Raw genomic sequence first — 285707 nt, forward strand, 5'->3', positions numbered from 1 at the left:
AAATATGCATGCTCTCCATGGGAGAAGTTCCCCACTGGAGATAGCTTTGCTTGAATGAGCTGGACTACAGTGCAAATGCTGGGGCTTATTGTGTGGACGGTCACAGTCACAGCCATGGTTGCTGTGGTCTGAGGACACATTACTCCCTTGCCTATCTATCCTGCCTTAGTATGTACTTCCTAGGTTTGTCCAGAGGGTTATATGAATTCACAGCAATTCCAGGTGCATATAAGCTATGGTAGCTAAACTAGTGGTCTACGAAAGATGTCCACATCCCAAACTCCAGAACCTGTGAATGTTACCTTACATGGCAAAAGGGATCTAGTAGGTGTGATTAAGGATTTTGAGGCCGGGCGCGGTGGCTCAAGCCTGTAATCCCAGCACTTTGGGAGGCCGAGGCGGGCGGATCACAAGGTCAGGAGATCGAGACCACAGTGAAACCCCGTCTCTACTAAAAATACAAAAAATTAGCCGGGCGCGGTGGCGGGCGCCTGTAGTCCCAGCTACTCAGGAGGCTGAGGCAGGAGAATGGCGTGAACCCAGGAGGCGGAGCTTGCAGTGAGCCGAGATCGTGCCACTGCACTCCAGCCTGGGCAACAGCGTGAGACTCCGTCTCAAAAAAAAAAAAAAGGATTTTGAGATGGGGGCATTATCCTAGTGGACTCAATATAATTGAAAATGGAAGAGGGAAGTAGGAGGGTTAGAATCTGAGAAGGAGCTGTGACAATGAAAGCAGAGGCGAGGGTGTTTATGTGTGGTGGGGAGAGATTGATCTGAACCTGCTGCACTGCCAGCTTTGAAGACGAAAGAAGGGGCCACAAGCCAAGGAATGCAGGTGGCCTTTAGAATCTGAAAAAAGCAAGGGAATGAGCTCATTAAACACAGCCCTTCTGACACAGTGATCTCAGGAATTCTGACCTCCAGAACTGTAAGAGAATAAATTTGTGTTTTGGGCTGGGTGTGGTGGCTAACTCCTGTAATCCCAGCACTTTTAGAGGTCGAGGCGGGAGGATGGCTTGAGCCCAGGAGTTCAGGACCAGCCTGGGCAACATAGACACCCTATCTCTAAAAAAAAAAAAAAAAAAAAAAAAAAAAAAAAAAAAAAAAAAATTATTACCTGGACATGGTGGTGCATGCCTGTAATCCCAGCTACAGCTACTCAGGAGGCCAAGGCAGGAGGCTCGTTTGTGCCTGAGAGGTTGAGGCTGCAGTGAGCTATGATCATGCCACTGAATTCTAGCCTAGGCAACAGAGTCAGACCCTGTCTCAAAAAAAAAAAAAAAAAAAAAAAAAAGATGTGTTTTTAAGCCACTAAGTTTGTGGGATTCTGTTATAGCAGCCACAGGAAACTAACATAGTGTTCCTTAAATGTTAGCCACTGCCCTTAGGTAGACCCTTTAGCGTGATGTCAGGCACACGGTTGGGGCACTCAGTAAATGATAGTAACAATGAATAGAATTCACCAGGATGCCTCTACCTTTTCTGCTTGACTTTTGGCATCTTCAATATCTGAAATTTGAGGTTTGTGTTTTTAAATAAAATTCTAAATCAGAGACTTTGTTCTACCATTCAGACCTAATTTCACACTTTAATGAATGTTAATCATTTTGTTACAGAGACAGGCAGTGATGATAGGGAGCACCCCTCAGGGTGGAAGTCAGATAGCCTGGGCCCAGTCGCAGCTCTGCCTCTATCTGGCTGTGTGACTTAGGTCATCTTTCTTCCCCTCTCTGGGCTTCATTTTCACTATTTAGAAAAGGAGGGAATTAATGTAAAAATAACTGCCATTTTTTGGATAGCTATGATGTGCAATGTATACTTGAAGTTTTTTTTTTTTTTTTTTTTTTTTTTTTGAGCCTCACAAAACCTGTGCAAGTTATCACCCCCATTTTAGAGAAGTTAAGTGATTCACCCAAGGTCAGAGCATTGGTATTTGGCAGAGCTTGGATTTGAAACCAGAGCTGTTTGACTCTTTTTTTGGTGAACCCCTCTACCTTTCCCACATTTCCCTGACCTCAATGCCATCTTTAAAGGACAGATTTGACCAGGCTCAGTGACTCACCCCTGTAATTCCAACACTTTGGAAGGCTGAAGCAGGCAGATCACCTGAGGTCAGGAGTTCAAGACCAGCCTGGCCAACATGGTGAAACCCTGTCTCTACTAAAAATACAAAAATTAGCCAGGCATGGTGGCACATGTCTGTAATCCCAGCTACTCGGGAGGCTGAGGCAGGAGAATAGCTTGAACCCAGGAGGCGGAGGTTGCAGTGAGCCGAGATCGTGCCACTGCATTCCAGCCTGGGCGGCAGAGCGAGACTCCATCTCTAAATAAATAAATAAAGGATAGATTCATGTGGCTCCTGGTTTTCGCTGTAGGTTACCATGAGAACGAGGGTGGGGCTGTGAACAGCCCTAAGACCTCCCTCCAGCCCTCTGCCTTTCCACATGGGGACCCTGGAAATGGGTCCACCTTGTGTGGTCCTGAGAACCTGTGACTAAGCCCCTTAGAGGCTTCCCTCGATGATGACCCATTTCCCATCTTACCTTTTATGACATACACTACTAGTTACTTAACCAATGCCTTTACTCCCCTTCTTACTTAGTAACAGAATCCCAATTTTGTTTGAATGACAATATGCCCAGTTAAAAATACCCTTGCAGCTGGTCCTCTGACCCAGTTCTGACCAATGAGAGGAACAGGAAAATCTGGATGAGGCTTCCTTGGAATCTCTTGTCTTCCTCATACAAAGGGGTAGGGAAAGCTCATCAGGAACATGACTTCTCCTGTTTGCTTTTGCTTTTATTCCTACCTGGAATGTAGGTGAGACTTCTGGAAGTGGGGCAGCCATCTTGTGACTATGAGGGTGAGAGCCAGCTGCTCAGGATAGCAGATCAGGAAGATAAAAAGAGCTTCAACCCTTAAGGATTTATTTGAGCCTCTGTACCCGCCTGGACTGCCTACCACTGAACTTCTTGTTAGGTGAGGGGAAAAAAACTGTATCTGGTCAGACTTGTTACATACAACTCAATGTAATTTTGACTGACAAGTTCCCCAAGACAAGTCTCTTGTCTGTCCTGTAGCCCTGATATGTGGTGTTAATAAGCATCTGTGGTGACCCAAAAATAGACTTGGGGATGGAGACATTGGCTGTGGCTCTGATTCTGAACTTGCTGACCCATCACCTGTTCCATTTGTGCTCTGAACAAGAGTACTGTTAATTATCAGTCCCCTCGGCCAGCCAGAGCACAGGGGGCTGCGTCTGTGTGCTTTCAGAGAAGCTCAAATATAGCTCAGGCTCCTCCACTGCTTTTGCTGAGTGTGCAGCATCTGCAAGTCTGGCAGCCCCAGTGCAGAGTAGGGAAGCTTTTCCTGGAAGGCTAGGGTCTGAACAAGGGGCCAGAAGCCAGGGATGTCGGCAGGCCTGGCTCAAACAAACAAGATTTCCTACTTGTGAGGTGGGTGCACTACTTTCTAGTTAGTAGATAACAGAACTTGCTTTGGGTCAAATTAAGACCTAGAGGGTGCAGGGATGATGTGTTAGTTTCGTTCTTTGGTTACATGCAACAGAAGTGAACTCTGTATAACTGGATAAAAAAAGGTTTATTGGAAAAATATGGGATGGCTTACAGAATCATAGGCAAAGCTGAAAAATCTACTTGAGAACAAAAAAAAGTCATACATCCAGGAGGTCTTGATAGCAGAAACCGGCATTGGAATGACATTTGGGTTATGTACCCATTCTTCAGTTGAAGGAGGATAGGATGCCTTTACTGGAGTTTTTCTAGATGATCTTGGAGATTGGAAAGAGTGGTTTACCAGAAGTAATGGAGGTTTCTAGTACCTGAAGAATGGTGAGAAGATGTTGGTCAGTACAAATTTTTAAAAAATGTTCACTGAAGATAATACAGAGTTGGTCAGGTGCATGGGTTTTGGGATCAGACTGACCTTACTTAAAATCTTAGCTCTGCCCTTTACTGTTTGTCCTTGGTTAAGTCAATTAACCTCAGTTTCCTCACCTATGTGTGATGAGAATGAGACATGTTTAAATCCACTAGAGTGTCAGCTGTATAAGAGCAGGGATTTGTGGGTTCCTTCCTTCCACTCTTACACCCCCAGCACCTAGACAAGGGCATGGCTCATCACTGACATTAATTGAATGGATGAATAAACTTTACATTTGTCCCAGAATACTTCTTAGGTAGAAAGCTATTTTGCTGAAAATATAACGAGGTAGGTGCTTGGAGTGAAATGTGAGCATTGCTCCTGCCTCACTGCTTCACTCCGGGGAGGGTGAAGGAGATTCGGGCAGACGTTGAGAGAGAGGAACAGATGCACACGCTATAGTCTCTCTACCTGATGCACCCCCAGCAGCACGCCGGCCTGCTTACTCACAAGCACAGTCCCTGTACCCTCATACTCACAAGCTTTAGCTGAAAACAACTAGGCTCGTTGATGCAGGATGAGTCCATCCCAGAAGTCTTCAGGACTTCCAGGCACAACGTTGGCGGGTTACACTCTGCTCATAGGTTTAATGTGTTGAGAAGTCTGAAGTCACCATGCTCCTACTTTTCGTAGTGAACCATGACATCATGGCAAGTAGAATAAATTACAGCCCCAGGGAATGCATGCATTGTTAAAAAATACATACAACAGGACTTAACTGGTGGAATGAATGCACATTAATTCTTCAGTCATGTTTTCATCTACCAGTCTTGACAAGATGAAATTCTAAGTCATTTCACTCCCCAGGGCCATTGTAGAAATACAAAGCATAAAAGAAAGAGACAAACCTTGAATAGGGGTGCTGGTACCCATGATCTTTAGCCCCTCCAATAACCAGCATCTCTGCCAAGGAATTTTGGTATCCATAATCGCTAGCCCCTCCAATAATCGTCACACTCACAAGCACCACCACAGGTCACCACCACCACCACCAAGCCCCATATTGCTGGCAGTGGCAGCAACAACAGTAGCAGCACCAGCCAAAGGTGAACTGCTTCTCCACCTCATCACTTTCACCACAAAAATCAGCAGCGACATGGTTACCACCAGATAGTAAATGATACTGGGGCCCCGTCCGTGTGCCCACATTGGTTTCAAGTTAAAGAAACCAAATTTGAACTAGCTTTAATAAAAAGGGGTTTCTATTTGGCTCAAATCCATCCTTAGGAGGGACTGGGAGCTGGCCTTAGGGCTAACTGGAATAAGGAATCCAAAACTAAACAGTTTCTCTCTCCCCGCCTCTCTTTTTCCCTGCCACCTCTCGCCCTCTCTTTCTTTGTTTCTCCTTGCATCCTATGGTCTTGTCAAGAGCAGGGATAAGGGAAGGCTGTTCCAGCTACCCCAAGCCCTTTCTTCCATCTGATTGCAGAGAATAGCTGTCCAAATCGTTCAGAGGGTGGTGGGATCTTGACCTGGGGTTTCATGGATCTCTCTGATCTATGAGACAGAGATTGTGAAGAATTTGAAAAATCTTATGGATTGGAATAGTCGCAGAAGCTCATCTTCTTTCCCCATGATTGGGATTCCTGTACGTGTCTGCAGGCCTTCCTGGGAAGCAGGTGGTGTAAAGTGTGTATAAGTAGAGAGTAGGGGGAAGAGTGTGGCTTTAATGTCACAGAGATCTAGATTCAAACAGTAACTTTCCTGTGCCTGCCTGGTACATTGCCTGATAGACATTTGATGGTTAACTGGCCAAGTGGCTTTAGGCAAGTTACTTTACTTCTCTGAGTCTCCATTTCCCCATAAAATGGAGATGACCGGCATACTTAGCAGGCAGAGTTGTGATGATTTAGTCAAGCACTTGGAACATACCTGGTGCTTAGTCAACATTAGTTCCCACGCCCATTCGCTTTTGCAACAGAATTAGCTCTCTGCTGTTATGCCATTTCCAACTTGGCCAGTGGGGTAACCCCCAATCTCACCCAGGGATAGGCTAAAGGGAAATGTATCAATATTAAGAAATATTTGTATGAGACCCTAACTCTTTGCTCTGCTAGCAGTTACATAAATCTCAAAGTCATCTTCATCTTTCCCTGCCACCCTGGCTGGCCTCCACGCAATTAAACATTGATGTCGTAGCTATACTTATCTTCTCCTCCCTCTTTCAGCCAAGCCTTGGACATCAATCCTGTCTTTCAAATAAAAAATTTAACCCTCACATTTGTGGAGTTCTTCAGTATATGTAGCACTTCCAAATTCCCTTTTTTGACATACTCATTATAAGGAATTAAAGCAATATTTAAAAAGTACAAAGAATAAAGTAAAAAAGTCAAATGATCAAGGTCAACATCACCAGTGAGAAGTCATGTGGAGATCACGTGCCCTTTCATGTAATGAATGGGATGATAAGACACATCACTTCTGTGGTTTTCTTCCCCAAAGCCTAAAACCTCAGTCAAATCATGACAAAACACCAAACACGTCAAAATTCAGGGACATTCTAAAAGTATCTGACCACCACTTTTCAAAAGTGTCAAGGTTTTGAAAGGAAAGGAAAAACCAAGAAACTGTCATAGGCCAGAGGAGACAAAGGAGATGTGATACCTAAACGCAATGTGGTATTCTGGTTTGCAAAATAGAACACAAAAAAGACATCAGTGGAAAAATTAGAAAATCTGAATGAAGTACGCATTGTAGTTAACAGCATCATACTATAATAATTACCAAGTTAATGTCTTAATTTTTATACATGTAGCATGATTGCATAAGATGTTGACATTAGAGGAAGTTGAGTGAGGAGGAAATCAGAACTTTCTGTCCCATCTTTACAACTTTTCTGTAAATCTACAATCATTTCAAGATTAAAAGTTTAAAAACAAAAATAAAAAGCCAGAAATGAACATAATTCATATGAGATGAACACCACTCCACACATCTTTCAATGCATCGATACAGACAGGTAATCAGAAATAATTTCTAAAAATTATTTGATATTATAATACTCTTCTTAAGTTTTGAAGGGTATTTCATTTATTTTACTTGAATTTAATGGAATTTTAGAAACAAATGCAAAGAAAGAATTTATGAACTTTAGATAGCAATTTTTCCACCAAAAGAAATATATGAGCCCCTTAAAGATCCCTCCTGAAAACATTAAGAGGTTGCAGACATTGTTGTTTTTAGCCATATATATCAATTTTAGATGGTGACTACATGCAATAAAACACTGGCACTGTTATACTTTTCCATCTTTTCTCCCCTAACTTCCTGTTTTATGTTGCTACTTTTACTATGTTGTTATTTTTACTTTAATGGAGTGAATCAGTTAAAGACTGCTTTTAGGCCGGGCGTGGTGGCTCACGCCTGTAATCCCAGCACTTTGTGAGGCCAAGGTGGGCAGATCACCTGAGGTCAGGAGTTTGAGACCAGCCTGGCTAACATGGTTAAGCTCCATTTCTACTAAAAATACAAAAAATTAGCTGGGCCTGGTGGCACGTACCTGTAATCACAGCTACTCAGGAGGCTGAGGCAGGAGAATTGCTTGAACTCGGGAGTCATAGGTTGCAGTGAGCCGAGATTACACCATTGCACTCCAGCTTGGGCAACAAGATGGAAATTCCATCTCAAAAAAAAAAAAAAAAAAAAAAAAAAAAGTTTGCTTTTAGCCGTGAATTACAGAAAGCCTGAGAAGCTAGTGTCTTAAATAAACAAGTAGTGAAGAGTTAGGCAGTTGCCGTCACCATTTCAGTGCTTCAAAGATATCACGGTTGAAGGGGCTGTTAATTCTCCTGGGATTTTCCTTATGATTGCAAAACAGCTGCTGCAGCTCCAGCCATCATGTTCTTACTCCACCCAGGAAAAAGGAGAGAATGACTAAATCAGGAAAGGAAAGTTTTCTGTGAATTCCTAGTCTGTATTTCATTGACCATAACTGTGTTATATGCCACCCCTAGCTGCAACAGAAGCTAAGAAATGTGGAATTTTTTTTTTAACTAGGCACATTTGATGGCTTTAATCAAATTAGTATTTCTTAGTAAGGAAGATGGAAATAACTGATAATTCTCAGTTATTTTTCCTCATTTTATATTTAAGCCTGTTTAGTATTTACCAGCAATTTTATATACCAAAGATTTTTAAAATGTAATTTTTTTAGATCCACTAGAAACATTTAGTGAAATTTTTTTATATCCACCGGATTTTAATTTTTAGATCCATCTTTATTTTGATCCACGTCTTGGTTGGCAAGATTTTATTGTCAGGAGTGAGCTGAAGCTGGGATCTTGAGAAACACCCACAGTAACCTACCTTGTACTTCTCTAATTTCTCCACCGCCCTGGAATTACACTTGAAATGGAAAGAAAGAATCAAGGTGGCCCAAACCTAGTTCCCTTGCCCAGGCAGAAGCCGCCCCTTTAAAAGAGAGAGGAGGCAGAGATGGCTCACTGCTGCCAGAAAAAGGCTTCTGATGGACAGCCAGTGTGCTCCCTGGGGACCTGGTGTCATCACCAGTGAGCAACAAGGCATCCAACTGGCAGCTGAACAATGAATTGTTGCTGTGACCACGACGGCTCAGTGGCCAAGATGGCTACATGCAGCCTTTGCCCAGTTGAATTTTAAAGTCGGAGGCACTTATCTTAAGGGTGTTGCTTCTTGTTCATCTAAGGCTACTCAGGGACTCTCACTCACATTTACCTCCAAACAGGGCTGGCCACTGAACTTCTCTCCACCTTTCTCTGCTTCCTTGGAACCACGGTGTTGTGCCTGCAAGATCAGACTCAGGTTGGTGCCCAGCACTGGAGTCCTTGAAAAGCTCTGCCACCCCCAGGGTTCTAGGTCTGGACTACAGCCTGGCCGTCATGTGCATGTTCTCCCCCAGCCCCCAAGAATAAGATAATACAGGCTCAGGCCGGGCGCAGTGGCTCAAGCCTGTAATCCCAGCACTTTGGGAGGCTGAGACGGGCGGATCACTAGGTCAGGAGATCGAGACCATCCTGGCTAACACGGTGAAACCCCGTCTCTACTAAAAAATACAAAAAACTAGCCGGGCGAGGTGGCGGGCGCCTGTAGTCCCAGCTACTCAGGAGGCTGAGACAGGAGAATGGCCCGAACCCGGGAGGCGGAGCTTGCAGTGAGCTGAGATCCGGCCACTGCACTCCAGCCTGGGCGACAGAGCGAGACTCCGTCTCAAAAAAAAAAAAAAAAAAAAAAAAAAAAAAAAGATAATACAGGCTCATTGAAGGGATGGGGAATGCAGGGGAAGGAAAGCACAGAAGGCCAGGCATGGTGGTACGTGCCTGTAATCCTAGGTACTCAGGAGGCTGAGGCAGGATTGCTTGAGCCCAGGAGTTCGAGTCCAGCCTAGGTAACATAGCAAGCCCCCATCTTTAAAGAAAACCCCCAAAAACTAAAAAACAAAAAAATTTAAAAGCCCATACATACACAGAATAGTATAAAGAATAAAATGAAAATTACACTTAGCAACAATCACTGCTAATTTTTTTTTTTTTTTTGGCCAGGGCTTTTTCTATGCATTTATGTATTTTTAAAGTGAGATATAACTTACATAAACTTGTATAAAACACACAAATTTTAACTGTACAACTGGCTTAATTTTTGCGTATGTATACATCCATGCAACCCAGCAGGCTTTCCAATTGACAACCTCTTTCCCCTCCAACCTTGATCATGACACCCTGGTCTTTCCTATTTTTAAACTTCATAAAAATAGCACATATGCATTTTTAAAATTAAAATGGGACATAACTATTATACATCATTTTCCCCATTTGATATATCATGAACATTTCCCGGTGTCATTGTTGTTTCAGAACTTATTTTAATGACTATGTATTTTATCATATGATCCTACATGATTTATTTAATGTTCCCCAATTCTTGCACATTTAGCTTATTTCAGAATTTTTGCCATTTTAAACGGGGCTATGTAGAGCATCTTTTTTACACCCAGTGTTCCAGAGGATAGGATAACAAGGTGGTTCAGAGAATGGGTTTTGGAGTTAAAGAGATCAGGATTTGAGCATCCTGTCACTTATCAGCTACTTGAACTTAATCAACTTACACCACCTCCTTGGGACTCAGTTTCCCCACCTAAAAATGGACTTGACAATACTCCTCACATTGCATGTTGCTATAAGGGCTAAATGAGCTAAGTCTAAGTGCTTAGCATACTGTCTGCACAGAGTGAACACCCTGTAAATGTTGAGCTGCTATTATTCATCTTTGTGTTCACTTCTAATTATTTCCTTAGGAGAAATTCGTAGAAGTAGAATTGCTGGATCAAAAAGAGTGCTTGTCTTTAGAATTTTTAAATACAGTCTGCCAAATTGCCCTCCAGAAAAGCTGTGTCAACTCACACAACTACCAGCTGTGCTTGAGAATACCGTTTCACCACTCCCTCAACAATGAGTTTCGGAAGGAAGGAGGGGAAGGAAGGAAGGAAGGAGGAGGAAGGAAGGAAGGAAGGAGGAGGAAGGAAGGAAGGAAGGAAGGAAGGAGGAAGGAAGGAAGGAAGGAAGGAAGGAAGGAAGGAAGGAAGGAAGGAAGGAAGGAAGGAAGGAAGCAGAGAGGGAGGGAGGGAGGGAAGGAGAGAAGGAAGGAGAGAGGGAGGGAGGGAAGGAGGGAAGGAAGGAGAGAGGGAGGGAGGGAGGGAAGGAGGGAAGGAAGGAAAGAAGGAAGGAAGGAAGGAGAAGGGAAGGGAAGGAGGGAGAAAGGGAAGGAAGGAGGGACGGAAGGGAGGAAGGAAAGGAGAGAGGGAAGGAGGGAAGGAGGGAGGGAGGGAGGGAAGGAAGGAAGGAAGGAAAAGAAAAAAGAAACTTTGCCAATCAGACAAGGAAAAAAATACCCTTTGTTGTTTTACTTTCTAATGAGGCTGAACACTTCCTTTTTTCATATTGGCCATTTGTTTTTCTTCATTTGGAAATTTGCCTAGTCAGATCTTTTACTGTTTTTTCTTTTGGGATGTGGGCTGGTCTTTCAATAACTGGACCACTACCCAATTCAAGAAGTCTGTTCCACAGTTCCTGTGACAGGGCTCTGACCTTGGTCCCTGCCCCAAATTGTCACCTTGGTGTCTGCCTGATTTGATGGCTCATCTAGGTTTGGGCTTCTGCTCCATTCTTGCCAAGACCCCTTGCCAACCTGAGATATACAGATGCCCAGAGCAACTAAGAAATCAGTGTCACTTTTTCCTTTAAATAAATGTTTGCTCAACATTTGTTTAGAAGAGAAGCTGGGTCATGCATGAAGCAACAACTGGGAAGGAAGACCTCTTGTGACAATACTTTGCATCATCTATTACAAGCAATTCAGCTCTGGCCCCAAACTTGCATTACTGGCTTAAAGAAATTAGAGTCCTGTAGTTAAGCATAGCTGTCTTTCTAGAAGGCAGTTTAACATCATCCTCCCTTCTCCTAATACTCCAAGTATTTATTTTAAAAGTATACTTAACCCCTGAACAACACAGGTTTGAACTGTGTAGGTCTATTTATGGGCAGATTTTTTTCAATAAATATATTGAAGTGTTTTTGAAGATTTGTGACAATTTGAAAAAACCCACAGATGAAACATACCCTAGAAATATCAAGAAAAGGAAAAAGGAAATATCATATGTCATCAACGTATGAAAATATGCAAATACTTATCTATTGTTTTCATTTACTACCATAAAATATACACACATCTATTATAAAAAGTTAAAATTCATCAAAACTTACACACAAACAGATGGTGCATGGCGCCATTCACAGTTAAGAGAAATGTCAACAAATGTGAAGATGCAGTATTAACTCATAATTGCGTAAAATTAGCTATAGTTAAAAAAATAGCCAAGTGTAGTGACATATGACTATAGTCCTAACTACTCAGGAGGCAGAGGTGGGAGGATCACTAGAGCCCAGGAATTCGACTCTGCAGTGAACTATGAACACACCACTGCACTCCAGCCTGTGCAACAGAGCAAGACCCTGTCTCAAAAAAAGTACAAACAAAAAACTGTAGTACATACTGTACTACTGTAATAATTTCATAGCCACCTCCTATTGCTATTGCTGTGAGCTCAAGGGTTGCAAGTTTCCACTTAAGATGCTGTGTGCCGCTAATCATCTCTGCACGAGCAGTTCATCTCTCCAGTAAATTGCCTGTGGCAGTAAAAAGTGATCTCATAACGTTCTTAGGTATTTTTCGCTGTGTTTAGTGCAATGCCATAAACCTTGAATGACATCATGGGACCCATAACAAGTGCTACCAGTGATGCAAGAAGTACTCCCAAGAAGTGAAGAAAAATTGTGACATTATAAGAAAGAGTGGAATTGCTTGATATGTATGATAGGTTGAGGCCTGCAGCTTAGGTTGCCTGCCTTTTTCAGGCAGACAATTCATCTTGTAAATCAATAACATAAACTTATGGTTTCAATAAGTACAGTATGGTAAATATATTTTGTCTCTCATGGTTTTCTTTTTTCTTTCTTTCTTTTTTTTTTTGAATCAGGGTTTCACTCTGTTGTCTAGACAGGAGTGCAGTGGCGTGATCTCTGCTCACTGCATCCTTGACCTACCTGGGTTTAAGCGATCCTCCCATCTCAGCCTCCTATGTAGCTGGAACTACAGGCGCCCGCCACCATGCTCAGCTAATTTTTTTGTATTTTTTATAGAGACAGGGTTTTGTCACGTTGCCCAGGCTGGTCTCAAGCTCCTGGACTCAAGGGATCGGCCTGCCTCAGCCTCCCAAAGTGTTGAGATTGCAGGCATGAGCCTTGGTGCCCGGCTCATTGTCTTTTCTCTAGCTTACTATAAGAATATAGCATGTGATACATATAACATACAAAATATGTGTTAATTGACTGTCTACGTTCTCAATAAGGCTTGTGGTCAGCAGTAGGCTATTGGTAGTTAATAGGAGTTTAGGGGAAGTTAAGTTATCCTTGGATTTTCGAGTGCATGGGGGTTGGCGCCCCTAACCCCCACAAAGTACAAGAGTCAACTATATCACCTTCAAATACATATGGTGATAGCCTTGAGAAAGTCAGGTTAATATAGTTTTCTCCATGTCATTTTATTTCTAAAATTCTTTTAGAGTCCCAGAGATGCTTTAGCACCTTCTGTAGGTGCCCATCTGACTAGTGCCTTACTGGTTCTGTTTGGTTTGGGTAGGGTCTCGATTTTTGGGGTCATCTCTTGCTAAAGAAGTGATCCAGGAGGCAGTGTCATGAAGGGAAGGGTATTGAAAACTTGGCTGAGAGTCAGGCACTGTGGCTCACATCTGTAATTCCAGTACTTTGGGAGGCTTAAGCAGGAGGATCACTTGAACCCAGGAGTTCGAGACCAGCCACAGTAACATAATGAGACCCTCTTTCTAAAAAAAATAAAAAATAAAAAATAAAAAAAATTAAGTAAATTCTCCAGGAGTGATGGCTCATGCCTGTAGTCCCAGCTTCTCGGGAGGCTGAGGTGGGAGGATCCTTTGAGTCATCCAGGAATTGAAGGTTGCAGTGAGCTATGATCACACCACTGCACTCCAGCTTGGGCAACAGAGCAAGATCCTGACTTCTAAAAAAATAATAATAATTTGCTTGGCATGGTGGTTCACGCCTATAACCCCAGCACTTTGGGAGGCTGAGGCAGGCAGATCACTTGAGGTCAGGAGTTCGAGACCAGCCTGGTTAACATGGTGAAACCCCCATCTCTACTAAAAAAACAAACAGACAAACAAAAAACTAATAAAACTTGGCTGTTTTGGAAGAAGATACTATTTCCTCCTATTAAATTGGAGATTTTTTTTTTTTATTTTTTTTTTTTTTTTTTTTTTTTTTTTTTTTTTTTTTTTTTTAGTAGAGACGGGGTTTCATCGTGTTAGTCAGGATGGTCTTGATCTCCTGACCTCGTGATCCGCCCGTCTCGGCCTCCCAAAGTGCTGGGATTACAGGCTTGAGCCACCGCGCCCGGCCTGGAGATTATTTTTTAAAGGAGAAAAAAAAGAAGGTTAAGAAAATGAATTATCAGCCGGGCGCGGTGGCTCACGCCTGTAATCCCAGCACTTTGGGAGGCCGAGGCGGGCGGATCACAAGGTCAGGAGATCGAGACCACGGTGAAACCCCGTCTCTACTAAAAATACAAAAAATTAGCCGGGCGCGGTTGTGGGCGCCTGTAGTCCCAGCTACTCGGGAGGCTGAGGCAGGAGAATGGCGTGAACCCGGGAGGCGGAGCTTGCAGTGAGCCGAGATCGCGCCACTGCACTCCAGCCTGGGCTGGGCCACAGAGCGAGACTCCGTCTCAAAAAAAAAAAAAAAAAAAAGAAAATGAATTATCTAGAATTAACCAAACATGTCAGAGAAAACCTACCAAAGGAGACAAAAGAAGACCTGGGTAAATGAAGAAATGTACTGTTTGTAGACGGTAAGAAATAGCAGTGTAATGGTGTCAATTCATGTTATTAATATTTGGGGGAGAGGAATTAAATAAGCAAATAATGAAGTTTGCATGGAAGAATAAAGTTCCATGAATAGCTAAAAGAACTATTCTCAAAAAATAAGAGCAGAGATAGGGGATCACCCTACCAGATGTGGACTATAGGGGATCACCCTACCAGATGTGGACTAACGGGACAAAAGAGAAGAATCCAGAAACAGAACTGTGCATGTGGATATTTGGTATGTGATAGAATTGACAACAGAAATCAGTGAGGAAAAGACGGATTATTTTAATGGTGTTGGGGAAAATATCTGGTTGTATGGAAAAAATAAAAATAGATCCTATCTCACACCATATAAAACAAACTTCAGCTAGTTTAAGAAGCTAAAACGTTTATAGGCAAATCTTTATGACACTGGGTTAGTGAAACATTTCTTAAGTAAGACACAAAAAGTCCAAACCATAAAGAAACTGGTGGTTTTCTGTTCTATAAATGACAACACAGACAAAGCTAACAAATGATTAACAGATTAGGAAAGGTATTTACAGTATATTTTCAACAACAATCAAAGGACTTAAAATCTAAATTATATAAGAAACTCAGCAGTAAATCAGCGAGAAAAAACCTGGCAACCCAATACAAAAAATAGGCAAACTCACTCTCTGAGAAACTCAGTTGGTGAATAAACATATAAAGAGAAGCTCAACTCATTAGTAATTAAAGAAAGAAAAATTAAAATAACAATGACTTGCTGCTTTATACTCATCAGACTGGCAAAAGAAAAAAATATAAAACCAGGTGTTGGTTAGTGTGTAGGGCAATGATAATGTGTCTTGTAAATTAGTGTATCTACCCTAAAGAGTAATTTCAAAGCATTTAGTGAAACCAAATATATTTTAATCCATCATTTTTCAAATTGTAGGTCATGACCCATCACTATGTTGTAAAACCAATTTGTGAGTTGTAATTAACATTTTAAAAAGGAAGTTGAATGAAATAGAATAAAACACATCAGAATACATTTCTAGTAATAAAGATAAGGGCTATTTCATGAAACTTTTGTTTTACTTGTGATTGTGGAGATTGTGATGTAAAATGTGTTTATTATCATAGGTCACAATAAAAAAGTTTGAAAAACAATGTTATCCCTACCAACCAGCAAACCACTTCTGCATAGAAACCCTAGTAAAGATACAGGGATGAAGATATTCATTACCTAATTTTTTTTTTTTTTTTTTTTTTTTTTTTTGAGACGGAGCCTCACTCTGTCGCCCAGTCTGGAGTGCAGTGGCTTGATCTCGGCTCACTGCAAGCTCCGCCTCCTGGGTTCACGCCATTCTCCTGCCTCAGCCTCCCCAGTAGCTGGGACTACAGGCGCCCGCCACCATGCCTGGCTAATTTTTTTTTTTTTTTTTTTTTTTTTTTTTTTTTTTTTTTTTTTTTTTTTTTTTTTTTTTTGAGCCGGAGTCTCGCTCTGTAGCCCAGGCTGGAGTGCAGTGGCCGGATCTCAGCTCACTGCAAGCTCCGCCTCCCGGGTTCACGCCATTCTCCGGCCTCAGCCTCCCAAGTAGCTGGGACTACAGGCGCCCGCCACCATGCCTGGCTAATTTTTTTTTTTTTTTTTTTTTTTTGAGCCGGAATCTCGCTCTGTAGCCCAGGCTGGAGTGCAGTGGCCGGATCTCAGCTCACTGCAAGCTCCGCCTCCCGGGTTCACGCCATTCTCCGGCCTCAGCCTCCCGAGTAGCTGGGACTACAGGCGCCCGCCACCTTGTATTTGTATAAGAAATACAAAAAACAATAGTTTTTTGTATTTCTTAGTAGAGACGGGGTTTCACCGTGTTAGCCAGGATGGTCTCGATCTCCTGACCTCGTGATCCACCCGTCTCGGCCTCCCAAAGTGCTGGGATTACAGGCTTTTTTATATTTTTAGTAGAGATGGGGTTTCACCGTGTTAGCCGGGATGGTCTCGATCTCCTGACCTCGTGATCCGCCCGTCTCGGCCTCCCAAACTGCTGGGATTACAGGCGTGAGCCACCATGCCTCATTGTTTATAATAGCGAAAGGACAGCAACAAGTTGCATTAGTCTGAAAACAAATTTTAAAAATGAAGGTAAAATTTAACAGCAGTTAAAATGAATAGAGTTAAATAATTTAATACAAATCTCAAAAACAGTCTTGATCGAACTAGAAGAGGCAACAGAATAAAATATACAGTATGATAGTATTTACATGGGGTTTTTTAAATGCCCTTCCAAAGCAATATTATATATTGTTTGTGAACACATGTATATGTAAAGAAAGGTTTTAAAGGTGGCTTGTCTAAGTTCATACATTTAATAGAGTGGGTGGCTATTAATGGTGTGTAATATGGTTTTGATATTTGTCCCCTCCAAATTTCATGTCAAATTGTAGTCCTCAGTGTTGGAAGTGAGTTGTGTTTGGATCGTGGGAGCTGATCTCTCATGAATGATTTAGCACTATCTCCTTGCTGATGAGTGAGTTCATGCGAGATCTGGTTGTTTAAAAGCATGTGTCACTTCACCCCTCTCTCTCCTGCTCCCACTCTTGTCATGTGATGTGCCTGCTCCCACTTCACCTTCTGCCATAGATTGTAAGCTTCTTGAGGGCCTCCCCAGAAGTTGAGCAAATACTGGGACCATCCTTGTACAGCCTGCAGAACTGTGAGCCAATTAAACCTCTTTTATTTATAAATTACCCAGCCTTAGATATTTCTCTGTTTTTTGTTTGTTTGTTTGCTTTGCTCTTTTTGTCCAGGCTGGAGTGCAATGGCACAATCTCAGCTCATTCTTGGGTTCAAGCAATTCTCCTGCCTCAGCCTCCCAAGTAGCTTGGATTACAGGCACACTCCACCATGCCCAGCTAATTTTTGTATTTTTAGTAGAGACAGGGTTTCACCATGTTGGTCAGGCTGGTCTCAAACTCCTGACCTCAGGTGATCCACCCACCTTGGCCTCCCAAAGTGCTGGGATTACAGGCATGAGTCACCATGCCTGGCGAGTATTTCTTTATAGAAACCCAAGAATAGCCTAACACAGAAAATTTGTACTGAGGAGTGGAGCATTGCTATAAAGATACCTGAAATGTGGACACACCTTTGGAACTTGATAATGTGCAGAGGATGGAGGAGTTTGGAGGGCTCAAAAGAAGACAGGAAGATGAGGGAATGCTTGGAACTCCTTAGAGACTGGTTAAATGATTGTGACCACAATACTGATAGTGATTTGGACAGTAAAGTCCAGGCTGACTAGGTCTCAGATGGAAATGAGGAACGTATTGGGGAATGGAGTAAAGGTCATCTTGGTTACACCCTAGCAAAAAACTTGGTTGCATTGTGTTCATGTCCTAGGGATCTGTGGAACTTAAGAATGATGACTTAGGGTATCTGGTGGAAGAAATTTCTAAGCAGCAAAGCATTCAAGATATGGCCTGACTGCTTCTAACAACCTATGCTCAGATTTGGGAGCAAATAAATGACTTAAGTTGGAACTTATATTTAAAAGGGAAGCAGAGTGTAAAAGTTTGAAATATCTGCAGCCTAGCCAAGTGGTAGAAAAGAAAAGGCCATTTTCAGGGAAAGAATCCAAGCAGGCTGTGGAACAACCACTTGCTAGAGAGATTTGCATGAATAAAAGTGAGCTAGGTCCTGCTAGTCAAAACAAAGGGGAAAAGGCCTTGAAGGCATTTCAGAGATTTGTGAGGCAGCCCCTCTTATGACAGGCCAAGAGGCCTAGGAGGAAAGAATGGCTGTGCCCTGCTGCCCTGTGCCACACTGCACTATCCCAGGAGGTTGCTCCTTGCATCCCCACTGCTCCAGTTCTAGCCTCAGTTCAAGGGACCACAGGTATAGAACCAGCTGCTGCCTTGGAAAGCACAAGCCACCATAAGCTGTGGTGGCTTTCACATGATATTAAGCCTTTGGGTGCATGAAATGCAAGAGTGAGGGAGGCTTGGCAGCTTCCCCCTAGATTTCAGAGGATATGTGGAGAAGCCAGGGTGCCCAGGCAGAAGTAGGCTGCTGCAGAGTTGGAGCCCCCACAGAGAGTGTTTACCAGGGCACTGCTTAGAGGAGCTATGGGAAGGGGACCAACACCCACCAGACCCCAGAATGGTAGATTCACCACCAGCTTACACCCTATACCTGGAAAAGCCACAAGCACTCAACTCCTGTGAGAGCAGCCACATAGGCTGCAATCCACAAAGCCACAGGGGTGGCTTGCACCAGGATATACCTCTTAAACCAGGATGTGGGACATGGAGTCAAGGATTATGTTGGATCTTTAAGATTTCATGCCTGCCCTGCTGGGTTTCAGACTTGCATGGGGTCTATTACCCCTTTCTTATGGCCGATTTCTCCCTTTGGGAAAGGGAAATGGAATTCTATCTTGGGAGTAAATAACTTGTTTTACTTATAGGTGGAAGGAGATGAGTCTTGGATAAGACTCAGGACTTTGGACTTGATGTTGAAATGAATTAAGACTTTGTGGAATGGTTGTGAAGAGATGATTGTATTTTGCAATGTGAGAAGGACATGAGATTTGGGGGACCAGAAGCAGAATGATATGGTTTGGATATTGTCCCCTCAAAATCCCAGTGTTAGAGGTGGGGCCTTATTGGAGGTGTTTGGATCCTGGAGGCAGATCCCTCGTGAATGACTTAATGCCATCCCTTTGATGATGAATGAGCTCATATGAGATCTAGTTGTTTAAAAGTTTGTGGCAGCCGGGTACAGTGGCTCATGCTTGTAATTTCAGCGCTTTGGGAGGTTGAGACAGGAGAATCGCTTGAGCCCAGGAGTTCTGACCAGCCTGGGCAACATAGTGAGACCCCATCTCTACAAAAAATAAAAGCAAAATTAGCTGGGCACAGTGGCATGCATCTGTAGTCCCAGTTACTTAGGAGGCTGAGGTGGGAGGATTGCTTGAACCTAGGAAGATGAGACTGCAGTGGGCTGATATTGTACCTCTGCTCTCTAACCTGGGCAACAGAGTGAGACCCTATCTCAACAAAACAAAACAAAAAATGTGTGGTACCTTCTCCCCTCTCTCTTGCACATGCTAGTGCCATGTGACCATGCATACGCCTGCTTCACTTTCTGCCATGATTGTAAGCTTCCTGAGGCCTCACCAGAAGCCAGGCAGACATTGGTGCTATGTTTGTACAGCTTGCAGAACTGTGAGCCAATTAAACATCTTTTCTTTATAAATTACCCAGCCTCCAGTATTCCTTTATAGCAACTTAAGAATGGCCTAATGTAGTGAGGAATGGAAGGTGTAAAATTATGGTATTGCTGGGCCAGGTGCAGTGACTCATGCCTGTAATCCCAGCACTTTGAGAGGCCAAGGCAGGGGGGGATCATTTGAGGTTGGTAGTTCGAGACCAGCCTAACCAACACAGAGAAACCCCATCTCTGTTAAAAATACAAAATTAGTCAGGCATTGTGGCACATGCCTGTAATCGCAGCTACTCAGGAGGCTGAGGCAGGAGAATCGCTTGAACCCGGAAGGTGGAGTTTGCAATGAGATCGTGCCATTGCACTCCAGCCTGGGCAACAAGAGCACAACTGCATTTCGAAAGAAAGAAAGAAAAAAAAAGAAAGAAAGAAAGAAAAAAGAAAGAAAGAAAGAAAGAAAGAAAGAAAGAAAGAAAGAAAGAAAGAAGAAAGGAAGGAAGAAGGAAGGAGGAAGGAAGAAGGAAGGAAGGAAGGAGGAAGAAGGAAAAGAAGGAAGGAAAAGAAGGAAAGAAGGAAAGAAGGAGGAAGGAAAGAAGGAAAGAAGAGAAAGAAGGAAAGAAGGAAAGAAGGAAAGAAGGAAAGAAGGAAAGAAAGAAAGAAAAGGAAGGAAGGAGGGAAGGAGGGAAGGAGGGAAGGAAGGAAAGAAAATTATGGTATTGCTGATGGCAGACCATGGAAAACAGAATCACAAAGAAAATTGCTAGTTTTAGAGAATGAGGATGGGAAATAATGTCATATGCTCCTGGAGAGTGAATGTCATATGCTCCTGGAGAGTGAAGATTGGTACAATGTCGTTAGAGGAAATTTGCCAAAACTTATTAAAAGCCTTCAAACCATGCAACATTTTGACCCAGCAGTTGTCCTGCTAGTGAAGTCATGGATGTGTTTAGTAATCTAATTGCAAAAGTATTTCTTTAAACTTTAACATGACAGCAAAAAAACTGGTAACAATTTAAATGTCCAACATTAGAAATTAGTTAAATTATGTCACCTGTTGTTCAGAAACTTAAAATGATGAGATGGAGGTATATTTATTGCTGTGAGAAGATGTTTATGATAGAAAGCTAAGTGGAAAAACAAACAAAACACAGGCCATAAAAGCACTTACAGTATAATCCCATTAGAAATATTCATATATCATGTATGGTCCAAAAACACATCAGGTTTAAAAGTGGTTATTTCTGGGTGGTATGATTAAGGTGATTTCAATTTTTCAATTTCACTCGGCCTCCCAAAGTGCTGAGATTACAGGTGTGAGCCACCGTACCCACATGATTCCATATGAATTCAGTAGCAAGGATAAGGTTTTATGCTTATTGATTCCTAGGTCAGAGCACATGGCCCTCCCAGGGCAAAAGAGGTGTTGGGTACAGGTTGGGGATGAGTGGGAAAGGTCCTTAAACTAGGGTTACTTCTGAGGGGCCAGATCCAAGTAAGACTCTGGATGATGATAATGGCTGCCATTTATTGAGTTGTTACTATGTGCTATGTACAATGTTAATGCTTTATATACCTTATCTCCCATCCACTCTGTGAAGTATATTATTTTCTCCGTTTTATAGATGACCAAATTAAAGCTCAGAGAGGTGAAGTGGTTTGCCCATTGGTACACAGCTAGTGACTTTCAGAGGTCAGATTCGAACCCATGGCTATCTAACTTAAGTTAAATGGGTCAGAGCTGGGAGGGCTTTCAGCAATCCTCCTATCCCATCCCCCTTCTGACATGTGGGGAAGCTGAGGCCCAGAGGGACAGAGTGGCTTCCCCAAGATCACAGTACAAACCTGTGGCAGAGCAGATTTTCATCTTGCACTAGGTTTCTAGACTCCAGCCATCTCCTTCTTCCAGGCTGGGTGGCATCAAAGGACAGGTTGAGATGTCAGGGTTGCTTGGTCAGGGGGAGGAGGTGTGCAGCAGAAAAAGGCTGTGGTTCCTGGAAAGACGAATCCACCTTTTCCACCCAGCCGGAGCCTCCCTTGGCTCAGGAGAGAAAGTGACCAGCTTGGGAAATGGCAGGTGGTTATTTTGAGCAGCCTAGCCTACTTTCCCATTCCCAGGAGACCGGCGGCAAAGCATACTCCCACCCTGAGGGTGGTCCCGAGGGGGATTCTGAGCCTAATCCATGTTACTGAAGTCACAGATAACAGGAAGCTTGTAGGTAACCCTGGTCCAAGTAACACATTTATGTTGTAATTATTTACTAACTATGGATACTAACTCCTTTTTTAGGTGAAAAATGTACTTAAAATTATCTTATTCCAAACAATACATGCTCATGGTAAAAAAAAAAAAAAAAAAAAATTCATATCCTAGAGAAGGGCATAAAGCAAAGGACACAGGTTACCACCCAGAAGTTTTCAGTCTTGTGTACCTAAGGGAATCACCATTAATAGCTTCCTGTGTATGGCTCCTGAAATCTGTGTGCCCATTCAAAGATTTATATTTAAATGCCTACATACATATGTATTTCGGACACAGATGGGAGTGCACTATACATACTGTTCAGACATTGCTTTCTTATTTCATTATATATCTAGGCTATCAGTGCCAAACCCATCCACCTCGTTCATTTTAATGACTATAGAATTCCCCTATATGGATGTGTCATAATTTATTTTATGGGTACCTGGCTTATTTTCAATCTCTTACTATTATAAACAATGCTACAAAACATTCTTTATGCATTACCTTCCTGCATATGTACAAGTATATATGTAGAATGTAGAATAAATTCCTAGAAGTGGAATTGCTCTGTTCAAATGGTGAATTGCTAAGTTAAATGGTTTGTGAATTTAAATATTTTGATAGATACTAACAAATTAATCTCCAAAGTTTTCATCAATTAATATATACTCCCACTAACAATGTGTGACTGTGTCTATTTCTTCACTCCTTTCCCCATACAGTTTATTTTCAAGCAACTTCTTTGTTAGACTGATGGGTAAATAATGATGGCTTGCATTTGTTTTTTTTGTTTTTTTGGTTTTTTTTTGAGATGGAGTCTCGCTCTGTTGCCCAGGCTGGAGTGCAGTGGCTTGCATTTGTTTTAACTGACATTCTGTTAATAGTGAGAAATGCTGAATAACTTTTTCCTGTTTACATGTCATTTGTATTTTTTTTTTCCTGTGAATTGCCTGTTAAGAGCCTTTCTCCATTTCCCACAGGAGTGATGGCCTTTTTTGTACTGTTTTGCAAGTGCTCTTTACATATGAAGGGAATCCAACTTTTTTTTTGGCCTTTAAAAGAACTTACTGGGCTGAGCACAGTGGCTCACGCCTGTAATCCTAGCACTTTGGGAGGCCAAGGCTGGCGGATCACGAGGTCAAGAGATCGAGACCATCCTGGTCAACATGGCAAAACCCCATCTCTACTAAAAATACAAAAATTAGCTGGGTGTGGTGGCGCAACTGTAGTCCCAGCTACTCGGGAGGCTGAGGCAGCAGAATCGCTTGAACCAGGGAGGCGGCAGTTGCAGTGTGCCAAGATCGTGCCACTGCACTCCAGCCTGGGCAACAGAACAAGGCTCCATCTAAAACAACAACAACAACAACAACAAAACCAACCAAACAAAAAATCTTACTGTAGTTTTAGAATGTTTTGGGGTTTGATAGTGCTCATGATCACTCATTATCCTTCCCCACTTTCCTCAACTGCACATTTTCCCAGCAATTTTCCATGTGAGTGGTATAATTCGCTTGCCTAGTTCCAAAGGTCCTTTCCCAAACTTTTCCATTATTTCTAAAACTTTTTTACATCCATTGTCTCCTTTAGACTTGAAACCACTGAATGAGGTCTGCGGGTTTATTTTCCAAATGAGGAAACTGAGACTCAAATGGGATGTGTCTTGGCATTGCATAATGTCACACGGGGGGTTCCTGATGACCAGAATCCACCCCTAACTTGAGGCCCCTGCCTCCTCTTCCTCCATTTTGTGAGCATGCGTGTATGAGCATTTGAGGATGAGTGTTTAAGAGTGTGTGAATGTATGTGTGAGTGTGTGAGTGTGTGAGTACGCGGGCGTGTTGGATGAGGGTAGCCTGAGGAGAGTGGCAGTCCTTGCTACGGGGCTCGCACAGCTTTGTAAATTGAGGCAGCCCAAATCAGGTCTGCAAGAAAGCCTGACTTTATTCTGATATCTTCCTGTCTCCAACCATCTTCCTCTCTCTCTCCTGTTTCTGCCTCTGCCTCTTCCATGCCCTGTCTCTTTGTGTCTCTGTTACAGTGTCCCATGTCTCTTTCTTAGTTTGTCTCTTTCTACCCTTTCTCTCCTTCTTTCTCTGTCTCTATCTCTTGTTCACAGTAGTGACTTATTGGGACAGAAATCACACTCCTCACCTTATTCCCTTTTTTCTTTTAAAAATAAGGCCAGGCCCACCAAATAGTAAGTGAGAGACAAATGGTGGAGAAGTAAAGAAGTTCTGCCCCATGACTTCCTGCTAGGTGCGTCCCCAGAGGGAGATCAGGGACCAGAAATGACAGGAAGGCCTGTCAGTGCCAGGGGGTCTGGCTTTGGCCTGAAGTACCATGGGGTCTGGTGCCTGACTCTCTTGATGACCCAGGACAGGCCTCTGCCATTTTAAGGCTTTGGAATGTCCCCTGACCTGCTACGTAACTGCACAGCTCCTTGCAGGTTCAGAAGTGTAGATGCCCCCAGAATCTCTGCAAGAAGGTGGGGCAAGAGTGCTCTACTCACTCTATGGGTTCAGACAGGGCATAGGCTTTGTCCGAGGTCACACAAGAAGGTGATGGCAGAGGCACTTAATGGCCTCTGCTATGGATAAGGCCTCACTAGCTTCTAGCTCAGGGGTGGCCCTTAGCAAAGTGCTGATGAGAATTTGCTGAATCATAGTGACCACAGTGATGTGACAATAATCGTTAATATAGTGAGCACCTACTATGTGTTAGGCAACACGTTAAGTATTTTGTATGTGCTATCCCACTTAAATTTCTACCCGATATCCCCAGCCCTATCAGGTAGCTACTTTATCATCTCCATTTAATAGATGAGAAAACTCGTGCCTAAGAGAAATAACTACATAGCTACTAAATGCCAGTGAAATCAGGACGGAGGGAGGGAGAAAGAGAGGGAGGGAGAGATGGATGGATGGATGGATGGATGGATGGATGGATGGATGGATGGATGGATAGATGAAAGAATAAATTAATGGTTAGGTAAGTAGTTAGGGGATTTGGAGTTTATAATAGATTTTAATATCTCTATCCCTATTAGCTCTAAGGCATGTGTTAGCCACTTAAAGACTGAGATTAATCCAAGAAAATATGAGTCCCCTCTCAAGCTACCAGTCAACATGGACAAGTTCACAAAACAACATTCACACACAGTCAGGGATGCATTCACACTGACCAGGATGCAAGGAGACACACACAAGCATAGGCATTACAGAGACCTTACACAGACACTCGAATACGGCTAACTCAACTCAGTTACACGCAGACACCAATACACTTAGAGATATGGCAAACACAGGGAAGGACACAGCATCTACAGACGACACAAACACAACATAGAACCACATGGAAATGAGAACACATGGCTCATGTGCACACAGAGACAGGCACTGTCTTTCTCTGTCTTTGTGTGTGTGTGTTTGTGTCTTTCACACACACATACATACCCACATATCAGTACAGGCAAAGACCAGAATACATGTCACACTCACAACTAGACTGAACACATTTAACACAAGGACATGCACCTTGCAAGGACATATTCAGACACAAGGTTATTGCCTCAAAGACAATGACACAGATATGCAGAAATTCTTATCAGAGATATGCACATTAGCAGGGAAGTTTTACACACACACACACACACACACACACACACACACACACAGAGCAGGCAGAACACAGACAAGATCAGTCTTTCTCTCTCGGACAAAACTGCAACTAGGACCCCCTAGAGGTTTAACTAACTACATTTCAGCCACTTTTCACTTCTCTAGATGAAAGCCACTCAGCTGGGTCTTGCAAAATATGTAAAATTTAAGGAGCACTCCACTGAAGGCTTCAGCTTAGGGAAAGGTGCCTGAAGAGGACGCCTCCATCTGTATGTGCTGTTTCTCTTAATGCTCAGAGCTTGGCAGTGTCTTTGTTCCTCCTTTTCCTTCTCAACCCTCACCCCATCCAGTCTGTCACCAAGTCCTGCTCAAGTGATCTCTGGAACTTTCAGGCCCAGCCCTCTCCTTAGCCGAGGCCTTGTTACCTCCCATCCGTGTCTCAGCCTCCCACAGCCATGGCCTCCTATCTGGCTTTAGGATCCTTGGACGCTCAGCCTCCTCCACTTCACCTTTCCACTGGGACATCCTTTCTCAGCCATCTTCCTCGGCTAGGAGGCAAAAAAAAGAAAAAAAGAAAAGAAAAAGTAAAACAAGCAATGGCTTTTTGGTTCAAATCAGGACTTACCTGAAGAGAAGGGGTGAGGTGCTCCTGAATTCACTCAAATCCATCCCTCCCAGAGCAGCCCCAGAGTTATTTTATTTTATTTTTTTGGAGACAGAGTCTTGCTCTATCCCTCAGGCTGGAGTGCAGTGGCACAATCTCGGCTCACTGCAACTTCCGCCTCCTGGGTTCAAGTGCTTCTCCTGCCTCAGCTCCCCTGAGAGCTGGGATTACAGGCACCTGCCACGATGCCTAGCTAATTTTCGTAATTTTAGTAGAGACAGGGTTTTGCTCTATCCCTCAGGCTGGAGTGCAGTGGCGCAATCTCGGCTCACTGCAACTTCTGCCTCCTGGGTTCAAGTGCTTCTCCTGCCTCAGCTCCCCTGAGAGCTGGGATTACAGGCACCTGCCACGATGCCTAGCTAATTTTCGTAATTTTAGTAGAGACAGGGTTTTTCCACGTTGGCCAAGCTGGTCTCAAACTCCTGACCTCAGGTGACCCGCCTCAGCCTCCCAAAGTGTTGGGATTACAGGCGTGAGTCACTGCACCTGGCCCCAGAGTTATTTTAAAAAGCAAATGTGAGGGCAGTGATTTGGTTTACTTACTGATATAAATAAGCAAAATGTGTTCTAAGAACAAGTTTGACCAAGAACAGGACCAAGAACAGTCCAGGCGCATAGGAAGTGCCATTTTCAACATCACATCCTCAGGGAAGCCTTCTTCCATCTCCTCATGCTGGGTTAGATTCTCCAATTACTTGAAGCTGCCCATATATGTACACACATGCACAGCAACGTATATACATACTGGGCTGGACACAGGGGCACACGCCTGTCATCCTACTCACTTTGGGAGGCCAAGGCGGGAGGATTGCTTGAGGCTAGGAGTTTCAGACCAGCCTGGGCAATATAGCAAGACCTCATCTCACCCTATCTCACTCACACACACACACATGCACATACACACATACACACACACACACACAGTATATAGATATATATCTTTTATGGCACTTTTCACAATTGCAATTAATATTATTATTATGCAACTATTAGATAAGGTAGTAATTAAATAATTTAAATAATGATTGGCATAATTTTTTGTCTAATATTACCAAGCTATAAACTCCGTGAAGGCAGACACCAGATCTACTTTTTTCATCCCTGTATTTGTAGAGCTGGGTACAATAGCGAGCACTTGGAATTTACATTCAATACATTTATCTATCAAGTAACTATTACATGTGGCGCAGTCTGTATACATCCAACCTTCACCACGATTGTGCAAAGAGGTGTTAATTATTCTCTCTCCTTTTTATTTGGAGACAGTCTTGTTCTGTTACCCAGGCTAAAGTGCAGTGGCGTGCTCTCTGCTCACTGCAACCTCTACCTCCCAGGTTCAAGCAATTCTCGTGCTTCAGCTTCCCAGGTAGCTGGGGTTACAGGCGTGTACCACCATGCCTGGGTAATTTTTTTAATTTTTAGTAGAGACAGGGTTTTGCCATGTTGGCCAGGCTGGTCTCAAATTCCTGACCTCAAGTAATCCTCTTGTCTCAGCCTCCCAAAGTATTGGGATTGCAGGCGTGAGCCACCAGGCCCGGCCTATTACTCTCATTTTTTGATGAGAACCTTGAGGGAACACACCCAAGGTCACATAAATAAAATAAGGACAGTCATTTAAACCCAAGTCAGGCAATGCTTCTTCCATTCCACTCCACTGAGCTGCCCGGTTCTTGGCATCCTCCATCTCACTGGGCCGTGAATTCCAACCTGGAAGTTCATCTCTGGTTTCCCATCCCTTCCTTCTCTGGATCCACATCCACCACTTCCCTCATTCATATTCTTAAGCATCCCTCTCCACCCCCCAAACTTGTTCTTAGAATGCATTATTCATACCCAGGTGTAAGTGGCTGACCACTTCAATTTCCCATGGGGAAACATTACGTATTTACAAAGGGTAAATGATTTAAGCTTACAGGCCCCAAGCCTATGGATGGAATTTTAGGCATGAGCTAACCAAGAAAGGAGAAATCACACCAAGAAGTCCAGGCACATAGGAGGTGCTATTTTCAGCTTCAGCATCACATCCTCAGGGAAACCTTCTTCGATATCCTTATGCTGGGTTAGATTCCCCACCCACCTTTTTTTGTTTTGTTTTGTTTTTTGAGATGGAGGTTTTGCTCTGTTGTCCAGGCTGGAGTGCAGTGGTGCGGTCTCGGCTCACTGCAACCTCCGCCTCCTAGGTTCAAGCAATTCTCCTGCCTCAGACTCCCAAGTAGCTGGGATTACAGATGCCCGCCACCACGCCTGGCTAATTTTTGTATTTTTAGTAGAGATGAGGTTTCAGCATGTTGGCCAGGCTGGTCTCAAACTCCTGACTTCAGGTGATCCACCCGCGCTGGCCTCCCAAAGTGCTAGGATTACTGGCGTGAGCCACTGCACCCGGCCCCCACCCACCATTTTTGACCAGAGGCCTACTCACTGTGACCTTGAGTAAGTCCCCCCTTCGTAAGCCTCAGTTCTTTATCTGTAAGATGGGGAGAGGATGCAAAGGATACTTATGTCCTTCCTAAGGCTGGTGTTCAATCAACAACAATTTACTGAACACGAACTTTTTGCCAGGCATCCTTCTGGGCTCTGGGGAAGGGGAAAAAGAGACAATAAACAAATACACGAGAATAAAAATGTGTGTGTTGTATATGTGTGTGTATATATATGCACATACATATACATATACATGCATATACACATCTATGTGTGTTTGCATATATATACACGCATACACACATATACATAAATATGTGTGTCCGTATATATACAGGTACCCCCACACATATATATGAAACGTGTCAGATGGTGATGAGGGCTACAGAGAAAAATAAAGCAGTGTAAAGAGGATCTGGCATTTCAGGGAGGGGTTTTTGCTACTTCATAAAGAGTGGTGAGGGAAGACTTCAGAGAGAAAGTGACATTTGAGCAGAGATCTGTGAGTGAGCTACACAGCCCTTTGCAAGGGAGAGGGCTTCAGGCAGAGGGAACAGCAGTACAGGGGTTTTGAAGCCGAGTGAGCCACCGGGGTTTCCTGGGTATGAGCCACCAGGGTGTCCTGGGTATGAGGACAGAGGGGTGGCAGAGCCAAAGAAGTTAGGACCTTGTAGAACATGGACTTTGACTGTGAGATGGGAGGGTTTGGGGCAGAGAAGTGGTCAGTTTCTGGTTACATTTTGTGTATAGAAATGAAAGGGGTTGCTGATGGATTGAATGTGGTGTGTGTGACAGAGGAGTCCAGTATCCAAGATTTCTGGAAAAATGGAGCTGCCATTGACCAAGATGGGGATGATTATACCAGCACTCTTAACCATGACACCAGGATGCCCCAAAGTCTAGATCTGGTCCCTGGGAAGGGGCTAGGGCTCAGGAGCACCTGCCGAAGGCCAGCACTGTGCTAGGTGTTTTGCACACTGTGATGGACAGATGTGTCAGAATAACTCCAGTGATCCTTGCCCTTATATAATACCTTGTATGATCCCGCCCTTGTGTGAGTGTGGGTGGAAACTGCGACCATGATCAGAAATCACTACTGTGATTATATTACATTATATGTCAAAGGGACATCATGCGAGTGGACCTGATCTAATCACACAAGACCTTTAAAGGCAGAATCTCTCAGGCCAGTACGCAGAAGTCAAGGTCGAAAGATTCTGCTGAAGGATGAGAATGGCTTGACATCCTGAGGCAGGCCTTGAAGGTGGAGGGGGCCATGTGTAAGGACCAGAAACCCACTTCGACGAGCTGAGATCAACTCCTGACTGACAGCCAGCAAAGAAACAGGAACCTCAGTCCTGCAACCACAAGGAACTGAGTCCTGCAAACAACCTGAATGATCTTGGAAGCAGATCCTTCTCCAGAGCCTGCAGAGAAGAGCCCAGTCTGGCCAATACCTTGTGAGGCCCTAAGCAGAGAACCCAGCTCAGGCTGCCCAGACTTCTGATCCATAGGATTGTAAACCACTAGATTGGTGTTTTTAAGCTGCTTCATTTGTTATGCAGCAATAGAAAACAAACACCTGTGTTATCTTACAGGCAGTTCACAGCCATCCAAAATGGAAGATTCCTGTTCCCACTGTACAGATGAGGAACAGGACCCATGGGGTAAAGAGTTTTGCCATAGGCCACCCAGAAAGACGGCACCACAGCTGAGATTCAAACTCCGGGCTATCTCTTTCTGAGGCCTGAACTGTTTCCATGTCACCAGATGGCTTCATAAAGAGGTGTGTGAGCAACTGGGAAGGTTGTCTGCCATCTGGGGCCTGATTAGGTGGGCAGGTACCCTCATGTCCCAGGTCACATGCAGGGAATGGAGCATGGGTTTCCGATTCTGCTCGTCTCTGTCCTGGGGCTGCGAGCGTCTGAGCCTGTGTGTTATCTGAGGACTGCGGGTCGCCAAGGGTGATAATGGGAGAGTCTGTGAGTGTGGGCCTGCCAAGTGTGTCTCAGTGTGCCTGAGTCTGAGGGTGTCAGTCCGTTCGTCAGGATGCAACCACACTGGGAGGGATGGAGTCTGTGTGGCTGTGTTTTGGAGTGTGTATGCTACTCTAGTGTGTCTAAGGGTGAAGGGGTGTGCATCTGGCCGTGTCAGTCTGAGTGTTTGACAGTGCTGAGATGGTCACGGGGGTAGGCGACATAGAGTATGTGCTGGATCTGGACTTGTGTGTTCATCTGAGTGTATGAGTGTGTGTATGAATTCTGGGGTGTCTGTGGGTAAGTGTGAATGCATGAGACTGTGTATGCCTGCCTGAACTTTCGTGGGATTTTGTGGCATCTGAGAGTCTCCCTGTGTGGGAGGCCGGGCACCAGGGGTGGCCTGCCTGCCTCCCTGAGTGTGTTTGCAGGTCTCTGCGTGAGTCTGCGTGTGTCCGTGGACGTGTCTGTCCCCGCATCGGTGAGGGGGTGGGTCTGTGGGTGTATCTGTCCGGGTGTCTGCGGGGCATGTTGCAGAGTGAATGTGTAGGTGTGGGTGCCTGTTTGAGCTTCTCTGTGGGTGCAGGTGTGAAGCTGAGGGTCTCTGTGTGGGAGGCCGAATGCCGACCCGTCTGGGCGGGACCCTCTGAGCGCATCCCCTCCGAGCGCGCCCGTGTTTCTGGGAGAGGCCTGTCTGGGTAGGGGACTGGACGCCGGCCTCTCCGCAAGTCGGCCGGCTGAGGGTGGGGGCCGCGGCGGGGTCGGGGATAGCCCTGGGACCAGGGTCCAGACAACCTCGCCCCGCGCCTGCCTCCCAGCGCGCAACTACCGGGCCCGGGGCGGCTAGAAGGGGCCGCAGCAGGCTCCCTTTGGGCTCCCACGCCCCGCAGTGGCGCCCCCTCCCCCGGCGGCACGGATTGGCTGCGGCGCCGCTCCAAGCCCGCCCCGCGCGGCCGGCTGGGGGCGCCGCGGGCCAGAGCGCGCTGCGCCGCCACCGCCACTGCTGCCGCCGCCGCCGCCGCCACAGCCGCCGCCGCCGGGAGCACAGTGCGCCTCGGGCTCCGCGCGCCGCCAGCTCCTGGCCCGCCCGCCGGCCCCGCCGCTCCCGCCAGCCCCGCAGCGGAGCCCCGGACCGGCCCCGGGCCGCCGCCACCACGCCGCGCGCCGTACTCCGCGTCAAGAATGGGGCGGCCAAGCTGCCCAAGCCGCCCGCCGCCGCCGCCGGCGCGGCCGAGGCGCCCGGCGCTGGTGCAGGCATGGAGCGCTCGCAGAGCCGCCTCAGTCTATCCGCCTCCTTCGAGGCGCTCGCCATCTACTTCCCGTGCATGAACTCCTTCGACGATGAGGACGCAGGTAAGCGCGCGGCCCGTCCCCAGACCCCCGGGGTGTCCCGGGATCCTGGTCCGGAGGCCCCCTCCCCGACCCGTGCGCCCTCCTTCCCTCCCCCAACGCCCTGGGAAGGCGCCCCCAGGGTCTCCTTCCGCACCCACGGGACCTCAGGGTCTCCAGGATGCGCTGTCTTCTGGCCTTGTCCCCCAGGGACCCCAAGATCGTCTGCATTCACCTTTCCCGCAGGTGGGCCCTTTGGGTCGCCAGGACCCAGCTCTCCCTCCTCACCTGCGCCTATTGGAGGCCCGTTGCCTCGTCCCTGGATCCGACCCGCCACCCTCCCCGAGTCTCCTGAATGTGCCCACTCTTCAAGCCCGGGGCTTTGGCCGTCCCACCCTGGGGCTCCGACGCGCCCCTCGCGATTGGAGGTGGCGCGCAGACCTTACCTCTCCATCTTTGTCTTGGCCGTATCCAGAGGATCCCTGCCCAAGACCCCTGCCCGGCGCCCGAGGCCTTGAGCGCCCCCAATTGTCTCTCCTCTCCTTTCCTCAGGGGCTGGGGCTCCAGACTCCTGCTTCTTATACGCCTGGGGCAGACGCAGGGGAACCGGCCAGGTGACGGCCTTTCCTCCCCTCACTTCCCAGAGAGAGGTGTAGGGCGGCGCCAACTCTACACTTGTCCGCCCGCTGGTGTGTGCCCCTGACCTCAGGTGCTCTCGTCCCTGGAGTCGCCTTTCTTGGTGGGCTGAAGCCGGCCACCATCCAGCGGCTTGAACCTCCTCCTCCCAGGCCTGCGCACAACCTCAGCCAGAGGGAGGGGTGGGGAGCTGTAGGGAAACCTACTCTTTAGGGCCCTGGGACCCGGCAGAAGGAACATGAGCGCTCCGGATTTGGTTCTGGGGTGAGGAAGGGAATCCACCAACAGGTGGGGTAGCTAGAGGGCTTGGGTGACAGTTCCTCAAAGAATGCCAGATTGGGAATCGGAATCAGGTTCCAGTCTTCATTCTCTACTTGTTAGCTGTGACCTTGGGCAAGTCATGCCACCCCTGAACCTGGATTTCCTCATCTCTGAAATGGGGATCATCGTATCGATGCAAGGCTCTGTATGGTGTGAGGGTGGAGTTCAGTGTTTTGTGAGCTGAAAATCCAAGAGTATTTGAATTCAATGGGGGACAAAACAGAGGAGCGTATGTGCTGGAGGAGCAAAATGGTTTCATGGGCACTTTCAAGTCTCTGAGGAAACCATGGACTGTCTCTCCCGAAGTGCATGTCTGCACCATCCACAAAAGGTAGCCTACGGTTTTAGGAAGTTCCTGGGCCCAGGTTTAGACTTAGTCTTTGGGGACCCTTGTCTGATCAACCTGGCAACCAAGGTTCTATCATGGGATGAAGTGGTGGTCATGTCTTCCTGCCTGTTCTTCAGAAGAATTTGTTGACTGGTGAATGATGGGTGAGGCAGATCCCCAGTAGACCTATCTTTCTATTGACCTGGAGGTGGGGATGGGGGTAAGGGTGAAGATGGTTGCTGCAGAGACATTTTACCATTTTTACAAGCACCATTTTACAGAAAAAAACAACTGAGGCTCAGAGGTTTAACTTCTGCCTTGATGTAGCTGAGGGAGGTTGTATTATTATTCTGGACAAGGCAAGGAGGGAAGAAGTAGGGGCCTCCTCAACACAGTAGCGTGGTCAGCAGGCCACTTGGGTCTCAAGAGCCGGTCTGGGCAGGACCGTGGGTTTGTAGGAGCATCAGAGGCAGGAATGGTTTGGTTTTTCTTCAAACCCTGTGTCATGGGTCAAACACCTTGGTTATTGCAGGCTGCAGGCAACTTGCTCTGGTTTCACTTAAGTCAGAACAGATAACTTCATGTAATATTAATGATATTTTTAAAGGTCCACTAATGTTTGTTTTTTCCAGCAGGCTTCTTGAAATTCTTTAGTGTTTCACTTGGAAGAGACCTAGAAATCATCTTGTCTATCCCCTTTTTGCCCGCAAATGGATGGGTGTGTGTGTGTGTATTTGTGTGAGTGTTTGTATGTGTGTGACTGAAGCCCTGGAATGGGGGTGGGGGGGTGTGTGTGTGTGTGTGTGTGTGTGTGTAATATATCCCAAGGTCATCTAGTGAGGCAGCCACAGAGCTGAGACTAAAATCAGGTTTATGGTTCTCTTTCCATTAAACCAGTAGCCCTCCCTCTGAAAGAGGATTTTTAAGAAATCCAGACCTCACTTTGTAGAAAATATTTCCCAGGTGAGGAGGCCTGGGGGCGCGGCTGGTGACCAAGAGTTTGATTTGGGCATCTTGTGCTCACTGTCTGTTCTTGAGGGATGCTTCAAATTTGGGAGGGGGAGGGAGAAAGTCAACTTTCATTTCCGGAAGAATAATGAATGTCTGGTGAAAGTCGGAAGTAGGCAGCGTTGTGTGGTGCTTAATTTCTCTCGTTCTCCTTAAAGTCATTAATTTTCTCCTAAAAAAAAGCCTTTTGGATTTATTCTTTTAGAACAGCACTGCGCTGAACTGATTTCTAAAAGCAATGGAATGGTCTCTCCCATACTGGACACAGGCGTGGCTCCACCTGCCTCTTCTCCCCTCCCTCCCCTGGTGCTCTTAATGCCTATCTGTCTCTGCTGGCTCCGTCTCAGAAATGTGTCCCTGACAGGCCTCTGGCTCATCTCGGAGCCTCCCCTTTGTTGCTGCTTCCAACTCATGCCGAATGCATCTTTTTCCAACCAGACTGAGCCAGAGCCATCTTCAGGGTTTAGTTGCCATCCTTTTGCTAGTTTCCTGAGAAATGGTGTGAGAAGGAGCCTTTTTCTTATTAGCCTTAACTGGGGCAGAGCTCATTCCTGATTTGGACTTGAGATCCTTGGCCACTGGGGTGGGCACAGGAAGCTGAGCCTTCCTCACACCTCTTTCCACCCCCTGTGGGTCCAGGATGCTGGTCATTACTGGTTCATAGAATTCCTCTCAAGGGTTATCTTCCCTTGTGCACTTTGAACTTATTTCATGAGATGCTCCTTTTGCCCTCTTTCACAAGGATGCTGGGGCTTTAGGGAAACATGTGCTTGGGGGCGTTTTTGTGTGTGTGTTTTGTTGCCCAGCCTTGTTGGCACTGGGTTTGTAATTGGGGAGGAGTTAGACATGTGGCCTCAGTTTCGTATCTGTAAGGAAGAAGAAAAATAATAACATGGACTGCATAGGGTTAACATTTTACAAATGATTACCTTTGTGCGAGACATATTCCCAGACATGTTAAATATATTAACTCATTCCTCATAGCAAGCCTATGAAACTGCCATCCTGTTAACATCCCCATTTTCAGATGAGAAAACTGAGGCACAGACATATTAATTCCTTCAAGGTCACTCAGCCAGGAAGTGAGTTAATGAAGCCTTGAACTTGGGCAATCTGACCCAAGCATCTGTGCTTTTAATGAACCATTATGCTGTTTGTGCTGTGCAGAGGTCTTAGTACAGTACCTGGCATGAGGTAGGCTCTCAATACATGTTAGCTGTTATCTGTCTTGTTACTGAGAAAGAGTTGTTTCTGAACATGACCATAGAAAAGAATCTGTGGGTTTGGGGAGGGGAGAAGGCTGATTCTCAAAATGCTAGCTTTATAATTTTAATATAATTGCAATACTTTTTATTGCAGCGTTGTAGTTATTAAGGTAGAGCTGGGCCCTCCTTCTTTGAAGTGGCTTAAACATAGGGATTTGGGGGACTCGCCTGCCAGTCAAGTGGGTGGGGAGGATTACAGCCACTGGTTCCCTGCTCTTCCTGACCACTTCATTTGCACCAATCACATCTACAGTCCCAGCCCTGACACTCTGCCCTGGGGCCTAGCTGGGGAGCTGGGGTGTCTCTAGTTTCCAACAGATGCCAAAGGGGGTTGTTACATCAGGGTCTGGAATTGAGCATGGTGTTCCTGAGCCTGACCAAGTGGTTTCAGCGTCCAGTTCTCCCCCTCCCGCCCGGGAGAAGGGCGGAGAAGCTGGAGCAGCCAGCTCTGATTTGCCCATAGGATGGAAGCTTCGATCCAGCGCAGGGAGGAAGTTGCCATGGCAACACCAGCCAGCTACCGGTCCCTCTCCTAGCGGTTTGGGCCACATCTCTGGGCTGGAAAGCCCTTCCCGGCACCACCCTCTTCCGCTCAGACCAAATCTGTTGGGCTGGGGGCGGGGTGGGATAGTGAATGGGATCCAAAAACTAGTACCACAGCGCCCCGCTCCCCATTTTTGGACAGAGGGGAAATGTAGGGGGTGGTCTGAGTACTTCTGGGTGATGAGGCGGCGATACCTATATCCTGCCAGACAGATCCTGGCAGGGAGAATCAGAGTTCCAATTTCTCCCCACACTCCCAGGCACCTGGAGTGACCTCACTGGAGTTCTCCCCCTCCCCCTTTGTTCCATTTGGCAGAGTTTTCTTTCCCAGACCAAGTGCTAACTTTTGTCCTTGAAATTTGACCTGAGCTTTTTCTGGGAAACAAAATGTCCTGCTGTCTCACCCCTTCCCTCTAAGATGGTGGGAATGAATCCTTCAGCCCTAGAAGGAGACTGGCTGGGTGGATGAGGGAGGAGGCCTTAAAATATCCTTCATGATCAGGACCACATGGAGGCATGAGGTTGCCACTTTGAAGCCTCCACTCCCATCCTCACCCTCCAGGGCAGGACATTTCCTATCTCCCTTCCTCCTGACCACACCCCCCTTCCCATTTTCTTAATGTTTTCAGAGCTGAGCAGAACTCTTCTAGATTTGGATAACTGAAGCATGATGGAAAATTGAACCAGTTGTTCCCATAGTTCAAGTTGAGGGGTGGGGTGAGAGTATGGACACAAACCACTTTATTTATTTATTTACTTTGAGGCAGGGTCTCACTCTGTCGCCCAGGGTGGGGTGCAGTGGTGCGATCTCAGCTTGCTGCAATCCTTGCCTCCCAGGCTCAAATGATCCTCTCACTTCAACCTCCCAAGTAGCTGGAACTACAGGCGTGCACCACCACCCCTGGCTAATTTTTTTTTTTTTTTTTTTTTTTTTTTTGGTAGAGATGGAGTTTCACTATGTCACCAGGCTGGTCTCAAACTCCTGAACTCAATGATCCTCCCGTCTCAGCCTCCCAAAGTACTAGGATTACAGGCATGAGCCACCATGCCCAGCCCAAATCACTTTATTTTAATCAAATTATCCTGAAAGAATGATCTTAGAAAAATCAGGTGCATGAGGATTCACCCCTTACCCCATTGTACAGATCACTGGTCTGCAGGTCTGCTCTGGTGCTATCAGAGCTCTTTCCTTCTCTTCTCTCTCCCTTAGGCACCCCCTTCCCCATCCCCAAGCCCCCAGACTCCTGGCTCCAGCTTCCTCGGTTTGCAGCTGCCATAGGCCCACCTGGTTCTGTTTGGTGGGAAGGGAGAGAGAGGTCCATCTACCTTGTTTCCCTTTCAGGATGCGGCTCTGTGTCCCTCCCCACTCCCCGCTAGAACCAGAGGCAGAGCCAATTCCAACTGAAGGCTGAGTGGGGGTGCGGGCAGAGGTGCGGAGGAGAGCGAGAATGGAAGGAAGCCTTCACCCTCTGCCGACCCTCTCGCCTGTCCCAGGGACTTTTTGCTACTCTGCCTTCTCTGTGTCTTTTCACTATGGCCGTAACAACCATCATTTCATCGTGTCTTTTAAAAATTGCTGGAAAGGTGCCACTTTCGGTGAATGTGCTCAAAAGGGTGCAGTATCTCCCCCACTATAAACCTTCCCCCATTCCGCGCTCCTTGTCAGTTCCACTGCCTTTTTGTATTAGAAAAATAACTGGGCTTGGATTTGAATCCGCTCTGGCTCTGACCTCAAGCAAATCTCTTAACCTTCCTGAGCCTCATCTGGAAAAAAAAAGGGTTAATTATTTTTGTTCAAGCATCTCAGGATTATAAAAATAAAATGATTGATGGGCTTGCTTGGCTGTGCTCAGTGCTTTCTGTGATTGCACTGAATCCTATGGCAACCTGAAGGGGTAGCTGCTGTTGCAGATGTACCCATTTTGCAGATGAGGAAAGCCAGGCAGCTCAGAGCAGTTGAATCGTGACTTTCTCAGGTTGTAGGGTGGCAGTTCAAATCCAAGTGTGTTTGACTCTAGGCCATCTTCTGCTTCTGGGCATGAAATGAGATCCTGGGTGAGACAGGACTGTGTAAGCTCCTGGGGCTATGCTTGTGCTGTCAGAACAGCAGGTGGCAAAGGCCTGGGTGTGATGTACCCCACCAGGGTCTAATACCCTGCTACAATCCACCCACCCGTCGGAGGGCCTTCCTGGCCATTGGTTCCTGGATGATCCCTGTCACAGTTGGCCCTCAGCTGCCATGGCTGCCTGGCCTCCTTGAAGAATCCAGTTGTCTGCCCTGGCCCTGGGGGCCAAGCCATCACCTGCCTCTCCAGACTGATGTAGGCCAATGCTGGATTATATTTAACGCTGTGCTATTTCCACTTGACAGCTCCAGAGCGCCATCCCCCCCTCCCCTTTTCTCCTTCCTCCCCCCTCCCCTTCTGATTCACTCGGAAACTGAGGAGGCTGATGTCAGCGCCTTATTCTTAGCCCCCGTAATTGTAACTGCATTTAGCAGTGCGCACTTCATTAACAGTTTCTGCGACGGGGGAGTGAGATGATGGCGTGGCTGGGCAGGGATGTGGATGGGGGTGGGGAGAGGGCAGCTGCTGCTGGGACCCTGGCCAGCTGCCTTCTCTGGATGGACCAGCTGGGCTGCTTCCAGGTCTGGCTTTCCAAGACTTCCAGTCTTGGAAGGACCCTTGGAGAGCATCTAGCCCATTTCCTCATGAAGCAAGTAGGGAAACAGGCTCAAAGAGGCGAAGTGGCTTGCCAAGGTCACATATTAAGGATCCAGAGCTTTGACCTCTGAGTCCAGGTTTTCTTTTCTGGTATTTATTCATTCAGCTAGTATTTAATGAGCTGCTCAGTGTTGAACAATGTTCTAGGTGCTAGAGTGCTAGGGACATATTGGGGAACGAGTGAAACTGGGGTGGGGGAAACAGACAATTAATAGGTAACCAATTAAAGAATTCAGGTTCTGTTAAGTGGAATGAAAATGGAACAATGATGGGCTAGGAGATAATGTTAAGTAAGGTAGTCAGGGAAGGCTAAGGAGATGATATTTGAGATAAAGCCTAAATGACAAAGAGCCAGCAATGGGAATATGAGGAGGAAGAGTGTTCCAGGTAGAGGGAATAGCTGTGCAAAGGCTCTGAGTTCAGTGCGAGTTTGAGTTTTAGGGAATAGAAAGCAGACCAGTGTGGTTAGAGAGATGAGATCAGAGAAGGGGGCAAATTTATCTCAGCCTTGTAGAGGATAAAGATTATCTGGTGCAGGAACTGAGGTCCAAAGAAGGAAAAGAAAAGGCCCCCAGCTGGGTGAAGTTATAGAGAGGCCAAGAACTGATGCCTCCTGAATCCCTGTTTTTTATGTTCCTTCGGCACAGATGGCTGTGCCTTTAAATGCATAACGCGGCTTCCTTTCACATTGTAGCTGGAAGGCACTGTGGAGTTGAGGCTGGGTTCTTTCTCCTCACCCTGCCTGCCTCCGCCCCTCTTCGAATCTCACCTGACCCAAACCGATGTAGGTGTGAGAGACCCTGGGGAACTTCCATGAATGGACAGAAAGAACATGGCTTTGGAATCCAACCAATCTGAATTTTCATCTTAACTGCCACTTCTGAATTGTATGACTGTGGGCAAGTTGCTTCAACCCTGTGGGGTTCAGTGTCCTCATCTGTAAAATGGGGCATAATAATACTAAAGAGGGTTATAGTGAGGAGTAAATGACACCATGCACACAACGCACCTAGCCCAGAGCTGGATGCGTGGAATAAGGTGTCCTTTGCTATGAGGATTAATGGATGAGAGTGTGTGTTTAACCCTCTGCACATAGGAGGTTCCCAGTCATTGGTAGCAGCTGCAATTGTCACAGTGGCTGTTGTCAGTTTAAATGGGTTAGAGCAGGGCCGCCCAACTTGAGTGAGCCTCAGAATCCTCTGGAGGGCTTCTGAACACAGACTACTGGACCCACCCAGAGTCTCTTATTTAGTTTTGGGGCAGGGGGGACTTGAGAATTTCATTGCTAACAAGTTCCCAGGTGATGCAGATACGGATGCTGCTGATCCAGGGACCCTACCTCGAGAACCACTGGGTTGGAGGAAAAGGCTGGAGAGAACTGAAGGGGTCTTGCCAACGTGGGATGTCTCCTGGCTCCTGATGTCTTAGATGCTGGGACATTGGGTAACAAATTCAGTCCTGGGTACGGTCTTCAGGCCCTCTTGTTTCCGTCACAGAGTCTGTGATCCAAATGAGTCTCAGCTGCTGCCTGCGTTGCGCCGGGTTTAACACATAGGCCCTCATAAAGCCTCCAGGAAGTCATTTGTACAAATGATAAATGAGTCAAAATGAGCAATGCATCAGGCCACGATATCATTGCATGGGATATTGGACCCAGACAGCTCTGGGAATTCTGAGGATTCAGGTCTAGCTCTGTTTTTGTCCAGCGAGAACAGGACGTAGTCCCTTTTCTGCATTGGGAAAAGGGAGGGCTGTGTGTTAAAACCAGGAAGTTTATTTGAGGAGAAGCCTCTACTGGGAAGAAGTAAATTAAAGGAATCATCGATGTAAAGGGTGCAAAGTGTTGGGTAATGCTACCGAGGGAATTTACTGAGTCCGTTTATTCAGATGTTTCTAAGAAAGGGGTCACTGGTAATTTTCTAGGGAAGATTGGGGTCTAGCTCAGGTTGGAGGCAGGGGCCCAACCTTATGGTGTGATGAGATTCTCACCCAGCCCCATACAACTCAGAATGTGAAGACAAAGGCACTTACAAATAGTTTCCAGGTGGGACTTGTCCTAAACTGATGGGAAACGCCGTCTGTGAGGGGTGGCTTGAGATAGTAAAAATGAGCGGACTTGGGAGGCCCAAAGGCCTGGGTTTGCATCAGTGGCCCTTTCTAGCTCTACATCTTGACCATGGTATGTAACTGATCTAGGCCTCAGCCCGTGCTTTGCAAAATGGAGTTAGAGATACCTTGTGAGAATTCGGGAGAATGTGTGTACAACACGTAGAAGACATCCAAGCGGTGGAAGCTGCTGCCTTTCCTCTTCCTGTAGACTTTGTAAAAATGATGTGATATGCACATCTGGGTGGAGGAAGGATGGGATGGAGCAGCACACAGCTGGTGTCAGGCCTCGTTGCTCTGGTCTAGGTATGTGATGTTTACTGTGTGCACAGTGGAGCCTAAAAGGCTGCGTTAGGAGTAAAGAGAGAAGGACTTTGTTCGTCGCTGAGTCTCAGTGTCTCCTACACCCACTTTTCTTTGACTCCTTGGGCCTCAGTATCCCTGCCTGCAGAGTGAGAGTCTGGTGGGCTTGATTTAGATATACGAGGAGTCTCCCAGAGAAGGAAGGACACTTGTACAGGCCCCTCCATTTCCTCCTTTGTCTCCCTCAACTCTGCGGTAACCCCTAGATGGTTATTTTTCATCCCCAGAGCTCCCCCTCCTGCCAGTTTCTCTCTAGCTGATCTTTGCTTGATTGGTCCTTGGATAATTTTTAAAGTAAGTATTTTTTTTGGATTAGGTAATATATGCAGATGCTACAACATTTTAAACACATGAAAAATATCCAGTGGGAAGTGTCCTGGGCACCCCTGTCTTCTGATCCTCCTGTCCCATCCCTGGTACAAGCACTGTTGTCAGCTTTCATAATGCTTTATGCTGTTATTAGTGCTGATACCATAGATACATAGTAAAAAAGCCATACAGCACCAGAGGACATCCAAGGACGTGGCGTCTCCCTCCTGCTCAGCTATCCAGTCCCACTCCCACAAGCCGCCATCACACTCTTTCAGGCTACCAGTTTTTTCTTATTTTCCTGTTTTTGAATTCTTATTGAGCACTGATGGCGGTGCCCATTGCTGTGCCAGGCACTGTGAGAGTTCCAGAGAAGCTGGGTTGCACCAGGCAGTATAGCATGGTGGAAGTAATGAGCTCCACAGCCAGATAACCTGGATTTGAATCTTGGCTCTACCACTTACTGGCTGTGTGACTCTGAGCAAGTCACTTAACCTCCCTGAGCCTGTTTCCTCATCTTTAAAATGGGCTTATAATAGCCCCTTCCCACCTCGAAGGTGTCAAGAGGATTAGACGAATAAATATTGGTAGAGAGCCTGGTACGCAGTAGAAGTGTCCTAAGAGTGTTAGCTGTCATTATTTTAGTTGGAAGTTCCTCTGAGGTCATCTACTGTGGCTATCTTAGTTGAGGCCCAGAGAGCAATCTCAATTCACCTGAAGCCTCGCAGGAGGTCTATGGCACTGATGTTTCTGGATACACAGCTCAGGGTCTCTCCCCGTCCCCCGCTGCACCCCAAGAAGCCATCATGGACCCTGCAGCACCTGAGGCCTCAAGTCTGCTCCCTTAATCTCCAGCACTCAGTGTTCCTAGTAAATGCCACCTGGAATCACCTGAGAGTGGGTGGAAAGATATGTCACTAATTGGGTCCTCTAATGAAATTTAGTTCCTCGCAAATGTCTGGAGCAGCATCTTTCATCAGCCTGGGTCCAACACCAAGACTGGACCAGGTGCCTCTGGGGCCCACCCAAGCCCTGGCCGAGCCACCCCCGAGCCATCTGGCCTCACGAAGCTACCATTTGTGCCCAGCTTCTACTGGGCATGCTTAGTCCTAGCAGAGGGACCCCCAAACTGGGCAGCTGGGCCCTGAGGGGAGTCAGGTGTGTGGCTCCAGTAAGGGAGAATTTTTTTTTTTTTTTTTTTTTCTGAGCTGGAGTCTCGCTCTGTCGCCCAGGCTAGAGTGCAGTGGCATGATCTCAGGTCACTGTAACCTCTGCCCCCTGGGTTCATGTGATTCTCCTGCCTCAGCCTCCTGAGTGGCTGGGACTACAGGCGTGTGCCACCACGCCCAGCTAATTTTTATATTTTTAGTAGAGATGGAGTTTCACCATGTTGGCCAGGCTGGTCTCAAACACCTGACCTCAGGTGGTCTGCCCACCTCAGCCTTCCAAAGGGCTAGGATTACAGGCATGAGCCACCACGCCCGGCTCAAGGGAGAATTTAATATGTACCTTCTTCTCTGGACTCTCCGCAGAAGTCGCTTGATTTTATAAAGAATCCAGAAAAACAGGAGAACTCTTCACGGTTTCCACCGTCTTAGCCTGAGACATGGATTTTTGTGCAAGTAGTAGACTGCGGGAGTGCTCGCAGGTGAAACCTGCAAGCGAGGGAGAGGGAGAAGCAGCATGGGGCAGGAGAAGAAGCAGCCAGACATGGGCACTTGGCTGCAGGCTAACCTCAGCCAGATCCTGGGGGGCTCTGGAGAATGGATGGCATGGCACGGTTGACTAGCCTTCGGTACTCCTATAGCAGGGTAGTCCCCCGAGGGCATAACTGTTGGGGCAAGGCAGCTCCTATGAGCTAAGGGCAGTTGTCCAAAGATGGGGCAGCTGTGAGCCGGCACCAACAGATACTCATGGCTGCTGAGTGATGGGGGACCTGCTTGGCATGAGGGATCTGGCCAGGGCACCAGTGGGGTCTACTCACCCACTCTCTGGGAACCCCTGACTACAGAGCGGGTAGAGTGGGTGTGCTCAGCTCTGTGCTGAGCAATGTCCAACCCTCATTTCAGGTCACCCTCCACAAGGTGGGCATAGTCATTACATTCGACCGTATGGAAATTGAGCATCTAGATGGACTTCTGACTTGGCAAGGTTACACAGCTAGTGAGGGGCAGAACAGGGCTTCAGACCAGGCCTATTCTAACACTTGTGTTCTTTCCAGCATTCTGTACTATATTTAATGTTTTTCATGAATATATACCTGTATCTGGTGCTTCTTTCTGGACCTCTTTCCAAGTCCCTCTTTGGAGGGTGTCTGTCCTGACTTTCTACTTTGCACCTTGCAAACGTGAAGTCCTTTGTGTCTGACAAAGGATTTTAATATATTTGAACCTGCCTGATCCTCATGGAAAGTTGGCCGTGTATCCAGAGAGGTGGGCAGAAGCCCTAATAGGTGGCCTGAGGTGAAAGCAGAAGAGGTAGTTGATTTGTCATGGGATGAGCCCTGGATTTGTCATAAAGAAACCTGGATTTGAGATCTCATTTTTGCCAGTTTGCCAACTGACCCTGGGCAAGTCATTCCCCCCTTTGAACTTTGATTTCCTCATTAGATGAACAGGTTCACAGCTGTAAGCAGGAGGTAACCTACAGGTGTTTTAATAATACTGCGGATATCAAAGACACATGACAAGGCTCTGACTGGGGAATGCGGGAAGGGTCTCAAACCAAGGCTGACCTCTGCCTTTGCTGAGGAGACAATGTGTGTGCAGAGAACAGCTTTAAATTAGGGCTTGTCTGTAAAATGGGCATAAATGGGCATGATGACACTTGCTCTGCTCTCCTAGTTTAGGTTTTCCCAGAACAGAGTCTGACACAAGGAGTCAAGTACAAGTATTAGGGCAAACTGCCTGGCACTGCCATTTTTATTAGTGGAAGCAGTCTAATGGAATTTTATATGCTTCATATGGTTCACAAAGGTGATGGATGAAACCCCAGGACGGAAGTGAGGAAGTGAGGCAGAGAAAGAAGTCAGGAGACTGTGTGTTATCAGGCAGGTTACCTCGAGCGAGGGCAACTGGAGTTTAATCTTCCTGGGGACTTCTGGGGAGACAGTGTAGCACAGAACTCAGCAAGCTGCTTCTGTAAAGGGCCAGACAGTAGATATTTTAGTCTTTGCAGGAATACAGTCTCTGTTGCAACGCTTCAATCATGAAGTTGCAGTGAGAAAGCAGCCCCAGACGATATGTAAATGAATGGGTGAGCTGTGTTCTAATAAAACTTTATTTACAAAAATAGGCAGCAAGATGGATTTAGTCCGAGGCCCATAGTTTGCGGACTCCTGGGGTAAAACATGCACTTTAGTTATCCCACCCAAAATATAGCCGTTCCCATCAGTCATTGGTTAAGAGCTGCTAGGCCAGATCAGAGAGTTGGCTATTGCCTGTGTTTTTCCAGCCTGCCATGGGCGGTAGCGCTCAGGCAGAGAAATGCAGGTGCTGGCAATAGGAGACTGGGCCCGGATAAGGGTTTAGGAGGTGAGGAATGACAGCATTGCTCACTCCAGCTCAGGGGCATGGCTTGTTTGACTATTTGGAGAATGTACTAGAAAGGCACAGGATGAACACGGAAAACAAGTGTTGTATAGAGCCGATTAGTTGACTTCATATTTCCAGCTCTTCCAAGCACTTGTTCCTTCCAGGCAAAATCCAGCTTCTTCATATTTAACAGTCTTGTTTGAGTTTTCTCCCTCCATGCCTCTACTTGGGCCATTTCCTCAACTGGGACGCCTGATGTCTGCTTCTGCAGGGCTCCAGGATCACCTCCTCCAGGAAGCACACGCCTCTTCTCTAGGGTGGAGGTGGCCATTCCTGGGAGCCCCCGTGGTGTTCTGCTTCTCTCTGTCTCCAGTGCTTGCACAGTCTGGCTTTTCACTTTTTCACTGTCACACTGTGAGCCCCTGCAGGGCAGGGACTGTGTGATTCCCATCTGCATCCCACCAAGGGGGCACTGATTTGGGAGAGGCAGAGTTGAATCCCAAATCCCTCTTTTCCTCCCCTTTTCTCTCCTCTCCTTCCTCCCCACTCTATTTCCTTATTTCTTCTCTAGTAGTTGCTCATGGCCAAGCCCTGTTCTGGTGACCTAAGGCAAGTCCAGTCTTCGTCGTCATGGAATTACATTCTGGTTTCTGGGGTGAGGGGAGGTGTTGGACGTTACACAGCTTGAAGGAGCAACTAATAATCCAATCATGCCTGTGATAAACAGTCATATAAGACAAGCACAGGGTGCCGGGAAAGGCCATAGCAGGAAGAACTGACGTGTTGGGTGGGGGGCACAGGGAGGGGGACAGCTCAGTAGAGACCTGAGGTGTGAGTGGCGTTGGCCAAGTGAAGGCAGGGCAGGGGAGGGGAGGGGTGAGACAGGATGCTGTGAACACAGACTCCATAGTGATGGGAAGGGGGATGGAATCCTGGACTCTCTGTGTGGCTGTCTCTCCCCCTCCCGCTCCCCTCTCCCCACAGATGGAAATAACTATAATTGCTTCTGCATGACAGAATTATGGATAGTTTTTGCTTTCTAGTTTGTGCTTTTTTTGTATTTTCCAGATTTTCTACAATGGGCATATCATGGTAAAAATTAAGGGCTTCAGAGTCTGGAGACCACACTCTCCTTAGCTGCTGCGTGACCTGTTCCACATTATTTTTCACTTGGTGGTGCTTCTGTTTCTTTCTCTGTAAAAGGCTGATAAAGATAATTAACATGGCTTACATGGCACCCCTTGCATTCTGACGCTTCACTTCCATTCACTCATTCAAGCCCCAAAACTACTCTGTGGGGTTGTTTTGGGGGCTATCCCTATTTTTTTTTTTTTGGAGACGGAGTCTTGCTGTGTCGTCCAGGCTGGAGTGCAGTGCCGCGATCTTGGCTTGCTGCAACCTCCACCTCCTGGGTTCACACCATTCTCCTGCCTCAGCCTCCCGAGTAGCTGGGACTACGGGCGCCTGCCACCGCACCTGGCTAATTTTTTGTATTTTTGGTAGAGACGGGGTTTCACTGTGTTAGCCAGGATGGTCTTGATCTCCTAACTTCGTGATCCACCCGCCTCAGCCTCCCAAAGTGCTGGGATTACAGGCATGAGCCACCGCGCCTGGCTGACTATCCCTATTTTATAGATGAGGAAACTGAGGCACAGAGACATTAGGTAAGTTGCCCAAGATCACACAGGGTCCAAGGCAGGATTCAAGTCCAGCTCTTTGGTCCCTGGAGCTTCACCACTTGGCTCCATTGCCTACCTCACAGGGTAGGGGTGAGAGGACACCTGTGAAGCCCTTAGCACAGTGTGTGGTACATAGTTAGTGCTCAGTAAATGTTAGTTCTTGTTAGTATTAGCAGTTGTGCAGGGGCCCTGAGGCAGGAATGGGCCATGGTCTTTTGAAAGCTAGGTACCACATAGGGAAAGGGGTATGTGGTTGGTGAGGTGGCAGAACTGGATGATACTAGGCGTTTAAAGGTGAGACTCTTGGGCTTGAGCTTAAGGTCAGTTGGAACCCCTCTTGGGTTTTTAGCAGGGATATGACAAACTCAAATTTGGGGTTTGCCAGTCTTTAAATACCTCTCTGGCCGCAGGCAAGGAGTGAAGCCAAGAGACCCAGAGATGGCTCCTTTTGGTTATAGTGGCTCTCCCCAGACAGATCTGACCATCTACCCCTAGTTATCAGGCCAGGGTAGTGATACCTCCTGGTGTCTGGGCTGGCCACGTGGGCCAGTGCGCAAGAGACAAAAAAAGTCAGCTGTATGTCACCAGGCTGGTCTGGTGATGCTGGGAGGCTGGGAAGTGCCGGTTTGAAGGCAGGAACAAATTACTCTCCTGGAGACAAGGCCGGGCCAGTTCCTGCCTTGTTACATTATTAAATTTGTAATCTTCATTCTAATACTTTCCAGCAGTGAATAAGAACCAAATTTAAAATGCCGGCTTTACATTTCTGGAACGAAGCTCTTTGTCAAGAACTCTTGAAGCCCATAATTTCTCTCCAGAGGTAAATGTCTAAGTCTTTAAAAAATTAAAATAAAAAAATAAAGGAAAACCACTCTTTTGTTAAGGCTAAGTTTGAATGGTTGGTGACCTCAGTGCTGGCCAGGAATTGGGAGTGGGGTCCGAATGTCTCCAGCCCCAGAAAAGGCCCAGGCTGGGACAGGGTCTACAGATGTGACTCCTCAATCTGAGCCTTGCCGGGGAAGAAAGTAAGAGAAGCTTCATGCCTACCTCACAGATGTTGGTACATCTGTTGATTTGGGAAAGGGTTTGGTAAAAATTGGAGACCACAATCCCCAAAGGAATCACCCCGTATAAACCTCTTGTGAGTTTTCTCATGACCCATTTGGTGAATATCAGACCTGGCTGGTGGTAGAATTGGGTACTGTCTTGTTCCTGCCTTTATTTTTAGAGACAGGGGCTCACTCTGTCACCCAGGCTTTGAGTGCACTGGCTCAGTCATGGCTCACTAAAGCCTCAAACTCTTGGGCTCAAGTAATCCTCCTGCCACAGCCTCCCAAAAAGCTAGGACTACAGGTACATGCCAGCCTGCCCAGCTAATTTTATTTTTTTGTAGAGACAGGATCTCGCTATGTTGTCCAGGCTAGTCTTGAACTCTTGGGCTGAAGCAATCCTCTCACCTTGGCCTCCCAATACACTGGGATTACAAGCATGAGCCACCATGCCCAGCCTTTGTTTCTACCTTTAGACCTGGGCAAGGAGGGCCCTGATCTGGGGTCACCAGCATTACCGGAATGTTCTCTGACCCTCCTCCAGTCAGGACTCTGGCTTCACTCTTGTTGAGTGAAGGGAATATTACCCACCGGGACTCTTCCTTCTAGGCCTGTTCTAGACATGGGGACCCTGAGATTCCCTGCCCAAATGGCCCTGAGTCAGCTTTCAGGGTCTGTCTCGACCCCTTCCCTGGCTTCATTCTCCTGAGGGTGGATGCATCCATCGGTAGTATCCTGAGTGTGGCCTTGAAGGTGCTGTTTGTGGAGGTGACAGCCAGCACAGAGGTGCAGAGTGAGCCCTCTGGGTATGGGAGCAGAAGGAGAAAGGGTGGGCCATGGCCTAGGGCTGGCTCCCTCCCCACTCCACATTCATCTGCGGCACTTGGAGGATTCTAAATTTGAACTGTCCTGGCCTTGAAGGTCATTATGAAGACATATTTGTCACAATGAAAGGATAGAACATGTTTTATTTAATAGCCTGATTTATAACTTTTACATATTTAGAATAAGTATGAGGTCCTCCATTTGTTCTCCTGCCGTGGGCCCCATAATCTTGGAGGGGCCTTTGTGTCATCCTTAGAACTGACAGTGAGCACAGCCCAGGGTGGCCCTTCCCCTCATGGTCCCATAACGAGGGCCCTGGTCCAGACACAGCACTTAGATAGCATCCTTATACAAGTTAGAGGAAGGTGCTTCTCTCCCTCCCCGCATCCTGGTGGTAGAATTTTAAAAGTGCTGCCTCCTCTAGGAGAATGAATCAGAACAACGTTCCCCTTTCTCCAGTGCCAGCAGGGTACACGTCTGGGCAAGGGAAAACAGGCTGTACCTCTGCTTGTGCCCCTTCTCAGTCGGGCATTTTTGTGCAGGGAGCACTCTGTCCGGGAGTTCACCTCACCCCACAGACCGGAACCAGACCTGAAGGGAAAGTGCTGAGACTGGTTTCCAGAGGTAGCCACCAAGTCATTTTACATTGTTAATGATCAGTCTCATTATGATAGTAATATTTATTGTTTCATATATGCCAGGCATTCTGAACACTTTACCTGGATTATCTTATTGAAACGTCAGACTATGAGGGGTATACCATTGTCATACCCCATGTGCAGATGAAGAAACTAAAGCTCAGAAAGGACAGGCCCATCTTTGGCCCAGGGCCATTCAATAATAAGTTCAGGCCAGGCACAGTGGCTCACGCCCCTAATCCCAGCACTTTGGGAGGCCGAGGTGGTTGGATCATCTAAGGTCAAGAGTTCGAGACCAGCCTGACCAACATGGAGAAACCCCATCTCTACTAAAAATACAAAATTAGCTGGGCATGGTGGCGCATGCCTGTAGTCCCAGCTACTCAGGAGGCTGAGGCAGGAGAATCACTTGAATCCAGGAGGTGGAGGTTGCAGTAAGCCAAGATCACGCCACTGTACTGCAACCTGGGCAACAAGAGCGAAACTCCATCTCAAAATATATGTGTAATAATAAGTTCAAACACAGACCTGCCTGACACTCGAGTCTGTGAGCCTACCTGCTGCTTGGCACCGCCCTGGATCATATTTTATAGCATTCTTTTTGAAGCCAACAAATATTCAGTGGCCCACTCCAGTGTGCTGGGCACTGGAGTTATGGTGCTAATAGGACCAGGACTTTCTCAGCCCAGGAGAAAAGACAAGCAGAGCAGATAATGGTGACTCCATTGAGCAGAGAGTGCTGAGTCCCACCTTGAAGGGTGAGAGGCTGACTACCAGGCTGGATGTGGGGAAGGTGCCCCAGACCACTGGGGTCCTTATGTGGTTAGGAAGAAGCTTCCTGGGGTTTGTGTCTCAGGGCGACAAAGCAGGTGCATTAGGAAGTGGACACAGGGAAGAAATGGAGCTAGGAAAGGGGCCAGGTGGGACCAGGATCAGCTCCTTCTTGGAGATCCGAGTTATAGCATCATCGTGAGTCCTCTGGGGCCTCTGCTTAGAGGAGCAGGACTTAACATCCACCCCCTTCCACCATCCTTTTCAAAGTCGGAAAACTCATCAGGAGGAGGAGTCATTTGTACATTTTCAGGCAGGTCGAGTTGGAACTCAGGCCTCTGAGCCCTCCTCAGTCAGCCATGATCCAATCCCTTCTCAGGGCTCCTTCCACACCCAGGAGTGGGAAAGTCGCCATTTATGGTTTTAATTTTTAAAAACGGTATCATGCTTTCACGAGTTACAAATGCTTGTCCAGTTATACTAGCTGGCATTTCCTGAGCACATGCCACATTCCAGATGCTGTGCTAGGATTTCACATATGTTACCTTATACAATCCTTGGAGCAAACCTCTAAGAAAGGTTCTGTCGCTATTCCCACTTTACGGATGAGGAAATTAGGTAATTCCCCCAAGGTTAGACAGCTAGCAAGTGGCAGAGCTGGTTTCCTTGAGTCTAACATCCTCGTAAAACTGTATATGCTATGTGCACCCATGGTGGCAATTTTGGGAAAATGCAGAGAAAGCACACAAAAAGAAAATTAAAATGTCTCAAATTCTGTAATCCAAAAGTAGAATGCTTCACCACTAGGGCTATTTCTCTCTAGGGGTGTGTGCGCGTGCGCGTGCACGCACACACCAGAACACATATTTAAACCAACGCAGGGTCATGCTGTAATACTAGTTTGTAAGCTGAAGCTACCATTTAAAAATCACCTTAAAAGGACCTTCACAGGCCGTGCTCCACAAGGACACTCTGATTTCTAGGATCAGGTCTAGAACTGCTTGCCACTCTTCTGTCAACAGACTTGGCAAGGCAGGCCTAGGGACAGCACCAGACAGCTCACCCTAATAGCCATGGTTCATTTTTGTCCCTGCTTTCTGCTCCCGTTCTTATAGAAAATAAATAAATAAATTTGAAAACTGACAGACCTCCCCAGGATTTTATTCTATGCCTGGCCCTGCATTTAAATGCAAGAAGCAGAAGGCTTGTGAGCTATAAATAGCCCAGGCCTCTTCTGAACAGTGGCGGGGAAAATTTGTAGGTTCTGTCTCCTTCCAACCTGGTGACCTGGATTACTTCCTCCCTGCAGCGGCTGCTTTATTCGCTGCCTCCTCTGTCCATCCTTCATGGAGCAGAGCAAGTCCTCTCTGTAGATGTTTAGTGAGCACCTCCACTGGGTCAGGCCCTAGGTGCTGGGCGCAGGGACTTGAGTGAGACACTAGCATTGTCACAGCCTGGAGTGGCAGTGGGTAAACATACACACAGACATTCACAAGTGAGAATCTTTTCTGTTGTGGGACCCCCAAGAGGGGTCCCCAGCTCTGGGAATCAGGGGAGGCTTCCTGGAAGAGAGGATGCTGGAGTTGAAAAGTGGAAGGAGGGTAGAGGAACCTGGGGAGGAGGGGTCTATGGGGCCACAGGTATCATGCTTGGCATAGTAACTGGCCAGAGCATGCCTTCATTATTATTAGGCAAATCCTGTGTTTTTTAAGAGTGTGTCCTGAGTTCCTTTAGTGGCTTCTGCAATCCAGTGATCTTGGGTACGAAGGACACTCAGCATTTTGCTAGTCTGTGACTCTCAACCTGCTCTGCATGTGCCTTTCGTCAGCAGCCAGGATCCTGATCCCCAACCCAGACCACTGAATTAAAAATCGGGCGTGCAGCCTGGACTCTGTTGCTTCACAAGCTCCCAGGCGATTCTGATATTCAACCACATTTGGGATTCTCTGTGCTGATCCAGTGTCCCATCTGGGGACCACAGCTCAGTTCCCATCCCAGTCTCCCTGCTAGGTAGGAGTTGATTCTCCCTTGGGTGCGTCTAGCAACAGGAAAGAGAGCTCACAATCTCCCAGGGGCTCCCCATTCCATTGACAGGCAGCTCGACTGTGGAAAATCCTTCTTCCCCCTGGGCCCATTAATCTTCACATGTTGGGCTGGGCACAGTGGCTCATCTCATGCCTGTAATCCCAGCACTTTGGGAAGCTGAGGTGGCAGGAGGATTACTTGAGGCCAGGAGTTCCAGCCCAGGCTGGGCAACATAGCAAGACCCCCATCTCTGTAATAAATAAAAATCAGCCAGATGTGGTGGCGTGTGCTTATAGTCCTAGCTGCTCAGGAAGCTGAGGTATGAGGAATGCTGAGCCCAGGAGTTTAAGGTTACAGTGAGCTGCAGTTGTGTCATAGTACTCCAACCTAGACAACAGCAAAGCCCTATCTCTAAAAAAAATAAATTCTCATACTGTAATAACGGGCGGATCATGAGGTCAGGAGATCGAGACCATCCTGGCTAACATGGTAAAACACTGTCTCTACTAAAAATACAAAAAATTAGCCAGGCTTGGTGGCGGATGCCTGTGGTCCCAGCTACTCGGGAGGTCAAGGCAGGAGAATGGTGTGAACCCGAGAGGCGGAGCTTGCAAGGAGCCAAGATCACGCCACTGCACTCCAGCCTGGGCCACAGAGCCAGACTCCATCTCAAAAAAAAAAAAAAAAGAGAGAGACATTATCATACTGTGATGATACTGGTAAGTAACATTTGTACAGACCTTTGTTGTATACAAAATACTCTCTTGATTTGGGAGGCAAAAAATATATAGATTTTAAATTCAGAGAGACCTGGGTTTAAACCACCCTCTCCCTTTTTTTCTTCTACCTTATTAGCTGTGTCTCTAAACAAATGACATAACCTCACTGTGTCTCGGTGTCCTCATTTGTAAATAGAGATAATAACAGTGCTTACCCCTCAGGTTATTGGAAGGATTGCGTGACGTGTCACGCTTATGACATTAGGTGTGGTTGGGCGCAGTGCAGCCGTAAGGCATTCACTTCATAGTAATTTATTATTATTACTGTTCTGTAAGGCATTTGCATGATAAATTCAACATCCAAGACAGTTTTATTGAGTGCTTAATACATGCCCAGCCCTGCTCCAGTTGATGGGGTACATTGTGAAAAAGATATTACTAAATGGCAGTCATTGTTATCAGCATCATCAGCATCATTTTTTTAACTGGGTAGTAAAATCACCCACTTAAAAAATTATTTTTAGAGTCAGGGTCTTTCTCTGTCACCCAGACTACAGTGCAGTGGTGGATCATAGCTCACTGCAGCCTTGAATTCCTGGGCTCAAACCTCAGCCTCCCAAGAAGCTTGTACAACAGGCACAAGCCACCTCGACTGACTAATTTTCAAAATTTTTTTAGAGACAGGGTCTCATTATGTTACCCAGGCTGGTCTCGAACTCCTGGGCTGAAATGATCCTCTGCTTTGGCCTCCCAAACTGCTGGGATTATAGGTATGGACCACTGTATCCGCCTCCTGTCTCCTCTTCGTGGTCAACTTCATTTATCAAGCAAATCTAATTTCTAATAGCCTCTGACAGTGGAAAAACTGAAGTTGGGAGTCAAGAGACCAAGTTCTAGCCCAGCGCTGCCCCATGGACATTTCTGCAATGATGGAAATGTTCTGTGCCTGCGCTGTGCAATACTGTAGCTGCTAGTCACAGGTGGCTACTCAGCACTTCAAGTGTGATGTGTGGAACTGAGGACTGAATTCTTAATTTTTTTTTGAAGTTTAAAGTTTAAGTGTTCACATGTGGCTAATGGTACTCCAGATGTGCTGAGCTGTGAGACCTTGAGCAAGTTTCTTCCCCTGTCTGGGAAGATGAAGAAATGCCATTGGAGAAGCCGGAAGAGAATGTTTGGAATAGAGACTGAGGTCTGGAGCCAGCTAGATCTGTAGTTAATTTCAGTTCTGCCAGATACCACCTCTGTGACCCTGGGCAAGTTACTTAAAGTTTCTGTGTCTCAGTTTCCTAGTTTGTAAAGGGATCCTGATTATAATCACCTCACAGAACTAAAACAAGGTTTAAATGAGATATGATTCTACAAGTGCCTTATTCCCGATAGGCTTTTGACAAATTGTGTAGAAGTGGTTTTAGCTGGTATTGCAGACACTCGTGTTCCCCTATTGCATCTTTGGAAAATTCTGAAAATTCTTGTTTTTGCTATAAATGCTTACAAAATGCTTACTTTTAGGGCTGGAGTTTATAACCTTGAACCTCTTGAAATTATGTTCAAGTTGTATCATTGTGCATCTCTATTTTTTTTTTTTTTTTTTCCTGGAGAAAACCAAAACTTTTCTCTGGGGAAAAGCAGCTCCCAGCAGATTTTCAAAGGACTCCAAAAGATTTAGGAGCTCTGGGAGGGAGGAAACTGGTGTTCATGGTGCATGTGGAACAGGAGAGGGTGTGATTAGCGAACCAGTGGACTTTGGCTCCAGACGGCCAGTGTTCCTGTCCCAGCCCTGCCACCTCCAGGCTGCGTAAACTTTGTTGAACCTCAGCTTCCCTATCTGTAAAATGGGTATGATACAGGACATATTTCACAGATTGTTGTGGGGATTAGGTAAACAAATCCATGTTAATTGAGTAGCATGGCACCTGTCACCCGTGCCCAATGGATGCTAGCTACTTTTATCATCACATCGTCATTGTCATTATCATCATCGCCACCATCTCTTCCATCCATTATATGCCAGCTTGGTGTGAGGTGTGTCAGTTTTTCAGTCTGCCCTCTCCTCCTGCCCCATCATCTCAAACCTCATCTCACACCACTCCCCCTTGCTCTGTCTGCTAGAGCCACTGTTGTCTCCTTCAAACGTACCAGACATGCCTGCCACGGGCCTTTATGTTTCTGTTGCCTGTTTTGGGAATGCTTTCTGTGATCACTCTGTTTCAGAGAGAAGCACTCATCCCTGCCCTCATTGCCTTCTAGTATCCTCTCTATCTTTCTGTATTTGTCTGACTTGATGTTTGCTTGCCTCTCCTAGCATGGAGATTCAGGAGGACAGTTTGTTTTTCCTTATTTTGTTTCCTGCTCTAGGTCCAGTGCCTAGAACAGTGCTGGATATCTAGAAAGTGCTCAAAAAATTACTTTGTGAGTGAATGAGTGAATGAATGAATGAATCTCATCTAGTCTGAGACAGGCTTCTGTAGGGCTCTCAAGCTTCCCGTGATGTCTCTTGTGTAATATTTTCAATCAACAGATAATCTCTGAACCCTCCTTTCTGCCAAGTTAGGCCTTAGGTTCCAGGGATAGAAAGATGAGTGAGAACATCCCATTTCTTGAGGAGTGCACAGGCACGTGGGGTGACCATGGTACAGTTCTCTTCTAAGCACTTAGACTATAGTTGTAACTGCAGAATTATGCTGCCGTCCTGTTTGCTGTCTGTCTTCCACCCTAGACTAGAAGAGCTCAGTGGGTGAGGACCCCCATTCTGTCTTGTTCAATGCTGCGTTCTCGGCACTAGTATGAAGGCTGGCACATATATGTAAATGGGGTGTATGAACGAACAAATACAGGGTGCAGCAGGATAGGGACTAGCAGAGAGGTCTGTGGGTGTACCAAGGAGGGGCGACTGGCCCTGCCTGGGGAAGGATAGGATGGGGCTGTGAGAGATTCACACGGGAGGTGAGGAACCTTCTGTCCCTTGCCTCGACTCTCACTTGGCCAACCATGGAGCAGTTTGGGAATGAGGGTGGGGTGTGGTTCCCCTCCCACAGAGGCTGGGTGGCCCTTCCATATTTCAGCTTCTGCCTGAGCTGCTGTCCTTGGAGTTAAAAATAGGGAAGGATGGGAGCACAAGGACATGCTGTCCTCTGCCACTGAGCAGGGATTCTGCTACCTCTTCTCAAAGGGGGCTGTAGGGCGGCAGGTTTGAGAAGCCAGAAGCTTAAAGAATTATCCCTTCCTGCCCCCTTGAGGACAGGCACAGACTTCTCTTTCCCCAGTCTGGCATGACTGTGAATGAGCTGTGTGGAATGTCACAGCTGGAAGGGCTCTCTGGGGTAGGCGGACATCTGGCAGGAAGCCCATCACCCTCCAGGCCTGGGATCTTGGCAGACAACACCAATCAATCAAGGCCCCCTTTCCTGGGACCATGGCAGGCATCACCAATCAATCATGGCATCTTTTTCTGCCAAGTCCAGGCACAGTCTAAGAATTCTTAGCACAGGGTATTTCAGGCAACAGCTAGCAGAGTTGGCAAAAAAAAAAAAAAAAGAAAACCTATTTATCATCCCCATTCTAGTCCACTCCTCTCATGGTGGGAAAACTGAAGCTCGAGAGAGGAGCAGAAAGTTGTCTGATGTCACACCGGAAGTCAGTAGTGGAGCTGGGATGAGACCCAGGAGTTCTGACTCCCTGCCAAGGCTTTTTCTTCTTCTGTCCCCTGTTGCATCCTCTTTTCCACAGGAACTAAGGTTTGCAGGTTTGTGTATGCAAAAGAATGGCTTTTAGGCTAGGCGTGGTAGGTAGTTCATGCTTGTAATCTCAGCTCTTTGGAAGGCCAGGGCAGGAGGATCCCTAGAGCCCAGGAGTTGGAGACCAGCTTGGGCAATGTGGCGAGACCCTGTCTCTACAAAAAATAATTAGCCAGGCATTGTGGTGTACACCTGTAGTACCGGCTGAGGTGGGAGGATCACTTGAGCCTGGAAAGGCAAGGCTGCAGTGAGCTGTGATTGTGCCACTGCACTCCAGCCTGGGTAACAGCCTGTCTCTTAAAAAAGAAAAAAGAAAAAAAAAGATGAAGAAGAATGGCTTTTAACCCAGGGACTGCAGGCTCTCAAACTTTATGCAACATACCGTGTGTATGTGCTGGCAGGTCCTTGTCTAAGAGACAGTAACTTTTATCCACTTTCAAGAGGCTCCTTGAACAACGAAGAAGGCAAAGAAATCAGAAAAGAGTGAATGGAATGGGCTGGAATCTTGCTACTCAATGTGTGGGCCAAAGATCAGCAGCATTGACCTCACCTAAGAGTTGTGAGAAATGCTGAATCTCAGGCCTCACCTGACACCTGCTGAATTAGAATCTGCATTTTAACAAGATTCCTGTGTGATCCATTTGCACATTGAAGTTGAGAAACCATGAGCTGGAATTCCTTCAGCCTTTGGTGTCCGTGTGGAGGACCTGCTTTGTGCCAGCCAGTGTCCCTGCCCTCATTTGAGAGAGAGAAAAGCAACCAACGGAGGTGCCTTAGCCAAGGTGGGACCCAGCTGCTGTGCAACTCTGCTGAGGCCAAATCAAGGAAGAGTTTGTTTAAACTGCTTCAAGATAAAGGGTAGCGCTGCTCATCCAAGGAGTAGGAGACCCAGCGTGCATTAAGCATGTATGTGGGAGGTTCTTGGGAAACCTTAGTGGACACCAGGTTAGCTGCTATCCTGGAGAGAGATGGATTTTAAGTAGTTGTGGGACGTGGATGAGCCAAGCTGGAGCAACAGGGGATGTGCTGCCTAAGCCCAACATCACTACAGCCTCGGTGCTGAGAACAGCTAGTCCAAGGTGGGTTTGCTCTGGTGAGTGCTGGTGCCAGGTGGTTTCAGGTGGTCTTAATTGAGCCTTGCTAGCTCTAGGTCGTGCAGGTTCTGGAGGAAGTTGGCCATGTGTTGATTGAGGAAGGTGGTGGTGGGGAGCCTGAGGCTTGCCCTGGTGGGACTGGGAGGAAGGAATTCCCTCATATCCAACCCCACCCCATCCCCTACATCCCTGCTCCCCATGTATCCACTGCTTGTTTTCATCCGTGGGCCTTTGTGGGGATACATGTTCACATGTGTTATCTGAAGATGACATCTGAGGGGCCAGACTGTATGGCTTGGCCTTCTCTGGCCTTTGCGGCAGGGTTTCCACACTGCTTCTGGCTCAGGGGGAGCCTCCTTGCCATACTATGGGCTCCTTGACCCTCTTGGGGTCAGTGTAGAATAGGGGTTAACAGCCTGGCCTGGGAGATGAGATGAAGTGGAAGGAGATGTATATAAGCTTTATTGAGATATAATTCACATACCATACGGTTTACTAGTTTAAAGTGAACAATTCAGTGGGTTTTAATGTTTAATATATTCACAGAATTGTGCAACCATCACCACAGTCAATTGTAGAATATTATTGTCACCCCTGTACCCGTGAGCAGTATCACATCCCATTTGCCCCTCCCTCTGGTCCTTGGCAACCACTAGTCTGCTTTCTAGTTCTATGGACTTACCTATCTTGGACATTTCAAATAAGTAGAGTCATAGAAGAGATGGTCTTTTATGACCAGCTTCTTTTGCTTGCATAATGTCAAGGTTCATATATGTTGAAGCATGTATAGGTAATGCATTTTTTTTTTTTTTGAGACAGAGTCTCCCTGTCACCCAGGCTGGAATGCAGTGGCGCCATCTCAGCTCACTGCAACCTCAGCCTCTTGGGTTCAAGTGATTCTCCTGCCTCAGCCTCCTGAGTAGCTAGGATTACAGACACACAGTACCACAGCCCAGATAATTTTTGTATTTTTAGTAGAGACAACGTTTCATCATATTGGTCAGGCTGGTCTCAAACTCCCGACCTCAGGTGATCCTTTCGCCTTGGCATCTCAAAGTGCTGGGATTACTGGTGTGAGCCACCATGCCCAGCCCAGTACTGCATGCTTTTTATGGGTGAATAATACTTTATTGCATGGATATACCACAATTTGTTCATTCATCCATGGATGGACATTCAGGCTGTGTCCACTTTTTGACTGTCACGGTTAATGCTACTGTGAACACTTGTGTTCAGCTTTGTTTGGATGGATCAGATTTGTTTTGCATTCCTCCTCTCCAACCTTTACTTGCTGTGGGACCTTGGGCATACTGCTTCAGTTCTCAGAGCCTCAGTTTTCTGAGAGTTTCTGAGAATCAGGGACACTACTGTCTATCTCAGAGTATTGTTTATAATAGTAGCTGCAGTTTACTGAGTGCTGCATGTATCTTACTGTGACAGTCATTGTGCATATGTTATGTCATTGAGTTCAGTCCCACAAGGGGTATGAGACATTTATTTCACAGTTAGCATGGATCTGTGCTATCATGGGCTAAGATGCTACCTTGTTGGAACAAACCATTTGGTGCCTTGAGGAGTTTTCTTTCCAGTGTGCGTGGGGAGGAGGGAGCTTCCCTGCCTCCCCTACACGTTTGGCATTGTCTTTCTGTTAGAGGCCATATTTCTTTCACTTCCTTTTCTTTTAAAAGTTTTGAAATACACATAGAGAAAAGTGCAGCAGCTGGAAGAACTCCCTCATGGTTCCATCACTGCTCTGCCATGAGACCAGCTTGTCCCAGGTAGGGCTGGCCCCTTCACCCTGGGTCCCAGAAGAGTTCGTGGGATAGAGCCATAGCTAACTCATAAAGTATGTTAAGTATGGCTGGGCATGGTGGCTCATGCCTGTAATCCCAGCACTTTGGGAGGCTGAGGCAGGCAGATCATTTGAAGTTGGGAGTTTGAGACCAACCTGGCCAATATGGTGAAACCCCATCTCTACTAAAAATACAAAAAGGGAAAAAAAATTAGCCAGGCATAGTGGTGCATGCATGTAACCCCAGCTACTTGGGAGGTTGAGGCAGGAGAATCACTGAACCTGGTAGACAGAGGTTGCAGTGAGCCAAGGTTGCACCACTGTACTCCAGTATACGCCACAGAACAAAAGTCCATCTCCAAAGAGAAAAAAAGTATGTTAAGTATGAACAAGAACTTTGTTCTGTAAACCGCTGAAATTTGGGGGTAACTTGTTATTGCAGCATAACCTAGTAAGAGCTTACTAATGCATTTAATCCTTACAACAATAGATGGAGTGGGTTCTATTATTTTTCCTGTTTTGCAGGGGAACTTAGGCTCAGATTGGTTCAGTAACTTTCTTTAGTTTACTCAGAAAGTGGCAGAGGCACGCTTCAAGTCCCAAACTCAGTTTTTCTGGCTTCAGAGCCTGTTCTCCTAAGAAGACGGAAGTACGTGGGCTGTATTTGGTGAATGATGAGTAATTCCGTGTGGATAGAACACCTGGTATATGCATCATGGCAGACTTGTAGTATAGGTTTGGGGCAAATCCTGGAAGTCTTGAATGCTGTGTGGATTATGTAGCTTCCCAGTGCCATATGGGGCCATAGACTCTACCTTTTGCCCACAACCCAGTTCCTTCCAAGGCTTGTTTAGCTTGTCCCAAATGCTGATGGAAATAGCTTCCTGAGGAAAAACAGCTTTTTGTGGGGCTGTGAATTGTCTTCCTTCCGATGATCGCGGAAATGCCTCTTCTTTAGAAAGTCTTTCCACGTTGGCTTGAGGAGAGTAAATGACTTTCCCCTGACCACCCGTGCTCAGCACAGGACTCCCCCACCCCAAATGCATTTACTCTGCTTCCGGAACTTCTTGTCTTCAGTTTTCATTTAGTTCCACATTTTCCCCTTCACTCTGTCTACGTGTTTTTATTTGTCAGTATAACCTTCAGTTGTACTGGAAAGCAGTGCTTCCATGTACAATGAAATCTTCCGATTTTATTTGCAATCAAGTATAATTCAGCATTGAGTCAATTCTGCTTACAACCCACACCGTGCCTCTAACTCCAGTGCTGCATTAATTACCCTTCTCCTCAGCTCCCATAATATTCTGTGTATATCTCTGCCCTTACATTATGCTACCTTGTAATTATTGCACAATTTCCCCTTTTCTTGCCTATCTCTTCTGGTAGACTGGGAGTTTCAGCAAGGTCTGGGTTTAATTCATCTATCTAAGTCTACAGCACAGGATCTGGCCCTGAATAGGCAATTAGTAAAGAGTTTGTTGAATGATAATTACTTATCTGTTTCATGTCCCCTCCCCACTGTAAGTTCCTTAAGGTCAAAGACTGTATCTCATTCAAATCCCCAGAGCCAAGAACAGCATGGCATAGGAAATGAGCTCAATAAATGTATATTTTGTTGGATAAGTGAGAGTAACGTTTCCTTCCAGGGGCATAACTCTTTAGAGTTACAAAGCACATTCCGTATTTGTTACCCAGCTGATTCTCACAAAATCTTTCCTCTCCCTCTCTAGGGTTCTCAAATCCTTATCATGTGCCTTTTGCCTCTCTTGCTTTCACTCATTTCATCTCTGTGTCTTTATGATCTCTCCCTCTTTCCTCTTCAAATCCTCTTGGGAAAAGGTCTGAGGCACTCATCCCTCCCTCCAGTGTAGAGCAGCCTAAAGGGCAAAAATTGCACTCTGGTCTGCGTTGAACCAGGATCACATCCCACATGCCAGCTTTGTAATTATGGGCAGGTTCATTAACCCCTGAGCTTCAGCTTTCCCTTCTGAAAATGAACACAATACTTACTTCACTGGTGGTTGTGAAGATTACATGAAATGATGAATGGTAAGCACCTCTCATAGGCTCTGGTTCAACTCGATAAATGGAAGTTCCTGTCTTTATGTGGAAAGGTGATTCTTTGAGGGTGGGATTTCAGGCATCAGCAAGCCAGTGGGAAGGAATTGTAGTTTAAAAACAACCACAGGATAGGGATGCTTCGTAGTTCTAAAATCTCCCTTGTGAGCCCCACCTTCGCCCTAGGCAGGCCCAGTCCTCTCTGTTCAGTCAGCACCACGGACAGTTCCTGCACGCACTGGTTCTTTGCTGTGGACTTAATTGCATTTTAGAGGCCTTCAGTTGCAAGTCACAACTTTATATACCACCAAGGAAGCTAAAACATGTCAGAATTTAACTCTGACATGCCATTGGTTGCCATTCACATCTTGTCTTAGAATCGATGAAATAACGAGTTTACTAGAGGTGGTATCAGTGAGCAGTTGACCATTGACCTTTAGAGAGGTTAATAATAATAGCCAGCATTTGTTGAATGCCAACCGTATTCCAGGCCTTTTCCCCTCCTTCCTCTCCTGTTCTGGGTGCTGTTTGCCCTTTATACATATTCTCATAACAAAGATTACATTTGGGGAATATAAATGTGAGCCAGATATACAGTAAATCAACAGTCTTTCCACCATCGTTTTCCTCAAAACATTCAAATTTTTAGCCTCACTTCTTCAGAACATTGCTTCCTGCTGAATGAGAGTCTAATGTGTTAACCTTTCCAGTCCACACCGTGGTTAACCCACCTAAAAGGCATTTCAAATGCATATCCTGTAACCCAGCAGTTGCACTCCTAGGTATGTGCCCTGAAGAACTGCACAGAAATGGTCACCAAAAGACACATACAAGAATGTTTTGGCAGAGCTATTTGTAATATTCCATTACTGGAGGTTACCCACCCAGATGCTCATCAGCAATAGAATGAATGAAAATCATTTTGATATATTCACACAATGTACTACAATAAGTCATGAGAATGAATGAACTACAATGAAACAATCAACATGGATGAACCCCACAAATGTCGTGTTGGGTAAAAGAAGCCAGATGCTAAAGAATACACACTAGGTGATTTTATGTAGTGAAAACTGCAAAATAGGCAAAACCAGTCTGTGCTGTTAGAAGTTAGGATAATGCTACTTTTGGTGGAAAGTAACTGGAAGTGGCATGTGGGCCTTCTGTAGGGCACTGGTAATGTTTTGCTTCTTGATCTGGGTGCTGGTTCCATAGAACTTTGTAATGGTCATCAAGGTATACACTTACAACTGTGTGATATATAATTGTGCGGTTTTCTTTATGTGTATTGTCCTGCAACAAACAGTTGTTTTAAAAAGCACCTTTCTCCAGAAGAGAAGAAGAAAATGCTGAGACTTTTGTATGCAGGATGATGGGTAAGAAATTGGAGGGGCAGCTGGTCACATGGAAGATTTGGAATTATTCAGCGTGAATAGAATGTAGAGAACACTAGGGAAAAGGGAAAAATTGAGGCTAGAAATGTAAATTGGGACCATGTCAGAAAGACAGTGTGTGTTAAATTGGAATTTATTCTGCAAGCAATGGGGTGCCATTGAAGGATTTTAATCACAGGGTGGTGTGTTCACAATTGAGGTTTAGGAAGCTCAGGCGGGCCGCTGAGTAGAGAAGAAACTGGCCAAAGAGGACACTCTGGTGGTGTGGACACCAGTTAGCATAGAGGAGGAAACTGAGCCACAGAGAGGTTGAGTAACTTTATCAAGATCACACAACTAGTAGAGTGACTGGGTCCAGGTTTACAACCCAGGCATTCAGGCTCCATTGTCTATGCTTTTAACCATTAGGCCATGCTGCCTCCTGAAGATGCTCTAGAAATAGTGAAAGGCTGTCAACTGAAAAGGAGTAGAGAGGTTAGCAGTTAGGAGACCTGGATTTTTTTTCCTGAAACAGGGTCTCTGTCACCCAGACTGGAGTGCAGCAACATGATCATAGCTCACTGCAGCCTCAAACTCCTGGGCTCAAGCAATCCTCCCACCACAGCCTCCTGAGTAGCTGGGACTACAGTGTGGGCTAGTAATTTTTAAATTTTTTGTACAGGCAGGGTCTCACTGTATTGCCCAGGCTGGTCTTGAACTCCTGGGCTCAAGCAATCCTCCCATCTTGGCCTCTCAAAGTGTTGGGATTGCAACCATGAGCCACTGTCCCTAGCCTGAATTATAATATCAACATGGCCTTTGACTCCTGCCGTTCTTTGGGCCTCAGTTGCCCTCTGTACAATAAAGGTATTGATCTGGGTGATCCCTAAGTTCCCTCCAGATGAAACCGTCTCTTATTTTAAGGGAGGGCAGCTTCCTATAGCTCCAGGGAGAAGAAGGGGAAGGTTAGGGCCCTCACAGAAGTAATCAGCGTTGTGCTTCCTCCTCCCATTCTTGGAGACACAACCAGAGGCAACATCAGTGCCGTGGAGGCCTGAGTACCTGCAGATGGTTCTCAGCCCTTGATTTTCAGATGGACTTCAAGACCTGGACCAGGGAGGCATATGAGGCCCAAGTCACTGGGAATGACTAGGCCAGGGAGAGGTTGACCATGGAGGAAGAAGAGACAGCAGCCTGCAGGTATTTATCTCAGAGAGACAGGAAGAGTAGTTGCTGTGGGAAGGGGAAGCAGTGAGCCAGGGACCGTGGTGCCTTTTGCATCTTGGTTTAAAATAGCCAGTCACCCAGAGCTCTTATGTCTGGGGGAACTTCACAGGCTGCTCTGTGGACTCGGAGTGGACACACACTGACCAGGATGTGGTTAGTGATTTTAGAGCCTGGGGACCTGGAACAGGTCATGGAGCCTCTCTCGGCTTGGGGCTTCTCATCTGGAAGTCAAAGCTGATAATGTCCATCTTCAATAAAATGTCAGAGTGGGGACTGGTTGAGTTCTCTCCTTCTCCCTTCCCCCACCACATCCTTGAGGTCTCATGGTTAAGAGTATATGATGAGCTGTTTTCACACAGACCTGGTTTCAAGCCTAGCTCTGTCTTACCTGGTATAACCTTGGACAAGTTGCTGAACTGCTCTGAGCCTGTTTCCTTGTTGTAAAATTAGGATAATAATACTTGTCTTTCAGAGTTATGGTGGGGTTAAGTTATATGTGTATATATAATTTTTACACGGTACAGGGTAAATGCTAAAAACAATAAAATCTGTTTTCATAATTTATCATCGTTTTATTATCCTGTTCTTTATGAATACTTACTTTTGGGAGAACGTACATTAGACACATTCATATTCAAGTATAAACAGCAGAGTGAGATCTACTTGTTTTCTTTACCAGAGAGAATTTACATTTTTCTTGGGGACACATCCTAAAGCCAATTCAATTTAACAGACTTTCAGTGGGGATGGGCAGTGTGGGCGCTATCCCTGGTGCTGAATGGAAGTAAATGACGAATGAGCTCATGCTGTAAACACAGACATCGACTAGGTGGATGAGAACTGTGTTTCAAGGTGCCGTGGAATAGTTACCCCAAGAGAAGTGAAGATTAAAATGCCCCTAGGACTCAAGGAGTCTGATGAGAGACGTCTTTGTGGAAGACATGGCGTTAGAGTTCTGGTGTGGAGCTTGATGAGTTTACTTTAGGGTGCATTTAAAACATGGCTTTGGAGCCAGAATAGCCTGGGGTTGAAGTCCAGCTCCACCATTAGTACTCGTGCATGTCCTTGGGAAAGTTACTTAACCTTCTCGATCCTCATTTTCTTTCTCTGTAGAGGGAGACAGCAGCTATCTCATGGTTTATTGTGAGAATTAAGTGGGATGATACCTTTGTAAAACACTTGGCATGGCATCTAGCAAAATGGTAATAACCATATTAATGATAGTCAACTTTGTTGAGGGCTGACCGTGTGTCCCAGCCTACCTAGGCCATCCTGAGGGTTAAATGTTAGGTTAAATGTTATTACATTTTTACATTGCTTGCTTGTTAACATTTAGTGCTCACATAGCTCTGAGATTCTGGTGCTTTTATCCCTATTATACGATGAAGAAACTGAAGTACAGAGTGCCTGATAAATTATAGGTGTTATTTAAGGCTAAACTATGGAGGATGGTTAGAAATTTGATAAGAAGATGAAGAAGGGAGGAAAGGAAAGGAGTGAGAACCAGGATGGGGAAGTTATTGAGGATGTACAGTATTTCTCAGGGTGGAGCACTGAGGTGTCTGGCTGGGTTAGGATATGGAGACTGGGAGGGAGACCAGTAGCTGATGGGGAGGGAGTCAGAAAATGGAGAGTCTTGGGTGCCTGGATGCAAAAACTTAAACCTAATTCAGCAGGCAGTGAAGAAACATTCTAAGGTATTCGTTTTGGTTTTGGTTTTGGGGTTTTTGTTTTGTTTTCTTTTTTGTTTTTTTGAGATAGGATTTCACTCTGTCGCCCAGGCTGGAGTGCAACCAGCCTCAACCTCCCAAGCTCAAGCAATCCTCCTACCTCTGCTACAGGTGCCCACCACCATGCCTGGCTAATTTTTGTGGGTTTTTTTTGTAGAGGTGGAGTTTCACTATGTTGTCCAGACTGGTCTGAAACTCCTGGGCTCAAGTGATCCACCTGCCTGGGTCTCCCAAAGTGCTGGGATTACAGGCATGAGCCACCGTGCCTGGCTAAGGTTTTAAATAAGATGGTGGCATGATTGAAACTGTGATTTATTTATGAATTTGTTTGTATTTACCTTCATTTGCATTATAGAATTAATACATTAATTATAAAAATTTAAATGACATAGAAGCATACAAAAGAGAAATAAATTTCCTTCCCAATGTTCTGGTTGGGTGTAAATGGGTACAAGTACAGTAATGATGCGGGAGCCCACCTATGTGAAGATTTTTGAACTTTGACTGGCTTAGGGTGCCAGGCTATCTAAGGTCAGGTGTCCCCAAACCTGACCCTGAGACGAGATCCACGTTCTGCCTGCTTTTATTCTGGCCATGCTGGCAGCTGATTAGATGATGCCCACCCAGATTGAGGGCGGGTCTGCCTTTCCCAGTCCACTGACTCAAATGTTAATCTCATTTGGCACCACGGGATGATACCCACCCAGATTGAGGGCGGGTCTGCCTTTCCCAGTCCACTGACTCAAATGTTAATCTCATTTGGCACCATCTTCACAGACCCACCCAGGAGTGATACTTTGTATCCTCAACCCAATCAAGTTGACACTCACTATTAACGATCACAGTGACATTTGGAAGTGAGGAAGAGCAGAACAAAGGGAACACATCTCAGCCACCTGAGATGGATGGATCTTGGTGGGGGTAGTTGGGAAAGCATTGGGACAGTCACTTTGGGGACCATGGCCCAGTTAGCAAGAGAGGACCCACAGAAGGGTAGGTGGCGGAGGTTGGACAGTGGACATTGCTGTGGTTGGGTCCAGTCATGGTCTCCATTTTGCGGAAGGTGGTGTGTCAAGGGAAAAATGCATTTACAAGGGCATCAGCAAGACAGCTGGCAAGGGCAGGTGTGGGGACATTGGAAGGTCTTTCTTCCTCTGCAGTGGTTGGGCTTTCTATGTTCGGCACCTACTTTGTGCCCGGCACTGTGGGAAACGTCTGTCATGTAACCCTCTCAACAGCTCCGTGGGGAAGATGCTGTCCAACTTGCCCCAGGTCTCCATACCTGGGCCTTCTGACTGCACAACCATGCTCACCTGTGTGGGGAGCCAGGGCTGCTGTGAGGCAGATCCTAGGGGCCTAGTTGGGAACTGCTTTCAGGGCTGTAGGGTGCCACACAGATGCAAGGCACAGCTCTGGGGGACTGAGTTGTTTGTCATGCTCTTTTCCTCCCTCTTCCGGGAGAAATGTGTCAGACCCAGGTAGGTGGAGATGGAACCAGGATGGGGGGACCCGAACAGGGCTCAGCAGAGGGAGGGAGCCGGGGCAGGTGTGTGCTGCCTGCCTGCAGGGTGCCCAGTCATGGGTCTGTATCCCTAGTGTGGGGCTGGGGGGTGTTTGTTCCTGCACATCTGACAGGGACATATGTACAGTGCTGTGTGTGTGTGTGTGTGTGTGTGTGTGTGTGTGTGTGTGTACAGGAATGTCTCTGTCTGAGTCTGTGTTTCTGAATGTGCATGTGAGTGGTTCTGTCTTTCTCTGTGTCACTGTACCTGCTATATACAGAAAAATACAGAAACAGTGGAGATGGAGGATGGAGGGAGGCTGCAGATGCAAGCTAGGGAAAGAACAGATGATGGAATGAGTAGAAACACCGATATAAGGGCACACACGCTCTCCCACGTGTTCAGAAACACCCAGGAAGGATGTGTATATACCTACCCATTTAGCCTCAAACACACAGAGTGACAGGCATGTGGAGACCCCTGGGAACACACTCAGACCTGCATTAACCACTGTCTTTGCATGCATCTTCCTGTGTGTGTGTGTGTGTATGTTGCTGTGTGTTTTTCTGAATGTGGGTGTCTGTGTGTCTCAATAACACAGACACGTGTGGGAGACAGAAATATGAGGCTACACGTTCTGAGAAACACAGAGTGTTTGTATCTACGCATGCATGTGTGTGTGTACATGTACGTGTGATTCTTAGAGTCAGGGAGGAAGGAGAGACCATCCTGGAGCTGGGAGGAGGAGGGAGGCCAGGAGAAGGCCAGCGAGAGGTGTCCTGGCCTTGCCCTGCTCCTGGTATGCAGGCCCAGCTCTCCTGTCCTCTGGTAGGAGCAGGATGACTGGGTGTGATTGGGGCTGCTTTTCCCCAGTGGGCCAATCAGCAAGCACTGAAGGATCCCCTTGGGTATAAGCCCACATCTGGACTCTGTGGGACCATGAAAAAGATCCCACTAATGATCTATCCCACCTCTAACAAGCCCACGGTCCCTTGAATCACTAGGCCATGGAGCAGGGAGCAGAGACCCTCCAGGGGCTGTGTCCTGGCTCCCCGCCTTACTAGCTCTACAGGCGTGGACAAGTCCTGACCTCTCTGTACCTCCAGTTTTGGGCACTGGATGGGGGTGAACAGCAGCATCTACCTTATGGCTGGTTGTGAGGATTAAGGCTGCTTTCAAGGCAGACATTGGTCCATCCCACAGTTATTAGTTGAGCTCTACAATGGTCTAGACCCTGTTCTTGGTGCTGAGGTTTCAAGAGTGAACAAAGTTCCCTGTCCTCATGGAGATTATGGTCTTCACAGAGGAAGCGGCCAAAACACCAATATTGTTTAATGCATTTGGGTGATAAACATCAGCAAAACCAAAGCAGGAGTCAGGGCAGAGAGGGGCAGCGGGTGGGAGAAGGCTGCTGTTTTGGAGGGGCCAGGAGTGGTCAAGAAAGATCTCAGATGACATGATGTTTGACCACAGAATGGAAGGAGTGGGCTGCTGATGGGGGCCATTTAGCCTCATAAAATCCTGTTATTCTCCCACTTGACAGTTGTGCAAATAGAGGCACAGAGAGGCTGAGTAATTTGCCTAAAGTCTCCCAGCCACTGAGATAGATATCCAGGATTTGAACCCATGCCATCTGGTTTCAGAGCGAGTAGTCCTCAGTCAAGGGTGATTTTTGCTGCCTAGGGGCTATTTGGCAATGTCTGGAGATATTTTTGATTGCTGCAACTGGACTGCAGCGGGGTGGGGTTGGGGGTGGTACTAGTATCTAGTGGGCAAAGGCCAGGGATACCGTTAGACATTCTGTGATGCACAGGGCAGCCCCTACTGCAAAGCAATATGCCATCCACAGAGCCAGTGTGCTGAGGTTAAGAAACCCTGGTCAAAATCCATGCAAAGCACTTGACACAGTAGGACACATAGTAGGTGCTCAATAAATAGTAGCTGAAGAGGAGGAAGAGAAATGATTTGGAGAAGGTTTCAGGGGGGAAATGAATTCAAGGGGGAGAAAAAGCAGATGTAAATGAATCCATCATTTAACAAAACTCATGCAATACTGTTCGTTGGTGGGGTGGTTACTGGTGAGGCCGGGGATCCATGGAGGTTGATGGACTGAGGATGGAGGCTGAAGCTGGATAACCCCCAACTGCTGAAACACTGCTAACCAGATGACTCTTCTTTCTGTCGCCCTCCCACCTGTGTCTCTCTCCCCATCTCTCTTGGCCGCTTTGCCCAGGAGACAGCCGGAGGCTGAAGGGGGCCATCCAGAGGAGCACAGAGACGGGCCTGGCAGTGGAGATGCCCAGCCGGACGCTGCGCCAGGCCAGCCACGAGTCCATTGAGGACAGCATGAACAGCTATGGCTCGGAGGGCAAGTAAGTGTGGGGCCACCAGCCCTCCTGGCTCTTGCATTCTTTTGTGGTGGGGCATGGGAGGGACTGAGCAACCCCTCTGGGAGCCCTGGGGCAGCTCCAGGCTGTGGAGGTCCCAGCTCAGGGCTCCAGGTTCATCCCCCATCTTCAGAAGGGAGACAGTGTAACAGCAAAGTCCCAAGGGAGAGTGAGCCCCACTGCTTGGATTTAAATCCTGGCTGCACCCCTTTCCTGCTGTGTGACCTTGGGCAAGGTCTCTGTGCCACACTTTCCTCATCTGTAAAATGGGATTAACGGCATCAGCTTCATAGGGGTGTCATGAGGATTAGACATTTATAATCCATATAATGCAGGGGTAATATTTATACACAGCATAAGGCAGTGTTTGGCACTAAGTGCTGTATATTAGTGCTGCTTAAGAAATAAAGGAGGGGGTAGAGAGGGGTTTTATTATCATCATTATTTCATCTTTACTTTTTTAGTTTCCTAAATCCTGTTGGTTTTGAAAAATATATACTACTGCTTTATAAAAGCGTTGCTTGAGCATCAGCTCACTAGACAGTAGTGTGGCTAGCTCCTTGCCAGCGTTTCCCTCCGTGGGCTTCACGTCAGAATCACGAGAACACGTTACCAATGCAGCTCGCAGGGCCCCAGGTCCGAGCTGCTGAATTAGTCTCTGGGAATGTGGCCTGAGAACTCCACTGTTAAAAAGCTTTTATCCTAGAGGAACTGACCTGGACTCGGGGTTTCTCATTTTCACAGAACCCTTTAAGAATTTCAGGAAAGCACTGGGCTTTCCCCCAATACACACAGCCCCCAGTGCATGTACACACTCATTCTCCCACACACAGTCCTGCAAACATGCTTTTCTCATAACTACAGGGGTTATCAGAGTCCCCTAAAACCATCTGTGGATTCCTAGATCAAAGAAACTTTGATCCAAAGCAACTTCCTTATCATATAGATGACCAGGGCACTCAGAGAGGTTAAGGAGCTCACTCTGCATCACGAAGCATGTTACCAGGTCTGGAACCCAGGAGTCTTGACTCCCAGCCAGCGGTTATTTCCCAGCACTGCATTGCTTCATGGTCCTAGCTATCCTCTAAAGTCAGGGAAGTGGGGTGGGATATCATGATTCTTGTGCACATGGGAAGACTGAGGCTTAGAAAAATTAAATGCCACAACTGTCCAGAAAAGTAGCCACTAGACGCATGTGGCTAATTAAATAAGATGAAACTTTCTGTTCTTCTATTGCACTAGCCATATTTCAAGTGCTCGCTAGCAACTTGTGGCTAGTGACAACCATATTGGGTGGTGTAGAAAATAGAACATTTCCATCATCATACATAGAAAATTCTTTTGAACAGTACCAGCTAAGTGACTAGTGCAAGGACAGACACACGGCCACTGAGAGGTGGGGCTGGGGCTCGGCCTCCACCTTTTGCTTCCCTTCATTCTGGCCCTGCCCCTCAGCTGGGGGCTCCTGCTGGCTAAAAGCCTTCCCCACCCACCCCCAGCCCCTCCTAAACTGGGCATCTCCAGCCTCGTGAATGGCCTTGCCTTAGCAGATGCTGCTGTTCCACCCACCTCCTAGCGAGACTTTCCCGTGGGTGAGAACAGGAGGAGGACAGCGGAAGGGAGAGGAGGAGGAGGAGGAAGGGAGCCAGTGTTTTCTTTAACCTGAGAAACATGGCAAGGCAGCAGAACTTGGAGGAAGATATTCTCAGCATCTGGGGAGCAGTGGGGCCCTGCTGGCAGGTGTGAGTCGCAGGGAGTCAGGAAGCTCAGGTTCTAATCCTGGCTCTGCCACTCATGCCCCTGGGTGGGCTTGGGCACATCAGTTTGCCTCCCTAATGTTTGAGGAGGCCAGTAAACATCTGTCAGCCTCCCAGGCAGGTCTGGAGGCCTAGATTATGGGAAGGGCAGCGTGCTGCAGTGAGCAGCAGGAGAGAAGTCAGACCTGCATTTCCATTTTATAGAAGAGGAGGTGAAGGCTCAGAAAGGCCACATGACCAAGGGGAGCATTATCAGAGTGTGCTGTGAGGAAGAAACGAGGTGATGCCCGCAGGTGACAGGTGTTTGGAACATGGCTCTTGTTACTGTTTGCTGTCATGGGCTTTAAGGGACCAGAGAGTCTAATTACGTGACAGACAGGTTCAAAGCCAGGACTCAAGAATGAGACTGCCCTGGTGTGTGGTTCATTTCAGCTTCTTAGTAGCTGTGTGGCTTTGGGGGAAGTTACTTCACCTCTCTGAGCCTAGTTTCTTCATCTACAGAAAGGGAACAGTAACAGTGCAGACACTTATAGAGTTGTGAGGGTTCAATATGTTAATACATGTAAAAGAACTTAGCACAGTGACCGGCACTGTAATTGTTATCTATTATTGTTGGTTGTTAATTAAGCCACTGTTTGTTGGCTATTTTGCTGTTTTGGTCAGTTGTATTGTAACAGATATAGTGAGCCACCCCAAATACAATTGTGTCTATAAAGTGCTTAGCACAGAGTAAGCACTGAGTAAGTGTTGACTGTGATGATTACGATTACTAAAAGGGTTGAGGTGGGTGTTCTGAGCCCAACTGAGGAGGTATCAGGTGGGTTGGAGGGTGATGGGTCCAGCAGCAGGGGACAGTCTTGGCCTCTTGAGAGGGGCTGAGTGTTGGTGGATCCCAGCCAGGCCCAGCGCTGCCACCTGGGCAAGGTAGGGACACAGAAGGAATGGATGGAGACATTGAGCTGTGGTCAGCCTCCTTGTTCTGCAGGCATTTGGGGCACTGGTTGGGCCCAAATGCCAGGCTCTGAAACACGAAGGGATTGTTCTTCCCTCTCCCCACCCCTTGGGCTTCTGCCAGCCCAGCTGAGGCTTACAGGGAGCCAGCCTCGCTTGAGCAGCCCCTGCAAGGCTGCAGCCCCTGGCACCACTGGGTCTGTCTGACTGCGCTGGATCACCAGGCATATGTATTCCTGCAGGCGGGCACAGGAGTGCTCCCACATGGATTTTCATTTCGGCAGATGTGATTGGGCACTTAGAATGTGCCAGGCAGTTGGGTTGGGCACCTCAGACACCCTGTCCTCCATGAGCTTCCACTCTTGGGCACTGACTAAGCAACTAGCAGTGTGAGGAGAGCTGCAAAGGACAGGTATAGAAAACTTGGGAAATGCTGTGTTCCCAGGTGTCAGGGGTGGGGAAGGGGTGCCTGTGGGTTGGGCCACTCTGCCAGTGAGGATGCCTTGAGTCCCGGGTTATGTAATACCAATGGACAATGGCTTCAGCCCTTGCTATTCAAAGTGTGGTCCACAGCCCAGCAACACTGGCATGGGAGCTTGTTAAATATGCAGAATCTCAGGCTCTACCCCAGACCCACTGAATCCGAATCTGTATTTTAATGAGACCCCCAGGTGGTTTGTATGCACATTAAGGTAGAGAAGCCCTGGCTTTATGGTAATAATGGCCATAGCTAACTCTTGCAGAGAACACTTGCTATGTGCAGATACTGTGCTGTGCTTTTACTTATATTGGCTCATTTAATTCTCACAACAACCTGATAATGGGACTGTTAATATTCCCATTTTACAGATGAGGAAATGGAAACTCAGAGAGGGTAAATAAGTTGCCCAAGGTCACACAGCCAGTCAGTGGCCGAGCCAGGATTCAAATCCGAGCATTGGGTATCTGCCCTTAACGTTTACACTCAACTCTTTTTCTCATTTAATGGTTGCATTTATCAAGGTTTCTGGAAGCAGAGGTTTCCAGGATGGTTTGGATAGTTCAAGGATGCCATCAAGGACCCAGAACCCCTCTCTCTTTCCACACCATGGGCCTTACGTTGGGCCAGCCATGGTTGATCCCCTGGGGCTGAGGAAGGGCTTTCTTTCTTTGAGCCTGTTTCTGCCTGATCAAAAATTGGAGCTTTGTGGGTTAAGGATGGAGAGTCAACCAGCCATGCCACCAGGCCAGGCCCATCTCACCTAGGAAAAGGGCAGGAGCTGGAGCTCAAGCCCCCTGAGATGGGGCCATGAGAACAAAACCTTCCAGACATACCATACTCCCCACCTGCCCTAATCCTGAGATACTCCCTGTTGACTGTGTGTTCTAGTTTGGGTTTTCCCAGAACCAGACCTGAGACATGGGTTCGAGTGCAAGTGATTCACCTGGGAGGTGATTCTAGAAAATAAGAGCAGAGGAGCATGTGGGAGAGAGGTATTGCACCCAATAAAGCATAAGAAGCCAGCTTTCCCAGGGGGCAACCAGAGCCAATCCTGATGGGGAACTCTGGGAACCCATGTGGAACATGCACCTGGGAGCTATCTCCTCGGGAGGCGAGGGAGTTGAGGTATTTACATTCCAGCTCTTAACCAGTTACTGAGCAGCAGCTGCTCCCTGTTAACTCTCTGGCTCTTACTGTGGTAAAATAGGCTCTAGAGGCTAGAGAAGCTCTTCAGGGGCCAGAGAAGCCTGGGCAAAGGCATGCAGATGCTGGTGGTTAGAAGTCAGCAAGCACTGACATAATAAGGGGTGGGGGCATGGCCCAGCAGAGCCTGCTACACTATGTGGGTGCATAGGGCTACCATCTGACCAGCTGCCCAAACCAGAAATCTGGGGTTCTTGCAGCCAGCTCTCTCTCTCTCCAATCTGTAATCCATTCCCAATCCATAATCATGCTGTGCCATTTTACTCTTAATGATCTCTTGAATCCATCCATTCCTCCCCATCTCCATCTCCTGGTCAAGGCCATACATCGCTCTTGCCTGGACACCTGCAGGTCTCCTTTTTGGGACATCACAGTTTGTCACCCAGTACTTATTCTTCTGACCTTTCCCAGCCTCTCTCAGTCTCCAACCATGTGGGGACTCCACCACCCTGAACCTTTACCCTTCACTTTTCTCACTTCCAGGTCTTTGCATCCATTGCGCCCTCTACCTGGCACTTCCTTCTCTACCCCTGCTCCCTCTTCACCCTCTGACTCATTCCTTCTCCAGACCTCAGCTGAGAACTGGCACAAAGACTGTATCCCATGTGCCAACACCAGTAATTGATAGTGGTTCCCTGGAGTGCTGTGTTGAGAAGGATTCTGGAGCCAAGTCCAGGCTTGGCAGGAGAGCTGAGGTTGATTAGCAATGTCTGTCCTGGGCATGGGCAGAAGTGGAATGGAACAGGTAGGGCCTACCATTCTTCTGGCTGTATCAGCAGCCCTCACAGTCCCCTGTCCCTCCCTCACCACAGTGCCCTCCACTCTCTATCTTAATTGTCACATGTGTGTCTGTCTGTCCCACTAGATACTGAGTTCAGTGCCTGTCTAGCTGGCCCAGTCGGTGCTCTGCACATTCGGATGAACAATGGGTGGGTGTGTGTGAGCAGAAGCATGCATACATTCCACTCCTTCCCACCCCTTCAGCACACAGAATCCAGGGCCTTGGCATCCTCTCTGTTGACCCAAAAGCACTCCAGGCTGGCTCCCAGCGCCCACCTGCTTCTTCCTTCTGCTCTTTGTTGTCCTGAGATGTCTGGGTCATCAGCATCCGGGTCTCTGAGTGTCTGGGTCACTGTGTCCACAGCCCAGGGAAGCAGAGTATGAGCCAATGGCAGGGCCACTGCACCCAGGCTCAGGGTCATGGTCCTGTCAAGGCTGTTTCCTGATCACCAAAGGCTCAGGAGTCTGGGTGGGTGGTCAGAACCCCTTTTCTTCCCCACCTCTACTGTTTAACAGCATCCCCATGCCCAAAGGACAAAGCAGAACTGGATGCAGCTGTGGCTAGGAGACAGGGATTTGTTTTGTTTTGTTTTATAAACGCTAGTATTTCTTGAGCACTTGACTGTGCCAGACTCTGTTCTAAGGCGTTTATCTCATTTAATACTTACAATAGCACTGGGATTATCCTATTGTTCTTTATTCCTGTTTTACTGGGAAGGAAACCAAGGCTCTGAGAAGTGAAGAATGTGCCTCCACGACTAGTGAGTGGTGGAGTCAGGATTCAGTTCCAGGCCTGCCTGACCCCATAGCTTGGCCTGCAAATCCCTGTGCTCTGCTCTGGGCAAGGCTGAGGTCCCCTCAAGACAAATAGAGACAGTATAACATAGTGCTTAAGAGGGTGAATTCTGGAGCCAGACGCTCCAGGTTTAGGTCCTAGGTCTTCCACTCCTAGCAGAGTGATTCTGGTTCAATTACTTAACAATTCTGTGCCTCAGTTTCCCTTTTTGTAAAATGGGTATGAATTACAAGTACCTAGCTTTTATAGAGTTGTTAAGAGGATTAAATGGATCAACATTGATAAATAGTACTATCAGTGCTTGACTCATGACAAGTTTTTGACAAAAAAATCCTTGGCTTTGCACCCACGAGCCACACACTGTCTCATAGAGGTGGTCAGGCTTGGAAATATCTTGAATTCTTGAGAAGTCGGAGTCAGCATTGTGTGATATGGTATATCCTGGCACAGGGCAATTCTGCTACAATGCTTGTTTTGAAAACGAGAATTTGTTCCAACATGATTCAAGTATTAGGGAACAATTTGAGCATAACATAAATTTTGCATTTGTTCAGGTGCAATTTCATCCACGAGAAACACTGGGTGAATGAAGAAAACTGCACCCACATAAGAATACACAAAACGCATGTGGCTCAGACATCCACGGCACCGTCAGTTTACTATTATAAGCCACACCCGTCCACACCTGGTGGTACAACTTTCCATTGACTTCAGTTTTTCCCCTCACTACCTCAAAATCACTCACAGGCTGCACCTCTTCTGACACCCCCTTCCACAAGCAAACTGCAGGTTGTTTTCAAGGTCACGTGCCATTTTTATTATAGTATTTATGCATTTCTAAAGCATTTAACATATATAAAACCATGCTGTCATTTTTACTGCATTCCTGCCTTTTTCTTTTTTTGATGTGACACTGACCCCATTTTCCCATAAGCTCTGTGATTTTTATAGCAGGATTTTGCATTGCACAGTAATTTTTAGAAATGTATATTTCATGTTACAGCAGAATTGACTGTATTGTAGGTTTGGCGAGTTTGTGGGAGGATGGATGGATGGATGGATGGACAGATGGATGGATGGACGGATGGATGGATGGATGGATAAATGGAGGGATGGATGGATGGATGGATGGATAAATGGAGGGATGGATGGATGGATGGATGGATAAATGGATGGACAGATGGATGGAGATGGATGGATGGATGGATGGATGGATGGATGGATGGATAAATGGATGGATGGATGGATGGATGGATGGATGGATGGATGGATGGATGATAAATGGATGGATGGATGGATAAATGGATGGATGGATGGATGGATGGATGGATGGATGGAATGGATGGATGGATGGATACATGGATGGATGGATGGGCGGGCATGTAGTGAATGGATGGACAGGGAACCCATAAATTCCTAAACCTTTGAGAACCACATAACCCATAATCACCATAAGGGCTGTGCAGCCTTTTAATTTCTGATGCTGTTGAAACGAGTGATCCATCTGGAAAAGAGAATGGAGTGAAACCCCTGCATGACCCAGTTACTTCTTTCACCATCAAGAACACAGAAAATCCAGGGGTCAAACCAAGCTCAGAGGTTAATAATAAAAGACCAGTGGGTTTCAGCTCTGCAAACAAGAGTAATAGGATTTGAAATGCAGGAAATCTCATTTCACCATTAACACAAAATAAAAGGCCAGCAGAACACGGGTTGTAATCCTGTTTCAGGGCTTTGCGCCTGTCCAAGTGGCACACGTCCCTGGAAGGGACCCGCTGCTGCAGTCCTCCCCAAAATGGCTTGGGCTTGTTCTCAGGCATCCAGATGCTGCACTTACTAACAGGTCTAGAATCTGAAATGCCATGAAAATGCCAAGAATGTAGCAAGGATGCTCTCCCAGGCCAGGCAGCAGGCCCAGCAGGCCACGGTATCTCACCCTTTGATTCACTCAGCGGGTCCTCTGTGCTAAGCACCTTGCCCGCACTAGCTCTCTGACCCTCCCCAACAACTCAGCAAGGTGATTACTATTTATTCCCATTTTCTACATGAGGAAACTGCAGCTCAGAGAGGTTAAGACACTTCCCACAGGTTGTATAATACTGGAATCCAGGGTCTATGTTACACCAAATCCAGTCTTCACCCCATCCTTTATTTTCCCAGTGTGAGTCCTGCTGTAGGGCTTGGCAGTGAACATTTATCGAGCTCCTGTTGCATACAAGGACTTGTCAAAGTTGTAGCATGTATGCAGCACTTAATTCAGTAAGCTCTTTTATACCCCTGTGCTCATGGATGCCGCAAGCAGAAGAACGTTTGAAACTGAGACAGCACAGGCACTGGCCAACGAAAAGACCAGACACTGTCCATGAGGCAGTGTGATTTCGTTTGCAGATAAGAACACTGAAATACAGAGACAAAAACAACTTGTCAGAGGTCACACAGCAAGCGGTTGGCTAGTGAGGAGTAGAGGCAGATTTGATTTTGTGGCCTCTGCCTTCTTTTCGTGCTCCAGGAAAGACCCCAAGGTGGAGTCAGGTCTCTGATGCGGTTGGATTTCTGGCTAATAGGGCCCGGCCACCACTTTATTCCACCTTCCTCCAGCCCCCAGGAGGACGTGATAACCTATTCAGGGTTTCTGGGGCGTCAGCCGGGTTCCTTGGCAGCTAGCAAGGCTCCCTGGGATAGGAAATCAGGCAGCCGCCCAGATATTATAAACAATTACCGCTAATTACCAGGCCTGCCAGTTCCCCATTGTCTGCTCACAATCCCACCAGGAACTGAGGAGCAGACAATGATGATGTTGGAGGAAACTTTCAATTTCAGGCTGCAGAGGGCCTCCCTCTGCCTGGGAGGCTGCACTCCTTCCATGCCTGGAATCTGTGAGACCCCCACCATTTCTCAGGCTTTTGGAGCCCAGACACTCCTTACAAAATGGAGCCTGACCCCCTAGATGGCTGGGAGGGTAGGGTGGAAAAGAGACCCAGGGGCATGGAGGAAAGGCCACGTCACCAGTGTGAAAGAGGCCAGGGGTCCCCAACCCCAGGGTCCCCCGAGGGTTACTGGTCGCTGGCCTCTTAGGAACCAGGCCGCAGAGCAGGTGAGCGGTGGGCGAGCGAGCATTACCGCCTGTGCTCTGCCTCCTGTCAGATCAGTGACGGCATTAGATTCTCACAGGAGCGTGAACCCTGCCGTGAACTGTGCATGAGAGGGATCTAGGTTGCGGGCTTCTTATGAGAATCTAGCTAATGCCTGATGATCTGAGGTGGAGCAGTTGCATCCCAAAACCATCCCCCACTCCCTGCCCCAGTCCATGGAAAAACTGTCTTCCATAAAACTGGTCCCTGGTGCTGAAAACGTTAGGGACCCCTGGTCTAGACCATGGCCTCTGTGCTGTTAATTGAGGCTTTGGTTTTGCAAGAATAGTGGGTACACATTTCAGTCCCCAGACACTTAAGTGACTTTATTTTTCACACTTCCTCTCTATAAAAAACCATTGTTGCATAATCGTTAAGATAATAGACTTGGAAGCCTGACTCTCTGGGTTCAGATACCACTCAGCTTCTGTCTTGGTTTGGCTTCTTCCAGAGCAGACCCTGACTCAAAGATTCAAGTGGAAATTGGATATTTGGCAGGCCATCCCAGGAATCCCCAGTGTGGGAGCTGCAAGGAATGGGATGGGAAGGGAGAGGAGCTAATAACAGATGCATCATCAGGCCTGCTACCACTAAGGGCAGCTGGAGCTCAGGCCCACTGGGGAGCCTTGGGAGGCTAGGCGAACATTCACCTGCATTATCCCCACTGCAGACTCCCAGTTTGTCACTGGGTGGGGGCTCCTTCTGGGGCATGAACCTTCAGGTGCTTCCAGCCTGCCCTGTGCCACAGGCTGAATTTTCTCTCCCAGCAAGATTCAGAATTCTCACAGCCAGAAAACAAGCCCTCAGACCTAGTGGCAGGTATGAGAGCAGGTAGCCTCAGGGTATAGAAGTGAGGGCCAAGGGGTAGGGTGGGGCCGTGCAGTACCTGTGTGATTTGGGCAGGTTTCTTAACTCTCCAGCTCATCTATAAAATGGACGCAGTAATAGTATTGACCTCATAGGGTTGTTGTGAGGCTGAAATGAATGAATAAGTATAGAGCACTTTGACATTTGTGGCATTTAGTGAGCACTGGGAGATCACTGTTGCTAATCTGTGTATCAAGTCCCCCTGTGTCCTCTGTTTGCTGAAAACTTAGACTCACTTAGTTCAGGATTTTCCCAAAGGTTATGCCTGTGTCCTGGGGAAGTTTGTGTAGAGAGAAGCCATGTAAATTTCTGGAACAGGCCCAGGGTAACCGTTAAAGTATTTAATCGGAAGCACAGGTCACAGCTACTAATCACACTATTTCGTATTGCAGCCCACATCCCCCTGCCCCCACCCGCCGGCCCACATGAATTTTCTATGTATTTATTCCTAAGATTACTATCATTTACCACCTTCTAACATACTGTAATGTTTATGATATTAATTGTGTATAATATGTCACTAGAATCTAAGCACCTCAAGGGCAGGAATCACTGTTCACTGACATGTTCCAAGTGTCCAGAATAGTGCCTGGACACAATGAATGTATATAGTATGTGCTCAGTAAACATTTGTTGGATGAATGAATGGATCATATGGACGCTGGCCATAACACCTGGTGTACCAGCTGGATGTCAGTGAGGGCTCATGTCCAGTAGCATGGGCTGCTATTATTGTGGTGCTCAGACACTGGGCACAGAGTATGTGTTCCTCAGTCATCATCTGTCATTCTGCTGTCTCCTGGAACGTGATCTTACTGTCTGCTCCCTGGTCATTGTTTCCCATCGGTCTCAGCTACTTCTCTATGCCCAGACCACCAGGACACTGAATCTGCCTTTCCGTCCAGTGCACCTGGATCATACTTTCCTCTTTAGGGTGTGGAGGGACATACAGCGAGCCTCAGAGATCTCCCAGGGGCTCACTTGACAAGATGCCCAAGCAGCCATTTCTCTAGAGTGTTCTGCCCTTTTCTTAGCTCCACCCAATAAGCAGGGTGGGTGCAAGTCTCCTCTGCTTTCAGATCCCCCCAGCCTCTCTGGAGTTTTCTGTCTCCCCCAGCACTCACCAGCTGGGGACTGCAGACCCTCCTCAAGGATCCTGCAGCATCTCAGCAATCTTCCCTCCTTGCCTGACTTCCTCTGCTCTCCCAGGCTGAGGATATGTCTGTTTCGGGGCAGGATAGCCTAGTTTTGTACCTATTCTTTCAAGTCTGTTTCTTAGATTTGGAACTGAAAAGTCAGGAGCCCAAGTCTCTTGCTGTCTACCTCCTGCTGGGTCATTCCTTCTCTGAGGCAGCAAACATAGGACACCCTGGCTACTGTCTGAATGGGGAAAGCAGGCCAGGGGTATTAGGAAATCAGGAAAAGGAAAAGGAAAAGCACTCAGGCTGAATATTCTGCCATTAGCTCTGCAGATAACTGAAATAAAAACAGAATACGGGGGGACCTCACATGGCTCAGGGAAGAATTGGGCAGCTGGGACTGGGTAGCGAGTAGAGTTTATGGGTTTTGCATGAGGGCAGGCCATTCTTGTGACTTTTAGTCTCCAGGATTCTGTTTTTTAGTTCCCAGAGAGAGGTTTTGATTGGCCTGACTTGGGTTAAGCCTCTAACTCTGTATGCATCAGCTCTGGCCAGGGAATAGGGTCACCATTTTGCTCGGCAGATGTGTTTCTTACCTAAATGATGGTGATAAAGATCAAAAGCCAACCTCTTGGGCTAGGTGTGGTGGCTCACCCCTGTAATCCCAGCACTTTGGGAGGTTGAGGTGGGTGGATCACGTGAGGCCAGGGGTTCGAGACCAGCCTGGCCAATGTGATGAAACTCTGTCTCTACTAAAAACACAACAATTTGCTGGATGTGGTGATACACATCTGTATTCCCAGCTACTTGGGAGGCTGAGGCATGAGAATCGGTTAAACCCAGGAGTTCGAAGCTGCAGTGAGCCAAGACTGTGCCACTGCACTCCAGACTGGGCAACAGAGTGAGACTCTGTCTCAAAAAAAAAACAAAAACAAAAACAAAAACCTCCTGTGGTTGTGGTGAGGATCAGATGAGAAAATGGGTTGCAAGTGCTTTGGTCCTCAGGATAAAAGGGGCACATCAGGCATGGTACTTAGTGCCTCATCGCACTTAATACAACAGACCTAAGAGATGGGAACATTATTATTCCCATTTCACAGATGGGAAAGAGACACTTAGAGAAGTGAAGGGAGTGGGGAGAACTTACTCAAGCTGTCTTAAGCAAAATAATAAAATTATCTTTGTTGTTGCTGTTGATATTGACTTAATGTAACCAAAAGATGAAGTAGCTTGCTTCAGGCAGAGCTTGATCCAGGAGCTCACACAATGCTGTCATTTTGATGGTTTTGTTCTCGGGATCCAGATGGTAGCCACATAGCACCAGAAGCTCCAGTCCTGCATCTCAGGCTCAAGTCTAGTGGGAATGAGACCGTCTCACTCCCCATAGTTCAACAAAGCTTCCAGGCCTGATTCTTGTTGGTTGAACTGGGCCACATGCCTGTCTCTGAGCCGATCACTGGCCAAGGGGAAGGGATGCCCTGATTGGCCAGGCTGAGCTGGAGACCCAGTCTTAGGAGCTGTTCCCTCCACCCCACTGTGATCATGTGCCATGGGGAGGGGGCTCCGCAAAGAAAATTTGAGATGTTGTTACCAGAGGAAGGGGAAGTGAATATTAGGTGGCCAAGCAGCAGCAAGAAATGCACCCCTCAGAGTCCAGAGCCCCGTGCAGTACAGCTCACACTTCCACGTGCAAGGGCATCATCTGTGGCTCACGTTAAAATTCAGATTCTGATTCAGCAGCTGGGGGTGGAGTGGGCTGCAGTTCTATGGATCTAATTAGTTCCCAGGTGATGCTGATGCTGTTGGTCTCTGAACCACATTTTGAGTATCAAGGCACGAAACCACATGAGCCAGATACTGGGTAAACCTTATCTCCATCCCAAGAGGGAAGTCTCAGCATATCCATTTCATGGAGGTTGACTGCCTGAGTCCAGAGTTGTCGGTCAACCACTGGGAACATGTGCTTTGTCTCATCTTTTCCTCTCGCAGCCTTAACTATGGAGGAGTTTGCCTGGCATCGGATGCCCAGTTCAGTGACTTTCTGGGAAGCATGGGGCCAGCACAGTTTGTGGGCCGCCAGACGCTGGCCACCACACCCATGGGTGAGTGCCCCAAGGCTGGTTTCAAATGGACTATGGGAGGTGGGGGGTCACACCGGAAGCCCAGCATCTCTCCCTCCTTCCCCTCTGCGTGTTGATCCATCTTCTGCGCATGCCACCTAGGGCCCAGGGCACACTCTCAAGCCCTCAGCAGAGCCTAGGCACTTGGTGGGAGTTGGTTCTGGTCTTATCCTGAGCTGGGAGCAGGGGAAGGGGGTTTCAGCTCTAAGTAGAGGGGAAGAGCTGAGTCCCAGCTTGAGCTTCTGAGCCATTTCCCAGTCTCATCTCTTGGTGCCTCTTGCAGGGGATGTGGAGATTGGCTTGCAGGAGCGGAACGGTCAGCTGGAAGTGGACATTATCCAGGCCCGGGGACTGACAGCCAAGCCAGGCTCCAAGACACTGCCAGGTCTGGGGCCTACCCTCCCCTGCAGGGTTGGGGTGGAGGTCAGGGAGGATATCCTGATGGGTACCGAGGGCCTTGAAGAGAGAAAATTGGGCCCAACTGTGGGGACCCCCGTCCCAACTCTAATATGTGGAACTGGTAGTTTAGGGTTTGTTTGGGGAGCCAGTTGAGATTGTCTGTTGACCTTGTTCCTCTCCTCCACTGGACACATGGTGCCCAGTGGTAAGAGCTCGGCAGGAACCATCTTTCCTGCTTATCGTTATACCCCAGTGCCTAGCAGTTTTTGGCCTGCAGTAGGTGCTCAGGCTTGGTGAGTGAGTGGGTCCGCAGATGGACGCATAAGCCAGGGAGAGGGTGGGCACGTCACGGACTGAGGGAGGAAACAGGTGAGCGAGTGAGCAAAGGAAGGGGAGACAGTGAGGACCACCAGAGAAGGTGGGGCAGGCTGCACCCAAGCCCCGCTGTACCTGCTGCCCCCAAATGCCCACCCCCCATGTGTCCTGGTGCGTCCTCCCCAGACCCCATGGGGGCACACCTATCTCCAGCAGAGGGTGGGCAGCCTCCCTCTGTTGCACCCTTTGCCCACCATTTGAGGGCCAACTAGAACTCACCCCTGCTGGCCTCTGTCCCCAGCGGCCTATATCAAGGCCTACCTGCTAGAGAATGGCGTCTGCATTGCCAAGAAGAAGACCAAAGTCGCTCGCAAGTCGCTGGACCCACTGTATAACCAGGTGCTGCTGTTTCCCGAGAGTCCCCAGGGCAAAGTCCTCCAGGTGAGGGGCATTAGTGCGCTCACGCGTGTGTGCACGAGCACACATGCACAGGACCAGAATGACAGGCGGGCACCCCTGGCGGGGGGTGTCTCTGGAGGGCCTCGCCTGGAGGAAATAGGTGAGGCCCTCAGTTCACTGTGGCTGAACTGAGCTCTACAACTTGCTGTGCAACTTTGAACAAGTTCCCTTCTGACCCTCAGTTTCTTCATCCATAAAGTGGGGACCCTAACGGTACGGTACCTACCTGATAACATTCTGGTGCCAGTGGAATGTGTGCTGTGTGCAGGAAAAGTATTTGCAGTTTTGCCTACAGCAAGTGTTCTACCCATTGCCATCATCACCGTCACCATCACCGTCACCAGCCTCTGGAGGCAGGGGCTTGGCGTGGTGCCTGTGATAAGAAGGGCCTGTTGAGGAATTGCAATTTTAAGGAGGTAGAAATCACAGGACTGAGATGGATTGGGCATGGGGGCGACCCAGGTTCTGCTTCTCGGCCTGTGAGTGGCACTGGCAGGATTTGAACCACTGTGTCTCTTGCCCCGCAGGTGATCGTGTGGGGGAACTACGGGCGGATGGAGCGGAAGCAGTTCATGGGTGTGGCTCGCGTGCTACTGGAGGAGCTGGACTTGACCACCCTGGCCGTGGGCTGGTACAAGCTCTTCCCCACCTCCTCCATGGTGGACCCAGCCACAGGCCCCCTGCTCCGGCAGGCATCCCAGTTGTCCCTCGAGAGCACCGTGGGGCCCTGCGGAGAGCGCTCTTAGTGCTGGGATGGGGAGGGGCTCCCCAAGATGGCCTGGAGACCACCCAGCCCTGACCTGGGACCCCAGGCCCAGGGGCACATTGAACAGGAGGACGGGGCTCTCCCCCATAGTGGGGAAGCAGAATGGGGAGACCTGCCCCCCTTGGGCCCCTCCTCACCCCTTCTTTGCCTCCTACCCCCTGAGACCTTCCCTCTCCCAACGGGATTGGCTACACTTTTGACTTGGCCGGTTCTTGACCTGGTGGATGTGGCTACAGTCCGGAGAAAGGAAAGATTGAGGTGGCAGAGCAGACCACTCTCCCTTCCCAAACTCTGTCCAACTTCTCCCCCTTTTTGCCTCCTCGGAAGCTTGCTGCCCAGAGCCAAGTCCAGAACCCAGCCGGCCATTTCCATGGTGCCAATTACCAGCAAGTGTCTTTCCTGCGGCACCGGGTTCAGGCAGCTACTCCTGCCCCAGAGATGAAGGGGCAGCTTTGCAAGGATCCGGAGCCAGCTCCCAGGGGCCCAGAGCCCCCACTTGAAGCGGAGCTTGGGCTTCCCTCTGCCTGCCCGTGGAAGGAGCTTTGCCGCAGCCTGTCCGAGTCCATCTGTCCGTCCCCTCCTGCCTGCCCCTCTTCTGGTGGCTCTAGGAATTGGGGTTCAGCAGGGACCAAAGGAAAGGAGGAGGTGCCGGGGGTCTGGTACAGACCCCCAGGTGCCTCGCTCCATGGGATTGCAACAAGCTAGTTTAGGAACCGCTGGCGGACTGGAAAGAATGTTGTCGTCTGTGTTCTGGTGGAGGAGCTGTGGAACCTGAGTTTCCAGAACCCCAACCCTAGAGAGCATTTGGGGGGTGCTGTATTGGAGGGGAGGCTAAGGAAAGTTGGGATTGGGATTGGTGGTGCCAAGATAAGGGTTTCTCAAATTGGAGAACCCCTCCTTGTTGCATGAGGTCAAAGGTCATCTTGTCTACCCCCCCTGCCTCCAGGCCAGGGGGCTGGGGAGGCAAATAGAGCCCCCCTATTTTAGTCTTTTTAAACAAACCATCCTATACTAAGGGCAGAACCCACTGCCCCGGCCTCAGTTACCTTGGCTGAAGGAAAGATGATGGTACGAGAGAAGAGTGAAGATGTGTGAGTGTAAGAACTGGGAGATTCCTTTTCCAGCAGGCCTGGGTAGCTGCCTTCCCAGCCCAGCCCTCCCTGGGGCCTGCGGGAGCCCTTTTGCATGCAAGGGAGGATGGAGGCTGGCCCCTCTTTATAGAAGCACATTTCTGCCACCTCCCCTGGGAGGCACCCAGAAGCCTGCCACTCTTGACCTAGTCCCTGCTGTGTAGGGCATAGTCCAGGCCAGCTAGGTAGAGTTAGTGCTCCAAGCCCTGGGGCCTGTTCTTAGCTCATGCATAGTCCTTACAGAGTCCCAGGACCGGGGGTGGAGAGGAGACTCAAGTACATTCCAGGAGACCACTGTCTCCTCGCTGGCCTGGGCCTAGATGGGGCAGCCTGGCTCACAGGAGGCCAGCCCCTCCTCCTCCGCCCCCTTCCTTCCCCTGTCCCCTGTAGGGTTATAGCTGGAGCTGCCTGTTAGACTCTGCTGTTCTGATTTATTATTCTTGGTACTGACTTTCTTTATGAGGCACTCCTAAGGGTTGTAGGACCTTGGCAGAGGGGGCCTGGCCTCCATCAGAGGGTGGTGTTTTCCCCTGAGGACACCCAGGCTGCCTTTGGTCCCACCCTGTTCCCAGTCCCGGTCCCAGTCCCAGTCCCACCAGGCAACTCCTTCCACCTGGAAATTCTTCCCTTCCCTTAGCCTGTGTAAGCCCTGGGTATCCTTTAAAGTTCTGGTCGATGTAGATCACCTCCACAGAGCTGCTTACCCTGCACTGGGAAGGGGAGATGGGAGATGCTCCCTTTACCCAGGAAGTCTTCAGAGCTTCCTGGGACCGTGGTGGGTGGAATCCCAAGGCTGGGGGCAGAAGGAGCAGGGCTCCGGAGGGACTCGCATTCGAGGCACAGAATTGGCCCCTTGCCTGTTTGTTTTTCTAACCAGTGTGATTTCTCTGCTGTTCGTTTATTACTCACCATTGGAATATTTTGAGCCAGGAGAGCGCCTTCTCTCTCCAGCCATCACCGCTGTGGTTGTTCAGGGGTAGCTTTTCAAAAACAGGGCAGAGCCTGGCTGTCCCAACCAGAGGGAGCAGGGGCTTGGCCCTGACAGCCTGAGCCCTTCCCCTGGTGTCTGCACAGCCTTTATAAAGAGAGAGAGAGAGCTCCGAAGCAATAACAACACCTGGGGGTGGTCAGTGAGGGCCCCCTCAATGATTTTCTTGTTTGTTCTGTGAAATCCCGCTCACCTCCTGGAGGGGTGGAGCAGCTGGGGGCTGGAGCCCTGTTTCTTTGTATCATCGTGAGCATGTGCCCCCTTCCCAGGGGCTGTGACCATTGGGAGTGGGAACTACAGTCTGTCCTCACCAAGGGATGGGGGTTTGGGGAGGAGACTGACATTTTCATCATTAGCTTTGGAGAAGCTTCAAGCCCATCCTGTCCCCACTACTGCCTGACCCCTTGCTGACTCAGGCCGCACTGTTTGAAGAGGAGCAGAGAGGGTGGCACTGGGGGCCATAGGGGGGCTGGGGTCTCCAGGGAGTGACTCTTTTCAATCTCTGGGCCAAGATCACATGCAGGATACCATGGAAAGGAAGGAGCCCTCTCCACTCTCCTTCTCCAGAACCCCCTTTGCATAGTAAAGGGGAAGGGCCTTTGGGACCATTAGTCCATTTCCATTTTACAGACAAGGAAATCAAGACCTAGCTTGGGGGGAAAAGCCACCCCTGGAGTCACCTGTGTGTTCAGTGACACCCCCAGCCTGGGTCCCCTCCTCCCAATAGAGGCTGAGCTGGAGCCAGGGCAGTATGAGGTAGGGCTGCCACTGCCCATACCTCCTCCTCCCTTCTTTCTTTGAAGCCTAATGGCCCCCAAAAGATGGGCAGGACAAGCTGTAGCCCATCTGAGAGGTTGGGAAACTGAGGCCCAGAAACAGGAAGTGACTCACACAAGACCCCTCAGCAAGGGCGCAAAGGGGGAAGAACTAGGGGCTCCATTGTTCTTCAGGCAACAGGAGACCGTTGCTCCAGTGCATGTCTGCTGGGACAAGGATTCCTGGCCTCTAAGCCCTGGGCTGCATAGCCCCGCTGGGCTCCACCTCTATAAGCCAGTGACTTCCTGGGCCTGGGTCTGGGGGAGAGGGTTGCCAGGGAGACTTAGCTCTCCTGGGGGGCTGGCCCAGCTGACTGAGGGTACACAGGATTGGGTCTAGACCTTGATGCCTGGGTGGAGGCCCCCGGGAAGGGGCCATCGCCTCTTCAGGACCAACTGGTGGGCGAGTTAGGAAACACCAGCTCCTGCCTGGGGTAGTGAGGGAATGGGAGCAGCTGTGGGCGCCTCATTTCAGGGAAGTCGCCAGCAAACCTTCAGATGCAATGAGACCTGGCCTTCCTATTGTGCTTTTCAGACTTTGTTTTCAGAATGCTTTTACCTCGAGTGTGCGCTTCTGCCCTCACAAGAGCCCCTGGGGAGTAGGTGGTGGCCTGTGCTGTCCTCCCCATTTCAAAGCAGGGAGCTGAGGTCTTGGGAGGGGAATGTGCTCACCTAAGGTCCCACTGTATTAGTGGGTGGGCAGGACTGGAACTCGGTTCTCCAGTAGCCCAGAGCTCACTCTTTTACACCCAGAGGTGGAGCAGATGGCTCTTGGGGTGGTTATGCACTTCACAAGCCAATTCCCTTCAGCCAGGAGCTCCTGGGTGCATTTCCGTGTCAGAAACAGCACCAAGTCCCAGCTCCTCTGGAGGCACAGCTGTTGCGTCAGGCAAGGCTACCTGCGTTTATTTATTGAGCAGCAGCACTGTATCAGGCCCAGGGACCGAGCCCCGCTCCCTGTTCCCCCATGGTGTCTCCGAGGCCCTCTGGGAGGGCCCCACGTCTGGAGCGGCACCTCAGAGTGGACGGAAAGTATTAGCGTCCACGAGCTCACCCAACGCCGAGCCTGTGAGGTAGGCCAGTGGTGCCCACTGAACCCAGTGCTTCAGGGAGGTCAGAGTGGAGCCAAACCCAGGGCTGTGGGCATCACCTCTGGAGCCCTTTCACTCTATGACTGCTTCCTGGGCAGGTGGCGGGAAGGCAGGAGCCCGGGTCCTTAGGCTGGGGGCCTCTCTCCATCCACCCACCTTTCCCTCATTTCCTTCTCTTGGAGCAGGAGCTGCCCAGGCCTTTAGGGAGGGAGGGTTTCTGGGGCCCCTGGGTTGGAGTGGGGTCGCGTTGCATTGTGTTCATGACCATGTAGCTCATGTTGAAATTAAAGTTTTTGGCTTTTCTAACCTGGCTCGTTGATGCTTTGTGTTGAGACAGCCCTATCTGGGAAGACAAGGAAAGTGGGTGTTTGGAGGCTTTGAGTGCCACGGGGTGCCAGGATGCCACACCTCGGGCTTTGTCTCTGCCCCCTTATGGTGAAGGGGCCTGTTCCAGAAAGTCCCGCCAGAGATGCATAAGAGGCAGCAGGGCTCTGGATGAACCCAGTCATTTTACAGATGTGGAAACTGAGGCCCTGGGAGAGGATGAGATTCTCCAAGGTCACATTGCTGGTGATTGATGGGACCCGGAAGACAGCTCGTCCCATGGCATTCTGCTGCGTCCAAGTGGTCCCAGTACGTGGCGGGTGGGTGACAGCAAGGCCTCCCTCATCTTGAATGGGGGCTGGCCAGGGACAGAGCATCAGCCGTCCGGGGGAGAGAGGCCGCCGTTCACACGTGGGCTGACTCCACTCTACACACCGCGCAGAGAATGAGATCGTTTAGCGCAGAGATTGACCCACTTGTCCACGCTGGACTGTACACGGTCCCATTTGGTCCACCTTTGTTCCCCATGCTTCTTGTAATGTGAGCGTCTGACCTCACTAATTCCAGCGAAGATTCCAGTGTTGAAAGTTGCACGTTTCAACCGTTACTCAGAAAACCAGCCTCTTCACAACAGAAGAGTCGCTCTGGAGGGTCGGCTGTGACGTGGACCTGTGCAGAGCCTCTCCTGGGTGCTGATGTGGCCACGCCCTCATACAATTTGGACTACAAGGAATTTGCTCCTACAGGGTGACCCTAGAGCCTGCTTTGTGCTTATGATGTGACTGTAACATATTTTTGGAGAGGAGGGAGGGGACTTAGCCACAGACGGTAATGAGAAACTGCTCGTGGCAGAAGACGGCCTAGAGGCCCCTCACCCGTCTCCAATCCCTGGGGAGGGTGCCCTGATAGCTGAAGCCAGACCCTCCCGTTCCAGATTCGACCCCGGCCTGGGTGGGGTTGTCAGATGGACTTCCGCCGGGCCCCGAGCCTGGGTGCCTGCCCACCACTCACGACCCCTGGGCTCGAGGGGGGCGAGAAGCCCAGGTTGTCGCAGGCGCGTCTCTCCAGCTGGTGTACGTGGCAGGAGATGGAGACGGAGGCGGAGCCCCCGGAGCGGGCCGGGCGGCGGGGCAGCCAGGGGCCGCGGCTCTCGGGCGCCCCCGGGCGGCGCGGACTGGGGCGGCGGGCAGCGCGCTCGGGCCAGTCGGCGCTGGCAGCAAGGAAGCGCAGGACTACAAGGTTGAGGAAGGCGCTAATGACCGTAAACCCCAGGAGGATGTAGAGGAAGCTGTAGGCCACGTAGGGGGTCTTCCTCTGCAGCACCTCGCCGCTGTGCAGCGCCGCGAAGTCGCCGAAGCCGATAGTGGTGAGGGTGATGAAGCAGTAGTAGTAGGCGTGGAAGAAGGTCCAGCCCTCGAAGTGCGCGAAGGCAACGGCCCCGAGGGCCAGGGTGGCGGCGCACGCCAGCAGCCCGGACACCACCAGGTTCTCCGTGGACACGCGTGGCCGCCGCAGGCCCAGGCAGCGCTTGGCAGCCAACAGGAGGCGCCGCACCAGCGCGTTCAGCCGTTCGCCCAGGCTCTGGAAAGTGACCAGCGTCAGCGGGATGCCCAGGAGCACGTAGAACTTAAGAAGACCTTGCCAGAGTCCGTACCCGGCACGGCGTGGCCGTACCCTATGCAGAAAGAGCGGAGGGGAGGGCTGTGAGCGCCCAGCTCCGGTTGACTACAGTCCCGCCTGTAGCCTGCCTGCTTGGCGTCCCTCCCCGGCCCCGGGGCTGGAAGGGCATCTTCAAATACTAGTCCTAACTAGGTCATTCATCACCCCAAACTGCAGACAACCCAAGTATCCCTCGACTGGAGAATGAGTAAACAACCCGTGGGGCATCCAAACACTGCAATTCTTCTCAGCAACTGAATGAAGTCCTGTAACTTGCGGCAACGAAGGATGGATCTCAACTGTCTCCAGCTGCGTGGCGGAAGACAAGCTCCAAAGCCTACAGACCGCATGGTTCCATGTAAATGACATTCTGGAAATGGCAAAACTGTGGCGACAGAGAACAGATCTATAGTTGGTTGCCAGTAGCTGGGGTTAGGGACAGGCTTAACTACAGAAGTCGTGGTAGAATTTTGGGGGTTGATGGCAATGTTCTGTCTCAATCGCGGCTGCAGTTACCTGACAGGTATTCATTTGTCAGGCGTGTACACAGGAAAATGGTGAGTTCTACTGTATGTAAATTATGCTTTAATGAAAAGAAAAAGCAAAACTTGCCCCACTTTCCAGCTATACGCCGAGCTGCTTCCCCAGCTAGCATGTCCTCTCCACATGCCTTTTCCCCTGACTACGTCCCCCTCCACTGCTCAGCCTGCCCACACTAAACACCTTTTGGTTCTGATTGTCTGGCGTGGGGATTCTTACTGGGTCCCTTCAACTACTATAGGGAATCTAAACACGACTGGCCAACCTTCAGTCCTGGAACACCATGCCATTGCAGGGGAATGAATGGGTATCTCATTGTGTGTCTTTTCCTGGAAAGAGGAGCAGTCGCTTTCATGATATTCTCAAAGGAGCCTGTACCCCAGAACAGTCAGGTGGATCTTCCCAAAAAGAATGTGCCTCCTGTAACAGATTGACCCTACCTGCCAAAAAGCAAAAAATACAAATCCTTTGACTAACGTAGTTCCACAGTTAGGAAGTTAGCCCTTCAGTATACACACGTGAGCAAAAATACGTGTGCACTTGGGTCATAATTGCAGCACTGTCAGTCATAGTGAAAATGAGAAACAATATAAGTGTTCATCCAAAGGGGCCTGGTTAAATAAATTATAGTGCCATCCAAACCATGGGATACTACACAGTAGCAGTTCTCAATCGAGAGTGGTTTTGCCCTTGAGAGGACACTTGGCAACATCTGGAGACATTCCAGTTGTCACAAATGGAGGGGGGAGGAGTGGGATGTCTGTGTGCTACTGGCATCTAGAGAGTAGAGGCCAGGGACACTGCTAAACATCTTGCAATGCACGGGACAGTCCCCACAGCCCCAAATGTCAGTAGTTCCAAGGCTGAGAAACCCTACAAACAAGAGGACGCAGCTCTTTAGAGACTGACATAAAAACACCAACAACATATATTAAGTGAAAAAAGCAAGATACAAAACTGTGTGTATAACGTCTATACAATGTATGTGTGTGTGTTTTAAAGGAATATATAGGCAGAGAATATATCTAGAAGGACACACAAGAAACTGGTAACTGTATTTGACCCAGGAAGGGGAATTTATGGGCTGAGAGACAGGGTGGGAGGGAGAATTCCTTTTCATTCCATACCCTTTTGTGCTCTGTGAAGTGTCTACTGTATGAATATATAACTTATTCAAAATATCAGCACTACATACATTTAAAGGCCTGTGGCTCCACTTCCACATTTCTGTTGCATAACCCTATCACTTTGCCTCTCTGTTATTTTGTGGAGAAAGGGGACCTGCTCGTCACCAGACTGAGCTCTTTGAGGGCAGGGACGAAGGTGGTCACCTCTCTGTAGTCCCCATCACCAGGGTCCTGCACAGAGCTTGAGATAGACTAGATGCTCAATGAAAGCTGAAGCTCAACCAAGTTGAAGGGGGTGCTAGTGAGAAACAGAGGAGTTTCTTTAGGAATAAGAGGCTTCCAGCTGTTTGGGACTGTGCCAGGTTTTGGCAGAGAGTGAAATGAATAAAGATAATAACTAATAATGACAGTAACTAATCCACATACTCTGCAAGGATTATCAGATTTAACCCTCCCAATGACTATATGACATGTTTTTATTCCCATTTTATAGATAAGAAAACTAGGTTCAGAGGGACAAAACTGCCCAAAGGCCACAGGCCTGAGCTATTAACCAGTACCCTCCATGGGCCAGAGCTATTACCCAGCACCCTCCCGGGGCCTGAGCTATTACCCAGCACCCTCTATGGACCTGAGCTATTACCCAGCACCCTCCACGGGCCAGAGCTATTAACCAGTACCCTCCATGGGCCAGAGCTATTAACCAGCACCCTCCAGGGGCCTGAGCTATTACCCAGCACCCTCCAGGGGCCTGAGCTATTACCCAGCACCCTCTATGGACCTGAGCTATTACCCAGCACCCTCCACGGGCCAGAGCTATTACCCAGCACCCTCCACGGGCCAGAGCTATTAACCAGCACCTTCCATGGACCTGAGCTACTACCCAGCACCCTCCACAGGCCAGAGCTATTAACCAGCACCCTCCACGGACCTAAGCTATTACCCAGCACCCTCCAGGGGCCTGAGCTATTACCCAGCACCCTCCACGGGCCTGAGCTATTAAAAAGCATCCTCCATTGCTTCAGTGCCTCTCTCCCATCCAAGCAAAGCCCAAATTCCTGGGGCCTGGCACCTGGCTCTCTGCAAGGCTGGCTTAAGCCTACTGGACCACAGAGGGTGGTGGTGCCCCCAAGTGGCCAGAAAAGGCAAAATTCCTCCTGTTTCCACTTGAGTCTCTTATATCAGCCTCCCAGATGTACCTCAGAGGTAAAGAACCAGGATAAGAGGCCAAAACACCCTGGCAAGCCTCCAAAGAATGTGGACAAGGCAGAGAGAACAGGTTGATGGCATCCCAAAGCAGTGGGCACAGTAACCCGGAGGGTCTCAGGCTGTACCAAGATAGGAAGCAGGGGTGTCCATGTGGACAGGAGGGGGCAAAAGAGCTGAATAAAAGCTGGGGCCATGTTGGCAAATAACAAATTATTACTAAAGAATAGTGCCTACTTGGCCTCAGGCACTGTCAAGCATGTTACACGCTTGACCTCCCTGAAACCAGCAACCACCCAGTGAGGTAGGAACAGTTGCATTTTGCCTTTGGGGAAACCAGGGCTTGGACAGGTAGAATCAATTGCCAGAGAAGGCGCGTGGTAACAGAGATGAGAACCGAAATCCAGTCTCTGTGATTCCAGAACTCACGCTTTTAACTCCACTGCAAAAGCCACAGCTCACATTCACTTGCAAGAGCGTTATGGAGAAACTTTCCCCAAGGCACTGGCTTTCAGGCTGGTGATCCAAGCCCCACAGGGGTGCCTGGACGCTCACAGCTGGAGCCTGGGGAGTGGCCAGCACCAAGCCTGGAACCCTGCAGAGCCCGCTTCTCTCCTTCTTGTTCCCCCAGGCTTAGGCTCAGCAGATACCAGCCAGATGGTAGTCATGGCAACAGCTGGTGGTCCAGATGCTCCAAAGGAACTGCTCTGCATCCCCCAGGGCAAGGTCCAGAGCCTGTGGTTATCAGTCATTCCTTTAACAAGTATTTATTGATCATCTACTGCATGCTAGGCACTGGTCATACAGCAGTCCCTAAGACAGACTAGGTCCCCATTCTTTTTTTTTTTTTTTGAGACGGAGTCTCGCTCTGTCACCCAGGCTGGAGTGCAGTGGCGCGATCTCAGCTCACTGCAAGCTCCGCCTCCTGGGTTTACACCATTCTCCTGCCTCAGCCTCCCGAGTAGCTGGGACTACAGGCGCCCGCCACCTCGCCCGGCTAGTTTTTTGTATTTTTTAGTAGAGACGGGGTTTCACCGTGTTAGCCAGGATGGTCTCCATCTTCTGACCTCGTGATCTGCCCGTCTCAGCCTCCCAAAGTGCTGGGATTACAGGCTTGGGCCACCGCGCCCGGCCTAGGTCCCCATTCTTATGGGGTAACAACAACAATTGCAATAATCAAAAATCTATCTTTTCTTTGTAGTGCTCTGTATGTGTCGTTTTAGCACAGGCCCTGTCTGTGCATAGTCTGTCTCCTGGATAATAACTCTCACCACAGCCCTGAGATAAGGCCAATTAGCGACACTATTTTACAGAAGAGAAAACTCTGGCTCAGAGAGGTTGAGCAACTTGTCTAAGGTCACACAGCAAGTGTGATGCAACCAGGCAAGGAAAAGCAACTCCAGCCTCTTGGTCTCCGAGCCCCGCTTCATCTATCTCCAAGCCCCTTGGACGTTTTCTGAGCACTTCCGGGTCACCCAGCCTCTTGGCAAACTCGATTTACTGATTCCTCCCGTCCCTGCCTGCGTAGGCTGACAGCTCCATTCAGCAGAGGGAGGCGAGGGAGGCGAGGGAGGCGAGGGAGGCGAGGGAGGCGAGGGAGGCGAGGGAGGCGAGGGAGGCGAGGGAGGCGAGGGAGGCTCGGTGAGCCGAAATGACCCGTCTGAAGTAGCTCAGCTGGGCGAGGGCAGAGGTGGGACCGAAACCCAAAGGCGCCGCGGGACGGCTGGGGCTGGAGCGGGACGGAGGGAGGCTCCGGGCGGCTCACCGATGGTAGTGATGACGGTGATGGCAAAGTAGAAGAAGCCGGCGAACTTCCACTAGCAGCCGGCGCGGTGGGGCTCAGCCTGGCGCTCCAGGCGCTCCAGCTCGCTATAGTCCTCGGCCGAGAAGCCGAACTTCCTTCGGAGCGCGCCCCGCTTCTGGACCAGCAGTCGCTGGCGGCCACTCTCCGCCTCGGACTCGAGCGCGTCGAAGACAGCGGCGCCCACCAGCAGGTAGCAGAAGGTGCACAGGACCAGCCCCGCAGCGCGCACGCTCGGCCTCCGCATGACGCCCCGGCCCCGGTACCCCCGCCCCGGTCCCAACCTGCTCCATGTGCCTGGACCGCGCGCTCCACCCCCTCCAGCCACTGCCCCACGCGGCAGAGTTGTGACGGGCGGGGCGGGGCGGGGCGGGGCGGGGCGGCTGCTGGGCACCTGGAGGCTGGGATCGCCACGTGTCCGGGACCAAAGAGCCACTCCCCTGTCCGCCTCCCACGCGCCTGCCCGGGGTTCACGTGTCTGCGAATAGTGAGATCTGAAGCAAAGGTCCAAATCCCCGGGCCTGCAGAAATCCTGTTCCCGCCGCTAACTCATGTTGTGACCTTGTGCCAGTCTTCTTCCTTCCTTCCTTCCTTCCTTCCTTCCCTCCTTCCTTTCTTCCTTCCTTCATTCCTCCCTCCCTCCCTCCCTTCCTCCCTTCCATTCCTTCCTTCCTCCCTTCTTTCCTTCCTTCTTCCCTTCTTTCCTCTCTTACTTTCATTCATTCCTCCCTCCCTCGCCTCCTTCCCCCCCTCCTTTCATTCCTCCCTTCCTTCCTTCCTCCTTCCTTTCATTCCTTCCTCCCTTCCTTCTCTCCTTCCTTCCTTCCTTCCCTCCTTCCTTCCTTCCTTCTTTCAGTCAGTCAATCCTCAGACAAATATTTACCAAGCACCTACTGGTGCAAACAACATTCCTGTTGTAAGTAAAGGTGAAGTCCTAGTAAGGAGGGCCAGCTAACAAACAAACAAACAAAAAACTAATTTAAGACAAGAGTGATAAAGAAGGAAAGGGGATAGTTTCTTGGGGAAGGTGAACCCCACCACCTAAGGTGGTGCTTAAAAACAGAACTGAGCATGGCTTGGCAGCCAGAACTGCAGGGAAGCCAGCGTCGCTGGAGCCAGAGAATTGGGGTGCAGATACTTTGGCGGAGCCGAAGGAAGACAAAGAGGCAACTTCACACAGGGTCTTACAAGCCCTTATGTGGGTTTATTGAAAGCCATGGAAAGGCTGTATTACAAACACAGGCACACAAACACACACACAAACACACACACGCAACACCACCACAATGATCTGATTTATATTTTTTAAACAGCCTCTGGCTGTCATGGGGAAAAGGGATGGTGGCTAGGAGTGGAGGCCAGTTCGAAGGCTAGTGTAGTCCAAATGTGTGAAGATGGAGAGAAATGGGGGGACCCGGGATGCACTGGGGAGGTGGAGTTGGACACGCAGCTGACCACATTGCCCAGCCTTTCTTGCACTTAGCGGGGTCTATGTAACCAAGCCTTAGCTCATGGAACATGGGCAGAAGTGACGTATGCCACTTCCAGGCCTGGCCCATAAAACCCTGCCCCACACGTGCTCTGTCTCTTTTCCCCACTGGAAGGCTGAATGCCGAGACCTAGTCTTTAGATGAGAGGGAGCCCACAAGACGGGAAAACTGTGGGGCTGAATGACACATTGCAAGGTCGTCCCCCAACCCCCAATCAGGAGCCCGGGTTTTGAGCTTCTGTCCTGTTGTATTAAGTCGCTGACATATGTTAAGCCCCTGAGGCCCAGCCTGCAGCCTAGGCCCTCCAGGTCCCAGAGGAGGCTATACTTCCATATGGAAGCCTCTAGAAAGGAACTCAGTCCTGCCAGTGCCTCGATTTGAGCCCAGCGAGACCTGTGTAGCCCTCCACCCTACAGAACAAGACAATAATACATTTGTGTTAAGCCACCAAGTTTGTAATAACTTATTGCAGCGGCAACAGGGAACTAATACAGTGGGTGTGAGGATTAAATGAACCAGTAGATGTGGAGCCGGAGAGCTGAGCTTGGCCCTGAGGATTTGTCTAGAAGTGTGAGCCACCGTTACAGATATCACAAGTGATCAGATGCCTGGGGCCTGTAGGGATATCCGACCCGGTGCCTGTCCGACTCAGTTCCCAGGCAGAATTGGGCCCCAGTACCTGGTAGAGAGGGCCTTGGATCCCTTCTTCTCCCGAGAAGCAGGATGAAGCTCAGTGGGCCGGAAACAGGGTGCTGGTGCCACTACCTCAGCCTGATTTTTAGCAACGGCATCAGCAAGTTTAACATTCCAATTTCTGCTCAAACTTCAGAGGAGCAGAAACCTGGGCTAAAGTCTCAGAGTCAGAGTGAGTGGGGCTCCAAGGACCCACAGCCCAACAAGAGCCCAAAAAGAGTTTGTGGAGACAGTGGGATGCGGGGAATGGCCTGATCTTCGGGGGAAGGGCAGGGCCCACTCAGGGGAGAGTTAATGAGGGCCTGGTTGTGGACACACCTGGAGTCAATAAGACCTGAGTTTGAATTCCTCCACTCCCAGCTGGGTGTATTAGTCCGTTGTCACACTGCCATGAAGAACTACCTGAGGCTGGGTAATTTATAAAGGAAAGAGGTTTCATTGACTCAGAGTTCTGCATGCCTGGGGAGGCCTCAGGAAACTTACAATCATGGCACAGACAAAAAGGAAGCAAGCTATGTCTTACATAGCAGTGGGAGAGAGAGAGAAGGGGGCGGACTGCCAAACACTTTTAAACCATCAGATCTCGTGAGAACTCACCTGACTATCACGAGAATAGCATGGGGAAAACCGCCTCCATGATTCAATCACTTCCCACCAAGTCCTTCCTTCAACACACGGGGATTACAATTGGAGATACAATTTGGGTGGGAACACAGAGCTAAACCATACCACTGGGTGTCCATAAACAGAACACTTGTACGTCCCTGTGCCTTGGTTTTCCCATCTGAGAAATGGGGGTAGTAATGACGCTCACCCCATAGGACCATGTTGAGGATTATAGAAGCTGTTTTGTGCTACTATCCAGGTGGCCCTTAGCCAGTAGCTGCTTCTCCTCCTTTTTCACAACTGTCTGTGTGCAGATGTCGAAAATTCTTTTTCCATAAGCAGGGGCAGGGCCAAACACTCTGCCTGTGCTAGGCATAGTCACAGACATCTCTCACGGGACTCTCACCTTACAGCCCAGGACACAGAGGCACTTAACCTGCCAAGAGATACTTAACCTGCCAAGTCCTCCCAGCCAGGCTGTGGCTGAGCCAGGATTGAACTCAGGGCTGTCTGGCTCCCCAGGTCATGATCCTTGTCAGGCCAGGTGCTGCTAGCTTTATCCCCCTCCCATTGCCTCTATGGTTCTCACTTTCCTTGTCTCCGGGATGGGGCCGAGGATCTGTGGCTGGCTGTGCTCCCCCACTGTTGTGAGGGTCCCATGATGCACAGCTGAGAGGCGCTTAGGTGTGCCCGCTGGGGGTGGGTGTTACTGGGGCCATGGGGGATGTGTCTGGCCCCATCAGGCAGGTGACTCTGCCCTGTACTTGGCATTTTTGGTTCAGTGGCTCTATTTTAAGCCAGAGGAGGTTAGACTTTGAGTATGTGTATTTCTCAGGTTGGAAAGCTGTCAGCTGAGCAGTCACCAAAAACAGCAACACCTGAAACATCTCCCTCTTCATCTTACCTCTCTGCCTCCTCCCCTCCTTCCTCCTTTGAAGACCTAAGGGAACCCAGTGATTTTCCTCTGTCCCATCGCACCAGAGGCACACCTGCGTCCCTCAATGGGGCCTTGGATTTTCTTCTTTCAGAGCTCCAAGGTTGTCAGCTTTGAGGATGACAAAAAAGGCAATCCCAGTCCCAGGCTGGGCGCTGAGCATGCTTTTAAGCACTTAGGAGTCTAGATCCTTCTGAAGCCTTTGTGAGCCAGTCAGGCCATTCCCATCTCAGGGAGAGGAAACTGAGGCTCAGAAGGAGAGAGAGAGACTCACCTAAGGCCACACAGGGTAGGGCAGTGGCAAGGAAGAACGTGGGTGTCAGAGTTAGCCAGACCTTGGTTCTGTCTTGGGCAAGTAACTTCACCTCTCTGAGCCTCAGTTTCCTTGTCTGTGACCTGGGGTAGGAATGTCTGCCTGACAGTGTTCCCATAAGCATTAAATGGAGTGTGTGAAGAACTGCTCAGCACAGAGTATGCCCAGCAAAAGTTAGTACTGCCCTCCACCCAATTAATTTCTTCTTTGCCCTTTTCCACACTACCTATTCCCCAGGACTACTGGGATCTTAAGGGATTGATTTTTTATAATTAGACTATAGCCCAGTAATTTTCCAGAAAGCCAGAAGACCTGGCACATTCCCTAATAAGATCTCTCTCTTGTCTCTCTCCTGAAAGAATTGATTATTTTAACCTCAGGGGTCAGTAGGTGCCAGCTCCTTAGAGGTGGCAGCTGTGGCCTTTCTGTAGCCTGATTATCATTCAGGGATCTAGATGACCAGAAATTAAAAGCTGTCTCTTGCTGATTTAAGCACCGTTGCTGGTAGGAATTTGGGGTCTCTCATAATTTTCTGGGCACTGAAAGACAAAACATACGGTTTGGGGGATCCAGAGAGATGGAACCTTGAGTATCATCAGAAAACACCATAGCCAAACCCAGCAGGGGGAACCATTTCTCCCAGGCCAATGAGGATATTATTTGGGGAACAAATGACAACTGTCTGAACAAGACTCTCTCTCTGATGGGTTTTAGGCAGGGCTGCTCAGAGAAGTCCTAATATGTGTTTGTGACCATTTAGTTGGAGCCATTGAGAGTTTGTTCTTCAGCCTCATGAGGATCCATATCTTTGAGTTAACGGAGTTATTAAAACCCTTACTCTGGGCCGGGTGCGGTGGCTCATGCCTGTAATCCCAGCACTTTGGGAGGCTGAGGTGAGTAGATCACTTGAACCCAGGAGTTCAAGACCAGCCTGGGTCACACAACGAAACCTTGTCTCTACAAAAACTACAAAAAAAAATTAACTGGGCATGGTGGTGCACACCTGTAGTCCCAGCTACTCGGGAGGCTGAGGTGGGGGGATCACTTGAGCCTGGGAGGTCGAGGCTGCAGTGAGCCATGATCACATCACTTGAGCCTGCGGAGGTTGGTCCATCAGCCACTGCACTTCAGCCTGAGTGACAGAGTGAGACTCTGCCTCAAAAAACAAAAAAAACCTTTGCTGTGGTTTGTTTTAGATTTGAAAATCTAACTGATAGGAGTATAGAGGTTTGCTAAACCATTCTCTCTACTTTCATGTATATTTGAGAATTTTCACAATAAAACTTTTTTTTTTTTTTTTTTTGAGATGGAGTTTTGTTCTTGTTGCCCAGGCTGGAGTGCAATGGCACAATCTCAGCTCACTGCAACCCCCGCCTCCCAGATTCAAGCAGTTCTCCTGCCTCAGCCTCCCGAGTAGCTGGGACTACAGGCACGCACCACCACGCACGGCTAATTTTTTTTGTAGTGTTAGTAGAGATGGGGTTTCGCCATGTTGGCCAGGCTGATCTTGAACACCTGACCTCAGGTGATCCACCCTCCTCAGCCTCCCAAACTGCTGGGATTACAGGTGTGAGCCACTGCACCTGGCCAATAAAACACTTTTTAAAAGAATCTTTCTCTCTGTCCATCCCACCCTATTTTTTCCCCTGCTGTTTATTTGGTCTGAGTAGGTGGTGACTCTGAGAGTTAGAGTAAATAAGAACATTGATTGAGTAGTTAGTATGATCCAAGCACAAAGCAGGCCTCACTTCATTTAATCCTCAGAACAACAGTAGGCATTGTTAATTCCACCCTATAGATGAGGAAATTGAGGCTCAGAAGGATGCAGAGATTTTTTTCAAAGTCACAATTGCAAAGAGAGGGGGAGCCAGCTGCTGAGCTCTTGCTCTTGACGGTGGCCCCTCCCTGCCGGTGAGAAGCTTAGCATGGTGCTGTTACAGGTGGCAGTTGCTGCCGTGTGGCAATTTGAGCCCAGCTGCTACAGACAGAGGCCTGTCCCTTTTCCTCCTGCCAAGGACCACCCTCCCTTTCCCAGTCAGCATAATATATTGGAATCAAGAGCTGTCTGTCTGAATCAAAGGGGGCAGGACTTGCATTGCAGAAGACATCATGGGCTAGAAAGAGTCAAGGCAAAGGGATAAAGAGTCTGAGACGTGAAGAAATACATGTGCTAATGTTAGTGTAACAGAGAGCTTCCCTATGCAATGCCTTAGCCAGTAACCATATGTGGCCATTTATAGTTAAATTAATTAAAATTGAATTAAGCTGAAATTTCAGGCCAGGTGCCATGGTGTGCGCCTATTTTCCCAGATACTTGAGAGTCCGAGGCAGGAGGATTGCTTGATTCAAATATAGGCTGTCTGGTTCCAGAAACCTGCCCTTAACATTTATTCATAATCTTCGCTTTATATAGGCTAAGGAGGCTTTTTTTTTTTTTTTTTTTTTTTTTTGAGACGGAGTCTCGCTCTGTCGCCCAGGCTGGAGTGCAGTGGCGCAATCTCGGCTCACTGCAAGCTCCGCCTCCCGGGTTCACGCCATTCTCCTGCCTCAGCCTCCCGAGTAGCTGGGACTACAGGCGCCCGCCCCTGCGCCCGGCTAATTTTTTCTATTTTTAGTAGAGACGGGGTTTCACCATGGTCTCGATCTCCTGACCTTGTGATCCGCCCACCTCGGCCTCCCAAAGTGCTGGGATTACAGGCGTGAGCCACCACGCCCGGCCGGCTAAGGAGGCTTTTGAGGGAAGGAAAGCTGGTATAATGTCCTGAAGAAAGTCCCGCAGGCGCTGGGCACAGTGGCTCATACCTGTAATTCCTCTCAAAGTGCTGGGATTACAGGCATGAGCCACTGTCCCCGGTCAATTCTGGTTTCTTTAAAGTGGGGCAAGGACCTGCAGACATTTGTATAGCAACTGGAGTGCAGAATCCCTCTAGATTCTTGTGGTTATTTTTTTTTCCAGATGTTTTGTAGTTGGTTCTTCCACACCTAATTTGACAGTATTCTTTTTAGCAACGAGTCTTCATTGAGTTTTCAGAAAAACAAATCTCTTCCTTTTGCACTCATATTTCATCAGTTTATGGAATATCTAATTCAGTTACATTGTTACAATATTAAGTGTGCCTTCTGCAAACTGATTTGGGAACACACCCAGCGGACTGTTGGCAAGCATGCCCTTCTACAGCCAAGAGCCCCAGGGGCCTAGAGAATGGCTTACTAGCCATAAGCATTCAATGTGCCTGAGGCAGTAGCGTTGCATTCAGACAGCATGGAGAGCACTGGTTAGCCTGGCAAGCTGGTTAAACAGATTAGTAAAAGGACTTTGTGCACTAACTCTGGAAAAGACTCCATAGTGTGGAATTGTCTCCGGAAGACATTTGCCCCACTGGAGACTACATTTCCCAGCATCCCTGGCATCTAGGTATGACCATGTGACTAGTCTCCACCAATGGAATGTGAACAGGAGTGGTGAGTGTCACTTCCAGGCAGGGCCTTGAGGAAGCAGGTGAGCTTCTCCATCCCTGTCTGTCTAGATACAGAGAACCCCAAAGCCCTGCAGGATGGCAAAGCTGCAACATGGAAGTCACCCGGATCACCACGTAAAGGAAATCTGCTCTCCAACCAGGAACAAGCACCTGCCTTGCAATATTAGGTAAGAGATAAACTGCTATTGTGTTAAGCCACTAGATCTTGGGGGCTGTTTGCTATAGCAACTAGCATTACCCTGTTTAATACACTTCCCATATAGGGCTGTCTTGAGGATTAAGTTAAATGACACACATGCAAGAGACTCTTAAATGGGACTTTTCCTGTTGTCTCAGATTTACAGCCAAAGCCCCAAAGTCAAGAATGGACAAGAGGTGTCAAATACCACCGTATCATGCCTGCAGGACTTTTTTTTTTTTTTTTTTTTTTTTCCGGAGATAGGGGTCTCACTCTGTCACCCAGGCTGGAGTACAGTGGTACGATCTTGGCTCTGCAACCTCTGCCTCCTGAGCTCAAGCTATCCTCCCACCTCAGCCCCCCAAGTAGCTGGGACTATAGGTGCGAGCCACCACGCCTGGCTAATTTTTGTATTTTTTGTAGAGATGGGGTTTCGCCACGTTGCCCAGGCTGGTCTCGAACTCCTAAGCTCAAGCAGTCCACTGCCTCAGGCTTCCAAAGTGCTGGAATTACAGGCATGAGTCACTGTGCCCACCCCCTGCAGGACTTTCTTCAGGATGTGGAAGAAAGCTTTCCTTCTCTGAAAAGCCCCCTCAGCCTACATAAAGCAGAAGATTATGAATAAATGTTAAGGGCAAGTTTCTGGAACCAGACAGCCTGTATTTGAATCCTGTGCCTAAAACTCACTAGCTGTGTGATCTTGGAAAAGCTACCTCACCTCTCTGGGCCTTAGTGGATGTAAGATGCCATTAGTAATAGTACCTACCTCATAGCCTTGTAAGGTGCACATAGTTAGGCTACTTGACTGTTAAATAACATTCTTGAGGTGAAGGGCCAAGCTTGATTCAGGGAAAGTGTAAAATATGATATGATTGGATGTTGAAACTGGACAGAAAGGCATGGGCAAAAAGGAGAGATTTCATTGAATGTATTGGAAAGGCAATGGTTGAAGAAAAGCTAAATTCATTTTTGTGTATCCCTCATCATGTTCAGATTCTTCAATAAACCAGTTAGACACATGAAATATATAGATCAGCTTGGGGCACACTGAAACCCTCAATACATCTTAACTCAATACATCTTAACTATTATTATTCAAAATTGTGCCAGGTCAGGAACGAAATCCTCTCTAAGCTTTATTACTTTTGAGTGAGAATACAAATTAATGTTTTTGGGGTGGTAGAAAGCAATGATCCACATACTTCTGGGTTTTCATAATACTTCAATGTTTTAAAATTTATTTTTATTTATTTATTTATTTTTTGAGACAGGGTCTCACTCTGTCACCCAGGCTGGAGTGCAGCGGCACAATCTCAGCTCACTGTAACCTTCACCTCCCAGGTTCAAGCAATCTCATGCCTCAGCCTCCTCAGGAGCTGGGATTACAGGTGCCCGCCACCACACCCAGCTAATTTTTTTTGTATTTTTAGTAGAGATGGGGTTTTGCCATGTTGACCAGGCTGGTCTTGAACTCCTGGCCTAAAGTGTTCCACCCGCCTCAGCCTCCCAAAGTGTTGGGATTACAGGCGTGAGCCACCATGCGTGGCCAATACTTCAAAATATTTGTGAATCCAAATAAGAATGGCAACTCCAATTGCAAAGTGAGAACAATGGGAAAAAATCTGCAAGTGCTGTTTATAATCACCTTCATTTTATAAAAGAATGAATTTCATAACCCCTGGAATTAGGAAGGTCATAATCTCAGAGTAAAGGACAGTCCTTCAGATGGAATCCATTTAACTGAAGAGAATTCACTAGGTTGCCCTTATTTTTAGTACAGTTTACTGGCCCATGTTTGGAGACTCCAGATATAAATTACCACAAAGTGTATAAGCATTCAGAGCTGTTATCCCTCATGATGGTCCTACAAAAGTAGGATTGTCATAGTCTATTCAGGCTGCTCTAACAAAAATACCTTATGCTAGGTAATTGATAAGCAACAGAAATTTATTTCTTACAGTTCTGGAGGTTGGGAAGTCCAAGATCAAGGTTCCAGCAGATTCAGTATTTGGTGAGGGCCCGTTTCTCCTGGATGATGGCAACTTCTATGTGTTCTCACATGGGGGAAGGGCAAAGGGCTAACAAGCTCCCTCAAGCCTTTTTTATAAGGGCACTAATCTCATTCAACCCCCAAAGGCCCCATCTTTTAATACCGGATTATGTTTCAACATACGAATTTTGGGGGGACACAAACATTCAGACCACAGCAGGGAATGTAGTCTATGAGGATATGGAGTTTCCAAAGATTTGGTGACTTGCTCAGGGTCACCCAGCTGGGTTCAGGCCTGGTCCCAGGGTCTCAGTGCTCTGGGAAAAAAACAGTCTTTTCCTCCAGGGTAATTATGTGTTGGAGGGATCTCTGTTCCACGTGGTCATCTGGGGATCCAGGCTCCTTTCTTGTGATCTTCCATGTCCTAAAGCTGAAATTCCTCTTCTGGAGACAACAGGCCCCCAAGGGATCTATGGATGGAATTCAGGAATTCATGAACTTGAAAGAGAAAATAATTGCATCTTTATTTACACTAACTTCTGACATTTAACATTTCTTTCCATTATGAATCTAGATAACAAAGTGGTATTAGCAGTACCTATTTGTTGCCAATAGAAATCATAGATATTTTCATATTATATTGATGTTATTACAGATAACTTTAAATACTGTTTATACTATCATGACATTGAAATTATGGTAATTAGACTAGATCTTATTGTTTCATGTGTTAATAAGGAATCACTATATCACATACTTTTTACATTTTGGTTACTACATTTTAATAATTTGTTGCCTTTGTAATTCCATGTATTTTATGCATTTAAAGGTATTAACTGAGAAGGATACCATAGACTCTACCAGCTGCTCAAGGGGCCCTAGGTTCATAAAGAAAGGTTAGGAATCATGTTCTAGAGCCTTGGAGTCCTCTACCGGATTCTCTGCATGTGCCCAGAAGATTACGACAGAGATGGAGTCTGAAAGATTGTAAGGATCCAGGTCTGGAATCACATCCCATGGCCAGACCTCAGTCACCTGGCTGGGAGATGTGGTTTTTTCTGGGTGCTCAGGAGGAAAGAGGAGATAGTTCAGAGAATAGCAAGCCAGACTCTGCCCCATTATGTCACTTGCAATGACTCAAATTAAAGAGACGCTGGGACCTCTTGTCCAGCATCCTCTGATTTGTGCAGGTAGTAGGAGGGAGGGAGGTACTGGGCACCAGGTGCCAATCTTCCTCATTTTATCTGCAGGTGCAACAAGTCTATATTGCATGGAGACAGTTCTAAGGATGGTTGAGATTGAGTTTCTCAGATTTTCCTTTTGTTCTTCCAATGTACTGGCTGTTTTGTGTCCCCAAGAACTTACAATTTATTGGGGGCTGGTGAAATTAGGACAAAATGTACATCATTGAAAATAGAATTATAGCTTGCATGTATACAAAGCTTTAGAGTTTGTCAAGTACTTTCATAAGCCTGGGCTCATCTGGTCCTTATTACAGCCCTCAACAAGACAGGGCAAGAAGGATCATTCCCATATTCAGAGTTGGAAACTAAGCTCAGAAAGGAGAAATGGATGCTCAAGGTCACAAACTAGAGGCAGAATCAGGGCTACAGTGGTCTCAATCACCGTTCAACAGGCATGTATTAAATACCTACTATATCCCAGGTTCTGTGCTGGGGTCCAGGGATACAGAGATGAACCAGAAATCCACTCAGCTTCTAGGGAGAATGCCCAATAGAAAAGCCAAGAATCGATAGGTAATTATATTACCACATATAATTATATTTGTCAAGACTCTTAATTGAAGAGATAGGAATCCAACTCAAATTAGTTTAATAAGAGGAATTTATTGGTTCACATAATAAAAATTTCAGAAATGTAAGGCTTTAGGCATGGCTGGATCCAGCTTCTCAAACCATATTCCCTGAAATTTGTTTCTCTTATTCTCTGGGGTGTGTGTGGGTTCACTTTTCAGACAGGGTCTCATCTCATGGTGACAAAGATAGCCCACAGAGATTCCAGGCTTATCCGCTACTAGTCTGGCAACTTGAGTCAAAAGATCATACCTCTTTCCCAATTGTTCCAGAAACAGTCTTGAGGTTGACTCTCATTGGCTGGAATGGGGTCACATGACTATCCCTGAACCAATCACTATAATTTTGATTGACCAGGCCTGGTCACATATTGGCGTCTGCATCTGAGGTGCTTTAATCAGCCTCCTTTGAACCATGGGGACTGATGTGGAAGGCCTCCCAAAGGAAAATTGGGGGACTGTCCCTCAAAGAAAAGGGAAAATATACTGGGAAGGCAAAACCAACAGAGGCCCCTTATGGCAATGGTGGTGATAGTACTGGCTGCTATGGGAGCAGAGGGAGGAGGCAATCCAGGCTGGAAGTTGGGGAAGGTAAGGCAGGAGAGAGTACCAGGCACAGGGAACATCGCATGTATAAAGACCTAGTAATGAAGAGACCATAACACTTGGGAAACTGCATATAGATGACAGGTGGGATGGGAGGGACTATAGTGAGATTGCAAGACCAGCTAGAAAGCCAACTGATAAAACACTGGGATGGTCTGGAATAGGGTTGATGCTAAATTGCAAAAATGGCTGTCATTATTTATTCCTTATATTCACGCCCCATCACAAAGGGAAATCTGTTTCTCTGCTCCTTGAATCTGGGCAGGACTTATAAATTTCTTAGGCCAGTACCAGGCCTAGGCCTCAAAAGAGACCTTGCAGACTTTCCCTCTGTCTTCTGGAACTCTGTCCAGCCACTCTGTAAATGAGCCAGTGCCATTCTGCTGGATGGTAAGAGACACATGGAGCAGATCTGAGCCATCCCACCTAAGTCCCTGTGATGTGAGCGAGCCCAGCTAAGAAAGGCAAAGCTGCTACCCAGCCAACAGCTGGCTGCAGATGTATGAGACCGCCCAGCTGAGACCAGAAGAACCACACTGCTGAGCCCATACCAAATTGCCAACTTCAGAATTATGAGCTAAATAAGTAATTGTTTTAATCCACTAAGTTTTGAGGTGGTTTGTTTTGTATGCAGTAATAAATAACTCATACAGGGGATGTTTACAGGAATAAAGTGTGTGATAGGGGAGGCAATATTCAAGAGCTTTTTAAGGAAAAATAACCAGATCTTGATGACCATCTGGATGCAGAGGGTAATGGAGATAGAGGGTTGGGCAAGTGCTGGGAGAACAAAGAAGGGGAAGTTGGCTCATTCATTCATTCATTTCATAAATATATATTGTGTACCTTTCTATGTCAAGCAGAATGCTGGAAGCTGGTGACGCAGTGGTAAACAGGACAGCTGCAGCTCCTGCCCCCATGGAATCTGGGTTTCAGCAGGTTGAGTTTGAGACTCTGGTGGATATCTAGGTGGAGCCGTCCAGTAGAAAGTCTGCTGACTTCCCATCCATTACTTTCTCCACTGCCTCCTCCCTGATCATCTCCCACTTCTACCTTTCTGTCCCTAGTCATGTGTCCTTAAGTAAGTCTGCTCTCTCTTCTGGTCTCACTTTGCCCATTTATGACAATAGCAGGAAGGGAATGAGAACTCCATGAAGTCCTCAGCTTCTGTGAGGATAGGAATGTGTCTGTGCCTTGCCCTGCAGACTCAGATGGAGAGGCTGGGTCTGTATTTATGATTGGTAAACCTAGGATGGGCTGCTTGTGTCTGGTCAACTGGAAGTAGCAGGATAGCAGACAAACCCAGGGATGAGGCTGAGATCCTCTCAGAAGTGGTGGCCCAGTCACAGAGCCACTTGTCACATGAGAACAGGTATGATTCATAGAGTAATGAATTAGGGCTTCTAAGCCTGAAAAAACAATGGCATAAGGTCACCAGAAATCACCAAGACAATCCAGACCTAGAAGCAGAGATGGGGAGGACTGGCAAGGATGGATCCCCTCTTTATTCAGAGTAGAAGATGGTTGCAGAATCAGGGGTTATCTCCCCAAAATTCCTTTTTTTTTTTTTTTTTTTTGAGATGGAGTCTCGCTCTGTAGCACAGGCTGGAGTGCAGTGGCGCGATCTCAGCTCACTGCAACCTCTGCCTTCCGGGTTCAAGTGATTCTCCTGCCTCCACCTCCCAAATAGCTGGGACTACGGGCGTGTGCCACCACTCCCAGCTAATTTTTTGTATTTTTGGTAGAGATGGGATTTCACCATGTTAGCCAAGATTGTCTCAATCTCCTGACCTTGTGATCTTCCCATCTCGGCCTCCCAAAGTGTTGGGATTACAGGCATAAGCTACCGCACCCAGCCCCAAAATTCCTTTTACCTGTCCATCTTGCTTAGTAGTTCTGGATTTCAGTGAGATTAGCCCTACCCCCAGCTCCAGGGCTGGGACTAACTGATCCTAGAGATTCTCTTCTGAAGTAGTACTACCCACTCCCCACCCCCTGCTGAGGGTGGGTTGGACAGCATTTGTAGTAGAGTGAGGGCAAGCCTATTATCAAGGTGCCTGGAGGGCACTATTGGCACTTAGTTGGGGGTGGGGTGACCAGGGATTGTAATGTTCTGGGATGTACAAGATAATTTGGCAAAATAAAAAATTGTCTCACCGAAGATGCCAGTCACATCAGTGTTGAAAAACACTTCTCACTGAGAGCACCCTCCCCTCACTGGCCATAATAATTGGGTCAGGAAAGCCAGGCCCAAACCGGTCAGTACTTGTCAAACCCCTGGCCCCAGGGACTGGTTTAAGCAGGAGGCTTAGGACCTGAGCTAGGAATTTGGGAATCCTTTGTCTCCTGATCCTTCTGAAGGCTATGGTGTAAAGAGCTGAGGCTGGAACTCTGCACAACACAGAAGCCAGCCTGAAATTATTGCTAACACACAGAGGAGGAAAGAGCTGAAAGAATTGCAGCCCCTGATCAAACCAGACCTGAATTTTACTCCACTGCTGGACTCCATTAACATTGTAGGCCATTGTACCCAATAGGTAACTTTTTAACCCTCAAAACATAACAAAACATTGTAGGCAGTTCATCTCCTACTGTTCAAACTAGTTTGGGTGGGGTTTCCTGTTATTTGCTATGAAGCACCCTATGAAATTCAGAGACTGGTGCTGGAAGAGTATGAATCTTGACCAAGACCACATGGGGCTGGTGTGGGGCTCTGTGGCATGTTCCAGGAGGCTGGGGAAAGTTTGAGTCTAGTCCAGAAAGGAAGAGGCCATTGCTAGGCTCTCTCTGGTCCTCCAAAGGCCAGAGCCCATATTACAATTGGGGACATGGCTGCTTTCCAAACGAGGATGGGATAATTGTTTAAATCCTTGGGCTGGGAGACAGGAGGCCTGGTTCTCAAATGGACTCTGTCCCAGACTTGCTAAATGACCATAGGAAAAACACTATTCTACATGGACCCCTTTGTGGCCCACCTATACATGGTAAAGGAGTAGGCAAGAGAAATACAGAAACACCCTCTAAAGTGCTTTGCTGAGGGCCCATTAACCTCAGGAAACAGAGCCCTGAAGACATTGTGAGTCCTCTTCTCACAGGGTCATGGAACCTTCCCCCCACCTCCTCTCCCGCTACCAAGCTTGATCTCCAGGGCTTTAAGCCACACATTCCAAGGTAGAGCTTGAGCCACACGAGTCCCATATCCTGCATTTGCACCCTGCTTTACCTGCACAGTGTGAGTGTTCACCTAGACCCAGGAAAACAGCACAAGAGGTACCCACCAATGAGGAATGGGTGTCTGGGCTGTTTCCAGACCCCATGGCAACTACATTTCAGAGCCGGGCCTGTGTTCAAGGGACTCAGGCAAGTAGTTGAGATAATAATAATAATAATGTTAATGTTTGAAAAGATTGTAACAGAGTGGAATATTCTCCACTTTCCAGCTCCTTCCCAGGGCTTCGTGCATATGCATATCTCCTTCCAGAATCCTGGTCAATACTAAGGTAGGATGAAAAAACTGGGGGTTTGGGATAAGCAGGAAAAAAGAAGCAAACTCTCTTGGTGGTGGAACTTACTGAAGTTAAGCTTTGAGTCTGTATTGATCAGGACTCTTAGTTGCAAGTGACAGAATCCCAACTCTGTTAGTGTGGGTAAAAGGTTAAGGTGCTGTAACAAAGATGCCCAGCAGTGCAGTGACTTAAAGAAGACAAAAGTTTACTTCTTTTTCAACTGAGCTGCCAAGTTGTCAAGGCAGCTATGATCCAGGGGGCCACTCAGAGACCCAGGTTTCTTCATAGTGCATGCCATCATTCCTTAGGACAGCAGTTTCTGGGGTGGTCCCTGGACCAGCAGCATCAGCAGCACCTGGGAACTTGTTAGAAATGTCAACTCTCCAGCCCTATCCTGGGCCTAGTGAATCAGGAACTTTATGTGTGGGGCCCAGCCATCTGTATCTTTACAGGCCCTCTGAGTGATTCTGCAAGTTTGAGAATCACTGCACTGCCCTAGGATACTATTCCTGTCTGCACAGTGGAAGCTGGGGCACAGAGGGTTGCAGCCAATGGGAAGAGGAAAGAACTCATGAAGCAGGCACAGAAACTTGTAAGGCTCAGGTCAGGAAGTGGCACATGTCACTTCCCTTCATGTTCTATTGGTAAGGATTGAGTCATATGGCCATACCTAGCTGCAAGGGAGACTGGGAAATGTAGTCTAGGCATGTACTCAGACAGAAGGGAAAGCATCTGAGTAGGAGAAAGAGGCAGTGGAAAGCTCTGTGAACTTAGCATTCTGGTCACTGGGACAGTATAAAATTTGACATCATTTGTTTCATGACTTTGAACCATGACTATCTGTCCCATGGTAAAATTCCTATACTAGAGAAAGAAGACTCATAGAAGGTAGTTTATCCACATTCTTGTCTAACACGGACATTTAACATTTCTTTATTGTGAAATATTTAAAACATTGTGGCAAAGACTAATGGATGTTTGTGATAGCACATGAAATGTAGATAGACTACATTTCCCAGCCTCCCTTGCAGTTGGGTGTGACCATGTGACTGAGTTCTAACCAAAGAGACAAGAGCAGAAGTTCTGTGTGCAACTTCCTGGCTCCGGCTTTCCATGAATTAATTGTCTGGGCTTCCTCCCTGACCTATTCAGGCCTTACTGGATGCAGATGACTGGGAGAAGGAGAGAGGAAGAAGAGTCCTAGAAGAAGGAGCCTGAATTCCTGGATCATCATGTGGGGGAGCCCACCAAGCAGAAGCACCCACTGGGAATGTTATGTAACACAAATAGACTTTGTGCTTTGGCTAGTAAGCACTTTGGCAGTGACGTTCCAATGACACTGGTGGTAGTGGAAGTGGATGCAGGTGATAAAGGGGTACACTGTCTGTAGAGAATTTTAAAACAGTAATGAAAAGGTCTAAAAGTCAATCTGCTTTTTATTGTCACCACATGCCAGCAATTCTAAATAATGCCAGTGTTAAAATATTCCTTCTTACCAGGGAGAAAACTCCCACTGTCAGAGGCGTTTGAACCAGAGTGATTCCATCTTGAATAGGGGCTGGGTAAAATGAGGCTGAGACCTGCTGGGCTGCATTCCCAGATGGTTAAGGCATTCTAAGTCACAGGATGAGATAGGAGGTTGGCACAAGATACAGGTCATAAAGACCTTGCTGATAAAACAGGCTGCAATAAAGAAGCCAGCTAAAACCCGCCAAAACCAAGATGGCTTCGAGAGTGACCACTGGTCGTCCTCACTGCTACACTCTCACCAGTGCCATGACAGTTTACAAATGCCATGGCAACATCAGAAAGTTACCCTATATGGTCTAAAAATGGGAGGCATGAATAATCCACTCGTTTGGCATATAATCAAGAAATAACCATAAAAATAGGTAACCAGCAGCCCTCGGGGCTGCTCTATGGATCATTTTCCCTTTACTTTCTTAACAAATTCACTTCTATTTTATGGGCTCGCCCTGAGTTCTTTCTTATGCGAGTTCTAAGAACCCTCTCTTGGGGTCTGGATTGGGACCCCCTTCCTGTAACACCACCACCTCCCCTGGTCCCTTGGTATGCCACTGAATTTGGGGTTTATTTATTACTGGGATCTGGTTTACCCTAGCTAATAAAGACAGGCATAAAGGTATAAATAGCAATGACGAACATCCATATGTACACCATGTTTTTTAAGGAGAAAAACATTACAAATATGACTGTTGACATGAACATTTAAAATAAATTTAGATTTCTTCTGGCGACTGCAGTCTGATACTTAAGCAATCTGCCTGGCGTGGGGAAAAGACTCAGGGAGACTTTGCATTCCACAGATGCCACATCAGCCATCTGGAGTAAGCAGCGCGGCACCAGGTTCTGCCACCAGCTTCTGATTTAGCCGGCTTCTTTATTGCAACCTGTCTTACCAGTACGGTCTTTGTGATCTGTATCTTGCGCTGACCTCCTATCTCATCCTGTGACTTAGAATCCTGTGACTTAGAGCAGCCGTTCTTTATTCCTTTACTTTCTTAATAAACTCACTTTCACTTTATGAACTCTCCCTGAGTTATTTCTTGTGTGAGCTCCAACAACCCTCTCTTGGGGTCTGGATTGGGACCCGATCCAGAACATAAAGATCATCAGCCATCTGGAGGAAGCGGCGACACCACCAGGTTCTCAAACTTTGGGTTTTAGTCAGGTGGCCACAGAGCAGGGGTCAAGAGAGGAAGGCAGGGGAGTGGGACTGCAACGAGATGTCTCAGGGACTGAGAGAGACAGGAGGGTTGGCAGACCTGGAGGTCGTGTTCTTGAGGTGAGTGGCAGTGAGGTGGTTGAGAGGATAGAGGGAGTCAAGTCAGTCACCTGTGTCCCACCCCTGCTGGCTTCAGGGCAGGGGAGAAGCTGCCGAAGAGGTTCATGTTAGGTTACTGGCCATCCAACAGAGCCTGGATGAAAAGACCTGGCCCGGCGAAGACAAAGCCTTTTTCATGAAAGCCAGTGGTGAGGAGGCATTGGGCAGTGGAGGTGTGACCAGAAAGGGGCCCTGATCCAGACCCCAAGATAGAGTTCTTGGATCTCCTGCAAGAATTTGAGGCGAGTCCACAAAGTGAAAGCAAGTTGATTAAGAAAGTAAAGGAATAAAGAATAGCTACTCCATAGACGGAACAGCCCTCAGGGCCGCTGGTTGCCCATTTTTATGGTTATTTCTTGATGACATGCTAAACAAGAGGTGGATTATTCATGTGTCCCCTTTTAGACCATATAGCGTAACTTCCTGATGTTGCCATGGCATTTGTAAACTGTCATGGCGCTGGTGGGAGTGTGGCAGTGAGGACAACCAGAGGTCACTCTCATCGCCATCTTGGTTTTGGTGGGTTTTGGCCATCTTCTGCAGCCTGTTTTATCAGCAAGGTCTTTATGACCTGTATCTTGTGCCGACCTCCTATCTCATCCTGTGACTTAGAACGCCTAATCATCTGGGAATGCAGCCCAATAGGTCTCAGCCTTATTTTACCCAGCCCCTACTCAAAATGGAGTTGCTCTGGTTCTAACATCTCTAACAAAGGGGCCATAGATAAAGACCAAGCCAGTGTGATGGGGCCACTTGCAACCAAGTTTGTCAGCCAACCTGAAGGTGATGAAGAGGACTTGGCCCCTGCTTCTGCCCTTGGGTTCTCCCTGATACCATAATTCATTTCAGTGGAAGTGAAAAAAAGATGAATTCGTGAGAATCAGATGGCTGAGAATGCACCTCAGACCCTAGACCACATTTTAGCCATGAAGAAGCAGGAGGCCTTTTCGTTAGCACATGATACATGGTGGCCATTGGTCGCCTCCCTTTTCCTAGGCAGAAGGTGGGGGGATACCTACCAGTGTTGGAGTTGCCCCTTGAAGACCCTCCTCCCGGCAAGTGGCCTCTCGGCTGTTCATGCATGGAAATGCCACAAGGGGGCAGCAGCACATCACTGCTGTCCCCCGAGCCTCGCGCTGTGTCTGATTTCAATGAGATGGGAGGTTTGTTAAAACAGATTTCTGGGCCCTACTCCCAGAGCTTCTGTAGGTCTGGGACAGGGCATTTCTAACAAGTCTCCAGCTGATGGCTGCTGCTTCTGGTCAAGTACAATGGATCTATCTGTTAGAAGTCAGGATAGTGATTATCTTGTGGGAAGTCAGGATAGTGATTATCTTGTGGGTAGTTAAGAGAGGGAGTCCAAGGTGGATTTGGGAGGTGCAGGCAATGCATGGTCCTGCAGTTGACCCAGGTACTGATTGACTCATTTGTGAAAACTGGACTAACTGAACACTTATTATCTGTGTACTTTTTTTTTTTTTTGAGACAGGGTCTCACTCTTGTCACCCAGGCTAGAGTGCAGTAATGCAATCTTGGCTCACTGCAACCTCTACCTCCTGGGCTCAAGCCATCCTCCCACCTCAGCCTCCTGTGTAGCTGGGACTACAGGCATGTGCCACCATGCCTGGCTGATTTTTGTATTTTTTGTAGAGGGGGTTTCACTGCGTTACCCAGGGTGATCTCAAACTCCTGAGCTCACGCGATCCACCCGCCTCAGCCTCCCAAAGTACTGGGATTACAGGCATGAGCCACCACGCCTGGTCCTGTATACTTTTTATACTTCATTAAAAATTCAAGAAAGAGGAAAAAGAAAGTCAAGGGAAAGAGAAACAAAAATGGAAGGAGAGGAGGCGAGAGGATGAAAGAGACAGAAGAGAGAAATGGAGAGAGAGAGAGACAGAGAGAGAAAGAGAGAGAGAGAGAGAGAGAGAGAGAGAGAGAGAAAGAGAGAGAGAGAGAGGCTGAGCCAGCTGCTGGTTCAGCTGGTTCTGACTTCCCATCCTGGATGGTGAGTGGTGATTCTGTTCTTCAAGCCTCAGCTTCTCATCTGTAAAATGCAGATCACAGCAACCACCTCACTTTCAATAAGAGAAGGTATAGAAAATGTGAAAGGAAAATGAAAACCCCAATTCACTCTGCCAAAAGTGAACAATTAAGCTGAAAGTTGAGTCATACAAGAAGTTGCCTTTTCTTTGTTCCTAGGCAGAGAGCCACAGATAAAAGGCCACGTATCTCCACGGGGAGCTACTCCTTATCTTATGTAAAGTTACAGAGCGTGAGAGGAATACGTAATTGAATACATAATTTCCCTACCTGCTCTTTTTCTCTTGCAATATGTGGATTTCCAGGCCCTCCTTCTTTCCCCTCCAGCCTGCTTTCCCTTTTAAATACTAAAGCCCTCAAAGTCATCTTTAGAGAAAGGCACAGACCTCTCTACTGGGCATGTCCTTAACCTTGGAAAAATAAATGTCTAAACTGATTGAGACCTGTCTCAGACACTTGCTGGTTTACAAAAGCATCAGGAACACAGTAGCTGCTCAATAAACAGTGAGACGGTCAACTGCTCCCCATAAGTGTGTGGGCTCCCCTGGGCACTGGATCTCTGGATCCCAGAGCAGGGCTTGGGAGGGCCTAGCTGTCTGTGTTTGCTAGATTCATTTTAATTGTAACTAGTTAGAATGGGGAGGACCTCCTGGGGCCTGTTGATGCCCTTCGCTAGGAAGGGCTGTGGAAGCTCAGGGGCTGCCTTGCTCGCTAGAAGCAGGGAGTTCTCTTCTTCCCCTGGCCACTTCCTTTAAAACAGTTTCTTTTGTCTTAAGTTTTCATTTCTACATTTGTCCCTTTGTTCAGTCCCTTCTTCCTTACGGCTCTTGGCTGGAGGAGGATGGTGTGCCAAGGGCCCCAGGAACAGGCTCTATGCCAGGTCTTTCGGCCACAGCTGGTGGCAGAGGCCTCTCCAGAAAGCATTCTGCCCCAGGACACTCAGCTTTCCCTGCAGACCCAGGCCAGCACCGAGGAAGTGAGTGCAGAAGCTTCCCATGGGGAAATGGCCAGGCCTGGGCTCCTGTGGCCCTGAGAGCTTCAGAGAGGGTTAACTTGGTTTGCCCCTGTGACCTTTCCCCTGACACGTGTTTCTTCTTCTCCACAAACAAGAGGATTCCCAGTCCTTGCCTTCACAACATTTGCCAAGAATTGCAGGCAGGAGGATAATAGCTTCAGTTGAAGAACAGGAAGGAATTACCTTCCTAATGCAATACCCCTGCGGAGTGGATACTTTTTTTTTTTAGGCAGAGTCTCGCTCTGTTGCCCAGGCTGGAGTGCAGTGGCATGATCTTGGCTCGCTGCAACCTCCACCTCCTGGGTTCAAGTGATTCTCATGCCTCAGCCTCCCACATAACTGGGCTTGCAGGTGCCCACTACCATGCCCAGGCAATTTTTTGTATTTTTAGTAGAGATAGGGTTTCACCATATTGGCTAGTCTGGTCTCGAACTCCTGACCTCAAGTGATCCGCCCGCCTCAGCCTCCTAAAGTGCTGGGATTACAGGCGTGCTTGCCACTGCACCCAGCTGGGTACTTACTTTATACAGCTGTCCTATGGGGTGGGCACTACTATTTATTCCTATTTTACAGATCAAAAAACTAAAGCGCCAAAAGTTAGGATAATGGTTGGTAAAATTTATTTTGTTTTATTTTGTTGCAGACTACCACAATTACTACTTGAGGCTGTCACTACAACAGTTATTACTGTTACTACTTGAGACCGTCATTACAGCAGTTACTACTGTTACTGCCTGAGACTTCATTACAGGACTGAACAAAAGGACGAACAGACGAACGTAGAAATGAAAACTTAAGACAAAAGAAACTGTTTTAAAGGAAGAGACCAGGGGAAGAAGAAGAGAGCTCCCTGCTTCTAGTGAGCAAAGGCAGCCCCTGAGCGTCCACAGCCCCTCCTATTTATTGGGTAGAATGAGCAGGGAGGAGGAGGAGGTAACGACTGGTCAGCTGCTTGATTGATCACAGGTTCATATTGTTACTAACAGGCTTCAGTTATGCCTAATCACAAGAAACACTATGCTTGGGGCATTCCTGACAGCCCTCAGCATTCCTTCTGGATGGCAGAAACAGTTTGTCAGTTTGCCAACATTCTGCATTTATGAGAAATAGTTTGCTGCTTACTCATATAGCTTCCAGTGGTATACCGAGTTGATCATGACCCTCAATCTTTCGGCCTCCGTACCTCCAGGCTGGAGTGCAGTGCTACGATCTTGGCTTACTAAACCTCTGTCTCCCCGGTTCAAGCAATTCTCGTGCCTCAGCCTCCTGAGTAGCTGGGATTACAGGTGTGTGCCATCACACCCAGTTCATTTTCGTATTTTTAGTAGAGATGGGGGTTTTCATGTGTTGGCCAGGCTGGTCTTGAACTCCTGACCTCAAGTGATCTGCCCGCCTTGCCCTCCCAAATTGCTGGGATTACAGGTGTGAGTCATCGTGCCCAGCCCTAAATTTTTTTTTGTAAATCACGTAACACTCTCAACAATCCTCTGTGTTGAGTATTGCCATTATCCCCATTTTAAAGAAGGGGAAACTGAGGCACAAGGAGGTTAAGTACTTTGCCTAAGATGACAGTGCTAGGAAATAGCAGAGCCAGGACGCACACCTGGGCGGGTTGGCCGAGGCCGCTCACTCCCCCACTGCACAGCAGCGGCTCAGCTGTAAGGTCATAGGCCTGAGTCCCAGCTCCACAACTCCAGGACAGCTTGTTAATCACTCTGGGTCTCAGTTTACTCATCTCTAAGCAAGGAGTATTAGTGGCACTTTCCTTTAGGAATGTCCCAAGGATGACGTGCAACGGTGGGGACAGAGCACTTGGCAGAGACAGCCTTATGTGTGGGAGTCCCTCAGTGCCCATTCCTCGTTCTTGTCCGTGTTCTCCCTGTTTGGGGGGACGTCATCAGAATTTCGCCTGGAAATGTGTTTAGGGTTTACCCTTGCAGAACCAGACCCATGGAAATTCTCAGTCTATGAGAGACCCCAACAGCCATTCTGGAGAGTCAGATAAACTCAGGTTGGACTAAAATCCCACCCCAGCTGTAGACCAGCTTTTAGACAGCTCACTTTCCCGGGTGTTTCCTCCTCCCTGAGCTGGAGTTAGTTAGATTTGCCATGCAGGGGCTCTGTGAAGGTTACATGGCTCAAATTCAGCCTGTGATTCTCAAACTAAGGTTTCTGGAGTGGCTGATACCGGAGATGAGTGTTGGGGGCTGGGCAGCACGGGCCTCTGTGGCCAGCAACTCTACCTGGGGTGGGTAATTTACAAACACTGTGTCTGGGAATTGCCCTCATTCTCAGAACCCTCCCTACCCTTAATTGTCCTGCATCTCCAAGGCTCCCCTTTCTTCCACCTTCCCAGCAGGTTTGACTCATGGGAAGCATAACCGGAAACAGGGGGATAGCAGCAGGCAGAAGCGGGGGCACATCTCTCCACCTCTGTCTACTTTTTGTTAGGTCTACAAGGCTGCGTCTCCTTAGCGGCTGCAGCTCCCAGCAGACAGCCTTGCCAGGTCCCCATCTTCTGCCTGCTGGTGCCAGCTCTGGGCTCTGCCCTCCCTCTGCCCCTCCACCCCGAGGGCTGGTGTTGAGTTTCTCCTCTTGCATCACACGGTCCCCTACTTGGCCTCTCAGGTGGGTAACTAAGTCTTCTCATTAAATTCCTTTTATTTTATTATGTTGAGTGAAAGATGTCATTCATTATAGAGTACCTACTCTATGGTTGTATTAATGCAAAGTTCAAGAACAGCAAAGCTCATCTATGGTGATAGAAATCAGAACAGTCATTGCCTTGGGGAGCAGAGAGATAACTGGGAAGGAGCCAGAGGGAACTCCCTGAGATGATGCAAATGTTTTATACCTTGATTGAGGAGTTGGTTACATGAGCGTGTATGATTATGAAGACTCGTTAAACCATATGCTTAAAACCTGTATATTTAACTGTGCGTAAATTATACCTTAATAAAATTAGTTCAATAAGAAGAAATCCCTGTTTAAATACCAAGAGTGCTTTCTAATTTCCTGCTTGGATCCTAATGGAAATACAGTTTTACTTTTTAAACAAACACAGGTAGACCATGGAGGAAGATGTAAAATTTATGTATTTGGTGTTGAGTGTTTTTGTTTTTGTTTTTTTTGTTGTTGTTGTTTGTAAATGATAAAACATGAGACTTCAAACAATTTTACCCTTGGGTTAGTTGATTTCAGGCTATGTTCCCCAGTCCCTAGGAGGCAGCCTTCATTCTCCCTGCTCTTCTCTGGTCGAAAACACTGGGAAGCACTTGTCTGTATAAAGTGCTAGTGCCTAGCACATAGTAGGTGCTCAAGAAATGTTAATTATTGGCTGGGCGCAGTAGCTCACGCCTGTAATCCCAGCACTTTGGGAGGCCAACGCGGGCGGATCACTTGAGGTCAGGAGTTCGAGACCAGCCTGACCAACATGGCAAAACCCCCTCTCTACTAAAAATACAAAAAAAAAAAAAAGGCCGAGCATGGTGGCACGCGCCTGTAATCCCAGCTACTCAGGAGTCTTGAGGCAGGAAAATTGCTTGAACCCGGGAGGCTGCAGTGAGTCGAGATCGTGCTATTGTACTCCAGCTCCAGTCTGGGCAACAAGAGCAAAACTCCGTCTCAAAAAAAAAAAAAAAAGTTAATTATTATTAATACGAATTGGGTTTCATGGATCACATAAAGGCCTGTCTTCTGGCTTTCTTTAAGACCGTGCGATTTCACCTTGTGAGGTTCACAGAGAACTCCGCCCCGGATTCTGCCCCAGATAATGGGAGGGCTTTCTCAGAAAACACAGGCCTGACACACAAGATCACGCATAGGCTTGTATTCAGGAACGATTTTACAAAACTCGAGAAAAGGCAGCAGGAGATCCAGAATCTCTGTGTGCCTTCTCTTCATCCTACCCCCAGAAAAATGGCCAGTCCAGCCCAGCACCTGCTGAAGCCTCAATGTTAAGGGAACGCTTGTCCCATCTCTTGCCCAGGGGAAGTTGGAGAGAAAGCTCGCCTGTGTGCATGTTTGATATAAGCGGTGTGTGTAGGCAGGGAATGGGCTAGAGGACCCTGGACATCTTGGCCAGCCTCCTAGGCAGTGAGTTAGAGGAAAGGGGACTAGGTCTTGCACCTCCACTGTACCTCGGGGTCCAGGCAGACCAGGCAGGGTGTTAATCGTGTCCTGCATGGTGGACCCAAGCTAAAGTGTTGCCTGCAGCCAAAGGCCTGGGCAGGGGCCATCTTCCATCAGCCCAGGGCCCAGGCACAGGGCCACTTGCTGGGGATGGTGGACACCATGTCCCCATTCCCAGCCCTGCTCTAGAAGGCACTGTTCCGTGGACTGCGACCCCTGGAGGGCGGGCAGGGCCTGGACAGGCACAGGCGGCGCTGGGTCTCCAGTCGGCAGAAGCGGTTCTGGTTGGTCACCCGGGTGGCCATGCCCAGCCCACAGGTGGTCGAGCAGGGTCCCCAGGCCGTGCTCCATTCTGGGCAGGGGACACCAGGGGGCAGGGAAGAGACAAGGCCAGAAAACTGGGGTCCTAGGGGAGAAAAAACAAGAGTTAGCACTGAGCAGCCAGGGCTCAGCAGCTCAGTCAACCCACCCACCAGCGGCCACGGCAATCTTGGTCAAATGGCTCAGCTTTCTGCATCTCAGTTTCTTCTTATGTAAATTTCCTAACAGTGGATGGCATCGAATAAAATGATGGCCATGAAGTGCCTAGCACAGTGCCTGGTACTTGTAAGATTTCCATAAATAGGCCGGGCGCGGTGGCTCAAGCCTGTAATCCCAGCACTTTGGGAGGCCGAGACGGGCGGATCACGAGGTCGGGAGATCGAGACCATCCTGGCTAACACGGTGAAACCCCATCTCTACTAAAAAATACAAAAAAACTAGCCGGGCGAAGTGGCGGGCGCCTGTGGTCCCAGCTACTCGGGAGGCTGAGGCAGGAGAATGGCGTAAACCCGGGAGGCGGAGCTTGCAGTGAGCTGAGATCCGGCCACTGCACTCCAGCCTGGGCGACAGAGCCAGACTCAGTCTCAAAAAAAAAAAAAAAAAAAAAAAAAAAAGATTTCCATAAATATTAGTTATTTGGCAACCAGAGTTTGCTGGTCACAATGGCCCCTCAGTCAACTACAGCTTTCTCATCTCTTTGGATAAACAGCATTTTACAGGCAGAGGGTGCCCAGCCTGTGTGGAGTAGTGCTTTGACCCAGTGGCAAGGATGCTAAAGATTCCAGGATTCTTGTGCCAGGAACCAGATGGCGGGTTTACCACGGTCTCGCTTTTTCTCTGCTCCAAGTCTCCCTCTGTGAATATTTTGGTGTCCTTCCTTCTGGTCTTACACCAGTAGTCCCCAGCTAGGGTAATTTTGCCTCCCAGGAAAGGTTCGGCAATATCTGGAGACAGTTTTGGTCATCACGTTTGGGCAGATGCTACTGGTATGTGGTGAGTAGAAGCCAGGGATGCTGCTAAGCACCCCGCAGTGCACGGGAAAGCCCCCCCAACAAATAATTACTTGCCCTGATTGTCATTAGTGGTGAGGTTAAGAAACCCTGACTTCTACCCATATGTGTGGGTTGTGTATGCATGTGTACGTGTAGATATACCTGTATACATGCATAGGGACACACTTAGTTGAGATTAAGTTGGAAATACACCTTCTTATCCTGCTTTTATTCATAAGGCAAACTCACTCGCGTTTTCCTATGTATTTAAATGGATATATCATATTCCATCACAGGGATAATAACGGCTACCTCTGATACAGTACCATGTGCCAGGCACTGCTACAGCTGCTTGACTTGAACAAACTCAAGTAGTTCTCACAACGCTATGAAGTGGATGCTCTTATTGTCCCCATTGGACAGCTGGAGAAACTGAGACACAGAGAAGTTAAGCAACTTTCTCAGAGTCACACAGCAAAAAGGGGGTGGCGGGGCTGGTGCAGACACCGTGCACCTGACCCAAAACACTCGACTACCTCTTGTGGGTGGCAGCAGCATTTATGAAACCAATCCTCCTCTTTTCAGTTGCCTTTTTTAAAAAGTCACATTCATGTGATAATAATTTTCAAAAAGCAACACAGCAACAGCAAAAATCTCTAAAATTGAAGATTTATAGTGGGACGGTGGGAGGTAACTGTCTATTCTCCATCTCTAGCCCACCCTCAGCCCACATTCCAGAGCAGCCACCTTGCCTGGTTCAGTTTTGAGTTCCTTTTTTAATAAGCCCAAATAACAATAAATTAATAATATTTTATTAATATGTATCAATATATTATAAAGACAGTAACATTATATATTCTAAGAGCTTAGCTCTATTATATCTCTGAAATGTGAGAATTTGGTTCATGTACCCTAACCTATCTTTCCTCTCTCCACTCTGTCACCCAGTTTTTATTTTTAATTATTTATGGTTTTAAATTACACATCTCAAAGGCTGTGGCTTTTTGTTTATCGGTTTTAAAGTGGGAGGCCTGGTGACCCTCCACTCCTCTTTCTTTTCTTCTTCTTTTTGAGACGAAGTTTCATGCTTGTGGGCCAGGCTGGAGTGCAGCGCCGTGATCTGGGCTCACTGCAACCTCTGCCTCCTGGGTTCAAGCGATTCTCCTGCCTCAGCCTCCCAAGTAGCTGGATTACAGATACCGGCCACCATGCTCGGCTAATTTTTGAATTTTTAGTAGAGACGGAGTTTCCCCATGTTAGCCAGGCTGGTTTCGAACTCCCTACCTCACGTGATCCTCCCACCTCGGCCTCCCAAGGTGCTGGGATTACAGAGGCGAAACACCGCGCCCGGCCCTCCGCTCCTCTTTCTTATCTCCCTCCTCAGCCTCTGCCCCTCCCAGCTTCTGATGTGTCCCTGGGTCCTGGTACCCAGGAAGCCCCGCCCCACCTCACCCCCCAGGTGGCCCTTGGCGCCCCCAGGCAGTCCTGCCCTTGACCTGGACCAGCGCTGCGCTCACCTTGAGCTGGAAGGGGCTGGGCCCCCAGTCCCCCTCCTTGGCCGCACACCCACTCTGGGCAGCACTTGCCAAGGACCTCGACCCTTCTGGGGTAGGGGCAGTCCCAGCTGGGCAGCCGCACGTCCTCGCTGCACAGCGGCACGCAGGTGAAGCCGCCGTCCTCGCAGCGGCAGCGGATGCTGCAGTGGGGCTGGAAGGTCTCCCCCTCCTGATACAGGCGACCGTTCACCTCACAGCTGCCATCGTCCTCTGCCACTGCGGAGGAGAAACCGCACCCCCATCGGTGACCCACAAAGCGGCACAACCCTCTCTGCAGAGCTGCCCAGATCCCGCCGCAGGAGGCAGCGGTCTCACAGTAGCTGAGCCCTGCCCAGGGCTCCAGCCCAGGATATGCACCTCTCCCCAGCCCTCCACCAGCCTGCTGGGGCACCCTGCATCCTGGCACAGGGATTGCAAGAAGACAGGACTGGACTGACCCCCCAGCTCTGCCCTTTCTTAGCTGTGGACCTGGGCCAAGTGATTTCACTTCTTCTTGCCTCAGTGTCCTCATTTGCAAGGTGGGATATAATGGTACTTATTTTCCAAGGTGGTAGAGACTACTCGGAATGACAGGTGTAATGATCACAACATAAAGGAGATCTTCCATATGTCCTTGCTTATTATCATTAGTATAGTTACTATATATTAATAACGTTTAAGTATTCTATGCACACTGAGATTTCATGCAACAAAGTCATTGTCCACTTGTGTTGTAGTCATCACTGTCATGTCAGGGCTTAACTTGCCGGCTGTGTGTCTTTGAGTAAGTTACTTAACTTCTCTGAGTGGCCTGAACAACAGCAATGATGAGCTCAGTAACTGTACCTCCAGGTTCCATGGGATGACATGTCCATACCCTCTAGCACACAGTGCTAGGCATGGCCTAAGTGCTCAGGGAACACTCTTTCAATGAAGCCCTCAAGATATGGGTGTTATTGCCGCTTCCTCCACTGGACATGAACTCCTTGAGGGCTGGGGCTGCCAGTGTGCATCTCTGCATCCCTCTGATGGGCTCAGAGCCTAGGTGTAACACACAGCACTGCAGGAAATGCCCCTTGAATGAATAGCTGGCATAAGGCTTGGCACATGAGATACACTGATAAAATAGCCCTACTCCTTATCATTCCAGAGGTATTTACTGTTTCCCTCCTGTGTGCCAACCACTGTGCTCCTAGACAGAAAGAGGACAGTTCCTGCCTCGAGGGACTTACGAGCCTGGGGAGGGGGCACAGGTGTGAGGGCATCATCTCCAAGACAGAATGAAGTAAGAGCGCTGGAGAGGCATGTGAGCCGCTCAGGAAGTGCAGATGAGGAACAGCGTGTATGTGAGACTTTGGTGACCACTGAGCTATGTCTGGGGAAAGGACTCATTAGCAAACAGGTTCTCCCAGATCTTCTGAGAAAACCTTCCAGTAGGTCTATACACACACAGGGGTTTCAGAACCACACATACTCAGGTTCCAACTCTGGCTCCCACTTGTGGGGCCTGGGCCAAGTTATTTTGCCTCTCTGAGCCTTGGTACCTGGCTCACAGGGCTGCTGGGGGATTAGATGAGCTAGGGGACTTACAGCATTTTGCCCCAAGCCTGGCACATAGCAGATGCTCAATAAATGGGAGTGGGTTATGCTTCCACATAGCATCTGTTATGTGCCAGGCTTGGGGCAAAATGCTGTAAGTCCCCTGGCTCATCTAATCCTCCAGCAGGAAAGACCTCACTGAGAAATAATGCTGGTAGAGGGAACAGCCAGTGCAAAGGCCCTGAGGCAGGAGTGTGCCTGGGGTATTTAAGGAACAGCAAGGGGCCAATGTGACTGCAGCAGACAGCAGGAGGAGATGAGGTCAGAGAGGAAGCAGAAGCAAGATCCTGTGGGGCCTTGTAGGCCACTGTGGGGACTTTGGCTTTTCCTCTGAGATGGGAAGCCACCAGAAGGCTTGGGGCAGAGGAGGGAGGTGATCTGGCTTATGACTTCCCAGGAGCTCTCTGCTGTGTTGTGAATAGACCAGGGGCAAGGAGAGAAGGAGGGAGATGATTATGGGGCTACTGCAAAATCCAGGCCAGTGATGACGGGGCTCAGACAAGGGTGGTAGCCACAGAAGGGATGGGAGTGTCGGATGCTGGAAATACCATGATGAATTTGCTGGTGGATGGTATGTGGGAGGTGAGAAAAGAGAGACGTCTAGGCTGGCTGTGGTGGTTCACGCCTGTAATCCCAGCACGTAGGGAGGTTGAGGCGGGTGAATCACTTGAGGTGGGGAGTTCCAGACCAGCCTGGCCAACATGGCAAAAACCCATCTCTACTAAAAATACAAAAATCAGCTGGGCATGGTGGCAGGAATCTGTAATCTCAGCTACTTGGGAGGCTGAGGCATGAGAATCGCTTGAACGCAAGAGGTGGGGGTTACAGTGAGCCAAGATCATGCCACTGCACACTGGGTGAAAGAGTGAGACTCCATCTCAAAAAGAGAGAGAGAGAGAGACATCTAGAATGACTCCAAGGTCTTGAGCCTGAGCCATGAGAAGCATGGAGATGCTTTCAACAGACGGGGGAGACCGATCTGGGGGGCAGGAGATGAGGATCCCAGCATTGGATGTGCTGTTACACGATGGTGAATCTGTAGCGCGTCTCGCAGCTCAGAGTTGGCCCTTACAGAAGGGCGTTCAATGAGTGATAGGAGAGGTTTTTGGCAGCGTGTTCCCTGCAAAGCCCCAGACTGAGCCTTTGTGATGTGTTAGCTGGACTCTTTGGGGTTCACCAGTTCCCGGTGAACTTTAAATCAGTTTAAATCATTAAGCACTCATGAGCACCCACCATGTTGACAGACTAAGGTGGGGGAGTTGCAGGAAGGACCAGGGACCCAAGTACACTTTGGCCTGCGGTGTTTGAAGTCTGAATTAAGATGGAATACGAAAAATCCCTTAATACACTTATCGACAATCACAGCCTATGTACTATTCAACAGCTGCGTGTCAGGCAGTTGAGCAATGGAGTTTGTGGAGTCAGCTCCCTGAGTTCAAATCTCAGCTCTGCTAGTTATGAGCTTTGTGACCTTGGGCAAGTTGCCTAGCTTCTCTATACCTCTTTTTTCCATTTATAACAGAAGGGTGGGCCAGGCGCGGTGGCTCACACCTATAATCCCAGCACTTTGGGAGGCCGAGGCAGGCAGATTACCTGAGGTTAGGAGTTTGAAACCAGCCTGACCAACATGGAGAAACCCTGTCTCTACTAAAAATACAAAATTAGCCGGGCTTGGTGGCACATGCCTGTAATCCCAGCTACTAGGGAGGCTGAGGCAGGAGAATCGCTTGAACCTGGGAGGCGGAGGTTGCGGTGAGCGGAGATCTTGCCACAGCACTCCAGCCTGGGCAACAAGAGCGAAACCCTGTCTCAGGAAAAAAAAAAAAAAAAAAAGAGAGAGAGAAGGGTGACATTAGTACCTACCTCAATGTGGTTGTGAGATTAAATGAGTTTATATTTGCAAAACCCTCAGTGTCTTACACATGGTAAGGGCTTGTGCAAGTGTAAAATAAACTCTGTGGGTGCTGTTTACACGTGTCATGGCAAATGTAAGTAACAGCTTTGTAAGCAAAGTGGTACTTATCTCAATTGTTCTTCAGATACATTTTCACAAGCAATCATCCCTCAGTCTGTGTAACAAATCACCCTCCTTATCCTTACAATATTTGTAAATAAAGCATTTCACATGGAGTTATTACTTTTTTCTTTTTTTTTTTTTTTTGAGATAGGGTTTGGTCTGTCGCCCAGGCTCAAGCGAGCCTCTCGCCTCAGCCTCTCAAGTAGCTACAGGCATGTGCCACCACACCTGGCTAATTTTTTTTTTTTTTTTTTTTTTTTTGCAGAGATAGGATCTCAGTATGTTGCCAAGGCTGGCCTAGAACTCCTGGGCTCAAGTGGTCCTCCCGCCTCAGTCTCCCAAAGTGATAGGATTATAGGCATGAGCCACTGTGCCTGGCCTGTTGTTTTTTGACAATGCTTTTCCTATAAATAGATTAATTGTCAATAATTCATGAGCTTCTCTCTCTCTCTCTCTCGTTCTTATTTTTATAAAAGTGTGACATGCACATGAATGAAAGAGGTAAATTGTTCCACAAGGCTTATTATTAAAAAAGAAAGAAGAAGAACAATCTCTTGCCTCTTTGCATTTCTCTAAAGTGATGGTTCCCGACTGGAGATTTTGCCCCCTGGGGAAATTTGGCACTGTCTGAAGACAGACTGTCATGACGTGGGGGACGGGGAGTGCTCCTGGTATACAGTGGGTGGAGTTCAGGGATGCTGCTAGAAGTCTTACCATGCACAGGACAGCCCTCCCAAGACAACGAATTCTCTGGCACCAAGTCACTAGAGCCAGCTTGCAAAGCCTGCCCCAAAGCATCAGAGGACACCAAGGCCTAGAAGAGTGGTGAGGAAAGTCACCTGCTCGGGTGACTGGTGAGTACATAGCAAACCCAGGATTCCAGCAGTGCTCCGAGGGCCCCCACTCTGAGTGAAGACAGAATGAAATGTTCCTTAGAGCCTGTTGGATCCGGTCCCATGCCGTGTGACATGAAGCATGTCCCTTAATGCTGGTGAACCTCAGTTTCCTCATTCATAAAATGGGTCTGAAAGTACTTCCCATCGTAGGGTTATTGTGAGGATGATGTGACGTGTGTAGTAAGTGCTTAGCACAGTTCTGGACACATATTATGCCCTAAATAAGAGGTTGCACTTTTATTTTCCTCAAAGTGTGGTAAGGATCCTGAGAAGGGAATGGTGGCATCCGATTTGAAGAATCTGGGAGGGCTTCTCAGGGGAGAAGGTGTTTGAACATGGCTTTGAAAGTTGGCAATGATTTGGACAGGTAGGGATGGGGGAAGGTTACTGGGGTAGTAAGATGATTTAAGCAGAGGCCAAGAAGGGAGAGGAGGGAGTACGGAATGGGCTTTGGGCCACCAAGTTCAGCTGGAATGGGTGGGGTACCTGAAGTGAGCATCCAAGGAGATAGAGGAGGACTGCACTTTGATTCAGGACACCACGGCCTTGACCTCCCACTCACACACCCCCCCTCAGTCCTGCAAACCTGCTTACAGAGGCACAGGGCCCCCCGGCCACCGGGTCCTGCCCCGGGCTGGCAGACCAGGCCCTGGCTGGCGTCGCAGACGTGGAGTTGGTCGCAGGGCTCCCCCAGCCGCCGTGCACATACCCGGCAGCAGCCACAGCCATCCAGCACCAGGGCTACTCCCAGTGGGCATCGGGGAGGTGGCCAGGGGCAGGTACATGGTGTTGGGCACAGCTGGGTACACACCTGAAGAGACAGAAACCTCACTCAGCCATGGGCTTTCAAGGTGGGCAGTGAGACCCTCACAACCAGCCACCTCTGCCAGGCTGGGCAGTGTGGGGTCCACACCTTAGCCTCAGAGCCATGCAGACCTGGCCTCGAAGGCCAGTAGTCCCACAACATGCCCTAAGAGGCAGCATGGCATGTGGTTACGGGCAAGGACTCTGGGCTAGAGTTCCAGTTCTTTACTTTTTATTTTTATTTTTGGAGTCAAGAGTCTTGCTCTGTCACCCAGGCTGGAGTGCAGTGGCACAATCCCAGCCTCACTGCAACCTCCATCTCCTGGGTTCAAGCGACTCTTATGCCTCAGCCTCTCAAGTAGCTGGGACTACATGCACCCACCACCACGCCCAGCAATTTTTGTATTTTTAGTAGAGATCTGGTTTCACCATGTTACCCAGGCTAGTCTTGAAATCCTGAGCTCGGGCAATCCACCTGCCTCGGCCTCCCAAAGTGCTGGGATTACAGGCATGAGCCACTGCACCTGGCTGGACTTCCAGTTCTAATTCTGCCCCTTATTAGCTGAGTGACCTCGAGGACGTTACTTAAGCTCTCTGAGCCTCAGTTTCCTTGAAGTATCTAACTCAGAGGATTACTCTGAGGAGTACGTGAAATGTTGCACAGCAAACCCTCAGCACAGGGCCTGACATGCAGTAGGCGCTCAGTGCACTTAGCTTTGATGATCATTGTTGTTAATGATGGCAGAGGGCTCAGCCCCTGCCTGCCCTCTGGGAGCTTACAGAAAGGCAAAAGTAACAAGTCAAGGATGAAAATGGCAGGGGCTGGTACATTTTCCAGCATATGGCTACTTATCTTAGGACGAATAAATCGAACCGTATCATGGATGTTTTTGGCCTTTTGATTCATCCAGCAAGCTTCCCAGCTCTGGATGTGCACCAGATCAGCCAGGAGACTTGGGAAAATACAGACCCCCCCAACCCACTCTGGGGTTTACAAAATCAGAAGTCCCTGACTCTGGGACCTGGAATCGTTATTTTTAACAAGCTGTCCAGTGGCTTCTGCAGCTCAGCTAGGTTTGCAGCACCTCTGCCCCAGTCTAACCTCCTCCCCCTGCCAGGTGCAGATGGGGAAACGGAGCTCCAGAGAGGGACAGGGACTTGCCACAAGTCAGTGTGTTCGATTCAGGGCTGGGAGCGTCCCAGGTCCTGCTTCCCAAGTGAGGACTCAGGGTCACAGGGTGGAGGTAGACTGTGTCCGTAAGCCAGGCACCCACTCCCCAGTGACAGGGTCAGGGTATCAGCCCATGTGACCTGCCTGCCCCTCACCACCCACATCAGAAAAACAACGACAACATACAGCAAGGTGCCGTGGGCTCCCTGTCCGCCCATTTGAAGGTGGGAACCAAGAAGGAAGCATAATTCAAGATGCTTCCAGTGGCCCCATCTGTGGGGGGCCAAGTTTGAGTTTAGCAGGATCCTTAGGGGATGAGGGTTTTATCTAGAGGAAGGGAGACTTGCAGTTTACATTGATGGGGCTAATGACCTTATATCTCCTGTGCAGCCCCAAAGCAGGCAATGACCCCTTTGCCCTGCCTCACCCCCTGCCCCGCCCAGTGCCCCCCCACCCACAATCCTGCAAACCTGCTTTCAGTTCCCGGCAACTCCCACATTGGCCACTAGGAGCCATTGCAAACTGGCTGACCGGCCTCTGGTGGGGGCCACAAAGTAGGAGGCGATCACGGCCCCCACTAAGACAGCACTGAGTAGCAGATGAACGCACGGAGCTAGGTGTCTGGCTGCCTCATGAGGGAGCAGGTCCCATCGCTGCAGGCTGTTCAGATTCGAGAGACGATGGCCTGACCTCGCCCCTCAAGGTGTGGTCTGAACTAGCAGCAGCAGCGTCACCTGGGAGCTTGTTAGAGAGGCAGCATCTGGAGCCCCTCTATAAATCCAAAGCCGGATTTTTATATAACAAATCCGAATCTGCAGTTTCTTTTTTTTCTTTTCCTTTTTTTTTTTTTTTTTTTTTTTTTGAGATGGAATCTTGCTCTGTCACCCAGGCTGGAGTGCAGTGGCACGATCTTGGCTCACTGAAACCTTCGCCTCCCAGGTTCAAGCAATTCTTCTGCCTCAGCCTCCTGAGTAGCTGGGATTACAGGTGCGCGCCACCACGCCCAGCTAATTTTTTGTATTTTTAGTACAGACGGGGTTTCACCATGCTGGCCAGGCTGGTCTCAAACTCCTGACCTCGTGATCCACCCACCTTGGCCTCCCAAAGCGCTGGGATTACAGGCATGAGCCACCGTGCCCGGCCTGAATCTGCATTTTCATAAATCTACAAGTGATTCACATAGAAACAGTCTGGGCTTTTGGGTTCCCTTCTGAGTCAGAGGTTCAGCTGCCTTGGCTTGTGGGCAATGGTGGGAGGACTGTCAGGAGTGACCCTCAGGTCCCTCCCACCTGAAAACAGGAGTGCCAGGAAATAGACCAGCAGCTGTGCACCCGGGATCCCACTGTGAACCCCTCTACTGGCCATGTTTGTCAGGGGGCAGGACTCTGTAGGCCCCAATACCCAGGAGAGGCTATTAATGACATCAACTATTCTAGTGTACAATTATCCCATGTGATACCATATGTATGTCATGTGCCAAGTGCCATTGTCTCATTTACCCCTCCAATGTGAGGTGCCGTCGTTACGCCCATTTTAAAGATGAGAAAACTGGAGCTCAAAGCATGTAGTAACACGGCCAGTAAGAGACAGAATCAGGATTGACATCCAAGTTCAAGTTGACATCCAAGGCCCAAACTCAAGTTGTCCCATTGTGTCTCAGTTTCCCCAGGGCCTTGCTGTGATATCTAGGGGTTGGGGAGGGGGCAAGGCTTATGATATCTGGGGCAGGAGCACTGGGCATGGAGTTTTTTGGGCAAGAGTTGACATTCAGGTTCTGCCACTGACTTGCTACGTGACTGAACACGTGGACGAACGGCTTTGGCAGGTGGAGGTGAAGCTCAGTTTTCTCCTCTGTAAAGTGGAGTAGAGAACACCTGTTTCTGAGTGATGGTGGAGATTAAATGAGGTCCTGGCCAGTCCTTGATCGATGTGGTTTTGCTTGTGTCCAGGTGTCTGCCTCCTGTCCCGGTCCACAGCCGGGAGCCCCGGAGCCAACGGTCAGCCTGGAAGACTCAGAGTTCTCCCTGTGAGGGTTGCTGTGGCTTTCCATGTCGTGGTGACTAAGTCCCTGTGTGTTTTCTGCAGTCCCTGCTTCCTAGGACCAGGGAAGAATGGCCCCGTAAGTCTCACCCTAATGGCAAGTCTAGGACAGGTTTACTTTGTTCTCTCATAATCCTGGACCCCTTCTTCCTCCTAGAGCCCCAAGTCCCCTATTCCAACTACCCAAGCCACCCACATTGGCATCATGTCCTACCCATCCCCTTTGGAAGAACAAACAGCAGGGCAGGATGCCAGTGTGGTTCTCAGCCTTCCCGGGCACCAAAACTTGGGGCCTGAGGGAGAGAAGCTCCTGCCCATGCTTCTCAAAGGAGCGTGAAAATACAGTGAGATCGTGGCTTGTGGTGGGGCCGATTCCATGGTTCTGAGAACTCAGCATTTGCCAAGGGGATGACAAGGCTTAGCAGCTGTTGCCTTGGTCCAGTTTGGGCTTGGGGAGGCACAGACTGGAGTGCCTCTCCCCCTACATCCATGTCTGTTCTGGGCTCCGCCATGGCCCTTCTCTATTGCTCTGATCTTTTTTTGCTGTGTGACTTTAAGCAAGTTGCTTACCCTTTCTGAGCCTCACTTAACTGAAAATTCCTTATGGGGTTGTTGTGCATGTTAGACAGGTAGATGTCCCACAAGCTCTTTGGTGAATGTCCCATGCAGCATTCGGGGAGAAGGTCATTACTCCACAGAGGTGTCTCCTGTCCCCCTCTAGCTAGGGTGGGCGGGTCACTCACTGCCTAAGAGTCCAATGGCATTGATGCCCTTGCAGAATAAACCTTCCAATCAGCTAGGTATCCATCCAAATGCTGGCTCAGAGTTAGGCCAAGCATGTCATGTCTTCAGTACCCCCATTCATAATGAGGGTACATTAAAATCCTCCTTAATTTGCTGGTAAGTTTGATGAATGATCTTGAATGGCCTTCACAGAGGCCTCACAAACTGTATACCCTTCACCTGGGAAGATGCTGAGGCCCAGAGAAGGCAAGGCATGTGTCTGAGGTCACCAGAGCAGGGCTGGCCGGAGGCAGCTCTGAGTGCCAGGGAGAGAAGCCCTGCTTAGGCATGGTGGCCAGACTGTGCCCAATGTGGGGCCCTGGAGGAATTCTGCCAAGGGGGTCCTTGGCTGTGATTTTTACATCCCCATCCCCTCCACACCCAAGTAGTCAGCAGTGCATTCAAGGGCCCGGGCCTCCTTACCTTTGAGAGGAGGCAGAGGAGGGAGAAGGCCAGAAGGTGGGTCTTCAGTGTGGCTCTCATGTCCCCCGCAGAGCCAGCTTTGAGCCTGGGAGGCGGACCTGTGAGTCTTTATGTTCCGGCAGCTGTGAGGTCACTCCCAGGCACACACAGGCACACGCGCGCGCACACACACACACACACACACACACACACACTAGCTTTTTCATTCCTTGCTTCGCTTCCCATCCTCATGGCCCAAAGGATGAGCCCATTTACCTGAAGGTGAAACTGTGAAGGCCACCAAGGGGGTGCCTGTCCGTGTGCGTGTGTGTGTGTGTGTGTGTGTGCGTGCGTGTGTGTGGGTGAAAGCCCGAGCCAGTGCCAGCACCAAGAGCCTGTGACAGCTTGCAGGGGCCTTCCTACCTCCTCCCAGCCCAAGAGGGTCCTAGCCCTGCTGTAGTTGCGAAGCCCTATCCCAGACCCCTGTCCGAACCCCAGTGGTGCTGCAGATACCGGAAGCATTCCGTAAACACCCCCTTTGCAGAGCTGACCCAAGGTCTCCTAAGCTCCGTGGCCCTGACTCTGGGTAGCCGCGGCCCAGCCTGCGGTTTCTGGCAGGCAGATTGGCAGCCACCCAGAGGCGGGTGTGACCCAGAGCAAAACTTCCCTGGGCGGCCTGTTTGCTCTTGGCAATAAGGGACCTCCCTTGGCCTGCCTCCCAGCTCTGGAAGGGGGCCCGTGGTGGGCGAGTCCGGGCAGGCTGGACCTACTGTGTGCCGGTGCTTGCTGGGCACTGCTAGATGATGGGGTCGAGCCAAATCCATTTGGTTTCATTCAGCCACCTCTGAAGTCACCTCTGCAGGAGCTGAAAGCACAACACTGACCTGAGGACAAGGCCCAGAGAGGGAGAAAACAGAGGGAAAGCAGGTGGAAGTTCAGGAATACCAGGCAAGGTCCCTTGCTCAGACCAAGAGTATGGGACGCTTTCTGATGGAGGTGCCATTTCAGAAAGCCAAGAAAAGAGAGGGTGAGAGAGGGCAGAATGTTCCAGGCCAAGGGAACAGCACGTACCAACGCCTAGATGTCGGACATAGCATGATAGCCTGCTTATTCTGGGAGCCAAAGTGCCTGGTATGAGCAGAGCCTTCTGTGCAATGGGAAATGGTGATGTCTGTGAAAGGTGAGACATACAAGTTCACACCACCAAGATTTGGGGACATCAACGATGTCCCAGCCATGAGGGCAGGGGATGAAAAGACATGGGCTTTGTTTGTAGAATTTGGCAAAGATAAAAGAGGTGATGTCAAGGGCTGTCTGGGCCCCCGTTACCTCCACCAGTAGTAGTCCAAACCTCAAAGTGATCTAGCTGGACAGCAGAGGTTCCAGAATGGGTGATTGGTGAGGAAGAAGTGTGACTTGAGATAGTGGCAAGACGGGGATTGTGAGCGTGGAGGCGATTCCCCCCACGGCTGCTGTCCTATTAGAAGAGGCAATGGAAACAGAAGTTGAAGATGAAAATGTGGGATTTGATTATTTATGGCAGGAAGAGGTGGCCAGGGTGGAGATGGGGGTCCAGAAACTTGGAGGAAAAGAAACAGAAGAGGTCTTTTTTATTTTGTTTTATTTTGGGATTCTTGTGGAAATGCGGATGTTTTAGTCAGAAGCATGCCTAGAGTACTTTACATCCACAGTAGATCATTTTTAACACCCCTCTTCCTTCATACTACAAAATTATTTTCAGTAATAATCATGAAATGAAACAAATATTTTTCATGTATGAATTAAAATTTGTACTTACCAAACAAAATAATTACCATTCACAGTTCACACTGTTTTACTCCTTTAAAAACTGTAATACAAATCAAAACTCCAAGTAGTTTCGTAAAATGACAAAATTGAAATTCTCTTATTGTCATCTTTACCATCACTCCACGCTCATTGTTGATTTCACTCTACTGTTTAAATGCAAAAATACAGCCAGGCCAGTGGCTCACGTCTGTAATTTGGGAGGCCAAAGTGGGAGAAACACCTGAGGTCAGGAGTTCAAGACCAGCCTGGCCAACATGGTGAAACCCATCCCTACTAAAAAAATACAAAAATTAGTCGGATGTGGTGGGTGCACACCTATAGTCCCAGGTACTCGGGAGGCTGAGGCAGGAGAATTGCTTGAACCCAGGAGGTGGAGGTGGCAGTGAACCGACATCTTGCCACTGCACTCCAGCCTGGGCGACAGAGAGAGACTCTGTCACACACACAAAATAATAATAAAAATAAATGCAGAAATATCAATGCTGGACGGTGGAGACAGGAATGCATTCAAAGCAAGCTTGGAAGATTCTAGAGTTGCGAGGAGCTTACTCTCAACTCATGTGTGTTCCTGAGACCACATGCGCTGGGGGCAACTATATTTCTTAAAGTTCTCCAAGTTGACTTCCATGTAGAATATGTTTATTAAAGGATAAGAATGAAAATGTGCTGATTTGAAGCTTACATATGCATTATTAAACTCTAACAGTTACTGTACCAGTTGTTAGAACTTAGATGAATAAAGGATATTTTCAGGACAAAGTATTTTACCACTGAAATTATTTAGACCTGCCATTGCACAGTGACCATAAAAGCAGACTGACTTCTCATCAGTTTTATTTTATCTTTAAATTCTGTAGGCCCCCCACCCCTTATTGCCTGCACCCAGAGAAGGTCACTCCTACCTTCCTGTCCTCCCTAGGCCACTGATATTAATAACAATAAAAGCAATTGTGCATAGCACCCAGCAAGATCCAGCCCTTGTGCTAAGTACCGTTTATAAAAAGCAGCATTTCTAATCCTCACAATCCACATCTCAATGAAAAAAAGTGAGGTTCAGAGAGGTTAAGTAACTTGCCTAAAGCTACACAGCTAGAAAACAGAGCCAGGTTTTCAGTGCAGGTCCACATGACTCCAATGCCTAAGTTTCGGTTTTTGCTGCTGTTGTTTATTTCTGCTACTGCCCATAGAGCTCTCTGTGATATGTTTTTTAAGTTGAGGGGTAATGTATATACAGAAAAGTGCTTAAACTGCACTAATATTAATTATAGAACTTGACAACTCTTTTTTTTTTTTTTTTTTTTTTTTTTTTTTTGAGACAGGGTCTGGCTCTGTCTCCCAGGCTAGAGTGCAATGGCATGAACATAGCACACTGCAGCCTCAGCCTCCTGGGTTCAAGGGATCCTCCCTCTTCAACCTTCTGAGTAGCTGGTGGCATGAGGCAGCATGTCTGGCTAATTTTGACTCTTGACATATCTATGTACATGACTATGTATATACCCATGTGATCATCACCCAGGTCAAGCTACACTTCCAGAAGGTTCCTTATGCCCCTTCCAAGACTCTACCCTCTGTTCCCCAGGTACCCACTATTCTGACCTCTGTGGCCACAGATTAGTTGTTCCTGAGAGGAACAGTTTTAAGCCACCTCTCTCTCTGAGGCAAGAAGGAAGACGGGAGAAATGAGGAGGTGTGAGGAAGAGAGTTGGAGGGAGACACACTGGTCTGACATGTCCATCGCAGAGGAAGGAGACCCTGATGATGAGGAGGTGAGGCAGGGCATGGGTGTCGTGGATGGTGAAAAAGACAGGGCTCCACGGGGCAGGGCGGTGGCAAGAACGGGGCAGAATGCTATGCCCACCTAGAGCCCTCTGAGTCAGAGCATGGATTTTTCTTGGAATTTTTTCTCTCTGATAACTGAAGATAGGAAAGTGTGGGCAGTAGGGGCCCTGGGCCATGGCCAGATCAGGAAGCAGGCGTCATTGTCAAGGGTGTTTGGTGATGAAGTGTGAGGGATGGAGCTTGCACACACAGTTCAGCATGAGTGGGTACGGCAGGAGCGGCGGTGTGGCAGGAGCGGTGGGAGCTGCCACTTTGCTGATTGGTTTGCCGCGGTTCAGCCCTCCCTCCAAACTGTCCAGCTTTGGCACCAGAGGGATATGGGCGTCCAGGGAACCCAGGAGTCTTTTGGCTGCAGCCGCAGCCCCCACACAAGGGCCCAGGGTGAGTGTGGCTGCCCTTTGCTTTCCCAGGAGGAAACACAAGCTCAGAAGTCAACAGGTTTGAGCTTCAAATCCCTTCTCCCCACATCGACTTACAGGGCTGGGACCAGGGTGAGGTGACAGAGGCATGTCAGGTGCAACATTTAGGGAGACTCTCATTCTCAGCAGTTGACCTTGCACTTCCACAACCCCAAGAGTGAGCGCCTCGTTCAGAGTGAGGCACCCAGGTCACACAGGAGTTCATAGTAGGAACTCCGTCAATGTTGGTTGATGGCTAAATGGTGACTTCGTAAGACTGTGCTGAGATCACAAACTAATGCCCACATCTCAGTGGCTTAACCCAGTGAAGCTTATTTCTTGCTCGTGAATAGTCCAAAGTGGGCCAGGCACATCCTGTAGCTCCTCCCTACTCAAGCGTGTGGTCCAAGGACCGATGGCATCAGCATCAGCTGGTTGCATGTTGGAAATGCAGACTCCCAGGCCCCACTATCAGAATCTTCATTTTAATAAGACCCCCAGGTGATCTGCATGCACATTACAGTTTGTGAATCCCTGTTCTGGACCAGTGGCCTCCAAGGTCACCTTGGCAGGGAAAAAGAGGGATAGAGAAGCCACATCATCAGTTCTACTCACATCTCATTAGCCAGAGCTAGCCACATGGCCCCAACTGCAAGGGAGGCAGGGAAATACCATCATCCTGTGTGTATCTATGAAGGAGAACCAGAGTGAGGGACAGCTAGGTAATATTCTTTGCTGCAGGTACCTTGGCATCTGGGACACACCCTTTTGCTTCTCTGGGTCTCAGTTTCTCCATCTGTTAAAAAAAATAAAAATAAAAGTGGCCTACATGTTCTTCCAGGCCTGAGCCAGAATGAACATTTTTAGTGGCTAAGAAATGCATCTGGCCGGGCACGGTGGCTCACACCTGTCATCCCAGCACTTTGGGAGGCCAGGCAGGTGGATCACTTGAGGTCAGGAGTTCATGCCCAGCCTGGCCAACATGGCAAAACCCCATCTCTACTAAAAATACAAAAATTAGCTAGGAGTGGTGGCCTGTGTCTGTAATTTCAGCTACTCAGGAGGCTGAGGCAGGAGAATTGCTTGAAACCCGGTGGCGGAGAATACAGTGAGCCGAGATCGCACCACTGCACTCCAGCCTGGGCCACAGAGCAAGACTCCATCTCAAAAAAATAAGAAAAAATGCACCTGAAAAGTGAAACTTATGAAACATCACCATCAAGGCACAGCATATGGAAGCCACAAGTAAATATCTGCAGTTGAAAGGGTGAAGCCAGTCTCAGCCCTTTGCAGTTTGTCAGCTCCCAAGGTGTGTGCCTGCCTTCCCGCTTACAGCCTCTACCCCAGGCCAAGTCCCAAGCTGACGCTGGGGAGGTGGAGCTCACAGGTGTGACATTAGGTAGGGGGGACAGAGAAAGCCAAAACAGATCCTGACCCCAGCAGGGCTGGAAGTGAGGAGGGGCGGTGCTCCAGTGGCTGGATGTACCAGGGTGTGAGCGGACACCTGTACTATGGCAAGGTCAACAGTCAGGTGAAAACCCCAACCGTGCTGCTAATTTGCTTCATGGCTGTGTGTGAATTCCCTCACTTCTCTGGACCTCAGTGCCTCAGTTTCCTGTTTTGGAGACTGGGATCTGTGGCAGAGCCTGACCAATGCCCATTCCAATATCCTTCTTCCCTCCTCCCTCAGTCACCGAACGCTGATTTTTTGTTTGGGGTGGCAATGCATTCAGCTTTGCAGGAGGCAGGGCCCCAGGATAGGTTCCAGCACTGAGATACAAGCAGAAATGCTGTGTGCCGATTCTGGAAAGGCTCCTTAAAAAGAAGGGCTTCCCTTTGGTGACTCCAGCACTGCTCATTGCTCCCTCCTGCTTCCAGTCAGTAATAGGGACGTGATGGTGGAGTTCCGCAGCCATCTTTGGACCATGAGGGTACCCTGAGGATGGACTTCGTGTGCAGAAGAGGGTGAAGGAGAAATAAAGGAACTCAGATCCCTGATAACACCCAGAGCTGCCAAACACACCCTGGACTCTACGTGTAGATTTCATTCATGTGATTAGAAACATAATAATTGTGTGTGAGTGTGTGTGTGTGTGTGTGTGTGTGTGTGTAGAGAGAGACATTATGTTATATATACACTATTTTTATACTTATTTATATATACCTTTATTTATTTTTTTTTTTTTTTGAGACAGAATCTCACTCTGTTGCCTAGGCTCAAGTGCAGAGGCACAATTACAGCTCGCTGCAGCCTCCACCTCCTGGAATCAAGCAATCCTCCCAGCTTAGCCTCCTCAGTAGCTGGGACTACAGGCATGTGCCACCATGCCTGACTAAATGCTTTTAAAAAAAATTTTGGCAATTTGTTGCCCAGGCTGGTCTTGAACTCCTGAGCTCAAGCAATCCTCCTGCCTCAGCCTCCCAAAGTGCTGGAATTACAGGCATGAGCTACCATGCCCAGCTGTGCTTTTTAAATGTGTGTATGTGTGTATATATATATGTGTATACATTTTATATATAATGTATATTTATATGCATATATTATATATTTTTAAAACTTTCTATTTAAGCCAAAATTATGTTGTGTTTTTCTGGTTAGTTATTGCTGATGTAAAAGTGTCATTGATTTTTGTTGCTGACTGTGTATCTGGCAACCTTGCTGAACTCTCTTATTTTTTCTAATATTTTGTCAGTTTATTGGGTTAGTTTTTCAAGGTAGATGATCACACCATGTACACACAATGACAGTTTTATCTCTTCCCTTCCAATAATTACACCTCTTATTTTCTTTCCTTATAGCTCTAGCCCGGCTCTCCAGCTCTGTGTATTGAATAGTAGCAGTAATAACTAGCATTCTTGCCTTGTTCCTCATCTTAAAAGACATGTATTATATAAAAAGTTTCTCCACTAGGAATATTTTCTGTAGGTTTTTGGTATTAAAAATCCCTACTAAATTAAGGAACTTCTCTCATGCTCCTAGTTTGCGAAGAATTTTTAAAAATCATAAATACATAAGCTTTATGTATTTATAAGTAAAAACTTTTTCTTCGTCAGCTGACATCATTGGATTTTTCCTTTTGATTGAATGATGTAGTGAGTTACCCTGGTGGATTTTCAGATGTGGATGCTTTTCTGGGATAAACGCTTCCTGATGGTGATGTAGTATCATTATTTTAACTCTGCTGGACTCAGTCAGGAAAGATTTTGTTTAGTGTTTTTCTATCCATGTTCATAAGTGAAATGGACCTACACTTTTCTTTTTGGTATTGTCTTATCTGGCTTTCATAATGAAGACAACACTTCTAAAATAAGCTACATTGGTTTCTTTTTTTCTTGTGTTTTCTTTTTAAGCAACTTGCATACGATAGGAATTAATTGTTTCTAGAAAGTTTCTGCAGACCAGGCGCGGTGGCTCACACCTGTAATCCCAGCACTTTGGGAGGCCGAGATGGGTGGATTGTTTGAGTCCAGGTGTTTAAGACCAGCCTGGGCAACATAGCAAAACCCCATCTCTACTAAAAACACAAAAATTAGCTGGGTGTGGTGGTGCATACCTGTAGTTCCAGCTACCTGAGGGGCTGAGGCAGGAGGATACCTGAGCCTTGGGAAGTGGAGGTTGCAGAGAGCCAGGATTGGGCCACTGCACCCCAGCCTGGGTGACAGAATGAGACCTTGTCTCAAAAAATAAATAAATAAATAAATAAAATACAGGTTCAGCAGTACTTACCCACGAGAACATCTGGGCTGATTTTTGGGGGAGTGGGAGGGCTTTGACACCATTACAATTTCTGTAATATTGATTGACCTATTGAAATTCTCTACTTCTTCTTGGGCCAATCTTTTGACATGTTATATACCTTTCTAGGAATTTCTTCATTTTCCTAGAATTTTCAAATTTATAAGCATCATAAATACAAAAGGACCTTATCAAAAATTTTTTCCACATCAATTGACATCATAGATTTTCCTTTGGATCTAATGACGTAGTGGATTACACTGGTGGATTTTCTGGAATGTTTTTCTGGGATAAACTCTTCCTGATGGTGATGTGGTGTCATTATTTTAACTCTGCTGAATCCAGTCAGCAAATATTTTGTTTAGTGTTTTTCTGTCTAAATATTCATAAGTGAAATGGGCCTATAATTTTCTTTTTTGTATTGTTCATAACAGCTCTTAAATTCCTTCAATTTCCTTGGTCAACGTTGTTCCCCCTTTTTACTCGGCATTTGATTTTACTCCCTTGCCTCATACTTCTTTCATCCTGATCAATGTCATCAGGAGTCTCTACCTCATGTTAATTTCATCCTAGACATGGCTTCTGGTTCTATTCGTCTTCTGCAGTTTTCCTTTGTTCTCGTATTCATTGATTTGTTCCCAGAAGCTTTTCTGTTAAACACAGCTGAGCCTTTCTTTGGCTCTTAACGACTCTGAGTAGTTCCATGTCTTCAGTGAGGTTACATACTTCATGGAAGCCTCATACAAGGCCCAGCAAATAGCCCTGGCCTGCCTGGGACCGGGCTTCTGGCCCCAAACATGAGGCTCCATCTCTCCAAAGCTGGCTACCCTACGCTGCCCCTGCCTTGGCCATGGTGGGACGGGTGAAGAGGAAAGTGCTGAGTGCTGCCTGCTCAGCTGGCTTGCAAATGTCCAGCCCCCAGGCACCTCCCTATGACCTCCTCTCACCACATATTCCCCGGTTTGGGCAGGAATTCAGAGGTCTGCTCCTGGCCCTGAGCTCCCAGGTGCCATGCAATGGCTCCCCTGGGGCAGCTGTGGGGCTTGAACAGTTTAATGCTTGGCTCCAGTCTGAGCTGGCAAGAATGAGCGTGCAGGGACTAACCCGGTCCTCACTAAGGCTGGGATGGAATGTGCAGCTCACAGCACACCCATGTGACTGCCTCCTCTGCACACGGCAGCACACACCAGTCCCAGCCAGGCTTCCTGACAATGAAGTCGTCCTCATCTGCTGGGAGAGGGTGTTGTCATAGGGGTCGTGCCAGGCATGCAGCTAGTGAGGCATAGACCAGCCTGCTGGGGAACTGGAGGTCATATGGAGGATGGAAATAGCTTTTAAATTAACATGAAAGTTTATGTACAGGCCTAGCATGCCCGGGAAAAGGCACTGAGCCTGGCACTTTAGGCTCTAGGTACCTACTTGCTATGTATGAATGAATAAATGAATTGAAAGACCCAAGCTCTAATCCCAGCTCTATTGCTGTGCGTCCTTAAGCAAGTTTCTTGGCCTTGCTCGGCCTTAGTTTCCTCATCTGTAAAAATGGTAGAGGAGTGAATCTCATCTTTTTTACACTTTCCTGGCTTTAGGGGTATATGTTTCTACGCTTGAAAGCATTTATGGGGCAGCAGCTCTGACCTGAAGAGAGGCAGGGAGGGAGGGCCTCAAGATTGCAGAGTCCCTGAATGTCAGAGGCAGGGTGATTCCTATAGGCTCTGGTGTCAGACAAATTACCAGAGTTCAGGAGACCCTACTGAGTTGGAACCAGTTCGTCAGAAGGGAGCAGGCACCAGGGCAGGGGTGGCTTTGTTCTTGACCAAATATCTCTTGGAGAAGGCAGACAACAGGTTAGTTATTCCCTTCCCATCCAAGAGCCCCTTCATCAGTCAGGATATCCAGGCTCCAGGGACTTACCCCTCACTGTCTGAGTCCCTACAGATGCCATTATCTGCCTGATTTATTCATCCACCTGTCCATCAACCCAACTGTCCATCAATCCACCTGTCCATCAACCCACCTATCCATCAATCCATCCATCCATCCATCCATCCATCCATCCATCCATCCATCCATCCATCCATCCTTGTTTGTCAGTCTATTTGTCCATTCATCTACCATTTGGTCATCCATCCATCTATCCATCCATCAATCCATTCATCCATGTATCTATTATTCCATCCATCCATCCATCCATCCTTCCATGTTTGTAAGTCCATTTGTCCATTCATCTACCATTTGGTCACTCATTCCATCCATCCATCAATCCATCCATCCATGTATCTATTCTTCCATCCAACCATTCATTCATTCATCCATCCATCCATTTATGCATTCATTCAGCAAACACTGAATGTAATGGGTCATTCCCTACTATTAAGAATAAAAACTAAGGTCTCTGTCCACCATGAGCTCACAGACTAGAGGGCAATATAGAGACAAGCAAAGAGATGATTCCAGCACAGTAAGTGGGAGGTACTAGGTACTGAGGGTGAAGAGATGGAGGACCTAACGCAGCCTGGGAGGTGAAGGAGGTGGTTTTGAAAGGCTTCCTGGAGGAGGTGACATCTGAGCTGAGTCTTGGAGCATGATTAGGAGTTGTCCAGGTGAAGAGGAAAATAAAATAGAGCAGCAGGAAAGTACAAAGGTCTGGAGGTGACCTGAGAGCAGGAGCTGTTTGGGGAGCTGCGAGTAGCTGAGCCTGGATGAAACCATGAGAGCCAGTTGGAGGTGGGGTGAGATGAAGCTGTGAGGCTGTGTGTAGTTGGGGAGGACATTTGCAACTTGAGGTGGGAATGGGGACCGAGGCCTTGGGCACATCTAAGAACTATCTGGAGAGGTAGAAAGGCTCTGGGTCAGGCATGGGAACTCCAGGTTCCTTCCTCCCTTCTACCCCTGAAGGACATTAGGCAGCTCACCTGGCCTCTCTGGGCCTCAGTTTCCCAGCTGTGACGTGACAGGTTGCCCTTTTAGCCTCTTGGAACTCTTCCAGCTCTGAGAGAGCTCCTGAGTCACATGTGGTCAGCAAAACCAATGCCCACGTGAACATCTGGTCTGGCCTTAGGAGGTAGTTAATTGTTCCCAGTCTCTATGTGTGTTAGGGGGAGGGCATGGGGGGCTTTGGTTAGGGGAACCTTGGTTAGGAGTCACCCCCAAGGGGCTCCCAGTCATGGGATGACAGGATGTGCTGAGAAGGGAATGAGTCACTGGTCAATCATAAGCTTGGGCCCCAGGGTCCCCGGGTGGGGGCAGGGGAGCCCCATTCCCTGCTCATCACAGAGCCCCCTTCTCAAGACGGCTGACCCTTTGCTAGAGCAAACCCCCATGCCACATTCCAATATTTAAAACAGGCCCAAGGACAGTGGTTTGGGTTGAAGCAAATGGTGAGAGCCCTCACCCAGAGCAGTCCCCAAGGCCCCACAGAGGAACCCCTCCAAGTCTAAGAGACCAAACACCCAAATCCCTCAGAGGAGTGACAGGCCCAGAGTCAGTAGGGACTGACCGGAGCTCACGCAGCACGTTCATTCGCTGCTCTCCTCTCCTGGGCTCTGACACTGCCCTTCCCCCTTCCTGGAGAGTGGAAGGTAGAGCCAGGCTCCTCCACCATCCCCTGCTCTCCTCAGAGCCTCCCTTCCCTCCAGGAGGTCGTGTGTCCAGTGGCACCTCCTCTCAGCTCAAGTACATGGTGGCTCCTTGGTGGCACCATAGGAAACATAGCTGAACCATGCTCTGCCCTGGGCATGATCCCTGCAGAATTTGTCTCCATCTCTGGGTCTGTGTCTACACCTTTTCAGTGCGAAGAGTGAGAGGCTGGGATAACTAGCATGGCGCAGGGCTTAATATGTGTCATGTGTATAGGCAATCCTCACAGAAACCCCCTAAAGGAGGCATCATTATTATCCTCATTATACCCATGGGGAAACTGAGGCACCAAGAAGTTGAGTGACTTGCCCAAGGTCACATAGCCAGTAGGAAGCAGAGCTGGGATGTGAATCCAGGGGGCTGGCCCTTGAGTCCCTGCTCTCACTCATTGTGCTATATTGCCTCTTAACAGATGATCCCAAAGCACCTGCTAGTTCCTGCTGCCTGGCATTTGGACAGTAAGATAGAGGTGATTCAAGGGAAAGAGGGAGAAGCTCTGGGCATTTACTCACTGTGTGACCTTGGGCCAGACACTTCCTCTCTCTGAGCCTCAGTTTCCAAGCAGGTTTGTTGTGAGAATGCAGGGGCTGGGGCAGTGGCATTCAGGAGATGGTAGCAGTGATCGTGGTTAGTATTCCTTCAGTGCCCACCCTTGCCCCACGGCCCCCTGCAGACACTGTCTTTGGGTGGGGAAGAGGTGGCAGCTGCAGTGGAGACCTTCTCTTCCGTCTCTGAGCTACCTGGGTGTGTCCCCAGGAGAAGTTTCCCCTCAGATCCCCGGAAAGGACAAGCAGGAGAAAGTCTAGCCACACCCTGTCTCTCGGGCGCAGCCCCTGCTCCATGCTCAGAGCCCAAGATCTGGTCCTCTTAGAGGCCAGTTCACCCTCAGGGATCGGCGTGGGCATATGGGCTGCCCAGGCGGCAGCGAGGGGCATCTAGACCAGCTTCCAGAAGCCCGGGGTTGGGGGCACGTGGGACAGGAAGACCTCAGTGCCCCACCCCACCAGCCCCGTCAGCTCCCCTAGCCCCAGAGAAAACACTTCATTACTGGAAGCCCAGCCAGGCAGAGGGGGTGGAAGTGGCCTTGTTGAAGGAAACCGCACAAGGTCAGCCAAACCTCAGCCCCTCTTGGCCAGCAACCCACAGACCAACCACGTGGGGCTGGCTCTCCGGGTGTTTACGGAAACGCTGGCCCTGAGGTCGGCCCAGCTGCTGGGCTGGGATCCCCTGGGACACCCCCAGGCCTCAAAGTGCCAGCTTGGCAGGAGCCTTCAGAGGCTGCAGCTGGGGCCTTGTTTGCCTCCACGGTCCACCTGGGAAGTGGAACACAGAGAAGCCCGGTGAGCAGTGGAGATTGGCCAGGTCTTCAGGCCTCCCTGGACAGCTGCCTGAGCTGGGACCAGAGGCCAGGCCCTTTCCAGATACCCCTGGGAAAGGGACATCATCTTGGGAGAGGGACATGGAAAGTGGACTGTGGAGGCAGATGGCCTGGGTTTGAATTCTGGCTGTGGCCCTCTTAGGCTCTTAACTCTGAGCAGTTTACTTAGCTTTTCTGTGCCTCAGTTTCCCCATCTGTGAAATGGGAATGGTGATAAGAGTACATACTTCACAGGGGTGTTGACATAATTAAATGATTTTAGTAAGTGATTTTTTTTTTTTATTTTTATTTTTTAGTAAGTGATTTAAATAAGTGATCATTGGCCAGGCGCAGTGGCTCATGCCTGTAATCCTAGCACTTTGGGAGGCCAAGACAGGCAGATCATTTGAGGTCAGGAGTTCGAGATCAGCCTGGTGAACACGGTGAAACCTCATCTCTTAATACAAAAATTAGCCGGGCATGGTGGTGCATGCCTGTAATCCCAGCTACTTGGGAGGCTGAGGCAGGAGAATCGCTTGAACCTGGGAGGAAGAGGCTGCAGTGAACCAAGATTGTGCCTTTGTACTCCAGCCTGGGCGAGAGAGCGAGACTCCATCTCAAAATAAATAAATAAATAAACAAACAAAATTTAAAAATAAATGAATAAACAAGTGATCATTTAATAGATGATCTAAGTGATGTGCTTAGAATAGTCCTTGTCACAAACTAAATGCCACCCTTAGTGCCACCGCATTCTGCCTAGAGTGTCCTCCCTCTGAGATCCTCCTTCTCTGCTTAGGTCAGACGAGTGCTCCTCTGAACTCCCGAGTGTTTGTTATGGAAATCTCTTCCACTTAAACGTTTGCTGAGCATTCCGACCGTGAATAATGAGGAACTGAGGTTACAGAGACAAATCCAGTTTAGATCCTGCTCCAGGGAGCTCCAAAGCTAAGGCAAGGATGGGAGGTGAGGCCTGTGCAGTTGGGCAGGGTGACATCCCTAATTATAGTCTCCATGGTAATGAACTGGGGTAACTAATTGGCTGTCCAGTCTTTGTGTTTGTGGGAGCAGGGGCTATATGGTCCCTCCTCTGCTCCGTCCTGGAGACCAGCTCAGAGCCTGGCACCAAGCTGCTAATGACCGCCTGGCACTAGGACTACATGAACACCCGATGCACTTGGAGCCCTGGCCAAGCTGCCCACACTGAGCCCGTGGCTTCCTTCACCCTCAGCACCTTAATGGAATAGGGCGTATCATTCTATGCTCAGAGAAGCAAACTGAGGCTCAGAGACGCCAGCCCAATGTCCCACAGCTGGCAGGAGATATAGCTGAGGCTGAACCCACATCTAAGTTCAAAGCCTGCATTTTTAGCTACTCAGCCATATATGATCTTCCTGCAATGTCAATGTAGTATCAGATTACACAGCAACCCTCAGCCTGGGAGTTCGGAGGAGCACCCAGCCTGAACCAAGAGGATCCGGAGGAGGGGAGGGAGGACTTTCCAGGCAGAGGGATCCACCTGCAGAAAGGTAGGGCTGGGCCCTGCGCTGTTCCCAGAGACCTGTGTGCGGAATAGCAACAACTGTGGTGTGCAGGGCTGGGGTGTGTGAATTTTGGGAGCAACGGGTGGTGGGGTTGAGGAACATCTGCAAACAGCCTTGAATGTCGGGACAGGGTTTTAGACTATCCTGTGGGGTAGGAGTCCTCAGAGAGTTCCAAGCAGGGCCTGCATGTGGCCAGGATGGAAGATGAATTACAAAGAAAGGAGTAGGAGCCTAGGAGAAAACCTATTTGCCCAAATCACAAGCCTCAGCATCATTACCATGAGGAGCTGTCTCCCCTAAATCAAAACTTGCCTGCCTAGAGTTCCGCTTCATTTAAAGCAATGTGTGCATGTATTGGGGGTCCAGAGCCTGGGCACGGAGCAGCCAGGCTTCAAGTCCTTGGAGCCCCAAAATGTGCCTTCCTCCCCACCCCAACCCCAGGGCCTTCAATGCCTTCCTCTGGGGTTAATCCCATTGTGGCCACAGTGGCTGCCAGCAGGGAGGAGGCACAGAGGTGGTGGGAACAGGACTGAGGGGCACACAGGGCCCTCAGCAGCCAGCCTTACCCCCCAGCTCATCCAGGATTCAGACAAGTCCAAGTTCAGATCTTGGATCTGCCATAGGCGTGAGCTGCGACCCTGGCCAGGTGCCTTCAGGTCTTGACACCTGAGCTACCACACTAGTCACATAAAGACAATAGTAAATGCGAGGGCAGCATGAGGACTGTGGAGACCCTGGGTGGCAGGCGTGCAGCGCGGCACCACCCCTGCTCTGGTACAGTGTGAGCGCTCGATGCTGTTATTACCATAGCCTACAGCAGAAGCCACCGTTATTACCATAACCTACAGCAGAAGCCACCGTCTGGTCTGGGAAGGACTTGGAAACACCCTGCTGTGGCCTAGAGGTGCACAGAGAGCATCTGGTCCCTCTGCCTGCTCTCAGGAGCCCAGGGCCTGACTTAGCTCAGGGAGGCCAGTTTCCCACAGTGAGCACTGAGGCCGCTGCTTGGAGCCATCTGTGTGTACCCTGCAGGGCAGAAGCTGGCAAAGAGTGGAAGAGGCAGTGTTCTGGGTTCCATCTCGTGGGTTTTGGGGATTAAGCCGTCTTGATTCTGCCCTCAGTTCCATCCTTTTCTAACAGTGGACAAGTTACTCAATTTTTAAGTGCCTCCATTTGCTCATTTGAAAAATAGGTATAATCATAGTCCCTACCTCATAGGATCATTGTAAAGATTAGATGAGATCCGACATGTAAATGCTTAGCCCAGGGCCTGGCACATGGTGAGCACTTGGTAAATATTAGCAATCACTGTTTCCAGGCCATCCACACAGAGCAGGAGATACGGGACAAGGAAACAGTAAATACTGGGAATTAAACCATGCTACCAGGGAATAAATTATAAAAAGGGTGTAATATATACAAGTGGAGGCCACGGTGAGAGGTCCAAGGCAGGGCCATTGCTGGGAAACAGGCCCAGTCAACCTCAGAAAGGCAATCAATAAAAATAATAGGAACAGGCCAGGTGCAGTGGCTCATGCCTGTAATCCCAGCCCAGCACTTTGGGAGGCCGAGGCGGGTGGATTACTTGAAATCAGGAGCTCTAGACCAGCCTGGCCAACAGGTGAAACCCCATCTCTACCAAAAATACAAAAATTGGCTAGGCACGGTGGGTCATGCCTGTAATCCCAGCACTTTGGGAGGCCGAGGCAGGCGGATCACAAGGTCAGGAGATCGAGACCATCCTGGCTAACACGGTGAAACCCCATCTCTACTAAAAATACAAAAAAATTAGCCGGGTGAGGTGGCGGGCACCTGTAGTCTCAGCTACTCAGGAGACTGAGGCAGGAGAATGGCATAAACCCGGGAGGAGGAGTTTGCAGTGAGCTGAGATCGCACCACTGCACTCTAGCCTGGGGGACAGAGAAAGACTCCGTCTCAAAATAAATAAATAAATAAAATAATACAAAAATTAGCCAGGCATGGTGGTGCACACCTGCAATCCAGCTACTCGGGAGGCTGAGGCAGGGGAATCACTTGAACCCGGAAGGCAGAAGTTGCCATGAGCCAAGATCGTGCGCTCCAGCCTGGGCAACAGAGCGAGACTCTGTCTCAAAAAAAAAAAAAAAAGAACGATAAAGCATTTTACCCATGAGTGAGCACTAAGGGCATGCTAGGTGCTGTGCTAACATGCTTTGTATAAAATATCTCATTTCCTTCCCATGATAACCCTGGGAGACAGGGCTGGGGCCAGGATGAGGCAGCAAGGTGACCAGGGTGCAAATCTACTGAGGCGCTCACCCTGGGGCCTGCGCAAGTGCAGCGTTGGCGCCTCAGAACAAGCACCTTCTTAAATGTTATGCCTTGAGCACCTGGCTGGCTTCACCCTAGTCCCACCCCTGCTGAGAGGTTGATATAATAATTAGTCCCATTTGATAGATGTGAAAACCAAAGTTTCCCCACATGAGGCGCCTGTCCAATGTCACATAGCTGGGGAGGAAGAGGCAGACCCCAGGATTTCAAAGCCTAGAGTTATTTTTACTCTGAGGAGCTGCCTCCCAGCCTGGGGATGGAAGGTTCCAGTCCACCTCCCAGTGGTCCAATAACTGGAAGAGCTGCCTAGAACCACCCTCCTCTGGCTGGTCTGGGTGGCTGGGAGAGCTGGCCTCCCGGGTGGAGGTCTGGAGATTCCTCTCCACATTCCTGGGGGTTAAATCTGTGGACCCGGGTTCCCAGCATCAGCCACCACGTTCCCCAGAAGGAATCTCTATTCATAACAAACCCTAAAGGTCACTCGTCTGGGAAAGAGCGTTCTGTCTCCACTCCAGGGCAGGACAGAAGGCCCCAGTCTTTGTGAGAGCACAGGGTCCCCAGAGGCAGATCACCTGCTTTTGGCCAGCCTGTGAGCCCCTCTTCCTCCTCTGCATCTCCTCTATAGATGATACCTAGAGAGGATGAATATGCATCCCAGTTGGAGATGAATGAATATTCCCCACAGAGAGCAGTCGCGCGCTAAATGCATGGGCTCTGGACTCAGCCTACCTGAGCTCAAATCCCCCTTTCATCACCTCCTATCCATGTGGCCTTGGGGAAGTTACTTTTCCTCCCTGTGCCTTAGTTTCCTCTTCTGTAAAATGGGGGATAATAATAACATCTACTGCACAGGGTTGTCATGAGGATTTAATGCCATCTATTCACTCAACAACTATTTACTGAAGGCCTACCAACTTCCAGGCAGTGAGTAATATGGCAGTGAATACAATAGACACAACTCCTTACCTTCAACTTTTTAAAAGAAAATATCCTGATGAATATTATTTACTTCAGAAAATGCCAGCACCAAAACACATGGCACAAGTATAGTGAAATGTTGACAGTTGGAAATCTAGATGATGGGTAAGCAGTAAATGGGTCTTCATGATAGGTTTCTGTATGTTTGAAGTTTTTTATACATAAAAGGGAAAAGAAAACAGAGGGGGAGAGAGAGAGAGGAATATCTGCCATTTTGAAACTTACAATCAAGTGGGGGGAAACAAACAATAAAAACATAAGTATAGCTGGGCGTGGTGGCACGCGCCTGTAGTCCCAGCTATTTGGGAGGCTGAGGCAGGGGAATCGCTTGAACATGGCGGAGGTTGCAGTGAGCTGAGATCATGCCACTGCACTCCAGGCTGGGCAACAGAGCGAGACTCTGTCTCAAGAAAAAAAAAAAAAAAAGGAAACCATGTGGTGTGTCAGTTGATGTTAAGAAGAGGAATAGAGAATGGCCAGGGTGGTGGAGGAAGTTCCTTTTAAATCAGGCAGTCAGGGAAGGCCTCCCTGGGAAAGTGACATCAGACAGGAGAGCCTAGTTCTCCCAGCTTCCAGGCCTAGGTGCTCCCAGTGTCCATGTACAACCTTCTGCCCAGGGAAAGGGTCGTTGTCAAAGCCCAGGAGCCAAGCCTTTTGAGATTGTGGAATCCTGAATTATGTGCAGCAGATAGTCTCAGTCTGAAATTCAGATGGGCTGGAAATGTATTCTATTTTAAATTCATTCTCATTTCAATGCTCCATTCCATATGTGGGCAGAAAATTCATCTTATTCTATTGGGATTTTTTTTCCCCAACCCCTTCACTTTCCCAGCTCCATTCATTTTTCCCCCGATTGTGTCTAGATGTGAGGTTGTCTCAGGCCCTCTTGGCCATTTTATCTCTTGAGATCCTCCCTGCTCTCTGCTTCTGAATTCTTCAAAGTTCTCTGGGGCCCACTGACCAACAAAATCCAAAATACGCTCACTCATAGCTTTTTCTCTGACCTCCTTCCCTGCCTTCTTAGATGGGAGGAAAGAGGGAGGTGGGGAGAGGTGTGGGTCAGTCAGGGTAGGGTGGGTTCTGCTACAGTAACAGCAATGCTCACATCCTGCTTCTCAGTGGCTCCTGATGCACATCCCCTGCTGGGCAGCTGTTGCCCTGCTCTGTGTCTCCTTGCTCCTGGATCCCAGCTGATGGAACAACCACCATTTCAACTGTTGCATAGCAGAGGCAAGAGAAAGCATCGAGCCACAGACTGGCTCCTAAAGTCTCCCCCAGGAAGTGGCACTCTTCGCTTCTGTGCACATTTCATTGGCCAAAGCTTGTTACTTGGCTCTACCTAGCTTCAAGCAGAGGAGGGAGTTCAAGTGGAAATCCTACTAGGGGCCTGTGCTGTGGTCTGAATGTGTCCCCCAAAGTTCAAATGTTGAGACCTAATCCCCACAGTGATGGTCTTAAGAGGTGGGGCCTTTGGAAGTTGATTAGGTCAGGAGGGCTCCACCCATGAATGAGATTAGTGTTCTTGTAAAAGAGGCTTGAGGGAGCCCATCTGTCCCTTCTGCCATGTGAGGACACACAGAAGTCACCATCTATGAGAAACAGGCTCCCACCAGACACTGAATCTGCTGGAGCCTTGATCTTGAATTTCCCAACTTCCAGAACTGTGAGCAATGAATTTCTATTGTTTATAAATTACCCAGTCTAAGGTGTTTTGTTATAGCAGCCTGAACAGACTAAGACACCCTCAAAGGAAAAGAAACAGAGTATTTGTGGACAGTCCCTAAAGACAGTCACAGGAAGTGAGAGCCTCTTTCAGATTCATTAGGTGTTCAAGATGCCCAAGTCCCTTAGGAATGTTCTTTCCTGGGAGGAAGGGGTGTTTTTGAAACCCAGAAATGTATTCTCTGCTTTTACTAAAACATCTGTTTCCTGAGTCAGTAGATGTTCTGCAGTCTAACTGCCTAAATAGGGAACAAAAAATCCAAGGAGAAAACTCATGCAGCCTTAGAGTCCTAGATTTTGAGTATCATGTAATCTTAGACTGGAATCTGAGAAAATGGGATCTGAGAATCTTGCAACCACAGATTTCAAACCTGAAAGGTCTTTGAATCTAATATCACTTTCTATGCAGTAACTGCCTTAACAATCTTTCTTTGCAGGTGGCCACCAGACTTTCTCTGCTTGTCTCCTCCCAGGACCACGGAGTTCACCACATCCCAAGGCAGCCTATTCCATCATGGATGAGCTCAAAGTGTTTGAAAGCTCTGCTTTATCAAGTGAGCCAAACTTCCTCCCTCAGGACCGTCCACTCCAGGGCCCAGTTATTGTACTGGAGGAGCGAGGGTAAAGCCATCACCAGGACAACCCTGACGACAGGCTGGACTGGCAGCCAGCTTTTGGGGATGACTTCAGGGAACCCTGAATAGCCATGGGAGACAAACGTATTACTCCTCTGATGCCTAAAATTCCACTATAATAGTCTGGTGGGTTTCTGTTAGGGAGGCTTATACATGATGGAAAGAGTAAAGGCTTGAAATCAGCCTAGGTTCAAATCCTGCATCTTGACTTGGCCCGTAGGCAAGTCTCATCACTTCTCTGAGCTTTGGCTTTCTCAGTTGCCCGATAGGAATAACAATAATGGTAGTAATGGCCGGGCGCGGTGGCTCAAGCCTGTAATCCCAGCACTTTGGGAGGCCGAGACGGGTGGATCACAAGGTCAGGAGATCGAGACCATCCTGGCTAACACAGAGAAACCCCGTCTCTACTAAAAAATACAAAAAACTAGCCGGGCGAGCTGGCGGGCGCCTGTGGTCCCAGCTACTCGGGAGGCTGAGGCAGGAGAATGGCGTGAACCCGGGAGGCGGAGCTTGCAGTGAGCTGAGATCCGGCCACTGCACTCCAGCCTGGGCGACAGAGCGAGACTCCATCTCAAAAAAACAAACAAACAAACAAAAAAAAAAACAATAATGGTAGTAATAATACCTCCCATGCCGGATTGCTGGTATGTTCAATGGGATAATATATCTAAACACCTCACACAATGCCTGGCACATAACAGGTGCTCAATTAGGTCTGTATTAAAATCCAGGCTCTGTCTCTTATTATTTATACGTCCTTGGACTTCATTTCCTTGAACTCTAGACTCCCTATCTCTAAGGTGGGGTTGATATTACTCACATCCCACCAGGTTCTGGTCAGAATTTTTTAAGTGCTTATTTACAGATAATGTGCCAAGTTCTTTATCTGAATTGGACATTTAATCCTTTACTCTGTGAGTAGAACATTTATAATCACCCCAACGTTTTCAATGGGGAAACTAGGGCTCAGTGAGGTTGATTGACTTTGCCCACAGTCACATGGCTGGTGAGGGGGCAGACTCAAGATTTGAGTCCAGGCATTTTGCTCCCATGTATACACTATGTATATAAAGGACCTGGCACAAAGCAGCTGCTCATTTTGTGCTTGAACTGCTGCTCTGTCCCCCACTCCCCCAAAAAAGCACAACATCCAGGGTAGGCCAAAGCTATGTTACTTGGCTCTACCTAACTTCAAGCAGAGGAGGGGTTTCAAGGGAACCAAGCACTTGTAGTGCAAAGTCACCAAGGTTTTGGAGTTATTCATTGTAGCAGCTGGCATGACTTAACCTTTCCCTCTTAGCTGTTTTCAGCATTTACACCTGAGTGTCAATCAGTTAGGAAGTTTTAGGCTGCAAGTAATAGAATACCCTGTTACTCCTGAATTCAACAATAGGTGCCTTCGCAGTCAAGAAATCTGGAGGTTAGGTGGCTCCAGGTTTGATTCATTCAGAGGTTCAATGACATCATCTAGGACCCGCATTTTGGCTTCCGCACCCTCAGTATATTGGCTGCAGCCCTCAGGCTTTGCCTGTCATGCTCTCAACATGGCTGCCAAAGTTTCAGACATCACATCCTCATGCAATCACTTAAAGGGAAAGAATAGGGGACCTTCCCCATACCCCTTTTTATATATAATAATTGAGGCCAGCCCTTCTCAAACCTCCTGCCCCAGCAGACTTTCTTTATGTTTTATTGGGCAGAACTGGGTCATATTCTTGTGGAAGACTACCAGGGCTCACCAATAGCCATCTTCTTCCTGGGCACACATGTGGGATACATTTCCCAGCCTTCTTTGCAGTTAGATGTGGTTATGTGACTGAGGTCTGGCCAATGGGATGTGAGCAAAAATAACTGTACTGATTTCAAGTCTGGCTTATAAAAATCTCCTACCCACAATCCTTGCTCTTTCTACCATCTGCCTGCTGAATGGAGAGGACTCTGAGAATGAGGAAAGCCACAAAATAGGAAAAGTCTCAATCCCTACATGACCTGCAGAAAACAGAGCCCTCTTGTCAAGACTTATTGCAGTTTGATGTGAGAAAGAACCAAGCATTTATGATGCAAAGCCACTGAGGTTTTGGAGTTATTTGTTACAGTAGTCAACATGGTTTGACCTTGCCCATACATACTAGCCAGGGCACCAGAGAGCTTTGAATGGTTTAGCCCCTGAGTATGGGAAATGATTTCTTCCTTGAGTACATTGCCCACTCCCTGTAGAGAAGGATGAAGGCAAGAAGGGGAGGGACGTTGGAGTTTAGACTTTAGCTAAACCCAAGGCATAGAAGGATGGAGCTTAGGGAGACAGCTGCCTTCCTCACATGCTGGGGCTAAGAGGGGTGCGAGCAGGGAGGAGAAGGGCTTCTGTAGATCTCCAAATCTGACCCAGGCCAGCTTCCACCACTCTCTAGCTATGTGACTCTGGGCAAGTGCATGACCCTTTCTGAGCCTCCTTAAACAGTTACATGAGGCAGTCGGACTGGAGGCTCTCACCCTAAGCGCCCATATGATTATGACATTCACTGACTCCTTCCTCACAGCAGCCAGTGGCCAAAGAGAAAGGGTGTGGCTCCCCTAGGGGCTCAGGGTCAGGGTCACTTCTCTGTGTGGAATCTGGGCTCTGCTGCCCAGAACGGCCCTCCTGATGTCTGGAATTCCACCATGAGTGACTCATGCCTTTGGGAAGCCACTGCCCTGACCCCACTGAGTAATAACAATAACAGCCCCTCGTGGCTTTTTCTTTGCTGAGAGTTTCATAGTCCACGGTCTCATCTGGTCCCCAGCACACGGCTGCGAGTAGGCAGTGAAGGTGGAGAGAGTTAGAATCACCATACACGATGCAGGAAGCAATGTGCCCACAGCTACACAGCAAGTTAGTGGCCAAGCCTAGAGTCCTGCCTGGACTGTGGCTTTTTCCCCAAAAACACTTTGCTTGAAAAGGCTACCTCTGATATTTGTGTGTCCATGTTCACAGCAGATTATTCACAATAGCCAAAAGGTGAAAGCCACTCAAGAGTCCATTGATAGATTAGTGGATAAGCAAAATATAGTGTAGCCACACAATGGAAGATTTTCAGCCTTAAAAAAGGAGGGCAATTCTGATACATGCTACAACAGGGATGAAGCTCGAGGACATTATGCTAGTGAAATAAATCAGTCACAGAAAGATGAATACTGTGTGATTCCAATTATAGGAGGTATCTGTCAAAAGTAGTCCAATTCGTAGAGACAGAAAGTGGAATTGCCAGGGGCTGGGGAGGGGAAAATGAGAAGTTTGCTTAATGGGTTTAGAATTTCAGTTTTGCAAGATGAAGAGTTCTGTGGAAGGATGGTGATAGAAACACAATAATGTGAATGTACTTAAAGCCATGCATTGTACATTTAAAATTGCTTAGATGGTAAATTTTATATTCCATGTGTTTTGCCAAAATGTAAACGTTAAAAAAAAAAAAACAAAACCTCTCCTAAGAGGTAGATGCTAAGTTCTAATATTTTTCAGGACATACAAATTAGTTTATCATTATTTGTATCGGTCAGGATAGGCTAGGTCAGCTGTTGTAACAAACAGCTCCAAATTCTGACTTTAGGTTAGACTGCCCTTAAACTAACTCTGTTCCTCCTGGAACATTCTTCTTTGCCATTCTAAACCTCTCCCTACTCTGCCTGTACCCCAAACCCAGAATAAGGCAATAGAATCAGACATACTCAACCTTATCTGGCTGTGTGCCTGTGGGCAAACCAGTTAACCTCTCTGGGCCTCAGCTTACTCATCTGAAAAATGGGGACAATAAATGAACCTTGAGAAGAGAATTCAAGGAGTATGGAAACATTTAACTTGGTCTAGGGCATAGTGTCAGGCTGTGGGTATATTTAAACCTCATGCAGAGCTTGGCACCCAGGCGGGAATGGGTAGGCTTCAGTTTCCTGCCAGTCAGGCCCTCAGCCTGAACAATCTCGAGAACACCTTCTTCCAGCCAGCCTTGCGTCAGGGCTGGGGAATGGGTGGGACAGGAGCCAGAGGCTGCAGAGACAGCCGTCTAGTGCCTGAGATACTTTTCTCCCCAATAATCTGTTTTCAATCTTTCATTATTATATTTTTTTCTGTTTTGAAATCCATCCTGCCAAGCATCAGGCATGCAAGTGTGGTCAGCTCCCAGCCTAGCCTACATCAAAGTCTTTGAGAATTTCTGCTTTGAATCATGGAGTAGGGGACCCTGCCTTATATCATGTGTGTCCAGCCTCCACACCTTTGCGTGTGCTGCCATGCCCCATCCCCTCTGTCTTTCCAGATTCTGTTCACCATCTGTCAAGGCTTGGCCACAGGGCTCTCCCCTGCCAACAGCTCTCTGATCTCTCTTCCCTCCCTTGTTAACACAACCCCTACAGTCTCACCAGATCTGGGGACATGTCTTCATTCTCATCTTCTTTATTTAACACCTTTGAGGGCAGGCACAGCATCATCCACTTTGCCTGATGACTTTCATGAATTGGTCAAGTGTTTTTATCACCACCATACCAATGGCAGGAGAGATGATGAAAATGTTTACCCCCATTTTACACACGAGAACTTGGAGGTCATGAGACTGCAAATGGTAGTCACCCAGTTGGGGAATCAGGCCCTCTATCCCGATGCCCTCTCTCTTTCTAATCTACCCTGCTGGGCTAAGCACACAGTAGGTGTGTGCCTAAATGTGCATGAGTAGGGGGCTGGGCAAAGACTGGGGACTGGCAAGCTCTTCCCTGAACTCATTTTCTCTTCTGCCTGGACAAGCAGTGAGTCTACATCTCCAGCCTTCCTTGCGAGGAAAACAAAGTCTTCCAGTGGACTGATTATGAAAGTGGGCCAGATTCTGCACCACTATCTGTTTCCACACCCCTTTGCAATGTGACTTTGCCTTCATTCTCGCCAGTGTGGGTTGGCCTTGGAACTCTCTTTGGTCCATTGAACGTCGTGGAAGTGACCTTGTGCTAGCTCTGAGCCTGAGCCTCAAGAAGAATGCAGTCCTTGCAGTCTCTCTCTCTCTTTCCCACCCTCTGCTCCCCACCTTCCCCCACCCCCCTGAACCTGACCCACCGCCTGCCAGCCTCCTCCACCATGAGACAAGCCCAGCCCAGCCCACTGGAGAATGGGAGAGCACATGGAGTGGGATCAACTCTTTTTTTTTGAAACGAAGTCTCACTCACTTTGTCATCCAGGCTGGAGTACAGTGGGGCAATCTCTGCTCGTTGCAACTTCTTCCTCCTGGGTTCAAGTGATTCTCCCGCCCCAGCCTCCCGAGTAGCTGGGACTACAGGCGCACGCCACCATGCCTGGATAATTTTTGTATTTTCAGTAGAGGCGGGTTTTGCCATGTTGGCCAGGCTGGTCTCAAACTCCTGACCTCAAGTGATCCACCTGCCTCGGCCTCCCAAAATGTGCCTGACCCCAATTCTTACAGAAGACAGTTCTACCATCACTTTAAGTCACAAATATGGTCTCAACTCAAATTTAAAATGTTCAGTCAAGCTATTAATCCAAACTGCCAATTGGATCTGGGTTTAAGCCTTCTCCCCTTACCCAGCTCGTGCTGTTCTGGGGAGGCAGTTTGGGGGGCTCCTTCTCTAGACCTCCTCCCCCCACAGGTGGGGGCTGTGGAGATAGTAAGGGGAGGGGAAGGGTCTCACCTGAGCTGCCACCATCCTGCTGGCTTCCAGCTGACCGTGTCACAGATGTACCACAGATGGCCATGGCTGCAGAGCTCCCTCACTCTTGGCCCTGTGGGGGATGCACCTCTCCTTCCAGAGGTCCCTTGTAAGTCCTTCCTTGGCCGTCAGGAATCCAACATCTAACTCCAGCTTCTTGCTGCTAAGATCACTTCACCCTCCAGGAGGCCCTAGGGGACAAGACCCAAACTGACCACTGCAAGCTACCCCCACCCCAGCCCACATCTGATTTCCAGACCCTTCCAGGTCCCCTGCCTGGTATGTGGAGGTGCAGGAGTGGCCCCCTCTGGGTAAGTTCTCATAGCTGGAGCTGCCGCTCCTCCTACAACAGCTCCTTCCCAAGCCTCAAGCCCTTTATTTTCCCACAGTCAGTGAGGGGTGAAGGCTAGGGAGACAGATCCTCGGCCACCTTCTGTGTAAATCCGTCGGACCTGATGATCCAGTCTAGGATTTCACATCTTTCCTATCCTGGGATCTTCTGTTGAACATTTTGATATATTTCAACAGAAGGAAACAGGCCTTATATACTTGCTCTGGATTTTGTTGTCTTTATATCTTGAATATTTTCTCACCTTTCTTTATAGATACCTCACTTAAAAAAATTGTAATTGCAGCAAAATATACATAACATAAAATTTAGCTAATTAATCGTTTGAAGTGTACAGTTTTGTGGCATTAAATATAGTTACATTGTTGTGCAACCATCACCACCAAACCTCTCCAAAATGTGATCTTGCAAAACTGAAACTCTGTACTCATAAAATACTAATATCCTATTCCCCCTCCTCCCAGCTCCTGGAACTGCCATTCTACTTTCTGTCCCTATGAATTGGGCTATTTTTCTTTCTCTTACTCTGCCGCCCAGGCTGGAGTGCAGTAGCGCAAACTTGGCTCACTGCAACCTCCACCTCCCGGGTTCAAGCGATTCTCCTGCCTCACCCTCCCAAGTAGCTGGGATTATAGGCACGCACCAGCATGCCTGGCTGACTTTTGTATTTTTAGTTGAGATGGGGTTTCACCATGTTGGCCAGGCTGGTCTGCAACTCCTGACCTCAGGTGGTCTGCCCACCTTGGCCTCTCAAAGTGCTGGGATTACAGGCATGAGCCACCGCACCTGGCCTACTTTAGACAGATATTTCATCTAAGTGAAATAATACAGTATTTGAGCCTTCGCGTCTGGCTCATCTCATTTAGCATAGTGTCCTCAAGGGTCATCCACGCTGTAGCATCTGTCAGAATTTCCTTCCTCCTTAAGGCTGAATAATATTCCATTTACATACAGACCACACTGTGTTCATTCATTTGTTCATTGATGGACACTTGGATTGTTTCCACACTTGACTATTGCGAGTAGTGCTGCTACAATCATAGGTGCACACATATCTGTTCAAGACCCTGCTTTTCAGTTCTTTTGGGCACATACCCACAAGCGGAATGACTGGATCATAAGGTAATTTTATTTTACATTTTTCGAGGAACTGCTATACAGTTTTCTGTAGGTGTTGTACCATTTTACATTCCCACCAACAGAGCACAATGGTTCCAATTTCTTCACATCCTCACCAACACTTATTTTCATTTTTTAAAAATAGTAGCCATCTTAATGGGTGTGAGATGGCATGTTTCCAATTTTTTGCTATGATAAAAACTGCAGTGGATAATCTTGTACACACCTCATTTCACACATATGAAAATATATCTGTTGTTTAACTCCCGAGAATGGAATGGCTGGATCAAAGCATCTTTTGGAATTTCTTATGGAAGTCTAACTTATACACAAAACTGCACACAAATCCCAAGTGCTTAGCTTGATGAATTTTCACAGAGTGGCCACACTCCTGAAGACGGTGTCCAGAATATTGTCAGCCCCAGAGAAGCCCCCAGATGGCCCCCAAAGACCAGCCATCATCCTGACTTCTAACATCATAAGTTAGTTTTGCCTCTTTTGAACTTTTTGTGAGTGGAATCATACAATATGTATTATTTTGTGTGTGGCTTCTTTTGTTCCACATACATGTTTGCGAGTTCCATCCACACTGCTGCATGTAGTTGTTCATTCATTTTTATTCTCACTGGAGTATTGTATTGTATGAAGATACCACAATTTATCCATTCCGCTGTTGATGAGCATTTGAGTAGTTCCTGGTTTAGGGATATTTCAAATCGTGTGGCTATGGAGATCACCAGCAGAGTCCTGTCCAATAAAATATGACAGACACAGAAGAACTAAAAATAAGAGTCAAACAGATATTTGTACAAAAATGTTCACAGCAGCACTATTCGCCATAGCCAAAAGGTGGAAACAACCCAAATGCCCATCGATGAATGAATGGATAAACAAAATGTGGTATATCCATACAATGGAATATTATTCAGTCTTAAAAAAGGAAGGAAGTTCTGACATATGCTACAACATGGATGAACCTTGAAGACACTACACCAAGTGAAATAAGCCAGGCAACCAAGGACAAATTGTGTATGATTTATCTCATATGAGGTAACCTAGAATAGTCCAATTCACAGAGACAGAAAGTAGAATAGTGGTTGCCAGGGCCTGGGAGAAGAGGAGAAAGCGGAGTTGTTGTTTTATAGATACAGAGTGTCAGTTTGGGAAGATGAAAACGCTCTGGGGGTAGATGGTGGTGACGGTTGTGCAACAATGGGAATGTACTTAACATGGCTGAACTTTGGACCCTTAAAAATGGTCCAAATGGTAAATGTTATGTATATCTTACCACAGTAAAAAGGTAAAAATATATAATATTATCCACAATGCAAGTCATGTATACTCCTAGCAGCCACATTCAAAAAAGAACCAGAAATAGGTAAAAATAATTTTAAAAATTACTCAACCCAGGCCAGGTGCAGTGGCTCACACTTGTAATCCTAGCACTTTGGGAGGCCGAGGTGGGCAGATCACTTGAGGTCAGGAATTTGAGACCAGCCTAGCCAACATGGTGAAACCCCATCTCTACTAAACATACAAAAAAAATTAACTAGGTGTGGTAGCAGGCGCCTGTAATCCCAGCTACTCAGGAGGCTGAGGCAGGAGAATCACTTGAATCTGGGAGGCAGAGGTTGCAGTGAGCCGAGATCATGCCACTGCACTCCAGCCTGGGCGACAGAGTGAGACTCTGTCTCAAAAAAATAAAAATAAATAAAAATAAAAATCCAATCTATCCAAAATATTATTGCAACACATCATCAATATTAGCAAGTTATTAAGGAGTTATTTTATTTTTTTTGTTAGTATACAAAATCCCATATATATTTCACGCTTGCAGCACATCTCAATTTGACCAGCCATATTTCTTTCTTTTTTCTGAGACTGTCTTGCTGTGTTGCTCAGGCTGGAGTGCAGTAGCACCATCTTGGCTCACTGCAGCCTCCGTTCCCCAGTTCAAACAATTGTTGTGCCTCAGCCTCCCTAGTAGCTGGGACTACAGGTACGTGCCACCACGCCTCGCTAATTTTTGTATTTTTAGTAGAGACAAGGTTTTGTCATGTCAGCCAGGCTTGGACCAAACATATTTCAAGGACTCCGCAGCCACATGTGGTGGGTGGCTCCACGTTAGATCATGCAGGTCTAGTTCAAGTCATTTGATGAATGTATCATGCATACCTGTTAGATGCATGTGAATTTTTAATTTTGATAGATATTACCAGATTAGCTTCTATAAGTGTTAAACCAAGTTTTATTTTCCTTTCTTTTTTTTTTTTTTCTGTTTGTTTGTTTGGAGATGGAGTCTCTGTCACCCAGGCTGGGGTGCAATGGCGTGATCTCACCTTACTGCAACCTCCACCTCCCAGGTTCAAGTGATTCTCCTGCCTCAGCCTCCCGAGTAGCTGGGACTACTGGCGTGTGCCACCACACCCAACTAATGTTTGTGTTTGTAGTAGAGACAGGGTTTCACCATGTTGGCCAGGCTGGTCTCAAACTCCCCACCTCAGGTGATCCGCCCTCCTCGCCTCCCAAAGTGCTGGGATTACAGGTGTGAGCTATCGCGCCTGGCCAAAACCAAGTTTTAATCCCACCAACAACGTTGAAGGAGTGTGTCTCCATATCCCCACCTGCATAACTTTGCCAATTTGATAGCAAAACAGTGCCTGCTCAGGTGGTGTGGATTTAACACGTTTCTCTTCCTAGGGGTGAAAATGAGGATTTTTTATATGTTAAAAAGCCACTGCACTTTCCTTTCTGAGAAGCATTGACTCACCAATTTGAGGGCTATTTTATACTTCTCTCACCCCTCTCCCCGTTCTCCAGGCCCCACCAGAGCTGGGACTAAATGAGGGCTCAAAGCCAGATATTTCAGAATCGTGCTGTTGTCATGCAGGGCAAATTCTGTTGGCCTGAGTTCTGGGAAGCAGGGCTTATCTTTGAGGTCACAGCGCCCCCTGCTGGCCAAGATGGGGTTTTCCTCCGCAGCTTGGACCAGGAGAGGAGGTAGGGCGGCTGGGGACCGAGGGGGCGCCTCTGGAGTCTGGGTTTGATCTCACGTCTACCGTTGAGTGCTATGTGACCTCGGGTAAGCAACTTCACTTCTCTGGGCTTTCCACTTCCTCACCTATAAAATCGAAATAATAGCCATTCTTCTCAGTCTCTGGGTTGTTGGAGGAATTATCTGCTGATAGGGCCTGAAGGTGCTTCACTGAGTGTGTGGCACAAAACAAGTGCTAAATAAACAGTGGCTGGAATTCTTGACATTCAGAAAGACCCAGCGGGGAGACAGAAAGGATGACGGGAGCTTAGCAAAAGAAGCAGCTGGTGCCGCTGGAATTTCATAGGTTCACTTCTGCCTAGCCAACTTCTAAACCTGTTTTCTCTTGGCTCCCTCACTTTCCGGCCAGAGGCTCAGTCATACTGCAATGCTGAGAACTCCTTGCCTAAGCCAGACAGGGCCTTGACCTTTCCCCCGCGTTGGGCTGGGTGCACTAGAGTATTGAGCAAATCCACACTCAGCAACCCCCTCCCCGCCACGCACACACACACACGCGCACACACACACACACACGCGCACACACACACACAAAGCATTTGAGTATCTTCTTCCAGGGAGCTTATAGACACCCCAGCAGAGGCCTCCGTGATCACACTGGCTGAGCACCAGCTGTCTGTGTGGTGCTGGATGAGGGGAGTTTTATCTGCGCCACTCTGGCCCACCGCTGTAGGGCCCTGTGTTCTTATCTGACATTCAACTCTTACCTAATTGTCCATTACACTCACATCCTTCCTCTGCTCTGCAACCTTCCATGGCTCTCCAGTGCCTGCCATGTAAGCCCAGATTCCTCACCCTGGCATTCAAGGCCACTCATGGCCTGGGATGGTCTGTGTGTGGAGCGGCCCACTAGGCTACATGAGAAACACTCTCTCAAATCCTGCCCTTCCTTCAAGATGGAACTAAATGCCACTTCCTTCATTTCTCTACCCTTTCACTCAACATGATTTATTAGACACAAAATGTATTTATTAACACATATTTGTTACCTACTCTATGAAGACATTATCCTAGGCAGTGGAGAGAGAGAGCGGTCTTAGCCAATTGCAACTAAAATGTGTTAGTTTTGCAAATGTTGTGGAACATATGCCCGTGCGAATGCATTGGAAAGTTCCTCCATGGCCCTGGGAGAGGACATGCAAGAGAGGATCCCTGGTGTGTCACCGGCCTCACAGTAAATTCACTTCTGTGCCCAACTAGGCAGGGCTGTCTCCTGGTCCAGGATCATAGCCTCTTCCTCCTCTGATCTCCAAGGACTTTCACTCTCGGCTCTGCCACCAACCAGCTTTGTGACTTTGGGAAGTCATTTTTCCAAGTCTCAGATTATGTGTGTAAAGTGATATATATAGGAAGTGATTCCTACCTTGATAGAGGAATTAAATGTTAATTAAATTGTTTAAAGGGGTTACATTAGATTAGATGTAAAAACGCCGCACGTGGTAAGTGCTCATTGAGCGGCAGCTGTTATTATTGTTACCATTAGCCGCAGCTGACTTGGGCAACGCCGGCTTACCCGCTTCCTGATGGATCCAGAGGTTTGCTTTCTTTGCCCACTGGAGGGCAGCAGAAAGCAGAAACCGGCCTTCCGGAGCTTTGCATTCCTGCTAACACCTAACACAGGCCTCCCAAGCGGCAGGAGGAAGGGTAAGGGGTTTCTGGGCTCAAAAGTGAGGCTGGCCAGTGAAGAGCCTTGTTCATTCTCTGTGTCTCTAGGACTGGATGCTAGTGGCTGGGGTAGGCTCCCTAAACAGCTCCAATCACTGGAAAGGCAGCCAGGTGATCCAGCCCACAACCCCAGTGTCCATCCCTGGATGCACCCCACAGTCCTGGACAGGGTGGGCAGGAGTTCTGGCCTCTGGAGCTGCTCTTCGCATTTCTGTCTGTGTGACCTTGGGCAAATGCCTTGACCTCTCTGTGCCTCCATTTCTTTTTCCATAAAATGGAAATATTGCTGTTTCCCCCAAAAGGAAAAACTTCCATATACGCAGAGGGATGGCCGTGTTTGTGTTGCTTTGCATCAAGTAAATCTGTTACATTGTAATTAGCTTTTTTCTTCTGATCACAAATGCAATGCATTAATTGGTTTCAATATTTTGAGTGCCCTACAGCAGGCCAACCCCTGTATGAGCTGATGAAATTGGCAAAAATGAAGCTAGTGGTTGTGTTGGGGTGGTGGGATTCTGGATGACAGAGTTCCCTACCTCAGCAACCCGCACCCCATTCTCCAAGCTTTCTATAATGTTGTTGCATCATCTTTACAATGGTAGAAAAGGGAGACAAGGAGGAACGCTGACTGAACACCTACCATGTGCAAGATGTTTCCATTCATCCTTTCCCTAATTCTGCAGGCTCCACACAGGCAAAGCCATGTCTGTGTTGCTCGCCACTATTTTCCCAGTGCCCAGCACCGTACCTGGCATGTCGTAGGTCCTGAAAACATACTTGTCTAGCGGTCAAAGAAATGATTTGTGCAAAGTTTACAAATGAGGAAATTGTGATTCAAAGAGGTTGTGTGACTTGCTCAATATCACCTAGCTAGTGGGACGCGGGACCAGGATCATCGGACTTTAGGTCCTGAGGAAGGTCTTTCTACTCGTGCCTGTCCCTCCCCCTCCTCACATTCCCACACCCTGTTTGTAAAGCTGTTTTTTTACAGGCGTCTGATCAGGCGGCCTGCAGGAAGAGTATGGCCACGCTTCCTCCCTGAGAAGCTGCTGGTGTGCCCCTCGTCTTCTCAACCCCCGGGGGCCCCTGGAGGATCTGGAGCACGCCCTCTGGCTGGCAGGTTTGCCCAGCAGGTGAGGCCCCTTAGTCGCTGTAGCCCATTTGGAAGCTTGGCAGGTGGGTTTCTAGGGCAAGGCCACCTCTGCCCTCTGAGCTCAGAGCCACCTGTTTCTCCCCCACCCCGTCCTGCACACACCTGGTAGCAGGTGCAGGGAGGAGGCAAAAACCAGACTTTGCCCCTCTATCTGCACCCCTTTTCCCACTCTCAGGCCGATGTGTGTCCAAAAGTGACCTGTGCTGTGTGCATATGGGAATATGCACATGTATACATGTGTGTCCCCATGCACATACTTGTGGACACTGGCAGCCCTATGTGCGAGCACACATGTGTGTCTGAGTGTGGCTTGTGCGATCCTCCATGTGCCCGTGGCTTGTGCGATCCTCCATGTGCCCGTGGGTGCAGACGTGAATCTGAGTGTGAACATGAGCTTTTGTGTAGCTCTGCGTGTGTGTGCGTAGTGCCGAAGGATGGACCACCAAGTAGAAGGGCATCTCCTTGCCCCGCCTCAGTTTCCTCGTCTGTAAAATGGGGACAACAATGACACCTAACAGGTGGAACCAGCCAGGCACACAGTAAGTGCCATGATAGTACCCGTTTTTATTAAGCTCCCCGGGAATGTGTGCGGATTCCACAAAACAAGAACACTGAAAGGGACTAGCTCAAGAAATGTTTCTCCCATCGTTCTTTCATGCTTAGGTCCAGAAGTGTTTCTTCTGTTCTCTTGGTTTTATCACTGCAAAGGTAATATAACAACAGTAGAGGAAGTCTGGGAAAAAGATATGGGGAAGGGGGGATACCTGTCCCCCAGAACCCCACCACTACCAACACAAGAAGAAATTTTGTTTTTGCTTGTTCTTTTCCTGACTTTGTCCATGAGCCAGCACGGGGCTTGGCACACAGCACCGGGCTCAAAAAAAATATTTGGATGCTTTAACAAATATGTATTAGCTAAAATGACTACACTGAGTATTTTTCCATCCTGCGTTTGTTCACATATCATGGACATTTTCCATATGATAGCTGGTGTTTATAGTTGTTGTTATTATTATTATTATTATTATTTTGAGACGGCTCTGTCGCCCAGCTGGAGTGCAGTGGCTCTATCTCAGCTCACTGCAACCTCCGCCTCCCAGGTTTAAGTCATTTTCCTGCCTCAGCCTTCTGAATAGCTGGGATTATAGGCATGCACCACTAAGACAGGCTAATTTTTGTATTTTTAGTAGAGATGAGGTTTCACCATGTTGGCCAGGTTCATCTCGAACTCCTGACCTCAAGTGATCCACCCACCTTGGCTTCCCAAAGTGCTGAGATTACAGGCATTAGCCACGATGCCCAGCCCAGTCTTTGTAATTATTAAAGATAATAGGCCAGGCGTGGTGGCTCATACCTGTAATCCCAGCACTTTGGGAGGCCAAAGTGGGCAGATCATGAGGTCAGGAGATGGAGGCCATCCTGGCCACATTTCACAATGTGGCCTAGTGTTTCCACATTGTGAAACCCCATCTCTATTAATAAAAATACAAAAATTAGCCAAGAGTGGTGGTGTGTTTCTGTAGTCCCAGCTACTTGGGAGGCTGAGGGAGGAGAATCACTTGAACCCGGGAGGCGGAGGTTGCAGCGAGCTGAGATCGCGCCACTGCACTCTAGCCTGGGGACAAAGTAAGACTCTATCTCAAAAAAAAAAAAAAAAAAAAAAAAAAAAGATAATAAAAGAAAATTAAGAACTACCTAATTCCTCAAAACAGGGAAATAGTTCACTCAGTTATAGAAGAACCACTTGTATTAAGAAATGTTATGTAGCAGTAATGAACACCTTTTTCCATCTAGGATTTTTTTTCTTCCTTTGGGACAGGTTAGCATTTCCACATTGGGAATAGGGTGTCCCAGGATTTATCTGCCCATTGGTTATGAAGGGGATTCCATTGGAAAAAGAAAAACAGAAACATTAACCATCAAGGAAATGCAAATCAAACCCACAATGCAATCCCATTACACGCCCCCACGAGGATGGCTACAATAAAAAAAGACAAATAATAACAAGTGTTGGTGAGGAATCAGAGAAATCAGAACTCTCAAACATTGCTGACAGGGATGAAAAAAGTGAAAAAAGCCAGTCATAAAAGACCACAGGCCTGGACGGACTGGCTCAGCCTATAATCCCAGCACTTCGGGAGGCCAAGGTGGGAGGATCGCTTGAGTCCAGGAGTTCTAGACTAGCCTGGACAACATAGGGAGAACCCTTCTCTACAAATAATTTTTTAAAATTTGCTGGGCATGGTCGTGTCCCAGCTACTGGGGAGGCTGAGCAGGGAGGGTCATGTGAGCCCTGGAGTTCGAGCCTGCAGTGAGCTGTGATTGCACTGTTGCACTCCAGCCTGGGCAAGAAAGGGAGACCCTGTCTCAAAAGAAAAAAAGAGACCCCAGATTACATGACTTCTTTTATATGAAACATCCAGAATAAGCAAAGCCATAGAGACAGAAAGTAATTGGCAGTTGCCTAGGGCCAGAGGGGGGTCAGCGGCAGGAATGACTGCTGATAGGAACAGGGTTTTTGTGGGGGATAATGAAAAAGTGCCAAATTGATTGTGATTTATCACATCAATATATGAAAATATAAATATATGAAGTATAAATATGAAATATATTAAAAATATAAATATGAAATATATTAAATATATGAATATAAATATATGAAAAACTATTGTACACTTCGTTTTTGTTTTTGTTGTTGTTGTTTCTGAGACAGAGTCTTGCTCTGTTGCCTAGGCTGGAGTATAGTGGCATCACCTTGGCTCACTGCAGCCTCCGTCTCCTGGGTTCAAGTGATCCTCCTGCCTCAGCCTCCCGAGTAGCTGGGATTACAGGTGCCCACCACCATGCCCAGGTAATTTGTGTATTTTTTGTAGAGATGGGGTTTCCCCACGTTGGCTAGGCTGGTCTCGAACTCCTGACCTCAAGTGATCCGCCCGCATCGGCCTCCCAAAGTGCTGGGATTACAGACATGAGTCACCACGCCCAGCCTGAATTGTACACTTTAAATGGGTGAATTGTATGACATGTGCATTTTATCTCAATAAAGCTGTTATAATAAAGTATTTTTTAAAAAAGGATGGAGACCCAAGAGGACAATAAAAATACACGCCATCATTTACTGGGAGCAGGGACTATCGCCAGGACTCATTAATCTCATGTATCTTTCACAATAACCCTATAGGCTTATTTTCCCTATTTTACAGATGAGGACGCTGAGATTCAGAATGACTAAGTAACTGGCCCAACGGCACTTAGTTCTTTAGTGGTAGGGGTGTGATTTGAACCCAAGCTCATGCTCAATTTGAAGTACTTTTGTTGCCTCCTTAGAAGGCACCAGGAGCTAACGCACCAGGCCGACAGGACAGACAGGGGCCCAGGATCGGGGCCTCCTCTCTCCCCTGCCATTATCTGGCCTGGACAGCCAGAGCTCACGATCAGGGCTCTCTATCTCTCCCTCAGGCCTTCTCCTGGCATCTCCCTGTGTATGGCCCCTCCAGTAGAAACCCAGTGGAGGGACTGATCTGGCAAACAGATCTGACTCAGGCCTCTCCAAGGCAGCTGTCAATCCTGTCCACCAAGTAGCCTCCGAGACTTCCCAACTTTACTGCACAGAAATAATAATGCATGTGTGCAAAGATGGACAGACAAAGATGTTCAACATAGCATTGTTTCTAAGAGGGAAAAACTAGAAAGAACCTAAATGTCCAACACTGGAGGACTGGTTATTCCACGACGGAATGTGCAGCCCTTGAAAATCCTATAGCAGAAGGATCCTTACTGACACAGAAGAATGTTCACAATATGTCGAGTGAGAAAAGCAGACCCCTCCTAGCTGCTGTCCCCTGCCACCCAGGCCAAGCCCTGCTTGCATCTACAATCCAGCCATATTAACCCTCTTCTGGCCCCCCGGATGCTCCAGGCTTACTCTTTTCAGGTCTTTGCAGTTGCTGCTTCCTCTGCCTGGAATCCACCTCCCATCCTATCCCTTGTCATTCTCTTTCAAGCTGGCTAACTCTGCTGCAGCCTTCAGGTCTCAGCTGAGCTCTCTTTTCCCCTGGGAAGGATCCTTGGACCCTCAGGATGGGGCAGGGTCCCTCCTCTGTGCTCTCACAGCCCTGTGGGTCACCCATCATGGCCCCTGTCACCCTCTCTGTGACTGGCCATTTAACTGTCTGCTGCCTGCATTTGACTTCAGAAGACAAGTCCAGACCTGTCTGACTGGCCTGACACTGCTTTCTTCGTGTCTTATCTCAGAGAAGGCCTCTCCCAGTGACTTCTGTGGCAACTGGAGCAAAAGCTGGACTCCTCTTCATGTTCTCCAAGGCCTTGTGTGGTCTGGCCAGTGCCCATGCCTCAACTCATCTTCTATGTTTTTATCCTTCATTCTGTTCCAGCCACATAGGCCTTCTAAATGGTTCTCCAACATGCCAAATGCATGCCTGCCTCAGGACCTACGCATTTGCTGTTTCTTCTACCTGGAATAAATGAAAAATAAATAAATACTTTTTTTTTTTTTTTTTTTTGGAGATGGAGGCTGCTGTGCAGGCTGGAGAGTAGTGGCACGATCTTGGCTCACTGCAACCTCTGCCTCCCGGGTTCAAGTGATTCTCCCACCTCAGCCTCCCAACTAGCTGGGACTTCAGGCATGCACCACCATGCTCAGCTAATTTTTTTGTATTTTTATTAGAGATGGGATTTCGCCATGTTGCCCAGGCTGGTCTCAAACTCCTGGCCTCAAGTGATCCTCCTGCCTCAGTCTCCCAAAGTGCTAAAATTACAGGCATGAGCCACAGTGCCCAGCCATAAATACAATAATTTTTTTAAAGAAAATTTAGTGCTTTGTTGATTTAAATAAAATTATCCTTGGTATTTTAGTGAGGAAATACATCAAAGCATGACTTTATCTCAAAATCAGATATTGTTATGTGCTATCAGGATATCTGGACACCCTGCCATCATAGGAGTTTGCCCTTGCAGGCATTACTAAATCGCTTCCTTCGCCCGAAACATCTCATGGCCAGGAGTTGTGACTGCCAAGGACTGTGCCTTGCTAGTTTGAAGATGCAGTTGGTTTTATTATCTTATTATTTTATTTTTTGAGACAGAGTGTCACACTGTCACCCAAGCTGGAGTGCAGTGACAAAATCTCAGCTCACTGCAAACTCTGCCTTCCGGGCTCAAGTGCTTCTCCTGCCTCAGTCTCCCAAGTAGCTGGGATTACAAGGTGCCCAACATCATGCCCAACTAATTGTTGTATTTTTAATAGAGACAGGGTTTCTCCATGTTGGCCAGGCTGACTTTGAACTCCTGAGCTCAGGTGATCCACCTGCCTTGGCCTCCCAAAGTGCTGGGATTACAGGCGTGAGCCACCACGCACAGCCACAGTTGATTTTAAAATGGCATCACCCTGACTCTGTTATGCTCCTGTTTCCCTAACAGTGTCACCATGGACCTAGGCTCTTGCCATTTTTGCACTCTGCCAATCTCAGTGTGTTGGCCAAGTGAGTTTAAAATTATGTCATTCATCTAGCCAAAGTGATGATTCAAATATTTCAAAAAGCAAACCTTTACTCTTTCACAGAGAGGAGACTCAATTTTCCAAACAATCAAAATGTCACACGCGTTCGTGTGAAGAGACCACCAAACATGCCTTGTGTGAGCAACAAGGCTGTTTATTTCACCTGGGTGCAGGCGGGCTCTGAGTCCAAAAAGAGAGTCAGCAAAGGGTGATGTGATTATCATTAGTTCTTACAGGTTTTGGGATAGGCGGTGGAGTTAGGAGCAATGTTTTGCGGGCAGGGGGTGGATCTCAGTACATTCTCAAGGGTGGGGAGAATTACAAAGAACCTTCTTAAGGGTGGGGGAGATTACAAAGAACCTTCTTAAGGGTGGGGGAGATTACAAAGAACCTTCTTAAGGGTGGGGGAGATTACAAAGAATCTTCTTAAGGATAGGGGAGATTACAAAGTACATTGACCAGTTAGGGTGGAGAAGAAACAAATCACAATGGTGGAATGTCATCAGTTAAGGTTATTTTCACTTCTTTTGTGGATCTTCAGTTGCTTCAGGTCATCTGGGTGTATATGTGCAGGTCATAGGGGATATGATGACTTAGCTGGGGCTCAGAGGCCTGACATTCCTGTCTTCTTATATTAATAAGAAAAGCAAAACAAAATAGTGGTGAAGTTGGAGCAGCGAAAAATATTGGGGCTGCTATGGAGAGATAACGGGCGATGTTTCTCAGGGCTGCTTCAAGTGGGATTGGGGCGGCATGGGAACCTACAGTGGGAGAGATTCAACTGACGAAAGATTTTGCGGTAATGGGTGAAATTGTGGGGTTGTTAGAAGGAACATTTGTCGTATAGAATTATTGGTGATGGCCTGGATGCGGTTTTGTATGAATTGAGAAACTGAATGAAAGATACAAGGTCTGAATAAAAGGAGAAAAATACGTATTAAAGGACTAAGAATTAGGAGGACCCAGGACATCCAATCAGAGAGTGCCCAAGGCGATTCAGCGTAATTACTTGCTTGGTTGGTGAGTTTTTGGGCTGTATCCTTGACAGAGTCCTCCTTTTCAACTTGGAGGCTGAGCTTGGTGAGGTGTGTTTTTATTTTTTTTATTTTTATTTATTTATTTATTTTTTTTTTATTTATTTATTTTTTTTTTTTGAGACGGAGTCTCGCTCTGTCGCCCAGGCTGGAGTGCAGTGGCCGGATCTCAGCTCACTGCAAGCTCCGCCTCCTAGGTTTACGCCATTCTCCTGCCTCAGCCTCCCGAGTAGCTGGGACTACAGGCGCCCGCCACCTCGCCCGGCTAGTTTTTTTTGTATTTTTCAGTAGAGACGGGGTTTCACCGTGTTAGCCAGGATGGTCTCGATCTCCTGACCTCGTGATCCACCCGTCTCGGCCTCCCAAAGTGCTGGGATTACAGACTTGAGCCACCGCGCCTGGCCGAGGTGTGTTTTTAAAAGACCATTAGTCTGTTCTACCTTTCCTGAAGATTGAGGATGATAAGGGGTATGAAGGTTCTACTGAATACCAAGAGCCTGAGAAACTGCTTGGGTGATTTGACTAATAAAGGCTGGTCCGTTATCGGACTGTATAGAGGTGAGAAGGCCAAACTGAGGAATTATGTCTGACAGAAGGGAAGAAATGACCGTGGTGGCCTTCTCAGACCCTGTGGGGAAGGCCTCTACCCATCCAATGAAAGTGTCTACCTAGACCATGAGGTATTTGTTTCCTGACTCACGGCATGTGAGTAAAGTCAATTTGCCAGTCCTGGGCAGGGGCAAATCCCCAAGCTGGATGCGTAGGGAAGGGAGGGGGCCTGAACAATCCCTGAGGAGGAGGAGAATAGCAGATGGAACACTGAGAAGTGATTTCCTTGAGGATAGATTTCCACGATGGAAAGGAAATGAGAGGTTCTAAGAGTCAGGCTAGCGGCTTGTAACCTACATGGAAGAGGTTATGAAATGACAGAATAGAATGGGCCTGTGAGGCTGGAAGGAGATATTTTCCTTAGTCCAAGAACCATTTTCCTTGTGTGGATAGGTGGAAGTTTCAGTGGGAGAGTAGGTGGGAGTGACCCATGAGGAGGAGAAAAACTGGCCATGAGGGACAGAAGTTGGAATGCTAGCTGCTTCTTCAGCTACCTTATCAGCATAAGCATTGCCCTGAGCAATGGGATCTGATGCCTTTTGGTGGCTCTTGCAGTGTATGATTCCAGCTTCCTTTGGAAGTAAAGCAGCCTTGAGAAGAGTTTTTGTTAAAGAGGCAACAATGATGGAGGACCCTTGCGTAGTGAGGAAACCTCTTTCATCCCATATAACAGCATGGTGGTGCAGGATATGGAAGGTATATTTAGAGTCAGTATAAATATTGACGCGTAGTTCCTTTGCAAGAGTGAGGGCTTGATTGAGTTAAGGCAATGAGTTCGGCTTGCTGAAAGGTAGTGGAAGGGGGCAGAGCAGTAGCCTCAATGATAGATGTGGAAGATACTATAGCATAGCCTGTCTTGGCTGGTGTGTGGTGATTAGGCCTGGTGGAACTGCCATCAATAAACCAGGTGTGATCAGGGTGAAGAACAGGAAAGAAGGAAATATGGGGAAATGGAGTGAATGTCAGATGTATCAAAGAGATGCAGTCTTGGGGGTCAGGTATGGTATCAGGAATAATGTAGGAGACCACATTGAAGTCTGGGCCAGGAAGAATGGTAACTGTGGGAGACTCAACAAAGAGTGAGTAGACCTGAAGGAGCCACGGAGCAGAAAGTATGTGTCAGGTGTAAGGAAGAAAATAGATTTGGGGAGTTATGAGAACTGTAGAGAGTGAGTTGAGCATAGTTTGTGATTTTGAGGGCCTCTAAAAGTATTAGGGTGGTGGCGGTCACCACACAGAGACATGATGGCCAGCCTAAAACAGTAAGATCAAGTTGTTTGGACAAAAAGGCTGCAGGGTGCAGTCCTGGTCCTTGTGTAAGAATTCCGATTGCACAGCCCTGCACTTTGGCTGTGTGTAATGAAAAGGGTTGGGATGAGTCAGGGAGAGCTAGTGTAGGAGCAGTCTCTTATGCTATCTTCAAGGAACAGAAAGAGGAGTGGGGAAAAGATTTAGGATCTATGGGGTCAGCTAGGTTTCCTTTTGTGAGTTTATATAATGGTTTTGTTAGGATGGCAAAACCAGGTATCCAAAGGCAAAAGTATCCAACCATGCCTAGGAAGGAAAGAAGTTGTTGTTTTGTAGAAGGGGTTGGGGTTTGAGAGATCAGTCAGACACGATTGGCAGGGAGAGCACGTGAGTTTTTACGAAGAATTATGCCGAGGCAGGTAACGGATGGAGAAGAAATTTGAGCTTTGGAGGGGGATACCCAATATCCCTTGGAGAATAAACGTTGAAGGAGAAGGAGGATGTCTTGTTGAGAAGATTCAAAGGAGGGGCTACAAAGTAGAAGGTCATCAATATATTGAATAAGGTGAGAGGCAGAGGGATGGAAAGAAAGTAAATCATGAGAAAGAGCTTGGCCGAAGTAATGAGGGCTGTCCCTGAAGCCTTGCGGCAGTACAGCCCAAGTAAGCTGCTGAGACTGATGGGTGTCAGGGTCAGTCCGGGAAAAAGCAAAGAGAGGCTGGGACAAGGGGTATAGGGGAATAGTGAAAAAAAAAATCTTTAAAGTAAAAAATGGAATAGTGAGTTGTGGAGGAAGGTATTAAGGACAAATGAGTGTACGGGGTTGGGCACCACAGGGTGGATAGGCAAAACAATTTGGTTGATAAGGTGCAGATCCTGAACTAACCTGTAAGACCTGCCCGGTTTTTGAACAGGTAAAACAGGAGAATTGTAAGAAGAGCTTATAGGTTTTAGAAGCCCATGCTGTAGCAGGCGAGTGAGAACAGGCTTTAATCCCCTCAAAGCCTGTTGTGGGATGGGATACTGGCATTGAGTGGGGTAAGGGTGATAAGGTTTTAATGGGATAGTAATGGGGTGTGATCGGTTGCCAGGGAGGGAGTGAAGGTGTCCCACATTTGTGGGTTAAGGTGGGGGAATACAAGAGGAAGACGCAAAGGAGGCTTTGGGTTGGGAAGAAGGGTGGCAATGAGATGTGACTGTAGTTCAGGAATAATCAGGAAAGCAGATAATTTGGTTAAAATGTCTCAGCCTAATAAGGGAACTGGGCAGGCGGGGATAACTAAAAAAGAGTGCATAAAAGAATGTTGTCCAAGTAGGCACCAGAGTGGGGGAGTTTTAAGGGGTTTTGAAGCTTGACCATCAATACCCACAACAGTTGTGGGGGCAAGGGAAACAGGCCCTTGAAAAGAAGGTAATGTGGAGTGGGTAGCCCCCATATCAATTAAACAGGGGAAGGACTTACCTTCCACTGTAAGAGTTACCTGAAGCTTGGCATCCGTGGTGGTCCAGGAGACTTCTGAGGCGATTGGGCTGCATCAGTCTTCAGCTGCTAAGCCAAGGAGATCAGGGAAGGAGTCGGCCAAGGAACGTTGGGTTTGGGCTCCAGGGGCTTTAGGAGCAGCGGCGATGTGAGTCAGACAGTCCGACCTCCAGTGGGGGCCAGCACAGAGAGGGAATGGCTTAGGAGGAATGCCGGGGTGCAGGCATTCTGAGGCCTAGTGGCCAGGCTTTTGGCATTTGAAGCAGGGTCCACGAGGATGTTTTGAAGGAGCCCCTGGAAGTTATAGCTTGGATATTCTGAAGTTCTTGCATGCTGGAGACATGGTTGTGGGTTGTCTTACAGCAGAGGCAAGTAGCTGTAACTCAGAAATGCGTTGCTGTCTGGCTACCTCCTCTTTATTATTGTACACCTTGAAGGCAGGGTTGATTAATTCCTGTTGTGGGGTTTGAGGGCCGGATTCCAATGTTTGAAGCTTTTTTCTAATGTCAGGAGCTGACTGGGTGATAAAATGCACGTTAAGAATAAGGTGGCAAGGCCGGGCGCGGTGGCTCAAGCCTGTAATCCCAGCACTTTGGGAGGCCGAGACGGGCGGATCACGAGGTCAGGAGATCGAGACCATCCTGGCTAACACAATGAAACCCCGTCTCCACTAAAAATACAAAAAAATTAGCCGGGCGTGGTGGCGGCGCCTGTAGTCCCAGCTACTCGGGAGGCTGAGGCAGGAGAATGGCGGGAACCCGGGAGGCGGAGCTTGCAGTGAGCCGAGATCGCGCCACTGCACTCCAGCCTGGGCGACAGAGCGAGACTCCGCCTCAAAAAAAAAAAAAAGAATAAGGTGGCCTTCTGGCCTCGCTGGGTCTAGAGTAGTAAAGCGTCTAAGGGTTGCTGCTAAGCGGGCCATGTACTGGGCTGGGTTTTCGTCTTTACCTTGGGTAGTTTCTTTAAGTTTGTCATAATTAACAGCTTTGTAAGCTGCCTTTTTAAGCCCTATAACTAGACAGGAAACCATGTAACCTCACCTAGCTATACGTGGGGAATTGGCCTGATAGTTCTATTGGAGATCTCCTCAGGGAACTGCTCTAATGTCTTCCTGGAGGTCTGGCTCCTGAAGCCAGCGGTTCTCAGCATGAGACTGGGCTAGAGAAAAAACTCTTTCCCGTTCACCCGGGGAGAGGGTAGAAGTTAGGATGACATTTAAGTCACTCCAGGTTAAATTGTAGGACAGAGTTAGATATCGGAATTCCTGTACGTATTTAGTGGGGTCTGATGAGAAAGAGCGCTGGCTCATTTGGGAAAGGTCTGACAGAGAGAAAGGCACATGTACCCTGACTCTGCCTTCAGCTCCAACCACCTCTCTAAGAGAAAATTGTTGGGCGGGTGGGGGAGAGCTAGTCGCAGAACAAAACTGTAAACCAGACCGGGTGTGGGGAGGGGAGGCAATAGAAGGGTTATAGGGTGGGGGAGCAGAGGCTGAAGAAGAGTTGGAGCCTGATTCAGCCTGGCGGGGAGTGACCTGAGGAGGAGCAGTGTGGGGAGGAGGTGAGAGGTCAGACGGGTCAGTAGAAAAGGAAGATTCACAAGACTCAGTGAAGCTTGGGGTTGGGACTGAAGGGACAGGTGGGAGGGAAAGAAAGAGGATTTGGGATGTATTGCATTGGGAACAGAGACTAGGGAGGGAACGAAGTGTGAAAAATGCCTGGACATAAGGCACCTCAGACCATTTGCCCATTTTTCAACAAAAATTATGTAGGTCTCTTAGGATGGAGAAATCAAAAGTGCCGTTTTCTGGCCATTTAGAATCGTTTTCAAGTTTGTATTGGGGCCAAGCGGTGTTGCAGAGGAAAATAAGACGCTTAGGTTTTAGGTCAGGTGAGAGTTGAAGAGGTTTTAAGTCCTTGAGAACACAGGCTAAGGGAGAAGAAGGAGGAATGGAGGGTGGAAGGTTGCCCATAGTGAAGGAGGCAAGTTTAAAGAGAAGGGTAGAAACACGGAGAAAGGGGTGGGGAGCAGCCCTGGGCTGTAATGTGGGTGCGCAGCCAAAGCAGGTGTCCCTGCAATTGACTTGCCACCAAAGGAATGTGGGTGAAAGACCAAGGTAGGCGTCCCTGCGGTGATCAGACACCAATGCAATGTGGGTGAATAATCAGGCAGGCGTCCCCGCAGTGATTAAACACCAAGGGAAGACTGTCTTCCCGAGTCCGTGACCCATGCTGGAGTTTTGGGTCCACGGATAAAATGTGTCTCCTTTGTCTCTACTAGAGAGAAAAAAGAACTAGAATTGGAAGGACAGGGAGATTGAAGGGTAGCAAGAGAGGCTGGAGAAGAGAGTGAAAAGACCACTTACCCAATTTGAAATTGATGAGATGTTCCTTGGGCTTGTTGGTCTGAGGACCGGAGGTCATAGGTGGATCTCTTCATGGAGTGAGGGTGAGGACAGGGAACTGGCCTCCCGAAGGAGTCCCTCTGACTCGGGTCTTTGGCACCAAATGTCACGCGCGTCCATGTGAAGAGACCACCAAACAGGCTTTGTGTGAGCAACAAGACTGTTTATTTCACTTGGGTGTAGGCCGGCTGAGTCCGAAAAGAGAGTCAGCGAAGGGTGGTGGGATTATCATTAGTTCTTACAGGTTTTGGGATAGGTGGTGGGGTTAAGAGCAATGTTTTGGGGGCAGGGGGTGGATCTCACAAAGTACATTCTCAAGGGTGGGGAGAATTACAAAGAACCTTCTTAAGGGTGGGGGAGATTACAAAGAATCTTCTTAAGGGTGGGGGAGATTACAAAGAATCTTCTTAAGGGTGGGGGAGATTATAAAGTACGTTGATCAGTTAGGGTGGGGCAGAAACAAATCACAATGGTGGAATGTCATCAGTTAAGGTTATTTTCACTTCTTTTGTGGATCTTCAGTTGCTTCAGGCCATCTGGGTGTATATGTGCAGGTCACAGGGGATATGATGGCTTAACTTGGGCTCAGAGGCCTGACACAAAAGACCTGAAAAAGACAGCTTGAGACCAAAAGAATGTCTCTCCCTCTCCCCAGTTTCGTTTCTTTTCTTTTCTTTTTTAGTAGCAGTTTACTCAAAAGGTAAACAAAAAAATCTTTTACTATCTCTTATTAATACTATATGAGGCAGGGCACGGTGGTTCATGCTTGTAATCCCAGCACTTTGGAAGGCCAAGGCGAGCGGATCACCCTGAGGTCAGGAGTTCAAGACTAGCCTGGCCAACATGGCAAAACCTTGTCTCTACTAAAAATTCAAAAGTTACCCTGGCATGGTGGCGCATGCCAGCAATCCCAGCTACTCAGGAGGCTGAGGCAGGAGAATCACTTGAATCCAGGAGGCGGAGGTTGCAGTGAGCCGAGATCACGCCACTGCACTCCAGCCTGGGTGGAACGAGACTCCATCTCAAAAAATAATAATAATAAAATAAAATAACTGTATGAATATCTAGTTCAAAAGAGAAAACTGATTCTATTTTTGCATCAGTGAATTACAAATATGAAAGTTAATTTTAATAAAGCCTTATAAATCATCTAATCTCAATCAGCTTTGACCACACAAGATAATATTTCCCTAAACCTTTTATAACCTCTTACAATTTTTCCATTCCTCTTTCTTTTCCCAACTTTCTATAGCCATTCAGTTAATCTATTTTATTCTTTCCTTCTTTTATCCCAATTTGATACAGCCTTTAAATAACCCCTAAACTAGGGAAAATCACTTACTCTTTAACAAAAACCACATACTTATGTCTTTCTTATGGTCTTCCTTCCTAAAAACGCATCTTCCTTTCCTTACATATTCTGAATACAGAATTGTCTTCCTTCTGGTCTCCAGTGTTAGTTACCATACATTAGTCAGAATTTTAAATCTTAGTAATCTCAATTTATACTAAAAATCTAAGAAGTAGGCCGGGCGCGGTGGCTCATGCCTGTAATCCCAGCACTTTGGGAGGCTGAGACGGGCGGATCACGAGGTCAGGAGATCGAGACCATCCTGGCTAAAGCGGTGAAACCCCATCTCTACTAAAAAAATACAAAAAAAACTAGCCGGGCGAGGTGGCCGGCGCCTGTAGTCCCAGCTACTTGGGAGGCTGAGGCAGGAGAATGGCGTAAACCCAGGAGGCGGAGCTTGCAGTGAGCTGAGATCCCGCCACTGCACTCCAGCCTGGGCGACAGAGCGAGACTCCGTCTCAAAAAAAAAAAAAAAAAAAAAAAAATGTATTTTATTTTATTTTTTTTTTTTTTTAAACAGAGTCTCACTCTGTCACCCAGGCTGGAGTGCAGTGGTGCGATCTTGGCTCACTCCAACCTCCACCTCCCAGGTTCAAGAGATTCTTCTGCCTCAGCCTCACAAGTAGCTGGGACTACAGGCACACACCACCACGCTCGGCTAATTTTTTGTATTTTCAGTAGAGACAGAGTTTCACCATGTTGGCCAGGCTGGTGAACTCCTGACCTCAGGTGATCTGCCCGTCTCAGCCTCCCAGAGTGCTAGGATTACAGGTGTGAGCCACTGCCTAGTCGGAAGTGATTTTGTCAGTATGTACTACAATTTATGAATACACATTTTACAATATTTGGAAACACAAGCTTTCTAATGGAACAATTTTTCAATGTGGAATACGATACTTTTACTAGCGGATCTTAATAGCTCTCTTTTTTTTTTTTTTTTTGGAGACAGGGTCTTGCTCTGTTGCCCAAGCTGGAATATGGTGGTGTGATTATAGTTCACTGCAGCCTCAAACTCCTAGGCTTGAGTGATCCTCCTGCCTCAGCCTCTCGAGTAGCTAGGACTACAAGCATGCAGCACCACTCCTGGCTAACTTTTAAACTTTTGTTTTGTAGAGACAAGGGCTCACTATGTTGCTCAGGCTGGTCTCGAACTCCTGGCCTCAAGCAGTCCCGTCACCTCAGCTTTCCAAAGTGCTGGGATTACAGGTATGAGCCACTTTACCCAGCCTCTAAATATCTTTTGTTTCTCTGAAATAAGAAACCAAAAGTATATGAGCTTAAACTTATATGTAGTAATTAATGTTTTAGCATTATATCTTATTTGGAAATGATCTAGATATTCAATAAATATTCATAGTTTAATTTAGCTTGGCAAAACTCTAAAGTCATAGTTACCAAACAAATTTGAAAAACTTTTTCCTTTTTGTGGCCATCGCCAAAGCAGGAGTAGCCAAAATGAAGTTTGATCCCTTTGTGACTTCTTTCTTTTCGTTTTTTGTTTTGTTTGTTTGTTTTTGAGATAGTCTTGCTCTGTCGCCCAAGCGGACTGCAGTGGCACAATCTCAGCTCACTGCAGCCTCCCACCTCCCAGATTCAAGTGATTCTCCTGCCTCAGCCTCCCAAGTAGCTGGGCTTACAAGCGTGCACCACCACGCCCAGCTAATTTTTGCATTTTCAGTAGAGACTGGGTTTCACCATGTTGGCCAGGCTGCTCTCAAACTCCTGACATCAGCTTCCCAGTGTTGGGATTACAGGTGTGAGCCACCACACCTGGTGTTAATTAATTTTATTAAATAACATATATATATATATATATTTTTTTTTTTTTTAATGGAACGCTTCAGAATTTACGTGTCATCCTTGCACAGGTGCCATGCTACTAATCTTCTCTGTATCATTCCAATTTCATTTTAGTTATTTACTTATTTGTTTATGTATTTATTTTGAGACAGAGTCTCTCTCTGTCACCCAGGCTGGAGTATAGTGGTACGATCTTGTCTCACTGCAACCTCCACTTCCCGGGTTCAAGCAATTCCCCTGCCTCAGCCTCCCAAGTAGCCAGGATTACAGGCATGTGCCACCATACCCAGCTAATTTTTGTATGTTTAGTATAGATGGGTTTTCACCATATTGGCCAGGCTGGTCTCGAACTCCTGACCTTAGGTGATCCACCCGCCTCAGCCTCCCAAATTGTTGGGATTACAGGCGTGAGCCACCGCGCCCGGCCTTCATTCCAATTTTAGTATGTGTGCTGCCGAAGTGAGTACCTCACTGAATTTTAGACGAGGTAGGAAATTTACATTTCAAAGCACAGAGAAGAAATTTAAGCCTTCCAGAAAGCCGCTTAAGATTTACATTTTTTTTCCTTCAGCAAAAAATCATACCAACAAGAAAGGACGCAAACAGAGAGAGGGACTTACCATATCATTAAAAGAGGGGTTTCAGTCACCTGAAAAAAATTCCCCAAAACAAGATCCAAAATAGAAGAAGCAGAAAGGCCCTATTTTAAAAATTATAATCTGAATATCTGCTTTTAATTAAGTTGACTTTAAACTACAGAGCTCTTAAGAAAATATTTTTGTCAGGTTTTAGCCAGGTAAATAACAAACATTCTTGATTTTATTTTATTTTTTTTGGCTTTTCCTCTCTGGAATTTACATTAAGAAGAGTTTTGTAGGAGGGGCATATTTGTTTGTTAGAGGTCTAGGGTAATCACTCTTTTAAGCTGTTTGCCTTTGAAATGTTTTAATTAAATGTGTCCTTTCTTTCTGAATATGTGGTTTCATTAAGCTTAGGAGAGAAGGCTAAACAAAACAAAAAAATTCCTATCATATTCTAAATAGAAACCAAAATTTTAAATCAAAGGTATACGTGCACAAGTTACTCAAAACCAACATAAATAGGTGTGCCTGAGACTAACAACAGGTGCTCATACAGCACCCGGCACAGAGCCCGGTACACAGTAAGCACTCGGTGTTGGCTAGCTGTTCTCATTATCATCATCATCATTGTCATCGTCATATATGTATGGGTGGCTGATTAATCTCTGAGATCATGGATGAAGAAGACTTTGGAAGTCAAAACATAAAAAGAAACTTTGAAGAAGGCCAGGTTATCCCAGGCCAGGGCAAGATACTAGAGCTGCACTGTAGTACTGCAGAGCTATAATAAAATGGGAAGCAGCAGCCCATGATTTCTGGGGGTGCTGGGGAAGACGAGGACACAAGAGGAAACCACTGATAGCTAGTGATCAGCATGACTAAAGAACCTCCCACAGCCAGAGTTTTGACCCATGATAGTACAGGATTTGGAGGAGGGGGGCATTCCCCATCCCAGCAGATGTGCAGAGCCAAGGCTCAGGGGACAGCTGTCATCAGGAAGAGGATTCCTGCACTGGTGATAGGTTGAAGGAAATGACTTTATTTGATCTTGGTCTCTCTGAATAAGGGTCCCAAGATTCCCTGCCCTGTTGTGGCCACATAGCCAGCAACAGTTCCTAATATAACATGATATTAAACATGTTAAGTTATATATAAGACAATATATTTACATAATAGCATTACATCTTTGTTCATAATTACATACATTAAAATTTACATTTACTGTCATATTTACATTCATATGATACATATCTATAATTATTTCATTCCTACATTGTGGTTGTGTACTTTTACGTTAACCTCTTCATGTGACATTGATTTTGTAATGTCATTTTATTTAGAGAGAATAAGAAGATACTTTAGTCTTTTTTTTTTTTTTTTTTGAGACGGAGTCTCGCTCTGTCACCCAGGCTGGAGTGCAGTGGCCGGATCTCAGCTCACTGTAAGCTCCGCCTCCTGGGTTCACGCCATTCTCCTGCCTCAGCCTCCCGAGTAGCTGGGACTACAGGCGCCTGCCACCTCGCTCGGCTAAGTTTTTGTATTTTTAGTAGAGACGGGGTTTCACTGTGTTAGCCAGGATGGTCTCGATCTCCTGACCTCGTGATCCGCCCGTCTCGGCCTCCCAAAGTGCTGGGATTACAGGCTTGAGCCACCGTGCCCGGCCTACTTTAGTCTTTTTTCTCTAGCACCGTTGACTAATGTTTTTTTTTGTTTGTTTGTTTGTTTGTTTTTGAGACAGAACCTCACTCTGTCACCCAGGCTGGAGTGTAGTGGTGCAATCTCGGCTCACTGCAACCTCCACCTTCTGGGTTCAAGCGATTCTCCTGCCTCAGCCTCCCAAGTAGCTGGGACTACAGGTGCGCCTGGCGAATTTTTGTAATTTTAATAGAGACGGGGTTTCACCAAGTTGACCAAGCTGGTCTCAAACTGCTGGTCTCAAATGATCTACCCACCTTGGCCTCTCAAAGTGCTGGGATTACAGGTGTGAGTCACCGCACCTGGCCCCCATTTTTTTAAGACAGGGTCTTGCTCCATTGCCCAGGCAGGACTGCAGTTGTCTGATCTTTGTGCAATGCAGCCTCAAACTCTTGGGCTCAAAGGATCCCCCCATCTCAGCCTCCCAAGTAACCAGGACTACAGGCATGTGTCTCCACACGCAACTAATATTTTAAGATTTTGTAGAGACAGAGTCTCACTGTGTTGCCCGGATTGGTCTTGAACTCCTGGCCTCAAGCCACCCTCCCACCTTGGCCTCCCAAAATGCTGGGATTATAGGCATGAGCCACTGTGCCTGGCCCCAAATTTTTTATGGTCGATAGTTAAAAGTTTCTTTCAGCTTCACAACTTATTACTGGCACAGTAGCCCCCTCTTATGCAAGGTTTTGCTTCCTGAGGTTTCAGTTGCCCATGATCAATCACAGTCTGACAATATTAAATGAAAAATTCCAGAAACAATTCATTAAGTTCTACATTGTATGCTGTTCTGAGTAGCGTGATGGAATTTGGTGCTGTCCCACTCCACCCCACCCTGTCCCCCCGGGGTGTGAACTGTCCCTTTGTCCAGCATCTTCACTACCTGCCCATTAGCCAACTTAGTAGTTGTCTTGGCTATTGGATCAAAAAAACATAGTCTAAATAGAATTCCTTACTATCTACAGTTTCAGGCACTCACTGAGGGTCTTGAAATGTATCCCTCGAGGATAAGGGGGTACTATAGGAAGGTCATAAAATTCTAGGATTGTTGTCAAATTTAGAAGAACCTCTATCAAGTTTCTTTCATATCAGGGCTGTAAGATTTCCGGACTTGTTATGTTTCCTTGATTATTAATCTTAAAATTTTTTTGAACTGATGCTATTTATTATATCCTTTTTGTAGTGGTGTATTTTGACTTTTGTTATTTTCATCAATGTCATTATTCCGTGACAACTTCCCCTTAGCTAGATCCCCCAAAATGCCAGAACCACCGGGGCAATACCCAAAAGGAAGGGAAGTGTAGCAGAGAGGGAAGTTGGAGTGGAAAGGGGTAGCATTCTTAATAAATTACAGTTAAAACATCTTACATTGGCAAATTCTACTAAAGCATGTGATCCTGAGAGTGCATTACTTGGCCCCTCCCAGGCCCCTGGAAGGCCCCTGGCAAGTGAATGGCTCTAAGGCTTAAGCTGTGACTTTCACAGTAAGTTTGCTAAATCCATTTCTGCCTCTCCCCAGCATGATGGGGAGATTTTGTCCACCTCCACTTAAGCGTTGTTTTTTACAGGAAGCCTCCAGAAAAAGCTAGTTGTCCCTACCTCCACCCCATTATCTGCATCGTGAGGCTGGAGGCCATGACTATCTAGTTCCTTCTGTATCCTCAATAGACTGAACAGTGCCTGGTACATAGTAGAATCTTAGGCTCAGAGGGCTGAAGTGAGCTGCCAGGGTCATGCAGATAGGAACTGCCAGAACTCAGGATCAGCCAGAATGAATGAATGAATGAATGAATGAATGAACGAATGAACTCTAGCTTCCCAGGCTCAGCCAGGGAAACCTCGTTTCTTTTCTTTTCTTTCTTTTTTTCTTTTTTTGAGACAGAGTCTCCGTCTGTCACCCACGCTAGAATGCAGTGATGCGATCTCAGCTGATTGCAATCTCCACCTTCCAGGTTCAAGCAATTCTGCTGCCTCAGCCTCCCAAGTAGCTGGGACTACAGGCGCACTTCACCACTCCTCGCTAATTTTTGTATTTTTAGTAGAGACAGGGTTTCACCATGTTGGCCCGGCTGGTCTGGAACTCCTGACCTCAAGTGATCCGCCTGCCTCGGCCTCCCAAAGTGCTGGGATTACAGGCATGAGCCACCGTGCCTGGCCAGAAACCTCATTTCTTACCAGAGCCCTCGATGACCTGCTTCCTATCTTCCATCCTGGAAGACTGACCTGGAACCCCAGGAAGCGGTCTGAGCCCTGAGGCAGAGATCTCTCACCTGGAAAATGGGTCTAATGACTGCGCCTCCCCCGCAGCAGGAGAGGACTGCAGATGGTGCGAGATGAGAGGAAGATCTCTGGCCCTGGAGACAGCATCATCAAGCAATAGCTTCATCTTTGCAAGCTGGGGCCTCCGCAGGAGCTTTCCCCTCCTCTCTCCAGGCTGAGCCTGTCTCAGCGCCCCACCCCCAACCTGCACCCCAGTCCTTTGGAGTCATCTTAAGCCTTTGGCTGATGTTTCTTTGCTGATGTCAACCAATGTGATTGTTTTGTCCTCGTAAAGTAACTCTTGAACATACAGGCACTTCTCCCTCCCTCCTCTTGCTTTGAAGGGCGGGTTGGCACCTGACACCATGGGCAGGATGAGGGCCAGCCCCATACCCGTGAGGTCAGAAGGCAGCTGCCCCTGACCCTGTGGGTTTCTCTCAGAGGGGCCAGGTCTTCCTCACCATGTGTCCCCAGCACCTAGCCTGCGGCCTAGCCCAGGGTCACACTCAGTAAATGCTGGCTGAGAATTAAGGGGGAACTTTCTGGTTCCCCTCCAACACTTCTTTCTTTCTTTCTTTCTTCGTTCCTTTCCTTCCTTCCTTCCTTCCTTTCTTCCTTCCTTCCTTCCTTCTTTTTTGTTTGCTTTTTGTTTTTGTTTTCCCAAGCTGGAGTGCAGTGGTATGATCTCGACTCATTACAACCTCCGCCTCCCCAGTTTGAGTGATTCTCCTGCTTCAGCCTCCCAAGTAGTGGGATTACAGGTGCCCGCCACCACGTCTGGCTAATTTTTGTATTTCTAGTGGAGACGGGGTTTTGCCATGCTGGCCAGGCTGGTCTCGAACTGTTGACCTCAAGTGATCCACCCGCCTTAGCCTCCCAAAGTGCTGGGATTACAGGCATGAGCCACCGCACCTGGCACCAACGCTTTTCTGCAAGTGCTACAGTGTCTGCCACAGAGACCTCGGTGCACGCCCAGGGGCGGCTGAGGGGCCATAAGCCTCCTTTGACTCCATTATCTTGCCTGTGCAGGCCAGATGACTGCCTGAACCCACAACAGCTTTGCCAGAAGAGGGGCTCACTCATCACTTCCACACAACCTGTGCCCCTCCCCCACTGGGACCAGCTGGGGTGGAAGGAGTGGGGGTCAGGCTGGGGAAGGCTCCTGGAAATTGCATTTGCAACCTACCCCTCCCCTGCCAACCTCTACTGCCACACTGAAAGGAACAGGGAGACATCACTAAATTGAGGACCTAGGTAGAGAGAGAAGAGAGTGTCCTGTCAGTCTTCAAAGTTTATTCAGAGCTCTTGGTACAGGAAGGCCCTGCTAGAAAACTCCAAGAGCCCAGGAGGGCCTTGAGCATAAAAGCTCAGAGTTGTCCTCAAGAAGCAACTGTATGGCAGTTATATCAGATGCACATTCAACAATAATCACAGCAAACCCTTACACAGATCTACAAGCCCTTATCCACACTTCAGAGATCCCAACGTTTCTGAACAAAATAATTTAAGTGTAACACCAAAATTCATTCGGTAGCCAAAACCTAACCTGAACAGATGTATGAATACTCATATGTTGTTTTCTGAAGAAATATTAACGTGTTTCATTATGGGATGCTAAGCCAGATCCCACTACCCACTAGTGTGTTATATAAGTCATGTGCTTTCCAAAACCCCAGAACTCCCTAAATTCCAAAATGCATCAGGATCCTGAGACATTGGAGTTTCAGTTAAGGAGTTGTGACCTGTGTAGCTTCCTCCATGACAGGCACTGTTCTAACTGCTCTCCATCAATTAACTCACTCAATCCTTACAATGACCTGACAGAGTAGAACTTACTATTACTCTTCTAACTTTATAGATAAGGAAACTGAGGCAGAGAGAGGTGAAGTGACTTGCCCAAACACATACAGCTAATGAATGCTGTAGCTGAAACTTCCAGAGCCCAGTTCCAGAGCCCATTCTCTGAACAATTCTACCATCTATTTCCCCTAAAAGGACTGGTGTGGCCGGGTGTGGTGGCTCACACCTGTAATCCCAGCACTTTGGGAGGCTGAGGTGGGTGGATCACCTGATGTCAGAAGTTTGAGACCACCCTAGCAGCATGGTGAAACCCCATCTCTATTAAAAATACAAAAATTAGCTGGGCATGGTGGTGGGCACCTGTAATCTCAGCTACTCAGGAGGCTGAGGCAGGAGAATTGCTGGAACCCGGGAGGCAGAGGTTGCAGTGAGCCAAGACTGTGCCGTTGCACTCCAGCCTGGACCAACAACAGCAAGAATCTGTATAAAAAAAAAAAAAAATGGATGGTGGGGTGGGCGTGGAGGTTGAGGGGTGTGGTAAGCAGCAGGAGATAACCAATTTATGTTGTGTGTGTGCTATGGTTTGGATGTGGTTTGTCTCCTCCAAAATGCATGTAGAAACTTGGTCCCCAATGTAATGGTATTGGGAAGTGCAGCTTTTAAGAGGGGATTAGGTCATTAGGAGGGATTAATGCCTTTCTTACAGGAGTGGGTTAATTCTCACAGGAGTGGGTGAGTTATTGAGAGTAGTTCATTACAAAAATGAGTTTGGCTTCCTCGGCTTTGTCTTGCTTCCTCTCACCCTACGATACCTTCTGCCATGTTACAACACAGCACGAGGCCCTCACCAGAAGCTGACCAGATGCAGCCACCCTGTCTTGGACTTCCCAGCCTCCAGGACTGTAAGAAACAAACCCCTTTTCTTTGTAAATTACCCAGTCTCATGGGTTCTATGAGAGCAACAGAAAGTGGACAAATTGTGTAACATGCGCACGCCCAGGAGGGTGTGTGAGAGGTAATCCTGTTGTTACGGTTGTTCTGTAGGGTGGACAACCATTGGGAATTTCCCTGGGACTGTTTTGGTTTTAGCACTGAAAACTCTGTATTTCAATAAACTCCCCAGACCTGGTAAACCGGGATGATTGATCACCCTAGTTCTTGCCCTCTTTTCCTATGAGCAACATGAGGATCATGACCCACTGAGGAAGATTCTAGGATCTGAAGATGCTCATTATCTATATAACACAGCTTCTTAACCCAAACCAGGATCTCCAGCAGGCACTTACTCAAGATACAGGGAAGAAGCCCTGGAGGAAACGCTGGCTGTATCAGATTCAGTGAGGGATAATGCCTCTGTCTCCACTTGGCATCTTCCTAAGAGGTTTCCAAGGACAAATGTGACTCTATCAGGTTTTCGCCTTGAGTGTTGATGCTGGCCTCCATTGTATATACAGTGGGAATACACTCGATATTCTAATTGAGAAATGCCTGACTCTCATCCCCAGCTTTGAATTTTAACTCCTCAAAGCCCAAAGTGACTTCTCAGGAATGACCCACACCATGAGCTCATATCTATCTTCCTGAGGCCTGCCCAGACCTGTCGAAGTACAGAGAAGAAGGCAAGGCCTCTGCTCTTGAGAAGTAGGTATGGGCTATGGAGGCAGGAAAGAACTATGCCCCAGGCTCAGAGAGTGGGGAAGAGAGTCCTGTGTGCTGAGGGCTCCCATGGACTCCTGGAGCGGGATGAAGAAGGAATGGGGGGAGGATGGGGTACCATACAATCCTCCTGAGGGCTGAGGATTTCCCCAGTCAAGAACTGAGGCTGGAGACTGCTGTTTAAACATAGCAGGTTGAACACACTTATTTCTCCCCATGGTTCTCTGAAATTCCAAGAAAATGACACAGGGATTTTTTTTTTTTTTTTTTTTTTTTTAATGCACATCTATCTTCTGGGACAAAGAAAACATATGAGGAAGAAAATAGCAGATGAGAAGAATCAACCAAATTCCGGAAGCTGGAAGGCAGATGGTGAGTGGGGACTGACAAGAAACCAGGAAGCTGAAACCTAGCTATTCACGGGGAGCCATTAGGACAAAGCAAATCACAGAATCTCGGAGAGGCTCAGGGATTGGACAGACCAGAAATCTCTGAAGACCATGTGGTGTGGGGTAGGGCAGAAGACAGAAGGGTGGATTGGTTATCAATCTGGGGGACAACTGGATGTCTAGGTCTCCTACCCCAGGTGGCACAAGCAATTGTGACCCCACCCCACAATAACAGGAGGCCCACCCACTGGATAGGCTGGGTGAAAAGAATAATCTGAGATGATGTTTGCTATGGTTTGAGTGTGTGCCCCAACAAACGTGTGTTAGAAACTTAATCCCCACTTTGGGAGGCCGAGGTGGGCGGATCATGAGGTCAGGAGATTGAGACCATCCTGGCTAACACGGTGAAACCCCATCTCTACTAAAAAAAAATACAAAAAATTAGCTGGGTGTGGTGGCGGGTGCCTGTAGTCCAAGCTACTCGGGAGGCTAAGGCAGGAGAATGGCATGAACCCGGGAGGCAGAGCTGCAGTGAACCGAGATGGCACCACTGCACTCCAGCCTGGGTGACAGAGCAAGACTCTGTCTCAAAAAAAAAAAAAAAAAAAAAAGAAACTTAATCCCCAATGCAGCAGTGTTGGCAGGTGGGGCCTTATGGAAGTGTTTAGGTCATGGGGCCTCCATACTCAAGAATGGATTAATGCTGACTATAAAAAGGCTTAAGGCCATGAGATTGATCTCTTGCTCCCTCTCTTACCCTCTCTGACTCTCTCATCTTCCACCATGGCATGACGCAGCAAAAAGCCCTTGAAAGATGCCAGCACCTTGATATTGGGTTTCCCAGCCTCCAGAACCATGGGCCAATACATTTCTGTTCCATAAAAATTACCCAGTTTCAGGTGTTCTGCTATAGCAGCACAAAATGAACTAACACAATGTTGGCACAAGACTCAGTGCTGGGCCTGGCATACAACAGGTCCTTGGTAAGTTGTCAGTATGATTACACTCAGGCCTCTTTCTATCTTGCTCTCTTATTTTCTTCTGGTCAGAAAGAGGCTCAAAGACATATGGTATGGACAGCAGAATCTGGCTTCCTGCTAACACTCTTTCCACCTACCCATACACCCTCCTCACCTACCAGGCTATTTGATGTGGCAGAAATGACCACCCTTCCAGTATCTACTATCCTCTTCTTCCCCCCTCCACTGCGTCCTGCACTGCCGAAATGGAGTTTCGCACTGTCACCCAGGCTGGAATGCAGTGGTGCGATCTTGGCTCACTGCAACCTCTGCCTCCCAGGTTCGAGCAATTCTCCTGACTCAGCCTCCCAAGCAGCTGCGATTACAGGTATATACCCCTGTGCCTGGCTAATTTTTGTGTTTTTAGTAGAGACAGGGTTTCACCATGTTGGCCAGGCTGGTCTCGAACTCCTGACCTTGTGATCCGCCCATGTCGATCTCCTAAACTGATGGGATTACAGGCGTGAGCCACCGCACCACGCCTACTATCCTCTTCTTTAGTAACAGAATCTCCTTTTTTTTTTTTTAGCTGGGTACCTTGCTTTACAGCAAAAGAGATTTCCTAGCCTCCTTTGCAATTAGGTGTGACCATGTGACTATATAAGCAGAATTTGTTGAGAGAAAAACCAGGTATCTAGATCTTTAAAAGAGAGAAGCACCAGCTGCTGCTTCCCTTCCTCAGCCCTGCTCTCTTGACTGCAGATGTGAAGACCGGTGCTCCAGCAGCCATACTGCACAATGAGGATAGGGGCTGGATGCTAGGGATGGCAGAGCAGAGGGATGGAAGGAGCCATCTTCACAGAGTTGTCACATCAGTGGCATTGCCTGCCTCTGGTTTTTTAATCTGTTTTTACACAACAGAGAAATAAACTTCTGTCTTTTTTCAGCCATTATTATTTGGGGGTTTTCTGTTGTGTGCAACTGATCTTAATCCTGTCTGATAAATGTGAGTGAAAATGCAACCTCTCCCTTGTCCTATTTCTTACTCAGAGATCTTAGAAGATCAGAATCAGCAGGGACCTTGGCTGTGTGGGGCAAAATCTGGCCCACAGATGTTTTCTTTGGCTTGTACAAAGTTTTAAACATTAGGACACATTTGAATACAGTTTAAACATTAAAAGAGGAGTCACTGGCTTTTTTGGATGCTTGGAGGATCTGGCAACACTGGATTTATGTTTCAGCGCAGCAGCATCTTGATGAGGCATTTGCTCGTTCATTGCCATGATCCCCACCTCTCCTCTTGTGTGAGGATTCTCTTCTCCTCCTCCTATGAACGAGGCGTGTCTATGGTTTATTCTATTAATTAGTATGTATTGTTATCCCCACTACACAGATGAGAAAATCAAGGCTCAAAACAACTTTCCCAAAGCCACAGAGCTGTAAGTGGTGGAGCTGAGGCTCCTGATCATATACATTTGATCTTGATTTTTATTTATTTATTTGAGACAGAGTCTCCCTCTGTCGCCCAGGCTGGAGTGAAGTGGTGAGATCTTGGCTCACTGTAACCTCTGCCTCCCAAGTACACATGATTGTCCTGCCTCAACCTCCCAAGTAGCTGGTATTAGAGGCACGTGCCACCACACTTGGCTTTTTGTTTTGTTTTGTTGTGTTTTGTTTTAGTAGAGACAGGGTTTCACTATCTTGCCCAGGCTGGTTTTGAACTCCTGGTCTCAAGCGATCCACCCGCCTTGGCCTCCCAAAGTGCTGGATTACAGGCATGAGCCACTGCACCCAGCCCCGATCATCTGTGTTTGAGCTTGAAACTCTTTTTTTTTTTTTTAACTTTTTTCAAAATGTTTATATTCTATGTGGTTTTTTAAAAAAACTTAATTTTTTTTGTTTAGATTCTATGTATTTTTTAATATTTCAATTTATTTATTTATTTATTTATTTATTTTGAGACCGGGTTATGAGACTGGCTAATTTTTGTATTTTTGGTAGACAGGGCTTCACCATGTTGTTCTGGTCTTGAACTCCTGGGCTCAAGGTGTCCACCTGCCTTGACCTCCCAAAGTTCTGGGATTACAGGTATGAGCCACTGCACCTGGCCTGAGTTTGCAACTCTTGATTTCTCAACTCCTTGCTCAAAGTTTCACAGAGGAAGACACTAGAGCCCAGTGAAGTCTTGCTCTGTCGCCCAGACTGGAGTACAGTGGCTTGATCTCGGCTCACTGTAACCTCCGCCTTCCGGGTTCAAGTGATTCTTATGCCTCAGCCTCCCAAGTAGCTGGGATTACAGGTGCCTGCCACCAGGCCCAGCTAATTTTTGTATTTTTAGTAGAGACAGGGTTTCACCATGTTGGCCAGGCTGGTCTCGAACTCCTGACCTCAGGTGATCCGCCCGCCTCGGCTTCCCAAAGTCCTAGGATGACAGGCATGACCCACTGTGCCTGGCCTGGAATAGATCTTGAACTAGATTTTTCAGGATGGCTACATGAGAGGTAGAGAGACATTCTCAAACATACACAATCTCTGTTGTCTTCTCACAGGAGTGGCGTGCTGTGTGGATAATGAATGTTGGGGAAGGTGTCACTCTCCAGCCCCTCTGAAGCTTTCTGTAGTCGCTGGTCCACTCTGTATTGCTGTGAAGACGCTCAAGACCAGCCTGTATCACTCGGGGGCCTGGCAGGAACCAGATGCCATTCTCAAACTGAGTCATTGAAGAGGGTTTAATATGGGAGTTATTTACAAAGGTGTGGGCTGGTGTAGCTGCCCCTATGCCCTTGAAATCACCTCTACCTGGCAAGAGCTACTTACTGCCAAAAGAATCTCTCTCTCGTTGCTGCAAGTATTTTCTAGCCATGCGAGCAAGCTCAGACAGTTACGCTGAACAAACTAAGAGTGCCAGGAAGTTAATGTTCTGGAAGCATTGCCAGAGGGGAGGGGGCAGATAGATTCCTCAGCTTCCTCGCTGGGGACCTCAGTTGGGTTAAGCCTGTGACATATTTGTCATCTCCCAGAGTGCTGCCCAGGGATAGAGCTCCAGATGCTCAGTGTGGTGACCTGCCCGTGTCAGCTTCTTCCCCTTTCCTGTCTTGTTTCTGCAGCCACATCCTTCCCATGTTTCCTCTTCCCAAATAAACTACTTGCATTCAAATCTTTGTCTCAGGCTCTGCTTCTGGGGAAACCTGAACCTAGAGAGGAGAGTTTAAGGAAAGCAACAAAGGATGGCGTGGGACTCTGGGACTGGTAACAAAGGAAACCACTGCCTTTCAAGAAAACGGCAGGAGGCCGGGCACGGTGGCTCGTGCCTGTAACCCCAACACTTTGAGAGGCCAAGGCGGGTGGATGATTTGAGTTCAGGAGTTCGAGACCAGCCTGGCCAACATGGTGAAACCCCGTCTTTACTAAAAATACAAACATTAGCCGGGCGTGGTGGTGGGTGCCTGTAATCCCAATTACTCCAGAGGTGGAGGCATGAGAATTGCTTGAACCCGGGAGGTGGAGATTGCAGTGAGCTGAGTTTGCACCACTGCACTCCAGCCTGGGCGACAGGTGAGACTCTGTCTCAAAAATCAATCAATCAGTAAATAAATAAATAGGCAAGAAGGAACCTGGAGAGGGGAGGGTACGGAGAGGAGGGCCAGGAGGACTGTCCGGAGCTGTGGCCTTGGTAGAGAGACACAGTCAGCCCGGTGACTTTGCACTGAGGGAAAGGGGGAATGAAAATCCTGACCCCTCTGCTCTCACCTGCTGATCTCCTGCTGGTGCCCCCTGTTGACAAAACCCAATCAGAGCCAGAGAGCAGGAGAGCCCATTGGTGTCACCCACAGCGGTGTGGCTGCTGGAAACAGCAGCAGAGCAGCATGCAGAAGGGTGGAGAGTGCACCTGCAGTGGCAAACAGAAGAACTGCAGCACGCAGCCCAGCCCTTTAGATATGACCCATTTGGAAAGCAGAATTTTGATAGTCTAGGATCTGGGTAAAGGGTTTTCCAGGTGTCAGGATGGAAGCGACGAAGGTGCAGAGGCTGGAGGGTTGGGCCAGGTAGGAGCAAGCATTCCTGTTATCTACTGCTGTGTGATAATCTCCCCCTAAAACACAATGACTTAAAATGACATCCATTTTGGCCAGGCGCGGTGGCTCACGCCTGTAATCCCAGCACTTTGGGAGGCCAAGGCGGGTGGATCACGAGGTCAGGAGATCGAGACCATCCTGGCTAACACGGTGAAACCCCGTCTCTATTAAAAATACAAAAAATTAGCCGGGCGTGGTGGCAGGCACCAGCTACTCGGGAGGCTGAGGCAGGAGAATGGTGTGAACCCAGGAGGCGGAGCTTGCAGTGAGCCGAGATCGCGCCACTGCACTCCAGCCTGGGCGACAGAGTGAGACTCCGTCTCAAAAAAAAAAAAAAAAAAAGACATCCATTTCATTACATATCTCAATACTGTAGGTCAGGAATTTGGGCTGGGCTTACTTGGGTAATTCTTCTGTCCCACATGGCATTGACCGAAGCCTGGTTTTCAGTGGGCAGCTGGGCTGGATGGCCCACCACAGCTTCACTAACATGATTGCTGTCTTGGTAGGGATGGTGGAAGCCTGGGCTCAGCGGGACTGCCAACTGGAATGGCCATATGTGGACTCTCTTAGCATGATGGTCTCTTCTAGAAGCTTGGGTTCCCAGAGAGAATGTTGAAGAGGCCCTAAAGGACACCACAAAGCTTCTTAATGACCAAGGCTCGGAAATCCAGGAAGCTTGCTCCCATCATGCTCTATCACTCCAATGAGTCACTCAGGCCAGCGCAGGTCCAAGAGGAGGAAACCTAGACTCCATCCTGCAATGTGAAGAATTGCAAATAATTTGTGGTCACCCTTAAGCAACCAGCAACTCATCTAGATTGACTGGCATTTCAGCAATGTGGTGGGAAGTGGTGGGACTGATGTTGAAGAGGGACTTGAATGTCATGAGAGGCTGGGGAGGTAATAAGGTGGGGAGTGAAGTTTCTCGAGTCAGATTCAAATTTACACCCCAGTTTTGCCACTTACAACCCATGGGCCAAGCAGGCTGTCTCTCTATCTGAACCTCAGTGTCCTCATCTGTAAAATGAGGAGAATACCTTCTACATCTCAGAATGACTGTGAAGATGAAATGGGATGGTGCTTATAAAGTGCTTCCCAGTGTACCTGGCTCCAAACGTGTCTCAGTAAATGGCAGCCCCTATTATTGAACCTGAGTAACACAGAGAGCCAGGAAAGGATCTAACAAAAAACTCCCCTGGCTTTGACAATGTATGAAACCCACTGATGTTTGGCTTTGTGTCCTCACCCAAATCTCATTTAGTAGCTCCCATAATTCCTACATGTTGTGGGAGAGACTCGGTGGGAGATAACTGAATCATGGGGGATGGTCTTTCCCATGTTGTTCTTGTGATAGTAAATAAGTCTCAGAAGATCTGATGGTTTTAAAAATGGGAGTTTCTCTGCAGGAGCTCTCTTTGCCTGCTGCCATCCATGTAAGATGTGACTTGTTCCTCCTTTGCCTTCCATCATGATTGTGAGGCCTCCCCAACCACTGTGGAACTGTAAGTCCATTAAAGCCTCTTTCTTTTGTAAACTACCCAGTCTCGGGTATGTCTTTTTTTTTTTTTTTTCCTTGAGATGGAGTTTTGCTCTCGTCACCTAGGTTGGAATGCAACCTCCACCGCAACCTCCACCTCCCAGGTTCAAGTGATTCTCCTGCCTTAGCCTCCTGAGTAGCTGGGATTACAGGCATATGCCACCATACCCAGCTAATTTTGTATTTTTATTTAGTAGAGATGGGGTTTCACCATGTTGGCCAGGCTGGTCTCGAACTCCCGACCTCAGGTGATCCTCCTGCCTTGGCCTCCCAAAGTCCTGGGATTACAGACATGCGCCACCACGCCTGGGCTCGGATATGTCTTTATCAGCAGCATGAAAATGGACTAATACAGCCACCCTCTCCCACACTCCCACATACAACCAAACCCCAAATCCAGCTGATTTTACACCCGAAATGCAGCCTGAATATGTTTCTCCACTTCCCCCACTGATATCACCATGCCCTACCCAGACCATGGCAGTTGCCTCCTTCCTGGTATCCCGTCCTCCCTCACCCCCGCCTGCCCCCTGTAATGCCCTCCCCTCACAGCAGGGAGCCCAGGCTTCTCAAAGTGCCCTGTGGGTGCGAGCCACCTGGGGGGTCCTGTTTGTATAAAATACAGATTCCAGTTCAGTAGGTCTGGGATGGGGTCTGAAAGTCTGCATTTCTGGTCAGCTCCCAGGTGATGTGGGTGCTGATGACTCCTGGATCACACTTTCAGTAGCTGGAGAATATTTTTTTTCCAAATAAAAGGGTGATTCTGTCTCGACTCCACTTAAAACACTCCACTGACTTCCTAGCAATCCCACACCATCACTGGGTCCCACAGGCCGGGCAGGATTCAGCTCCCATCTGACCTTCTAGCCCCTTGCTCTCCACTCTCCCGTCCTCTCTTTCCCCCTTGTTTATGGTTTTGTTAATTTATTTATGATGAAATTAGATGAAGCTACCATCCACCCCAGTACTGGAACATTATCAATAACCTGTGTGTGGTCAGGCGTGGTGGCTCATGCCTGTAATCACGCCTTGGGAGGCCGAGGAGGGTGGATCACCTGAGATCAGGAGTTCGAGACCAGCCTGGCCAACATGGTGAAACCCCGTCTCTACTAAAAATACAAAAATTAGCAGGGCGAGGTGCCACGCGCTGAGACAGAGAACTGCTTAAAAGCCGGGAGGCGGAGGTTGCAGTGAGCCGAGATTTCGCCACTGCACTCCAGCCTAGGCGACAGAGCAAGACTCCATCTCAAAAAATAAAAAACAAACAAACAAAACAAAACAAAATAAATTAGCCAGGCGTGGTGGTGGGCTACTGGGGAGGCTGAGACTGGAAAATCGCTTGAAACGGTGGGAGGATGGGAGTGTGGGGGATGTGGGGGGTGGGGGGAGGGGGGCCAGAGGGGCGGAGGTTGCAGTGAGCCCAGATCGCGCCACTTCACTGCAGCCTCCGCGAAAGAGCGAAACTCCTTCTCAATCAATCAATCAATCAATCAAACAATCAATCAGCTGTACCCGGGTGTTCTTTCCCTCCGTCCTTACCTCCTCCCAGCTCCTTCCCATTCACGTGAGATAACCACTCTTCTCCAGTACCTATGCTCATTTTTCCCTTGCTTTAAATTTCTTTCCACCGGTGCATGCGTCTAAACACACACACTTTTGGTTTTGCTTTTACACATTCTAAAAGTTGCACCGTTGTATTCAGTTTTCTGCAACTTAGTTTTTTCACTCAACGTTGTTTCTGAGGCATTGCTTCTGTTGTTATCTGGCTGAAGTTCATTCCGTTTCACTGCTGTCTAACGTTTCATGGTGTGAATATTCCAGTTTATTTGCCCACTCGCCCATGGAGGGGCATTTAGGGGTGTTTCCAATGCTCCTGTTATTCGGAACAGCGCGGTGTGAACATTCTGCACAGGTCTCTGGCTGCGCCTGGGCGGGTTTCTTAAAGGTGAATGCCCAGGAGGGGACTGTCTGTGTTCTCCCACCCTTCGGGCTCCAGCTTTCCTCGCCTCCTTTCACTCCCAGCTCCCTGGAGTCTCTCACGTAGAATGTTCTCTCCACCCCTGGTGAATTCCTGCAGGTTCTGCAGGCCAAGGCTGGCCCCCCTCGAAAGCTCCTTAACTATACAATTATGTCATGTGTTTCTGCGACGAGCGTCCGTCTCTCCGGTGGAAAGCACTCCCCTCGAGGTTTGCGATGCTCCCGGGGTCCCCGCTTCTAGCTCGGGCCTGGCTCACAGCAGCGCCCAGACTGCAGGGGGACCCTTGAAAGTTGCTGGAGGAGCCGGGGGGAAGGCAGCGCCCAGCGAGGCGGCTGGGGCTCGCGCCCACAGGTGGGTCCGGTCGGGCGCCGCGGCGCGGTAGTTTTCGGGTCGACGGGCGAGGACGCTGGGTCCTGAATTCCAGGAAACTCGGGACCCGGGCCAGCGGACGGGGCTGGGGCTCCGGCGAGAGGGCGGGCCCGGGGAACGGCGCGGGGCGGGGTAGGAGGCGGGGCGGGGTAGGAGGCGGGGCCCAGCCCCGTTAAGAGCGTGGCCGGCCACGGCCACCGCGGGCCACCGAGCCGGCAGAGACCCACCGAGCGTCGGCGGAGGGAGCAGCGCCGGGGCGCACGCGGGCACCATGACCCAGACGCCCGCCTTCGACAAGCCCAAAGTGAGAGTGCGCGGGGGCTCTGGGGCCGGGGGACCAGCGCCTGGGCTGCCCGAGGGGCTTAACGGGGCCCAGCCCGGGGCGTCCGAACCCCGGGAACGAACGGGGGCTCCTGCAGGCGCGTTCTTCCTTCGGCTTAGGCTGTGGCTTGCTTGCGGGCTAATCAGGGACAATGGAAAAGAGAAGGTCCGGAACCCAGAGGCCTCCAGAGTCTGCTTCTGCCCCTGACTTGACCCCTCTGGGTCTCAGTTTCGCTGTCTGTCAAGTGGGCATCCTAGCACTGTTGAGCGCTGTGTGGGCCTGGGCAGGGGCTTGAGGTCTCTGAAGCTCAGCTGTATGATCGGGCCCGATGTCTACGCCGGATAGGCACCTAGTGCTGTGCCCGGTGCCTACTGAGTGCTCAGTGAATGGAAGCAGCTTTGTACGCCAGCATTATGGTGGTGGGCGCCAAGGAGCCCGGGTTTGTGGATGCGTCCCGGGGAAGAACCGTGAGCCCTGCCAGAAAGGGGAGGGAGGGGAGCAAGGCACCCCCTTACCCCCGCGGGAAGAACAGGAGCTAGGTAGGCCCTGGGTTTGGGGCCCTAGCAGGGTTCACTCGAGGGCAAGCCATGGCCACTGGCCCCAGGGGAGAATCCTCTTGTCTCTCCGCCCACCAGCTGTGGCGTCTTGGGCCTGGTGGGGTCAGGGAGGGTCCGGACCCCCTTGGCCTGTCTCAGAGTCCGAGAGGAGGGGCCAGGAGTCTGCCAAGCAGGGTGAATCAGCCAGTAGGGTGTGAGAGTGGGGGGTTGGGGTAGGAGTCAGCTGCAATCAGCCTCAACTTACCCTTCTTAGAAACAGGTGTGAGTGGCCCCACAGGTTGGCTCAGGCCTGTAATCCCAGTGCTTTGGGAGGCTGAGGCGGGAGGATCACTTGAGTCCAGGAGTTTGAGACTAGCCTGGGCAACATAACTAGACTCCATCTCTCCAAAAAATAAAAAAAGTTAAGGGAGGTGGGTGTGGTGGTGCACTCCCCTAGTCCCAGCTACTCAGGAGGCTGAGGCAGGAGGATTGTTTGAGCCCAGGAGGTCGAGGCTGCAGTGAGCTGTGATGGTGCTACTGCACTCCAGCCTGGGAGACAGAGCGAGACCCTGTCTCAAAAAAAAAAAAAAAAAAAAAAAAAAGAAATAGGTGTGAATGATGATGACAGATATCACAAACGTGCCGTTGAGAATCCAGTGAGTGTGCATGTGTTAGTGTGAGGGAGACAGGCTGTGGGTGGGAGAGCCCACCTACCTTCTTCGGAGGGTGGGGCCCGGCCCCCACTACTGATGCCCCCAGCCCAGGGAAAATGCTCAGCTACTCCCCATCAGAAGCTGGGAGCACTGAGGTGCTGTACAAGCCCTCCTACCCCCACCCCTGCCTCCTTCACATCTTACTGGAGCCAGGTGGCCCATGATTGGCACCTCTCCTTTTCAGTCTTTTTGTTAAATGCTCTGGGCTCCCTCTGCCCTTGGGCTGGGGACCCACTGTCCCCTGATGTGAATCCTATGGCAGTAGCAAAGCTCCTTGATTGGCCCGGCACGGTGGCTCAGGCCTGTAATCCCAGCACTTTGGGAGGCGGAGGTGGGCGGATCACAAGGTCGGGAGATGGAGGCCATCCTGGCTAACACGGTGAAACCCTGTCTCTACTAAAAATACAAAAAATTAGCCGGGCATGGTGGCGGGCGCCTGTAGTCCCAGCTTTGCGGGAGGCTGAGGCAGGAGAATGGCGTGAACCCGAGAGGTGGAGCTTGCAGTAAGCCGAGATCGCGCCACTGCACTCCAGCCAGGGCAACAGAGCGAGACTCCGTCTCAAAAAAAAAAAACAAAACTCCTCGATTGCGAATGTGTTGGGAGTTATGGAGACAAACAGCAGGGCCCACTTCTAGAGAACTTGTTGCAGACACCCACTGGATCCTTGCAGTTCTTCTGTAACAGCCCATCAAGGGAGGGGCTCATATTATTATCCCCATTTTTTTGGCCTTGCCCAGTCCTCCCATCTGATTCAAGCTGGCAGATCATTTTCCCTGTTGGGACCTCAGTGTCCACATCGGGAGGATGGGACATCAGCTGCTTATGTGGGTGTCCTGTGTCCTGAGTCCCAAGGCCACAAAGTGATGCTTGAGAGTGAAGGTAGACTGTTACCTGCCATGTGTTTGAGGCGTGACAAATCTTATATGATTGTGAGGAGGAACTTGCCTGAGCTGGCAAGAGAAGTGGGAAGGAGTGTGAATCCCAGAGCCACTATGACCAGAGCCAGCTCCCTGCCCTCTCGTGGGTGGGACAGATGATAGTTATAATTATTAGCATTACTAGCTGCAGCTTATGGAGTGTTGATGTTCCTGTGCCAGGCACCGTTCTAAACACATTATCTGCATTTTTCATTTAATCCAGGCACGGAAAGGTTAACTAGGCCCAAGATCACACAGCTAGGAAATGTCCAGTCTGGGGTTTGAGTCCAAGGGAGGCTGGCTTCGTAATCCCATGCCCCTAACCATCTTTCCTAAACTACCTCTGCAGAAGCCTTTGGGGATAGAGGTGCCAGTGCCCCAGGTGCAAACCTCCTGAGACAGGAGCCTTTGCTGTGTCCTTCATACCTGCCACCAGCTGAGGCCTGGGACCTGGTCAGCTAGAAGAAAGCAGAGCAGGGCAGTGCTTTTCAGACTTAACTCAGATGGCCTGACTTTTAATGTTCACACTGTGATTCTGTGTGGGTCGGGGTGGGGCCTGTGATGCTGCACTGCTGACCAGCTCCCGGGAAATGCTAACGTCACCGATCCAGGAACACACTTTGCATAGCAAGGCCCTAGGCAGCTGCCTTCTGTTGTGCGGGACCCCTATTGACTCCAGTGGAGATAGCACCAGGTTCAAGGGGCTACCTTCTTTGGAAGAGGTAGCAAACAAGATATGGGGTTTTACTGGGGGCTTACATACAGGGAAGAGAGTCCAGTGGTGGCAGGCTTGAGCAGAAGAACCGCAACCACTTGCAGAAGCATGCAGTTTATATAGCATTTTCATTTAACACCTTCCCCCAACCACCTGCACCTAGTAACCTTCATTTAACCCAAAACAAAGGGCCTCGGTCTCTATACCCCTCTATGGTCAGTGTCCCGTGGGAATGCGGTGGGGCTCAGATGTTCCTCATAGATAAGGAATGGATCTCCAGGTTGGCCACTCCTGGATTCCTTCACTCGGAACTCTAAACACACATTCAAGTGTGCCTGCCACGCAGGGTCATTGTCAGGGAATGCCCAAGTCAAGTTTTCCCTGTCAGGTGTGTGAACACCTGCTGGGCACTGGAGGAAGTGGAAAGGGAGGCTGGAGGGGTGGCCCTTATCAGCCTGTGTTCACAGGTGGCACCAGGCACTCAGGCATTCTGCATCCTGGAGGCCAATGCCGATCACATGCCTGTTGTTATAATAATCAGAACAATGGCTATCCTTGAAGTAGTCCTGGGTACCAGGAGCCTTCAGTGACTTCTCTTTTTTTGAGCCAGAGTCTCACTCTGTCGCCCGAGCTGGAGTGCAGTGGCACGATTTTGGCTCACTGCCACCTCTGCCTCCTGGGTTCATGCGATCCTCCTGCCTCAGCCTCCCGAGTAGCTGGGACTACAGGCTTGCGCCAGAGTCTCACTCTGTTGCTCAGGCTGGAGTGCAGTGGTGTGATCTTGGCTTACTACAACCTCTGCCTCCCGAGTTCAAGCGATTCTCCTGCCTCAGCCTCCGGAATAGCTGGGATTACAGGCGTCAGCCACCACGCCTGGCTAATTTTTGTATTTTTAGTAGACACAGGGTTTCACTATGTTGGTCAGGCTGGTCTCGAACTCCTCACCTCAGGTGATCCTCCTGCCTCGGCCTCCCAAAGTGCTGAGATTACAGGTGTGAGCCACTGTGCCCAGTCAGTAACTTTTATCTCACGGAATCCTCTGAATGACTTGACAAGGCATAGGTCTTCATCCCCATTTACAGATGAAGAAACTGAGGCTTAGAGAGTGGAGGGACTTGCCAGGGCTACACAAAATCTGAGAGCTTTGAAGCTATAGACTGGCGAGTGAACTGGTATGGGCTGGGACAGCAGTTTCTTTTCTTTTTTTTTAGACAGAGTTTCGCTCTTGTTGCCCAGGCTGGAGTGCAGTGGCACGATCTCAGCTCACCACAACCTTCCCCTCCCGGGTTCAAGCGATTCTCCTGCCTCAGCCTCCCAAGTAGCTGGAATTACAGGCAGGCACCACCATGCCCAGCTAATTTTTTTTATTTTTAGTAGAGACAGGGTTTCTCCTTGTTGGCCAGGCTGGTCTAGAACTCCCAACCTCAGGTGATCCACCCACCTCAGCCTCCCAAAGTGCTGGGATTACAGGCGTGAGCCACCGCACCCGGCCAAGGGACAGCAATTTCTAAACTGTCCCTTGTCTGATGCAGAGGGGAATCGGGACTAAATCAGCAATGTCCCTTTTCTGTCTCATATTTGAATGTCTACTCTGCACGAGGCGCTGTCCTGCTTTGCATACAGTGACTCATTTAATGTTTTCCTCTGAGGAAAGTCCTGTACTATTATTAACTTCACTTATCGAGGAGGAAACTGAGACTCAGAGAGGGGAGGGAAATTGCCAGAGTCACACAGCTGGCAAGCAGCAGAGCTAGACTTGAACCCAGATCTGCCTGCACTGAAGCAGAAGCTGTTCATTGCTTTGCTCATTTGCCACTCCCACTTTATGCAGAAAAAGGTGGGGCCGTGTTGGGGGAAGAGTTAGAATCAGGGTGGCAGTGTGGGCCAGTGCGTTAGCCCCGGGCTTCAGATGTACTGGGGCTGAATTCCTGCCTTGCTGCATAGCAGCTAGGGTACCTCAGGGAGACACCTGCTGAACCTCAGCTTCCCCCTCTATAAAATGGGATGACAAAACCATGATCTTGGGGTTCTTGGGGAAACTGACGTGCTGACTGGTTTTTGCACGGTGCCTGGCTGGTACCAGCAGGCCCTCAGGGGTGGGTTTCCTTCCTGGGGACTGGAGTAGGGGCTGCGGCAGACCCTGAGAGGCCTCCCCAGCTGCAGTCTCCCTCCTTTTTTCTTCCTGACACAAAACCCACCAGCTGCACTTCTTTTCGGGCTTGCAGGGGTTTTCAGTTACCAGAGCCACCTGTTAAAACACAAATGTCGCTAGGAAGAGCCTGCCTTACCCATTTTGACTAACGTGGCAGTTGGTGGGGGAAGGGAACAGAGGAGGCTGAGTTTCATTGAAGCCTTTTGCTTCAGAGGAGGAAGGGAGGAGCAGAGAGGGGAAGTGGTCTGTGGTCACACAGGGAAGCAGGGGAGGCCAGACAGCTTCCCAATCCTGCATTCAACCTCAGGGTGGGCTTGGCCTGGGTGGCTGGGGGCCCTGTGATTCAGGAGAGACTTGTCCGCCTGCTCGGGTGTCTTGAAGGGGTCCCTATGGGACCCCCTGGGGCGGAGCACGGTAGTAGGACCGTGGTCTGGCTGTGGGTGGTGGAGAGGAGCAGGCTGTGGGGCAGAGTGAGGTTGGAATCTGTATTTACCCAAGGTGTTGGGGGTAGGCTTGGCCTCGGCCCTTAGTGTTCTCAGGCCCCAGAGCAGTTGTTGAGGATAACCTCTGCACGCCTAGTGACCACGGAGCTAGAACAGCAAGGAATTTGAACTTGGACACCAACTGGGGTCAGGCTGTCTGGGTCTGAGTCCTGATTTCCCACTTTCCAACTAGAGGAGCTTGAATGAGTCATTTAACTTCATGGTGCCTCAGTTTCCCCTCTCTAAAATGAGAATTATACCCATACCCACCTCTCAAACACCAAGTGCAGGCCTGGCTCCGAGCAGGTGCGGCAGCAATGGCTGCCATTGGTCAGCACCACCATGGTTGGTAATGGTCCTGCTTAGACTTTTGAGACAGAGTCTCACTCTGTCGCCCAGGCTGGAGCGCAGTGGTGCGATCTTGGCTCACTACAACCTCTGCCCCCTGGGGCTCAAGTGATTCTTCTGCCTCAGTCTCCCAAGTAGTTGGGATTACAGGTTTGCGCCACCATGCCTGGCTAATTTTTGTGTTTTTAGTAGAGACAGGGTTTCACCATGTTGTCCATAACAATGGCTGTCCTTGAAGTAGTCCTGGGTACCAGGTGCCTTCAGTTACTTCTTTTTTTTTTTTTTTTTTGAGCCGAAGTCTCACTCTGTCACCCAAGCTGCAGTGCAGTGGCACGATTTTGGCTCACTGCAACCTCTGCCTCCTGGGTTCATGCCATCCTCCTGCCTCAGCCTCCCGAGTAGCTGGGACTTGGGATCCACTTCCCCTTGCTGGTCCTCCCTTCCACCTCTGTGAAGAGGAGGTCTCGAACTCCTGGCCTCAAGTGATCTACCCACCTCAGCCTCCTAAAGTGCTGGTATTAACAAGAGTGAGCCACCGCGCCTGGCCCCTGTTCAGATGTTAGCATAAGTGACCCAGCACCTTGCTATGTGGCATGAAGGGAGCGTGCTGCTGTTAAGACCTCTGGGTTTAGAGTCAAATAGCTTCGTGGCTGTGGTGTGTATTAGACTTTCTAACTCAAGGTCCTCCCACTCTCTGAGCCTCAGTCTTGTTGCCTTTAAAACGTGTATAGGTGTGCTGAGTCCCTATGCTGTGGCTCCACAGGAATTTCCCCAGGTGGAAGGCACACCTTGCCTTCTGTGAAGCCTCTGAGCAGCAGAGCTGTGAGGCCTCAAGTCAGCAGGAGACACTGCGGGGACTGCTGAGTCCCTTCCACTGTGTACCTCGGAGCTGGTGGAGCCTAGATGAGGCTGAGCACAGAGGGCTTCCTGGAGGAGGTGGAGCTGAAACAGTTTATCAGCCCAGGGCTGCTCTGTCTCCTGGCCTCACACTAAAAGTCAGCTGAGAGGCCACAGTGGCATAAATCACTGACCTTGGCACTGCCCAGCTCATCACCAAAAGCAGGGCTAGAGAGGGAGGGGACGTTCGGCTGGCAGTGGGCACCAGTGGCTCATCTGGGTTCTGGCCATGGTGCTCAGGTTCTGTGAGCTGACCGGGCAGCCCTGGCTCCTTTGCCCCTGTGTGGGTACTGCCAGCTCCCATGGGGGCAGGTCAGCCCCTTCCTTGTTGCAGGGAGAGCACCCAGCATTGCTGACATGGGACAGGGAGACGAGGAAATACGGCGTGGTCATTGAACATAGAGAGCAGTTGATGCTGTGCGAGGTGCTGTCGTAGGCACTGAGGACACGGCATGATGACACAGACAAGGTGCTCCGTCTCAGCAAATGGCTCATGAGTGAGACAGACATGTTACATACATGAACCCAAAAAGTCAGATGAAAACAAAACAGAGCAATGTGTTTGGGAGGCAAAGCCAGCTGCTGGGGGGCGAGCAGGGCCGTCTACCTCCCAGGCAAACCCAGTCAGCTTTGTTCTCCCTGGCGAGCCTTGGGCCAGCTCATCTGACTGGGTTTGCCTTGGAGGTAGACGGCCCTACTCGCCCTCCAGCAGCTGGGAACATGGAAACATGAGTCAGATCTGGGAGTATCTGGCCCAGAAGTCCAAGACCTGGGTCCTCATGGTAGCTCTGCTGCCGACACACTGAGTGACCTTGGGTGAGCGAACCCACCGCCCTGGGCCTCTCTGGCAGGCATCTCTTGAGAGCAGAGACTTAGTGCATTTCCCCAGGGCCTCCACAGTGCCTGGCACATAGTGGGGCTTAGTAAATATTTGTTGGTAACTGAGGATGCTTCCTGTTCACATCAGCGCTGGGAGGATTTCCTGCTGTGGGGACTGTTACTGGGCTGGCTGTAAGTCAGCCTTGCAGAGAGCAAAGGCAGTGGGAGGGGCGTGGGATTCCCCTCTGGAGAGGTCAGGAGTGCCAGGGAGGGGGTGTGGCCTGTGGGCAGGGCTTGGGAATAGAGGCAGAGGGACTTGAGTTCCGCCCTAGTTCCACCACCATCAATTCGTGTAACCCTGGACGGGCCACTAAACTTCTCTGGGCTTAGCCTGGCAAGTCCACTTCCCCATCTGTAACAGGGGCCGATATGTACATTGCCTAGGGATTAAGATTAAATGAGATAAAGGGTCTGAAAACAGTAGGTAGTTGCTTTATCATTATTATTATTTCTGTATTATTGATGTCTGAGGCTGGGCCCACAGAGGCAGTACAGTACAGTGGTTAGGAGCTCAAGAATCAGACTAGGGTTCAAATTCTGACTCCATCACTGACTGTTTTGGGGGTACTTCTTTGAACCTCAGTTTCTTCATCAGTAAAATGGGAGTGAAGTCGCTACCTTGCTGGTTGTAAGGATGAAATAAGATAATGCATGTAGACGGTCTAGCACATAGTAGATACTCAAAAGTTCGAGGCCACTGCTGACCCTTTTCCCTGAAAGGGGACACGAGAGCGGGGTCCCCACCCCATTGTCATTGTCATCTGGAATTGGCTGACAGACTTCCCATGGTGTGTTGCAGTTTTCTAGAAAATTCAGTGAGAGGCCTGCCTGAGCTTGAGCCACCTGTGGAGGTAGCTTCCTGCCTCTGCTCCACTCCTGAAATGTGTCTGGGCCTCTTCTCAGGCAGCCCTGAGAAGGGATGAATGCTACTGGTCATGGTGGGCAGCTGGCTCTGCTTTGCCCCTTCCCGGAGGCGCTCCTGCCTCCTGCCCGGCTCCCTCAACCCCTTGCTTCTGCACCCCGGCACCGTCTGGCTCCTGCTCACTGAGCACCCACTGTCTCTGATGCTGCCTTGAGTACTTCCTGCATGTTATTCAAATCCCAATCAGATCTTCCCTCCCACAGTAGCTGGTCTTCTGTTCTGGCTTCCTGCCATCCTGTCCTCCACACGGCAGCCGGGAAAGGTTTTTTTTAAAGGGGACTCTCCGATTTAACACACTTGGGTGGAAAACCCTTTGCTTCGGGCTCTGCAGTCTCCCTGCCCCCTCTCCACTTTGCCCTGGCCTCATTTCTCACCACTAACCTCGCACTGCACTCTCGCCAACTCCCCGCCTGCTTCCTGATTCAGACACTAAGCACACGCAGCTCCCCTGCCTGGAGCCATTCTCCCTCTCCTTCCTTCTTTCTTCTCCCTGGTGAACTCCTCCTTTAAGTGATCTTTTCCCAACACACTTTCTACATTGCGCCCACCCCAGTGTGATTTTTCTTTATCTCATAGCACTTGGTTCTGCTGCTTAGCACAGTTTGCAAGGCTGAGTTGAGAAAGGTGTGTTTGCTCATTCTCAGGCAGGAGAGGCTACCTCGTGCTGCTGCAGTAACAAACAGCCCCCAGGTCTGAGGGGCCTGCAGCGACCCAGGTTCACCTTATACTGTTTGTCCCTCCAGGGCCTCCAGTGAGGTTTTGGCTCCTTGCGATCACTAAGGGCCCAGGCAGATGGGAAGACTCCACTCTGAACATTGCCAATTGTTGTGCCAGAGTAAAGCAGAGCTGGTTCTTGAATTGACATTTGAATACTTTCACCAGGCGGGGCAAGGCAGCTGATGCCTGTAATCCTAACACTTTTGGGAGGTCTAGGTGAGTGGATCACCTGAGGTCAGGAGTTCGAAACTAGCCTGGCCAACATGGTGAAACCCTGTCTCTACTAAAAGTACAGAAATTAGCCGGGTGTGGTAGTAGGCGCCTGTAATCCCAGCTTCTTGGGAGGCTGAGGCACGAGAATCCCTTGAACCTGGGAGGCAGAGGCTGCGGTGAGCTGAGATCTTGCCACTGCACTCCAGCCTGGGCAACAGAGCCAGACTCCATCTCAAAAAAAAAAAAAAAAAACAAGTAAAGAAACAAATAAATACTTTAGCCAGAAGTAGCCATGCAGACCGCCCCACCCACAAGGGCGCGTGACTACTGCCCCCATTCACTGCCTGATCTTCCTGTTCTCTGGGCTCCAAGGCCAGGCCTGGTTTGACCTTCTGACTTCCTCCTACCTTCCCAGTAACCTCATGCAACTCCTCTCACTCAGCCTCAATCATCCCCATGGATGTTTAAACTTATCCAAGACATCCCTGCCTTTAAAAAAGCCCGCCATTCTCTTGACCCTCATGCACGTCCTGCCCCCTCCAAGGCTTCTAGTTCCTTTAGGGGCAAAACTGTGAAAGAGTAGTCTAAACCTTCTTCCTCTTCTTACCTCCACTTCTTTCTTACCTTATTCCAGTGCGGATTTTACCCTCACTCAGGCCTCTAGAATGGTTCCTCTAGGGCAGTGGTTCCCAACCTTGACTACATATTTTTTTTGAAAATCCTCTGCCTGGGCCTGCCACCAAGGATTTTGCTTTAATTGACCTCAGATGGGGCTGAGGCCTTGGGAACTGGCCAGAACTTCCCATGCTCCTAACTTGCAGCCGAGGTTGAGAACTACTCATCCGAAGCCCCCAGTGCCTGCGCTTTTAGCCCGGGGAACATGTTTCTGCCCTTTCATCCTGTGACCTCCAGCAGGGCCTGACTATGTGAGTTTCCTGTGGCTGCCGTAACAAGTTGCTACACCTGGCTGGCTTCAACCAACAGAAACGTGTGCCCTTGTAGTTCTGGGGGCCAGAAGTCCAACATCAAGATATCATCAGAGCCACTTGCCCTCTGAAGGCTCTCGGGGGAGTCCATTCCTTGCCTCTTCCAGTTGCTGGCGGCTCCAGGCATTCCTCGGCTTGTGGCCGCATCATTCCAGTCTCTGCCTCTGAGGTCACATTGCTGCTTCCCCTTGTGTGTGTTTCTCTTAAAACTATTTGTTTCTCTCTTATAAGGATACATGTGATTGCATCTAGGTCCCAACCAGATAATCCAGGATAAACTCTTCCTGTCAAGACATTTAATAATCACACTTTGCCATATAAGGTTTTTTTTTTTTTTTTTTTGAGATGGAATTTTGCACTTTCACCCAGGCTGGAGTGAAGTGATGCAATCTCGACTCATTGCAACCTCTGCCCCCGGGTTCAAGCAATTCTCCTGCCTCAGCCTCCCAAGTAGCTGGGATTATAGGTACCTACCACCATGCCCAGCTAATTTTTATATTTTTAGTAGCTACCATGTTGGCCAGGCTGGTCTTGAATTCCTGACCTCAGGTGATCCACCCACCTTGGCCTCCCAAAGTGCTGGGATTACAGGCATGAGCCACTGTGCCTGGCCATAAGGTAATATTTTTTTGAGAGGGATTCTTGCTCTGTTGCCCATGCTGGAGTCCAGTGGCTCAATCTTGGCTCACTGCAACCTCCGCCTCCTGGGTTCAAATGATTCCGCCACCTCAGCCTCCCGAGTAGCTGGGACTACAGGTGTGCGCCACCATGACTGGCTAATTTTTGTATTTTTAATAGAGATGGGATTTCACCATGTTGGTCAGGCTGGTCTTGAACTCCTAACCTCAAGTGATCCACCCACCTTGGCCTCCCAAAGTGTTGGGATTACAGGCATGAGCCACCGTGCCCAACCCATATAAGGTAATAGTTACAGGTTCTGGGCATTAGGATTAGCATGTAGACAGCTTTGTGGGGGCCACCATTCAGCCCACTGTGCTAACCCTGTGAACCGCTGCTAACTTGACATCTGATGGCCCGGCCTTCTGCATACCACACACCCTCCCACCTCTCTGGCCACAGTACTGTAGGCTCAGCCTCCTCCGTAAAGCCACTAAGTGCTTGCGCTGGTCAAAGCTTCATCCTAGGCCTTTACCTTACCTCCCTTGATGTTCTCTCCCTAGGTGAGCTCCTTCAGGCCCACACCTTCTGTGCTCACCTACATTCCCACCCACATTCCCAGCGTGGGCTTCTCAGGGCAGCTCTAGACTCACATCCCATTGGCTTCCTCCATTTACCTTTGGATATCTCAAAGGCATCTCCAGTTGGCTGGACGCAGTGGTTCATACCTGTAATCCCAGCACTTTGGGAGGCTGAGGTGGGCAGATCACTTGAAGTCAGGAGTTCAAGATCAGCCTGGCCAATATGGTGAAACCCAGTCTCTACTAAAAATACAAAAATTAGCTGCACATGGTTGTGGGTGCCTGTAGTCCCAACTACTCGGGAGGCTGAGGCAGGAGAATCGCTTGAACCTGGGAGGTGGAGGCTACAATGAGCTGAGCTGGAGCCACTGCACTCCAGCCTAGGCAACAGAGCGAAACTCCATCTCAAAAAAAACAAAAAACAAAAGGCGTCTCCAGTTTAACATAACTAAGACCAAACCAATCATGCCTCCCTCCCCCGCATCCTCCCTCCTGGAGGGAGCTCCAGCACTTGGTCTTCTCTTCCAGAGTTCTCTGTCTCAAACTGTGGGAATTGCTCCCCACCCAGGCCTAACCTGAAGTGTGAGCCTTGGCATCTCTTTCTATCCGCCTGTTTTTCCTCTATGCACCTCACAACCCTGGTCCAAGCCACAGGCATCTTGCAAATGGCTGCAGTAGCCTCTAACTGGCCTTGCAGGAGCCACCCTCTTTCTCTAACCAGCTGCCAACCCTGCAGTGGCTTCTGTGTGCTTTCCAGATAAAGCCTGACTCCTCGTGGCCCGCACAGCCCTGCCTGGGTGGTCCTATCCTGCAGCCTCTCCAGTCCCGTGAACCATCCCTTCTCTGAGCCTCTATTTAATTCCTTTCATACACCCCGTTTTCTCCTGCCATAGGGCCTTGCACATGCTGTTCCCTCCACCTGGAATTTTCTTCCCGCCTCCCTCTGTACCCTTCCTTGCGTTGTGGGTTCCTCTCTATCCTCCGGCTTTTCACTCAAGCTCGTTGTTGGCCCTCTAGATGTGTTTGCTTCTCTTGTTTGTTACCCTCTGTCATAGGAGTCATCTTGGTTTGTGACTGTACATTTTCCCATGTGACATTTGCTTAATGCCTCTCCCACTCTGGGGCCTGTACAAGCCCCAGGAACAGGACTTAGACCCTTCTGTTTAACTCTACAATCTAGCATCCAGCAGGAGCGCAGGCCTTCATTGACTTTTATTTTATTTTTATTTTTGAGATGGAGTTTCGCTCTTGTTGCCCAGGCTGGAGTACAGTGGCATAATCTCGGCTCACTGCAGCCTCTGCCTCCCGGGTTCAGGTGATTCTCCTGCGTCAGACTCCCGAGTAGCTGAGATTACAGGTGTGCGCCACCATGCCCAGCTAATTTTTTGTATTTTTAGTAGAGATGGGGTTTTGCCGTGTTGGCCAGGCTGGTCTCGAACTCCTGGCTTCAGGCGATCCACCCACCTTGGCCTCCCAAAGTGGTTGGATTACAGGTGTGAGCCCCCATGCCCGGCCTTCATTGACTTTTAGTTGACAACTATTTAGCATTTGCTATGTGCCAAGAACTCCCTGTGTACTAATGCAGTTAACCCTCATGAAGCCTAGAAGGAAGGACTGTCATTCTCCCCATTTAACAGATGGGGATGCCGAGGCACAGGAAGTGAAGTGACTTTCTCAAGGTCCCACAGGGAGTGAGTGGAGGAGCCGAGATTCCAGCTCTAACCACGTGAGGCTCTATACAGTGTGACTCCGGCTCTCTGGCTGGGCCCTCTCCATAGCCCTGTGAGGGTTAAGGATAGAAAACAGAGGCTCAGAGAGGTGAGGTCCCTTGCCTGAGGTCACACAGCTGGTTGGCCGTTCCCTGGGCTATAAGCTTCAGTGTTCCCGATGCTGAGCATATTTTGAGAACCCAAGAAACAAACATTTGACTGGGTGGGAACTGAACTCATTTTGTCAGGGAATCCAGCAACTAAGCTGGCCCCGAGCCTGGGTGTGAGGACCGCTCTGTCCCTTGCCAGCTGGAAGACCTCAGGAGAGATCTGATGACTCTGAGGTCCTGCTGATAGGACCTCTGGTGTCTCTGTTCCCTGCTGGCCTCCCATGGGCCTGGGTTGGGTTTCCTCTGCAGGAGGCAGCTCATGTATGTGCTCCTAGATGCCCTTGGACCAGCAGCTCCTTGGCTGTTCCTCCCTGAGCCAGGGCAGCCAACTTTCTTCTCCAGCTCCCCACGCTCCCCACCCTCCCCACCCCAGCATGAGATGTCAGCTGAGAGTTTTCCGGATCTCCCCTGGCTACAGAGAAAGCTTCCATCATTTGGAACAGGAAGAGCAGGAACGGCAAAGTCCCTTTCCCCACTGTCTCCCACTGCCTGCTGTGCTTCTAACAGCTCATACTAAACACCCTAACTGAGCAGCAAGGGCTATTTCCTTTGGGCTATCCATGTCCACCTACACTGTCGTTTTTAATCCTTGCAATTTTTCTTGGACAGGGGGGCATAATATTCCATTGTTTTTTAGTTGAGGAAACTGAGGCTCAGAGAAGTCAAGTGTCTTGTCTGAGGTCACACAGCAGAACTGGGAGTCAAGCCAGATGGGCTGCCTCCAAGGACCCTGCTCTTAAACTCTAGAGTACTAGAAAGTTCTTCTGTTGCCTAATATTGATTCCTGATAGGCTATGCTTGAGTAGCATCTGCTTTTGAAAATGGAGCCTGGGCCGGTCGCAGTGGCACATACCTGTGATCCCAGCACTTTGGGAGGTCGAGGTGGGTGGATCACCTGAGGTCAGGAGTTCCAGACTAGCCTGAGCAACATGATAAAACCCCGTCTGTGCTAAAAATACAAAAATGAGCTGGGCGTGGTGACACCTGCCTATAGTCCCAGCTACTCAGGAGGCTGAGGCACAAGAATTGCTTGAACCCAGGAAGTGGAGGTTGCAGTGAGCAGAGATCGCGTCACTGCCCTCCAGCCTGGGAGACAGAGCGACACTCCATCAGTCTCAAAAAAAAAAAAAAGAAAGAAAAAGAAAAAGAAAATGGATCCTGAATTTTGAAATATGCTGTGGCTCTTCCCTAGTTCGGGACATCTGGGTCAATTCCTTTTGTTAAAGTAGTTTATTTAGTTGGCTGAGAGTGAGAGCTGCCTACGTGACCTGGAGCACAAACTTTGGAATTGGGCTTGGGTTAGAATTCCGCCTCTGCCACTCACCAGCTACAATTAAGAACAAAGATACTGCGTTGGGCCCCTGCTTCTATTACTTGCATGCTGTGTGGCCTTGGATGAGATATTTAACCCCTCCGAACCTCAATGTCCTCAATTATGAAAGAGATTGAGATAACAGCTAAACCCATATCCCAGGAGCAGATTAAACGAGATAGTGCAGTACAGAGTTTACTGAAGTGTCTGGGTTCAGCAGCCGGCCAGTAAATGGTGGCTAATGGTTATCATGATTAATTAATTAAGCTCTGAAAGGTCCGACGGGAACTCATAGGTATTTGTTCTCTCTCTCCCTTTCTCTGTCTCTTCCCCCTGCCACCTTGTAGGTAGAACTGCACGTCCACCTAGACGGAGCCATCAAGCCTGAAACCATCTTATACTATGGCAGGTAAGTCCGTAGAGAAGAGCCCTCTCTCCCTGGGATTTGGGTGGGGTTCACAGCTCCACCCAGAGGACCCTGGGGAATTCCAGGGTCACTGTTCCTTCCTGTCTCCCTGTGGGAATTAAGCCAGCTCCAGGCCAGAAGTGGGACTGTGGAGACATGGAGGCCTCAGCACTGAGCTGGAGACCCGCAGACCAGCTCCTGAGCTTTCTGGGCCTCTGAGTTTTGTCCTCCTGGTGTCAGGTGAGCCAGGCCTGAGCCTGCTCTCCCCACCCACCCACATACATGCATGAAGGTAGTTCCCGGGGCTCAATCAGTCTCTCTTTTTTTTTTCTTTTGAGATAGAGTCTTGCTCTGTTGCCCAGGCTGGAGTGCAATGGCACGATCTCGGCTCACTGCAACCTCCATCTCCTGGGTTCAAGCGATTCTCCTGCCTCAGCCTCCCAAGTAGCTGGGATTACAAGCACACACCACCATGTCCGGCCAATTTTTGTATTTTTAGCAGAGACGGGGTTTCACCATGTTGGCCAGGCTGGTCTCGAACTCCTGACCTCAAGTAATCCACCCAGCTTGGCTTCCCACAGTGCTGGGATTGCAGACGTGAGCCACCGTGCCCAGCTCCTGTCTTTTGACTTAGCTAAGAGCCTATAGCTGGTGATGTGCCCACATGAGATGCCAGTACCATTTGTTGAGCATCTCCTAGAGCTGGGCTGGGCTTTATCAGCTCATTGAATTCCTCCACGCTTGGAAGAGGAGGATATGCTCTCTGCATTTTACTGAGGAGGGAATGGGCTCAGACAAGACAGTTGTCTAAGGTCACACAAATTAATAGCAGATCAAGAGTTGAACCCAAGGCTGTCTGACCCCTAAGGCTTTACTACATCATCAGGGTCATAACCTGCTAGGAGTCACGGAAAAGTGGCTCCCCCACTGTGGGCCCAAATCTCTGCATCTTCCAAGTGAGAACACACTTCCTGCCTCAGCTCTCAGAGACGCTAGGGGGCCAGAGGGTCCCCCTGTTCCCGGGTGAGGAATGTCCTTCCTTTCCTACCCAGACCTCAAGGTCTCACGGCAGCTCCTCTCTTAGGACCAGCATTTAAGGGCAGGGACTTTGAAATCCAGCGGATCTGGATTGAAATCTGGACACATTATCTCCTGTCTGTGAACTTGGTCTCTATCAACTGAGGCTAAGAACAGGCACTCCCTAGAGAGACGACCTAGGAGATACGGGCTCCTTGTCCGCCCAGCCCTGCCCCAGCAGACCTGCGTTCCTCACATGTTTGCACAGCACTCACTTTGTCTGGAGCTGAAAGAACTCAGCCTCTCCCTCATGGTCTTGAAATTCAGCTCTGGACCCAAATTTGAACATTTCTGCTCCATAAGCCAGAATCCTGTTATTCAGAGGCCTGCCCCGTGGGGAGAACGAGGGATCCCTGGGGGTTGCCCCCAACTCTCGGGAGCATCTCTACCAACTCCCTGAGAGATTTCTGGTAAGTCCACTGTTCTCCATCTTTTCGCACTTCCGGGGACCTTTTTCTGCCCCAGGAAGCTGCCACTGATTTAATTCCTATTTAACTGCAAGGCATAAGCATATTAACATCTCCTGTGTGCCAAACACTTCTTTAAGCGCTTTACCCGGGTTAAGTTATTGAATCCTCACAACCCCTTGTAAGATAGGAACTCTATTGCCGTCATTTACAGATGAGGAGACTGAGCCACGGTAGTGGAGTAAGGTGCCCAGTAAGCACAGGGCAAAGGTTTCATCCCAGATAGTCTGCCCCCGAGTCCATGGTCCTGGCCATTACCCCCTGTCAGTTAGAGGTTTTGGTGAAGTGACGCACATAAAATGCTTAGTTCAGGGCCTAGCACACATTAATGTGCTCCATAAATGTCACTTAATGATAATATTCTTATTAATCAGAGCTTACGTCTCTCAGTGGGGTGAAGCCTCTTGGCTTATCTCTGCCTGACCTTTGCCCACGTCAAGCCACCAACTTACCACACAGCCCCTAATGAGGTCATTCAGTGGGGCACCAAGATGAGATCGAACCGAGGCACTCATTAAGGGGTCACGGAGGGCTCATCAGCTGCAGCCAGGGACTGTGAGCACTGGGCAGGGCCAAGAGAAAGGGGAAAGGAACCACCAGCAGGGGAACTGGTTTGATCGTCCATCCCTCACACCACCTCTGGGCCTTGGAGATGGCGTGTGGCAGGAGCCAGCTGGAGCTTGGCCTGAAATCAGCAGGCGGGGGACTGGGGAGTGTGTCACACTCAGATATGGGTGTCTGTAAATGCACACAAATATGGGCTAAGAATGGAAGGAAGAGGGGAGCCTCTGGCCTGAGCCCTGCTAGGCCCAATTCAGTGGCCCTTTTTCAAGCTCTGGGACTCAGGCCTGCCTCATTAATTTGTTCTCACCCATTTCTCCTTCCTTCAGTTCCCGGGATTCTGCCCTTTTCAGGGACTTCTCCAACATAGTTCTCAGTCTTGTTTATCACCCTGTCAGCTATTTCTACAGAGATTCTGAACCGGATTGCTCTTTCCTCCGATCACTGCCCGGGTCTGGGCCACCACCGTCCCTCTCTGGTGCTGTGGCCTCCTGATTGGTCTCAGCTGTCTACTCTGGCCTTCCTCTCTATGGGCCCTGTAGTGCTGTAGCTGGAGCAACAGCCTTAACCCATGGTCTTCCCAGCTCATTCCCCAGCTTCCCCACCTCACTCAGGGTCAAAGCCAGACTCCACACATGGGCCTTAAAGTTCTGCAACGCCTGCATTGCCTCTCCGACCTCTCTAAGGCTCCCTGCTTAGTCCACACTGGATGTTTTTCAAACACGCCAGACCTAGTAAACCAAGAGAGGCTGGGTGGCTTGGCCAAGGTCACACAGCCTTTAAGTCACAGAGCTGGGATTCAAACCCAGACCATTGGGCTTCCGAGTCAAGACACGCAAAGTTTCCTTTCTTCCTCTGTGCACCCCTACAAGGAAAATACTATGTTTTACTGACAAGGGCACCAAGGGCTTAGAGGGGAGAGCTCCTGCCTGGGATGATGTGGTAAATAGGGGTGCGAAATGGACTTGACCTGTAACCCCTGAGCTCATTCTCCCTCCCTGGGCTCCTGAGGGTGGGCTTCTTGTGGCTGTGTTGCCTACCAGGGCAGGAAGAGGACTAGACAGTGCCCCAGCACAGCAGCTGTGGCTGACCAGGGAGTAGGGATCGTCTAAGAACAGAGCGTGTGCGGTGGCTCACGCCTGTAATCCCAGCATTTTGGGAGGCTGAGGCGGGTGGATCACCTGAGGTCAGGAGTTCAAGACCAGCCTGGCCAACATGGTGAAACCCCGTGTCTACTAAACATACAAAAAATTAGCCAGGCGTGGTGGCGGGCACCTATAATCCCAGCTACTTGAGAGACTGAGGCAGGAGAATCGCTTGAACCAGGAAGGTGGAGGTTGCAGTGAGCCGAACTCGCGCCATTGCACTCCAGCCTGGGCAACAAGAGCAAGACTCCATCTCAAAAAAAAAAAACAAAACAAAAGAAAAAACAGAGCGTGGCCCTGTGAGGAGCCTCGGCTTGTGTGGGTGGCCAGGGACAGCAAGAGGTGCTCGGGCCAGATGGGCGCTTTCCAGCTCCGTCTGAGCAGCTTCCGGAGGCCAGGTCCGGTGGGAGACTCTGGGAGTCCCTGTGCTCTTTGTCTCCTGTCGGGCCCCCGCATTAGCTCTCTGGCCTCAGCTCTGGCTTCCCTCCAATTTGTTTCCCATGCAGCAGCCAGAGGCGCTTTTAAAAAGGTAAATTATTTCACACTAGTCCCCTGCTTGAAATCCTACAGTGCCTTCCCAGTGCTTTCAGCCAAAGCCCTAGTCCCTTCCTAAGCCCAGCCTGGCCCTGCCCTCCCTGGTGCATCATCTACAGAAATGCCTGCTCTCTGACCTCCAACCACCCTGCGCTTCCTATACCCGCTGCTTCCTGCCTGCAGCCTTAGCACAGACCCCTCCTCTGCCCAGAACCGCCCCCTCCCCAAGGCGTCTGCTTAAATGTCGCCTCCTCAGAGAGGCCTTCCCTGGCTGCTCTGTCTAAACTGTGTGTTGAAAAGGTCCTTCTTGATGGTTGTTGAGGAGGGAGGCTGGAGAAGAAGAATCGAAGAGGAGAAATAGAAAGCAAAATAATTTGTTCTTGGGGACCGGCTGGCAGTGGGCAAGGGGAGGCGCCCGTCTCTGGTGTGGACAGCTGGGTAGATGGAGGAGCCGTATTTGGAAATGCGGAACCCAGGAAGGGAGTGATCTAGAGGAAGGGGAAAAGTGGCATGAGATGCCTGCCTCTCAGCAGGCAGCCAGACACATGGGTCTGTCTTGGTCACTGCTACCTGCCCAGTGCCCAGCACATCACAGGCCCTCAGTGGTGGTGTGTGAGCATAGAGAATTAGAAGCCGTGGCCCTCTGGATTCTGAGCTGAAAACCACCAAAGGAGATGAGTTGGCCTGGCCAGGTGTGTAAAAGGCAGAGTCTGAGAGAGAATGGCCAGAGGGCAGAGCCCCTGTAGGTGGAGTCCCAGGAGCTGGAGGGAGACCGTTAGGAGAATCACACATGGCTGGTGCAGCAGGTCCCAGGCAAATGTGGCCACTGGGTTTGGCAATATGGGAGCCACAGCCCTAGCGTCATCTCCTTGCCTTCTACCCAGCAGTTCCCAGAATGATATCCAGAACAGTGTTTGACAACTGGTACAGGCTCTTCAGGGGCCACAGTTACTGGGCGAGGCCTTGTGAGGGTGACTCTGGGGCAGCTGGCCAGCAGTGGGAGGGGAAGCAGTTTCAGGGGAACCCAAGGCACTGAGCTCCGACCTCCAGGTGCCAGTGCCGCACCAGGGCACCGTTCCCCTGCAGGCTCTTACAGGGATTAGGGACTGGTAAGTAGCCGTGGTGGGCTGACTAGCAGGCTGGTGGGCACCAGGGTGGTACCCCTGGGCACTCATGGGGACTGGGGCTAACAGATGGGGAAGGGAGCACATTCAGGGGGCTTAGGAAACATATTTATGTAGGGAAACATTTTAATATTTTACTAACAGAAGCTATTAAAGTACTTACAAACTTACATACAAACACCATTTGGTCAAACACTTCTGTTTCTTTGGCATCCTCCTTTTTTTTTTTTTTGCGACAGGGTCCCCCTCTGTCACCCAAGCTGGAGTACAGTGGTGCAATCTTGGCCCGCGGTAGCCTCGACTTCCAGGCTCAGGTGGTCCTCCCACCTTAGCCTCCCGAGTAGCTGGGACTACAGGCACACGCCACCACGCCTGGTGAATTTTTGTTTTGAAGGGGTTTCACCGTGTTGCCCAGGCTGGTCTCAAACTCCTGGGCTTAAGTGATCCGCCTGCCTTGGCCTCCCAAAGTGCTGGGATTACAGGTGTGAGCCACTGTGCCTGGCCTCCTATTTTTCTGTTTCTGCTTTGTGGATAATTGGATGCTTGGACCTCCTGATTTAATCTTCTAATTTTCTTTTATCTACTTTTTATCATCTTGTCTTTTTGTTCTACTCTGTGGAGGATTTCTTCACTTTTAGCTTCCAGTTCTTTTCTTACATCCTGACGTTGCTGCCGCATTCTCTTATAAATGTCCGAGCGCTCGTTCCTAGGTTCTGAATGTTCCCTTGTTTCAAGGATGTTATGTCTTCTCATCTCTTTGAGGATATTCATTTCTTTTTTGTTTTAGTTCTTAGGTTTTCATCTGTTCTCTGTGCCATTTCCTCGGAGTGCTTTTGTCTGTTCTCTTGTTTTGTCCCTCATGTTAGAAGCATTTTTTTTTTTTTTTTGAGACAGAGTCTCACTCTATCGCCAGGCTGGAGTGCAGTAGCATGATCTCAGCTCACCACAACCTCTGACTCCCTGGTTCAAGGAATTCTCCTGCCTCAGCCTCCCGAGTAGCTGTGATTACAGGCACCCACCACCACGCCCAACTAATATTTGTATTTTTAGTAGAGATGGGGTTTCACCTTGTTGGCCAGGATGGTCTCAATCTCCTGACCTCATGATCCTCCCACTTTGGCCTCCCAAAGTGCTGGGATTACAGGCGTGAGCCACCATGCCCAGCCTAGAAGCATTTCTTAATGTCTGGTGTTCTCTGGCTGTCCCGAGGTGACCTTGTGAGCTGGAGCAGAGCCGGGATGGGAGGAGGAGGCAGGAGCATGTGCTGAAGGGAGGAAGCCCCCTGAGCTCGCGCCCTGCTTTCCGTGGCTGGGAGGGGAGGCTGAGATGCTTGGGGAGAAATGAAGGCTCCAAGCCAGAGTGACTGTTTCCAGCATGCCCTTACTGAGCGCTGCTCTAGTCCAGCCTGGTGTGGCGGCTGTGGGCAGGGAGGGGAGAGAGGTCTAAGCTGGATGGCAGCCCACTGGGACCCTCCCCTGAGCCTCCACCAGCCCTCTCCCATTGCGCTGGGCCAGGCAAGCCTCTGATGTGCCAGATGGAGGTCAGAGGAACAAAGTCCTGATGCCTGCCCCTACCCTGGGAATTGTGACGCTGCAGTGACCCTGATAACCCCTGAATGGGCATAGGACCAGCTGGCCGTGCCAGCTCCTGGGGCTGAGGAGAAAGTCATGAGCTTGCCCTGGCACTTTCCTTGTCTCCAAGCATCAGTCAACCAAGGATATGGAGGGCGTGCGTGCACGTGTGCACACATACACACGCACACACAACTTCAACCTGTTTATCCCCCTTGAGATTTGCTGACTTGTGCACTGGGGGTAAAAGGTGCTGGGAAAATTCTGGTCCTGGTTCTCAGTTTCCCTGTCTGTCTAGTGGGAGCAGCTGGACTGAGAGATGCCCATGTCTCCTGCTGTGGTCCTGCAAGGAGGCCGGTGCTCCTGAGTCTGCTCCACCCTGGCCCATCAGGCCTGCCTGGATCCTGCCCCGGGTTGGTCCACCACTCACTGTTTTGTTTCCAGGAGGAGAGGGATCGCCCTCCCAGCTAACACAGCAGAGGGGCTGCTGAACGTCATTGGCATGGACAAGCCGCTCACCCTGCCGGAATTCCTGGCCAAGTTTGACTACTACATGCCTGCTATTGCGTGAGTTGCCCCCAACCCGCAGGTCCTGGGGCAGCATTGATCCCTACGACTAGGACCGGGCCTGTCCCTCAGCCTGTGGGGGCCAGAGAAGGTGCTCTGAAACCACAGCTGTCTTTCTCACCATTGTGTACACTTAGTGAGTTTCTCCAGTGCCTTTAGGCCTCAGTTTTTCCTTCTGAGATATGGGTGTGATGGACTGAAATTGCTTCAACTTCTACAGAGAAATGGCAGAATATGGAAGCTAAGAACACAGGGTCAGAGGCAGTGCAGGGCTTGAACCCAGGCCATCTATCTCCTAGTTCAGGGCTTCGTGTCGTGAGGGGAGGGGAGGCCTGAATGTGGGGTGGGGTCAGGGAGATGTGGGGAAGATTCTCTTGAAGGCTTTTTTTTTTTTCCCTGTCTTGAGTCGCTGGGGAATAGCACTAGGTACTGAAAAGGCCCAGAAGGGGTATGGGCGAGTGCTAGAGAGAAATTTCAATGACTTATTTATTTATTTATGTATTTGTTTATTTATTTATTGAGACAGCATCTCACTCTGTTGCCCAGGCTGAAGTGCAGTGGTGAGATCTCAGCTCACTGCAACCTCCACCTCCCAGTTTAAGGGATTCTCCTGCTTTAGCCTCCCAAGTAGCTGAGTTCACAGGCACCCACCATCACACCCAGCTAATTGTTTTATACTTTTAGTAGAGATGGGATTTTACTATGTTTGCCAGGCTGGTCTCGAACTCCTGAACTCAGGTGATCTGCTCGCCTCAGCCTCCCCAAGTGCTGGGATTACAGGCGTGAGCCATCGCACCCAGCCTCCATCCTCATCCTCGAGATGCAAGAACTTCCAGTGACCCCTTCTCCTGAGAGTGGCCTGATCTCCCCTGGGCAGGGCACTTTCTTCCCACACTGGGCTCTCCCAGCACTTGTGTGCCTTCCCTCACACATTCTAGTAACCGCTTCATTTTCACTCCTCATGGCGGGAACTTCCAGCTAAGCACAGTCCACCGTTATGTGATCAACACAGTGGCCCTGGCAGGCCAATTTGTGCCTTGCTTCCGGAACAAACATACAGTGATAACAATGAAAATGTTTTGAGCGTGTGTCCGCTCTGCTCCAAGCACTGGCCCGGGTGGGGTTTATGAAGTTCGACTCATTTGTCCCCACAACAACTCCTTGTTGTCAGAGGGTGACTCACCGGGGGTCACATAACAGATAAGTGTGGACACAAGGATCCAAGTCCATGACTATATCCCAGGAGTCTCTCACATCCAGGCGTCCCTCTGGACTTGTCCAGCTGTATCCTTTTCTCTTATTTCTCTTCCCTGCCAGCCTTACCTTCATCACCGACAAATATTGGGCTACTCTGTCCTAGGCATGGTCCTCAGCTGAGAGGTCACAGCCATCACAAGACAGAGGGGTCCTTGCCACATGGAGACTGCATTCTAATAGGGGATACAGCCAACTGGCTGATAAACCGTATGGCACACAATGTTGAGTGGTGATAAGGACCTGGGAGAAAAAGAAAGCCCCAGAGAATGGTGGAGGGGCTCTTTTAAGATAAGGCGGTCTGGGCCAGGTGCAGTGGCTCATGCCTGTAACCCCAGCACTTTGGGAGACTAAGGTGGGCGGATCATGAAGTCAGGAGATTGAGACCATCCTGGCTAACACGGTGAAACCCCATCTCTACTAAAAATACAAAAAATTAAACGGGCATGGTGGCGGGCGCCTGTAATCCCAGCTACTCGGGAGGCTGAGGCAGAAGAATCACTTGAACCCGGGAGGCAGAGGCTGCAGTGAGCTGAGATGGCGCCACTGGACTCCAGCCTGGGTGACAGAGCAAGATTCCATCTCACAAAAAAGAAAAGAAAAAGATAAGGCGGTCAGGGAAGGCCTCTCTGAGGAGGTGAAGCTTGAGCTGGCTCTAAACCAGGGGAGTGGGAGAGACGCAGTGTAGGACACTATCGGGGAAGGGGAAGAGCAGGACTGTGTCTTCTCTGGTGGCCTCAGGGAATGAGGGAGAAGGAAGATGTTGGGGAGCCTGGCAAGGCCTGGAGGATGTAGGCCTTGTGGATGGGACCTGGGAGTTGTGATGTCATTCTCTATGGCAGAAAGCTACTGGGGCTTTGGGGGGAGAAGCGATATGCTTTGATTTACCTTTTTAAACCCCAGCTGCTGGGTGGAGAACAGGATGACAGGGGCAAGCATGGAGACAGGCAGGCCAGTTAGAGATGGCGTGATTCAAGCCAGGATGGAGGAGGGAGAACTGGCATGCAGTTCCAAAGTAGAGCTGATAGGACTTGCACAGTGTCTAGGATCTTATCCAGTGAATGCCCAGAGCTTGGGTCTGGAGGATGAGAATGGGGCCAGAAGCGGGTTTAATCTGCCAAGGGTTGGGGATGTCATTTGCTCCTGGAGCTCCCAAGGGACTTGGGGAAGTTTGATCCCAACCCCTTTCTTTCCTTCCCAGGGGCTGCCGGGAGGCTATCAAAAGGATCGCCTATGAGTTTACAGAGACAAAGGCCAAAGAGGGCGTGGTGTATGTGGAGGTGCGGTACAGTCCGCACCTGCTTGCCAATTCCAAAGTGGAGCCAATCCCCTGGAACCAGGCTGAGTGAGTGATGGGCCTGGAAGGGGCCGTGCTGTGGGTGTGGCTGGGAGGCTCAGCTCTGAGACTGGAGGGGTGAACTGCTGGGAATTCCTGACCCAAGTAAGACTTTGCTCTTGCCCCTAAGCTGGTCCATGGCCTCAGAAAGATGGGTTTAACTCTGTCACAAGAGACGTGGTTCCCATCCTCACCTTGCAGTTATGTTCTTACCTTGGGCACAAGTGTTTGGCTGTGTCTTGCTCTGGCCACAGGCCTGCTGTCCAGGAATGTTAACCTGCTTAGCCAGCCAGGATTTCTGAGGGGTCTCCCTTGTCACTGACGCAGATCAGATCTCTAAAGGTCCTGCTCTAACTTCATAACTGAAGTGAGCCTGGCCATTTCTAGCCCCCTGCCTGGGCCCCCATGGATCTCTAAGTGGTGTCACAAAACCATCCTGCCCCATTTTCTGAGCCATGACTCTGATACATATAGAATGTGGACATCATGGCAGGTCCCAGCTGAGCAATGCTGGCCATCTGGGGGTGGAGAGGGCCGTGTAACACCACACACCTCCCACTAAGACCTAGGAGCACCCAGCTGCTTTAAGAGCCAGAAGGGAAATGCTAGGGCCTGGGGGCATCTCTGCCAGTCTTTCCTTTGAGGCAGTGGATCAATGGGGGAGGAGGGTCCTCCCCAAAGCCTCGTCTTCCTCCTCTGTCCCAGTCCCAGAGCTGCCCTTTAGGCCTTCCCTTTGCCTCAGGCCCATCCCTACTCCTCTCCTCACACAGAGGGGACCTCACCCCAGACGAGGTGGTGGCCCTAGTGGCCCAGGGCCTGCAGGAGGGGGAGCGAGACTTCGGGGTCAAGGCCCGGTCCATCCTGTGCTGCATGCGCCACCAGCCCAGTGAGTAGGATCACCGCCCTGCCCAGGGCCACCCGTCTCACCCCCTTGAGCCCCCTGGCAGGAACTTGGGGCTTCCTGAAACAACTGGAGACCTCCTAGGCGGGCTCAGAACTTCCTGGAGATGTTCTCCCCAGGGACGCCATGCCTTTGTAGCTACCCTGCAGGAAGCTCAACACCAAATAGGAACTTAACTATTGAAAAAAAAATCTAGGCTAGATTCTGATCAGCCCATGGTCCCCCCTTGAGACCCCCCAGACCAGGCCCCATCCTGTCTAGGCCACAGAACCCGTGAATAGGCCTGATTTCCAGGATTTCTGAGGGGTCTTCCTTGTCACTGACGCTGATCAGATCTCTAGAGTTTGTGCCTCGTGGTGAACAGCCTCACTGTGTGACCTTGGGCAGGTCACACCACCTCTCTGGTTGTGCACCAAGACACCTCAGTTGTGCAGTGTCGCAAGGAGATGATCACACTTACTTCATTCCTCTACCCTCAGGATTAGTGAGAACCAAAGAGCTAGCTGCATGCATTTCCTCTAATCCTTGCAGCAGCCTGTAAAGCAGAACTACCGTTGCTTATTCCCATTTGACACATGAGGAAACTGAGGTGGAGTGAGGTGCAGCCTCTTGCAAGGCACGAACCCTGGATTTTCATCCAGGGACATCTAGTTCCAAAGCCTGTGTTCATTCATTCTTTCTTAAACACTTCATAATAACTTTATTGGTTAACAGTACATAATACATTAGCAACATACTTCACAATACTAGTGTGAATTCTATTTTAGATGACATGTTAAACGGTCCTCCATTTCCTTACCTGCACATGGGAGTAAGCCTACCATGAGTGTTGTTGGAAACACCAGGTGAGAGAATGGTCCGTGTCATTTACTGAGCTCAGGCCCTGTCCTTGGTGCTTTACACACATGGCCTTGGCAAAGCCTGGCCACCCCTGTGCAACAGCGGCAGTGTTCTTTCTGCAAAGGGCAGAAACTGAGACCCTAAGCCGAGCAGTTTTCCGCAGGCCATGTGGTTAGGACATGGCAGTTAGGATTTGAAGACACTGAGCCCTGTTTTCTGCTGGTCTCCCATGGGGGGGGTTTGGATGGGACAGCAGGCAGGCTGGGAGGTCTCTCCATGGTGCTGGTGACAGAGCCTGGGTGGGCATCTCGCCCACAGACTGGTCCCTCGAGGTGGTGGAGCTGTGTAAGAAGTACCAGCAGCAGACCGTGGTGGCCATTGACCTGGCTGGAGATGAGACCATCCCAGGAAGCAGCCACTTTCCTGGACATGTCGAGGCCTACCAGGTGGGTCTTATGGGAAGGAATGGAGAGGCTGGCCCTGGGTGAGCTTGTCTCCCACCCATAGTTGGGAGAAATCACAAGAACCAGGGAGCATGGGGTCTCCTGAGTTCTGAAGTGTGTCTTTGTTGAGTCTTAAGGCTTGGAACTGGAATCCCCCTGGGCCAGGTGTGGTGGTTCATGCCTGTAATCCCAGCACTTTGGGAGGCTGAGGCAGGAGGACTGCTTGAGCCCAGGAGTTTGAGACCAGCCTGGGCAACATAGTGAGACCCCATCTCTGCAAATACAAAAAATGAGTCAGGCGTCAGGCATGGTGGTGCACGCCTGTAGTCCCAGCTACTTGGGAGGCTGGGCTGGGAGAATTGCTTGAGTCCAGGAAGTCGAAGCAGCAGTGAGCTGGGATCACGCCATTGTACCCCAGCCTCGGTGAGAGGGAGACCCTGTCTCAAAAAAAAAAAAAAAAGAGAAGAAAGAAAGAAAGAGAGAGAGAGAGAGAGGAAGGAAGGGAGGGAGGGAGGGAGGGAGGGAAGGAGGAAGAGAGGCAGGCAGGAAGGAAGGAAGGGAGGGAGGGAAGGAGGAAGAAAGGAAAGCAGGAAGGAAGGAAGGAAGGGAGGGAGGAAGGGAGGGAGGGAGGAAGGGAGGGAGGGAGGAAGGGAGAAAGAAAAGCCTCCATTTGGTGTTGGGAGTCCTATGTTGAGCCTGCTTCTGACTGTGATTTGCTGTGTGAACCTGGGCAAGACTGTGTCTTCTCTGGGCCTCTGTTTCTTCTATTGGGGTGACTGAGTTGGAGCCGACATCTCAAAAGTCGCTTCCAGCCTGATGATGAATGGGCTTCCTGTGGAGGGGCAGCATGGTGGGGAAGAGTCAGGGCTCTGGAGTCCCACTGCCCGGGCTCAGAGCTTGGTTCCACACTTCCTGTCTGACTTGGTCACATGACTCGACTCTCCTGAGCTTCAGTCCCTCATTGTAAAATGGGTGGGATAATCGTTGTGAAATTAGATAATGTAAACAAGTCACTTCATATACTACGTGATACATGGTAACTGGCTAATGAGTGACAGCCACCACTTAGATAAGGACTTGGGGGGTAAAAGACCAGGTTTCCCCATGCTGTTGAAGCAGGCGGCCTGACTGGGATGGTTCAAGCTCCACAGCGTGGTCAAGGCAGGGCCTGCCGGGGCCCTCTCCCTAGGGCGCCCATGACCTGGCTCTCCCCCTTCTAGGAGGCTGTGAAGAGCGGCATTCACCGTACTGTCCACGCTGGGGAGGTGGGCTCGGCCGAAGTAGTAAAAGAGGTGAGGGCCTGGGCTGGCCATGGGGTCCCTCCTTCCTGCCTCCTCCCGTACTTGGCTCCATTGTGCTTCTCTACAGGCTGTGGATATACTCAAGACAGAGCGGCTGGGACACGGCTACCACACCCTGGAAGACCAGGCCCTTTATGACAGGCTGCGGCAGGAAAACATGCACTTCGAGGTGAGCGGGCCAGGGAGTTGGGAGGAACCATCCCCGGCTGTCCCCACTTCCTGTATAGAGAGGCAGAAAGCAGGGCAGGTCCCAGGAACTCGAGGGGTGGCCCCAGGCCCAGACACGGGGGAGGGATCAGCATGGCCTGGGGCCATCCCTGCCAGCCACACACCTGCTCTTCCAGATCTGCCCCTGGTCCAGCTACCTCACTGGTGCCTGGAAGCCGGACACGGAGCATGCAGTCGTTCGGTGAGCTCTGTTCCCCTGGGCCTGTTCAATTTTGTTCCAGGAAGGCCAAAGAGGGAAGAAACTGCAGGGACTGGGCATCAGCCCACGCCGGGTCTCTTAGATATGAAATCTCTTTGACGCCCTGGGAAGCAGGCATTGCTGTCCTCATCTGACAAACGAGGAATCCGAGGCCCAGATGTGCTGTGGCTTGGCTGGGACTACCCAGCTGCTAACCAGCAGAGCTGGGGCCCTACAGCTCATTCAGCTGGAGCACAATGCTCCGATACTCTGAGGGAAGCTTCCATACCTTCCAATTCTCCCAACTCTGCCTCCTGGGCATCGCATAGGAAGCAGGAGTCCCTCTGGCCAGCATGTTCTCTGTTCCTGGCACCTGGCCCTTGGGACCCCTGGGCAGTCCCCTGAGAGCCAGCTTGAAGCTTTCCACTGGAGAGTCTGTTCCACCCTACCTGGCTCCCATCCTGGAGTCTAACCAGGGCCAAGACCCTTCTTCCGGCCTGTCGCCAAGCCCTTGGAGCAATATCAGGCCTTAGGAAAAAGCTGCCTTCCCCAGGACAAGGACAGCAAGAACTCAGGGTGACCATGGTCAGGCCAGCACTTATCCATCTGCCAGGCATATGAGAAGGGGAGGGGCTTGGGCTCTGATGTTCTGATGACAAGGGAGTCTTGAGGCTTGCCTTAGGGACATGTGGCACCTGTGAAGGTTCTTGGAGGCACGTGGGTATACGTGATCCAGGAGTCATCTGCACAGATATGGCGGCTGAAGGAGAAGCAGTGGCCCCAGGGGGTGGTGGAGCAAGAGGGCCTAGGATAGAACCCAGTGGGACAACGGTATTTAAGGGACCAGCAAAAGAGACAAGTAGGAGGAAAGTCAAAAGTGTGGTGTCAGAGAAATCCAGGGAAAAGGTTTGAACAAACAGCCAACAGTGTGAAATTCTGCTATACAAGTCAATTATGGTCGGAGCTAGGAAAGATCCATTAGATACAACAAGATGGTGGTCAGGGATTGTGCTAAGAACAGCTTTCATGGTATGCTGGAATAGCCAGCTCCCAGTGGGACTGAGGAACAAGCAGGGGAGGGTGCAGAGGGGAAGGCTAGAGAGGGTGGCAGCTGGAGGGGGATGTTGCTTTCTTGGCTTCCACCCCCCCCCCACCCCGCCCACCGGCTGCCACTCTGCCTGGTTCTCATGTCTGGCCTCTCTGCTGCCTTTGCTCAGCTCTGGTCTGCAGGATGGGTTGGAGTCTGGAGTTTCTGGTTACCTAGACTTGAACAAGTCACCTCAGTTCTGAATTTATTTCCCCCTCTGCACAAGGATCAGATCTTTCAGATCTGTTTGAGGCTGCTTTGAGGATCAAAAGCGGGTGAATGTCAATGTGTTCTATTTATGTACGAGTAAAAGGGGGCTTGTTCTCTCCTCCTCCCCTTCTGCAGGCTCAAAAATGACCAGGCTAACTACTCACTCAACACAGACGACCCGCTCATCTTCAAGTCCACCCTGGACACTGATTACCAGATGACCAAACGGGACATGGGCTTTACTGAAGAGGAGTTTAAGAGGCTGGTGAGTGGGTGTGAGCCATACTGGCCTTGACTCGGGTTTGGGAGTATGATATCTACGGGTCCGGTCTGGGGCCTCGAACCTTTGGAGAGAGGGAGCGAGTTTGCCTCAACAGTCCAAGACAAGCCCAACCTAGACACTTTCCACAGAGAAGACTCTTTGTGTTGACGACCTGACCTAGGACCAGGTTTTGGATCCTTTGCTTGGGTTGAGGGCCTTTAAAGAATCCAGTGAAAGCTATCAGCCCTCTCCCCAGAAAGGTGTGTGCAGCTATGAAGTCTCGCGCGCTCTCTTCAGGTTGTTCTTAAATCCCAAGCTGAGTAAGTCCGTTCCTGCAGGTGTCTGCGGGGCGTCTCTGGCCCCCTACATGCTACCCTGTCTCTCAAAGTTTTCTCCAACTTCCTTCTCACAGCCCTTTATCATGTAATGACACATTAAGAACGCAACCTCACGGTCTCTGCTCTGGCACTTGCTGCCGTGTGACAGTGGACAAACAGTGCACAAATCCCTCCCCCTCTAAGCGTATCTGCCCATGTTCAGTGAAGAGGATGGACTATCACTACATTGCTAAGAGCTGCCTTCTTTGTTCCCTGGTTCCATGTCGTCTGCCATTCTGGCCTTTCCAGAACATCAATGCGGCCAAATCTAGTTTCCTCCCAGAAGATGAGAAGAGGGAGCTTCTCGACCTGCTCTATAAAGCCTATGGGATGCCACCTCCGGACTCTGCAGGTAGGTTCCTGTCTGGGTTTCTGGGCGGTTGCCCCATCCTGGCTCCAGCCTGGCTTTCTGCGGGACTTCCAGCAAGATGCCCTTCCATTCTTGGGCAGCACCAAGGATGTGTGCTGACTCCCTGGTTCCTGGGCCCTGGCTGGGAGCAGCGTCTCATTAGGTTGGCTTGTTTTCTACATACTTCTTGAGAGGCTGTTCTAAGGGGAGACTTTCTGAAGTCCAGTCCCAAAGGTCTGGGCAGTTTGGGACATCTCCATGGCTGCCCAAAGCCCAGGGCAGGGAGTGAGGCCCAGGCCTGTTCTGCTCCTTTCTATGTGGTCTTGGCAAGGCATCTTCTTGACATCATAGGAAGGAGTTCCTTTCTGGTTCTGGTGTTCTATGATTTTTACAACATCCTGGGTACTACAAGTTGCCTGATCTTTCTGCTTCTCTGAACCAACGAGCAGGCAGCACCTCTGAGGACAACACCCTCCAAGCCTTTGCCCTGTGGAGTCACCCCAATTCTGTGGCGCTGAGCAACATTTTTACATTTATTCCTTCCAAGAAGACCATGATCTCAATCGTCAGTTACTGATGCTTCTGAAGCCTGTGTGTCCATTTCTGCACACACGTATACCTCGGCGTGGCCGTATCCCTTCTCTGATTATGTGTCCTGGTCAGGGACCAGCACCCTTGCATGTGGGCATGGTTGAATCTGAAACCCTCCTTCTGTGGCAACTTGTACTGAAAATCTAGTGCTCAATAAAGAAGCCCATGGCTGGTGGCATGCAGCAGGTGGCATGTAATTGGGTGGGCCGATATGGGCAGGGTGAGCATGGAGGGAGCTGGGTCAGCCTGCTCAGCAGCAGGGCCTGAGTCCAGGGGCGGCTGTGAATGCTAGGCCAGAGATCCCAATGCTATGGGCCAAGAGGGGTCCAGAGACTGTCCTCCTTCCAGAAGAAATAAGGCTTCTCTGGTTGTCTGCTCAAACATTCCCTGAACTCTCAGCCCCCTCCTAATTCTAGGTTTTAAGGAGTAAACCTTCCTTTTGGGTTCCTGAAGCGGGTGGCTGGAGTGAGAGCGGATGAGATGGAAGAGGGCTCATCAGACACTGGCCTTGGAGGGTGCTGGCCTCTGCGGAATGCCAGCATCTTCTCAGAACCGTATGCTCTGGGAGCCTGGGGCAAGTCTGGCTAATTGTGGACTTGGGGAAAATAAGGCCTAACCCATTTTTGCTGTGTTAAGGAGAAATAATCTTAAGCCAGTCACACAAATCATCAGCATTTATTTCCTGGGTCCTAGGTGTCACTTATCCTGGTGGAAAGGGTAGAGGTGGTCAGATCATTTTGAGCCAAAATCCCTTCCCTAAAAATGGATCTGTGGAGCTCCATGAGGGAACCTCAGAGTGCACAATGAGAGTTTAGCTAAAATGGCTTAAAAAATGTGAATTGATTGTCAGCTCTCTCCGTCTCTGCTGAAAAAACGTTTAAAATTTTTAAAAAGTTTAAAAGTGTTTTCTAAAAAAGGGACACGCAGGTCTTGACCCGGACGATTGGGCTGGAGAGGAGGTGTTGGTGTTGGGACAGGGATCCTGCTCGGGCTGCTCGCAAGAGGAGCGTTCCTGCGTGGGCTGCTTACTGTAGGGCAGGGCCCCGCCCAAGTCCCGGCGCCAGCTCAATAAATAACATCTTGTGGTTACAGTGTCTTGAAAGTGTACCTGGGCACGGTGAGAAGGTGGTGGGAATGTGGAGCCTGTGGGTGTGGGCGGAGGTCTTTCCCAGAGTGGAGGCCACAGAGGCCTCTGGGGAGCCTTCTCAGTCTGGCCTGGTTTATCTGGGACATGGGGCTCAGAGAAGAGGCTGCTGGGCCAGTGCCAGGGTTCCCCCTCTGGGAGGGGACAGAAGGTCTCTCGTCCAGCCTTCTTGGACAAGGTCAGACTCAAGATGAGGCGGTCCCATCGCTGCTCTGGGGCTGGTTGCCAGCTTCCTTGTCTGGGGCGCTTCCCTCCACCTGTCCTTCTGGAGAGGAGAGAAAGAGGTTTTTCTTGGGCACATATACTTACAAAGCAAAGCACAGAAGGAGGTGTGAAAGGGCCCAGCCAAACTGATAGCAGTGGGTATGCCCTGGGGAGCAAGACAAACTGGACTGAGGTGGTGGTGGCCAATGGGACTTCAGCCTGGTCTGTAATAGCTTTTTACATGGAAATGCACATGGTGTTAGTATAATTAAGAGTCAATTAAGGGCCATTATGGATGGGTGCTTAAAGCATCAAGTGAAGGGCTCTTGAAGGTCGTTTTATTTGTGCAGGTTCCCCAGAGGGAGAGGCCAGATGTTAAGTCCCCAGTGTGTCACAGGTGCTCAGCAAACGGCAGCTGTATTTTTTTTTTTGAGGGGGGGATGGAGTCTTGTTCTGTCGCCCAGGCTGGAGTGCAATGGCACAATCTCGGCTCACTGCAACCCCCACCTCCCAGGTTCAAGCAGTTTTCCTGCCTCAGCCTCCCAAGTAGCTGGGATTACAGGCGCCCACCACCATGTCCGGCTAATTTTTGTATTTTTATTAGAGACAGGGTTTCACCATGTTGGCCAGGCTGGTCTCAAACTCCTGACCTCAGGGGATCCGCCTGCCTCGGCCTCCCAAAGTGCTGGGATTATAGGTGTGAGCCACCGTGCCTGGCCAATGTTCTTCTAAGACAGTAAAAAGCACTGCACCAGGCCAGCTCAGGGAGTGCCAGGGTGTGGCCTGCATCAGGGCCTGTGGGCGCCAACTGTGCAGCATGGGGTGTGTGTGGTGCCTCCTCCTCACCTCCATCCTGCCAGACATCTTGGTGGGGTGAGGGGCAGCAGCAGGCTCACAGAGATGGAGCACCTCACCCAGGGAGTCAGGATACAAGCCAGGTCTCCTCCCTTTCAGCTTCCCTTGAGCCCCCCTGTGCAAGGTGGGACAGGCAGCCCCAGCCACCAACTGGACCAGCAGTGCAGGGTGAGGGGGGTGCCAAACTCACGCCCAGGCCCCAGTCTCCATGCCTTCCTCCTCAGGCTGCATGATAAACAAGTGTCTTTTCATAAGGTGCCTCACGTGGGGCCTGGCATGTGGGCAGAGCTCAATAGGTGGTACGTTCTTAAACCCCAGTGACACTGTGCAATGTCACTATGTGCCCTACAAGCTCACTGAGGGCCTGAGTTCAAATCCAGCCCAACCAGACCACACCTTTTTATCCTTCAGGCTAAGCCCTTCACAGAACCAGGAGAACCACCACCCTATAGCAAGCTCCAGGGTCTGCAGATGGACGGGCACTTTCTTGTGCAATGCACACAGTAACATCGAGGTGTAACTAGGGTCATGATATGCATGAGAAAACCGAGGCCCAGTGAGGTGAGCTGATTTGCCTGGATCAAGGGTGGAGAGCCCTGCCTGCCACCAAGGCTAGTACCCCTTCTACCAAATTTAACCCCTTCCAATAAGCAGCATTCCTGAAGGTTTATAGAGGCCTGACACCGGCACTGCCTCATGTGCCCCTGCAGCAAGCTAGGAAGTGGGTGGTAGCTTGGGACCCTGTCCCGAGCAAGCTGCCTAGAAAGCCTGCTCTTATTCCCAGCGGGGCGGTGCCTGGAACTCTGTACTCCCCCTGCCTTGGGGAGTCTGCTGGATGGGCCTGGCCCACAGCCCTGCCTGTGGAAACAGAACTGCTCACTGTGGGCTTCCTGGAAGGTTCCTTGGCCAGTCACTCTTGCCTGGACACCACCATGAGTGTTTCGTTTCTTTCAGTGAGCACTGTTCTTTCCTCAGGTCCCTTTTTTAAATGTCAGTCACCCTGGCAGGTGAATATCATGTAGCCAGAGGACCCACACTTTAGGGAATCTGAGTCAGGGAAAACAGGTGTTAGGAGGGCCTGGGAACATGGGCCAGCAGCTACAACTGCTGAGGGAGAGAGAGACAGAACAGAGCTCACCAGAGCTGAGGGTGAGGATACAGAAGCCTTGAGAGAGCCCAGGGCAGAGTGCCCAGTGTGGCAGCTGGACATGCTGGTCATTCAGTTGGTCAATGAACAGCCATTGATTTGGCACCTCCACCATGTGCCAAACGCCACCAGGCACCGAGGGCACAAGACGCAGAGCCTGTCAGGAGAAGCTCAGTCTAGAGCAGGACCATTATGCTCAGTGGGCTCATGGAGGCAGCAGGGAGAAGAGGTGCCTCCCCCGTCTGGGAGGGGCACTGCAGTCAGGGAAGGCTTCTCAGCTGAGCAGATGCCTGGGTCTCTAAGAATGAAGAGAACCCAGCCAGGCAAGGGCAGAAGCAAACAGAGGTGCAGCGTGTGAAGGCCCACAGGGGCTTCTGAGCAATCAAAGTACTTTACTACCGCTGGCGAGGGGATGAGAGTTGAGGCTGGAGAGGAGCAGGGTGAGCCCGTGGAAGTTCTGCCTGGGCCACGTGACAGAGGAGGATGAACAGATCATGGGACAGGGAAGGCTTGTGGGGTGGGGTTCCATCGACAGGGTGCCGGGGGCTCTCTCTAAAGGCGGCCAGATTCTATGTTAACTCCCTGGATGGCCCGGAGCAAGCCCTCCAACTTCTCTGGGCCTCAGTTTGTCCATCTATAACATGAGAGGGCTGGGTCCATGCCCCCACAAAGTCTTCTCTGTTCTGTACTTTTAATTCACTTCTGGCCAGTGAGGGGCAAGAAGACTAGGGCTACCCAGGGAGGGGCAGGGCTGTGGCCCTCCAAGGACAGCCCACGGGGAGACAGATGCAGCCTGACGGCTGTGCTGTGAGAAGCACACACGGCCTCTGTGGCGCTGTGAGAGCAGGAGGGAAAGGCCTCAGCCGTGCAGGGCTCAGGGAAGCTTCCCAAGGAAATTCCCAGGCTGACCATGGACTTGAGCCAAGGGGTTCTCTGGGGGGATGGAGCGGGTGGGGGTGTTCCAGCCAGTACTTGGGTGGGTGGATGCTGTTTCCTTTTGTCATTCGGTCTGTGGTTCCCAAGCACCTGCTGTGTGCCAAACAGAACGCAAGGCCTCTGCCCTCCTGGCGCTCACATTTAGACCCATGAGACCTTGTCAGAGAGTGATGAGGGTCATGTGATTGGGGAAGGGTGATCTAGCAGTCAGAGAAGGCCCCTTGGAGAGGCTTGACTAGAAACAGACCAAAGGTAGATGTGGCTGGAGGGTGGCAGGGAGAGGAGTGGCATCGAGTGAGACTCGGGCAGGGTCTGGCCTACAGCAGGACTGCCCCAGAGCAATGTGACAAGCTTAGCTTCACTCAGTGAAGCCACTGGGGGATTTTTTTTTTGGCAGAAGCATAACGGACAGAATGGTTTAAACGAGGTCTGCCGGCTGCTGCATAGCGCTAAACAGGAAGGGCGGAGATGGGTGTAGGGAACCCAGGGAAGCCGGCCGCTATAGTCAGCCAGGTGAGAGCTGTGAGTGGCCAAAGCCAGGTATGACTGTGGCGATAGCGAGAAGTGGAGGGACCTGGGATGTATCTTGGAAGAGAACTGACAAGACTTATGGGTGGATTAGGGGGCAGGAGGACAGGAAGAGCCCTGGATGCCCGGCCAGAAGAGTCCTTGGGGCCTGAGATTCGAACATCTTCCAACCTAGAGACTGCTGGACTCTGCCACTGCCCATGGGGCAGGGCTGATTTAAAGGCGGTTTCTTCTCTGAGAAAGTGTGGGCAGTCTAGGACTTGGAGGCCAGCCCGGGGCCTGGCAGAGAGCTTCTGACATGCAGGAGTGCTGAGGACCTGCTGGCTCTAACCTGCCCCCTCGAGTGCCAGCTCGCCCATGTCTCCAGCCAGCTTCCTCACGCTCACAGCCTCCGAGTCTCCCTGGATGTCAGGGACTGCATTCCGACGGCCTGTCCGGTCACAGGAGATGAAGTCTGAGTAGGAGGACTCGACCTCCATCATGCCTGTCGCATCGCTCCTCAGGCCTGTGGGGACAGGAGGCAAGGGGGCAGAAGTAAGTCCAGATGCATTCTGCAGAGAGGACAGCTCCAGCTCCCCAGCACTGTGGCTTCTGTCAAAATGACAGTTATTGCCTCTTATTGAAAACAAAGCAAAAAGCACAGGAAAGTACAAAGAACAAAACAAGTCACCCATAATTCCATACCCAGACAACCACCATCAACATTTTAAAGAACATGGGCTCAGACTTTTCTTTAAATAAACTTATTGACAAACATGTACACATATTTATCAATACCACATGCCAGGCACTGGTTATATACTGCAGATACCGCCATGAACAAATTGGCCATGGTCCCTGGCCTCACAGAGCTTACCATCTACCACAGGTGGCATAAAGTCACCTCATGCCTAAGTCATAGCCTTGGTGCTCAGGGCTTCAAGGGAGAATGCAGGATGCTGGAGTGATCACTAGGACCTGATCAAGGCTGGGGGTCACCAAGTGACATTTTACCTGAGAACCGAGGATGACGAGGCGTCATGTAGATGAAGAGTGAGGGGAAGAGCATTACAGAGAGGGGAACAGCACGTGTGAAGGCTCTGAGGGAGGGTGAGGCATCGGGGCTTGGAAGGACAGAAAGAGCCAGTAGGCAGGAGTATGGCGGAAGCGGGACAATGACACTGAGGACACTGCTGAGGTAGGCAGGAGCCAGACCACATCTGGAACTTGGTTCCTGAAGGGCTTTAGGCCAGGTTATGAAGGAGCAGTCATGCATTTTCAAAGATGACTCTGGTGTCTGGGCAGAGCAGTGCCGGGAAGGGGCAAGTTAGGAGGCTCCTGCAAAGCTCAGGTGCCGAGATGGTGGGTGGAGGAGCGTGGCAGTGGGAAGGATTCTAGATGTAACTTGGAAATCAAACCAAGAAGCAGTGTTGGACTGACAGGTAATTTAGGTTTCTGGTGTGAATAAGTAGGTGGACAGAAGTATGGTTTGCTGACATGTGGAAGAACAAAGGAGGAATATTTGGGGGCATCAAGTCCTATTTGGCGTATCTGGTAACTCTGAGATGCCTGTGAGCCCTCCAAGGGGAGAGGTAGTGTAAGTGCATGGAACCAGGAAGCTGGAGCTCAGAAGAGAGGTGGAGTGGAGAGGAAAGATATGAAATTAGTAGTTCTTACTACACAGATAGCAGTTCACAGCCCTGGTGCTTGGTGACACAGTCTAGAGAGAGAAGAGAAGAGCGCCACATATATAAAGAAGAGCCACATACATTTAGAAATGATTTGGGACCATACCTTATGTTGTTATGTAGTCTACTCTTTGGGACGCTTTAGAACATGTCACTAAGGCTCCCTCCACATGAATTTTGTGCCAGCATACTTGCATGGGCAATGATTGACTCTAGGATGAGGCCTCCAGAAATGAACACAGAGGTACTTCCCAGTTTTCTACTGCCACACACAGCACTGGGCCTTTATGAAAGTCTCTGTGCCCATCCCTAATTATACTAGAGATATACTAGAGATATTCTAGAGATATACTGAGAGTATATCTCTAGAAGCAGAATTGCTGGGCTAAAGGGAAGGGTGAAATAATTTTTAGATTTTTGACACATTTCCCAGTTGCCTTCCCAAATGGCATAGTGGTATTTATAATGACAAAAAATTGGCAGAAAGACTTATAAAGTCAGCATTGTTTTTATTTATATTCCCACCGGTAGCACACAAGATTGTCCATTTATGTACTCTTGGCAACAAGTACTGCTACTATATTAACAAAAGGTTAATTTGCGAAGGGGATACTAGTATCTCTCATTGAGCACCTATGGTTTTCTGAAGGCAATTAGATAGCAGTCATTGCATGGACTCTGGCTACCTCGCAGACCTGAATTAGTAAGTGGGAGGGGTGGTCTAAGCACTGGCCTGACTTTAGGAGTTCACAGTCCAGTGGGGTGGGCCCACCTAGCAAATCCTAGTTCTAGACCCACTCAGGCAAATGCCCAATGTTTTCTATAGTGTGAGGATGTTTACTGCACCTGGTCAGTAATAGCAGCCTACAGGAAACCACCCAAATGTCCACCAGGAGGTTAGGCATTGCATGAATTATGAAGTATTTATTAAAAAGAAATGTGCCATACAGCCACTATGGAAAACGGTATGGAGGGTTCCTGAGAAAATTAAAAACAGTACCATATGACCGAACAATCCCACTACTAGGTATACATCCAAAGAACTGACATTAGTATATCAAGAAGACATCTGACCTCCTATGGTTACTGCAGCACTATTTATAATAGCCAAGATATGGAATCAACCCAAATGTCCAACATGATTGAATGGATACAGAAAATGTATATATACACAAAGGAATACTATTCAGCCATTAAAAAAAAAATGAAATCTTGTTATTTGGGACAACATGGATAAACCTGGAGGACATAATGTGAAGGGAAATAAGCCAGACACAGAGAGACAAATACTGCATGATTTTACGCATACGTGGAATCTTAAAAAACAAAAGTTGATATTGGCTGGGCGCGGTGGCTCACGCCTGTAATCCCAGCACTTTGGGAGGCCAAGGCAGGTGGATCACGAGGTCAGGATATCGAGACCATCCTGGGCTAACACAGTGAAACCCCATCTCTACTAAAAATACAAAAAAAAAAAAAAAAAAAAAAAGAAATTAACTGGGTGTGGTGGCAGGCGCCTGTAGTCCCAGCGACTTCGGAGGCTGAGGCAGGAGAATGGCGAACCCGGGAGGCAGAACTTGCAGTGAGCCGAGATCGCGCCACTGCACTCTAGCCTGGAGGACAGAGCAAAACTGTCAAAAAAAAAAAAAAAAGTCGATATCATAGGAGAGAACAGAACAATGATTACCAGAGACTAGGGAGGGGAAAGGAGAGGAAAGGATGGAAAGCTGGTCAACGGGTACATAGTTACACTTAGATAGGAGCAGTAAGTTCCTATTCTGATGCACAGTAAGGTGATGGTTAACAGTAAGGCATTCTAGGCCGGGTGTCGTGGCTCATGCCTATAATCCCAGCACTTTGGTAGGCCGAGGCAGGTAGATTACCTGAGGTCAGGAGTTTGAGACTAGCCTGGCCAACATGGTGAAACCTCACCTCTACTAAAAATACAAAATTAGCCGGATGTGGTGGCACACGCCTGTAGTCCCAGTTACTCTGGAGGCTGAGACAGGAGAATCGCTTGAACCCATGAGGCAGAGATTGCCGTGAGCTGAGATCACGCCACTGCACTCCACGCTGGGCAAGACAGAGCAAGACTCCGTCTCAAAAAAAAAAAAAAAGGCATTCTATATTACAAAATAACTAGAGAGACTTTTGAATATTCTCATCAGAAATAAATAAATGCATGAGATGATGGATATGCTAACTGCCCTGATTTGATTATTATACAACATATATGTATCAAAACATCAAGTTGTACCCCACAAATATATACAATGACATGTCAGTAAAAAATAAATAAATAAATAATAAAGTAAGAAATGTGCCAGATGGGCCTGTACTGACATAGGACAACATCTGAGATAAACTGGCAACTGAAAAACAGAGGTTGCAAAACAACACGTAAAATAAAACCCAGTTCCTGTGGGGAAAGATAGCAGACATATGAAAAAAAAATCTGAAAAAACATGTATAAACCCTGTCAACTGTGGTTCTTTGTGAGTAAGGGGAACTTTTGTTTTCTAAGTCTATATTTTTTCAATGGTTGAAGTTTTCATAAACCCAAATTATTGTGCAATGCTTTTCGAAGGTAGCTGACACTGGCAGAAGTGCCCAGAAGGCACCCAGGGTGGGACTGAGCCAGTAAGTGCTGCAGGGGTGCGGGTGCGTGTGTGTGTGTGCGTGTGTGTGTGCGTGTGTGTGTGTGTGTGTGTGTGTGTGCGCGCGTGTGCGTGTGTGCGCGTGTGTGTGTGTGTGTGTGTGTGCGCGTGTGTGTGTGTGTGTGTGTGTGTGTGTGTGCGTGTGTGTGCGCGCGTGTGTGCGCGTGTGTGTGCGTGTGCGTGTGTGTGTGTGAGAGAGAGAGAGAGAGAGAAAGAGAGAGAGGATCACTATGGAGGGCTGGGCCCACATCCCCCACAACACCTAGCTCAGAAGAAACACTTAGGCCGGGCGCGGTGGCTCAAGCCTGTAATCCCAGCACTTTGGGAGGCCGAGGCGGGCGGATCACAAGGTCAGCAGATCGAGACCACAGTGAAACCCCGTCTCTACTAAAAATACAAAAAATTAGCCGGGCGCGGTGGCGGGCGCCTGTAGTCCCAGCTACTCAGGAGGCTGAGGCAGGAGAATGGCGGGAACCCGGGAGGCGGAGCTTGCAGTGAGCCGAGATTGCGCCACTGCACTCCAGCCTGGGCAACAGCGTGAGACTCCGTCTCAAAAAAAAAAAAAAAAAAAAAAAAAAAAAAAAAAGAAACACTTAGCTAAAGAATGAATTAGGGGCCCTCAAAGATCAGACAGGTGAGACAGGGAGGTGGGAGGTGTCCTATGGTAGAAAAAGCAAAGCATGAGACGCGTGACCTTAAACCCAAGCTTTGCCACCTAACCCTGGGCAAGACCCTGCCTTTCTTCGGGCCTTCGTTTCCCCTGTGTAAAATAGAGGAGGGCCAGGACACTGTCCACGGCAATTCCCCCCGGCTGCAGCAGATGGCGCGCCCTGCCTATCTTCCTAGCAGCCTTGCGCGCTGCCCTAGTCACGTTCTGGCTCCTCCTTGGCTAACAGAATTCCCGGAAGTTCCAGAGGTGGCTCCTTCTGCAGGTCACGAAGGTTCACTCCTGCCCTCTCCCTCTGGGGAAGCCGCTCAGTGCTTAAGGACAGGGAAATGGCTTATGATAACGGTAACAACAGAGGATAAAAATGATGCCGAAAATTCCTACAATAACGAAAGGTACCATGGCCCAGGTGCCTGTGTTTTCACACACATCACGCACGCAGTGGCCACAGCTGCCCTCTTGAGGTGAGTGAGGCCGGTATAAGCCACAGCTCAAGAAGGGCCTCATTCCCACCTGAAACCTGCTGCTCTGGAAAGGGACAAACGCCGAGCAGGCCACACTGGCTCCCGGAGCCTCCGAGTCCTCAGCTCTTCCTCAGTTAGAATGTCAGCTCCACAGGAACAGGAATTTGGTCTGGATTTTTCCCATGTCCAGCTGAAACCTAATCCCAGCTGAGCCAACAGGCTCTGGCTGCTCCATTTCCTGATTCTCATCCAGCACCTGGTAAAGAGCAGGCGCTCCATGCACACTCGCTGGATTTCACTCTCTGAAGGAGAGGGAGTTTGTACCTATCCCTCTTCTCCCCCGCTGTCCCCCTCCTCTGTGGGGAGGAGCAGCAGTTCCTTCTTGGACTGTTGAGAAGGGCCTCCGTGCACCGTGAAGTGCTGTGCAGGTGTTCTTGTACTAGGACCTGACACCATGGGATGGAGTTACAGGCTCCATCTGAAAGGCCAGCTTTGTGCTGGAACGTCTCCTGGGGCTTTGATCTCACAATGCCATCTGATGTTACAAGCTGCCCAGTGCAGGACACTGGGCCTCAGGACATGGAGACAGCAAATGCCACACTCAAAGACCAATCCTAGAAAACATCAACTAGGCCAACATGCTCTGGCTACCGTATACCCTCAGGGAGCAGCAACTCCAAAGATGGCTCTGGAGAGCTCTCCAATCCAAAGCACAAACACGTAATTTAATTCTTCTCTCACATTTATATTCGTCACTCACCCTCTCATCTTTAAAGACAACAGCAAATGGGGAAATAAAGCATCCTCAGAGTTGGAAATCATGTCAGAAAAGGGTCATTCTCAAACCCTGTTAGAGTGTAAACTTCCAAGACCTCCTTGGGCAGTGACTTGACAGCGTGTATCCAGAAACCTCAACTTTTTACATATCTTTGAGCTACTAAATCAGTTTATAATAATCTATTATAAGAAAATAATCCAAGATCTACATGAAGATAAATGTACACAAATGTTCATCATAGTATTTTTTTTTTTTTTGAGGCAGGGTCTCGCTGTGTCACGCAGACTGGAGTGCAGTGGTACAATCATGGCTCACTGCAGCCTCAACTTCCTAGGCTCAAGCGATCCTGTTGCCTCAGCCTCCTGAGTACTGGGACTATACCACGCCTGGCTCATTTTTTTTCAGAGATGGGAATCTCATTATGTTAACCAAGGTGGTCTCAAACTCGTGGTCTCAAACTCCTGGGCTCAAGTTATCCTCCTGCCTCGGACTTCCAAAATGTTGGGATTACAGGACTGAGCCACTGTGCCCGGCCCACAGTATTATTTATAATAGCAGGAAACTAAAGACACCAAAATGAGTTCCTAATGGATGTGTCAATGGAGAATTATTAATATATACATACTTAACTAATTTATATCTAAATGAAATACCATTCAGGCATTAAAATGATGTTTGTGAATATTTTTTAAAGACATAGCAAAATGTTCACATATAGTTAAATGAAAAAGAATATCAGTGATATAATTACATGCATTAATATTTTTGTAAGTGATTTAAAAATCCATTATATTTCCTTTTTTATAGTGAACATATTCACTTAGTCTTAAAATTACTTAATTTTAGATTATGTGTAAATGTGGTCTAAAACTCAAAAGGTCCAAAAGGACAGAGATAAGACCTTAATCTCCCTCCCATCTGATCCAGACACCCTCCCCAAGGCAAGCACGTTTTGGTGTCCTTCCAGACAAAATCTATGCAATATACATGTTCCCTCTTTTTCTCCTTCCCTTCTTTTTTCCTTTATTTAAAACAAAATTTTATTTTCCATCTTGCATTTTTTTCATTTAAAAATGTGTCTTGACTTTGGGAGGCCGAGGTGAGTGGATCGCTTCAGGTCAGGAGTTCAAGACCAGCCTGGCCAACATGGTGAAACCCCATCTCTACTAAAAATACAAAAATGAGCTGAGTGTGGTGGTGCACACCTGTAGTCCCAGCTACTCAGGAGGCTGAGGCAGGAGAATTGCTTGAACCCAGGAGGCAGAGGCTGCAGTGAGCTGCGACTGTGCCACTGCACTCTAGCCTGGGTGACACAGTGAGACTCTATTAAAAAAAAATTATATATATATACACATACACACACACACACACACACACACACACGCCTTGGAAACAACTGTAGATCACTCTGAAGCCACTGCAGCACTGATTACATCAACACACTGAAAACAAACCCAAAGTAATAACTAAATTGTTCCTTTTATTATCCGCATGATACTCTGTTATCTCACTGTTGTAGATTGATTTAATTACCTCCCTATTGATGGACCTGAGAGTTGTTTCCATAAAAGTGGAATTGCCACCTCAAAGGATCTGTGACTTTTTTATTATAATAGGTACTGCCAAATTCTCCCCACAGAAGTTAGTTCCTATCTCTCAGTCCGTTTTGTGCTGCTACAACAAAATATCTGAGCCTCAGTACTTTCTTTTTTTTTTTTTTTTTTTTTTTTGAGACGGAGTCTCGCTCTGTTGCCCAGGCTGGAGTGCAGTGGCGCGATCTCTGCTCGCTGCAAGCTCTGCCTCCTGGGTTCACGCCATTCTCCTGCCTCAGCCTCCCGAGTAGCTGGGACTACAGGCGCCCGCCACCACGCCCGGCTAATTTTTTGTATTTTTAGTAGAGACAGGGTTTCACTGTGTTAGCCAGGATGGTCTCGATCTCCTGATCTCGTGATCCGCCCGCCTCGGCCTTCCAAAGTGCTGGGATTACAGGCGTGAGCCACTGTGCCCGGCCAAGTCTCAGTAATTTCCAAAGAACAGAAATTTATTTCACACAGTTCTGGAGGCTGGGATGTCCAAGATCAAGGCGCCAGCCTGTGGTGAGGCCTGCTCTCTGCTTCCAAGAGGGCACCTTAAACACTGTGTTCTCACAGGGCAACTGGCAGAAAGGCAAAAAGGGGCAAACGCACTCCCTCAAGCCTATTTATTTGTTATTTATTTATTCGATGGAGTCACATTCTGATGCCCATGCTAGAATGCAGTGGCATGGTCACTACAACCTCCTCCTCCTGGATTCAAGGGATTCTCCTGCCTCAGCCTCCCAAGTAGCTGGGATTACAGGTGTGCACCACCACACCCAGCTAATTTTTGTATTTTTAGGAGAGATGAGGTTTCATCATGTTGGCCAGGCTGGTCTTGAATTCCTGACTTCGGGTGATCCGGCGGCCTCAGCCTCCCAAAGTGCCGGGATTACAAGCATGAGCCACCGTGCCTGGCCTCAAGCCCTTTTATAAAAGGTGCCTAATCCCATTCACAAGAAGGAGACCACATGACCTCATCACCTCTTAAAGGCCCTACCTCTTAATACTATCACATTGGTATTTTGGAGGGAACACATTCAAACCATAGCAATTCCCAGTAGGTATATCAGATGAGCACTTTGCTTCACCACAGTCTTCTTAATGCTGTTTTGTTCCTAATCTAAAAAATGGTTTTAAAACCAGTGCCTGATTGTTTTAGTTCCTACTGCTCCTAGGAGTGAACCTGAGCATCTTCCCATATGCATCTCCTTTTCTGTTTACTGTTTCTTCAAATCCTTTTGCCCATTTCTAATGGATTTTAGGTTTTTTTCTTATTGATTTGTAGGAGTTCTTAATATATTAAGGCAATTAGTCTTTTGTCTAATTGGGAGCTACTAGTATTTTTTACTTGTCATTTGTACTTTGACTTTATTTTCGGCACTTCCCACACACATCTTTTTTATATTCATTAGTAAAATTGATCTTTATTTTATGGTTTCTGGGCTTTGGAACATAATCAGAAATGTCTTCCCCACTCTAAGATTAGTAAAGAAATCCCTTGTTTATTTTTGGTACTTTGTTTTTTGAGACAGGGTCTGGAGTCACCCAGGCTGGAATGCAGTGGTGCCAGCTTAGCTCACAGCAACCTTGAACTCCTGGGTTCAAGGGATCCTCCTAGCTTAGCTTCCTGAGTAGCTGGGACGGGACTACAGGTGCATGCTAAAGTGCCCAGCCAATTCCCTTTTTTTGTTTTTCTTTTAAGAGATGGGGTCTCACTATGTTGCCCAGGCTGGTTCTGAACTCCTGGGCTCAAGTGATATTCCTGCCTGAGCCTCCCAAACTACTGGGATTACAGGTGTGAGCCACCACGCCTGGCCTCTAGTACTTTTATGGCTTCCCTTTTCATATTTAAATCTTTGATTGATCTAGAATTTATCTGTAATAAGGTATGAGTTAGAGAGCCACCTTAATTTTTTCTACCTATCTCAAATCATTTGTGGAGTAATCCATCATTTCCTCATTGATGTGAAAAGCTACCATTGTTACATACAAAACTGTCTATTGGGGTCTGTTTCTGAATCTTTTAATCTCTCCAGCTGATGTGTCTACTCATGTACTAGTATCATGTTTTCTATTACATTAGCTTTATTTATTTTTATTTTTATTTATTTATTTATTTATTTTTTTTTTGAGACAGAGTCTCGCTCTGTTGCCCAGGCTGGAGTGCAGTGGCCGGATCTCAGCTCACTGCAAGCTCCGCCTCCCGGGTTCACGCCATTCTCCTGCCTCAGCCTCCTGAGTAGCTGGGACTACAGGCGCCCGCCACCTCGCCCGGCTAGTTTTTTGTATTTTTTTTAGTAGAGACGGGGTTTCACCGTGTTAGCCAGGATGGTCTCGATCTCCCGACCTCGTGATCCGCCCGTCTCGGCCTCCCAAAGTGCTGGGATTACAGGCTTGAGCCACCACGCCCGGCCTACATTAGCTTTAAATTAAAAAAATAACTGTAGAGGCCGGGCGCGGTGGCTCAAGCCTGTAATCCCAGCACTTTGGGAGGCCGAGACGGGCGGATCACGAGGTCGGGAGATCGAGACCATCCTGGCTAGCACGGTGAAACCCCGTCTCTACTAAAAAATACAAAAAACTAGCCGGGCGAGGTGGCGGGCGCCTGTAGTCCCAGCTACTCGGGAGGCTGAGGCAGGAGAATGGCGTAAACCCGGGAGGCGGAGCTTGCAGTGAGCCGAGATCGCGCCACTGCACTCCAGCCTGGGTGACAGAGCCAGACTCCGTCTCAAAAAAAAAAAAAAAAAAAAAAAACAAAAAAAACTGTAGAATGGTTTCCTTCTCATAGATAGCTGAAATCTTTTTTGACTTTAGATTTTTTTTCTCTGGCTGTTTTTGCTGGTCTATGTTTTCTAATGAACTAAATAGTCATTTAACTTGTCCCCCAATTTCTCTTGTATTTATCAGGACTGCACTAAATATATACAGTAATATCTGGTACCTGAATGTAGACAGAAATCACATTTTTATGATACTGAGTCTTCTTTCTTTCACAGTTCCTCTCCCACGAGGTCAGGCACTCAGATTTCCCTTTTGCTCCTCTGTGTACTCCAAAGGGCTGGCCCAGAGCCTGGCATATGCTGGTGCTTGACTCTTACTTGCAGAATGAATGATGAATTATTGAATGAGTTCTACTTCTGATGTGCAAGGTAAGTGCCTTCCACACATTCTCTCATGTAATCCTAAACACAATGAGTACGCACTATTCTAAAATCCTCATTTTAGAAATGAGGAAACTGAGGCTCAGGCAGTAAAGCAACTGCCTTCAACTTCTTAGAATGCTCTTATACGGTCTCCTAGTCCAACACCTTGACTACTTGTATACCCCCTTAGTTCCATCCTTTACTGTCTTCTAATGTTTCTCTAATTGTTCCACACATCTCATTCTCTCTCATGACATTATCTTCCATTCATTTCAATGTCGATCCTCTCATTGCTGAGCTGCAGACATCTAGATGAATCTTCCCGGAGGATATCAACAAAATTATGCTCTCCCTCCTCCAGGACTCTCTCTCATTCATTCTCTTAGTCAGGAGCCACCTCCACAATCAATTATGCAAGTCAAAAACCTATTACCCGTAACACATGCCTGACTTCTTCCTCTCTTTAAGAAGGCATCCCGCACCTTAAAGCTCAATTACCCAGGTTCAATTATTTTCTCTCTTCAGGTCCATCCTCCCATTTTCTCCACGCAGTAATCATGGCCTCAGTTGGGCTTCATCATCTCTATCCACTCGATTACAACCTTCCCCAACTGGTTTTTCTGTCCCCAGTCTTCTCACTTATTCCTCATCCCCCACCCCCAATTCATCCTCAAGCCTTCTGTCCTCTACTTCAAGAGGGACATTCCCCAACATCAGCTGGCTCATCCTCATGCTCAGCTCAGGAACCTTCAATGATTAAAAAGAAGCATTTGGATCCATTTATGTATACTGGCATGGAAGGATGTTCTCAATATATGATTGCTAATATGCCCTAACACATGGGTCTACAGTCTTCTCTCCTGATTTCTGAGTCTTCATTTCCAACAGTCCATGACCTATCTCCAGCAGGGAGACAGCTTTGATTCATTCAGGACCATCACAGGGCAAATACCTGTTCAATTAATGAAAAGTTGTTGTAGAATCTAACCGAAAGACATCCCAGAGCTCATCTAGACAAGCCTCTCATCAACAGCTGCAGAAACGGAGGCTCAGAAAGGGCAAGGGACTTGCCTAGGGTTCTTGATCTAGCAGTCTTAACTCCTGGTCCAGAGCTCTTTTCCCCACATCACACGGCCCCCTTGGGAGTCCCTGATGACATTACAAATCTCTGAGGGGAATGGGTGGCAGGGCAGAGGGCATCTAGGGTGCTCGTCCAGCCCAGCTTTGCTGTTGACCAGCTGTGAGGCCGTGCACAAGTCCCCTCACCTCAGCAAAGTGGGGCTAACAGTCACACCCTGCAGTGCAGGGGGCTGTTATGAAGATTCAATAATATGGTGATGCAAAAAGTGTAGTAAGTGATGGGGAATGTAAGCGGAATTCAATTAATAAATGATTAGGATGGTTCATTTGGAGGCTGAGTTAGTAAAACCTGCCTTTGGATTTTCATTCAGCTCCTTTATTTTTACTCTGTTTAATGGTGCTACAGAAGATTAAAACTTCCTTCTCTGGTGCTTTATGGCGTTGCGTGGTAAGAATATAAATTCCCCAGAAGTGGTGACCCTGACTGGCGTGATTACTGTTATATGTCCAGAAGGCCCTGCACATACTTGAAGCTCAATGAATAGTTGATGAACGAGTTAATAATAGAAGACGTTCTAGATTACAGGGAAAGAAGAGCAAAGAATGTGCGGCCCTGCATCATAACAGTGGCTGAAGATCTGGTTCAATACCCGTGCAGTAGGGTGACCCCTGAAGAGTCCCCTTCTCTCTCTCAGCTTCCTTTCCCACCATCTAAATAACAAAATTTGAAATATGATCTCCAAGTCTTCCAGGCTTTTTTTTTTTTTTTTTTTGAGATGGGGTCTTACTCTGTCGCCCAGGTTGGAGTGCAGTGGCATGATCTCTGCTTACTGCAACCTCCGCCTCCCTGGTTCAAGTGCTTCTCCTGCCTCAGCCTCCCAAGCAGCTGGGATTACAAGCATGCACCACCACACCCGGCTAATTTTCTTTTTGTATTTTTAATAGAGATGGGGTTGGCCGGGCGCGGTGGCTCAAGCCTGTAATCCCAGCACTTTGGGAGGCCGAGACGGGCGGATCACGAGGTCAGGAGATCGAGACCAGCCTGGCTAACACAATGAAACCCCGTCTCCACTAAAAATACAAAAAAATTAGCCGGGCGTGGTGGCGGCGCCTGTAGTCCCAGCTACTCGGGAGGCTGAGGCCGGAGAATGGCGTGAACCCGGGAGGCGGAGCTTGCAGTGAGCTGAGATCCGGCCACTGCACTCCAGCCTGGGCGACAGAGCGAGACTCCGTCTCAAAAAAAAAAAAAAAAAAAAAAAAAAAAAAAAAAAAAAAAATAGAGATGGGGTTTCACCATGCTGGCCAGGTTAATCTTGAACTCCTGACCTCAAGTGATCCACCTGCCTCGGCCTCCCGAAGTGTTGAGATTATAGGCATGAGTCATTGCATCTGGTCTCTAAGTCTTCCAGTCTTGATATTTCATTTATTCATTCAATGTACTGAGCAACTTCTATATGCCAGGCACTGTGCCAGGCACAGGGTATATACTGGAAACTAAAAAAGATATTTACAATGTGTAAAGAGAAAAAGGCACTGAACAAGTCAATGGATCTATCATCACAGATTATGATATGAGCTATGGGAGAAGAGGACAGGGTTCTCTGCATGTGGATCATTCAGTTAATGGCTGCATGATCAGGAAAGGCCTCTCTGAGGAGGTGGTTTTTGCTGAAATCTACAGAAAAGTTGGATAGAGAGTGACCCAGAAAGCCAACAGGCAATTTGAGTCTAAAAACAATCTAGAATCTCTTAGCTCAGCCTGAGCCCTATGGGGTGCTAAAGAACGAAGCTCTTTCTTTTCCTCATCCTCAGGAGGTTTTGGTGTCTTATGGGATCTGGATGATTGCCAGACATGTGACTGACCTTGAATGCCCAGGACAAAGGGTGAAGCCCTTATACTCTGTCCCCAGACCTTTTGGGGCCCTGGGGTCAGAGGTTATGGTGCTTGCAGGTGCCTGCTCTGGGCATTTCCCCACAGGAAGCCACTTCTCCAGTGGGTTTGTAATAACTCCCCCCAGCTTTGTAAACTGAAGAGGCCCCAGTATCTGCCAAGAGCTACATGGTCTGTTCCAAGTCTGCAGCTATTAGTCCTCATTGCTCAGGCAGATTCCATTACAAGCTTCAAATTGTTTTCCAAATATACTAGAAAGGTCATTTCCTGTTTTGCTTTTTTTTTTCTTTTTCAAAAATTCAGTATTTGCAGAAAACACACAAAAAGCAAACAGACTTTTGCAGAAGACATGAAGCACAGAAGTGGGACTTGGTCTCATGGGAGAAGTTTTATCAGGGGTGGGCAAAATGTTCTCTAAGGCTTCTCTGAGGGACGAAAGGGCCGTGGAAACAGAAATGCCAGGGCCTATTGAACAGGCATTCATCAAATTCCAAGGGTAGCGGCTTCTCTCTGTGATGGAAAGCCAGAAAAGAGAGGCACTGAGGCCAACAGAAAACTCAGGGCCCCAAAATGAGAACATTCCACGAACCTGGGAAAAGGGAGGGCTGCTGGTTCTAGCCATGTGTGGCCTGCCCGGGGCTGGCTGCAAAGCCCTACCCAGCGCCTTAGGGACACATCCAATACAAGGTCACCAGAGAGGAGCCTGATGCCTGCCTCGGCAGTGCCTGCTGCCATTCAAAGAGTGGCCCTGGGTGAGGCTTTGTTTGGAGGCAGAGAGGCCGGGCCTTGGTCTCTGCACCTGCCAGGCCTAGACCCAAGCAGGCCTGGATGCAGGCAGTGATAGGGAGGGAAGGGCAGGGTGCTGGGGTCAGACAAGGTCCTGAGTGACTTCTACGCTGCCTATCCCCAGGGACACCTTTCTGTCCTCCTCTTCCAACTCATTTCTTCTCGGACCACTCTCCTCATCGGACTTCCAGACACCACACCCTTTGGGCCTCCCTCCAACCACTCTGCACAGGCACCTGCTACTGCCGGTACCTTTGTGTTAGGATGCCAGTCTCTTCTGTTTTCTCCCTAGGGGCTCTTATCCTTTCCCTGAAATAATCTACGTTGGTGACCCTCAAAGAGCCCCAACCCTCTCTTAAAAGTCTAGATTTGTGACAGCCTATTGAGCGTGTCATTTGGCTATCCCACCAGCACTGCAAGCTTCAGACGGCAAGTCAGCAGCCTGCTCGCCCTGGCCTTCCCAGCTGAGCAAGAGCACCACCATCTGCCCAGCTGGAAACCCGCAGCCACCCCTGACCTCCCTTCTTCTTCACCACCCATTGACAATTCTTTACCAAGTCCTGTTATTTGTTTTTTCTTTTTTATGTTTTTGTAGAGACAGGGTCTCACAATGCTGCCCAGCCTAGTCTTAAATTCCTGGCCTCAAGCAATCCTCCCACCTTGGCCTCCCAAAGAGCTGGGATTACAGGCATGAGCAACAGTGCCCAGCCTAGTCCTTTTGTTTCTACCTGCAAAACAGAGCTTGAATCTGCTGACCTCGCTCCTCCACACGCACCACCCAGGCTCCAGGATGTCTCACCAGGACTCTCAGCAGAGACCCTGACCAGAGTCAGAGTCCTGTGTCTCTCTCATCCCTAGCCCAGGGTCTGCATTCTATATGGCAGGCAGGGTAACGTTCTCAAAATGGAAATTGGGTCATTGGAATTTCCCTGCTTTGTTCAATCTCTGATGCTTTTCTATTTCACATCTAGTGAAATCCACACTCCTGATGCCAGCCCCTGAAGTCCTACAAGGATCTGGCCCTGCCTGCCTCTGCAGATGAGCCTTTGTCTCATTTCTGCTCTCTTCTTGGTCCATTTTGCTCTGGTCACACTGGGCCTCTCTTTAAATCCTCAAACCTCATTTAATTCCTGACCTCAAAGCCTTTACTAGACTATTTCCTCTGTGTACAACATTCTCTGTAACCCCGCTCCCTAAAGAGCCTCCTAAGTGGATAAGTGGATTCCTGGCCTTGGTTTTCCAAATGTTCTTGCTCTAGGACCTGACATGGGCTCCTGTAGGGCACGAAGCCTCCTGAGTTCCTCTGCCCCCAACTACTGCATGTCAGGAAAGCCCTGGCAGAGCTGCCCGGAGGCTAATGCGGTGTGGTGGACGCCACAAGGATTTCAGAATCTCAGCTGTTGTCCCTATAGCGGCACATGGTGCTGGGCACCTCACTTGACTGCAGACACCCCTTCTGTAAAATTGGAGGGCTTACACCTGCCTTAAAAAGTGGCTGCGGGGATTAATTGGAGCCAACAGTTATATTTTTTTTTTTTTTTTTTTTTTTTTTTTGAGATGGAGTCTCGCTCTGTCACTAGGCTGGAGTGGAGTGGCACGATCTTGGTTCACTGCAACCTCCGCCTCCCAGGTTCAAGCGATTCTCCTGCCTCAGCCTCCCAAGTAGCTGGGACTACAGGCGTGCACCACCACGTCCAGCTAATTTTTGTATTTTCAGTAGAGGTGGGGTTTCACCATGTTGGCCAGGATGGTCTCGATCTCTTGACCTCGTGATCCGCCCACCTCAGCCTCCTAAAGTGCTGGGACTACAGGCTTGAGCCATGGTGCCCGGCCTGTTATACACTTCTTTCTTACTGCATGCCAGACTGTGCTAAGCATCTTACAAGCATTTAATTTTATAGTAACTCTATGACATAGAACATATAATTATCCTGTAGTACAAAAGAGGCAGCTGAAACTCAGCAAGGTTAAGGAGCTTGCCCAAGGCCATATACCCAAGGAGTGCGGAGCCAGATGGAGCCTGTGCTATTAGGTTATAAAGCAGGGGAGTGAATTAGTATCATGCCTGGCATGTAGTATGGGTTTACTGAAAAGTACCCATTCCCTTTTCCGACCTTCTTTTTCCCCTGTCCCCAGCTTCATAACAAGGCATTTCTGAAGGAAGAGGAAGAAAGTAAGCAAGTCCCTGGAAAACGTTCTACAAGGCTGTCTAAAACATACACCGAGATGGTTTTACCCATGCTTATGCAACCTCCTGTTTTGGATATTCAGCTGGATACAAACCTTCAGAATCTTTTCAGTGATGCTGGGTTGATTCTCTTGATTCTACCACCACATTCTACTCTTTGGTATTTAACAGTAAAAATAATTATTTTTTACAGCAACAGTAAAAATAATTATTTTGGGGCATGAATTTTTTAAAACGCTTACCTCCTCAGCAGCTACATCCTCCTGGCAGGGTGGTGTTACTATTTCATGTAGGGCCAGGGCTAGGGACTGGAATTGTGACACAAACTCTCTTCAACCCCTGAAAGTCTGTGCTTCCAGGAGGTCTCTGGAAAGCTGAAGAACAGTCCAGCTGCATCACTGCTTGGTGGCCGGGCATGCTGGGTCCTCCCCAGGCCTCCTGCTGTGTCTGTATTATCAAACTTGCTGAGGCTCAGCTACACAGCAAGGTTCCCAGAGAGTGGCACTCTCTATCTTACTGTGAGGGGCCAGGAAGGAAGGGAAAGTGAGATCACTTCCTGGCAGCCCTGCCTAAGGCCTAGGGGCTGGGCCACACTCCAGGTCTGCCCATGCCAGGCTGGGCACCTCTGGACAAGGCTCTTCCCCTCAAACCTCAGGAGTCTCAAGTGTGGAATGAAGGGGGAAACTGGGTATCTCTGTGGTGGTTCTGAAACAGGTCTGCAAATTATCTGACATTCCTCTTCTCAGGAGGTAGAGTTTAATTTCAATTTCCCCAAATGAGCTGGCCTTAGTGACCTCTAACAAATAGAATGCAACAAAAATGATTTTGTGTCACCTCCAAGATGAGGCTATAAAGGGTTACACAGCTTTCACCTGGCTCTCTCTGGGGACACCTGCCTCTAGAGCTTTGAGCTGCATATGGGAAATCTCAGGTGGCCATGCCGTGAGGAAGCCCAAACAGGCCTATGAAGTAACCACAGGGCAGAGGTCCTGAGACGGCTTGGAAAGAGCAGCAGCCGGCCAGCATCCAGCGGTGCCGGCCCCAAGCTGCCCCAGTTCCAGTCACCATCTAACTGCAACTGCATGAAAGATCCAAGCTAGAACTGCCCAGCCAAGCTGTTCCCAAATTCCTGACCCACAGGAACCATGAGATATAAGAAACTATTGCTGCTGTTTTAAACCATTGAGTAACAGGGGTGATGGATTACTCAGGAGTGGATAACCGAAGCAATCTCTAACATTACTTCTAGCTCGGGGGTAAGGGAGGTAAGAGACTTCTAGCTCTGAAGGAAGGGCAGGAAAGCAAGGAAGTCCTTGGAAAACTGCCCATCCCTTCACAGTAGGATGGAGACTGCCACTCTCTGAGAACCGTGCTGTGTATCTGAGCCTGGGCAAGTTTAGATCATACATCCACAGCAGGAGGCCTGGGGAGGACCCAGCATGCCCGGCCACCAAGCAGTGATGCAGCTGGACTGTTTTGCTGCTTTCCAGAGACCTCCGTGGAAGCACAGACTTTCATGGGTTGAAGAGAGTTTGTGTCAATCTAGTTCCTCTAGAATTCTATAAAATGCATCTCCAAAATACACTGTGGAGAATGAAAAGCAGCAAGAGATTATCTCTATAGTATTCATCCATTCCTTCAGAAAAATTTTACTGATCCCTCAGTGTATACTGGGCTTGGGACTAGATGCCACAGATACAAAAAGAGTAAGATACCATTGTATACGTGAGGGAAGTCCATGGTCTAGCTAGGGAGCTCAGTTCATAAACCCGCAATTTTTAACTAGTGGTAGTAAGGGGGCACAAATCACAATTGCCAGAATCACTAGAGGACAGTTTCTAATAGTAATTCTAATAAAGCCAGGTGGGGAGTCCTGGTGGGGGATTATTATTATTCTAATAATGCTAGGTGGGGGGACCTGGTGGGGGATTATTATTATTCTAATAATGCCGAGTGGGGGGACCGAGGGTGCGCTCTCTAGCTAATGATCACTGTCCTCATCAGCTGCTGTTACTGATGGTTGGGTATCACAGTCCACACACATGATGAGAGAGAGGAGTTTAGAAACCACTTCTGTTTACACATCTAAGTATGCCAGGCAGAGGGCACAGCATGCAAGAGGCAAGGGGAGCCTGCTGACCAGAAAGACCAGTAGAGGCTGTGGGGCTGGGGAGCGGTGAGAGGGAGAGGAGGTGAGTGGAATTACAGTCACTGGGGCCTTTCAGGGTCTTGAGGGCCAAGAGCAGACTTTGAATTTTGTTCTGACTTTGATTTTACCCTTAATATGTGAATGCTTCCCTTCCATGCCAATATTCAGAGGCTTCTCACTAGTGGAGGGTGAGTGAAGCCCTTCAGACAGTGAGCGAGTGTCTTCACACACTGCTCAGACACTGCACTGTGTGTCCATGGCCACTGCCAGCAGTGGCTGGGGCCCTGCTGCCTCCGGCTGCAGGAAGGATGTCCTTCCATCCTTCCTGCCTCCTGACAGAAGTAGGGTTCTGAACCCAGAACTCGCTACATAGGTAAATACTGGTTGAACAACAGCCTCCCTTGGAACCTGGAAGAGCAACATGTTTGCAAGCCAGGGACCATCACTACTTGAGCAGACTGTAGATGTCATCCGTACCTCTGGCCCACATTATCATAGTTTACACAAGGTTCCTAAGCCCTTGGTTGTTCAGTATTCCAGGCCTCGACCCCACACCTCCAGATACTGAGTCTTCATGGGACTGCCAGCCCCCTGTGAACAGTCCTGTGTAACTCCTGGTGGCCCATGGCATAGGCCCCTTAGCCTGAGTCCCCCTTCCTCTTCCCTGACCCACCAGAAGAGATGAAGTTTCCTTGTCTGCCACCTGCAGCACCTTGACTTCTTCCTAATAATAACCACAGTCGAAATTCATTCAACAGTCATTCAACAAATACACACAGAAATGTCCCGTGAGCCAGGCATGATGCTGATACATTTGCTCATTATCTGCCGTTCCAACTGATTCCAAGAGGGTAGGTACCCTGCCTTTCTTGTTTGTCACTGTGTCTTCGAAATATAGCACAGCTCCTGACATACAGATTTTAATCACTCAGTGACTAAATAACCACCTGAGTCCTGGCTCCTGACCAAATAAATAATAACAATGATAAGAGTAAAACAAAACAAAAATGTATTTAAAATTAATTTATTTAAAATTTAATAAAATAAAAAAATAGCTACCACTTATGGGGTGAATACACTATGTTCAAACATGCTGGCATGTCTGGGGTGCTGAGCGTGCATTTTCATGGTTATACTTGGGGCATCCCACAGCACGGTTGTACTTTTACAGCATAAAAAGTACTTGGGGCGCTGGATGTGGTGGCTCACACCTGTAATCCCAGCACTTTGGGAGGCTGAGGCGGGCGGATCATGAGGTCAGGCGTTCGAGACCAGCTTGACCAACATGATGAAACCCCATCTCTACTAAAAATACAAAAATTAGCTGGGCGTGGTGGTGCACACCTGTAATCCCTGTTACTCAGGAGGCTGAGGCAGAAGAATCGCTTGAACCCGGGAGGTAGAGGTTGCAGTAAGCCGAGATCACGCCACTGTACCCCAGCCTGGGCAACAGAGCGAAACTCCATCTCAATTAAAAAAAAAAAAAAAAAAGTACTTGGGGCATCCCAAAGGACAGCTGTACATTTACAGTTAAAATTGTGAACATCAGCAATATTTGATACTGTATCCCAGTTCATGCCTAAGCAGAAACACTAGAGGCCTGGTGTGCTCTCAAGATGCTGGCATCCGAGAGGCTGGTGGCCAAGGGAGCACAGTGGCCCACAACACTTTGGATTCTCTCTAGACCAGTGTTCTTAAACTTTAAGGGTCACAGACACATTTGAGAGTTTGAGGGAAGCTACGGATACTTTGCCCAGAAAAGGATATATTCTCTGCGTGTGTGTGTGTAACCATACCTATGATTACAGGGGGCTCTTAAAGCCCTAATGCCTACCCATAAGCCCTAGCTAAAAACCCCAGCTCTAGACATCACATAACCCTGCATTCTTAAGGTCTGGAGGCTCTGGACCTCAACTCTCCCAGCACAGCTGGAACAGAAGCCTTCCTAAAAATGGCCTTGGCCAGAAAAACAGTCCTGGGAGCCGACTGCTGCATCCTAGTCACTGCAGACATCTGTAACCAGGGGATTCCCAGGGGCACTGAGTCAGAACAGGTCACAAGATGGGTGGCTTGGAAGGTTGCTATGGCAAGGCCCTGAAGCCTTGCTGATAAGCAGCTGAATAGTTCCAACCTCAAGGCAGCTTGCCTCCAGATGAGACCCTTGCTATGACAACAGTGAAAAGGACTCTTAAGAGAGGTGCTGGAGGCAGAGCAGAGGCCAAAAGAGGGAATTCAAAGGAGCTGGAAATCCCCCAGACTCCCAGGACTACTAGTACCTGGAGAAATAAAGGCTGGATTCTCTGCCCCAATTGCAATGAGACAGAGCTGAAAGGGGGTGAGGGGTGGGAATGGGGGAGGCAAGTAAGCTATGGATCAGAGCCTGTATGAATCGGGGCTCCACCAATTGCTAGCTGTATAATGCTGAGAAAATCACTTAACATCTCTGAGCCTCAGTTTCTTCTTTTGTAAAACAGAGATATCAACCCCCAACCCTTAGGGTTGTTGTGAAATTAAAGGAAATTCATGCGTAATTTTTTTGAGTCCTTTCCTCCTAGGAATCTGAAAAGGTAAGGAATGAAGGAAGTATAGGATGATAGCTGAGAGCTCACTCTAGTCTCAGACGAAACCTGTTAGGCAAAATTCCTGACCTCTCCGGACCTCAGGTTCTTCAACTGTGAAATGGGGACAATGATACTTTATAAGGTTCTACTGGGATTGGAAATAATGGATGTATAATGCCTGGCTCACATGACAAGATGCTCAATAAAAGGTGGTGGTTACTATTATCAGAAAGGCAAAGCTAAATTCAAGAAGTCGTTTTGGTGTAGCTGAAAAAATAGAAGATGTGGAACTAAAAAAAGCTCGAGTGAAATCTTGGTTATGCAACTTTCCAGCTCTGGTACATAGGCTAAATGATGTAATCTCCAAAGGCCTCAGTTTCCTCCTTGGTAAAACATGGATAATAACAGAAACTACCTAATTAGACACTGGATATAAAGGTTTAGCCCAGCATTGGCACAAGAGCACTCATCCATATGCTATAAACCATATTCTTTGAGTTTACACAACAGCTCAGGGTATGACTGATGGCTTCCTGTGACCTGGGCAGATTCTTTAAATTGTTTTCAGTTTTATTAAGGTATAAGTGACAAATAAAAATTTTACATATTCACACTGTGACATGATTATCACAATCAAGCTAATTAACATATCCACCACCTCACACAGTTACTTTTTGTGGTGAGAACACTTAAGATATACTCTCTTAGCAAATTTCAAGTATAAAATACCATATTATTAACTGTAATCATGCTGTACATTAGGTCTCCAAAATTTATTCATCTTATAACTGCAAGTTTGTACCCTTTGATCAACATCTCCCCATTTCCCCAACAACCCTTCTACTCTCTCTGGAAAGCACCCTTCTATTCTCTCTGAGTTCAACTCTTTTAGATTCCACATATAACTGAGATCCTGCAGTATTGTCTTTCCGTGTCTGCCTTATTTCACTTAGCAGAATGTCCTCCACATTCAACCATGTTTTTGCAAATGTCACGATTTTCTTGTTTAAGGTTAAATAATATTCCTCTGTGTGTGTGTGTGTGTGTGCGCGTGCGTGCGTGTGTGTGTGTGTTGATTACTATAGCATTATAATTTTTTTTTTGAGACATGATCTCACTCTGTCAGCCAGGCTGGAGTACAGTGGCATGATCACGGCTCACTGCAGCCTCAATGCGATGCTTGGGCTCAAGTGATCCTCCCACCTTAGCCTCCTGAGTAGCTGGGACTACAGGTGCATGCCACCATGCCCAGCTAATTTTGGATTTTGTTTTTATAGAAACAGGGTTTCACTATGTTGCCCAGGTTGGTCTCGAACTCCTAAGTTTAAGCAATCCTCCTGCCTCAGCCTCCCAAACTGCTGGAATTACAGGTGTGAGTCACCATGTCCAGTCTATAATATTTGAAATCAGGTTGTGTGATACCTCCAACTTAGATCTTCTTGCTCAAGATTGCCTTAGTCATTTGGGGTCTTTCATGGTTCCACAGGAATTTTAGGATTATTTGTTCTATTTCTGTAAGCAATGCCATTGGAATTTTGATAGGAATGGAATTAATTCTGTAGATCGCTTTGGGTAGTATGGACGTTTTGACAATATTGATTCTACTGGGCAGATTCTTTAAATGGCTTGGTGTGGACATAGCCTCAACTCTTTCCAGAACTAGGCATTAGAGATCTTGTTCAGCCAGGCAGGATTCTCATTTTTTACTCTGTCCACTGGCTTCACTGGCTCCTCTCAAAGGAGTTTTCCTCATGGCCAGGAGACAGGGAGTGACTTCAGTGTCCATGGCAAACCAGATTAGGGGGTGTCCTTCCGGCAGAAGGAATAATAACTATGTGCTTCCCTGGGGGCATGGCCTGCCCTCCTTGCTGAGGTGCAAAGCCAAGTAGCCTGGGAGATGAGCAGGCATACTCCTAGCTGCCAAGCAGTTTGCCCAAATGGTGGGAAGGCAGCTGCCCTGTTTAATGCACCTGGGGAAAAGGACTGATTGAGAAAAGTGCTAAATGGATGTGCTGGCCCCAGGATTCAGTTCTGGACCATGTTTTGGTTGTCTGAGGGCTCTGTACAGGATTTTCAAGGTTTGTAAGAGAATAGCTGTCCCTTGATTCCTCTGCATCCTCTGCACTGTCTGAAAGATCTGAAGGAGCACCGCAGAATGGCAGGCACTACACACAGAAGTCAGAGAGCACGGACTCAAGACTCCGGCCCTTCTCCTTCTTCCTAATTGTGTCACTACCAGCAAACAGTTCCACTTCTTTGAGTCTCAGTTTCCTCATCTATCAAATGGAGATAATATATATGTACTTCATAAGATCAAACTAAATGAGGCTGAGAAGGATGTAAGTGCTTATCACGCCTGGCACATGGCTTAAATAATAGTTTTAGCAGCCTTGCCCAAGCACTCTTTTGTCTGTAGGTGTGGCCCAGCACATACCTGGCCTTCAGTCTGTGTTTGCTCCCTCCCCTCTGTAGACTGGTCCTTCTTGGCTGCAGGGAGAGAGAGCTGTGAGACTGATCCTGAGGCTAGGGCTTCTTCACTACTTTCATCCCAGGGGATAAGCTGCAGTGACAGGATGCACTTAATATGTGCTTGAGGATTTCAACAAATCCTTACATGGCAAACAAAACAGAGAGATTTCTCTGGAAGCCCTTGCTGGGCATGTAAAATATCTATGATATTTTGAGATATCCTGAGGATATCTCATGAGATGAGAGAAAAGAAGAGTAATACTTATTATCTTCATTTAATAGATAAGGAAGCTGAAGCTCACAGGTGTGAAGTGACTTGTCTAAGGCCACCTGTACACTCTGCTTTACACTGGGTGCCCCCTCCCACCCACCCAGCACCACTCCTCTTCTCTCCCCAAGGAGGCTATCTTATCTCAGACTTCGGGCTTTGTCCTCTGACTTCTTGAAGGTCCGAGGGAAGGAGAAGCACAGGCGCTAAGAAGAGAGTGGGCCAGGCACAGTGCGGAACTCTCTCAGTCCCTTACCCAAACTGGAGCTAGACAGTCTCCTTCCTAAGCCTGACTCACAATTCTTCCCTGCTTAAAACCCTCCAGTGACTTTCCATTCAGAGCCATCAGGATAAAGTTCTGATTCATTCATGGCCACCTCTAGACTCAACTCCAGCCAGGGCACCCCCTCTGCACTGTGTTCAGCCCATGGAATTTCCATGGAGTGCTGCACCCACCAAGCCTCCAGGCCTTCGCCGTGCTTCTCCACAAGCCCCCAGCCTCTCCCTGTCCACTCTTCTCCAAGTCATCTCCTGCATACCTTTCAAGCCTCAGCACCCTCCGCCCACTAGCCCTCTGGACCTACCACAGACTACTGCTACTAGTCCATTGTCAGCCATACCCATAAGCTTCCTGAGGGCAAGGACTGTGCCACTTCTGCTTTGTTATCTGGTGTCCAATTTATAGAAGATGCTCCATAAATATCTGCTAAATTAATGTAAAAATGAAAAAACTTTTCCTGGCTGAGGCAGGAGTATAAACTGAGCTGCACCAGACACAGCTGCACTGTGCCCCTACAGTGCTGAAGAGAGAGAAAATCACAAGACCTTCTCTCTCTCATGCAGCTTTCAGTTCTCACACCATCCTTAGCTTATGGACAGACACACAGTGGATTCCGCAAGCTCTTCAGAGCAAAGCGCTCATCCCCAGGCTCTTTAGTCTCCTTATGAAAATTCCAGCTATGGAGAAGGTCCAGGTGGGTGTAGGCCAATCCAGAATAGCCTTCAATTCTGATACCTTAACAACTACATCCATGGATGCCGATAGATGCCCGGTGGGTAAAAAGATCTCTGTGGACCCAGTACTTCCAACTTGACAATTCAAAGAAATTCACCAGATTTGTTGATAAATACTGCTGCTTTAGGTAAAAAGTCAATTATTATGCTACCCTGAGTTTAAAATTATTAACTTATGCCAGAAACATTTAGACATCATAAACTATGGACATTGACCCAAGGTGGCCATACTGCCAGGCGGGCCACTTGTGCTCTGTGAATGGCAATTTGTTCTCAGCTGGAGGAACCGCATCTTCATCCCCTCTCACCAGACTACTGGGCCAAACCCATTTCTTTGGGTTAGGTTTTGCCTGCTTTTGCTTCTCTATTACAGCATTAAAATGAAAATTCCCATAATGTGCCCCGGTCTTTGTGAAAACAGCTTTACAGAAAACTCTTGGCGGAGAAGAAAGCTGGCACCAGGCCCAACATTGCTAGTAACTCCTGTGTATGATTGCACCTGCTGAAGTACATGGCTGGGAAACCCATCCCCTCTTAAGCCACCAGAGGTAAACTGTCTTTCTGATGCTATTACAAAAAACTGCCTGAAAATGGAATCTGACTGTGAAATTGCAGCGTGATGTTATGTATATAACTTTTGAAAAGAGCCATCCTGTTTTTTCTTCATAGGGTCAAAATCTCCCACTAATTTCATTTGGAACTTATGTATTTTCTTCCTTCGGCCAGAAATAAAGATATTCAGGCAAAAATGTGTGCTGCTCTGGCAGTAGAGTATGAACAGCATCACTACCTACCTGGTTTAATTTCTTTTTCCTGCTTGCATCTCTTCAGATTTTCCACTGTTGACTAATCAGTATGGGAATTCTAAGGAACCAGAAGAAAAGCAAAAATTAGAGCTATACATACTCTGGGATTATAAATTGAAACAATCTTTTGGGAAGACAAGTTGACAATACCTATTAACATGTTAAATGTGCACACATATCCTTTGGGGTGAAATTCCTGGACACGTCACATTCCTGAAATGTCCAGGAATTTATACTACAGATATATTTACCTAAGTAAAAAGATACTCAGTGAAACACTGTACAGTAGCAAAAGCAAGGGGGGAAAACAACTTAAATGTCTATTAATAGAAAAACAGTTAAATTATGGTGTATCAATACCATGAGAAACTATACAGCTATTTCAAAGAATGAAGGAGATTTCATTGTACTGATATGGGAAAATGTACATGCTTGATTGTTAAAAACTATATGGTAAAATTGCATATATTATCATTTTTTAATTTAAAAAAATATTTACTTTTTTTTTAAATTTTAAGAGACAAGGTCTCACTCTGTCCCCAGGCTGGAGTATACTAGTGCGATCATAGCTCACTGTAGCCTAAAACTCCTGGCCTCAAGCAATCATCCACCCTTAGCCTCCTGAGTAGCTGAGATTACAGGTGTGAACTACTGTGTCCAGCTCAAATGTGAACGTGATTATTTATGTTTAGAAAAAAGAAAAAAGTGCAGCATTTGTGTACATGCACATTTTTAAAAAGTATACATACTTTACACTTTAAACAATTTTAAGTATACATAGAAAAGGGCAAACTGCAACCAATGGTTCTCCCTGGGAAATTTCTCTCTTTCGAAAAAAATTCTTCTCTTTTGAGAAACTGTGAGAAAAGAAATGAAAGACTTTCACTTTGTACATTATCTATTTCTGTTTTGATTGAAAACTTTTAAAGAGGCACGTAAAACTTTTAAAGAGGCATGTGTAACTTTCACATTCATTACACATGCTATGCAAAAAATTCTATATCTAGCTAACATATCAAGTGTGAGGGCAAAAGATATTTTCAAACAAAGACTGGGCAAGTTTACCATTCACAGGCCCCAAGAATACTCTCCAATAGAAAGGAAACTGAATACAGAAAATAAGTGAGGTTTTTAGAATCAATAATGAGCAAAGGAAGGAATAATCCAGCACCCTTCTTTACTCCCTCTCCCTCCTTTACTCTTGGTATAACTGACTCCTCTTCTCAGTTTTTTTTTTTTGAAATGGAGTCTCACTCTGTCACCCAGGCTAGAGTGCAACGGCACGATCTTGGCTCACTGCAACCTCTGCCTCCCAAGTTTAAGCGATTCTCCTGCCTCAGCCTCCCAAGTAGCTGGGACTACAGGCGCGTGCCACCGCACCCGGCTAATTTTTGTATTTTTTTAGTAGAGACGGGGTTTCACCATGTTGGCCAGGCTGATCTTGATATCCTGACCTCAGGTGATCCACCCGCCTCGACCTCCCAAAGTGTTGGGATTACAGGCATGAGGCACCGCGCCCAGCCCTCTTCTCAGTTTCAATAGCACCTTTTCAAGAAAGACCCCAGCCACACTCTCCTCTTTCACTCCCCCTGCTTATTGACTTCTTAAAGTCACCAGTTGTGCTTGTAACTTCATGCAGGTAAAGGCCATGCCTGTTTTGTTTAATATCATCCACCTATCACCTTGCCCAGTGCCTGGCGGGTATTAGGTTCTCAAAAAATACTGGCTAAATACGTGAAAAATTTATTGAAGGCTCAGCTCAAATGCTACTGCTCCTCCAATTTCTTAGGCTTTCTACAGGACTCTGTCCCTATCTTGGGGCATTTTCACAATGTGTTCATGTTATCTGAGTCTTTTTTTTCCAACCTCAAAGTCTTATTTACCCTGACATTCCCCATAGCACCTTGCAGGATGCCTAACACATAAAGGGTTCTCAGCAGTAGATGAATCCATGCACACGCACAGGAAAGTATAAATGATGGCCGCAGGCTCTAACCAACTGCAGATAGTAGTGACTGGAGCCCAGAACACAAGCACCTTTGAGATATGCAAACAAACATGAGACTCTGCCCAGGGAGAAATTAAAATTAGAGCTAAACTTGAAATACAGTGGTGTGGGTGGGGGGATTGGGAGACAGGCCCTTATTCAAAAACAGAGAAGTGAAATCACTGAGTGATGATTTATTTTAAGTGTGTTTTTCTGTACTATCTAGCTTTTCTTCCCTTAAACATATTCTAATTTTGCAATCAGAAAAAAAAATCCACAATAAATGTTATAAAAACAAACCAATGGAAAATCAGTGGCGATTTTAGACTACAAAAGTCACCCGTCCCTCTGTTTCCTTACTACAACTTTGGACTTCAGATTCAGGGCCCTCTCAGGTGGGGCCCATACATTTTGTGAGGAAGTGTTCTTTCCTCTGAAGCCACAGGGGATAGGAAGGTGCCAGAAATGAGTGCTTCAGCAGGGGCAGCTCTCAGTTGCTTCCTAATGCAAATGCTGGCAAAGCTCCCAGAGTCAGGAACTGTAGGGAGAGAGCAGAAGGAATCAACCCAGTGCAAGATCAGGACCTCCACAAGATGCTGATCCAGTGTCTGGCATTTTAGAGCACTTGTGCATATTTCTTTCGCAGTACTTTTCACATGCCATTAAAATTATTCACTCCTCTGCCTATCTTCCCTTGATGGACAGAGAATTCCACAAGACCAGAGGGAGTGTCTTTACCCGGTCCTCTAGCCCAGTGCTTAGTACTAACAGGCTCTCAACGTACATTTATGGAATGTTAAAGGCCACACTGATAAAGTACTAAAACAGTACTAAAACTGACCTAGGTCCCTGGGACATAGTAAGAATACACCGAATACTTTCTTCAGTGCCATGAAGGGCCATTATTCAGTTCTGAAGAGCTAAGCTAAAACCTGTAATTTCTTGAAAGATTAAAAAGAGACTTTTTAGGAAAAGGGGCTTCCTCCAGTAAGAGCGGATGCATTATGTGTTCTAATCTGCAATTCATAATCAGTCAGCATAGGTGCCGATGGCAACTTCCAAAGAAACCATTCTTTGAAGGAGCAGTACTCCAAGTTTTCCTAAGGCATTTCTGAAGGATTTCCAGGAGGTAGTGAGCTCAGCCTAGGGTCATGATTAATAACCTGTTTCCCAGAACTTTAGATTTTCCACCTCAGTCTCCACTTAGGAATTCCTTCTGGCCCCTCGTGAAAGCACTTGGCAGAGTTAACTGGGCCAGTTCAGCTTCTTGTCTGTCACACCCAGCACATGCTACCAGCTTCTTCCTTAAGTGGCTGGGCCAGGGTCCTCTGGTCCCAAGAGAACAGCACCCACTTCTGCTTTTGGCCTCAGCACTGGCTGGCTGATGTGAGGTTCAGCACCACTTGACTGGGTGACAGGAAATAATGTTTGAAGAGCCAACATGGCAGCTCCAGGGTCCATCACAGGGGTTTCAAAATGATGAGTTCAAAGATAACTTCCAGTTCCTCATGCAAATGCCATCCTATGTCTGAGGGGGCAGATGCCTGTGTACACTGGCTGACATTCTCTTTCTGGAAATTGAGAGCAGCTAATCCTAAGCATGTATTTTTGTACCAAGTAAGTGCTTTATGAGCCCTATCTCATTTCATCCACATGGTACCCCTTTGAGGTCAGTATGACTGTGACCCCCCACTTGCCAGAAAAAGAAGTAGGTTCTATAAGGTGAAGTGATCAGTCTAGGATCTCCCGGCTAGGAGGTGGTGAGAGCAGAGCTCTTACCTGCTATCCCTTTCCAATTTCTCACCGAACTCTAGATTGTCTAAATTGAAAGAGATGGCGGACACCAACCAGACGCAGGGTTGCAAATTCCCACAGGGGCCAGGGGCCAGGGGCCAGGGGCCAGGGAGGAGACTAGAGGGCACAAGTGATGGGGCAGGGGAATGCACAAATGGCAATGAACTGGAGAACACACCTGCCTAAAGGCATTCAAATTAAAACCAAAACACTACTCTGACTTCTGACTCAAGTTCACTCATCATCATTTAACAGATGGAGTGACTGAAATCCAGGGAGGTGATATGAAAAAGGCACTGCAGTATGGTGAAATATTCAAGGGCTTCGGGGATAGTCAGTTCTCATCGGGAACTCAAGCTCTATCCCCTGCCAGCTGTGAGACTCTGGGCAATCCACTGCACCTCTCTGTGCCTTTCTCATGTGTAAAATGGAGATGATCTCTGCCTCACATCATTGCTGTGAAGATTAACAGAAGTCAGCATATCCAAGATGCCCAGCCCTGTGTGTGACATTTATTTCAGGAAGATACAAAAGCCAAATAAGATCTCTGGACACGTCTTTTCCACAACCTACCTCCACTCCCAAGATGCCCTAAACTCACTGCCGGGAGTGACTGAGGTGGGGTAGATCAGGAAACACACACTGATAACAGGAGCAACTTTGACACACAAAACAAGAACTGAAAGCCGCCCTCATCTGGTACATGAAGGCCTAGTTGAGGAGTGTGAGGCATTCCATATTTCCACTCTCCACTTCCTGGCAGGGACCACAAAATCTAGGTACCTTCCTTCTGGAACATCACCTCCTCACTACTACCTTAGGAAAAAAGGTGGCTTTTTTGATTACCCCAAATCTCAAGATCCCAGGGGGGCTGGGATGAAGCAGAGGCGGCCCTGGCCTTCCCACTGCCCATGCCCATGAGTGGGTCCATGGCAGCAACAGTCCACCTTCGATGGGATGAAATGCTGGGGAAGACTGCAGCTTTAAGAAGTGCCAAGGGACTCCATCTCTACTACAAATACAAAAATTAGCCAGACGTGGTGGCAGACGCCTGTAAACCCAGCTACTCGAGAGGCTGAGGCAGAAGAATCACTTGAACAAAAACGGGAAGCGGAGGTTGCAGTGAGCCGAGATTGTGCCATTGCACTCCAGCCTGGGAGACAACCCTCCTGTTAACTAAAACCTTAATTCAAACAAATAGTTTCTAAATACCACAACTTCCTGAGGATTAGGGTCTCTGATGCGCTTAAAGATAAAAAAAAAAAAAAAAAAAAAGAAAGAGAGAGAGAAAGAAAGCAAGAAAAAAAACCCCTTAATTTGTTGAGACCTGGCACCTTAGAAACTCAAAATTAAAGATCTGATGTCTTTTGCTTTTTTTTTTTTTTTGCACTCTGGCTGTGGCTATCCTTCCCTTGTGGCAGGAGGGGGTAGGTCTATGCTAAATGATGAAACAGGGGCAAATAGAGGGATTTTCCCCTTTCTTCTCCCTCTCTTGCCAAACTAGGAACTAGGATGGTGGGCTTTACATTTAAATTACGTCATGTCTCCTTTGTACCTACGTGCCAGGCTTTCTACTAGGCAATGGGGCATAGTGATGGGCTAGACAGACACGCAGAGAGGGTGCAGATGGTCTAGTGGAGACATGGGGAACTGAAGTTACGCCAGTAATTATGTAAATACAGTTCAGTTAAACATGAAGGGGTTCAGGATAATATGAGAGCCTATAAGTAGATGGTTGCCCTCAGTCGGTGACGGGAGGGAATAATACTGACCATCTAGTGCTCTGTAAAGGGTTGAGCATAAGATAGGGCCTAGTGCTTAAGAGATACTCATAATGTCAATTCCTTCTTTCCGCTCTCCCCAAGTGTACGTGCTTGTGTATGCGTGTGCACATACACATACCACTGAGACTTTGTCTTTGTCTTTCTTCAAGAACACCTAACCTGAAAAAGACCCATAAAAACTCAGAAGTAGGCCGGGCGCGGTGGCTCACGCCTGTAATCCCAGCGCTTTGGGAGGCCGAGGCGGGCGGATCACAAGGTCAGGAGATCGAGACCACGGTGAAACCCCGTCTCTACTAAAAATACAAAAAATTAGCCGGGCGCGGTTGTGGGCGCCTGTAGTCCCAGCTACTCGGGAGGCTGAGGCAGGAGAATGGTGTGAACCCGGGAGGCGGAGCTTGCAGTGAGCCGAGATCGCGCCACTGCACTCCAGCCTGGGCGACAGAGCGAGACTCCGTCTCAAAAAAAAAAAAAAACTCAGAAGTAACTTAATGTTGCCTGTTTTATGTCTTCTTTTAACTGTCCTCCAGGCACCCGGTTTTAGCTCTTCTGGGAAACCAAAAACCTAGGATACTTTGCTCCTAAAGCCATAAGGGCCCAACACAAAGGGAAAAGAAATACAGACAGTTCGTTTCATACTGAATTTGGAAATACAGAGATCATCTAGTTTTGTCCCCTCATTAGGTACAAATGAAGAAACAAGACCTAGAGAGTGTGAAACACTTGCCCAAGGTGACAGTTTCCTCGGGTGACCCTTCTAATATATGGTAGCTTTTTGTTTAAGCTGAAATCTTTCCCTGTTAGCTGTAACTTTTCAAATATACTTAACCTGCTAATGGGGGAGGTGGGCTCCCACACACTGCAAGCCATCTCAAGCCACCTAGGAACCCTCAGTTCAGGGACCCACCAAGTAAGGGACCTGGGTTTTCCTCTCTACAGAGTAGCTTGCTTAGTTTCAAACCCTGAAAACAGATACCAACAAATAAAACGCCTAAGGGCTTACATGTCCTGTTTATATTCTAGGCATAAACAGCAAATTTTTAAAAGGAAGCAATAAAAAGATCGCAAACCCAGGTTAAAGATTCCCAACCCCTTTCCATCTTGGAGTTTTCCACACAGCTGCTGTAGCACTGGGTTTATATGTGATAAATTCATGAAGTCTGACCGTATCTGTAACTGAAATTTAACACAACAATCATATTCCTGAGGGGGAAGATCATGGGGAATTTTCACCACTTTCGGAGACTTTTCTTTCTAGAATGTTTAAAAATTATTACACCACCTTTGTAATCAGAAAAAAAGTAAGGGTTTTACAAACACCAATTTCTTAGGGAAGGTTTATTTCTTCACCTATATTTGGAACAAGGAGCTGCTTTTAAAGCTCTGAATACTCTGTCAAAGTTCTTTGGGTAAAAATGAAACAGCATCTGAATGGAGCCCATCTGTGAGACTTGAGGCTCCTGACTAGCCTTAGGCAGTTTCAGACAAGGCCATAATTTTCAGAGCAAGCTCACATATATCATTATATAAAAATAGACATTTTGTGGCCAACAGGCTGGAAAGCAAGCTCTCCAGAGAGCTCTGCCTCCAAGCTCTGCTTCTCCCTGGGGGTGGTGGGCAGGGGAGGAGAGTAAAGTTCTACTTACAAGAGCAAAAGTTTCCTCAAAATCCAGCGGTCCTCAGTCAGAAGCGGAGGCAGAATTTACGAAACCAGGATTCAAGGTTAGCAGTCCAGACCTGTGGTGCAGGCAGGATTCTCACTTTACCCCGCTCTCTGTCTCTTCCCCGTGTCTCCTAAATGAAAAGCACTTTGAGGTTTTAGTGGGTGTTTCCCATGTCTCGGGCCAAGTAAGTCCCCATTTGTTGTAATCCAATGCTCAGCCTGATGATGTCAACCACACAACTCACTCACTCAGTTTCCACCTCTCTGTCCACGGGAGAGATCCATTTCCTTTGGACAATGAGCCAGGGGGCTGTAACTGCATCCCAGGCCACCACGCTCGCCTAACATCCTTCCTTCAATTTTCAACCCTGCAGCTTTAGTGACAAAAGGTTTCCTATCCACTCACTGAGCCAGGGTTCCTGGGTAAATTCCTTTGCTTCTTAGTGGGTTGTCTGCTTTCCCATGTGTTTAATTCCTTTCTTTGGTATATAATATACTAGTTAAGGTGGAGATCTTCACCCCACCCCACACCTATCTCCTTCTTCCTGTCCAATTTTCCAAGTTGTTTAATTTCTCCCAAGTCTCCTAGGTACATGCTGGGCACAGTACATGAGTTTGTCCTTCATGTAGAGTAGGTGATGTGTGCCCACGGGGAAGGCTTGGAAACAGCACTGGTCTGTCCCCTGGGGAACTGGGTTCCGGTCTTGGTCAGGCTTTCAACTGAATGAATGACCTCAAGCAAGTTACATCCCTCTCTGGACCTCAGTTTCCCTATCAACAAAATGCTGGCTTTGCTGCTTTCCACTTCTGAGATTCAATGAATAAACATCAGTGACTGGGGAGCTTATCAACAAATGCATTACAGAGCATTTTACTACAAGCTACCCAACTACATGCTTGAGGGAAGGAAGAACCCTGGAGAAGTCAGAGGCCATTACCCAAGATGCCAGGCTCAGCTGGGCACCTTTACCCCCTTTATGAAGGAGATGGACACATTCTTTGGGAGTAAAACCAAAAGAATTCACTGAACAAGTCCTTAGGGACATGAAAAGCAGCAGCATAAACTACAAGACAAGACAAACAAGTAAGAGACTGTAAGTGTCCTTAGGGACCAACATGGAACAGCAGTGGTTACGAGAGATCATTTCTTGCATTTGGAGAATGCTTGATGGGAAAGACAAAGAACATCTCTCTACTTTTGTGTACAATGGGAAGCAAGGTGACATGCATAGTGGTTAGGAACATCATTTGGGAGCCACAGATGTGGATCTGAGTCCTGTGTGACTTAATTTCTCTGAACTTCAGTTTTTTTCACTGTCAAGTGGGATACTCGTGCCTCTGTTTTAGGATTGTGAGAATTAAAAAACACATGTAAGGAAATTGAAAGTATTTGGTACATAGTAAGTATTGAATCAATGTTTGCTCTCGTTGTACATAATCTCATTTGATTCTCATAGCATCCTTAGGAGAGTGAGATAAGTGCTATGAGGCTACATGATCAACCTCTCCTTCCTGGATAAGAAGACATATACAGAGAAGTCAGGTGACATGCCCAAGGTCACACAGCTCAAAACGAAAGGGACAGAATTAGAAATGAAGCCTCAACTCCTAACTAGGTCAGCACACATGCCACACACGACAATGCCAACGCCATTTCTCAAAACGGTTGCTGCAGCCAGCCTGGGAAAGGAAGCACGCAGGCCACGAGGTCAGAGAGGCTGCTTTCCTTGCTTTGCTACCCAAATCCTATGTGGCCTGAAGCAAGACTGGGCTTCGACTAACTCTCTCAAAGGGAGCAGATGTGATATGTTTCAATGCCACTTCGATGGTGATGGGAAGGTGGGACCGGAGCTCTACTGGGAAAGCAGCTCTCTGTAGTGGGGAAGAGGCTGTGGTAGTTTATGGTTTAATGAGCATTTTTACTAGTTCTCAGAAAACATAGATGCTTATCAAAAAACACCCAAGAAAACAGGCTATATGAGGAGGGAGTTTGCCAATCTGAAGGCTTTTCAACAATGTGACATAGGACTGCTGTGGAATAAACACCACACCAGCCTGGCTGGGCGTGCTGGCTCACGCCTGTAATCCTAGCACTTTGGGAGGCCCAGGCGGGTGGATTGCCTGAGCTCAGGAGTTTAAGAGCAGCTTGGGCAACACAGTGAAACCCCATTTCTACTAAAATACAAAAAAAATTAGTCAGATGTGGTGGTGTGCGCCTGTAGTCCCAGCTACTTGGGAGGCTGAGGCAGAAGAATTGCTTGAACATGGGAGGCGGAGTTTGCAGTGAGCCGAGATTGCACCACTGCACTCCAGCTGAGTGCAGACTCTGTCTTAAAAAAAAAAAAAAAACCACCATTCTGGTAACCCACAGAGAGCAGTCGCTCACAGCTCAGAGAGATCTGGGCTTCCTTCTGGACACTAGACCTTCTTGCTGTGCCTTGGTTTCCCAGTGTAAAATGAGAAGAAGAATAGCCTTACTCTTACTCTCCAAGGTTCTTGTGTTGGTTATGTGCCTGGCACATACTATACATTGAAAAATACTTGAATACTTCTTGTCTAATTCTGACCGTTTCATCATCCTTTGCCCTAATGGTGATGTGACAATGAAATAAAGTCATTTTAAATAAAGAGGGTCCTGTATTTCTCCAGAATGTCAGGATGAGTAACGAACAAAAGCCCACCCAGAGCTGTCAGGCCTGTTCTCAGCAGCAGCACTCAGTTTGGAGGGGCTGGAGGTCGGGGCCATTGTTTGGCTGAGCCTTTATTCCAGAAGCCTGAGTAGGCGTCAGGAAATGAGGCTGGGCTCTTGAGATGGGTGCTTTGAATCATGTTTTGTTACTTGAACAAAAATAATAGTAAGGAGCCCATTCATAAAAACAACATCATTTTCTTCAACAACATGTACTTTGTATCACTTCCCTTGTGAACTGAGTAATTCTATGTCTGTGACAGAATCCCGGAAGACAGAACCAAAGCAACACTGACACATTCATTTCTTCTTTAACTGACAATACTGGACACACTTATGTGGGCAGGGGCCACGCTGTGCACTGAGCACTCTGTAAACACCACTTAATGTCATCCTCACAATAATCAGGTACAGGAGATATTATTAATATTTCCATCTTACAGCTGTAGCAACAGATGCATGGTGAGCACACTAACCTGCTCAAAGGCTCACAGGAGCAAGGGGCACAGCCTGCGCTCTAACTAGGGACTGTGTGGGGCCAGTCCTGAATCCACAACCCCCTTGCACTACCGCCTCTTAAAGGGCTTCCCTTCAGGAAACTTGGCTATTTTTCACAGACAGTAGTATCAGCTCCTTTGAGGATGAAGGAAACTCTGGCTGTTTAATTCCACCCTCTACCCCCAGTTTAGAAGGGGTCTCTCCTTCCTCTGAATTTCCTTAGTACTCTCTGTTTCTTAAGAAACACACCCTTTTCTCTGTTGACACATATTTATTTGGGGGCAGGTCTTTTTTCTCTGCCAGAATCCTAACTTCTTAAGGAAAAGATCTGTGTCTAATTTACCAGCATTTTGTACATATTATGAGATACTTATTAAAATAAGGAAATCCATAAACAAACCCCAAAACTAATATTGGATATTTACCATATACCAGGTAATATTCTGTTTATTTTATTTATGTTGTAGAGACGGGGGTCTCGTCATATGCCCAGATTGGTTTTGAACTCCTGATCTCAAGTGATCTGCCTGCGTTGGCCTCCCAAAGTGTTGTGATTACAGGTGTGCCCAGTTGTATGCTAACTGCTTTATATAAATTACCTAATTTAATCCCATAAGGAGCTCTATGAGGTAGGTATAATTATTATCCCCGCCTGACACATGAGAAAATCACAGACACAGATTGATTAATTTGTTGGGGCAGAGTGTTAGTCCGTTTTGCATTGCTATAAAGGAATACCTGAGGCCGAACAATTTATGAAGAAAATAGGTTTATTTGGCTCACGGTTCTACAGACTGTTTAACAAGCATGGCACCGGCATCTGCTTCTGGTGAGGCCTTAGGAAGCTTTTAGACATGGTAGAGGGAAAGGAGAGCCGGAATGTCACACGGCAAGAGAGGGAGCAAGTGTGAGAGGGAGAAGTGCCAGGCTCTTTTTAAACAACCAGGGCCAGGCACAGTGGCTCACACCTGTAATCCCAGCACTTTGGGAGGCCGAGGCAGGCAGATCACCTGAGGTCAGGAGTTCAAGACCAGCCTGGCCAACATGGTGAAACACCATCTCTACTAAAAATACAAAAATTTAGCTGGGCATGGTGGTGCACACATGTAGTCCCATGCTTTTTTTTTTTTTTTGAGATGGAGTCTCGCTCTGTTGCCAGGCTGGAGTGCAGTGGCGCCATCTTGGCTTACTGCAAGCTCCACCTCCCTGGTTCACGCCATTCTCCTGAGTCAGCCTCCCGACTAACTGGGACTACAGGCGCCCACCACCATGCCTGGCTAAATTTTTTGTATGTTTAGTAGAGACGGGGTTTCATTTTGTTAACCAGGATGGTCTCGATCTCCTGACCTCATGATCCGCCCGCCTTGGCCTCCCAAGGTTCTGGGATTACAGGCGTGAGCCACCACGCCTGGCCAATAAATTTTTTTTAAATTAAAAAATAACCAGTTCTCACTTGAACTAACCGAACAAGAACTCACTCATGACAACGGGGAGGAGATCACGCCATTCATGAGATCCGTACCCATAACCCACACACCTCCCACCAGGCCCCACTTCCAACACTGGGGTTCCCATTTCAACATGACATCCAACAGATATCTATCAATATCATTAAACATTCCAACTACATCAGCTAGCAACTGACGGATATCTATTGAAGGAGTATATGAATAAAGAAATGCTGGCCACCACTACCCACTTTCTAGTCCACATAGCTGCTGTACAGTGCAATCGCTCATCACCCTATCAAAGGCGGGTTTCAGCTGCCATACCATTTCCAACTCACTTATTCACTATGCCAAGCAGTTAGAAGGTCCATGTTTTCTCTACACAATTAATTGAGAAGCATATTGATTGAGATTTATGAATAAAAGTAGATTTTGTTCTAACTATAATCATAATTGCTTATTATAAAAAGATAAGAAAATACAGAAGAACAGGAAAAAAGAAGGAGAACAATACATCATCTCACCACAATCCTAGTGTAAGGCCCCAGAGAAGGAACCACACTTACACTTAAAACAATGTTCTTGGTCAAGTGTGGTGGCTGACACCTGTAATCCCAGCACTTTGGGAGGCAGAGGTGGGCAGGTCACTTGAGGTCAGGAGTTTGAGACTAGCCTGGTCAACATGGTGAAACCCCGTCTCTACTAAAAAACACAAAAAAAATTAGCTGGGTGTGGTGGTGCACACCTGTAGTCCCAGCTACTCAGAAGGCTCATGAGGCTGAGGCAGGAGAATTGCTTGAACCTGGGAGGCAGAGGTTGCAGTGAGCTGAGATCATGCCACAGCATTCCAGCCTGGGTGACAGAATAATAATCTGTATCAAAACACACACACACACACACACACACACACACACACACAGTTTTGAATTCAGAAACTTAAGTCATTTTTGAGGGGCGGAGAATCAAACCCACAAAAGATGACTAAGACACTGCTGGACGTATTTTTTTTGGTTTTGGAGTACACATGGCTGCTTTTTCTTCAGGGTTCGATGTCCTGAGGATCCACTTTGTGGTCCCCTTTGGACTGCTGATTTGGTGTCTCTGAAGAGCTGGAAGGAGAAGAGAAGCCTGACCCCAGTGATTATGTGGCTAGAAACTGGACAGGTTCACAGGATATCACACTGTCCCCTCCCTGCCTTTTTTCAAACCACTTCCCACTAGCTTGAGATAAGTTTCCAACTACAGCTGTTTTGGGATAGATGGACCTTCACTTCAACAGTGACCTTAACTTTAAACAGTCTTGGACTCACTGATTTTTGCAGCTGAAAGGAGCATGTGGTCTCCTCATTTTAGGGGTGAGGAATGCCAGATCCAAAGAAGGCAAGGGACTATCCTGAGGTAGTACAGCCTGGTGCTCCAACAGGAGAAGGTTTGAGACTCTCACTTGCTACTCTCTATTGGTCTGAGACTCTCACTTGCTACTGCACTTTGAAATACAAATTTGAAGGGCTCTTCCCTCTTATTTTGGTTAACTCCTACTCAGCCATCAGATTTCAGATTAAATGTCACTTCCCTAGGGCGCCCTTTTCTCTGAGCCACGTTAGCTCCCCCTGCTGTAATGGTCTCATGGTACCCCTATGTCTCTTCTCATAACCCTTAACATATTTATAAGTACATGGTCCATGTGTTTCCCCATCAGACCGTAAACTCCACAAGGTCAACAGTATGTCTCCCTGGTTCACTGAAAACATCTATCCCAAGTGCCTAGAAGAGTGCCTGCCATAAAATAGGAAACTCAATAAATATTTTCTTTTTTTTTTTTTTTTTTTTTTTTTTGAGACTGAGTCTGGCTCTGTCGCCCAGGCTGGAGTGCAGTGGCCGGATCTCAGCTCATTGCAAGCTCCGCCTCCCGGGTTCACGCCATTCTCCTGCCTCAGCCTCCCAAGTAGCTGGGACTACAGGCGCCCGCCACCTCGCCCGGCTAGTTTTTTGTATTTTTTAGTAGAGACGGGGTTTCACCGTGTTAGCCAGGATGGTCTCGATCTCCTGACCTTGTGATCCGCCCGTCTCAGCCTCCCAAAGTGCTGGGATTACAGGCTTGAGCCACCGCGCCCGGCTTCAATAAATATTTTCTAAACACACACACACTCTACTTAGTCCAGTTTATGGTAAAACAATAACATACTTTTTGTAAAAAGCACCATGTCTTCTGAACTACAAATTGGGCCTTCTTGCTGAAAGAAGGATCATTGGAGAACAAGGGATTTCATTTCAAATAATTTCCAGAAGATAGAAAAAGTTCAGATCAGAGAGGTGTGATGACAGAAACTAAAGTCTGGAGCACAAGGACAAGAAAGCACCATTGGAAATGAGAGACAAGGAAACGTGTGGGACCCCAGGGAGGCTCTGGACCTGAAGACAGCAGGCGTGGAGAAGATTCAGAAGGTCCAAAAAATGAAGGAATCCACTGAAGGTCCTGTGCCACCAGCTCCTCTATCCCATACCTGAAGCACACAGAGGGCCCAAAAGCTTTGTAGAACCATAGCCAAAGACAGGAGGCCTCTTTAAATAAATTGAATGAACTGCCTAGGATTGATCTAGGGCTTCTAGTAAGAGACTGGCCACCTTATGCTAACATGTGAAAGGCCCTCAGTCTAACTGCTGCTCCTGCTCATGTGCCCTAAAGGATCTTCCACTTAGTACCTTAGTACCCTTCTAGTACCCAGCAGCTTCCCAGGCAGGACAGAGGCCTATGGGACAAACAGATGAACTGAGACCTACCCCTTAAAGAAGTCTTTTATTAGTGATTGTCAGTGGTCAAATAAAGCATGACAGGATGTGTGATGAAAACCAACTGCATGACAGGAGTTCAAGTTTCAAGACCAGCCTGGCCAACATGGCAAACCCCATCTCTACTAAAATTACAAAAATTAGCTGGGCGTGGTAGCAGGTGCCTGTAATCTCAGCTACTCAGGGGGCAGAGGCAGGAGCATCATTTGAACCCAGGATGCAGAGGGTGCAGTGAGCTGAGACCATGCCATTGCACTCCAGCCTGGGTGACAGCCAGACTCCGTCTCAAAAATAAAAATACAAAAATTAGCCAGGCATGGTGGCACATGCCTGTAATCCCAGGTACTTGGGAGGCTGAGGCAGGAGAACTACTTGAACCTTGGGAGGCGGAGGTTGCAGTGAGCTGAGATGGTGCCACTGCACTCCAGCCTGGGCAACAGAGCGAGACTATCTCAAAAACAAACAAAAAACTGATGAGTCAAGAAAAAGCAGTATGGTAATGTGAGGTCCTTGTTTGGATCTGATTGGAACTAAAAAAACATGGAGATCACTGCTAATAATAATAGATTATTATTTTATGTGGGATAGTAGTGTGGTTATATTTTAAAAGGAATCCTTATTCCCTTAAAAGGCTGGGCACAGTAGCTCATGCCTGTAACCCCAACACTTTGGGAGGCCAAGGCAGGTAGATCACCTCAGGTCAGGAGTTCAAGACCAGCCCAATATGGTAAAACCCCATCTCTCCTACAAATAAAAAAATTAGCCGGGCGTGGTAGCGTGTGCCTGTAGTCCCAGCTACTTGGGAGGCTGAGACAGGAGAATTGCTTGAACCAGGGAGGTGGAGGTTGCAGTGAGCCGAGATTGTACCACTACACTCCAGCCTGGGCAACAGAGTGAGACTCTGTTGCAAAAAAAAAAAAAAAAAAAAAAAAAAAAAAGCTAAGGTAATTACTGATAAAATGACGTCTAGAGGCCGGGCGCGGTGGCTCAAGCCTGTAATCCCAGCACTTTGGGAGGCCGAGACGGGCGGATCACGAGGTCAGGAGATCGAGACCATCCTGGCTAACACAGTGAAACCCCGTCTCTACTAAAAAATACAAAAAACTAGCCGGGCGAGGTGGTGGGCGCCTGTAGTCCCAGCTACTCGGGAGGCTGAGGCAGGAGAATGGCGTAAACCCGGGAGGCGGAGCTTGCAGTGAGCTGAGATCCGGCCACTGCACTCCAGCCTGGGCGACAGAGCGAGACTCCGTCTCAAAAAAAAAAAAAAAAAAAATGACGTCTAGAATTTACTCCAAAATAATCTAGTGGCAGGGAAAAATGGCTACCAGCACAGATGAAACAAGACTGGTCATGGGTTGTTGATTTTTGAAGCTGGGTAATGGGTAGTACATGAGGATTAATTATACTATTCTTTCTAGTTTCGTACATGTTTGAAAATTTCTGTAATACAATTTAAAAAAACCCCAGATATCTCAATAAGCATATTATTTAGATATAGAGAGATAAATGCTAGATCAAACGCCTAAAAGGATCAAAAGTGTATGCTCTTGGGAGCAGGATAGGAGGAAGGGTAAAGAAAGGGAGGGGGCAAGGAACAGATGGTTTTTATTATAAATCTTTTATGATATTTGACCTTAAAAAAGACTAAGGCAAACTATTTGCATGTACCATTCTGACAAAAACAAAATTCATTTAAAAAAGGAAATGGGAGTAATATGATTTAGAGAGATAGAAGTAACCACCAAAAGAAGTAAAAGCAGAAAAATAAAATGGCTGCCTCAGGGTGGGGAGGTAAGCAGGAGACAGATGCCTTTCTGGACTCAGAGATTTTTTAAAAAGTCATATTCATGTATTACTTGGATTTTTTAAAGGTAGCTATTATCAGTTGCTACTATCAGTTACTAGCAGGGCCTTTTGCTAATCTCTACATTTATAAACTGAATACTTCCTCAGGTTTAGAATCCTAAATCACCCAGAGTGAATATCTCCACATTAAGTGTAATAATAACAATTATTGCTATTAAACAATTGTTTGCCATTTGTCAGTGCTTTACATATGTTACTTCTAATCCTTCTAACATTCCTGCAAGGCAAGTATAGATATTCCCATTTTACAGATGAAAAGGTTGAGGCTGAGAGACATTAGCCATTTGCTTGAGGTCACAGTGTGGGCTAAGCCTGTGAGACTCAAACACCAAGCTCCTTCCATTACCCTACTTCTCCTTTGCATTCCATTTGTTTGGTATAGTCCAGAAAGTACCTTTACATAAATTTTCTCATCAATCACAAGAAACAGGAGGGACATGACTATCTTTTTGACAAATGAAGAAATCAAACCTAAGAAAAGTTAGGTAACTTGCGCAAGAATCCAGGCTCCTGATCCTTAATCTAGTATTTCTTCTACCATTCCTTATTTCCCCTCAACAACAAAATGTTAAATCAGTCATAATCTCCTCATGGGCATTTGTCATAAGAGTCACTGTACATGAATGCAGCAATGCAGCCGAAGCAGGAATTTAAAAAAGGGGGGGGGACATTTTTTCCAAAGGAAATATACTAATAAACCATGGAATGTCCTCAGTTGCTCTAATGACAGCATGTTGCTTGAGTCCTCAAAGGGACTCTTGAAATGTCAGCAGCCTGCCTGCCTGGCACAGAGCAGATGAGTTGCTGGCACAGGCAGTCTGCAGCAGTTCTGACAACCAGTGCCACTCTACTTAGTTCCAAAGAAAGAAATGAGACATGCGTGCCTCTGCCCTGAAAAAAGAACTTCTGTGCTTCCTAAATCTACTTCAGTCAACAGCCATGGGGCCCCAGGGCTTTTTAATAGTTGCCAGGAATCTTCTTAGAACAGCGCTACTCATCAGAGCAGAGGCATGTTTATGAAACTGTACATCAGGTTGCATAGGGGTGGGAGCCAAACGTGGGATAACTAAAGAGGGTGAACATGTGACCCTCAGTCATCTCAAGTCAGGGTAGCTGAAGCTCTCCCCACAAGAGAAGCAGCCCAACATTTGGGCACAAGAGCCTTAAGCCTGGTGTGAGATGCTCCTCAGTCTGTGCTGGCATCTGAATAATGGCCAAACAGCAGTTAGGGGGAAGAGGCTGTTTACTTGAGTTCAAACTATTTATAGCACCAGCAATCTGCACGTATTTGGATGACAAATCTCTGGGCTTCAAGTAAGTGGTGCTTTGCTCCTGGACAATTTCATCAAACACACTCCCTCCCCACGCCACCCCCAGTCCCCCTCACTAACACATGTTGCCCTCAGGATGTTTTATTTAAGTTGCTGAATTTTAAAAGATTATAAAAAGAAACCACATTTTAAGAACAAGTGACTTTTAATCCATTTATTTCCAAGTTTGAACTACATATTTTCTTTAAGGCTTGAATCAGAAATTAGATTATAATACCTGTATATTATATAAAAATATACACTTGCCCCACACGTGAACAAAACAGTAACTGGATGATGTCTGTAATTTAACATGTATATTGACCTGGGAAAGTGGCTCATGCCTGAATCCCAGCACTTTGGGAGGCCAAGGCAGGTGGATTATTTGAGGTCAGGAGTTCAAGACCAGCCTGACCAACATGGTTAAACCCTGTTTTTACTAAACACACAAAAAAATTAGCCGGGTGTGGTGGTGGGCGCCTGTAATCCTGGCTACTGGGGAGGCTGAGGCAGGAGAATTGCTTGAACCTGGGAGGCGGAGGTTGTAATGATCTGAGATTATGCCACTGCACTCCAGCCTGGGCGACAGAGTGAGACTCCGTCTCACAACAAACAAACAAAAACATGTGTATTGTTGTAAAGATGCTGAGGCCCGCTCAAGACCTACAAAGAGAACGTTTCTTACAGTGCAATTAACATACAATGATTAAAGGCTTTCAGAACAGATCCACAAACAATGTGTAATTATACAGGCATTACAAACAAAAGAGGTCTTATTACCTATGAATTCTGGGGAGAAGCAATGGTAGTCTACGGTGTTCACCAATGCCCAATGCGCCCATTGCATGCCATACAGGAAAAAGGCTCAACTGTAACAAACCCATGTGCAGAGCCTTCTGCACAGTTTTAACTCACAGAAGGTGTTACAGCCTTGCCAATGAATGTGTTTGGAAAAACCAGTCTACTCTAAAAGCTGCCTTGTGTTTACAGCAAAAGCATTGCTGATCTGAATCTTGCATCTCCCCTGACCCAGGCATTGCCTAATTCTAAAGACGAAAACAGTGCTTGTTAGTTAACATGCATGTTGGCAGCTTCCAGTCATATAATGCAGGCAGGATATGGTGTAGAGAAAAAGGCCAGTAAAGTGAAGACAAAGGTTTATAGTACAATGGGTGATGGTAGACAGTTAACATGGCGAGAGGAAATAGAAGAGATTCCTAAAAGGGACTTACATGTTTTCTTGTCTTTTCCCTCTGCCAGTAAAGCTCATTAGAAGGTCCCTAAGACAATCTTTGAACAACCCCACTTTTTTTTTAACATTAGGAAAAAAGTTCTGGTCATGGTAAAGAAAAAGAGGCGTGTCTATACATAGAATGTAAATTATTTAGAAATTTCTTCAGGTCACTTTGTTGTTATTATTATTATTATTACTATTATTATTTGAGTCTCACTCTATTACATAGGCTGTAGTGAGAGCACGACCTCAGCTCACTGCAACCTCCGCCTCCTGGGTTCAAGCAATTCTCCTGCCTTAGCCTCCCAAGTAGCTGGGATTACAGGCCTGCATCACCACATCTGGCTAATTTTTGTATTTTTAGTACAGATAGGGTTTCACCATGTTGGCCAGGCTGGTCTCAAACTCCTGGCCTCAAGTGATCCACTCGCCTCGGCCTCCTGAAGTACTGGAATTACAGGCGTGAGCCACTGTGCCTGGCCTAAAGCATGTAATGTTTGATCCCATGTTTTTATTTCCAGGAATTTTTGAATTATAAAACTATCCTTATCATTGAGACCTTAGCTGAGATGTCACTTCTTCAGAAAAACTTTCCCAAGCCACCCAACCTAAAATAACCACCCAGGCGGGAGAATGGCGTGAACCCGGGAGGTGGAGCTTGCAGTGAGCCGAGATCGCGCCACTGCACTCCAGCCTGGGCGACACAGCGAGACTCCGTCTCAAAAAAAAAAAAAAAAAAAAAAAAAAAAACCACCCATCTACCTATCACATCACTTTCTGTTTAAGTGTCCATACAGCACCACTTTTTTTGTTGTTCATTAATTTCTTTACCGCCTGTCTTTCACTGCTGCCTCCTCCTGTCCCACATTAAAATATCAGTTCTGTGAGATGAGGGGCCTGGTCTATCTTGGACACCATTCTTCCCAGGTGGTGCATACTAGCCAGGGACACTGCAGCAGCATCTCATTTAATCTTCACAGCTGTATGAGGTTTCTGTTATCCTTCCACTTTAGAGATAGGCAAACTGATGTACAGTTTCATTTTTTTTTTTTTTTGAGACGGAGTCTAGCTGTGTCGCCCAGGCTGGAGTGCAGTGGCCAGATCTCAGCTCACTGCAAGCTCCGCCTCCCGGGTTTACGCCATTCTCCTGCCTCAGCCTCCCGAGTAGCTGGGACTACAGGCGCCTGCCACCTCGCCCGGCTAGTTTTTTGTATTTTTTAGTAGAGACGGGGTTTCACCGTGTTAACCAGGATGGTCTCGATCTCCTTGACCTTGTGATCCGCCCGTCTCGGCCTCCCAAAGTGCTGGGATTACAGGCTTGAGCCACCGCGCCCGGCTGTACAGTTTCATTTTAGTGAGTGGCCAGTAACTGGCAGTCGGAATCTAAATACTGGTATGTGTGACGACAAAGTCCACACTCTAAACTACCTCTCTCAAGATGAATCAAAAGTTTAAATAGTTTAAATGTGCACTTTTTAAACCAAACCATCCTCGTTGTGGAAATGTATTAAATAGAGATGATCACACAAGAACACATAATTAGATATATCTTATTTATTGCATACAACTTATCATAGCAAATACTGGAAATGTTTAGGCAAGTCACCAGTTAGCCATAAGGTTCAAGTTTACGTTTTAGTAAACAGGCCCCCATCTCAGACACTATGAGGATTTAACAAGACAATGCATAGTACCTGGCTCACAGTCCATGTTTTGTTGTTACTGCTATATTTATTCATTTATTCGAGACAGGGTCTTGCACTGTAACTCAGGCAGGAGTGCAGTGATATCATCACAGCTCACTGTAACCTCAAACTTCTAGTCTCAAGTGATTCTCCCACAACTCAGCCTCTGGAATAACTAGGACTACAGACACGCACCACTATTCCTGGCTATTTTTTTTTTCATTTTTTGTGGAGACAAGGTCTTAGTATGTTGCCAGGCTGGTCTCGAACTTCTGGTCTCAAGTAATCCTCATGCCTTGGCCTCCCAAAGCGCTGGGATTACAGGTGTGAGTCACTGAACCCAGCCTACATTTAAATCTCTAAAAGGATATACAATATACCAAATTGTGTATCTCTGGACAGCAGGATTACACGGGGAGTGTGAGAATGGCAAGGTTCACACCTGTAACCCCAGCACTTTGGGAGGCTGAGGCAGGCGGGATCACTTGAGGTCAGGAATTCAAGACCAGCCTGACCAACATGGTGAAACCCCGTCTCCATTAAAAATACAAAATTAGCCTGGCATGGTGGTGCATGCCTATAATCCCAGCTACTTGGGAGGCTGAGGCAGGAGAATCTCTTGAACCCGGGAGGCAGAGGCTGCAGTGAGCCAAGATCACGCCACTGCACTCCAGCCTGGACAACAAGAGTGAAACTCCATCTCAAAAAAATAAATAAATAAAATAAAAAAATAAAATAACAAAAAATAAAAAAAAAATTACATGTTTATGTATATTTTATTTACAGTTTTGGAGGTAACCACCACAATTACGAAAAACCATTAAAGTAAAAAACAGCTTTCAGAAGGCCTGGCTAAAGCAAGTGGGGATTTTTTTTACTTTCATCACTATATCTTTCTTTACTGGAGTGTTTATTTTTGTGTCTATGTATTACTTTTATAATTTTTGTTACATTGGCAAAAGAAGGAAGGCTGGTGGAATTGTGTGATCACCAACCACAATAAATAATAACGGACTGAATAATGTAAATATACATTTCAGGAGAAAGAAAATTTAGTCTTACCTTGACTGGAATAGATATTCTACTAGACATGTGCCTTATCAAGATTTCTTTTAAATGATACTTCTCAGTGTTGTGGAAATAAGAGAAAATGTAGGTGAAAATAGAAAATGGTACAACATTCCTAAAGGGCAATTTGACAATATGTGCTAGAATCCTTAAAAATGTACAGGGTATATGGGACCTCTCTGTACTTGCTGTGCAGTTTCACTGGGAACCTACAACTGGTCTAAAAAATAAAGTTTCTTAATTAAAAAATGTAAATGCTCTCTGACCCACTCATTTCGCATCTAAGAATCTATCCAAAAGAAACCACTATAGATGTGTGTGCAAAGACTTGACTTAAAGTTATTCACTTCAGCACTATTCAAAATACTGTAAAACTGAAAATCCTTAAAGTCCACAATTAGGGAGTAGTTAAATAAACTTTGGTAGATCTACAGAATGGAATATTACACAGTCACGATAAGTAATACTATCGAAGAATATCTGATGACATTTTAAAAATGTCACATAAGGGCTGGGCGCGGTGGCTCACGCCTGTAATCCCAGCACTTTGGGAGGCAGAGGCAGGTGGATCACAAAGTCAGGAGCTCAAGACCAGCCTGGCCAAGATGGTGAAACCCTGTCTCTACTAAAATTACAAAAAATTAGCCAGGCGCGGTGGCAGGTGCCTGTAATCCCAGCTACTCGGGAGGCAGAGGCAGGAGAACCGCTTGAACCTGGGCAGCAGAGGTTGCGCCACTGCACTCCAGCCTGGGCGACAGACTGAAACTTCGTCTCAAAAAAAAAAGAGTCTCACTTTAATGTTAAGGTAAGCCCCTATATATAGAAGGGGCTCATGTTTGTAAAATGGAAAGTAGAAAAAAATGGAAGAAACTATTAATCAGTAGTATATCAGGATGATGACACTGCAGGTAATTTTTATTTTCTTATTGGTATTTTCAATTAGTATTTTATAATAAAATATAGCATTACTTCTACAAAAAGAAAAAATACAAAAAGTTATCTTTAAGTGCTTTTGGATCATACATACCAAGCGCTACAAAATGTGCATACATTGACTTATAAACAAGAGGGACACTTATATCAGAGTTACTTACTGCTTTGTTTTCAGACAGGGTCTCACTCTGTCACCCAGGCTCCAGTGCGGAGGTTATAGTAAGCTGAGACTGTGCCACTGCACTCTAGCCTGGGCGACAGAGCAAGACTCTGTCTCAAAATCAATCAATCAATCAATCAATCAATCACCTATGATTGCCCGAGGTAAAGTACATATTAAAGTCAGGCCTTTTTCAAACTCAGTAGCAGCTGCTATAAACCAATGAAGGGCATGAAGGATATAAAGACTATAAATGGGCTAACTGCACTAGAAAATGTAAAGAAAATTATAAGCCCATGTTCTAGGACTGTTATGGGACAGTTTCTGATGTCCAGTATCTGACATTACCTGTGCTGGTAAAGGCAGCAGTGGTTTTTCTCCAGAAGAGTCCCCCTTAGTGGGGCTGGCCATTTCTCATGGAAATATTGTCCGTGACTGCTTCACTTCCATCTGTGTAACATCCAAGCGCCGATGTTAAACTACCTTTCTGCTTAAGCCAACTA

General features: G+C 48.3%; 5 protein-coding genes, 3 long non-coding RNA genes and 2 pseudogenes across 14 annotated transcripts in view; 3 read left to right on the forward strand and 7 right to left on the reverse strand.

Moving 5' to 3' along the window:
- Positions 1–3581: 3581 nt before the first annotated feature.
- Positions 3582–32610, reverse strand: LOC126963901 (uncharacterized). Its single transcript, XR_007729255.1, has 4 exons — positions 32255–32610; positions 25844–25966; positions 21402–21550; positions 3582–8703 (listed from the first exon to the last, which is right to left on the reverse strand). It is a non-coding gene; the product is annotated as an uncharacterized LOC126963901 (long non-coding RNA).
- Positions 31455–89043, forward strand: RIMS4 (regulating synaptic membrane exocytosis 4). Its single transcript, XM_050806573.1, has 6 exons — positions 31455–31832; positions 69396–69534; positions 82644–82756; positions 83058–83159; positions 83790–83929; positions 84475–89043. The coding sequence occupies exons 1-6, from the start codon at positions 31736–31738 to the stop codon at positions 84691–84693; spliced, it is 810 nt and encodes a 269-aa protein (XP_050662530.1). The 5' UTR covers positions 31455–31735; the 3' UTR covers positions 84694–89043.
- KCNK15 (potassium two pore domain channel subfamily K member 15) lies at positions 88537–95641 on the reverse strand. Its single transcript, XM_050806560.1, is given in 3 exon segments — positions 88537–90692; positions 90695–90736; positions 95359–95641. Coding segments are annotated over 3 exon segments (996 nt in total). The 3' UTR covers positions 88537–90021.
- A 7246-nt stretch (positions 95642–102887) lies between these two features.
- LOC126963895 (uncharacterized) lies at positions 102888–114159 on the forward strand. Its single transcript, XR_007729246.1, has 3 exons — positions 102888–103076; positions 110937–110996; positions 112155–114159. It is a non-coding gene; the product is annotated as an uncharacterized LOC126963895 (long non-coding RNA).
- A 5823-nt stretch (positions 114160–119982) lies between these two features.
- On the reverse strand, positions 119983–121090 carry LOC126963866 (uncharacterized; annotated as a pseudogene). Its single transcript, XR_007729242.1, has one exon. The product of XR_007729242.1 is annotated as an uncharacterized LOC126963866 (transcript).
- Positions 120720–134210, reverse strand: CCN5 (cellular communication network factor 5). Of its 2 annotated transcripts, none has more exons than XM_050806580.1 (5): positions 133873–134210; positions 133618–133702; positions 128991–129207; positions 123867–124121; positions 120720–121442 (listed from the first exon to the last, which is right to left on the reverse strand). In XM_050806580.1, exons 2-5 carry the CDS (start codon positions 133675–133677, stop codon positions 121222–121224), a joined length of 753 nt encoding a protein of 250 aa, XP_050662537.1. In that variant the 5' UTR covers positions 133678–133702; positions 133873–134210; the 3' UTR covers positions 120720–121221. The 2 variants fall into 2 exon arrangements, with proteins under 2 accessions (XP_050662537.1, XP_050662538.1); XM_050806581.1 differs by having other exon boundaries at positions 133618–133723.
- A 47835-nt stretch (positions 134211–182045) lies between these two features.
- LOC126929893 (uncharacterized) lies at positions 182046–182146 on the reverse strand (annotated as a pseudogene).
- A 9623-nt stretch (positions 182147–191769) lies between these two features.
- Positions 191770–199410, reverse strand: LOC126963898 (uncharacterized). The gene is made up of 2 exons (XR_007729252.1): positions 198513–199410; positions 191770–196191 (listed from the first exon to the last, which is right to left on the reverse strand). It is a non-coding gene; the product is annotated as an uncharacterized LOC126963898 (long non-coding RNA).
- Positions 199411–199467: 57 nt separating this feature from the next.
- Positions 199468–231890, forward strand: ADA (adenosine deaminase). Of its 2 annotated transcripts, XM_050806546.1 has the most exons (12): positions 199468–199624; positions 214858–214919; positions 221840–221962; positions 224418–224561; positions 225323–225438; positions 226612–226739; positions 227957–228028; positions 228105–228206; positions 228382–228446; positions 229876–230005; positions 230629–230739; positions 231185–231890. In XM_050806546.1, exons 1-12 carry the CDS (start codon positions 199592–199594, stop codon positions 231188–231190), a joined length of 1092 nt encoding a protein of 363 aa, XP_050662503.1. In that variant the 5' UTR covers positions 199468–199591; the 3' UTR covers positions 231191–231890. The 2 variants fall into 2 exon arrangements, with proteins under 2 accessions (XP_050662503.1, XP_050662504.1); XM_050806547.1 differs by lacking the exon at positions 227957–228028 and having other exon boundaries at positions 199481–199624.
- Positions 231891–231975: 85 nt separating this feature from the next.
- PKIG (cAMP-dependent protein kinase inhibitor gamma) overlaps positions 231976–285707 on the reverse strand; it is a 92005-nt gene continuing 38273 nt past the window's right edge. The window contains exons 2-5 of one of the 4 annotated variants that reach the window (XM_050806620.1): positions 269507–269654; positions 262287–262356; positions 236465–236638; positions 231976–232728 (exon numbers count right to left, since the gene is read on the reverse strand). In XM_050806620.1, coding sequence (XP_050662577.1) covers positions 232649–232728; positions 236465–236615 — 231 coding nt within the window. In that variant the 5' untranslated portion in view covers positions 236616–236638; positions 262287–262356; positions 269507–269654 and the 3' untranslated portion in view covers positions 231976–232648. Of the gene's footprint in view, positions 232729–236464; positions 236639–260182; positions 260229–262286; positions 262357–269506; positions 269655–285707 lie in introns of those variants that run through there. The other 3 variants (XM_050806621.1, XR_007729245.1, XM_050806622.1) reach the window with 3 other exon arrangements.

The sequence above is a fragment of the Macaca thibetana genome, chromosome 10 (assembly GCF_024542745.1).
Source record: "Macaca thibetana thibetana isolate TM-01 chromosome 10, ASM2454274v1, whole genome shotgun sequence".
NCBI lineage: Eukaryota > Metazoa > Chordata > Mammalia > Primates > Cercopithecidae > Macaca > Macaca thibetana.

Coding starts and splice junctions, on each gene's coding strand:
- ADA (XM_050806546.1), top strand. CDS start 199,592: ATGACCCAGACGCCCGCCTTCGACAAGCCCAAA. Junction 199,625..214,857: donor CCGCCTTCGACAAGCCCAAA/GTGAGAGTGCGC, acceptor GCCACCTTGTAG/GTAGAACTGCACGTCCACCT. Junction 228,207..228,381: donor AGGAAAACATGCACTTCGAG/GTGAGCGGGCCA, acceptor CTGCTCTTCCAG/ATCTGCCCCTGGTCCAGCTA.
- CCN5 (XM_050806580.1), bottom strand. CDS start 133,677: ATGAGAGCCACACTGAAGACCCACCTTCTGGCCTTCTCCCTCCTCTGC. Junction 129,208..133,617: donor TCCTCTGCCTCCTCTCAAAG/GTAAGGAGGCCC, acceptor CTGTCTCTTCAG/GTGTGTACCCAGCTGTGCCC. Junction 121,443..123,866: donor CCAGCCCCTTCCAGCTCAAG/GTGAGCGCAGCG, acceptor TTTCTCCCCTAG/GACCCCAGTTTTCTGGCCTT.
- RIMS4 (XM_050806573.1), top strand. CDS start 31,736: ATGGAGCGCTCGCAGAGCCGCCTCAGTCTATCCGCCTCCTTCGAGGCG. Junction 69,535..82,643: donor AGCTATGGCTCGGAGGGCAA/GTAAGTGTGGGG, acceptor TTCCTCTCGCAG/CCTTAACTATGGAGGAGTTT. Junction 82,757..83,057: donor GCTGGCCACCACACCCATGG/GTGAGTGCCCCA, acceptor TGCCTCTTGCAG/GGGATGTGGAGATTGGCTTG.